This window comes from Dermacentor andersoni, chromosome 4 (genome assembly GCF_023375885.2).
Source record: "Dermacentor andersoni chromosome 4, qqDerAnde1_hic_scaffold, whole genome shotgun sequence".
Lineage (NCBI taxonomy): Eukaryota > Metazoa > Arthropoda > Arachnida > Ixodida > Ixodidae > Dermacentor > Dermacentor andersoni.
This window is the reverse complement of record NC_092817.1, coordinates 153,613,452-153,901,809: the sequence shown is the minus strand read 5'-3', so window position 1 is coordinate 153,901,809 and position 288,358 is coordinate 153,613,452. Positions and strand designations below refer to the sequence as shown.

Genomic DNA, 288,358 nt, shown 5'->3' with positions numbered 1-288,358 from the left:
GCGGGCAAATGCCTGAGCGACCGTTCTATTGCTTTGATAAAAAAAAAGAACTCGATTATCCTGACAAGCGGTTTTATGCTCTGCGGAATTGGCGGTGGCCCGAGTGAAGCTGCCCCAACTTTCTAACCCTCATTTTTACGCATGCGCCAAGATGTGGCGTTTTCTGTAACCACATCACATGCTGTTATTCTTTTAAAGGTTACTGCAGTTGAAGACCAGCGCTCTACCTTTTCTGTCGCCCTTTTGTCTCTGCACCAGTTATCGTTTGTTTTTTTTCTTTACGTGCGGCATGAGGTTCTTGACATGTTTAACATATACGGCAAAACATGAATATATATTAAAAAATACAACAGACAATACCACAAAGCTGTCTAGGACCCTTGAGTAGGGCAGATGCATGGCTGTAGCAGAGACAAGGAATAGTTCAATAAAGTAGCATCGCATGGCTTTCAAATATGCACCGAAGAAACTTCCATGTCAACAACGATTGTATATGAGTAGCTGTCATTTGAGATTCTCCTCCGCCCACCTAAATGCCTTTATCATGAAATAAAGCTCCGCACTCGCCAGGCGATCCCCTAGACCTTGTTGGCACTGCTGCACGTGCGCTCAAATAGAGGCAACAAAACGAAACAGTCTACGTCATCATGAGAACTAACGCTCTTCTGCTCGTTTTCTGCTTACTGCTTATAATCGGTATGTCGTAGCTGCTCGACTGTGTATTTCGTGCCATAGTACGGTTATTTTTGGAGCAATATGCTTCTGGGGTGAAAAGAAATGATAGGGATCATGCCGACGTGTTCAAATGCCCAAGCAGTCCTGCTACTGAGCTTCTCAATGTAATGTATTTTTTTTGCGAAATACCTTTCTATTTGCTTTAAGAAATGACACCGTTATTACAATATTACAGGCGTATTTACCACGTTGTAGAAGACAATAAGAGCCATGTAGGCATGGTCCTTGAAGCACGGGTACTTAGGGATATGAAAAGCATCATAGCGCGAACACGATTATGTGGTGTGATTATGCTTAAAATCGCACATGCTTCTAGAGAATTAAGTCAGCTGCACTCATGCACAGGTAATTCTGTATCCCTGGGATAGCTGTTTCTACCACATTGCACAAATCGATGACTGAAATGATAAATGAACAGTCGAGGACATTGTATTTATGACTTCTACAAAACCTTGCTGGTGAAATTTGGACATTATTAAGGAGACGTGAAGAAGTCCTCACCGACCTGTTTATTTTCCTTCTCTTTGTTACAAACGATTCTGCTGTCGGAGTTATTTTGGTATTCAACATAGAGTGAAAAAACGCCACTTCTTCGAAACCACATCGCAACCTAAATTGCAACAATCGGTACAAGTAGCTTAAAATCAGGTTTGCCGTGTGCATCCGCGATTCTTTTGGGCTGTTTTCTATAACTGTCAAGTCCTCATTTTTATCACATTGTCGTCAGGCCACATATCTAAAACTTCATTCTCATAATATAGCGAAGAACAAAAGTGCGCTTACCGTCGCCACTGCTGATCAAACTCATTCTACTACGGCACTGTGCAGTTCAGTGCCAGATGCTTTATTATGTGTGCTATCGCGCACTTTGAGGTTAGCTATTAGTGTTTTTTTCAGCCCTGCAGGCTTTGCAATTAATTGGCGGCTACTCTCAGTAGATTTCGAAGGCCTCATTAAGCAGTAATTTAGCCGGTGAAGAAAACGTACTGTGGATTGCAGAGAACTAAATGCTTCTCGATTGCTGATGCAACCAAAAAAAATCTGGGTTTCAAGCTTCGAGGGAGTAGTGCAAACAAGCTCTATCAAAACGTTGAAGGTCTTTGATTACCACTTCTTGAGGGGCATGAGGGAGGTGGGGATGTAAATCCACCGTAGTTTAGTTCACCGTGGGACATTGTACAGTTGAGATAGGTTTTTCAGGCACCGCGAATGCCAACCTATGGTCGCGGCTAAGTGTCGCTCTAGAGTACCGCTCCATAACCAACTCTTTCTAGGTGTGTAGCCATCCCTCTCCAATGTCACAGAATGGACATACGGTACTTTGGTTTGACACGAGAGGTTTAAAGTGCTAAGCATATTTTAGAGGTGTCCGAGTATTGCATTTTTTTAGTACGAGCCGAATACGAATAGTATGCATGGAATACGAAACTGTACAAGAATGTTATTAGAACAAACAACGCAGATATGTTGACACTATTCAACTTTCAAAGCCATGTGCCCGTGTACAATGTACGCCGTTTCACCGCTTAGTCTACACCGTTTTGTCGGACTCTGTACCGATTTTAATCAAGCGCCTATAAACTTCCCTGTTACCTTAACACACTTGAACGGAATAACATCTTACTGGGAGAAATATCGAAAAATAAGTTAATTAGTGTTTTGCCGCTCCTGTAGTAATGTATGGTGCTTCATTGTTTTTGTATGTCGCGCTATTGTTTCTTACATCAAACAATGTTAACAAATGCAGTAAGGCTGTTCTGAATTTTGTACGTATATTTTCTTACTGATCTGTACTGTATTTCTGTCATTGAACGCTCACAAATTTCACAATGTATTCCAATGTTTCCAGTATTTCTCTGCGTTTGTCATGACTAAGCTGTTTCCTCGTCATTCTGTCATGTGGGGCGAATGGGGTTCTTTCAAGCCGCTGTATGCGGCATTTAACCTTACGTCCGCTCTCATTCTGTATTCTGTGGAAAGAGAGAAATAAAGATTATTATTGTGGTATATTAAAATATAATATCTAATAGTCAATCGTAGACACACATATTTGTAGCAGGAGTGTTCTTTTTTGTCATTAATAGGGCCCCATGCTTGTACTGTCTAGTGAAAACACGCAGACTACTGACTCACAATTAGCATCAGTTTTAAGAACAAGATCACTAATTGTCGACAAAAAGGTGTACACCGATTGCCTCGCAGAACCTTCAGAGCTTTGCTGCAAACGAGCTTTCCAACAATGTATACATCTCGTACAAGATTTCTTCATATAGTAAATAATTGGTTGCTAAAAAAGAGGAAAAGTTGTGAAAAAGAAAACTGCTGAAGAACTTGCTTGGCGTAGCCACATGTAAAAGTACTCGTTCCAGGAAAAAAATTGCTCGTTCTAAAATAAAACAAGAGACTGCAACTATGATTTCACTGCAAGGAACACTAAATTACAAACTAGATGGACAAATCACTTGTTTTCAAGTTTGCTATCTTGCACAACCGGAAACACTGCTGCCACGAATCATTTTGTTTCTGCATTGCTGAAAAATCCTTTCTCGTTGTTTCACTTGTCATAACTAGCAGTGACTTGTTTAGCAGACGGGGCGCAGTAACAATAGTTTAACAGTCGGTTTTTGCGAAATGTTTGCCTAGACACATGCAGGTTCATTTTCGTTCAAATGCAGAATGTACGATTCACATTCTTAACTTCAAATGTGTGCCTCCCCTAATATATATATATATATATATATACATATATATCGCACTTGGCGAATACATGTATAATGACTATTCTTCTCGTGGCAGAAGTAATACGTGCACCTTGTCTTCATGCGCTTATTCAGTCGTCGTTTAGTTTCCAAAAAAATTATTCGGATAACGTTCACTTGTCAATAAAATAAAAAAAACTTCAATCATGCAATATTACCGCTCAGATGCAAAGAAAACTAATACGGGTTGCTATAAAATCTTGACCGTTAAAGAAACTTTCCTCCTAGTTCGAGGATAGATGACGTGACGAACGTGTTTCCGCGATGTTCGCACTATCATCTGAGTTGACCAGAAAGCTCGCAGATGTTTGCGCTAATCGACAAATGAAAGGGTAGAGTCAGTCAATATAGAAAGAGAGCACAGCAGGAGTAACAAAATGGAAATTTTGTCTTCATCGGAATGTAGCGCGAAACCCTTTCATGAATTTCAGAGCAAATGTTTTCATACACCCATATACGTTTCCATTGAAGCCTCGTGCCACAGGTGGGCGCATAATTTTCGCGTTTCAGTGAACTTCTTCCAACTTACGAACTTCCGTAGAACTCATTCACCATTAGAGAATATATATGTGTACCGTTTTTGAACCACTTTAGTAAATCCTTTCTTCCTACACATTTTATTGTCAAAGCGTATCCTCATACATGTATCCGTTGTTCGGCATATTGTGCCTGTCCTCTAAGTCTCTTATCGTTTCACATCAATTGCACTGCTCTTTGTGCATGTTACTGGTAAACTGTGATAAATATTTACGAACTGACCTTGCCCCCATGCTTTGCGTCCTGTGTGAGCGTACCTGGCTCTTTGGAGAATTGAAATGTCGTCTCTTTTACGATACAGTAGTCGTTTACGGGCCGTTTAATGACATTATATAGATGGTAATCTCGTGGGACCGGGACGAATGAGATGTATAATGATGAACGTTTACTTATTTGCAGATATGTTGTATTATTGCAAATTTAGCATTTTCGATAATGTGTGGCCTCCGATCAAACCACAGTTAACATGCTGCTGTATTTTCATTGCTTTCTGTATTGTGAAGCCTAACTGCCTTTCCTGTAAAATTCTCGAACTTCGCGTTATGTTTGTCTTGCAATTGACCATTTGACCATTTAAACTCAACGATGATCTACCATTGCAAATTTTGCATTTTCGTAGAACTGCACTTTTTAATTTTTATTTGGTATTTATCCAGCATCACAGAATGATCATACTTTTTTATACATACGTAATATTTCGCACTAGTCAATAAAACATGACTGCAATTAGGAAAGCTTACCAATAATTTATGGCAGACAGGGCTGAAAGCGCAAAACGATGTGTGCCTCGCTGCAAAACGCAGTCTTGTGTGCATCATCACGTATGTTTGCCTTCTTAGTTGTTCTCGTTCATACGTGTGCAGTGCTCTGCGATTGAAACGCCATACTCTGCTCGGGCCTCCCAGCGGCCGGCACACTTTACCTTACTGGCGAGAGCGCTGGGTGATCGCTGAGGCGCCGAACGCATATCACAATGCACCACAAACGCACTCGCTTTCATGCGTATACGAAAATGTATCAACTCGGCGTTCGCGACACCCACCACCGGCGCGAACAGTCCAAGGCAGCAACACGCTCCTATAGTATCGAGCTTCAATAGCTGAGCACTGTACACGTTCCATTTGTAGCTTATAAATCGAGTCATTTCAAACTACAGTCGGAGAGAAAGAGAGAGAGTGAATTTTAATGAGCACCAGCAGTTCCGTCGGCTGGGTCTAGGCCTCCCACGATGGGACGTCGAGGTCTTGCCTCTTCGCCGCTTCGTAGGCCTACTGGGTCGCCCAGAGTTCGTCGTCGAGATGGGAGCTGCGCAGGGCGGCGTGCCATCTCGACGAGAGGGTCACGGGATTAAGGTCTGGATATTGATGTTTGCACTCTCATAGCATGTGGGGGAGTGTTGCTGATTCAGCTTTACAGACCTTGCACGTCTGTCTCGGGTAGATGTCAGGGTATGTGATGTGATAGCGTGTGAGGGAGGGGTATGTATTCGTCTGTAATAGTTACAAACTGTTACAAACTACAGTCGGAGGTAAAAATTTTTTTGCTGATAAGAACGACAATGATCTTCAATGTAAACTAATCGCCAAACACCTGTACAAAGTTATGCGTTTTATTTAAATATAGAGTGCTTGAGACCGTGTATTCGTTGCAGTGTAAATAGTTAGGTACCTTTTTTTGGTTGTTATTTGCGCAATTTTGTAGAGAACGAAGCCGTTAACCAGCCCATCTGTCGTGGTAGCATAGGTGGGCCGCACGTGCTTCTCAAACAACTGTAATAGCTGGCATTCTTCATGTAACGCACCTTGCATCTCGGTCGCGCGAGCACACGCACCCTTCGCACCGGCGCCTTTCTATGGGCAGTGAAGTACCAACATCAGACCTCCATCAACTGAACGTGAAAACTTGCGAAAGAGCCATACAAGTCTATTCGCTTTAGTGCATGCTGTCTCGAGCTATAGAACAACATAGTTTTTATGCTTGAAATGATGTGTAACTAGAAGGGACGGTCCATTTGCCACGTGTTCCCACTGACTTCATTTTTAAGTTATATTTCTTTATAAACGTCTACGCGAAATAGGTTTTGCTAGCGTGTGCGTACCGTGTCGCGTGATAACATGGCAGGCCGCGGTTCAAGTGCGCCATGCTGAACGAGTTCTCGAATTGCAGTTTTTGTTTTTCCGAACCAGAACTAAACCGCAAGAAGAATCTATGGCCCTTGAGCTTGTACCAAAACTCAACTGCTTTGTTTGTTGTTTTTGTGTACCTTTGTTCACCCCGTTTATGCGAAACGCTAGAGAGAGCATTTAGATGACCAAAAACGTGGATGCAGTTGGCCCAAGATAACCCTTGACGCGTCGGTTACCTTCACCATGAAATGTATTTTGTGGAGAGCTATAATTGTTGTCTTTTCCCGTCATTCAGCTCACAGCGATTCCAAGAAATGCAGCAGTAAACGGTTCAAATGTCTAGCTGAAAAGCAGTGTCCGTCTGAAAGGCAAAAAAATAAGCTGTCTTGCGATGGAACTGGAAAAATATGCTGTGACGTCCGTAAGTATTGTATTCATGTTTGCCGCAATAACATGAAGCTTATTTTTTTATATGCAGTGGACATTAGTATCCGGTTTGCCAGTACCACTCAAAAGCCGTGACTATTGAGTAATAGCCAACTACTCTATAATAAAGCAGTCAAGAATGTGAAAATCCTTTCACAGCGGATGTTGCACACTGAATTTACAGAATGCGAGCTATTTGTACTACCATTGCCCTGAGAATGTAGACAAATATAGGCGCCGTGTGTGCTGGCTGAGATTCTTCAAAGGTTTGTGGAGGCCAGAATAACTTTATTAAAACAAGCACGGTTGTTTGGAGCAATTTTCGATTTTCTTAATCACGACATTTAGGTGTACGTCAACGTGAGATGTCGTGCATGTCCGGCATTTTGATACGGCATGATGAAATCTTAGCATTGTCAATCTTTTAACCAGAGTTAATTCACGAAGCTACATGCTCGAATGCTGCCAAGTCGAGCACGCATTTCAGCAGGTTACAGTGTACCGTTTTACTTTAAGCATTAGCACCAACTTAAAATAAAGTACTTCGTCAATGTTAAATTTTTGGTCTGCATTCAGAGTATAGTAGGACGGTAATCATGCAAGTGAGGCCTTGATATGGTAGCTTCAATCAAGATTAAAAATTAATAGGTGCGGGAAGAAGCTAACCGTGATTGAAATTAGGTGTAAGAAGACTAAACGAGAATGACTAGCCTTACCAGTCACCAAGAGATCGTAATTTTGTAGTCAGCCCTTGAAACAATGGATAAGTATACTCGGGTGATTGTAACCTGAATAAAATGTCTAGACGAGGCACTTTTCGTTGCAGCCGCCTTATCTCAATGGAGCGATAAACTTCCACTGGTCCAGCAGCACCAGCTGTCGCTTATCGGTCAGCTCACTCCCGACATCGAGCATATCAGTCGAAAGGATAATAAAGTTGCCGACGCATTGTCACCTTCCTCCAGCACCAATCCTTAGCCTGTGACTAATAACCTCCTAGCCTAGGCTTACACATCCAGCGATGAACTGCAACGACTCCCCAAAGGCAGCTCTTCGTTCAAACTAAAATGACTTTCTGTTTCTTAGTCAAAGACTAGCATCTACGGCCACTATCCACAAGACGATCCATGCATTACGTGCCCCCAGCGCATTGCCGTAACCTGTTTAACCAGTAGCGCAACCTCAACCTTCATGTTATCCCCGCCTACACGCACCTCTTGGCTGACCGCTACGTTTGCAGTCGCTACGGTCGCTTCCGTGCAGCGTGAAGGTCGCACGTGAACGCGCACTTCCATTTAGTGACAACGTCCCAAGTTACCCGTCACGTCAGAGCGCCACTAGGAGCATTCGCTTAGCCTTCAGAGCCCTCCCAAGATATCCACGCAGATATAATTGGTACCTTTCCACCTGCTGCGTGCTATAGCTACCGCTACACCACCATCGATCGCTTCACCGGACTTTCTGAAGTATGGCTCCTCAAAAAGATCACCGCTGAGGACATCGCGTTTACTTTTTTGCGCCGGTTGGGTATTCTATTTCGGCAACCCTTGTCGCCACACAACCGATCAAACACGGCCGTTGGAATGCAGACTCTTCAGTATCATCGTGATGTGCACCGCTTCTTTAGCAACTGAAGACCACCAGTGGCAACTCTTGCGTGAAAGGTATGATCGAATGCTTGCACAAGGCAACTCAAAGCAATAGTCATGTGCCACCCCAACTCAACCTTTCTCGTGGCAGTTTCCGTCAGCCAAAAAGATCAATTACACGTGACACCTGCGGCAAAAATAATGTTCCACATCCACTGCCAAGGCTTGTGACTGGTAGCGCTGGCTAACACTCCAAGGGTCAGTTCTAGGAGTAAAACATAAATACATTATAAAGTTCATGGGAACACGCCACGAGCCTCGCACGCGTATTGTGAGGACGGGGGTTCGCATCCTCCATGCGGCTAGTTGTTTTCACTTGCACGAGCACCGAGTGATATTCTTGTTTCTTGCGCAGCATTTTCGGTTCACCTCCTTCGAAGACTGAGGAAAAAAAGTCAAAATAAATCAGAAAAAAAGATAATAGTACAGTGCAAAATTCATGGGTTTCACGATAGATTTGATATCAGACCACAAGTTGAGTTACAGAAGTGTCATCAATAATTATAATTGCTTAGAAATTACTGATTATCGCACACCAAAGCACAGAATCCTACATTTTAGAACGCTGCCACGTGAGCACGACTTTGGCGAAATTACTGGAAACCCGGAAGTAGACAGCAGAAGTAACGAAGGGACTAGTGACGTCACACACAAAAAGGTGGCATGATATTTAACCGGCTAATCGATGAAAAGCAGTTGGCTTACATAGGCTGAACATCTGCCTAGCAGAGCAGATGTAGCGTACCTCCCTCCTCTCTGGCGTCTCCTCTCCCGGCGCGCGCCTACTCGCTCGCTAACTTGCTAGCAACAGCTGTGCGCACGCGCTTGTTGCATGCTCTGACGTCAGCTCTGGAGAGGGCTTGGAAACTGCGTTTCGTGAGCCGCTGGCTAGGGGGCTACGCGCTACCAGATGGCACGCGCTGTGCTTCCTCCTCGCCCCCCTCTCTCCTCGCCCACACATTGCGCCAGGAGAAAGACGTTCCCTCGCTTAAGCTAAACAGCACGAACGCCGAGGTACGAGTGCCACTAAGAGACACCTATGTCGAAGATTAGGGTCACCTACCATTCTTCATCCACTTTCATTTCATTAATTTTTCCTTTCTTTCCTCCAATTAATAAGTACAAGTAATTTCCCTTATCCATGTACTCGGCGTCTCTGTTGTCTTCTTATGGTATGTCAATCTAATTAGGTAATCCATCTGCAGAGACAATTCTAGAGCATCTTTAGTTTTTTGTTTTAAGTTTAAACACAATCAATACGGCATACCAGTGAAACTGTTACTATTGCCGTCCCTCTGCCGCTTTCTATGGTTATTAATGTAATTGTTCGCGTGACCTAGCTATGGTATTACCAAACAGCACCCTCTCGTCTACGTCTGCAACTCCACTACACCAAATGGAATGTGTCTGCGACATCGTGAGTGGTTAGCTGCATATTAAACCTCGTAAAACATTAAAGAAGTTACTGCCACCGCTTTAGAGGCCCGTGCAATGCAACGTGCGGAAGAAAACATTTACTATGCGGTTTTGATTGTAATAGACATTGGAAGCATTTCAATCTCGCTGAATACACCTTCTAAAGCAGGCAGTGAGCCTATTAATAAACTGACGCCACGCTCCCATAATGCATTGTGTTGGCAAAAAGCGATTCCTTCCGTTTAGCCAAACGTCTTCAGATATACGCATCGGGGATTCAGAATGCGTTGCTGTAATAGGTAACTAATTGGCGTGCCATACACACGTCATGCCGTGACTCTAAAAGTATTCAGCTCCGTGGCTCCTAATAGGTTGGCCTAGCGTGGGCTCATGTCGAGCAAACGTCGGTCCGGATGGCAAGCTTTGTATAACTAGACTTCCACTGGGCGATGTTATATGTTTGTAGATAGAATGTAACTTAACGACTTAGTCATCTCGAGATTTCTCTAAAATTGTCGGTCGTTAATCGTAAAATTGGAGTGCGGAGCTTGGCAGTAGCCGGAAGCCTTATTGCAAGCGCTTACGGACGCGCAGCCTGTTTTCTAGGGTAAAGTCTACATCGTACACATTACAAAAGAAGCAAATAATGTGGACAAAAGTTCAGACAAAAAAGCTCCGACTCGATGCAACCGCAGTTAAATTAAGCGTCAGGCTAGATGTTCAACATTTTTATCTCTTACATAGTGCTTGCCTGGCTGGAACCCGGTTTCCTGCCAGGCAAGCTCTACAAATGAGGTCATAGACGACAAAGTGACCCAAGTTAATGGGAAAGAGATTAGGCGCCGACAAACGGATAGACATACCGACACGTGTGTGCCCTAAGTAACAATTTATTGTTATTTATTATTCTTTATTGTTTATTATTTGGTTACTTACCAAGGTGCTTTGACTCGAGTGGCGTATTAGTTTTGCACTGACTCATCTCGGGATTTATTTTCTGCTTATCTAGGAAAGAAAAACACCTGCCCTCTGTTTGGTGGAACATGCCAACCTAACACAACAAGGTGTCATACATTGAAGGATGCAAGCAAGCAATGCGGTAAAAACAAGAAATGTTGCATAGGCCTACAGTAGATAAACTATTCTGCAATGCGCCATTACTCAATGTACTTGTAAACATTCGCGAGAGAACGGAAGTTCATATCGCCTTTTTACTACCACCTGCATATTTTTTCCTAATAAAGGCTTGTTCGGCACAAAATATAAGAACAAACAGCCTGCTTTCTTAGTTATATTCTTTTGATCGGGTTTGATGTGATTGCTTTTTATCTTTGATAAGCTCGTAGGACTCCATGAAGGCGTGTTGTAATAAAAAGTAAAAAAAAATCAAATTCTCGCTTTATACGAACAACCGCAACATTGTTCGCATTAGCACTAATGCAGTTCCTAAAGCTTTCGTTGTTACACCTTGCTGCGCCTGGACCCGGGTCAGTTATACGTATTTTCCGCTGATCATTGGTCAAACACGTGCGAAATCAAATGCAATTAGAAAGAGGTCTGGGGTAGAGGTCGGGCATTTGCCCTATCGGTTGTGAAAGTTGCCCTGATTGCGCAGCAGTCCATAAACACCAGGGACGGTACGAAATATATTTTGCAGCTGCCGAGCACACCTGCAGGACTGAAGCATTGAGAGTCTTCTGTTAATACGTGTATCGGAAGAATTTGTTTTGCGTCTTTACCCTAAAGCATGCGAAATATCTACAATAACAGTATAGTAGGGCTGTTGATAGCAGCACACATTTCGCACAGTGCATCAGTTTTCAAGAAATGTACACCCTTTGGGGTTTGTCTCAGAACAATAATCATCCGCCTTGCCCGCATTTTCTTTCTTTAACGGTGATAGCTCGGTAATTACAAGTCAGAAATGGCTTGCGCATTTTCAGCATGACACAACATCCTTGACAGCAAATTAGCGAGCTCCGAGTTTTCAAGAAAGTAAACGCAAGCAAGGCTGATACTAAACCCTGTACTAAAATTACGTCGTGGAGGAGAAAATCCGCCACGCCTGTAGCACAGCTGGTCGCTAGCGCTCATGCCATTGCATAGCGCGTCGCGTAATTGGTAGCGACGGCAAACAATTTGTTTCCTGAAGCAGATGCAGGAAAGGGTTCGAGAAGGTCCAAACCTACTCGGAAGAAGGGCTAAGGTGGGACGCCGATGTGTTGAAGACACCCGGCAGAAAGCGCAAACGGTTTCTTTTGGCGTTGACAGAGCTCGCAGGTACTGATACAACGACGCACTGAGCGGGCTTGACCAAGCCAATAGAGGCGACGGCGCACGCGGCCATACGTGCAAGTGTGCAGGTTGCCAGCAGTTTGGATTTCGTGAAGCTCACGCAGAACTGTGGAGCGCAGGTTTGAGGGAACTTCAGAATTGCTTTCACTTGCTATTCTCTCGATTGCACTGCACAGTTTGCGACGCCTATGTCTGTCTTCGCACGCTTATAGTACAGGATGGCCAGGTCCTCGCATGAGCACTTGGTGCATGCCGCATATTCTGCAGACGGCGTGCCGAGGCTGTTAAAGCAGCTGGTCATGAACTGAATCTATTCATAAAAATCCCGCGGTCTTGATACTTGTGATGATGACTCCATCTATGCCATGGCACGCAGGCTGTCTATGTGGTCATCCATGAGGACCTCCGTTTGATCGTACCGTTCGGTCGGCACCTTGATGGCAATATTCTACTTCGGTTCATTCAGGTGTAGTCCTGCGATGGCCAACTTTACGGCGCCAGCCAAGTACATCTTCAAGTACTTAAACATTTCAATGTCCGTGAGATCGGGGTGCGTCTGAACGGTCGCCTCGCAGTGGTCCCTAAACCCCTGCGACTCACGGTTCTCACCTCTAAAGGCGGGTACTTGAAGCTTCGCCAAGGCGATTTGTAGGCCGGGTGCTCGCGTCCTACGGTGATAGGCGAGGGTTTGAGCGATGATCTCCGATTGTGAAACTTCCATGCCATTGCTGGATTCGACATTAGCCCTCGCATGTCTCGATTGGTTGTCTTCGATGACGGTAGGACTGACCGATGCATGTGTGTTCAGCGTGGATCAAAGCCTGGTAACGGTGCTGGTGATCTCGTGGTAATCCATGGCGCCCTTCATTTCTTCGTCAAACTCGTCCCCGTCAAAGAAGTCGGCGATCTATGTGTCGAGTGCGGCGAAAGCTGAGTCCTTGTCGCGAAGCCCGTCGATTATTTACTGTGGGTAACCGGATGATGGTTGAGTGACATGCACGAGGATCTCGCTGGCCACGAAAGTGAGCCGAGTAGTAGGACCATCAAGGACGTCTCGATGCGTGCGCAATTTCTCCATGATCACTACGGTGTCGGTGTAGAGGACGCCGGCCTTTTCCTTGGTTTAGGCACCAATAACGTAGCGACAGAGAAGAGACCGACACCTGTGTTGCCGCGATCGAACGCTTCCTTTATTTTATTGCGTATTCACGAGCAGCCCCGCTCACCGCCCGCTTTGGCCTCGTCTTTCCTGGTTGTGTTGTGCCACGAACCGCGTTTCCTGCCACTACTTTCACGCGGTAGACTCAATAGAGGGGGCAAACCAGTCTGCAGTGTTATCTAATCTTCTCTCGGGTGGCGGCAACGTAGTTCGAGTCATCAGATTGTCTGTGCAGGCAGTGGCTTCCACGTTCGCCGGCCCGGTAATTTGTCGAAGAAAACCGGCATGGGAGGTGCTCGGCTGACACAGTTATACCGCTTCAGGCTGTGCATTTAGCTATCGTTTCTGGACTGGCTGTCTAGTTTCTTCGCGAACCCCGTCTGCCAGTGCAGATAGCGTTGGAGCTGTCTGGCCAAGCTGTAGCCCATGAAGCTGTTCTCGTACTGCAGATCGCACGAGCTCCCGTATGACTGGCGCGCCGTCTTCCAAGACTGCTTCTACAGAGGTGATTTGGATATCCCGGCTGTACATCCTTGATTGCTTTTGCAACGTCATTTCTATTGTTTTCGCCTCAGAACAAAACTCAGCGACGGTGTACAGCAAGATCCGCCCTAACGCCGCATACTATTTGTGTTCTTCGCCCCGCATTAGAGGCGAAGGTTCTTGTCCTCGCTTTTGTTTGGCCAGCTGGTCAGAATAGGCGGGACACGTCTTTTACATCATCACCACGCTTTCATTATTGCGCCGGCTACTTGCTTGAAGCGAAGCTTCGGCAGTCTCTCTCTGCGGTCTGTACTCGTGTAAGTGGCAAGCAACTCCCGTCGGAACGCATCCCACGACATGAAAGTCGCTTCGTGGGTTTTGAACCACGTTCGTGCGCAATCCTCTAACGCGATGTAAACGTTTCGTAGCTCGCACTCTCCATTCCATTCATTAATTTCTGCTACGCGCTCGAAGCGTTCTAGACACTACTATGCATCCTAAAATGTGTTGCCAAGGAAAGACCGTGCTATCATCAATGAACTCACTACGATGTGATTGATGGGACCTCGATTGTCATCTTGGTAACGTCTTCGTTGACCGCAGGTTAGACTCCTATAGAATGCGGCAAAGGTAAAACTCGGGGGGTTCACCACGTAGGCGACGACTGCTGCGTTAGTGAGCAGTACTCGGTGCATAGGGTCCGGGTCGCTCTGGTACCGCGCTGCCGTTTGTGACTGGAGAAGGGCTTGAAACCATTACGCCACACATCCACCAGCATTGTAAAACACAGTTGCGAGAATTGGCTTTAATTTGTTTACGTTGGGTGAAATCGTGCCATACAAAAAGCTGCGAAAGTCTGACTTCCAACATGCGCAGTCCTTTCCCAAAAGTTCCAGACATCTTCTTGCCCTCGTGTCCCGCGCTGAAGCCTCCATGCCGCGATCACATGTGCCTTGTCAACACTTGCTGCTCTCTTCGCTGCTGCTTCCTATTGCACGGAGCTGGACGTGACTGCAAGGGCGCAGGAAACGCATGACATGCGTGATTTGAAGGCAGCTTCTCTCCATACACCTGGTGGTTCAGTTAACACTTTCAAATTCTATTAAATATTTCCTGTGGCCCGTATCACAATTCTAGTTCATGACCTAGTCTACTTGAAGAGGCGGACAACACTCGCAAGAAATATTGAAATGCATAATCTAATAACAAGTAGCCGTGGCTGTTGCGAAATATTCCCTTGGATGGCTTAGTAGTTTCTCGCCAGAGATCGCCGTCCCACGGACATCTGGCTAAACAAATGGGAAAGGCACGTAGAATAATTGCCACGTGTACCAGACTCTGGTGCAGAAGGGTATCATTGTCAATGCTGCGCGGCAAGAGTGGAAGGAGAGTGAGAAGCCGTGTGTCGTCTAGTGAGCCTATCTCCTGGCGCATTGTGTATTTGTGACTAATGTTTGTCGATTAGCAGTTTTTGTTCTATTAGTTGCGTGAGCAGCAACCCTTACATGCGGTTGGCGGTCGCGCCTCTCAATCTACTTACTCATAGTTTGAGGGTGATGATTTCTTGCTGGGTTCACAATTGGTCCTGCACACGCACTGTTGTACTGGTTTGAATGGGAAGTAGTACGCGTCTTCATGGGAAAACGGCTCCTCACTAGGGCTCCTACTGAGCACTCGAGTCATTGAGGGTTGCCGACTTTAAACTTCTAACACTTTATCTCTCCAACTGTTGTTGCAACCAGCGGTGTCCGGCACTATCTGACACTGACGTGGCTGTAACTGAGGCAACAAGCAAATGATCACATGGGAAAACTGGTGTTGTCGACCTCGGGAATAAGCATCCCGCAGCGACGAACATGCTCAAGCCTTTGGAAAGCTGACCATACATCAGCGGCAATTTAAACGTGCTGGTGCTTTGCCAGAAGCACTATTCGCATGCCGTGCAAGCCTGCCAGACAACCCTTGCAAACCGGGAACTAAAGGAAAGGAGATCTTATGCGCGGAGAGCAATCTGAAGGAGCTTTTGGTAAGGCTAAGCAGGCGATGTTGGTGTGCATGAGGAGCAAAATAGCAAGCAGCGTCGGTGGGAAAGAGTGAGGCAAAAATGAAAATTTAATTATGGGGTTTTACGCGCCAAAACCACTTTTGATTATGAGGCACGCCATGGTAGAGGACTCCGGAAACTTCAGCCACTTGGGGTTCTTTAACGTGCACCTAAATCTAAGTACACGGGTGTTTTCTCATTTTGCCTCCATCGAAATGCAGCCGCAGTGGCCGGGATTCGATCCCGCGACCTCGTGCTCAGCAGCCCAACACCATGGCCACTGAGCAACAATGGCGGCTGTGTGAGGAAACGTTAGCTAATGTTCTTCGGGAGCGTTTGGAGCGCCGAAGGACTTCGTATCTACGGTGTCCGACACTATCTGAAACTGACGTGGCTCTAACTGAGGCGCCAGACAAATTATCATAAGGAAGGGGGCATATTGTATGCTCTCTCGGCATCCTTTCTATATATAGTGCACTTGCTTTCAAACACACTGTGACGAGATCGGGAATCCAGATGAAAACTCGCTAGAAGGGGACAGCGTGTACGCATCCGAGAGTTGATGCTTTAGCGAGAGTCTTTAAAGGTCAAGCTTGAGCTAGACGAAGTGAGGTCACCGCATGTCTCCCCAAATTAGTCTGAGAACTAGAAGCAGATTTTTCTTGTAGCGCAAGAAGCACAAGGATGTAGAAGAGAAAACGAACACACATATGCGCTTCTGATCTTTGCGCTACAAAAAAAAATCTGCGACACGTTACACCAATCAGCCCAAATATAGACACTGATAGAAGCAGAACACAGCAACGCGATGACACGCAAGGTAGTCGAAAACCGTCCTTGCCCCCATGGCCACAAATGAGTTCCTGTTTACTACCGCAGTCCAAAAACATGACCCCAACTTTTGCGGCCTTGAGTGTCCCTCAGGGAAAAGTGATCATTATTATATTAATATTTTTAAAGCGACGTCATGAGAACTTTCATGGCCACTCAGCCTCAGGCCAGTATAATGCAGTAATCAGAGCTCAAATATATTGTGCTACAGGCACTTGAGATAACTGCAGGCTAATACCGCCGTATGGTCTTTTCAACAATGTTCGCGGACTATCCTACGAAATAGAGAGGTCCACCAGCTGGAGGTCCTGCAAAAATTGTCTATAGCTGAGAGGCTGAAGCAATTATTGCCCTGTATCCGCGCTCACTAGTCACTGAGCAGGGTGTGAAGGGTTTTTAAGGTCGAAAGACACAGAGAAGACGGCCGCAATTTTTGAAGAAAGCATGTCACTCAACTGGCAGGGCAATTACCTCTTTAGTCCACCAAGAGTTGAGGATCATGGCGATTGAATGGCAAAGGTGGCCAAGTGAGCGCCGCAAGTATGCCTCCGTAACCCTAGAGTTTCTACGAAAGCCGAAGGGGGGAGGCGGTATTACGGGCCCATAGCAGCGCTCGCAAGCTTTTCATGCGCTGTTAAAGGTGAGTGGTTATTGCAACTATTCATGGGTTAAGGGGCATAGCTACGTCATAACATCTGGAGTCTTTCAGCAGGCCTCGCATGCGAAAAGTAACGTATGTAGCTGAATGAAGCATAAATTTGCAAATAGGTGCAGGTGATCTCGACACGACTGACACAGGTCGCCGATCCTTAGTGACGTGCATGTACACTTCATTGTGTGCAGTATTCAGATTATGGACAAAGTTGTTTCAGACAGGAGCTGTAAATGAATTGCTCATTTGCACAATCATGCAGCACTTGCTTAAAAATTCTTGAGCTCCAAAAATACAGTTCCCAGTTATGTGACTGGACATTCGATCTGGCAGATATTGAGAGCAATTGTGTCGTTTTGTCCAGGATTTAAATTTATCGATAAGTAGTCCGTTTCATAGGAAATTTTGATAGCGTCCCACTCGAAGTGCGGCATAAATATACTCCACAGTATGGTTAGGTCTATTGAAATTGTGTGATTGCTGTGTAACATTTAAATAGGTTTCTTCTTTCCTTTTAGGGGAACAGGCACCTCAAAAAAGAGAAAGTGCCCTACTACGCACTATCTCGCATTGCCACCAGAATTTCCTTACCGGGTGCTATGGGTCATAGACGAATCCCTGAAATTTGCTTTTATAAAGTAGGTAAAGTACACAGGTCAGATGATGACTTTGCGACTAGCTCATCGAACAGCCCTCCTGGGATGGCAACTACTTCAAGGGGTGTTCGGAATTGTAACTGCTTGCAGGACACATTCTCAATAACTATAAGAGCCACACCACTCGACGAAAGAAGAGCATCGTCACGGTCTTTGCGGAAAGTGGCACATTCCCTGAGAAACTTTGTTCGTGATTTCAGGCATGTGGCTTGAATACACAGCAACTTTGAAGGAAATTGGCGAAGAAGTCGTTGAAGCTTATCAATACTGGATAAGATAAGACCCTGGTGACTGCTGCAATATCGGTATTCATATTAGGAAGGGCGTTTGCGCTGTGCGTTTAGGAAAAGGAAGTTAGCTTAGTTTAAACGCGCTTTTCAGACCCCTTTATGCAGGAATTATATTTTTTGCCGCTCTTCTGACACTCTTGCCGGTTCTCGGGGACTGGCTACGCCGTCTGGCTACGAGTAGTGTCAATTGCCTCTTGAGCGGCAGTGGTAGCCTGCTCTTGGGAATGCTGGGGTAGTCGTGAGGGCATCTTCTCAGGAGACAAAGTCATTGAGCCCAACAACCCGCAGGTCGAAGGGCCCTCCTTCATGGATGGCGAAGAAGCGCTAGATACTGTATTCAAGGCAGCTGGCGGCACAGCCGTGGCCCCACTTATTGTGGGCCAGACACAGGCTGGAGTCTGCTGCAGCGCTGCCCCTTACGCGCCACATCAGCATAAACTTTCGTACGTAGAAACACTAAGCAATTCGGCGCTTGAAATGCCATTTCAAATTAGTATAGCGAAGTAAATTTTAATGTTATTTGTCTACACAATATAAATGAAGCTAACGTGATCCAGTGTACAGTTGGATATTTGAGCTTGCTGTAACAAAAGAATAAATAATGATAGAAATTCACGTGCCCGAATTACGATCTTGTGATGAAGCCCGCTTTAGTGCGGTGCTACGGATTAATTTACACCACCTGCGGTTGTTTACCGTGCACGAAAATCTAAGTACACTGGTGTTCTTTTATTTCGCCTCCATCGAAATCCGGCCGCCACGGCCGGGATTTGATCTCGTGGCTTCGTGCTTAGCAGCAATACAGAAAACCACTAAGACACCACGGCGGGCCGACAAAAGCATTGGTGCCCATAAGATGTCTTGTGCTCGTCAATCCGTTGCAAGTGTGGATGACTACAGCGTCTACAGAGGCCGTTAGAAACCAGCGACCCTATATTCCCGCCAATGGGCAACACTGTTCCGACGACCGAACAGGGGAGTAGTGTGGGCTAATCTGCGCCAATGTAGGTGTCCTGATTTCTGCGCTACAAAAGCACAAGTACAAAGAGTAGTCGGCCCCCCAATCCTAGCCAAGTATGACCAGCTGGCAGTAACACTTTGGCCGATCGGATATGACTGTTCTGAGCGATCGAAGCGAGCGCTGAGTTCGCGCAGGCTATGCGCAAGTCGTCCTTGCAGTAAAGCGGATTCAGCGTTTGGTGGTGGAACTTTAGCTGGCTTGGAGAGGTCGCACAGAGTAATCAGACGACTGCACTGGCATTTTTCAGAGGTGAGACTGTGGCTTTTCTTACAGAACCTGGCAACTAGTTTACACGTTCTAAACTACTAAGAGCAATCGGCCTTCTGCACCCTTGCTCTCTTTTCATCTACCAGTGGGTTAGCATTGCAGACTGTGATTCTGTCACTCTTTCCGTAGCACAGAGGAAAGACGGGGCTGAACGGCAAGGTCGATTCTGTTCGGGATAGAATCAAAGAGATGTTGGCTGTACCATGCACGTCGTTCTTTTTTTCAATGGGGCTCATGCCTTAGCGGATCGCTGATCAATGACGCATCTGTCGTCGGCCTTCCTCCCTGATTTCAAACTCCATGCGTTGAAAGTTTAGCGCTTCTTCAACAGCCGCTATCTTAATGTTTCGGTCTTTCTTGCGATGCTAGTTGCGCGCTCCGCTTCTTTGTCATTCTGTCGGTACACAATTCCCGACTTTTCGGGTAGGCATCACATCAATATGCTTTTCAGTACCACTGTGTACTGGTCCGGGGACACTCTTAGGCATTCCAATGTGGAGATGCGAAACTTAACGCTGCCGTGCTGTGGGCAGAGCTTCGTGATACCTGATTATTTCTTCACGCCTGTCAGCGCTAACAGATGAAGTAGGTGGTCATTCAGCAACATATCTCAAGGCCGAACTTGTCCAAGAGCATCTTGATCGCATGTCGTAGTTCAGCTCTGCCTGCGAGATACCCTCGAAAGCCCGCGTGGCGCTGCCGCTTCAGTACATAACCAATAACTAGAACTTTTTCATGCATACCAACTCGGCGTTCTTGGCGAAATTATTCCACAAGGACTGCCATCCACGCATATTACCGTCAAAGGACCATACCTGAAGCTTGGCTAGAGCAAAAGAGCGACGACGCTGCTCTCTCACCTGGCCAGGATCGACCACCTGCGGCCCCTTGAAGTATGACATTTCTCGGCACGCCTCCAGTTGCTTGAGCATACGTGATAGAGGTCTGCTCACACTCTTGCAACCGAAACCGGGTGCGCGATACGGCGCGTATGGTCTTCACGTAGTTGTCCACATTCTAAAAACTATGGCGAATATTGCTGGAGTAAAAGGGCCGATTTACTCTTGAAAGCATTGTTTTAGTCTTTGAAAATGTCGAGTAGAGTGAAACGCATTGTTCACTCCATCAGCAAGGAGAGAGTGAAATGTACTTTTCACTCTGCGCTGCTGGCAGCTCTGCCACAAATAACACTGCAGATTTGCTTAGTGGCATAATACAAACTTGCAGTGAACACGCTGCCTGTGTTCACTTTAGAAAGCAACAGCTGCTGAAAAAATTTTACAGCACGTAAATTCAAGAGTCCAAATACAAACCACGGTCATTCTGTACTTTAAATGGTGATATGAAGCAGACATTTTCATGTCCTCCCTTTTATAAGTTTTTCCACTTAATTTTATAAGTATGGCTTCCTCTTAGATTCTAGGAAGGGGAAGCATTGGGGGCAGAGTACCCCAGGAGTAAGAAGTCATTATCATTTACGTGTATGCTCACGAAACCAGTTCACCAGAACTGCTCGTGGCTCCCGAAGCGGGAGCAAGGAGCAAGACCTATATCTGTGTACACCGTGGTGCGCCCCTTGCATCTTAATTAGAAGCCACAGAGTTGCTTGCAACTGAAAATTAATTTGCCACATGTAGTCTTTTTCGAAATAGTCACATAAGTTCTTCTGGCAGGTATTTGAGATTTTAAATAGTGTAACTCAATCTACTTGCTAGTCAAGTAGGCTAGTGGCGCCCGACATGTGTGCAATGCAAAGAACTGAGAGCATCTGCACGGAACACTTTTTTATCAGTTGGTGGATGTGAACAAATAGTGTTAAACAAGCAAAAGCCTCTTGGTTGTATGGCTTCTGCAAACATAAATATAATACGGCAAAATAAAATTAAAGCGTTTTTGCACATAGTGAATTTCTGGACTTTTTTATTCAAAATACATTACAGGCCCATACCGCACTCAGTAAGGGTGGTTTGGTCATTACAATGAAAGTACAAGCAAACCCGTAAGGAACCCGGTTACTAAGCAAGTGAACATCAATACGTAAGGCAACAAAGTCAGTAGCGAAATATTAAACAAGGCTCCAACGCAAGCGAACAAAGAAACAACGCAGCAAAATACGTTTGCGAAATAAGCACTAAACCAGTGTTTGAGGACAAGTGCAGAATATATTGTACTTCGGAATTCGCATGTAGCGCTGTGCACACTTCCGTTCTTCGACACGAGACCCTAGCTCGAGCTGCTGAGGCCAAGAGCTTGGACTGGTATTGCACAACTACTTGTTATCCCTCGGACGAGCTTCAATAAATCCCCCTTTCATTTGGCGGAAGTGCGGGGTAACCTCGTAAGCTGGAACTCCGAAGCCGGACGCGAGCCACTGCTGCGACCGTGCCCGACGAAACCACCCAGGAAGCTATACCACGGCCTGCAGCGGTCATCATTTCTGGTGCGCTGCACCAGCGTGATCTTGCCATCATTAGCGACACCGATGATCATGACGTGGACGATTGGTTGCCATCGTACGAACGGATAAGCCAACGCAACAAGTGGGATGACGCCAACAAGTTGCACAATGTGCTGTTTTACTTCACCGGCGTCACGATCCTCTGGTTCCGAAACCACGAACGTGATTTCACAACATGAAGTACATTCAAGACAATTTTCTCAGGACTCGGGCGCCCCGCTGTGCGCGAACTTAGCGCTGAACAAAGTTCACGTGAGTGCGCGAAATATCACGGTGAAACTTTCACAAGTTACATCGAAGATGTCATTGATCTGTGTAAGCGCATGTATCCGGCAATGGCAGAACAAGAGAAGATAAATCACATTATGAAAGGCACTGATGAGGACGCCTTTCAAATGTCAGCGAAGGATCCGCGTACCGTTGCGGAAGTTGCCAATTTGTGGCAAAGTTTTTACGGGCTACGGAAACAACGCATTTTAGTTCGGCGACCACCACCCACGGAAGATTCTCTAGCAGCATTGGTTATTGCTGACAACCAGACAACTTTGCTGACGCAGCTAAAATAATTTGTGCGTGAGGAGGTCCCGCGACAGCTCTCCATTTTGCCGACCACGGAGAAGCGTCCTCCCCATTTGGCTCCTGCGATCCTACAGATAATTCAACAGGAAGTGACCGAAGTTCATCCGTTTCCACGTTAGCCGGCTCCCGTGGCCGCACATCTGACGTGTGCTGAAGCCGTTGTACGGGCGCCTCGTGTGCCGGGGTTCTCCCCTCTGCCTACCTCTCGCCAGCCGGCGGCTCCCTTTTTCAGTGCACAGCAGCAGGGTACAAATCCTTGGCGCACTGCTGAGAACCGTCCAATATACTACGCCTGCGGTACCCGGGGACATGTAGTGCGCTTCTTGCGCCGGCGCTTCCCAGTCTCCATGGGCACCGCACGAGCCATCAGCTACGGTTTCCGACCATTCCCTATGCCACAGCAGCCGCCACCCTAAGTCCACGCTGTTGATGGCACACCAGCTCCGCAGTCACAGCCCTATGGTACTCGTCGCACGCATTCCACTCGTCGCTGCTCACTCTCACCCATGTATCGTAGGCCCAGTGCCAGTACTACTGAGGCGGAAAACTGATTTCCGCAGTTCTTGAGGCACGAACTGCGTCGTCTTCGGAACATCAAAGGCCTCACTTTTCCCCCGCTAACATTATTTGAAGTGTTCGTTGATGGCATCAAATCTCTCGCGCTCGTCGATACAGGGGCTGCTGTATCTGTAATTAGTGAAAAGCTTTGTCGTTCATTACGGAAAGTGACCACGATGCCTTCGTAGCTATCGCTTATAACATCCATTGCACAACAAGTTCAGCCAGTAGCTATGTGCACTGCCAGGGTCCTCATTTGAGACATTTTGTATTAATTAATTAATTTATTTATTTAGTTATTTATTTATTCATTTATTTATTTACTTTCAGGGCCCTGAGCCACTGCAGAAAGAAGTGGGGGAAACATAGAAAACAATTTGTGCAAATAACATTGTATTTAAGCAAAGGCATGTTGAGTGGCGTTCTTGAAGTTAGTAGGGTCCCTGATGGCGGCGATGGCAGTGGGAAGATAGTTCCATTCCGGGCTTGTTCGAGGAATGAAAGAATCACTGTAAAGATTAGTTATACATGACAGCACGCCTACTTTAAAGCAATGATCTGAACGAGATGAAACATAAAATGGCTGTGTGAGAAGCTGGTTTTTTAATAGAGGGTTGAAGTGGAAAATTTTATGAAATAGCGAAAGGCAAGCGCATTTTCTACGGGATGAAAAATCGGGTAAGTTTAGGGTATTTTTCATTGCTGTAATGCTGGAATGACGCAAGTAATTTGATAAAATGAATCTAGCCCCACGGGTTTGGATTGATTCGAGAGCAAGAGTTAGAGTGGTTTGAGCGGAATCTCATATGGCGCATGCGTTTTCGAGCTTCGATCGTACAAATGTTCGGTAAAGAATTGCTTTAAGGGATGAAGGCGCAGATGCAAAATTACGACGCAGGTATCCAAGCATGCGGTTAGCATTATTACAGACGTATTCAAGGTGGGTGTGCCATGAGAGGTTGTTAGTGATATGAAGACCGAGATACTTGTATGAGTCAACAGGCGTTAGCTGATTACTGTTAAGAAAGTATAACCGAGTGTCACTGCATTTTTAACGGCGGGAAATTTGCATAGCTTTAGATTTGGTTACGTTAAGTTGCATTAGCCATTTACTGCACCAGAGTGACAGATTATTCCAATCGTTTTGCAGTTTGCATGCACCAGCTGGATTAGTAATTTTATGGTAAAGTACAAAGTCGTCAGCGAAGAGCTTAATACAGGAAGTAATGCAGTCAGGGAGGTCGTTAATATAGACGACGGAAAGCAATGGACCTAGCACCGACCCTTGCGGTACTCCCGATGTTGCAGCAGAGAAAGGAGAAGAGTAATCATTAGCTGTTACATACTGTGTTCTGGTAGTCAGGAAGTCCCTAATCCAAGATAAGACGTTAGGATCAATATTAAGTTTGCTGAGCCCAAGGATCAGTAAATTATGTGGGACCATATCAAGTGCCTTGGCGAAATCTTGGAAAATGCAGTCAGTTTCAAAACCTAGGTCAGCATTAAAGAAGAGGTCATTGGTAAATGGCAATAGCTGAGTTTCGCATAAAAAGTGCTTCCTAAAGCCGTGCTGAAAGGGTTAAAAAGCAATTTGTTTCTAGGAAATTAACTAGGTGGGGGTGAATATTTGATATGTTCTAGAATATTGCAAGGAATACCGGTTAATGAGATAGGGTGATAGTTCTTGGGTGAATGTGTAGTACCTGACTTGTGAACAGGAACCATCTTTCCAATCGTCGAGTAGAATCGAGCAGTGTAAGGACTGTTCAAAAATTTTAGAGATAATAATAGATAAATACATGGCAGTACATTTTCAAATTCTCGACGTGATTTCATCGGGTCCTGCAGGTGAAGATGTGTTAAAGCTGCTAAATAGATTTGTTACACCGTCCAAATCTATTACAATTGCATCCATAGGTGGGAAATTCCGAACCGCAATGAGAGCGTTACAAATAGGTGACGCTTTATGAAAAGCTCATGTGAAAGCATTATTCAGCACAATTCAGCATTCATAGGCAGGAACAGGGATGTCGGAATGTTCTAAATGTATTTGCCTGTTAGTTTTGCCGCCAACAACGCCCCAAAATTTACGAGGGTTACTGCGCAATACGAAGGAAGCGTAACAGTAAAGCAAACTTGTTTTGCTTCAGCAACCGCCCGAACATAAACAGCGTTAGCGGCTTGATAATCTGACCAACGTATAACGAGGTTCGAACGTTCCGCGCATCGAAACAAGCGTTTCTTTTTGTTGCGTAGGCGGCGTAATGTTGTATTAAACCACGGGAAACGTTGGTTAGATTGAACAATTCTTTTGGGTACATAACGATCAATAAGGTACAGTAATTTGCTTCTGTACATCAACCAATTTTCGTTGACCGAGCGCTGATCAAACTCAGCAATAAATTCATCAACAAAGCGTTCCATTTCTACCGTCATAACCTGAACATCGGCTGTAGAGAAATCACGGATATGCTTTACACTTTTTTTTATGCAAACACGATCTTGAATATCAAAATGCAACAATAAGTGATCAAATATTCGTGGCTGTTAACTTATTGTATAAACAAGGTCAGGTGAGGTAGAGAGGATGAAATCTAGGGTGTTAAAGCAATTCGTAGTAATGCGTGTTGGCTGGTGGACGAGCTGAGTGAGGTTGAAATCAGAACGAAGGTTTATGAATTGAGCACACTCAGACAAATTGTGTTCTAAAGAAACAAGGTCGGATCGCCATCTTAGGTTTGGGGAGTTAAAATCGCCCAGAAGGAAAAAAGGTGAATTCGGATATCTTGCAAATAATGGGGTAAGGATATCGTGAAGATCGGAACAAAAAGAGGTTCAGGCAGTAGGCGACCTATAGCATGCTCAAAAAATGAAGTCACGAGAGGAAAAATTTACACGTACACAAATCAGTTCTAAAGAAGAGGCAACAATAATAACTGAAGAGTTGAGCGCATCGGCGATACCAATTAAAACGTCTCCGCCCGAGCGAACGTCGCGATCGTAGCAATAAATGTTGTATGCTTTTTCACAATCGAATATTTCATTGTTATTTATTTTTGCTGACAACCACGTTTAAGTAAGTTTGATAATATTTGCCCCGCAAGAATCAATGGTAGAAGAAAGCTGAGCACGCTTGTTGAAGATACTACGTGTGTTTGTAAAAAGTACTGATAGATTGCTGTAAGGGGGTTGAGCCAAAGATAGCTACAGAGACCGCCTCTTTGTTGGTGGGTTTGGGGCCAGAGTTCTTTGGAGCGCACGCGACTCTCGAACTGTCTCAAGTTCACGCACCGTATCAGTGGCTGCACAATATACGGACATACGCCTTTTTATTCATTAAAAGCTTATTCGAGCGTAAAGAAAAAGATTGGCCTGCAGTCTTGCCAAACTCAATTAACTTTTTTAGAGATTGGCGTTTTTCTCGGCAAATGTCTTCACTTATAGAAAAACCTTCATTCCTCAGTTTTTTTTTCCTCTGTGATAAAATGTTTTCTCGTGTTTTATATGAAGCGAACTTGACAATTAGAGGACGAGGCTTCTAAGCTACAAACTGTCCCAGTCGGTGTGCTGTAGAAATGTTATGGCCAGAAATATTTACTTGAAGATGGCGTGAAACAAGCTCACAAATGTGAGCTTCTGACTCCTCCCAGGTCTCGGACGTTTTTTCGGGGATTCCATAAAAGATCAGGTTGTCCCTCCGTGACTGATCTTCAAGATGATCTAACCTTGGTTTGTGCTCAGCCTTCTCACATTTAACAGCCGCAGAAACCATGCTACTAATATCTCCCGAGGGATGTGCACCCTCAAGAGATTCAACAATTGTTTCAAGAGTTTCCAGTCTGAAACCATTTGAGCAAGTGCGTCTTGACTTCGTTTATGGTCACCATTACCTCAGCATGACGGGATTCAAATTTTGATGAAACCGCGGTTATGGCAGCAAGCACTTTTTCATCAGGCTCAGGGTTTAACTCAACGTCACCACACATCAGTAACTGTTTAGACACAAAAACGCATTGTTGTAACATGACATAAAGAACACTTGGGCACGGTAGGAGCAGCAAGCATGCATTACGAGAACGCTTAGCATAAAGGGATGGTGCTTCACCAACCTGCACAAGGAAATGGAACGGAGGAATTAGCGGCCAGCGCATGTCTGCCGCTCTCCCGTGCCCACTGAAGGCAGCGTGGCGATGCCAGTCGCTTAAGTGGGCCGGTAATGGTGCTGTCGTTGTCGATGCCGCTGGTTCGCCCGAACAAAAACTGTAGATGGTGCCCGAGCTCCGTCGATAACGAAGGCACCACTCAATTCGATTGATTTCTTTGTGTTAACTTGTTGCTCCCACGATTTCAGTCTCGGCTGGCATTTTCTGCCATCATGCCGTCATTGATTGTGCGCGCGCTGAGGTTCAGTTCTGCGTTCTGTTGTAATTTGCCATACCCCGTCTTTCAAGTTCATTATGTTAGCAGGATTTGTGTCGCTTCAGATACTGATCTTCATCCTCACATTGCTGCATTTTCCCCTCTTTCATTCGCATTGCTTGCTAACGTGACGGTCATGTTTACACCCGCGGCCGTCTTCAGCCACCGTCAGGCTATATTGTTCTCACGGTTCCTTCAAGGTTCACCATGGTGTTGCCGAGATACTGTTTTCTAGCGCAAATTCGTACACTTTGGCCTTTCACTTTGGCCAGACTATTGGCACCATCCAGATTGTGGACGCTGACGTTATTGTGCATTTCTCTGTTACCGACGACACAGCTACTGCTAACGTAACAGCAGTGAACAGCAGTATGCCATCTGACCGAATATCGCCGGATGCTTTTTGTCGCTCTATTGCCGATGGCCTCGATGCGACACAACGTGAGCGGCTACTTACTATTTTAAACGATTTTAACGCCGCATCTTTTGATTGAACGCAGCGTCATTATGATGCGCAAGTGCCGTTTCTCACCACATTGTTACGGGACATCACGCACCACTGCGCCAGCACTCGTATCGCATGTCATCCACTGAGCGTCGTGTCATCACCGACCAAATTAAGGACATGCGTTAACGTGGTGTTATCATAACATCCTGCAGCCCTTTGGCACCTCCCGAAGTACTAGTTAAGAAAAAAAGATTCATTTCTGTGTGGACTATCGTCGTCTCAACGAGATTACACGAAAAGATGCCTACCTTCTACCGCGCATAGTTGACAGCATGGATTGTCTACATGGGGCTGAATTTTTTTCTTCTTTGGGCTTGTGATCGGGTTATTTGCAAGTCCCGGTGGATAAGTCCGATCACTCAGAGACAGCTTTCATTAGGCCTGATGGCCTGTATGAATTTATCGCAATTCCATTCGGCCTATGTAACGCGCACGCGACATTCGAAAGAATGATGGGCATTATTTTGCGCGGCCTCAAATGGAAGACATATTTGTATTTTTTAGGCGACGTGGTAGTTTTCGCCCCTGATTTCACCACTCACCTCTCTCGTCGACGTGAAGTTCTTACTTGCCTTGCCACCACCGGCCTTCAACTTACCTTGAAAAAGTGCCACTTCGGAGCCCGCCAGCTGACCATACTTGGCCACGTCGTTTCCAAAGACGGTATCCTTCCGGACCCTCACAAGCTTCGTGCTGTCGCAGAATTTCCTCGGCCGACTACGGGGAAAGAGATCCGAAGTTTTGTCGTCCTCTGCCTTTATTTTCATCGCTTTGTGCGCAATTTTGCCTGCATGATCGTACCCCTGACGAAGCTCCTGGCTCACCCTGCTGACCTTCGTGACTGGACTCCGGCATGTGACCAAGCCTTCATCATTTTGCGTCATCTGCATACCTCACCGCCCGTTCTACGTATCTACGAACCGAGTGCTCCAACCGAAGTTCACATGTACGCCAGCGGCGTTGGTCTTGGAGCTCGTCCTTGAGCAACGCAAGCCTGGCTTTCTGGAATATGCGGTTGCCTAAGCGAGTCGTGCCGTCACAAAGCCAGAAACCAACTATTCTTTCAAGGAAAAGAGTATTTGGCTATAGTTTAGTATTTAGGCAAATTTCCTCCTTACTTGTCCGCCACGCGCTGTGCTGGCTTGTGTCACTAAAAGACTCGTCAGGGAGTCTTGGACGTCAGGCTCTTCGACTTCAAGAATATGACATTCTCGCCATCTATCGCTCCGGGCGTGAACATTCACACGGAGATGCGTTCTCCCGATCACCCATGCGATCCGACGGACCGCAGCCCTCATCCATCGATTGTCCGGTTGCTACGCTTACTCTTACTGACGTGTCGTCTGAACAGAGAAAAGATCCGTGGATTGCGTCTCTCATTGACATTCTCACCAGCTCTTCACTGCTACATGTCCTCGAGCCCTTCATCTCCAAGCCACCCATTTCGTGCTACGGGACGCCATCCTGTACCCTCGAATCTATCAGCCAGACGGTCGCAAATGGCGGCTGCTCATCCCTCGCCATTTCTGTTCCGACATATGCACGCATTCCCACGCCGACCCACAACAAGCTCATCTTGTCGTTCTGAAAACCTCGAGCGGCTGCGCCAGTGGCATTACTGGCGCGGCATGTATTCCTATGTCCGCAAATACATTGGGTCATGTGCAGCCTGTCAGCGACGCAAGACATCTCCTCATACCACAGGCCCTCTGTAACCTTTACCGTGTACTGCACGTCCTTTAGACCGTGTTCGCATCGACGTTTATGGGCCTCTTCTATGCACTGCTAACAGAAATCTTTGAATAATTGTCGCAGTAGACCATCTAGCAAGACATGCCAAAACCGTTGCACTTGCTTCAGCTGCTGCTTGCGACGTCGCCGCGTTCATCTTATGGCATTTCATCTCATGGCATGGCGCACCGCGATAACTGTTCAGCGAGTGAGGCCGTGTTTTCTTGTCCGAAATTATTAGTGAGATACTCGCCGTGTGCCGCACTATGCACCTCACCACTACAGCGTACGCCCACACACCAAACGTCTAGCGGAACGGTTCAACCGCACATTTGGTGACCTGCTCACAATGTATGTTGCGTCTGATAATTCAAATTCGGACGACGTCCTCCCTTTTGTGACGTACGCGTATAATACTGCCACTCAGGCTACCAAAAGCTTCTCGCCATTTTTTTCTTCTCTATGGACGTGAACCATTCTTTACCCTTGACACCGTAATACCAGATCATGCGGATACATCTGAATTCACGCCTCTTTTCGAAGTTGCTCGCTCATTCACGTCGGATGCCCTTGGCATTCAAAAAGACCGCCGCGACAACGATCAGCCCACATAGTCCTTTGTCGTGGATTCTCACGTCTGGCTTCGGCTACCCTCCCAATCTCCAGGCCTTCGCCCAAAGCTTGCTCCGAAATATCAGGGTCCGTACCGGATCGTGCGCGTTTTTATTCTCGCGGCAATCGCCTCTGGTGAAACCATTGGTGGTACCTCTGTTCTTCATTGTAGTCTTATTTTACTCTGTTTCTCTGCAGGGACCTCAGCGGTAGTGCTGTTACTTTCAATATGAACCTGTAAGGCAAATACGAGCATGCTTTGCATTGAATATAATTTCTGCTTGAGGTCCAATATCTTTCTTGTAACTAGAGTTACAAAAGGCGCGATTTCAAACTCTTCGAAACACTCTTGCAATGTTACACCTCACAGCTTTAGCTCCTCGTCTTCGTAAGTGCATTTCAATGACGTGCTTCGACATTGCTGCAACGCACTTACAGATGCGCAGAATTGAACGCAAGCCGTGTCTGCGTCACGAAAGCGCTATTGTTAAATTTTCACAATATATGATTTACATATGGGCTTGGTGGATTGCTTAATTTTACCGCCGTTTCAGTGTCCCAAAATGTCACAATTTTTGTCATCTGGGTGCTATTCCTAAAAACATGCATTGTTAATATCGTCCAATCTTTGGCCGTACATGATACATCAGTGAGGTTATTGACGACAAAGGGAACTCGCTACTGCATGCAAAGCGCAAATACCGCAATCGCAAGTTGGGCGGGCAGCTTTTTCAAGGTATTGCTTGTCGACGCCGCCTATATACAGGGCATGTGCAAAGGCGCAGCTTCCAGAGGAGGTTGCTGCGAAAATAAGAACGCACACCGTCACATTGCTCCTGTCGCCAGCTCCAGCCCACGCAGGTCGCGAAAATTCCAATATGTCACGGGACCTGTTTAGCACGCAGCCGTATTTACGTACGCTGGCTATGTTCTCTTTTCTTTTGGTAGTTGGTAAGTAGCATAAATGGTCCTGTTCAAGTGTTAATACGTGTCTTTTATGAACGAGTTTTTAATTTTCAGCTTCTATGTGCTTTTTTGGTTAAAGGAGCGTTCTCTATACTATCGCTCATAAAATATCCTTTTGCATTATATAGGTGCTACAATCCAAAAGAAAAAAAATGGTGTCATTGCAACGAGTCCAAATATCTTTTTTTTCCTTAATGTATGCTAACTGCGAGGCTTATTTCTTCGCGATTAGATTCATGTATATGACCGGTGGTGGTCAGGTAAATTGCGAGGCTTGCTCAGGCAGAGGACTACTGCTAGAGTGACATTGTCCATGTTGCCACTAGCAATAAATATCAACAGAAAATTTTCAGATGAGATAATTAACGATCAATGAAGGTTATAAAGACTCCTTCAACGTAAGCATGTATTGAAGTGTCTTGTGGAGGAAACTAATTTGGAAGGATTGGGTAGCAAATGGAGCGATTTGGTCTGCATTCATAACACTTTTTCTTAGGGCTAAAGCGGCAAACACTCCGCTGAAATTTGTACAAGCGAAAATTTCTTCTTTTCATCATTTTAACGGTCTCATGGTAATTTCGGCTTTTCATTAATTACTCTCTTCATGGTAACCTTCGGTCAGCGCAATACCATGGCTGATGCCTTCGTCGTATTTCCTAGCACTTGCGCACCATAACAAGCAAAGTGTTTCCACCTGCCCTCTTTCAGTCTCACGACATTGAAAGTATATTTTTCCATCCCGCTACAGGGATTTCATAAATTATGGTGCATCGATGTATGGGCGTTGGAAGCTCTTGAAGGGCAACTTCGGCGATTCTTCGATGTCCGCTGATCTTAATAGAATTTTGAATACATGTTCTCTTTTACACTCAGACTAACTGTACCGAACTATATAGGGTGTAAGTCATTTAGTTTTCCTTAAAATGTCTTTTAAAGATTGGTTGCGTTCCAAACTCACGACTTTCTACCGGCCACCCTGTGTTTGTGACGTCAGAGACTGCACCTCCACTGTCGCTTAAATCCCCGCTTAAATCGCCGCTGTCTAGTTCGTAAACTCTGTAAAAGCTCCCTGTGTCGTCAAGAGATATCGCCGGCTTCGCTGTTTTGGCGTTAGCGCCACGTGCACTGCGTGTTTAGCACGCCTTCTGCGTGTTTACATTATGGTAGTGTAGGATCTGACGTCATTGACTCATCGTGACGCCGCACGACGTATAGCTACCCGTTTCGGTTTCGGCGTCTCGTTAAGTGGTTATTTAAAATTATTGACGAATTTCTAAGCAAATTGAACCACCCTACTGGTGACAAGACTGTCAATGCCATTTGAAAACCACAATATCCTAATATGGTTAAATAGAAACCCGGAGTTGTCCTTCAAGCCGATATTAACGAACTTTCGAGGGTCCACCTAAAGGCGACGCGTTGAAAGCGAACGCAAGGTTTGTCCTTATAAGGGCAAGCCTTGCGTTCGCTGAATAGACGCAGAATTCAAATCAGAACTCTGCCTTAAGAATTTAATAAACTTACCAATTTAATACAAGAAGCAGGGCATGACAAGAATGTGTTGGGGAGTATGGCACGCAGTAGCAGCTCTTGCTTGAATGGGCGCCCCATGAAGTGTGTTGTCAGATGTATGTTTTACTTTGCTATCCAAATATACTTTATCAGATATTTCAAAACGTCTTTCTTCTTCGTCTTCGTGTTCATATTTAGCACTGTAATGGTTGTAGATTGGTGCTGTAGTATGTCGACCCCTGCGGGTGTACCCACTTATCTAGCGAGGTTGGCGCAGGCTTGCGGCAGTGTAATGCGTTACGGCCATAAGTGCGCGGACGAGCGCGGCCAACGTTTCCAATAAATGTTTAGTTACACCTAGGCCTGCTGCAAGAGCCAGCACATACATGTCTTGGTGGCTTGCCGCTCCGTTTTCTTGCGGGGGCTTAAAATCGGATGGTCCTCATCGCTCGAGTCCCTATTGCGTTTATTCGGAATGTTCCGTGCTGCGAACCAACTTTCACCGCCATAAAAGCATATTTCTCACCTATTGTTGCCAGGGTCTTTTCCTGGAGGGGGGGGGGGGGGGGGTAGTGGGGACAACCCAAGGTAACTTCTCGATGCAAATGAGGGGGCGGCTATACCTTTACTAGTAAAAATGTGAATAATGGCCACCATTCGCCATAAAGACGCGTAAACCAGCAAACGAGAAATGAAATACGGCGTATCTCACAGGTATGTCTGTGAGATGCACCTTTCCTTTACTTGGCAAACAAGGAACCGCGCCAAATGGACTCACGCATGAAAGGAGCGCAGGAAGAACACTGCCAAGAACAAGTGAACAAGGGAAAGTGTAAATTAAAGATTTCTAGTAGATTTTTTCTAACTAGCTCTGAAAAAAATTATAGAGAAATATATATTTGCGAAACAATCACAATTCTTTTGGATCCCTCCTTTACAGCTCTACCAATATAAGTGCCAAAACTGACTCGTATTGTTCTTTGGGACGCTCCTTAACGATGCGTGGCCGCCAGTCCCGTACAATCGCTTAGAGCGCAGGTCGCTGCGGTTCTAGACGTACGGCGCCCACCACGGAAGGTTAGAAAAACACGTACATTAGCACAGCAGAGAAGTGGCTACGTCAGGCGACTCGTCTGATAAATGTAGAAGCTTCATTCGAAACACAAGGAATTAGTCTCCACTTCCGGCGGCATTTTTTCTACTTCCATTTTAAATAAAAAGATGTTGATCCACAAATATTTTCACAAACAAGGGCTAAATTTGTTAATTCTCGCTTTTCCTTCCTCTTTGGTTGCTGCCTTGGCTCTCTACCTTGGTAGATGGCTCAATTTCTGACCTCCTTGCGACTCTTGTTTCCCCTTGCCAATTTTTCACGAAAATTGCTGTACAATTGGGAAAAAGCAGACGAGGTCACGGGCTACAGTCATATTGCTTATGGGTTTAACGGTGATTGCAGGGTTTGATGATTGACGCTGTTTCGCCTGATCTTATCCATCTTATTTAACGTTATATAAACCGTATCGTGGGTATATGGTTCCCAGGATCTGCCAGCGTTTCGGAAAGCCGTCACTCGAGGAAATAATGAAGCAAACGGAAATGTTAAACGCAACTGGCGCTTTCTCCGGCCGCAACTCATTCCATGACCGTACAGACCAGCTTACTACGCAACGAATCGCTTTCCTGATACCGGGATCGGTCTAAACAAAAAAGATTGAAACAACGAAGCAACAGCGATGTGCGTGATCCTTAAATAGATGGCGACAACTGACCGTATCTCGAGCTAATCGCGTGGGCACCGGATGGATAAGAACGCTGCCCTTCCCACCCCAGGAGATGCCGATAACTACCAGCATCAAAACGCAGTGAAGAAGCCAGCAAAATGTTTACCGCCGAATAGCTGTCAAGTCTCAAGATAGATTTGGTGGCGCTTTAGGAACGTGTGTGAGCCAAGGTTGCGTGGGGGTGAGATGCCGCTTAATTTAGGGGGGCATCCGGGCCCCCCAGGACTCTCACCTGAGTACGTGCCTGGTGCGTTCCAACGTGGATTAGGGCCTTCGAAAACTTTGTATTGACCCAGAGCGGCATATCGGTCGTTTACGCGCTGGTAAAGACGACACTCTAGCCTTTATTTTAAATTTATGAGCTAGAGTTTAGGGAAACGCAACTTTATATGAGCGTTTCCTGCTTTTGAACCTCATTTATTCTTTCGTGATCTCTGCCTACCACTACTTTCTTATTCTGAATGTTGGCGAGACTATGCTTGACTTGTTAGTCGTGGCAAAGCAACAAGAAATGGATTTCGCAAACGTCAATGAAAAACTACCAAGCTTAACGTAACTTTCGCAAGACAGACCAGGATCTTTTTCGGTGTTGTGTTGAGAAATCGCAAGCACGCAGTGCGCTATCATGTGTAACACATCTAACAGGAGTAGACGACTGTAGGACACTTCGCTTGGGTTTGGCCATTTTCGAGGTATGTGCTTGGTTTCTGTCCTCATAGGGTGATTTAGAAGGCAACTTTAACATTTGTGTTTGAAGCGGTCTGCGCTGGACGCATAAAAGAAGGCGGAGAAATGGGCTAGGGGAGAAGTGAGAACGAAGTTTGAATAAAATGGTGGACGACACCCGTCTCACTGAGATTATGTCATTTCTGCTGCCGTTCTAGTTAGGAACGCTACATGTTGGCGGAGACGACAGTTTTCGAAGACCAGCTATGCTGGTGCTACGGAATAGTATTACCAATGACGAAGAGGCGAGCAGTAAGAAGACGACGACGACGATTGGAGGCTAGCGCGGGCTGTTGCCTCTTGGCCAAGTGCGGCGTATTACGTTGTAAATATACTTGTATATAGCTTTTCATCTGCGTCTTTTTACGTAACATATCTGGTGGAGGTGGACGTTCCCTGTACCTCGTCACGGAGCTTCGCAGTGGACGGTACGTCGAGCCTAGCTTCATGGCTCCCGGCGATGACAACTCGACTCAGCCGCCTCCGACAACTGCTGCCACTTCGACGACCTACATCACTCTCCCTGCTCCTCGTGATCCTGGCGTATTCTCTGACAAAGATGGGGAAGACGTCGAGGACTGGATCAGCCTGTACGAACACGTCAGCCGCAATAACCGGTGGGACCCTACTATCATGCTCGCCAACGTAGTCTTTTACCTCGGTGGCACACCTCGAGTTTGGTTTCGGACGCACGAAGATGAGCTCACCAGTTGGGATTCGCTCAAGCAAAAGCTCCGAGACTTGTTTGGCAACCCCTACGGTCACAAACTTGCCGCGCAGAAGGCGCTTTCCGGCCGTGTGAAGACGTCAACAGAGCCCTATGTCACGTACGTTCAGGACGTCTTGGCTCTGTGCCGCGAAGTTGATGCACACATGACTGAGTCAGATAAGGTATCCCACATCCTCAAAGGCATTGCCGATGACGCCTTCAACTTGCTCGTATTCAACAACGTCGCGACGGTGGATGCTGTTATAGAAGAGTGCCGCCGCCTGGAACTCGCTAAAAGCCGACGTATCGACCAGCAGTGTGCCCGTTTGCCCAACACCCCAGCGACGTCTTCCTGTGCCGACGCTCCTCGTCCCAACAACACTGGCGATATTACCAAGATCGTCCGGCGTGGGATTGAGGCCGCCTATCCGGCTGCCTTCGACTCCAGCCCCATCAAAGCACCTGCAGTCACGGTTTCCCTGATCCAGGCAGTTGTCCGCCAGGAGTTCGAAAACGTGGGCCTTCACACCATCTGCTCGGCCCATCGCCCTGATGCCCATCCGGCTTCTTCGGTTCCGCCCCGTCCCGCATGTTCTTACCCACCACGTTTCCGCAACCCAGCTGAATGGCGCACTGCTGACGACAAGCCCATTTGTTTTCACTGCCGTCGCATCGGGCACATTTCTCGGCACTGTCGAAGTCGCTTGACTTCCCCGACCCGGTATGCTTATACTGCCTACTCTCGCCCCTCAGGTGGCCCTTCTCGTCCCTATGCCGCACGCTCCGATAATGCCGCCACTGACTCTCCTGCGCCGAACCGCCCCTATTCTCGTTCACCTTCGCCCCAACGACGACAATCTCGCTCTCCCCAACCCCGTCGCTCCTTTTCGCCGACTCCCTTCGGACGCCGCTCCCAGCCGGAAAACTAGATGATGCAGCGCCTCGAGGTGACGCTGCCTTGCTCCCTACGCTGCCAAATCCTTTACTGACGTTGCCCACTCATCTGAACCTTCTTGACGTGCAAGTCGACGGTGTTCCTGTGTCTGCTCTTATAGACACTGGGGCGTATTTGTCGGTAATGAGCGCGGACTTTCGTAACCGCCTGAAAAAAATAGTCACGCCCGCCACGACGCATGTTGTCCGTGTCGCCGATGGCGGAACAGCCCCCGTAATTGGTATGTGTGCCGCCCGTGTCTCCTTCGCCGATCGCTCCACAGCTGTGCTATTCACAGTCATCGCCCACTGTCCCCACGACATCATCCTCGGCTTAGAGTTCCTCTCCGCACATTCTACTCTCATTGATTGTTCCGCCAGTACTCTCCGCCTTGACCGGCCTGTTCTGGATCCCGCTGAACCACAACCCAGTCGCCTCAGTTCCGTCGACTTCGTTCGCTTGCCACCTACGGCACTGACTTACGTTGACCTAGTGTCATCCCCACCAGTGCCCGACGGTCACTATATCGCGGCTCCTATGCAAGACGTCCTCCTTACACACGGGATCACGGTACCTCATATATACCGTTTTATATATTACGGCGAATTGCGTCTGCCTGCCAGTGGTCAATTTTGGCTTGACGACGCAAGTGCTGCCACGCGGGATGTCTCTGGCCCAGCTTTGCTCATTCGAGGATCACTCAATAGCATCTATTGAGGTAGACGACAATTCAGCCGATCCTCCTCTACCATCTCAGTTGACAACTTGTACCATCGCCGACTTACAGAAAATGATTGCGCCCGACATACCGTCCGAGCACGCTCGTGAGCTCTACCGCGTTCTGTTTTCCTACAACGATATTTTTGACTTTAACGATCGTCCTTTGGCCCAAACTACAGCTGTTAAACATCGCATTAATACCGGCGATGCCCCTCCTATTCATCGCCGCCCGTATCGAGTGTCACCGGCTGAGCGTCAAGTTATTCACGCAGAAGTTCGCAAAATGCTTGCCAAGAACATCATAGAACCGTCATGTAGTCCATGGGCGTCACCTGTTGTACTGGTAAAAAAGAAGGATGGCTCATGGCGCTTTTGCGTGGATTATCGGCACCTTAACAGGGTTACCAAAAAGGACGTGTATCCCCTACCTCGGATCGATGACGCCCTTGACTGCCTCCATGGTGCTCGCTACTTCTCCTCTATTGACCTCCGTTCCGGCTACTGGCAGATTGCCGTGCACGATCTCGACCGCGAGAAGACTGCTTTTCTAACTCCGAACGGTCTTTATCAATTCAAAATGATGCCGTTCGGTCTATGTAACGCTCCTGCCACTTTTGAACGCATGATGGACTCTCTTCTTCATGGTTTCAAATGGTCCACGTGCCTGCGCTACTTGGACGACGTCATAGTATTCTCCCCGACGTTCGCTACGCACCTCGAGCGCCTCTCGGCAGTCCTGGACGTTTTTCGTCGCGCCGGTCTGCAACTGAACGCATCGAAGTGCCAATTCGTCCGTCGCCAGATTGTATACCGTCCTTGGGCATCTCGTTGACGCGAACGGAGTGCAACCGGACCGAGGCAAGATCCATGCTGTTACGCACTTCCCTGTTCCGAAGTGTGTCAAGGATGTGCGCAGCTTCATCGGCCTTTGTTCCTACTTCCCCCGTTTCGTGAAAAATTTCGCGGCCATAGCACGACTACTAACCGAGCTTTTGAAAAAAGACGCCCCTTACCAGTGGGGCGATAACGACGCCTCTGCATTCTCGCATCTAATCGACGTTCTCACAACGCCTCCCGTTCTGGCCCATTTCGATCCTTCTGCGACTACCGAAGTCCGTACTGATGCCAGCGGTCACGGAATTGGCGCAGTACTGGCACAACGCCAGCGTGGCAACGACCGTGTTATCGCTTACGCCAGCAGGCTCCTCTCACCCGCGGAGCGCAACTATTCCATCACTGAGCGTGAGTGTCTGGCCCTAGTTTGGGCTGTTGCGAAGTTCCGCCCATACTTATATGGCCGACCCTTTTCCGTTGTCACAGACCATCACGCCCTTTGCTGGTTATGCTCACTGAAAAATCCTACAGGAAGACTTGGTCGCTGGGCCTTACGCCTCCAAGAATAGTCGTACTCTATCACCTACAAATCTGGCCGACTACACAAGGACGCTGACTGCCTGTCTCGCTACCCAGTAGACGAGTCTGACGACGCCGACAGTAGTACCACCAACGGCATTTTCTCTGTGTCTGCCTTCGCTTATATCGGCGATGAGCAGTACCGAGACCTATCGCTGCGAGTACTCGTCGAGCGTCTGCGCTCTACACCTACCGACGCATCCATTCGCCGATATGTCCTCCAGGGCGGCATTCTGTACCGAAGGAACTTCCTCCCTGATAGCCCTGATCTTCTTCTTGTCGTGCCAAAACATCTACGACAGACTGTGCTCTTTGAGATGCATGACGCACCTACTGCAGGACATCTTGGCGTAACCCGCACGTACGACCGCGTCCGCCGCCGCTTCTACTGGCCTGGTCTCGCTCGCTCCGTCCGACGCTATGTTGCTGCCTGTGATACCTGCCAGCGTCGGAAAACACCTCAGGTGCTACCTGCCGGTCATCTCCAGCCGATCACTGTCCCTGTGGAACCGTTCTTTCGTGTTGGATTAGACCTCCTCGGTCCCTTTCCCACGTCATCCCCTGGGAACAAATGGGTAGCCGTCGCAACTGATTACGCCACCCGATACGCTATCACGCGGGCTCTGCCTACCAGTTGCGCCACTGACGTCGCGGACTTTCTCTTGCGTGACATTATCTTACTTCATGGCGCCCCGCGACAGCTGCTCACTGACCGTTGTCGTAACTTCCTCTCGAAAGTTATCGCCGACATTGTACGTTCCTGCTCCACTCAACACAAGCTGACTACCTCATACCATCCTCAAACCAATGGCCTGACAGAGCGGTTAACCGTACTCTTACCGATATGCTGTCCAAGTACGTTTCCAAGGACCACCACGACTGGGACATTGCCCTTCCTTACGTCCCATTTGCTTATAATTCTTCCCGGCACGACACCGCCGGATTTTCTACCTTTTATCTACTCTACGGTCATGAACCGACCTTTCCCCTTGACACGGCACTTCCTCCTGCTTCGATCTCAACAAGCGAGTATGCGCGCGACGTCATCGCCCTCGCCGACCATGCACGCCAGCTTGCCCGTGCTCGACTGACGGACTCGCAAACCACTCAGCAGCGTCAGTACAACGCCCGCCACCGTGACGTACAGTTTTCGCCTGATGCGCTCGTGCTCTTGTGGTCGCTCTCTCGTCACATCCGACTTTCACAAAAGCTCCTTTCGCGATACACAGGGCCCTACCGCGTGCGGCGCCAGGTGACGCCTGTGACGTACGAAATTGCTCCTGTGAGCTATACCTCGTCATCTACTCTGGCATCTAGTGATGTGTCGTACACGTCAGTAGGCTCAAGGCCTACTGCACTGCTTCCGAGTCCGGCCTTTAGTCGCTCCGGGACGGCGCTTTTGCCGCCGGGGGTAGTGCTACGGAATAGTATTACCAATGACGAAGACGCGAGCAGTAAGAAGACGACGAGGACGATTGGAGGCCAGCGCGGGCTGTTGCCTCTTGGCCAAATGCGGCGTATTACGTTGTAAATATACTTGTATATAGCTTTTCACCTGCGTCTTCTTTCGTAACACTGGTGATGATTTTCGTAGACCAGGCGTCATCGGAGTCTGTTGCCCGATACCAAGTGCGCGGTGAGCCAGCGACGGACCTTCCTCTCGAAGTTAGTTCTAACGCGCTGATCATCGTGGTGCTGCAACAAGCTGCAATCAGCCGCCAAGCCCTCGTGCAAACAGGATCGGTGGCAGTGACTCTACAACTGCAGACACTGAGCAAACACGTTCTCGAACCCATACGACGTGGCACCCTCAAGGAGGAAATGCCTTCCGGGAAGGGAAGCTTCGACTGTTATGGAACTGCAAATACACGTTATGCAACAGATGGATATAATGAGAACTTTCGTCCAAGCGCTTAATCGAGAGCAATCAGTACGAGGCATTGCTGAACCAGATCTTTTTGAAGGAAACTCGCAAAGTGCGCCTTACTGGCTGTGGTTTTTCGAGTATGCCTGTGACAAGAATATGTGGCACTCCGACGACACAAACATTTTGAATACGCGCCGCTATTCGGGTGGTACAGCTAGAAAATGGTATGTTATGGAACTCGTGGATCATGGAACAACATGTGCGGAACTGCGGAAAAGCAACTTTGTAGCGGCTTTCGAAGGCAACGCTGTAGAAAGATGGGATGCGGCACTACGGTTCAGGTATACAGGTGGCTCTCTGCTTGAGTACTGTCTTGAGAAGCGTCGCCTATTGTATTCTGCAGAACCGAAGCTGCCGACTTCTGCTGTTGCAGCTTTGATAACGCAAGGGTTGCGTATCAAGATCCATAGTCATATCCAGCTCAAAGGTACAAGAACATTTGATGACCTCCTGAACTTTCTACAGACCTCAGTGCCAAGAATTACATTGAGAAGACAGCCAGATGGTAGAACAGAGCAACGTGATTCTCGTAAGCTGAGTGAGCATCTAGAGTCGTTGTCGTCATCTGAGTGTGAAGATAGCTTCATAAACAAATCCCTGGGAAGTGTCAATCATGAGTGTGAGGATCGTGAAGAACCAATTACTGCAGTTCACGGCAACCTCCTTCCACGTAATCTTTCTACCGTGGATCACAAGCCCCAGAAAAGAGTTTCAGTGAGACAGTGTATTTGGTGCCGTCAAGCTTATTGTACGCCTCCATTAAGGTAGATGGCATTGAAGTGAAGGCTTTCGTTCACAGTGGAGCTTCTGTATCAATTATCAACAAGGCTCGAGTGGATGCCGGTCATCTGCACGCTGGTAGAACATTGCGTGTCCAAGCCTACGATGGGTCAGTGAACCTGCATAGTGAATGGGTAACCCTGGCTATTGAATTTCAAGGACATGTTACTACCACTGACTTATTGGCGATTCCCAATGTCACCTACGATTTCCTTTGTCCCGTCCAGACATGAAAAAACTTAAGGTAAACCTCTATTGGGTTGACAAAGTAATGGCCGAAGACACGGTAAGAACAGAAGATCCTGGTGAAGAACCTAGTGTATCAAGGCTAATTTTTCACCAGGAAGGTATCAAGACTGAGTATTTAATGCTTACATGCATGGGTAGCTACCCTCCAGCAATGAAATCACATGTCGTTCCTTTCGAGCTCACAGATAAAACAGTGGTTCGTAGAATCCCCTATATGTCCAGAGATATAAAGGTGTGGCTGAAAAAGTAGTTGCAAGAAATGTTGGACGCAGGCATCATCCGGCCTTCTGTATCCCCATTTGCTTCTCCTATAACTATTGCACCAAAAGACAGGACAGGACAGACTACCGGGCTCTCAATTGTCAAACTGAATCAATACCTTATCCAATGCCCAGAATCGACGACATCATTGACGAAATTGGTGGTTGCGATTGTTTCTCACGAATATACCTCTGCAAGGGCTTTTGGCAGATTCCACTTAGTGATGAAACGAAGAAGTACACCGCGTTCATAACCCCTTTTGACTTGTTTGAGTACAACCGCCTACGATTTGGTTGGAAAAACTCCCCTGCGTTGTTTCAGAATAATGTGACGGACATTCTGAAACCTTACCTGGGAATATTTTGCAATGCGTACGTCGACGACGTTATCATCTACTCAAAAACAAAGGAAGAACACCGTAGTCATCTTTCAAAAGTTCTTCACGCTCTCAGCCTTGCTCAACTCAAAGTCAACTTCAGGAAAAGTGCGTTCTTTCAAGATACCTTAGTATTTCTTGGCAGGGTGTTTGATGGACACACTAAAAGCACTAAGCGAGAATCGGTAGAGAGAATCTCCAAGCTGGTAAAGCCTTATGACGTGCACTAGCTGTGCGTCTTTCTTTGCCTAGCAGGACACTTGCGGGCATTTATCAAAGACAATGCACTGAGAACAAGGTGCCTCACACGTTTAACTCAGAAAGATGTGCCTTTTCAATGGGACCAAAAGTGTGAAGTTGAAGTTGAAATTTATTTGCATCATCACAATGCGGGAATGCTCGAGCAAAAAGTGAAAATCAATTCACTTGAGAAGCGCCCGAGCCCTCAATGTACAAGGCATACAAAAAGGGCGACAATTAACAAGGCATTTACACGGTTTACCATTGCAGGTCAACCTCTAGTGTTATATAAAGTAATATAATACGAACTGCTTGACAGTAATTATAAATACATAAAAATACTAACAGCAGTGGAAAAGGAGCACTGACATCATGCAATGAAGAACTCTCGTATGTTACGTATGCTGCACATTTCCACATTAATGTCCTGGAAAATTAGTCTGTTCAACAGAACTGCAAGTGCACGACGTAACATTTGCCGCCCATGCTCAGTACGACAAAATGGCACGTACCAATATTTACTACAGAATGGGTATACAATGGTGTTCCTTTTCAGCGATGATATGCTAAGAAATGCATGCTCGCTGCTATATGCAGATTTTCTGCATCTTATGCATAGAAAATACTCGTAAATTTTGGACATGGGAACAAACTGTCTATTGTGAAGCTGTCTATTGCGAGCTTGTAAAACTAATATCGTCGGACCCCATCTTGCGAATACAGGATTTTCCTCTGCCTTTCGTGCTGAACACGGACGCATCACATTACGCTACCGGTGCAGTTCTATACCAGAAACCCTCCAAAAAAGCTGATCGACCCAAACACTGCGTTGTGGAGTACTACAGCTATATCCTGAAACCCGCCGAAATCAATTACTCTACCGCAGAAAAGTAAGCTCTGGCCGTCTTAAAAGCTGTGTAATACTTTTGTACTTGCCTGGAAGGTGCCAAATTCATACTTTTCACTGACCATCAAGCACTGACTCAACTTCTGAGCATGCCCCAGCCAAGAGGCCGCATTGCTAGATGGATGAACTATCTGCAACCAATTGGTTTCGTAATTTCGCACTGTCCTGGCCCACTCCTCACTGACGCTTACGCCCTATCAAGATTACTTGTACACAAATCAAGCAAGAATCCAGAGGCAATCAATCACATTGAGCTGTGGTAAGGTACAGAAGAGCTCCAGTTTATCAATGGAAGGTATCACGTACCACCAACTATGATTCCGAGCAGGCACGTACCCAGGATTTTTTTTCGGGGTGGGCCCACCACCTCCATCATCATCATCATCATCATCATCGTCGTCGTCGTCGTCATCATCATCATCATCATCATCATTATCATCATCCTGTTTTGTGTCCACTGCAGCACGAAGGCCTCTCCCTGCGATCTCCAATTACCCCTGTCCTGCGCCAACCGATTCCAACTAGCGCCCGCGAATTTCCTAATTTCATCGCTCCACCTAGCGTTTTGTCGTCCTCGACTGCGTTTCCCTTCTCTTCGTACCCATTCTGTAACCCTAATGGTCCAACGGTTATCTAACCGGCGCATTACATGACCTGCCCAGCTACATTTTTTCTTCTTGATGTCAACTAGAATATAGTCTATACCCGTTCGCTCTCTGATGCAAACCGCTCTCTTTCTCTCTCTTAACGTTATGCCGAGCAATCTTCGTTCGATCACTCTTTGCGCGGTCCTTAACTTGCTCTCAAGTCTCTGCCCCATATGTGAGCACTGGAAAAATGCACTGATTGCACACCTTACTTTTCAATAATAATGGTAAGCTTCCAGTCAGGAGCTGGCAATGTCTGCCGTATGCGATCCAACCTATTCTTATTCTTCTGTGAATTTCCTTCTCATGATCAGGGTTCCCTGTGATTAATTGACCTAAGTAAACGTACTCCTTCACAGTCTCTAGTGGCCAACTGGCGATCCTGATCTCTTGTTCCGTTGTCCGGCTATTTATCATTATCTTCATCTTCCGCATATTCATATTCAACCCCACTCTTACACTCTCTCTGTTAAGGTCTCCAATCATTTGTTTTAACTCGTCTGCATTGTTGTTGAATAGAACAATGTCATCGGCAAACCGAAGGTTGCTGAGATATTTGCCGTCAATCTTTAGTCCTAAGCCTTCCCCGTTTAATAGCTTGAATTCTTCTAAGCACGCAGTGAATAGCTTTGGAGAAATTGTGTCTCCCTCTCTGACCCCTTTCTCTATAGGTATCTCCCTGCTTTTCTTGTGTAGAATTAAGGTAACTGTAGAACCGCTGTAGATATTCTTACGCGAAGGACGAGTCAGTAAGACGATAAACTATTTACAGATTATATTTACAACAACGGTTGCAGCGCTGACCAGTAAGATTCACAGCGCGAGCCCAGTTCGTTCTTCCTCCTCTTTTCTGGAGTGATGGCGCCCACGCGCCTCGTTCAAACAAACAAATACCACACGCACGTAGCAATATTTTCCAAGCTTTTTACGTAAGCGTTCTGTACTCCTTGATTACGTAGCGCCTCTATGACTGCTGGTATCTCTACTGAATCAAATGCATTTTCGTAATCTATGTAAGCCACATGGAGAGGCTTATTGTACTCTGCAGATTTCGCGATAACCTGATTGATGACATGGATGTGATCCATTGTAAAGTATCTCTTCCTGAAGCCAGCCTGTTCCCTTGGTTGACAAAATCCAGTGTTGCCCATATTCTATTGGAGATTATTTTGGTAAATATGTTATATAATACTGGGAGCAAGCTAATGGTCCTATGATTTTTCAATTATTTAACGTCTCCTTTTTTGTGGATTAGTATAATGTCCACATGCTTCCAGTTTTCTGGGACCCTTGCAGTCGATAGACACTTCGTATAATGAGCCGCCAGTTTTCCAAGCATTATGTCTCCTCCATCTTTGATTAAATCGACTGTTATTCCACCTTCTCTTCCCGCTCTTCATCGTTTCATGTCTTGCAGGGCCCTTCTGACCTCATCACTAGTTGTAGGAGAGTTTCTGTATCCTGTTCATTACTGTTTCTAAGTGAGGTATCGTGACTCCTCTGGGTACTGTATACAGGTCAGCTTAGAATTTTTCCGCTGCTTTTACTATATCTTCGAGATTGCTGATGATATTATCCTTCTTATCTTATAGTGCATACATCATGGTTTGTCCTATGCCAGGTTTCTTTTTTACTGAGTTCAGGCTGCGTTCATTTTTTACGGCTCCTTCAGTCTTTCTCATGTTATAGTTTCGAATATCAGTTATTTTCGCCTTGTTGATCAGTTTTGATAGTTCCGCGAATTGCGTAATGCTGTGCGGCCGCCAGTCCCATACAATCGCGTAGAGCGCAGGACTCTGCGATTCTAGACGTACTGCGCTCACCGCGAAAGGTTAGAAAAACACCCACATAAGCAGAGCAGAGAAGTGGCTGCGTGAAGCGATTCGACCGATAACTGTAGAAGCGTCATTCAAAACAAGTAATTGTTCTCCACTTCCGGCGGCGTTTTCTCTACTTCCTTTTTAAATAAAAAGATGTTGATCCATAAATATTCTCATAAACAACGGTTAACATTTTATTATTCGCTTTTGCTTGCAGTTTGGTTGTTGCCTTGGCTCTCTCCCTTAGTAGATCGCTTAATTTCTCAACTCCTTGCGATTTTTGTTTCCAGTTGCCAATTTCGCACGAAAAGTGCTATACAATTAGGGAAAGACAGACGAGGTAACGGGCGACAGTCACCTTGCTTATGGGTTTAAGGGTCATTGCAGGGTTTCATGATGGACGCTCTTTCACATTATTTTATTTCTCCACCTTATATAGCCCATATCACGTGTATATGGTTCCGGGCATCTGCCAGCGTCGCGGCGAGCCGTAACTCAAGGAAATAATGAAGCAAAGGCAAAAGTTAAACGCAATTGGCGTTTTCTCCGGCAGCAACTAGTTCCATGAGAGTACAGACCAGCTGAGTAACAGCCGCATCCCTCTCCTGGTCCCAGGATCAGCCTAAACAAAGAGGGTTGAACTAACAAAAGCAACAGCTATGCGCGTGACGGTTGAATAGATGGTGACAACTGAACGCGTCTCGAATTAATCGCGCGGGTGCGGAATCTATGAGAAAACTGTCCTTCACATTACAAGAGATGCCGATAACTACCGCCATTTAAAAGGAGTGAAAAAGGCAGCATAATGCTGACCGATGAACAGCTGCCAAGTCTCAACATTGATCTGGCGGCGCTTTAGGAATGCGTGAGGAGTGGTGGCGTGGGTGGGGAGGGGGGGTATGCCACTTGATTTCGGGGGGGGGGGGGGGGGGGCCGGGCCCCCCCGGGGCCCCCCCCCCCCCTGGGTACTTGCCTGATTCCGAGGATTTTTTATCTATACCACGACACTCCTGCATCGGGCGGACATAATGGCTTCTGGCGCACTTATAAGACATTTCTCATGAAATTCACATGGCCGGGCATGAAAAATGACATCAGCCATTACATCCGCACATGCCACCTCTGCCAGGTGAACAAAGTTAAATTCAAGCAATCGACAGACGTTATGACAAAGCCTGAATATTCAAGCGTCCCGTTCGAAGTAATTCATTTGGATTTCGCGGAGCTCAAAAAGAAGGGGGAAGGAGTCAAGCGAACGCAAACTTTCTTGCTCTCCATAGATGAGTGCACAAGGATGATCGCGGCTAAAGCTGGCAAAGAAGACGCAAACAGCGTAATAGACCTCCTCAAGGCTGAATCTCTTAAACACACGAAGACGCTCGTCTGCGACAACGGGCCTGCTTTCCGGAGTGCCAAATTATCAAAGTGGTCGCTGGAGCACGGCATAATGATCAAATATTATTCTCAATATCACCCGGCAGCAAACAGCCTAGCGTAACGTGCCATACGAGACATCAAACAGTATCTGAAGATGTGTGCAGACTTTGCTAGTGGCTGGAAGTGCTGTCTCGAGGCCACTGTGAAACATCAAAACAGATCGTACGCCACTGGTTTCGGCTGCAGCCCACATTTTGCAACTTCTGGTACAGCGCCCATACTTCCTGCAGATCGTGAGCTAGGCCTCCTACAGAATCTCGAACTCGCGAAAGTAAGGAAAACTGTCAAAGAACAGGAGGCCTGCAAGCGCCGCAAGAAGCGAAACTTTGATAAAAGGCACAGTAAGGAGATACCGTGACTGGGGTAGTTGGAAAAGTATGGGAGAGGCCTTTGCCCTGCAGTGGGCGTAACCAGGCTGATGATGATGATGATGATGATGATGATGATGATGATGATGATGAAGGAGATACCGGACATACAACCTGGAGACTATGTCCTTGTAAGGAAAGGAGCTGTGCCTTCAAATTCTAAATTTTGCGGATCACTTCAAGTGATTAAAACTTCATGCCAGCATGGTATATTGAAGAATGTCTTGTACATCGGGGCTTCGGGTCAAACAGAGTGCGCCTCTATTGGAAACATATTCAAGTATTACCCCAGGAGGTGTAATTAAAAGAAATCCGGAAGAATGAAGTGGTCTGCGCTGGATGCATGAAAGAAGACGAAGAAACGCGCTAGGGGAGAAGTGAGAACGAAGAAGTCGGAATAAAATGGCGGACAACACCCCTCTCACTGAGATTATGTCATTTCTGTCGCCGTTCTAGTTAGGAACGCTACAGTTATATATATTCTAAACTGCGCTTCTTCTGCTAGACGTGCTCACTGGACTGGACGCACTGGACCACCATTAGTAAAGGGAAAATCAGACATCCACCCGTTCGTAGCAATTGCTACAATGGAAGCCCATAGGGGTTCCTCGAAAGAAAAGCCTCGCAGTTGAAAAAAAATTTGTCCTGATCCGGGAATCGAACGCGGGACCACCGCCTTGCCGGGGCACCCGCTCTACCATTTGAACTAACCAGGTGGCTAGCACATTACTTCTCTCCTGCTTGCGGGTTTCCGCAGAACTATTCTGTCAAACTCACATGTTCAGCAGTCCACGTCTAGCGTGGTGTTAAAGAAAGCAGGACGGAAGTGCTTTTGGGGCATTGTCCGTTGGTTCAGGTATGGCAATTTTTTCATAGTTGGAGCCACTTTCGATTTGCTAGTTCATAAAAAAAGTTTTTAGTGCAGGAAACACCGCCGCTGTTGTTCTGCGGCATGAAGTATTTCTTTTCCGCATTGGTGCGAAGTCGTCGCAAACATGATACGTTTTCACGGGCGTGCTATTTAACCGTCTGGTCATTTCTGCCGCTTTCTCAAAGAGGGAAAGCCATACCTTCTATCTTCTCAAAGAATCACCTCATGAGTAGCAGAGTCGCATCGTGTTCGTTAAAATCATTGCAAACGTGGAAGGAGAAATGAGAAAAAAACCAACATTATAGATTTGAAGAAACTGTTTAAATCACACAGCAGACCACCAGAAAGAACACCTAAGCAGTGCGTCGAGCTGAGATGGTCAAAAATAATAGTTCAGTAGGCCTGAAGCAGGTCAGTGTCGCTGCGCGACCAACATTGGCGCGCGAAATCTTTGTGCCGTTTGCTTGAAAAGACGATATAAGCCGCCAAGGCTGAAAAATTGACCGGTGACGGAGTAAATGATCAAGAAACTGTTCCTTCTTGAGCATCATGTCTCATTGAACATCACAAATTAACATTGGCAAGAATAAAGCTCGCAACGTATATAATTTTCAGCTCGTTATCTGCGTGCGAACTTCTGTTTTCCATTGAAACCCCAGTGGAAACCAACAAATCGACAGGCCAAAAAAAAGCTGTGTTGTCCCCTAGCAGCAGCGAACATTTATTGTAGGTCCTCTTCCAAATGGGGCTGGCGCGTGGTCGGAGCACCTTCCTTTGTGAACTGCAGTAGTGGCATTCTTCGGTGACAGTGGTGCAGGCCCAGGGAAAATGTCTTATATATGAGTATTCGTTGGGCAGCTTGCAGGTCAGGCACAGTTGTGGTTGAAACCGTTGCAGCATTGAGGCGTAATGTGTATTATTATTATTTGTAAATATGATTATTTTTTAATTGCCCTGTCATAACTTTTTAAAGAAAAAGGCCAATGAAATTTTAAACTATCAAACATTTAATTCTTTATTACAGAAAGCATTAGTAATTATGCGACGTTGAAGCTGCTGAACGTTAAGCTAAATGGCATAGCCGTTCAGAGCGCAAAATTTTACATTAACATTCGCCGTAGTTTATGCAACAGAACCTAGTGTAAATGGGTCACCATGGTTTCAAGGTGACCCATTTACACTAGGATCTCCAATTTTGTCTTCAAAACATGAGCTTCGAGTCAAAAGATACAGCCAGGGTGGCACTGCCAGGTATTCTTTCAATCAACACATTTTTTCATGCATAGGGAAGGAGAGTGTGATTGCCATAGGAAAACAACCAGTCACGAGGGCAGGGACGTCGTGCACACTTGGAAAAAATCTGCTATGCTCGCAGTTGTTTTTTCTTCGCGAAAATAATTGCAAAGTAATATATGTACGTTTTTTTCGTTACGAAAAACCAAACAGGGAATGTATTTCCAAATGATTTACAGCGTGGGCGCCAGCCGACATCAGCCGGCGCTGGCAGAGAAACCGTGATGCTACGTCAGGTTTAAACAAGTCTAAATCAGGCAGCTGGCAAAGCTTTCGGCTTCAACCTTCAACGTATCGATTACGTCATGCGGCCACTTTTCGGAAAGCTTTTACCATTGCTACACCTTCTTCTCTATTCGCAGCTTCGCACGCAATTCTCATTCACCTACGCTTCTCTTTATCGTTCTGCTTTCGGCGCAGCGCGACGCCTCGTTGAAAATCAAAAACGATAAGGCTGTTAGCTTGCGTGGCCAATGACGAAAGCTTCATCAAAGAACCTTTCGAGCGTCGTCTCTTCGAAAAAAGAGGAAAAGCCGCAGCACCGCTCGAATGACGAGACATTTATGGCGATAACAAAGTATTAGGCAACTGCAGCAAATCAGGATCGCAGTTATAATGGGAATCTAAATTTCAGTAAACATTAGCTCACGAATTTAATTACCAAGCGCGCTCTCGCGCACACCGGCCATCACCACCAGACCTCACTGGATGACCGTGGGCAATCGCTCCCAAAAATCTGGCTACATGAAGAGGGGCAGCAGCGTCGAATGAACGCCTTTGGTGCCTCTCTTTCCAACACGTATCCGAAACCTGATTACGCGACTTCCAACAAGAGGCACGGGAGAATACAGCGCATGAGAAATCATGTGATCCAGTAATGCCACCGTGCCTGTAGTCTTCATACCCGTCACCCATTAGCTCGAAGATAGGGCAGACAGGCGAAGAGCAGATATATTGAACGCCCATGTCCGCTATCAATTTCAGCTCCACATGACGCTATGGGTTATTTTTTCTCTCGTTATACGCTTGGAAAAGAGCTTTATGAATCTTTGAAGACGCTAGCACACCCTTGCACGTCATCACCACACATCTGTGTTTCAGCTACAAAGCAGGAAGGAACATGTTGGTGTCGGCTAAAAAGAAAATATTGCAGAATCGGCGTCTAAAAAGACTCTACGGCATGACCCTACACTTCAGGAACCCAAAAAGCACTGTGGCACAAGCACCGAATGAAAAATTGGGCTGATCCCACAAGGCTACTTGCATAAGAGCGCATGCTGCTCGCAGTTGAGCGCCGATCGCCCCGTACGTTAAGTTTGCGTGTCCACATTGTAATATGCAGCACGGCAAGACAAATAGAGAGAAGGATTTGGCACAGATAACGCGCTGCGGTCAGCTACAGGTTTTCATTTTCACAGGTAGAGAATATATATATGTACCGCACAAACGAAGTAAAAAGAAAGTCCCAGTTTCACCCGAAAGGTGAAGCATCGATTGCGATAGCAAATTGTTACAATTATTGAACAGCCATACTTAAATTTTTAGACAGAAGCATTTTGCATATTCGAAGAGCAGTGTTTCAGAAATGCAGGTGATATATGTGTTAAGTAAGCCATCCCTGGCTCTCATTAAGAAAGAATGTCCGTAGGTGGAAAATCAGTTTGTTCCGATAGCTCCTGTATTAGAGGAGGGATAGGCTAAAATTAATGTTCCTTCCTTGCGTCTAATTTCTGCCCATCCCACAAATGCTATGTTTCTTTATAGTAAAATTTCTGTTGATGCCTAGCGTTCTCTCCAGTGTGCTTCTCTCTATCGTCAGTATCTTTTTCGCGCTAATTGATGTTTGTCAAATCTATTTCTTGTTCTAGTTTACTTTCTTGCAGAGTATCTAAAATCATTAAGATGTGGAAGAATTACGTCCACTCCAACTGTTACCCTACCTTTTTAATAATATGAGAGATGCTATACAAGGCATCCCAATTGTCATGCACCAAGATTTAAATTTATGCAAACGAGACGCAGCAGGACAGAACCCCAATAATGTTGTTTGCCGTCACTTGGAGATGCTCAGATTATTTTTTCGATTCCACCCAATTGCATAATTCAACTTATTCAATTAATGAACTTCTCAAATATTAAAATTACACGAAATGTTTCAAAGAGAAAATTGTAGAGCAACATGAGAAACTCCCGCTACAGGCTCACTCCATGCTACGTAACAGTGTTTTTTTTTTCCGAACGTGAAAGAAGCTCCCGAATACACGTAAGATTGCCGCGCGACTGGCCACTTGAGGCACTTTGCGTGTATTCCCGGACTACTTTCACGCTCGGAAAGACACGTTTATGTAACACCTATTGGGCAACAGAAAGCTGTATCGGGAGTTTTTCGCATTGCTCTACATGACACTTTTCATCTACTTATATTATTTGAGAAACTGAAGCAATAATTTAGACCAATTATGTCATTCGGCGGAATGCAAAAAGCAATCTGGGTATCTTCAAGCGATGCGCAAACAACATTAGCCTTCGTATGTCCAACTACGTAGAATTGGCATATTTAAAAATTTTGGTGCATCATAGTTGGGGCACCCCGTATGTCTAATGCACCGCTGCCGCCTTCTTTGCGCTAGCAGTGCTATTGTGCTCATTGCATGTGATTCTGTAGTTCATTATCGATTACCCGACGTGGTAGCCCAGTGTCTGTGTCGTTGGGCCGCTCAGCTCGTGGTCGCGAGTTTAATCGCGGCTGCAGGATTCGCCTCCGCCCTGTTTGCATTACTATGTTTAGATGATGCGGATGGTGTGGATTACTAGATAGATGGTGCGCAACTTGGCAGATGTCCCTTAACGCCTCCAAATGTAAGTTAATCACGTTTAGTCGAAAGCGAACTAACTCAGTCTTCCACTATTCGATTATTAATACCCTGGTTTCGACTGCCCCATCGTACAAATATCTCGGCGCATATCTTTCATCGGACTCATCCTGGACAACGCATGTAGCAACTTTCTCATCTAAAGCTTATCAATCTCTCGGCTAACTGTGTAGAAACTTGCATAACGTGCCTTTTAATGCACGGAGATTAGCATATCTTACTGATATTCGCCCGCAACTAGAATACGCTTCATCCACATGGTCATCACATCAAGATTATCTAACCCGTATGTTGGAAGTCATTCAGAATAGGGCAGCCAGATTCATCTCTGGCAACTACGACTATCATTCGAGCATTACCCGAAAAAAACAAGACCTTGCATTTCAGTCACTAGAAGATCGCCGCGTCATTGCTCGTTTATGTCTGTTTCACAGGTACATTTATAGGAATAACTTTCACTGTTTGCCGCTTCATGCTCCTGCGCGCACATTTCGTCGCATTCACAACCCACTTAGTTTCATGCGCAGTCATTGTCAAACGCAGGCATTTAACTCATCACCACTACCAAGAGCTATTGTACATTGGAACAGTCTCCCGGATCACATTGCATCCATCTGCAATCTTGAAACATTCCGTGATAAGCTGAATTCGTTGCGTGGTAATATTGTGTGATGATGTTGCACTTTGCTATTTTTGTCATGTAATTACTGTTTCCCCCATTACTCAATGCCATTCAATGAACCTGTAAGGTAATATGAATAATAATAATAAATATTACAGGAACATGACAACTTTCTTACTCTTTTATATTGTAGTGTATATTAGAAAGGCCCTCCTGGGCTGAAAGATGCCGCAAATATATTTACAAGTCCTACGGCACGTTCTACATGATAGTGTAAAAACGCTTCTGTCCCGTCGCCCAGTGTAGGTCTAATGCTCAAATGTCACTTTTTTGTTTCAGCTATTGCGGTTCAGGGACTCGTCGCCAAGGGTTCAGGGACAGCTGAGCAAATCATTAAAACGCAGCAAACAGGTCCCGCAACCGTACTGGAGAGAAGTGGCGCGTCTCATCCACACAGAATCCAAGGTGATCTGCGCGTGTGTGTTCTTCAACATCAAACATTTAAACTCGATTTAGGAGGAATGTAGCAAAAAATATCACTTTCTCTTAAAATAACGTTTCAAAATTACGTCTCAAATTTACGTTTCAAAGTTACATCAAAATTACGTTTGCAAGTGGTATTTGCATTGCTTCTTTATAAAATTAATTCACTTTCGCAAATATTTAGCTCGCATCGCCAAAGCAGTCCCTTTTAGTACAAGTGCTATTTTGAACCTGTGCTTGCGGAGTGAGGAAGAAGCCTGCGCTGAATGTCGGTCTCAGAAAGCTTGTGTTGGAACCTTTCTGACTTGAACATGGAAAAAAGACTCTCAGAAATGCGTCGTTACTAATGAAAAATTAACCTTAGTCTTTTATTACATCAGTGTAAACTCATAGGTAGGTTTAACAAACAAACAAATATGTTTGTTTGTTACATCAAGACCAAGTGTGTGCCCTGGGCAATATTGCATATGCCTTTTTTGCAGCTTTCTTTATATAGCTTGGCGATTTTCAGTTCATGTCGTTCCTCTGTCTGCATTTATTATAAAAGCATATGAAAGCTCAAAAGTGTTTGCTTAGTTCTTCCGAGTACAGTCGTCGTCATTGGAGTTATTGTTGTGTGGTCAGCCCGCTTTCTCATCCAAAGCTTGGGCGAAGGAAATAAACTGTTCACCAGCAGCAGTGTGTTCTTCGAGGTTGGAAAGCAAGCTTATACAGAAGCACATTTTCAAGGAAACAATGACTCCAGGGAGCGTATGTAGATTCTGCGTTACAAACAATAAATTAGCACATATTTTTGGGGGTAGCCTTCTCTGCGTAGGGTGGGGTTCCATTTTTCTACAAATAAAATAACAAAAATTAAATATACTTGGGTAATGTAGGGGCAGCTCACAAGTCTCTCTAAAGCACACGGACCAGGTAATATTCCTGTGCTTTATAATAAACTAGGTAGGAATCTATTGACATCTGCAGTAAATAGTGCATTCATAAAATCCGACGTGTGGGAGGCAACTCCACTCCTTCTTCAGAGGTTAAAATGACCCACCATGAACCACCCTTTATCAAAATGGAGAAAGGCATTCGAAGTGAAAATAGGCTATTTCAGAATATCTTTGCCGCAAAAAGTTTTTGGATGCGTTCAGAAGAAGCGGAGTCATTGGCAATAAAACCCAGCCTCCGCGGTGCTGCTGTTCCTCCTTCAATGCCTTTCACTGCCAAAGCTACGGCGCAGTGAGGTATGGCCACAACGCGGCGCGTTGTAAATGTCGCCATGGCGCGCAGTTCAAATTTCATTTTGGATGTTAACGTAGACGCCACCACTTCCACCTTTTCTGCCCTACAACGCGCTAAACATAAGCGAAACACGGTTGTCCTCGAAGAGCCGCAGTGCGCTTATCCAGTAGACTCGTGGCGGCACCCCGCGGCGGCCTCGGTATCTGTGCTATCAAACCGACCGCAGCTTGAAGCTAGCTAATAGCAGCTGTCTAAGGGAAAGACGAAATAGCCTGCCTTATGACGAAATAGCGCTTCTAGAAGCGAGTGAGGGCAGCCTTCTGGTAAAAGGAGAACGTTTTAGAGAAAGGTCACTTCGCGATCCGCTTGCGAGCTCCACGCACCATGTGCATGAAAATTTTTCTGAGATGTTCACAGCACCGTATGCTAGCCGCGGACTGTGTTATTTCACCGAGCAAAAAGGGTAGTTCGGGGCCTCTAGACGGCCGACGGGGACGGGGGACACCTTTTTAAAAGGTCTATCCGCCGCGGTAGCTTAGCGGCTGTGGTGTTGCGCTGCTAAGTACGAAGTCGCGGGACCAAATCCCGGCCGCGGCGGCCGCATTTCGATGGGAGCAAAATTCAAAATTCAGCGCCTCCCATGCATTGGGTGCTCGTTAATGTTCCCTTGGGGGTCAACAAATCTGGAGATCGCAACTGCGGCGTGCCTCATGGTGAAATTCTGGTTTTAATCACGTAAAATCCCACAATTCAGAACTCAAATGTCCTTGGTAATAAGGGGAAGGGAGGGAAGAGATTGTGTACGACGGATAACAATTTGTCTTTTGACTGGTTGAGCGATGTGGAAGGGGGAGCCGTAAAGTATCGGTGCTGAAGACAGTAAGCTATTCCACTGCAGCACCTTTTTATCTCCTGCTCGCGAGACTGCGCAGGTTATCGAGATTGCCGTTTGGAAGATTGCCCTTCGAACGCATTAAATTGGAATCTACAGACAGCGTTTTTTGAAGTTTTCTTTATCTCTGTAGGAACTTAAAAAAGTTTCATGTGAAACAGTTTTGCATTCGGCATGCTCTTATCTTTCGCCGATCGCACTGTGTATACTTGAGGAACTGCTCTGACGTTGTTCTTGTGTTGACTGACTCTTTAGTTTATGTTTTGGTTGCGCTGGTGTATGTCGCTGGACAATCGGCATGTGTGAACTTGTATACAACTACTTGAGCCTTCTCTCTTGTGAGGCCTTGCTCGGTGAAGGAAAGAGGTTGTTCAAAGTGTGTGTGTGTGTGTGTGTGTGCGCGTGTGTGTGCATTCTTTTTTTCGTGGGTGACGCTTAGTTCTTCTTTCTTAATAATTAGCTTAAGCACACTGGTGATTCAATAAGATGTTTAGCTCCAGTCTATGATATTCAACTGTTTCATAATAGAGGTCTTATGGTCAAGTTGTGTCAAATTATGTGCGACACAAATCGTGGGCATAATGTTGAGGATATAACTATACACACTCCTAAAGCAAATGTCTGCCTAACAAAAGAGCTGTTGTTCCCAATCAGATAACTGCAGAATTGGACACTTTAGTACCGGAAGCGTTAAGCAGTGCGTTATCGCGCTGCCATAGCAATGGGTAATTGGTGGAAGGTTTAGCCACTCAAACAGACAGTGAGAGCGGTACCATCTGTGCATCTATTTCAGAAGGCATAACAGAGAATACTGCAGTGAATTAGGATGGCATTAGGTATGCATCGCATGCAGTGATGCTAAGCCCAGAAGCTAGTCGTTCCCAAACTCGGTTGAAATTTTTTCCTCATACTTCACCATATTTGTGCACAAGGTGTTCTTCTCTTGCTCAATATGATTTTCGTAACTGGAAAGTTTATTTTTCCGTGAGCAGAAAGACAGCAGGTTTTGTAGCTTAGATATTTTGAAAAATTTTATATGTGGGCTCGCGGAATTCAAGCTTCAATGATGTCGAAAAAGAGTTGTTTCTGAACTACACTGCCTTCTATTTGAAACGACAGTCACAGAAGAACATTATTCGCTGTTTTCGATATTTGTTTTACGCTTTGATCAATGTGCCTATACTATACGGAACCTTACTTGTATTGCAAAAAAATGGGTGCCGTACCTCTCTTCCAGAATATACCAGTGTCGAAACACTGCCACTTTACGGCACAAACGTAAAAGATGTGAATATGTTTTTTAATGCCGTATGCGGGTCTAGAACCACCGTACTTACGGGCACACGTCATTCGCAACAAAGCGCACAGATACGCAGGTATTCTTACGTTAACTCCAGCGCAAACCTCTCCCAAACACATAAGCACTGGACTCTGTCCTAGTTTGAGGTCAATATCAGTTCTTGCGTGGATAAAGGGTCACGCAGCGCCACGACTACTTTGTCGTACTTGAAGCTAGGTGTATACGTGCCGGTTCACGCACAGATTTGCACGAGCTGCTTTTCTTCGTACAGCAGCATACGTTTGTTTGATCAGTTGCAATCAATATTTAATTGAGAGTGGACAAACATAGACAGCACAGACAGAAGTGCGAACTGGAAAATTGCAGTAAGAGTACTTCTTTGAAAAGACAAGGACTTTTCCACTAACTTGGCGTGATGTATCGACAACTTCGAAACACCCACCTGCTGGTCCGTGGCCATTGAAATAACGTTGAATCCTGAAGGTATCTTAAACCAATTTTTAATTTCACTGTTTGTGAAATCATGTGAATCACCAAGTGGCCTGCAAGAGGTAGTTGCTGCAGTGATTCTTCTTGCTTTTAAGCCTGGTTGAACCCTTCGGAAGGGCACAGTTGTTGGTTATCCAAATCGGAGATTACAAATAATTCTAAAGCTGACGTCACAAGCAAAATTATGCAGTGTCATTTACGAGATTTCAAAGATTTTTTTTTCTTTCCTTTCAGCTTGCAGTGATGCTATATCGGGCATTCGATTCTGAATCCTGTCAACTACTAAGTAGAAAACTCTGCGGTGTTGAGTTGAGTGTGAAGCAATCAATGCATTTGACATGTTTTCCGCCAACTGCCTAATTCTTCTCGCACCCTTCGTTGTGGTCATGCGCCATGTTTGGTGTCATCATCGTCGTTGTATTCGACAAGCCTCTTTTGTGTTGTTAACCCTATTTTCACAAGCAAGACGATGAGAAATTTCTCGGTACTACACCGCGATTTTGTGGAGAACTTATAGTCGAAGCACACAATGTCATCCTTGTCCTCTACAGTATTGTTTTTGTACTCTCCCGAATCTCCACGCAGACGTCCAAGCTGTCACATTTCGTGTGGAGCACAACTCCCTGACAAACCCAGTCGTCCCGCGTTAGCGCTACATTCATCTTGTGCTAAGCCGCAACAAGTGCTTTGTCTATACAGTGTTTTAAAATCTTCGCCGTGTGATCACCCCGCCGAATAATACTAGATCTTTTCCATTTATCTCCAGCTACGAAAAAATACATCCCATAGAATCCATCTGAAGGTGGCTTTCTACATCATTGCAATTACCATTCAAGCAACAAATCCATTGGCACCACCAAAACGCGTCACAATCTGCTGTGTACTGCATTGGGGTTCCTCTCTCACGCTTCGATAATAATTTATTGGCGTCTCCTTTGAAACGTGGTGGTGACAAATAATCGCCTAGCCTGCTTGAGTTAATCAGGTATGCTATACATGTTTTTCATTCTAACATTTTTCTGTACATGTGCTTAATCTTTTTTGTCTTCCTAAAAACTTTATCTACCTTTCACTGGCGCCTATTCCTGTAACAGATCCGGCCATATCAATCGCCTCCTGGCTTTCTTTTTGCCACCAATTCTCTAAACCTCTGCTGCTTATCTCGACTGCTGACCGATTGATCTTTCGTTCCACGTTAAATCCAAGCGCTTCTGGCAACATTACGTTACCGACGGATGTCACCGGGTGAATCCTTCGCATACCATTAGGATGCACTGAGTGGCCTCCGAATTGTTCCTGCAGCATACACAAGCCTCCTCTTGTTGCGAGCACTTGCTCCGGTATGGCTATGTCCTTAGGCTGCCAGCTCGAGCCCCAAATAGTAAAGTTGTGCTATTATACACGTTTTCTCTTCTAATTTGTTTCTTCCCGTTCTTGTAAATTTTCATTGTATTCCTTGTTTCCATTCTTTGCATCATAGTGACCTTTCTCTCACTTTCTTTGTGATAACTCCTGGTTGTCTACACTTTCAATTACCCTAATTCTATTTGGACGCGTTGCGCCATCTATCAGCTCGTCTGCCAACTGCGAAATCGATTAAGCTCAATTTATGTTGCAATGTCAGTTAGCAACTTATTCTACTCGTTTGTGGAGCGTGGTATGAAAGAATGAGCGTACCGTGATGTGCGACAAAAAAGGCATTTTAGTTAGAAAGGATGATCGTGACGAGGGAGTATAACGGACGGGGTGTGAAAAAAATCTTCATTAAGGAACTGGTGGTGATAAGGTTTATGAAAGAGAGTTAAGCGGGTTTTTTTGCGACGAACTCCCAAATTCTCGCGTTGAAGACGCTGTTTTTAGTGTGTGACGCTAGTTGTTCTTCAGTAGCCCAAAAAGAATAAATCTCGTTGCACGATTTTGCAGAGCTTCAATATCATTAAAAGGTACTCTCGTTCACGGTTCCATAAGGCCGACGCATACTCAAACTTTGGTCGAATCAATGCAGTGTGTGCTACTTTTCTAATGGGGGGTGAGACGTGTGTTAGGCTACGTTTGATGAGGCCTAGACGCTAGCAGATGCAAAAATGGTTTCAATGTGGCTTTTCCACGTAAGATCATTGCAAAACCGGAGCCCTAGGTGCTTTTAATTGGAGGCAAGCTCTACGTTAGTGTCGTTTAATACGTAAGCAGCTTAAAGTCTAGTAGTTCTATTAGTAAAATACATAAATTTAGTCTGTGAGGGATTTAGTGACATTGACCAAGTATCGCACCAAGCACTTACTGAGTTAATTGGGGTCAATTTGAAGAGCCCCTTGATTAATTGCAGAACAAATTTTACGGTAAATTACGCAGACATATCACTGGGAATTGCTCCGTCACTGTCCAAGGACATTTCTGGTGCAGCGCTAAAGGGTCAGCATTCTGTGCTGGAGGAACCCGTGTGACGTGAGCTCGATCGCACCCTGCGCAGGAAAATTTTTAAATATATTTGTGTTCAATGACAAGTGTTCCACGTAGAGGCTAGATGCACCCACAGTCGCTGATGTAGACTTAGAAATGCTTTCCACATTAAATGTGTGGGAGCTGCGCCGGAATTTGGACCGAACTCTATGCATTTGTGGTACGCGTGTGTTTGTTTACCTGAGCCTGGAGCGATTGCCTAAAGATGTGATATCTATAATATGATATTCTTACTTTTTCATTAGATGTAGTGAAGAAAATTGTAAACTTGTGCTGTGGTGCAGTGTTTAGTGCCTCTACTTTCCAAGTGCACATTGCTGCGGTGACGGGAGTTCGACTTCCTGTGGGGGCGGCTCTAGACAATACATTATATTTCTTAGCGCTAGATCGATGGTGAAACTCAGCATGATGTGCCGCGGAGACTTAGTGCCTGTGGCGTTGCGCTGCTAAGAAGTCGGGGTTCGATCACCGGGCTTGGGCGCCGTATTTAAAGGCTAGTGATTTGCAGGATCGCTGGCAAAGTTAACTTAAGATGAAATTTAACTAAACGAAGGAAATTCAAATTATACGGTTTTCCCCACTACGGTCATGTATCGTTTGTCAGATCATTGTTTTCGCTCGTGAAACTCCATAATTCGAATAAATAATCCTAATTAGGCTGACGACGAGGTGGAACCCTGCGGACGCCGAATAACGTTGATAACGACAGCGGTGGGCGTCAATGTTAATGTAATTGAGTGAGAAATATAGTTTCCAAAACTTGCTCTTGTCGCACGAAAAATCCGCAGTGTTAGTACTAATTATAGACTAGAAATGATGTCATTATCTTGAGCACACATTAAATATAACCGCCTAATTTCGGTGGCGTCTTACTTTACAGTAACAAACAATTTTTAATACTGGGTTTTACGAGCCAAAAACCCTAATATGATTATTAGGCACGCCTTAATGGGGGACTCCGGAATGATTTGTACCACCAGGAGTGCTTTAACGTGCACCTAAATAAAAGCAGATGGGCGTTTTCGCATTTCGCCTCCATCCAAACGCAGCTGATGTGACCGCATTCGATCCTGCGACCTCGTGCTTAGCAGCCGAACACCATAACCACTAAGCAACCCCGGCGGTTTATTAACAAACAATCCATCGCTCTGTAAGGTAATCATCACCGTCAAGTACGTAGCTAGGCGGAAATTGCACGTAGGACGCCAGAAAAGAACGGTCTGTGCGAAGCTTGAAATCTACACTTGCCCGCATAAAAAAAACGTTTATCAATTCCTACATTTGGTCCGACAAAATTTGTCAAAAATATATTTGGAGATTTGTTGCAAACCACCACGATGTTCTTTTTTTCACGCAGAAACTCAGCCTGAGTGTGTGATAAAGGGAGGTGAATGCAACCTTACCTGCCGTGGATCTGAGAATTCTCAGTGGGATTGCCCGCCTCCAAAAAGATGTTGTGTATATTTGTTGTAGGAGAGTCCGCTGCGTCGATTGGAGCATTTGTTCTTTTTTTCTTTGTTACTCTGTAACAGATTATTTTGTCAATACTATCAATAATAAAGAGATAGACATGCGAAACCATCGCCTCTTTATTACCATTAATAGGAGCTGTTTCACACAGCAACTACACATAATTATACAAAAATCTTGCTCCTCGATACACGACTAAAAAAAGCCGTCGCAGTATTCCAAACAGATATGACCACTTGATTGAAAACCTAAACTAGGTCATAGCAGAAGCTGAGGAGGGCTAAAGGTGAAAGAACACTTTACGTAATAACAAAAGGTGTGCGAGTAACAGATTATTCGCGATAAACCTTGTCTGCTCCACTGGCATGGCCACAGCGTTTCGTTCTTTTTCTTTCTTGCTTGTTTCTTGCACAGCATTGCGCTCTCTTACGATGGCTCTTTGGCGTGTTATCTAGAAATACCCCTAATCCACGTGCCTCGCCGAGTCTTGTAGATTACTATTGCAAGATGTCCCTGATTTCTAGGAGATCAGGTTCGATCGCCAAGGATGCTTTAGGAGTGGAGGAAAATGCATAGAAGGATTCTGACGCATTCCTGCGTTTGTGCTCGCGAATGATTGTTTCAGTCGTCTCGACACGCTAGCTTCCACGAGCAAGTGAGAGCCAAGGACATCCAGAGTTTGCCGTCGTTTTTATGTCAGCACTCTTAGCGCTTTTGTAGACTTCATCTAGATATTACATACATCAGTGGCACGTAGAAAGAGTAACATGTGCATTAATGCACTAGAAAATTGCATGATGTGGGAAGACACGTCAATAGAAGCCACCAAAATGACGACCCACCTTTGTGCAACCATAAGCTACGCCTTCTTTACAATATATAGAAATTTCAGGAAAATCAACAAGACACCATCCAAACACGCTGCCAACGTTACAGGAACGGTAACTAAAGTTGTCACCAAAGTCTAAAATTCATTTCCTGTAGGGGTGGCAGGTGGGTCTTCAATCTCTACCTGCTTGGCCTGAAGCGGCCAGGCATGGTGCCACCACATCCTGTCATTACAGGGTTACCTCTTCATTTTGGAACACAAGTCTGCGGGAAACCTAGCTATTATTCGCTTTTTACGAAAAAAATCATTCCTACTGATTCCTCACCTACCAATTTGCCTGTTCTATGAAAGCATACCTTAAAACGTTGTCATGATCACTAAATATCTCATGCCGAGCTAAACCAATGATGTCAAATCTCGCTACCCCCGAATTCAGGAAAAAAGAACGATTGCACCTAATATTGTTCAGTTGCCGACGGCGTTTCAGCTTGCGCTAGTAGCGACGAATGTTATTGTACCCGTAAGAATGAGGGATTTGTAAGACCTTACACAGTGCCACGTGTAAGGCCTTCAGCTGGACGACTCTGCTATCATACCGCACATTTGATCACTACGTGAACTCTGTTTGACAAGGTCATTCGACTTCCTCTGCTATGGTGTTTCAAACTTCGTAGCTTCGGAAGTTTCAGATAGTGTAAGGAATATTCTCGCGCACAACGATTTGTAGGATCAACCTGATTACCCGCTTGGCGGGTCCTCGGAACCAGACATAAGGTGTGTTAATGCTTGTATTGTCTGTTCGCGATAATTCTATATAATATCCGTGTGTGTGAACGTGAATGTCTGTTGACTACTTTCTTAAATGGCTTTGGTCGACTCCCATAAGTCTTTCAGTCATTTTTGACGATGAAATGCAGCATATTTCATATGTTGCTGGCTGTGTGCTGTCTTAGGCTGAGTCTAGCGCACCATGCGAGGTCGGTCGCATGCTCTATTTTTGATATATATTTGACGTTTGTTGTTGCCCAGCGCATTAGGAATGCTACTGAGGCATTCAATACCATTGTAGGAAATTGCGTAATCACTGTAGCGTGGTAATATAGTACTGTAGAGCCGCTGCGCAAAGTATGCTGCATTTTGACCCAATGTTTCATTAGCAGCACATTGCAGCATTAGCTAACCAATGGTAAATGATCACTATCGTGCAAAGTGTACACGCTGAGCAAGTGCGAAAAATGCGTAAAAGCGGATTGTAAGATTAAGTGTAAGGGTTCTCGTGTGGCATTCCGTGCTTCTCTCAAATACATTCTGAAGATACTCCTTTATTTTTCAATTTGCCAAAAAGTGACAAAAAAGTGCTATCCTACATTTCGCATGCTCAAGGGTTGAATGACGTGTATAAGGTTCTTAATATAGGGATATCGATGCCAGTTTTGTTTTTAAATAAAGCGTAGCTCTAGCGAAATTTTTCATACGGTTCTGTTGCGGCAATTGTTGGTTTCAGAAGTAAATATTTACCAGGTAACTTCCTAAAGAACTTTAAGAGTGATGGCGTGCTTGATTTTCACGAATAAATAACAGTAGTGCTCTGTTGCAGAAATATTTCTGTTTGTTTCTGCTATCCGGTCCACAGTAGACACCAGAAATATTCGAAGATGAACATAAATTTCTGCAAAATACTCTGGCGCAGACCGTCCAGATAGGTTTTCCTCAATGTGTAGCTATATATACTAACTAGGACGCCCTTGCAAAGTTCAGCGTAGTGGGCTATCACTTGTTTCACTTGTTTTGTACGTGCTGGTTCTGGTCATGTGATTGGTATTATCTCACGGTCGCGCCAAAGTGAAAATTCGTCGCAACATGCTCTTGTTTTTGATTACTTTGGTATAGCAATTATTCATTCAGGGGACACATCGTTTACATAAACAAAATGCAGTAAGGGAGCTGTATCGTAGCTCTGTTACTCGGGGAGCGCTAGCAGAATTGCTAACGAGAGTGTTATTCTATTTGGCTTCAGTAATTGTCTAATTACAGCCAGAGATATGTCACGTTGCCAAGACTTATATGTCGGCAGTTTCACACTCTAGAAGGGCCTCATTTATGCTTAAATCGTGTAAAATAAGTAGCCAAGGCACTTGATGACTGTGGACTCAATTATTCACTTCTTTTAATGAAAATGTCCTGTGGTGATGATGGCAGTGGCTGACGGAAGGTCTCTTCTTGACCTGAACATTCTTCAGCATACGGTCCGCAGCGGCAGTGCAGGCTTTCATGGTATTGGTGAGCGGAAGGCATTCGTAAGATGGAGTACAAAACCTCAAATCGTATGAGATTTTGGAGCAGTACATTCGTTTTCTTAAACCTACAACTTTGCTACCGTTGTCAGTGACATCTCAGAAGCACGCATATGTGGAGCCGCGTCCTGTATAGGCTACTTCTTTATGTGGTGAACAGATGCTGTGTTGAGGAGCGTAAAAATATGAGCCATTAAAAAAAATGCCTACTTCTTTTTGAGCCCCAGTGCTTTGTGGTCTTCTCTACCAGCTATCTCGAGACAAAGAACACGATCGCTTACAAAATCTATTTCTCCGTCGCACCAAACGTACCGGATATTGTTCTCGATGCACTTCTTGCAACATTACTAATGTACCATATGGCAGTGTATGAGATTAATTATTTATTGCTTCGTTTAATTTTTTTGTGCATTCCTTTTATCACTGGTACAAAGTACTTGTTTGGTAAGTAAGTTTATCTTCGTGGCACGAAGGAATTCCAGCTTCTTTAGATACAAACTCAAAACACTTATTTCCTCCTGCTGAAATCACTTCAAAGTGGAATACTTGCATTGAGGGAGTCGATCGCGCTGCTGAACCGTGAACTTCGGCAGATCTGTTCTTCGCGCAGAGGTTACACGACGCCGTGATGCCTAGCAATTTCTCATTTCAAATATATCAATGGAACCACTGAACATGGTGCCTTGTCGTCATGAGTGTGTCTTTACAATGGGTAGTTGAATGCACGCATGTTTCTTGTCTAAAATGTTGATAAACATTTTCTCGACACTCATTTACTCGAACTGTTGAAAGCGTAATATATCCTTTACTGAGATGTGGCCACCTTAACCCACGGGATTACAATATCGTGTTTCATTTTTCTAATTCATAATGGCTTCTCTATATTTACATTCTGTCAAATTCTGGGATTTTACAATTTGGCTACTTACCGTGATTCTCTGCCCTCGGTCCATAAAATGTTTCAGTTCAGCAGCGAACGTATCTGCATTCAGTTAGCTTAATAATTTATGGGGCCTCCTGTTACACATGCTGATGAAGTTTCTCGACTATTGCTATCAGTTTTTCAAAAAAAGATGCGTGCTTTAAGTGCGTTATCCATGACCCAGTAAGTATCCGCAACGTCTAAAAACTGGCACCGGCTCGTTGCCTTGTAGCAAATGGCAGGCTGTGGCTTCTTGCGAAGACGGGCGTATTGGAAATCTATGTCTGAAAAGTTTGTTGACCCAGTCCACGAGAGCTTTCCCGTCAATTCAATGTGATTCAAATTAGATAAGCTCCTTCCTCTCTGGAAACTGAGCCTCCTGGGTGCCAATCCACGAGGTCATTACATGTTATTGAGATGTTGCAAACGTGTACTCTGTCGTCCAACCTCCTGATTTATTCTTGCTGGGTTTGCGCGGCCGTAGATATATATAAAATAACAGCCTATGCAGTGCACAACTGGACAAACGTTTGGTCACTTGTTACAATGGAAGAAATTTGTGCATTTCTTTATTTCAGTACTTGCCGCGCCCCATGTGGACTTCTGCGGCACGCCGGCGTTTGGTGTGTTTAGGCTTCAGGGGCCCGAGGATACGAACCTATAATCATTCCGCGTTTACTACTACATGATCAGAAAAAAACTGTGACCTGCGCGCGCAGAGAGAAGGGGATCCAAGGGGCGGAACTAATGCTCAGTACTAGGTCCTTTAAGCCCCTGGTGGAAGGCAACAGAGCTCTTTGGCTGAAGCTTCAGGTAAACTGCTTCCATAGGGTGATACAACTACGTTGCCAAGTCTTATATGTCGGTAGTTTCACACTCGACAAGGGTGTTATTTATGCTGAAATCGTGTAAAATAAGTAGCCAAGGCACTTTATGACTGTGGGCTCTATTATTGGCTTCTTTGAATGTAAATGTCCTGTGATGATGATGACAGTGGCTGACGGAAGCTTTCTTCTTTCTTTACCTGAACATTCTTAAGCATATGGTTCGCAGCGGCAGTGCAGGCTTTCATGGTATTGGTAAGCGGAAGGCATTTGTCAGATGGAGTACAAAACCTCAAATCCTATCACATTTCGGAGCAGTACATTCGTTTTCTTGAACCTACAACTTTGCATCCGTTGTCAGTAACATCTCAGAAGCACGCGTATGTGGTGCCGCGTCCTGTATAGACTACTTCTTTATGTGGTGAACCACATAAAGAAGTAGTCAATCGACAGTTCAATCGACAGGTACATACGTTTTATCAGTCTTTTAAACTTTTCACGTTTCTCGAAGCTTGTCAAGGGTACTCAGTCTTCCACAGCCACTGGAGAAATTCGGTCAGCAAACTGCAGCCACTTAGCTTCAATAGTAAGTATCACATTAAAATTATAATCCATCTTGCGACAAGTATATTTCGTAGCCACATAACACATGACTAGAAGACTTATTTTGTTGTGTTTAGTGTAGTGCATATGGTAGCGCTGCGTAGGTCCACATTGAACGTATGAACGCACAGGCAACGCGAACATCCAGGGCTCTTATACTTAAATCGCTGTTTTCTTAGTATTTAACGTCCTTTTTGTAGTTCGTGTCCCCTGTGCCGAGCTTTCGTTGACGGCAGCCTGCCAAACATTGTTTAATTATGACGCGCGTCCCATTTGCAATATCAGAACCAAAAATAATCTACTTGGCGTAATAACTGTGCATAAAACGTGGTACAAGCCTACACGGCGCTAACTACAAATGACTCAGAGGCCTGAATTTCCCGTTTAGCGATGTATGGTAAAGGACAAGCTAGATTTATGGACTGCCGGTCCGTGTGAATTCCAGCACACTGTCTGCAACACTAGTAAATGTGTTCAAGATGGTTCACATGGACACTATACCATCAGGCGCGCCAAAGGCACGAAACAAACAAATGTAGTTGAAAGTTAATATATATCACACACAGGTGCGCGCGTGAGGCCTTTTCCCAACATAACCATACTTTCGCACGTAGGTGCATTGGAAACATCCCTTCTTGGTGTTACCCTTGGTGATCTGGTACAGCCTCATAATGTTCCTAAAGGTGAGAGCAAGACCTCGCCACCCGTTTCGACACATAGTAACCAGCTAAATACATGGTACTTCTTGTCACCAAATCCGTCGGGAGAATACGACTGCCTTGTGTAACATGGCTTCCTTAATTTGTTCAAATGTTGCACAGAGACGCAAACACACACGTGATCAAGAATTCGTAAACCACGATTAAGATCAAAATAAACAAACGCACAAGACGATGCCGCGGACGCACAACCTAAGGCACTCGCACACAAAGCGTGCGCATGCGCGATTTCATTCTACTTTTTCTTTGTAATTGAACTACTCACTGCTAGCAAGATCCCACGACAGAAAGTGGGTCCCGACTACCGCATTCGGATGGAGGCGACGTGCAAAACTACTCGTATGCTCAGATTTCTGGGCTTGCTAAAGAACAGCAGGGGGTCTTAATTACTCACCAGAGACGTCATTAAAATAGGCGTCTCTTGCAGCGTGCGGGTTGCCCATAGGACGTGAAACGTAATTCATTAATTGATCCTCCTTAATCCATTATTCTTTAAGCACAGCCGGTGTTTCGCGTGGACAAAGATACGCGGCACAAGCCAGTATCAAACCATTACGCATTCGCTACAGCGCAGAACATCTGTAAAATAAAAGTGCACAGAGGCCATGCGCTACGCACGTTTCCGAGGCGCTACAGTAGAGTATATTTCCACTTCAGGCCTCTGCGTTCTTTTGACGACACCTGCACATTCGGATAGCTTGTTTACTGAAGTCTATTTATGAATCGTTCGTGCCCACAGAGTTATCTATAGCACATGTCATCTTTATTTGAAATTGCTCAAGGCCGCTTTAGTCTTTCGTGAAATATGATATTTTTGTAAAATTGCACAATAAAGCCTCTTCTTCAGTGAGAACACGATATTTGTTATAGTTTTGTCCAAATAAAAAAGCAAAAAAGAACCTGCATGTGCGCATGGCACCACGTGAAATAAAAATAAAAAAGTGCACTATTGACCGGAAGCACGCTGACGAAAATGCAAAGTGCGTGTCATACCCAGTAAGAAAAGAACTTGTTAGCAACTACTTGTGACAGCCCTATATACAGGTACCGAATAAAGCGAGAAAGTCGAGCTTTCTTTGCAAAAGCAATTGCAAAAGCATACTGCCATTAGGTAACGCTACGCACGTTGGCTCAAAGGCAGGCTTCCGCTACGTCGTCTGTCTCCCCACTTGCCGTTACAGCTGCCTTGTGGCCGCTGCTTGTCATATGTATAGAAATTTAATACAGTCCCTTCAATAACTCTGCATTCCTGATTGCCCTACACCGGCCCTAGCGGCCACAGCATGCCATATATTCTGGGTACAGGGAGCACTCCGCGCTCTTCACCGTCACTGGATGCGATGACAGTGACCACGTGACGTTACAATGCTTCTAGTCATCACCTGGTGACCAGGCCACGGCTAGGAGCAATGATATGACGAGGCCCCCGTCATATTCCGCATAGCAGGATCAGAGGACATAACATCGTCTGTTTTATGTTCTGCGAAGCCAGAAATTTACTTTACCATCTGCCAATGTAAGAAAGCTTTCTTTTTCACTCGTGTCAAGACCTTTGCTTACGACTGATCTTTTAAACAATAATTGCAGCGATTTGTTTCATAATTATAAGAATCATGAAGTGTGATTTTAGCAGAAATTATGGTGGCACGCGGTATGTCCGAGGTGTTGGCAAGAAATGTATCCACAAGCTTTATGCCAACTCTTAGCAATGCCTTTGTCTACATGAACAGCTCGCAATGGTTTAGTGTGTAGCGTCTGTGGTGATTGTACAAGGCTAACAAAGGTTACGGCTGCTTCAGCTGCACAAAATATTTATTGTCTCCGCATAGTTTACATATCGAAAATGGAAAGCCATTTGCCTTGCTCGCGCTCCTTTTTTGTGAAGAGAGATGTTGCCTGCCATATCCCTGTAGTTAGCGACCTGGCTACTTCTGCTAATGCAGAAGCTTTGAGATACCATGTGCAATAAGCATTTTTTTATTGTGAGTTTTATAAGGGCCGCAATCAACCCCATCTATCTTGCGCGTGAAAGCATTCCTGGCGCGAATGGCCGTTTTCTCGAAAGCATCCGCATTCACTAGTGAAATGCATACGGTAACGCAGCCATTGCTCAGGCCACATTACATTAGCGTTCGTACTGCGATTATCGATGTTTTTCTGGTTAGTGCGGACATGCTGCTATTAGACCGCACTATGCGCATTACCTGCTTGGCCGGCAGCAGTTCTGTGTAGTTTCGACCCCAACTATAAGTGACATGCCGTGCTACACCAAATTTAAGATGCATCTACTCGTGAAACGTGGACCAAAATAGATTGTATTTCCGTTCCGCTAGCGGCATCCCGTTTCTGCTTCCACTTTGTTTCGTGTATACACATTGCCACAAAATAAATCCTGAACGTCTGATATTTCCTTTGTGTGCTCATTGCTGTTTGTTAGTCGCGTTTGTTTCTGCATGTTTCATGCAGCGGTGGTGGATTGCCCGCTTGCCATTGCACTATCACGATATTCAAGCTTGTGTTCTTTATTTCTGATAGGAAGGGCCCGCAAACAAATAATAGAAAAGGACAATTATAAGCGGGGAGGATAAACCTGTGGTATTTACTAAGTCAACGCCGACGGCTCTGTTTCTGCTATTTGTTTCGGTCATTTGCGGAAGCGTTAATAAATGTCCCTATATACGTGGCATGGAGTTGCTGGGTATCCTCTCAAGCTGGAACTGCGGAGACACAGGCTGCCCAAAGCCCTGCTTTCGTCTTCGCTGCAATGTTTCTTTTTGATTAAATTATTATTCAGCATTATTTTTATGAGCTGACTATGGCAGATTACGCAATTCTACTTTATCTGGCCTACTAGTACAGGCGATCATTCGTCCTACGAGAAATAGGTATGCACGAGATTTAAGCAGTTGTGTTTTCCATTACACAAAATTTATTTACTGATGTTCGGGCACATATTGTTCTCATCAAATTGGTGCTCATGTTCTGGCTGGTGATCTTTACTGCGAAGTAATTAATACGCCTCTTGAGAATTTCATGATTTAAGTTTCCAATAGAACAAAATAAGGTTCGCACTGGTGTTGCTGAGGTCGTGAGGGGCTTAGTTCGGCACGATAATCGATTGGATCCTTTACAAATACTGCCCGAAGATGGCACATGTAACCTGTAGACGCAGGCCTCAGGAGAGCAACAAAGATTATTTACCCTTTGCGCGCAGCAGTTTGTTCTAGAGAAACGAGATGGCGCTTTCGGCGGCGGACCGCATGTCGCCTCAGTGACAGCGCACGAATACGAAACCATTACAGCTTCCACCTTGCTTCTGTGCGATCAGCTGTTGGAAGTACAACTGAGTTTTCGCTAACGCACCATGCTACAATCATGCCGGATTAAATCGTGTGGATTAAAGACATGTGCAGTAGTTGGCGGCAAAAATAGTGACTGGCATATTAAGGAAAAGAATGAATCTGTGTGGCCAAGTTCGGGGACTGGTACTGCAACTGTCCGTAGGTGTTACCGCCACTTCTAGGTGTACGGCTTTCGTCGAGGATACATAAATTTGGTCATCCGTCAAGGTTTTATCGCTAACCTTCGAAGAAAGTACTTCAGCCCCGGAACGTCAGCAAGAGTGAGTACGGCTCGTTAAATGCTGACAAAGAGAGTAGCGCCACATCCTCTCATAGTACATGTCGCGCACAGTGTCTACCCACATTCACCCCAACTGGCACGGCATCTTACGCCGGCTCTATCGACAATGTGTCAATATGGGAATGGGTGCCCACGAATATATGCCCAACATATATACGCACAATAAATGACAGACTACAGCGATAGCGCACGAATAGTCGAAGCTCAATGTTTCGCGACTGTCCACAGGAGACTGCCCACGACTGTCCACATCTTTACTACAACGTATTACAGTGTAAAAACGGCTACGTTTCAAGCCGTGCACGCAGCAAGAACAAATCTATCGAAAATGAGCACACCCGCGAACGTTTAGGCTGAAATAATCATAGTGGCTGCACCAAGGAAATTTACTGAGTCAGAAATGTGACAAGCCGCTGCTTCCAAATATTTCCAAATAACCAACGAAGAGCAAAACACACTCCACAAGTGTTACCGCGCCAAGTATTCCGGCAGCGTTTGACCGTGCTCTTGGTCGCTCGGAACAGATGCTGAATTGACACAGCTTCCAGACGTCACGGTTTCGCGTTTCCCTAGACTCGGGAGGGAAAAGCCGCAAAATAGGTAAACCATAACATTCAGTGCTGTGTTCTGTCCTATTTAACGGTTGCTAATGAAGTGCTTATGTTTTGTCTTGGCCAGCCTAAACTAATGTGGGTTAAAACGTGAGACTCCTTTCAGAAGCGCTTTCACTTGTGCGCTCTTTGCCTCTGTAGATTTCCCTTTATAGACACTGACAGTTGTCCGCGAGTATAGTATTGATTGCGGTTTGACGTCACAGGCTCCATACGCAAACCACGTAACCTTATTTAACCTTATTTAAGCTACCTTCCACCCGTACGGCCGCGTGCTGTGTGGGACGCGGAAGAACTGCGCGCCTACTAAGCACCATCATGTACAGAAGTGGGAATGTGCGCGGAGACGGCGGACGGCCGCGTAATAGAGACGAAGTGTACGCACCTTTGCCTCACCACAACCGACTCCGCTCTCAACGTATCACTGGTGATTTCAACACAGGCGCGTCTCCGCCAGACGAACAGTGCTTCATGGTGTTCTCCTGGAACGGTTCGCCCTCAATTTTGCACGAACACCAGTGTGCCCACGACGCGTCATCGGTCGTGTCACCTCACATTGGCAAAGAACGTTTCCCGCGTCGCCACAGACCCACTGGCCGTATATCATAGCGATCATAAAGGGATAGTCACCTTGCTGACCAAATAATAAATACAAAAAAAGCAAGCAAACGAAAGTTTAAGGACACAAAAGCATCGAATATGGAATTTAAAATAAAACACACCTAGAAATCGTGAAAAAAAAAACGAAATTCATTGTGGCATGTGTCTTTTATTTTCAATCAACACATTGATTATCAACGTATTTATCACCATCTGTCTACCTCCGCTGCTTATCCACCTTCACAGAGTGGGATGGCTCTGAATTTTTTGCCCTCATTCTTTCCTTCTTGTCGAGCCTGTGTACTGGTTCTAAAATGCATTTCATTGAACGTGACAAAGATCGGTCACACAAAATAAAGTGCTGACTTAGTCTACCCAAATTATTTACGTAAATGTAAGAGGCTCGCATTGAGGAAGGTACCGCAGCCAATCTGAGCTGTAGGCATTGGATCGGCAGACGTTGAAACCATGGCAACAAGCGCACCTGTAGCTTTGGAGTATGAATAATCTACGGCGAAGTGACACTTAAAAGAATGAGCCATTGTGCGTTCCCAACAGCTGCTTCTTATACCGAAGCCACGGCGGCAAGAGGAAAGCGAACTTGGCGTGAGCTGCGTTCGTTCCGCTGTGGCCTTCGCCAACGGGCTGCGACCGCGTGTCCACACAATGCGGACTTGGCAGATAGCTGGACGAAAATAAAAATTCAAAGTCGGAATGTCAGAGTCGGAATTTCAGAAGACTGGCTACCTCTATCTAGAGTGTCTCGATTGCAATGAGGTTTCTCACTTTGCTCTGCTTCCTTTGCCTTGTTTTGGATAGTTTTGGTAAGTAGTTCTTTATTGCAAAATTTACTGTCGTACACATTATTTTAGGCCACACTGCTACAGCAAGAAATGCTTATGAACATAATATACTGGAAATGATTATTAACTTTTATTGAGCGGACAGAATTGTTTTCCTCCTATGGTGGGAGGGCTCCTTCAGTCCATGAAGCCATGGCGCCGAGCCGTCCTCTCTCTCCGATGCACGAGCTTGCGCTGGTTATCTGGGTGGGTGCTGGCCAGTTGGTGCCCCCCCAGGGCTTGACGAAGGTTTGGGAATTGGATGATAGAGATATGTCGTTTGGGCGATTCCACATCCAATAAGATACTGTACAGGGCGTTGAGGGGAGTTCAAATTAATGGTGGTCTACCGTAGTAGTTATCAAGCCAACTCAGAAATAATATTTTTTGCGTTCTACTGTCACGTTTCCTACACAATAGAACGGAGAGCGAGAGAGAGAAAGAAAAGTTTATTTTTCGAAACAACGTCCCTAGCGAGGCCCGGTATCCCCCTGAGGTGGGAAGGCTTCTCACTCGAAAAACCCTCTGGCTTCGATTGCCCTCTTGGCCCCATCGACGAATTGTCGTTGGTCTTCCAGGTCACCGAGGGCAAGCTTGGCTTCCCACGTTTCGAATAGGTAGTCTTCATTTGCTTACTGTGCTCATTTCGCATCCGTTTCCTGCTGCATTTCACTGCCTTCCCGCCACGGGCATTCCAGAAGCAAATGAGCGAGGGTGCCGGGTCCGTTGCAGAGGGGCAGAGGTAGCAGTGGAGCGTCGAGTAAAGGCGGTGCGTTATCGTTCCGTGAGTGTACGTGTACGCAAAATATACTTTAGACTATCTTGATAAGTCCTGCGTTACTTAGGAACAAAGTATAGTTTTATCAAAAGAGCAAGACCACCGAAACTTCTTGCCGATTCCACGCGCAGTGATATCTGGAGCACTGGTTAACTAGCATCGTTTGGTGTTTCGCGTTCGAGACGGGTGGAACGCATCCGTTTAGGGCGAGCAAATGCACTATGGGAGCGCGTTCATGTGTGCCAAGAACGTCTACAACGACGGCCACAGGACTGCGACGACGACCGCAACAATGACGGGTTTACTACGACAGCCACACGCATGACTTGACAACAGGTATCGCATGAAAGCAACCACGATGATGATGTCATGAATACGACAGGGACAACGACGATAGCATGACGGCTGATGTATTCTCCTAAAATGAAGAAACATTGTAACCCTGGGCCGATCCAGGAAGTAGTAAAGCTGGTAAACCAGGAGTATGAAGAAGGGGGCACGACGTTGCCGTTTGCCTGAAAGCTCTAGTGGCCACGGTTAAAGCAAAGTAGAAAGTGGCCCTCTATGGCTTGCAAAGGTATACTGTTGATATGTGGGGTGACGCACGTTTCATTTCTCTCAAACTGGTAGCTGCCAATGTTTTAGGATTGTTTCGCGCATGAGAACAGCAGCGACATCTGCGCTTCTTTTTCAGATGTATTTGAGTGCTTCGCTGGATGTCGCGTATTCACCTTAGCAAAATATATATCTTTCACGTTTTTACGGCATTGCTCGTTCTTGTAGGCTGAAATAATATTGTGCACGTTGATTAGTGAACAGTAGCGTTGTCCCATACCGGAAACGCTATCTCTCGTTTGTTTTATTGTACTGGTTTTTATACAAATGGTCTCTGCCCAGACACTCACAGCGCTAGAAACGATTGTGTAGTGGAGTAGCACGACTTAAAAAGTATTTAAATGGTGGCTGACATAGTGGAAGTCCCTTGTGTCATGGCTACTACGACAGCGAAGTACAATATATAGCGTTTTATCCCAGTCAGTTCAGGCAAGCGACGCGGCTGAGCACGTTCTCGCTGCTTACATTATTGTCACTCTAATTGCAGACATGCAGTATTTCGGCAAGGCCTCCTATATGCCAACACGCTGGCTGGAATTTTTTACACAATCCTTTAGCCAGACATGATCTGTCATGCAGATCACTAGTGTGAATTATAAAAAATATTCTTTAATAAAACGTGTAAATATAGCCGACACAATATCGCGTTTTTGTACGAGAGAAATGTGGTTCACATGCCACCAGTGTACATTTTTCAATTGTTGATGCTGAAGAAGAGGTCCGACGGGCAAAGTAGCTGTAGAGATAAAAAATGATGTAACTATGAATACGCACAGCGGTAATTATTCTTAGTTGTTTCCTTAAATCCGCTTTAAACTGTAAGATCGATCGGCTGCCATGCCACTGGTCCAATAAAGTTCGAAGGCTATCTGAATTGGACAAAAGTGAATACTTCACCGTGGGCAAATATCGGTTACGGTAAAACGTCACTTTGTCTACGTGGAAAAAACTGTTTTCCTTTAGTTTCTCGCATTCGCGGATTTAGCGATTTTAATAACGTTCTGTGCTGAGGCTAAATTGAAAACACTGATGTAGAACCCGTTCAAGAAAACTGTATGCGTATTTCGGCAATGTTATGCATTACTTTTGCTCCCTGTAAAGGCTCAATGGAGCGAAAATTGGGGCGTTGGTGAAAGAGCCGGAGCGTGGCTCCAATAGCCATTTACTAAAAGGATTCATGCATTTTATAATGGTTAGAGCGAAAGCGAAATACTTCCAGTACTATCACTGCAGCAGCCCCATAACACTGGGTTAGCACCGCATGATGCTATAACCGAGTGTCACGACTCAATACAGAGAAATAACACAGCGCCCAGTATGGGAACCTAACCTATTTTTTTAGTATGATGAAGGACACCAAGAAACCCGCTTTGCAGGCTTAGTCCTCAGTTGGTATATGTAATAATAAGCTAAATGTAAATTGCAACCGAATGTGTATTATTGGACGTACAATACCTTCTTCGTTTTTAAACAGAAAAAATATCCAGATAAGGCAGGGGCCATTAATTAATAATCCTTTGCCTTGCAGGCAGCGCTCAGCTCCGTGGCCTAATTTTCATGGTTAAATTGAAGTGCTCGAAAGATTCATGCTGATTTTTCCTTGGGAGAAACGAGAATGCAAGAAATTCCGGAGCTCTGTTCCCTAGAGAGAATAAGGGACTAAGCATTTTCGTCGACCAGTGTCACTAGTGGGTGCTGGTCCAGAATGTGCATGGAGAGTCCGTTGCTTTCCTTTTTCCATACAATGAAGCACACATGCAGCAAAAGAACGCTAAATGTAAACGGCTGCTGCAAGCGTAGGTACGGATTACGTAAGAACTACACTTTCTCTCTGTTTCCCTAGTTCTGGTAGCCTAAAAGATTTTCTAGGTCGTGTGCATATTGAAGTATTAAGGCCGACGAAAGCCACGAAATAATCTAGATATATTCCGGGAGCAGGGGGGGAGGGCCGGGGTCTAGGAATGGTATAAATATTGTGGAGCTCTGGTAGATTTAGAAACTTCGAAATTTTCGCCTTCTGCTTAGTGTAATGGCTGGTCTAAACGAACCAGCCAGTTGTTCAAAAATCGATTGTTTTCTAACTATCACAAAGTCAAGTACAATACTATAAATACACATTATAAAATATGTGGCGCACTCAACAGTCCACAAACACTTAAGACTCAAATAGGCGTGTATTAGTATACACCTAATCCCAGAACGTAAAAGATGGCTTCCATCAGTCTCTCTTCTAACGCGCTCAAGCGCTCCCTGGCCTGAAGCTCATCCTCTTCTCTTTTGTAGGAAGAACGCGGGAAAGTCAACGCATTCCCGCCACGATGTGTGCTCACGCTTGTAGTTCCGGCGGATACAGTCATTGGATGGCACTCGTTGTCACAAGGCCGTCTTGTTGCTTTACGTTCCAACATTTCACGCAGAAGATTTTCGACATGTACAAGTACAACATGGCCTTCCCTAACTTTCTTCTTGACCCACTTACCAAAGAAGCGTGCTCATCTAAGTAGGAGTAAGAAATCTTTCGTCCATCGTTTCCAAAAGTTTTCGGTCAGGTGCCTACTGTGATGAAGTCTCCGGGAGGCCTTTTTACGCGTTTATATCTCCGTTTCTTCGAGGTTGACTGGTGGTACCGTCGTGAGCCTATGGGCAGTCAACAGATTAACCGAAGTCACAGCGCATGATTCGCCGCGTATCCAGTTTTTCTGAACATGAGGGTTTACTTCGCGTCAGTGCCACCACGTGGCGTACTGACCTTAAACTTTTAAAACTTCCCGTGGTGACGCAGTGATGACGTCAACAAAACAAAAATAAAATAATTAGAAACTGTCCCTACGCACTGAACTTTGCCATAATGCTTTTCCCGCTGGCATTATCAGTGTTCTTGATAAAGCGTAGCCGCTCGTCGGCTGGAAATGACTTCTTAACAGCATTTAGTCGCAACGAGCGATGATTGATTCTAGGTTTGTGATACGGTTCTTCTTCCTTTTCCATTTTTTCTTTTTTCTTTCTTTTTTTATGCTACGAAGTAAACAAGCTAGGGTAATCATTAGAAGCATTGCGTGGAAGGGTTTCCTCAGTCGGCCCATTCTTAGCGTCCGAACATCGCACAGCGTCTACGAGAGACGCACGCCTTCGTGGACGGCTTTTGATTTTAACCTATTTATTTTGTTTAGGTGCCCCCAATAATTCCCCAGCGACTTTGCTCTCTGCACTCATGGGCTACTGCCGCAGCTTCAAATTGAGATATGCTTAAGTATTAGGATATACAGATGCATATGTTGGGTTTACACCTTGAGGCAAAAGGCACGACACAAAAATTGTGCAAACTGTCTGTACGTCGTAGTCCGTTAGCCTGCTATAGCGGAAGCAGCTCGCAATATTACGTGACATTTATTGGCCACCAGGCCAGGTACACCTTTGGGTATGACATATATAGTACTTGCAGTGTGTTCCCAAAGTAGTTTTAGGTCACCGTTATCCATGTGCGTGAAGAAAGACTGCTATTTAAAATTATTGTGCAGTAATATATGCAGAATTTGTCTGTTCTGCATATTGTCTGCCATGTTGCCGCTCGGCCTTCATAATAAAGCAGCAATGTAGACTAGCAGATATTGAACGCCATAAAGGCGTCCACAAAAAAACCTCGCGCACAATTCCTCACGCTTACTTGTATTGAAGAGTTGTGTGATTGTCAAGGGCATTCTTAAGGAATGTCAAATGATAAATTATGGGCTGTTACGTGCCAAAACCCCGATCTCATTATGGGGCACGCCGTAGTGGGGGACTCCGGATAATTTGTACCACCTGGGGTTCTTTAAACTGCACCTAAACCTAAGTACACGGGTAATTTCGCATTTCACACCCATAGAAGTATGGGCCATGTCAGGGATTCAATCCTGCGACCCCGTGCTTTGCAGCCCAACATCACAGCCACTACGTATCTACGATGGCTAAGGAATGTTGTCAGTTCGAGGAAGGTGACATTCGGCATGTGAGACAATTTGTTCCCATCCTCATTGCGCGAGAATCGGTACGAGCCGTCGAAGAATGAATGACACCGTAGTGTGCATTGTATTTAATGTGATGGAGTCAGAGTCAAAAACTTCAGACGCGGATCACTCTGTAACGACTGACCACCAGACATCTCCCTTATACGTGCAATCGCCTGACAGCTGCCTGTCGCTGGCGTCGGCCACAGGATCTCAGAACGATTTTTTCTTCAACTCCGAGGCTTTTTCTCTCGAAGAACCCGTATGGGTTTCCTTTGTAGCAATTGCTACGATTGGGTGGATGTCTCAGTTTACCTTAATTAATATTTGGTGCGTCATACTTCGCCACATTTATTTTTCAAACTATGCTAGAGCTCGAAAAGGCCGTCCATCTAACGTGATTGTCCTCTCCAGTCTCTTGATATACCACACGAGTGCTGTCATTAAGTTATTTTTCAACTCACTAGGCCCTTTTCCTCTGTTTATTTCAGCAGAGTGTGTGTCTATCACTGTGGTTACCAAATACGCCCGATGGTAGGCTATCACTCAAGCCTTTCTGGCGACTTGAGCAAGTGAAGTTGCACACTTTCTTCAACATGGCGTTGACATTCAGTATGGCTATCCCTGAGTACTTTTCGCGGTCTTCACTCACAGGTTTCTCTCCATTGCCATCTCTTACACTACTCGTCGCGCTAGATAGAACACAAACACGCAACGACCTTGATGAAGTATCAATTGCCCGCTTGTTGACATGCTTTCGATGTACATTTCCCCTGATCACCGGGGCAGGAACGTGGCCCTGTTTTTGGTGATGTAATCGGTCGGCAGCTTCGCTCAATAACTTAAAAGTGACAACATCAATTTTTTCTTGTCGACAGGAACATACTGTATTTCCTCTCAATATAATTTCGGCTTTAGGTGCGACCTTGCATGCCCGCTTATTCTGTTACGCTGATGGCAACCGTTGTCGTCAGGCTGCAGCCTTATTCTGAACTTCGCCATCGCCAGAGAACACAGAAAGCTGTTTGGCAAGCAGGCCACCGGGATTCATGCCGATTTGGTGGTTAACAAAGATGGAGCTCGTCGATTGCCCATCTTTTCATCTCTTTATGGCTAATCTATTTTTGATGAGAGTGAGTGAGTGAGTGAAAACTTTTGAGTCTTTCAAGAGTTTCGCGGTTACGAGGTCTCCGTCGTCTTCATCTTCTTGGCGCTGGCGACTTGAGACTTCTCTTCAGCAAGGGTGGGCCCCTATTCCAAGGCTCCACTGAGTATGAAATTTATCCCGACCCCGGCGGCGGCATTTCGATGGGGGCGAAATGCGAAAACACCCGTGTACTTAGATTTAGGTGCACGTTAAAGAACCTCAGGTGGTCGAAATTTCCGGAGTCCTCCACTACGGCGTGCCTCATAATCAGAAAGTGGTTTTGGCACGTTAAACCCCATAACTTAATTTTTAATTTTTTCATGAGAAATGTCTGCATCTGACTGTTATTCTCAAAATAAATTCCACAGATTTTCCCAGATAACTTTAGCCACGCTGCTGAACGAGAAGAGGCAGTTAAAGAAGGACTGTGCAAAATACAATTTCCCCTACCAGAATTGCGGTGTTAGATCCTAGACCTCTGGGGAACGAACACTATAGGCGTTAAAATCGTGTCTTGCACCTTGTTTCTTCAGTATTTCTTTTTCGTTATACAGCTTGGCTAAAGTTAGCTTGGACACCCTATATATTCAAGCGGATGTTTATATAAACCATATACCAGAGCCGTGCTGAATTCAGCTCGCAGACCAAGGGCATAAATAAACTGCTTTCATGACTGTATCTGCTGGGTAAGAATAATAGGAAACTAATTGAAGCATTCATTCACAAAGGTGTTTTTTTCTAAAGCATTACCCGGAAAGATTTTGTTCGGTGATCATAATGTTTTTTGACCTTTTGCAGCACTCAAATTTAATTTCCTCTGTCATCTTGCTGGAAACCACTGCGTGCCAAAGGATGACTGTCCCAAAGGCAAAAAGTCGTGGATTATTGGTTGCGGGAAAAGCCAAGTTTGTTGTAAAGTTGGTACGTGAACTTGCTTCCTATGTTTACTTATTCAAAACCATCCTACTTCAAATTGTTGGAAAAAAATATAGGAATCACATCAGTGGGAAGACGATTATTCAAAGAGGGAAGTGCAGGTGCACAGGTAATCATGAGTGATAGTGCGCGTGACTATATAAGGCAAAAGCCTTTGAGAGCGTCGGAGAATTTCTGATATAGATTCTGCTAAACAAGTTATCAGCCCCGAGAAGATTTAGTAATGCCCTCTAGCGTGAGACGATAGCTTGCGGACTCCACTACCCCTGCGCAAGCTTGCTCGATACGTGCATGCTGCCTCGACATCGCTGGTCTACCTGCTCTGCCCGAGTTTACAGAATTCCGTTAGTCGAGAAGATCTTACTGCATTCTTGTACGGGATGCACTAGAACGCTACTCACCACGAACTTGAGCGGAATTTATTGCTCATGGAGTCTTCTGCGAAGCATGACTGCGTACACATGCACATAATGGCGTGGGTATGTTGTGAAGATGGTCACGAGTTTGTAAAGAATTGAGAGAAACTTCGCAACTATTTTTCTTTTTTTTGAAGATCAACTGCAGCGTTCGTGTTCGTATACCCTGTCAGTGCTGTAATAAATTGAGCGCTTACCTCTGTACGGTGCGCCCGGCGTGGTCGGTAACACGCTCAATTGGGCAAAAACGTTTTGATTTTCTCACACAGCAGCACATTAGTCTTATTACAAACATAATTTGACGGCATTTGCAGCGCTAACGCATTGGTTAGCGCTATGGATATACAGTGGCAGTGCAGCGAAATGCGGCATTTGACTGTTACAATGCGACAGTGGGAAAATGTGTCATTACTTGCGTGGCTTAAAGACCAGCAGGTGGAAATTGCTCACATATTATGCAATCTGAACGCGCGTTATCAGCATTCTTAAATTCAACACACATTCAAAGTGCTCACAAAGCACGAAGAAAGGCGGAAAGCCGTAATTCTGCGGAGCGATGTGTGAATCGCCCTAAACTTCAAGTTTCTTTTACGATGTCCATTAATGACAGCAGGAGGGTTTCAACGCCAGAAAATTGATCAAACTCGTGCCATCTTCATTAATTCAGTGCGTATTTTTCTGCCGCCTATCTGGAGGTATGGTGCGGTTAAAAAACGTCATCGAAGATTTGGTAAAAATAGCGAGCAAAATTAGCTGTCAAAGCAAACACTGGTACTTCGTCATCTGCCCCACTGCCCACCTAGATGTTAAAATTACACTTCATTATTTCCACCATTTCTCAGGTTCGCCACTGTATGCTGTAATTGGATCAAATCAGTGTATTTCCTTAAAGTGCGGAAGTCAGCGTAAGGATACTCTTATTCAGATATATTTTTCTTCGTCCTTGTGTTTGATAGCGCAAGCTCACCAGAGGCGAGGTTTGTACAGTGTAGTGTGAAGAAGTGCAGGGGGAATAATAACAGGAAAAACCTCAGTCAAATATGTCTTCCGTTGTCTTCACTATATCCTATTATCTGCGCACCTCCCATGTACTCTGAAATTCGGAGAATATAACCGAAGGGAAAAGTTTGCGTTTGCTATTGGTTATCTAAACAAGTAGCTATATATCTCGAGCAATGCATGAAGGACAACTTAGACGACGCACGCAAGCGCGATACATTGCGCCACCTACTACGACTGCCTTATAAACAACACTTCCTATTTCGTTCTTGATCAAGAAAGAATTTTTTAAACTTTTTACCGCGAAAAATTTATGTTTTACAACTTTTTTTATTTGTCAAAGTGGGTTTAAAAGAAACACTCGCGCCATGCTATCCTAAAAGACTAAGACCATCAATACTTGCGCTTAAAAGTTATACCAACATGACTTTGCAAGTGGATAAGGCAAAACATGCATTACGATTGTGACACACAATGAAGCGTGGTGTAACTACGCTTAGAAGTAAATGTTTATCACTGACATTATGCGACTTGCATTGTATGCACAATACTAAATTATCTATAACTATGCACACAAATGAAATTATGAGTAAACTGTTATCATATACTGCCACTGCACTGCTGCGTATTCGAGGCGAAATTCGGATAATGCGCATATGTTTCAAAGCTGGGAATACTTCAGTTTACTTGCCGATATTTTACGACAGAGTCACGAGATCGTGTCCGTGAACACAATAGCAGTGGTGTTAAGGGAAGGCATATTAACCCTTTCAGGCACTAATTAATTATGTTAATTGAAATCTTACTTTCGCCGCATTTCTTACATCTTCAGAATGAAAAAAGAAAGCGTACAGCTCCATAACAGGGCTTGGAATAGCACCTGTCCAGCCACTTGAGGATTATGACTAGCGCAACGCATTGTCAGAAACAATGAAAGAAGATGAAGCGGCTGCATACGACGACATATTCACACCGAGCAAAAAATACGCAACCATCTGCCTTCTCACCCATTTTCCTAAGACGCTTTGCGCATGCTTTGCACAGGTTTTGCGAACGTTTCGCACAGCTTGTGAAATAAATGTGTTGCAGAAAAATGAAAAAAAAATGCTATGTGCACTGGCCTTTATTAAACGCTTATGCAAAACTAGTACCTTAGAAAAATCAGTCCTGTAAATCGATCGTCGAATGACAAACGGAGCTTAAGTGCAGGACGATTCATTCATTAAGGTCTTACTGAGGCTCATCAACGAGCACCGATAGTCTCTATCGGTGCTCCCTTAGAACTCGCGCGAGGCGAGACCTAAGGAAAGCCGTGGGCGCCCCAAAGAAAGGAATACATGCATCTACCTTGACGTTTGCTGCCCGTTCAGGTCAGACCAGTGCATGCAGCACCGTATTGTACTCACGTAGCTGCTCAACAGAAACGCTAATGCGTGCAACACGCGGCCTGCAGGCAGCGGATGCCGTAACGCCGCCCTAGCTCCGGCAGTGTCGATTGTGCAGTGCATGACGCTGCGTCCACTGCGATACGTATTTCCCTAGCGAGACCACAACGCTAAGCGCGTTTCTGCAGATCTTCCATACCATATTGTATGAAACTCTATGTTCCATACATCTATTTTCGCATCCCGCATACGATCCACTATTGTGCATGAACGACGGTGGTGGCGCCACCAGCGACGGCTGCGGAAATGCGCCTCTAGAGACTTCTAATTCGCTATCTCAAGCAAATACCTCTAAAATACCAACGAAAACAGGTTAGGTATTGTGTCGTGACCATTACCAAGCCCTTTTTATTCGGGTAAATTTCATAAAAGGCACTGTAATTTCATGCCTAACAGCATCTTCCAAAACGGGGAAGCGTGGCTCCTATTACATAGTGGCAGAAGTTGTCTATTTCGTGCACTCGAAGCTGTTTTTGGCGCAATTCAAACTTACACTGAATTCCTCTATCTAGCGGCAAAAAAGCCTACGTGTTCGTCGTTGGGAGGAAGGTGCGAAGCAGTTTGCGGCGGTCGTGTCAACAGGAACGCCAGCTGCTCTGGACTCAAGGCGTGTTGCATTTACATGAGCTAGTTCGGATGTGCCCCTGTTGGCCACCACACTCTACTCGACTGCACCGAGGGTCAGCAACGGTGACATGAGCTGTGTCGTCGTTTTTTTTTTTTTATTTGGCTGGACAATACGAATAAAGCATCGCAAAATTCTATGTGGATGAATTGTACACTTCGCATACTATAGAACTCTATGTTGTGCACTGTATAGCAATGAGCTTGGCAAAGCACTGCTACGCGAAGCAATGATAATTTTTTTCTATCTTGATATTCTGATGATATGCTTGAGCTCTTTTTAGGGTGTGATGCTGTGGCATAATTAAATGCTTGCAACCAGTTTTAAACGAAATTAGACCTCTCATGTTCCTTGCGCTGAAGCACAACGAGCCTTTCTATAGATAGTTACCGCAGGTTAGTGCTTGATATTTAGCAGTCAGTCTCTTATAGCAACACAGTACTTTATGTGTCCAAGAGTAAATACATATTGAAGACTGATGAGTTATTATAGAGAAGAATAGTGCTGTAGTTAGAAAGAGCCTATAAGTCATAATATACTTCTTGCACCACATGGTATGCATGCGAACTTAAGAGTTGGTGAAAATCTATAGCTATTGTGCTACAAAATTTGCTTTTATATGAGTGCTTTACTGAACAATTGTAGATTGGTGTTCGCCTTCGTTTACACAATAAAATTAACTAACGTTTTCGTAAAATTAGGTGTGATGGTATTAATCGCGCACCAGCAAGATCAATTTCGCAGTTAGCTACTAACACTGCCAGCTCGGCAGCTTGCATTGCTCTATGATAAGAATATATTAGTGTGTGTTTTGATGTCCTGCAGTGGATTTCATTATAGGCTGATAATAACGATGAGTGTCGTACACGTAAAGAATAACTACAGCATTTACTAGATGAGGATACACCGCATCGACATACAAAAGAAAAAGCAATAGTCCAATAATGCAACTTTGTGGCTTAATGACTACAATAGTTTACTGGTCGTATGTAATCATTAGCGCTCTATATTTTAAATGACTACAGATGTGTGCTAACAGTGCACCAGTGATTCTTTATTGACCTAATTTGCGTTCAAGCTTATGATGATTTAGAGATTGAAACGCCTTTGCAAAGAAGACAAACAGTCCTGCTAGCATAGATAGGGAGTTTATGAATTACTAATGGTGTCAACACAGGTTCAAATTGCAGTCGTAAAATGTTCGCGCATCTCTCAATGCTTAGTCAGATAATATTAATTTCGAGTTTAAGAGCGAAACCAGCTATGTGTAACGCCATTACATTGTCGTATTGTAAGGCAGGAAGTGAAAACAGTTGAAAACAGTGAAGTAGCACAACGTCGAGTGGAGAGACCTTCTTTGGTACAATTACGTTGTCATGGTGGTCATGACTAGCAGTGCGGTATGACGATGGCCACTAAGAAAACAGGCTGCTAGACTTCATGCACAGTGAAGACGTTTTTCGAGACGGTATATTAATGTTTCTGCTGGCGAATTGTTGTCACAAAAACCGTGTCATTTCAAATTAAACCCGAATTTTCGAAAAATCAACCAAGCTCCAATAATTGAAAATGCTTTTATTTTTTCTAAGCGATCAGCTGCACCGCTTCAATTGTGTACTTGGGATGACAAAAATGTTCAAATTCATTTTGTCTTTGAGCCAGTGTGCGGCCACAAACAGGTTCGAGAGGCAGAGAAAACCAGCGCCACTAGCAGCCGCAAGCAAAGAGAAGCACTTTGATTATTTACAGACATATGACAATCAAGCGCAACGGTTTCGAAGCGCAATAGTTTCAGTACATCGAGTGCAGAAGCCAAAGAAATTTACCTAGAAGGCACATGCGCATAATTTTAGATGCATCGCTTCCTCGCTACGTTCTTGATTCTTGCAATAGCCTCTGCACGCGGGCACGGCTCTCAGTTGGCGTCATCCGAAGCGGCGGCGGTCGATCGCACGTAAAGGAATCCTGCGCCACCAACTGCGGCAGCAATGAGGCCCAGGGCGACTAACGCCAGTATCCACCACAGTGAAGTGGCGCCACCACCACCACTGCCCGATTCGCTAAGGCCGTCCGAGTCTCCCGGTGTGTGCTGCAGGAAGAAAAGCGTGTGCTGTTTACTGACACGTACGCTAGACCCTCAAACATTTTCAACGAGCTATGAATCGAAGGCAACGGAGTGGGATCATTTAACTTGACCAAGGCGAGTTGTCGCACACATATGTGTTAATGCCTAGAGTTGCATATTAAGGTGCACTGTCACTGTGCCTTGAACATGTCACGATGACGCATGATATTATTACACAGCACACAAACACGTTTATGCATCACGATTTACACACCCAATTGTTCATAGCTGGTACACTTATGGTACTATTTCTGCAGTTCATTTAAGGGGAAGTATATAGAGGGTACCTTGTGGCTCTATAGGTTACTTAAAACACCTGTAACCAATAAATGATAAATGTTACAGGAAACATAGCTCCAGTGGCATAATAAAATAAATCAGAGAAGACAACGGGCTGTCTTTTTATGCTTCATGATCACTAGTTGCCAGACAGTCTCTTTACTCGCCGTTCTCGCTATAGCGTTTGTAATTATTATTGTCACTTTTACTGCTTTCAGTTTTAGCTTGAGTAAACCCAATACCTACATTTTTGCGTGTCTTCTTTTTTCCTGAATTCAAACAAAGGCAAAATACGCTACCGTAACCTATCCGTGCTAATATAATGTACTCGTGCTTATGAAGTAAAGGAACTGGACGTGCCTTCCCAAGCAGGTTTCCAGCGACACTGACAGTAATGCACCGCAAGACGACAATAAAGGAACTCTTCTGACGAACTGTGGTGCTCTAGAAGTGTGACGCTGAAATATCGGTAACTCTTCATTCCCTATGGTGTTTCACGTCTAGTTAGTAGAATCCCTTTCCCGCCACAACGCATCAAAGAAATCCCACTGAAGTTTAATTTTACAGTTCCCTTGTGCAATCATCAAATTATTTTAGGCGCCTTTGTACGTGCGAACAAATATACCCGGCTTATCCACGACCAGAAAGATGACGTCCTTTGTGTCTTTTTCTCTATTCTGGCGTTTTTTTTTTCTTTTTTGACACGATCAGATACGCCGCGACGGGATCACGACCATTCAACAGCCCTTAACGCCCTTTTTTTTTCATTTATTCCTGTGTGCCACCGGCTCTGAAAAAAATTCTTCGTCTTTTCGCAAGACGCAGCTATGAACAACTCTGCATAGACGGAGTCGTGTAGAAAGCGTCAAACTGTTAAATAGAATTTTTAGAAGCAGCCATCAAACATACATCCAGTAGACAAAGCGATTCAAGGGAACCACTGGGTTAATAGATCTTTATTAGCGTTCGCAAGACCATGAATTAAGTACACAAGGGGTGCGATCTTGTACGCGTTCCAAAATAGAACGGAGGCGGTTCGTTCTTTACGTCACGAAATAGGCGGTATGTTCCGTTCCGTTTGTCCGATAGCAGACGACACGGAATGATTGACAGCAGATATCACGTCACACTTGACGTCATGGCGTTCGGCATGGTTCGAATTGACGAATCGTATTTGGCTCGGTGGAACGAACCGCCTCCGTTCTATTTTGGAACGCGTACAAGATCGCACCCAAGATGCAAGCGGCAACAAAGCTGAACAAAGGCACACGAGCTGAACGTAACAAAAGTGCAAGCGCATGCACGATCACCTAGCTTTAGTTTCGGCAGTCGGCACAGACTAAAAAGGTCGCAGTTTCACCCTAATGGCGAAGCATCCATTGCGATAGCAGAATAGTAGACATCTATAAATATTAAGTATATTAGATTTATCGGCCGTATAACCTTGTAAACAATCACCTACTAACTAAATTAACAGGCGTTGTGTCTCGCAGGAGCAAGCAAACATCAACACATTTTCCTCCACCACCGCGCACACTCGCTGTCAAAACGCTGGAGTTAGGAAGCGCGGCAGCGGCAGCGAGCGAATTGGCTTTCATGCTGCCTCTCACTTCAGCACGAACTAAGCGGCAGCGAGAACTCAGCCCCCACAAAACTATCAGCACCTGGCGCACTCTTTCCCGATCGCAGGTCGCTTTCAAAATAGTGCCTACGCAGCCGCGCCAAGCGCCGAAGCAACCGAAGTAGAACGTCCCGCCTCCCTGCCCCCTTCCATCGGCGCGTCGCGTGCAGTCGAAGACGGCTCGCTACATCCCCTCTTCCACTCCGCGCGCGAAATTCACCCATTCAGCCACCAACGTCGGCTCAGCCTCGCACGCTTTCACTCGTGCATACAGCAATCGGCGCGCGGCGACGATGTTATCGCACATGGGATTACACGGAACATCGCGGCGACGCCGACGACGACGGCATACGAAATGCGCCTGGAAGTTACCGCAATAATAAATAAATAAATGTGATTTCTTTTTTCTTTCACCGAAAATGACTGGAATATTGGTTTAGTGTTCACGAAACTACGTTGCGACTGCCAAGGATTCCTGAAATTGAAGTTTATTTAAAGCCTTTCAGACACGGGAGGGTCTTTGGCATATACGCTCAACTGTTCAAGGCAGAGATAGCTACCGATCTGTCCAGATTTATAGCTCACGATTTCAGTTCGACTTACGCACAGGCCATTGGCAGCATCACAGGTTGTTCCTGCTGGACATGCGCTGCAAACGGGCCCTCTCTTGTACATGGACGTGCCGATAATGTTTCCACTGCAAGATAACAAGCAAAATAGCGAAGTCAACCATCACGGCGGGCTTAAGATATCTACTAGCGCAGCTCAGGACGCCTGGGATGTTAGTCAACCAGCCTGGGCACCCAAATTATATAGTGAACCTTACCATGGCATGGTTACGTGTACGTGACAGGCCATTTCGCGCATATAATGTGGTACAGTCAACATCTTTTGAAATATGCAGCTACGTCCTGACCCAGTTTCACAAAGAGACCACCAGTTCCCGGCTAACAAGCCTGTGCTGCTACCAAGTGCAATCGACGCAGAAGCAGGCAACTAACGAGCTGCAGAATCATTCAACACATGGTAGATTCAGAGAGGAAGGATCTGTCGCTTCATTTATTATTATAAATGTCACTTTTCCATCCCATTATGGCTCACATAATCGCTTTTATATATTTTTTGTAAAATGGTCTGCCAAACATTTTGTTTGCGCTTTTCAGAACAGTCCGTACTCTCATTTGGAATGTCGCATTTTATTTTTCAGGACGCAACAATACACGACAAATTATACGTTCACCTCAGCAAGAGGCATTTCCCACTATATATATAGGTTGTGCTATAAACGAATGAGAGAAAGCTCTCACCAGTAATTATGATCAGCTTCATTAGCAAACCTAATGGGACGGAATATGGACACATGAATCAAAACAAGGTTTCCAATCCATCAGTGGTATAGTCACTTAGCTCTCAATCACATAATTAAATGCACCTTGAAGATATTAACATGTGTGCTCTTAACCAGTTGAGGCCACCTCATAATTCCTCTGCAAAAAATCGCATTGCGGATTCTCATGACATAAATAGCTCGTAAAAATAAATGATACTTCAATCAGGTTTTCAGCAATCAAAGAAAATGAAGTTTTCACAAATACTGCTTTAAAAATGATACAGTGCGCTTGGACTTTCAGAGTATTTTATTATTTTCTACATTTGAATTTAAATGACACCTAATTTCCTGAATACTTTTGGTGGCTTCATTGTCTGTTGGCTTTATATGGTCATGATTCACAAAATCGAGCCCCTTGGTTCCCCTTCTCTCATGAATCAGCGCGTCTCATATACCGTATTGTAAGAAAATAAAACGATGCCTTATTAACCATACACTCCGAACGTGATGTCTTGTTTAAATTAAGATCAATTACACAAATTCGGCAACAAGCATGTCGTTTTGCAAGTGCTGCTTTTATCTACCAGCGTAAGGAGAGCTTCATGGCGGCGCTCTAAGCTTGTGGAATTCTTAAATATAGGGACTGAAACAAAACCTGTAATTTCTTACATAGAGTGAACATAACTGGTTTAGCCTCGAGCTCCGGTTACAACCATCTTTACGCGATCACTATCAGTGGCATTTTCTTGCAGCAACTCTAGTTAACAAGTTGAATTCAGAGTATAGGTTATGCGAAAAGGCTGTCTCTATACAAAAAACGAGTAATAATGAATATGTATCAATACAAACAGCGATCGAACATGTCTGTTTTTCCATCAGCGTCATCTCCCCGCGCACAAGTGAATATTTTGTTGCCGCAATGATAACGTTAGTCTCCATTATTGTCCCTGAGAAAATACGTCCTCTTGCTGTCTAGTTCGTATTTTGTGTTCGTGACTGCACATATATCTACAGAGTGAAACATGAATTTTCTATACCTATACTACAAGACAGGGGCACTCGGCGTAAAGTGCTTGAAGTTTGATCTCATGATATAATCATTCTTTAAGCAACACATCTTGCTTGCGTATTATGCTTAGCCTCTCCCTATTTGCGGTTTCCACTAGCTTGGATGTGCCATGAGCGTCTAAAATTGTAATGTTATCTTGATTTGAACTGTTCAAGTGTATTGCACAGAAGTGGTTGCTATTTCCTGCTGTGTTTACTTATTACAATTGCACAGTTATATATTGACAAAACTAGTTTGTTCTAGTTTTAATGTCTTTGCATACGCTGTAATGACAGTAAATATTTTCCGGAGCCAACGCTGCAAATGAACCTGCTTGAAGTTCGAAAGGTAAAGATAAGCTTCATTAATTGTTAGATGAAGCATTTCTCCTAACCTTCTGAAAATTGCGGCGTATCTGAAGCAAAGTAAATAAGCGAGAATATTTAATCAAGAGATTGATAACTTACCCTGGTGCATAATGGCAAGCATAGAGCTTCTTAAACGGGACGCTCGGGTTGGGGTCCTGGTGAAGCTTGTAGTGCGTGTATCCACAGCCTAGGTACCGCGTTTCTGCCCATGTAACCTGCAGTTACGCAAAACAAAGTGAAAAGCTCGTTTTTCAGGAATCTAGTGCTTGAGTATTGAAGTGACGTGTTTCGTGTACGGTTTTGTTTTGGAGCGCCGCTCTTACGCGGCCGTTCCAGCGGCGAGTGTCCGTATTGTCCCTCGTAGCCGCGCGAGCGAACACAGCGAAGAATGAAAGCGAAGGTGGAGCGCAGAGCGAAATTAGAAACGGCAATAGCGAAGAGAGTGCGAGGAGGAAAGCGGAGGAGTAGGTAATGGCGAAAGCGTGAGAATAAAAGCGTAGTGCCGCACAAAAACAAGCGTAGTGTTTCGCGGCGAAGGTGGCCACGAGATGGCCCCATAGTAGCGTGCGTCGTCTGTATGGAAACAAAGCGCAGCACGAGCGGAGGTCTGTTTGCGGCGGCTGCTGTGAATCACGCCAAAACGCCGCCTCTCGCGATCTATAAGTTAGCGCAGCAGTCGCACCGCATTTCGCTCAGTCTGCAACGTGCCGCGTAAGACAGATCGTCGGCGCCAGCCAATACATAGCGAAATGAAAACACGTATGTAGCTGCGCTCAAATTTCGCATTAGGGAGTACCGTAATCGTAGGTGAATTTTCTTACCGTATTTTAGACTTGTTTATTGTGTGCTGAGCTAAGAGCGATGACGAGAGGCTATGAAACTGGTAGAAGCGGATGATTTTTATCTCTATCTCTAATCTGTTGCTGTTTCAAGTTTCCACAAGCCTTCCAGGATTGATGAAAAATTTTTCTGCAACCCCGACTTCGGTTGTCTGCCCTTTCGACGTTCTGATTTAGCGGCATTTTTGACCAGTCCCCTCAAAACTAAGCAAGCGGAAGAGGCCAATCGCAGCCGTCGGCACCGTCCTTCTTATCCGGGTTGTATAATTTCACTGTGGCATCTCAGACCCACGGAAATTACTTCCAGTTCCTTGCATTGCTCGGTTCTTATTGGTAAGTAACATAAGAAAACCTGCCATAATGGACGATGTCATTTGCCTTCCAAGCAAGCAAAAATTACTGTATAATTGAAGAAAGCGTTTAATTGGGCAGTAGAAACAACACTGCGGGTGACCGCCTTATACGCTGGCGTCCTTGTTTACGTGAATTTCACATCGGGCGGTTAGAATCAAAATTATACGTTACACAGCTTATCGTTTAAATTTTGAGATGACAAAAAAACTATTTGAAAGTAAGTATTCCCACAATTTCTGGCAACAATGTCCGGTTGCTCACACCTGTAACAGCAATCAAATAATGACGCAAGCATAGCTACGACGAACCCTAATGTAGACGGTCGTTATGCAAAAGGGCCTTTGTCATTGCAGGGCGCCTTGGGATGTAGGCATTACACTAAGCATTGAAATGTTTCACCATAAGTGAGTACAAACTGATCTTTAACAATTTCGTAGCAGTGTACAGGGGCTGGTCACAGGTTCCATCCTCTAAAATATAGGGGAAAATGTAATTTTCTCTTGTTTGCAACTTTTCGAGAGCAGATAGGAAATATTCCGAACCGTTGAAAGCGTTAAATTTCGAAAGGGACAAAAGCTGACGTGTGGAATGGTATCTCTCAAAAATGCCTGCATTTTGTAAATAGGAGACCGCCATGACTAAGTCGTCTGCTCGGATGAGGGATTGCTGAAAATTATGGAATTTCTTATTTTACCGCAAACCTTCGTGCCTCGGAAAAGCAAGGAAATCGGACGTCTCTTTCCGTGTCGAAATCCAGTAGGCTTGTCCATTTACGGCCTGAGCCTCTTAAGAATCTTAACTCTTGAGAATGAGTCTCAAACGCAGGCCATCAGGTGGCGCCGGGGCCCCGACCCCATTGAATCGAGCAAAAGTGCAAGACAAGGGCGGCAAAAGGGCCGCTGCCCGGAGAACGTAGGAAGGAAATGGGCCATCTATGACGAAATAGCCGCAGTTATATGTCTTGCTGCTCTCCTTTGTCGTTTCCTGCCCCTGTTCTCCATACGACCCTGGCAAACGTGTCGGTCACTACCAGGCTGTATCCCTGTGCGACCTCTGATTTCCAATAGACGCTACTGTTATTTGTAAAAGTCTGCTTTTCTATTTACTCTTTGTCCTTGCACCGCTGGAACCGAGCTGTGGGAGGTAAGTGCTTCGGAGTTGGACGTCCAGCCTAAGCCTTTACGTGAAAAAAAAATATGGCGGGAACGCATCTCATCGAGTTCGACGTTTTGGATAATGTTCCATGTAAATTGTCTATTGAAATATACTAGCTTTCTCTACACTTTTTGCTTCCTGTGACTCTCCTTCCCGGATTTCCTTTTTGTGCATTATGGTTTGCGAAGTTGCAAAGACCGTCATTTTAGTTGTAACTGTAACTACATAAAATATTTAGACGCCCAAACAATGTATGAAAGACTACGACAGGGCCCATAAAACAATTCCTTTAACCAGCTGTGTCAGCAAAGTTAGCGAGAGAATGTTGTTGTCGAGATTGCTTCCTCGAGGGCAATGATTTTGTTTTTTCAATTTTATGCATGGTTTCGGAGAGCCAGTCTTCCATTGGCGATGTTCTTAATTCGGTCCCCACTAATGAACTTAATAACAGTCACCGTAAGTTAGCGGAGTGAATTTTCAGGGATATTAAGGGTACCTGCAACAACATGCAACTGTGTGTAATTCTGGGTACGTTTTAAGATTGCTTTAAGACTGTTTGCTTTGATTATCACTGATTGAATATTGCGTATCAACTCCCTGACATAACGAAAATCGGCGATATGCGTAAGATATGCGCGGGCATCGGGAGCTGCCCGTCCTTAAATGTGTTCTCGACTAAAATCTACCGTCACAATTACAGCCGTGTATCTGCGGCATAATCACCTACAGCTGCAAGTACCAAAATGTGCCGCGCTTCCATTTACGTGAAATGAAATGAAATTCAAGTATTCCTACTGCAGCAGGGATCCCTGTTGTAAGGTACCAGAGATTCCTTGGTGCAGGTGCGCACAGAGGACTGTCGTCGTAGAAATGTATTATCGTACCGAGGTCAAAGCTAAACAAGGTCAGGTCCCGTCTTTCACATTGTTTCAGGAACTAATTGGAGACTTTTGGAATCGCGTCTACTGCGACTGAGCCAAACAGTACTCGTTGTCTATAAACAGTGCAGCGTGCTGGTGCTCTCAAGTACGCGACCGAACTGTCGGCGCACGCTCGAGAACATTCACGGTCAACATTTGCGCGCATCAACCAACCGAGTGAGCTTGAGCTTGTCCTGGAAGTTCAAGTATGTACTGTGAGCCTGATCGAACGTACCTTTGGTTGTCGAGCTCGCAGACGCATGCTTAGCGAGTACTTCCTGCCACGCATGTTGCCTACATCCTTTTACAAACTATATGACAAGATGAGGTTATTCTACTTTCAAGACAATTTCCCGACAATATTCCCAGAACACTTCCGCAGATGATGTCTTGAACTCGAGTCATACTTTAGTTCCCTTGACGAGCAACTTAACCTGTTTCACATTTCTACAATGCAAGAGAGCACAGCAAATGTCTATACCAGTGAATCGGCTACGCATATGTGGTTTACCGCGGCTTACATCGTAACGTAACACACCCTCGCTCAAAGATTTACACTAACTATAGGCCAAAATCTACTGCCGCAGAACATTAGACTGTATGGGGGCCAGTTCGTTTTTTTTTTTTTTTTTCCTGATAGCTGTCTCTGGCAATGACGGTGTTCTGAGATACCATCCAGCTCTGCAAGCTATTGAATGCGCAATGAAGCAACGCATGTCTAACATCGGAACTCCGGTAAATTACAGAGCTCCTAGTCTTTTGCCACAGAGGGCCACAATATCCCCTTTCGATTATCGACTACGTTTTATACCATGGTCGAAAATCATCAGGCAGAGGCTGAAACAAATGCAGACGAACGATGCTTGTAAATGACGTAATTCTTTCTCGCGAACTGACACAAACGCCCTTCCTAGTTGCGTCATGCGAAATTGTACCTTTCAACACAGGACCCAACCAAGCCAACGCGAGAGCCATTTGCGCTGGTGGGGCTGATGAAATAATTATTGTCTACCAGAGTGCCTTTTATGTCAAGTTCATCAAGAGCTAAAAGCAGCACACTGGTTGCAGGGACACTGGTAAATTTGTGAACACTATCATGCCTCATGAACATTTTCTCACGTGTTTACTTTCGGTCTTATGACGGCGGTAGGGCGGCAGGAACTGGTCTGTTCGATTACACACGGTGCTAGCAGAGCAATACCTTACGACATTGTTTAGTCCGTCGTCTGTGAAAAAAAGCCCAGCCGTTATTATAAAGTACATCCAGCATTGCTTGCAAGACATTAAACTACACCGACGTATTGCGCTTGAATTACGCACGTCCTTCTCTTCGTCATCGCTCACCATCCCCTTAACTCTCTGCCCGTTTCCCACGTGCACAATAGCAGTCAAAAGCGCGCTATATGTCATGCCGACCCTCGCGCCTTTCTCTAAATAAATTCCACTAATTTGGAAACCCAATGATTTGACAGTATTCTATGTAACAGTCTCTTATTTAATTCGGCTTAGTACTTGCCGAGCTAAATTATTTAGAGAATAAAGTTGTCTTACAAAAGCAAGCCTCAAATAGAAATCCTTCAACTAGTATTAAATCACGTATGCGAACATTTCTTCAATGCACCACTCGATCTGTCGCCGCCACTGCTAATAGAAGAAGAGCATTGGTGAGGTCACACTATACAACGTCGTCGTTTGGTATACTGTGCTGGAATACTTACACGACAGACAATGAGACATTGACACGGACGAACACATGCGCATATGTTCGTTCATGTCCTGTCCTATGGTCCCTTGTGCAAATATTCCAGCGCAGTAAACTGAAAGATGCACGAACGAGCGCCTTTAGAAGGCTTATACTACGGCGACTGAACTACCAGCATTTTGAAATGTTGATCTTAAACAATTATTACCATTACGCATTACAGCAATTGAACTGACTCGCCAGTGTCAAAAAAAAAAAAAAAAAAAAGACCACCTGCGTAAAATGAGTGACGACATGCCCAGCACTGACGCTGAAGGGTTCAATGTTGCCAGCACTGAAGTCCTTGTACTCGTCGAACCAATCCTTCACGCGACCGGCGCTGTCCACAACTGGAGTGTCCGTCGACTCGTAATTCCAGGCGATGTTCTGACCCACTTTGGGAAACTTAGCTGCGTTGGTCACAGATGGAACACAAGTACGTAAAAAAAAAAGGCGTGCAACGGTAATACCAGTGAGCACAAAAACGGCCACTTGATCACTCACGAGGCTTGTTTAGCCAACTTATCAATTGTCACCATGATTGCTATATGCATATATTTCGATCCATATTCTACATTCTACAACAGGACGTATATATATATATATATATATATATATATATATATATATATATATATATATATATATATACACACGTCCCGTTGTAAAATGTAGAACTTTTCGCGTAGTGCACATATCGTTGATAATATTTTTTCAGTGATGCCTCAACAAGGGGAGAACATTGGCTTGTCGGGATTTATATTAAACGTAGAAGAATACTGTTTCATTTCCTTCATTTGGAGCTTTGGGATAATGTTTCCTTTAGAAAACGAATTACCGCTCAATCACTATTTTTTCAATTCTTGTTTTATTCCGATTTGTTCTGCGTTGCCATCGACATCGTAGTTGCCTCTAAATAAGACACAACTTATTGTTCGCTTCGAGCCAATTGCATCGCAATTCAACGTAATGCGGCCGAGAATAACAGACTACTTAAGCACGCTTCCTACAGAAGTATACTTATAATCCGATCACCTTAAGCAACCCTAAATGTGCATGACCCTTTACCCAAGGAGCCGATCCTCCGGGCAGGTCTAATGAGTTATCTCAGAGCAAGCCAGGTTATTCTGGACAACATAGCCTTGTGAAAGCAGACGCAGGATAACAGCGTTGCAGACCGCAAATTAGTGTCATAGTATTGGAATGTTGCGCGCCATTACTGCAACCCCTCGCGTATGACTGCTCGCTTATTATTGCGAATTTGTTTATGTATAGTTGTGTTTGCGCATGTGCATGACAATAAAGGCATTACGATGATCATACAGAACTCCGGAAGTCAACCCAAAAGAATCTCGGTATGTTACAGAGTTTGGCATGCCAAATTGCTCTACTCCAGCATTCACAATTAGCGAAGTCCGAATTTATCTCCTTCGGATCAAACTATATTTATTCTTTCCAGGAAACTGCATTCCTCTATCTCTTTCTTGAATGTGCGATTGTACCACATACTGGAAGAGTGTAATATTTCGATTGTAAATCCCAAACGCTCTTTAGCTCATTTTTATTCTCGCGATGCAATTTTATTGTACCTTTAAATGATTGCTTATGAGTCCTTGCCAAATATTATTTATTTGTTTACATGATATGAACGTGTTTTTGTTCAGTTTATGCAGTGCGCGTATAGTAGGTACACATAATATCGCATTCTGTGTATAGAGTTGAAGGTTTTATTGAAGATTTAGGCAATTTCCGATCTCTTGCAGCATCCGTCTCTTTCCCATTTAGGCCCAGGCAGGCTAGAAGCCATGAACCACATTTTCTGGTGGTTATGCCCTGCAACATTCTCACTAACATCACACCGATGCCTGTTCTTCACTTTGTTATTAAGTTGTCACTTGAAATGACGTCTAGTTTGTTGACTTACTAGTTATTCGCTGGTCTGGTCTATCATGATTGTTGTCGCACTGGTCCGTGAATGCCTGGGCCACCTCAGCTAGCTCGTCGTCCCACTTCTGGAGTGAAAAATTGTAACCTTTGAGTTAACAAGTGTTAGTAAGCTACTTAAATCCACATTGTTGGTATTCGTGTACTAGCATCAATAAAATAATGGCAGAGTAACTTACTGAAGCTGGAGAAATCTACAACAGGAACCATGCAAATAACAATGGCACAAGCAATGTTATGTGTATAGTTGTGGCGTAAAATGCCAGTGAGACCACAACTGTACTAAAATACCCCATTTTTCAAATAAAGTGCGTGTACGTCGGATGAAGTTCTTGCATCCAATCACTGCTGAACTCAAGAAAGCTTCTTTGCTTTAGAAAATCTTCGTTTGTGTTTGGTGGAAAGGCTACATTGTCTTTCCTCGAGTGTGTGTGTGTATATATATATATATATATATATATATATATATATATATATATATATATATATATATATATATATATATAGATATATATATTGTCACGTGGTGGTGACGTAGAAGAACACAGTAGCAATACTGTGAACGAGAAAACTAACTTTTATTGGGCGAACTTGTGCCCACAAAACAGGCTACACTTATAGCACAACGAAAGCGGCGAACACAGTCGGCGATCGTCGGAAATCTGCTCAGCGGGTCAAGCGCGTCGGCTTTTATAGAGCAGTCGTCGAATGTTCCAGACTAATCGTTTGGACCCGCGTGCTTTCCACAAAGTTCTACACCATTCGCGCTACGCGATGAAATCAGATAACACAAGGTTCGGCGACAACAGACAGCCGGGTAGAAGCATCGATAACTTTCCAGAAACGTCGGATACATGCAGGCGCGTCCCGCGCTGTGCGATTGCATTTGTTAAGCGGCGAAACGTGGTCGCCCGATAAAGATAAGTACACGTATCAATACCCCCCTCTTAAAAAGCATCGACCCGATGCTGCAAACAAACGAAGGTAATAAACAAAAGCACTCGTAGCAAAGAAAAGAACAAAATGACGAAGTTCGTCAGCGTCCGTAAAAGGGTTTAAGGCGCACCACGTGGACCACTTCAGATCGTGCGCGGCGCCGCTGTGAATGCGAAATGCCGTCTGGCACGACCTCATAGTCCAGAGCGCCAATACGTCGGATGACCTTGTAGGGTCCGAAATAGCGTCGTAGTAGTTTCTCACTGAGTCCTCGTCGGCGTATCGGGGTCCAAACCCAAACACGGTCGCCGGGCTGGTACTCAACAAAGCGTCGTCGGAGGTTGTAGTGTCGGCTGTCGGTCCTCTGTTGGTTCTTGATCCGTAGGCGGGCGAGCTGTCGGGCTTCTTCGGCTCGCTGGAGATAGCTAGCGACGTCAACATTCTCTTCGTCAGTGACGTGGGGCAGCATGGCGTCGAGCGTCGTCGTCGGGTTCCTGCCGTAAACCAGCTTAAACGGCGTGATCTGTGTTGTTTCTTGCACCGCCGTGTTGTAAGCGAATGTTACGTACGGCAGGACGGCATCCCAGGTCTTGTGTTCGACGTCGACGTACATCGCTAGCATGTCGGCGAGGGTCTTATTCAGCCGCTCCGTAAGACCATTCGTCTGCGGGTGGTAGGCCGTGGTTCTCCTGTGCCTTGTCTGACTGTATTTCAGAATGGCTTGGGTGAGCTCCGCTGTAAAGGCCGTTCCTCTGTCGGTGATGAGGACTTCTGGGGCGCCATGTCGAAGCAGGATGTTTTCGACAAAGAATTTCGCCACTTCGGCTGCGCTACCTTTCGGCAGTGCTTTAGTTTCAGCGAAGCGGGTGAGGTAGTCTGTCGCCACGACGATCCACTTATTTCCGGTTGTTGACGTCGGAAAGGGTCCCAGCAAGTCCATCCCGATCTGCTGGAATGGTCGGCAAGGAGGCTCGATTGGCTGTAGTAATCCGGCTGGCCTTGTCGGCGGTGTCTTGCGTCGCTGACAGTCTCGGCATGTTCTGACATAACGGGCGACGTCGGCGGTCAGGCGCGGCCAATAATACTTTTCTTGTATCCTCGATAGTGTCCGGGAAAAACCGAGGTGTCCAGCGGTCGGATCGTCATGTAGGGCGTGCAATACTTCTGGACGAAGTCCTGACGGGACAACAAGAAGGTAGTTGGCGCGGACTGGTGAAAAGTTCTTCTTCACGAGGAGATTGTTTTGAAGCGTGAAGGAAGATAATCCGCGCTTAAATGCCCTGGGGACAACGTCGGTGTGCCCTTCCAAATATTCCACCAGGCCTTTTAGCTCCGGGTCTGCCCGTTGCTGTTCAGCGAAGTCTTCCGCGCTTATCATGCCAAGGAAGGCGTCATCTTCGTCATCTTGCGGCGGCGGGTCAATGGGGGCGCGTGATAGGCAATCGGCATCGGAGTGTTTTCGTCCTGACTTGTAGGTTACAGTGATGTCGTATTCTTGTAGTCTGAGGCTCCACCGTGCCAGTCGTCCTGAAGGATCCTTTATACTCGCTAGCCAACACAACGCGTGATGGTCACTGACGACTTTGAATGGCCTGCCATAAAGATAAGGGCGAAATTTAGCTGTAGCCCAAACGATGGCGAGGCATTCCTTTTCGGTTGTAGAATAGTTGCCTTCCGCTTTTGACAGCGACCGGCTAGCGTAAGCTATCACCTGTTCGACTCCGTTTCTCCTCTGGACTAGAACGGCACCGAGGCCTAGGCTACTGGCGTCAGTATGGATTTCTGTATCGGCGTACTCGTCGAAGTGCGCAAGTACCGGCGGCGACTGCATGCGTCGTTTGAGTTCTTCAAATGCGTCGGCCTGCGGCGTTTCCCACTTGAACTCAACATCACATTTAGTTAGACGTGTCAACGGCTCGGCGATGCGTGAAAAGTCCTTGACAAAGCGCCTGTAGTAGGCACACATGCCAAGGAATCTACGCACTGCCTTCTTGTCGGTGGGCTGCGGGAACTTTGCGATGGCAGCTATGGGGGTCGGGGCGTACTCCGGATTTACTGATGACGTGGCCTAGGAACAGAAGCTCGTCGTAAGCGAAGCGGCATTTTTCTGGCTTCAGAGTGAGCCCTGATGACTTGATGGCCCCTAGTACTGTGGCAAGCCGCCTAAGGTGATCGTCGAAATTTCCGGCGAATACAACGACGTCATCCAAGTAAACGAGACAGGTCTGCCATTTCAATCCCGCTAAAACCGTGTCCATCACGCGCTGGAACGTTGCAGGCGCCGAGCACAGTCCAAATGGCATAACCTTGAACTCGTAGAGGCCGTCTGGGGTGATGAAGGCGGTCTTTTCGCGATCTCTTTCGTCGACTTCTATTTGCCAATAGCCAGACTTGAGGTCCATCGAGGAGAAGTACTTAGCGTTGCAGAGCCGATCCAATGCGTCGTCTATCCGTGGAAGGGGGTATACGTCCTTCTTCGTGATCTTGTTCAGACGACGATAATCGACGCAGAAACGTAGGGTTCCGTCCTTTTTCTTCACCAGGACAACAGGGGATGCCCATGGGCTTTTCGACGGCTGGATGATGTCGTCGCGCAGCATTTCGTCGACTTGTTCTCTTATAGCTTCGCGTTCTCGCGGCGAAACTCGGTAAGGGCTTTGGCGGAGTGGTCGAGTGTACTCCTCGGTGATTATGCGATGCTTGGCGACTGGTGTTTGTCGAATCCTCGATGTCGTCGAAAAGCATCTTTTGTATCGTCGGAGCAGACTTCTGAGCTGCTGTTGCTTAATCACTGGGAGACTTGGATTAATGTCGTAGTCTGGTTCGGGAACCATGGTCGTCGGGGTAGATGCGGCGGAATCCGAGAGGACAAACGCATTACTTGTTTCCAGAATTTCCTCGATGTACGCGATCGTCGTGCCCTTGTTGAGGTGCTTGAACTCCTGGCTGAAGTTTGTCAGCGACACTTCAGTTTTCCCTCCATGCAGTCGAGCGATCCCTCTTGCGACGCAAATTTCACGGTCTAGCAGTAGACGTTGGTCGCCTTCGATGACGCCTTCTACGTCAGCGGGTATTTCGGTGCCGACCGAAATAACAATGCTGGAGCGGGGCGGGATGCTCACTTGGTCTTCGAGCACATTCAAGGCGTGGTGACTACGAGGGCTCTCCGGCGGTATCGCTTTATCTTCCGACAGCGTTATTGACTTCGACTTCAGGTTGATGATTGCGCCGTGTTGGTCCAGGAAGTCCATACCGAGAATGACGTCTCGTGAACACTGTTGGAGGATAACGAAGGTGACAGGGTAAGTCCGGTCGTGAATGGTAATTCTTGCCGTGCACATTCCTGTCGGCGTAATCAGGTGTCCTCCAGCGGTCCGAATTTGAGGGCCTTCCCATGCAGTCTTAACCTTCTTCATCTGGACGGCGATGTGTCCACTCATGACTGAGAAATCGGCGCCTGTGTCGATTAAGGCGGTGACTGCGTGGCCGTCTAGAAGCACGTCGAGGTCGGTGGTTCTTTGTCTTGCGTTGCAGTTGGGTCTTGGCGTCGGATCACGGCTGCGTCGTGTTGAATTGAAGCTAGTACGTCGCGTCGTGAAGTCGTCTTTCGTCGGTGTAGTCTTGGCTTCCCGACTTCTTCGGGACGGCGGCGTGTCGTCATTAAGTCGTCGAGATGGTTTCTTCGTCGTCTTCGTCGGCGGCGGAGGATCTTCGTCAGTTCGACGAACAGCAACCGCACCTCCATCGGTTGCTGCTTTTAGTTTTCCGGATATGGGCTCGCAGAGCGGCCCCGGGCTGTGCCGGTGTATGGTCGGCGCTGCGGCGACAGGTAGCGGCCTGGTGACGGCGAACGGGACGGTCGTCGAGGGCTCCACTGAGTGGCGGCGAGGTAGTCGGCGATATCGCGAGGTCGTTCGCCAATCTGTGGCCGCGGCGCGTTAACGGCGAAACCTCGCAGTCCCATCTCCCGGTATGGGCATCGGCGGTAGATGTGCCCCGCTTCTCCGCAGTGGTAGCAGAGCGGGCGGTGGTCAGGAGCGCGCCAAATGTCCGTCTTCCTCGCGTAGGTCCGCTGGGCGACGGGTGGTCGTGCTGGCGCTGGCGGCGGCGGACGACGGAACTGCGGCGTGACAGGGCCCTGGCGCGGTCGCGGAGGGGGACCTTGACGGCATGCGACGGCGGCGTAGGTCATCGCTTGCGGCTCAGGCTGGGGCGATACAGGGGCTACTCCAAGTTGTTGTTGGAGCTCTTCACGCACGGCGTCGGCAATCGAAGCCACTTGAGGCTGTGATGGTGGGAACAGCTTTTGTAGCTCCTCCCGCACGACCGCTCGGATAGCCTCGCGCAGGTCGTCGGTGGCCAGCGATTGAACTCCGGCGTAGTTCGTCGAGCTTGTGCGGCGGTCGAATTGCCGGTTTCGGATCTCGAGTGTCTTCTCGATGCTGGTGGCCTCGCGAAGAAACTCGTCCACGGTCTTCGGTGGGCTTCGTACCATTCCGGCAAAGAGTTCCTCCTTCACACCACGCATCAGCAGGCGGACTTTCTTCTCCTCGGGCATTTCAGGGTCGGCGTGGCGGAAGAGACGGCTCATTTCTTCCGTGTAGATCGCGGTCGTCTCATTAGGGAGCTGCACCCGGGTTTCTAATCGCGCTTGGGCTCGTTCTCGGCGTACGACGCTTGCGAACGTCTGCAGGAAGCCGCTTCGGAAAAGTTCCCAGGTCGTTAAGGTGGCTTCTCGGTTCTCGAACCACGTCCTGGCCGCGTCTTCCAAAGCGAAGAAGACATATCGCAGTTTGTCGTCGCTGTTCCAGTTGTTAAAGGTAGCGACTCTCTCGTACGTCTCGAGCCAGCTTTCCGGGTCCTCGAAAGTTGAACCGCGGAACGTCGGAGGCTCCCTGGGCTGCTGCAACACGACGGGTGACGCTGGGGCTGCCATTGGGGTGGACGTGGTGGCCATCTTCCTAGTCGTCTCAGGCAAAAGTCCGTGCTCCGGGGGCAGTCCTTGCAGCCTGCGGCTACCTCGCTGGTTCTTGGCGACGTTGGTGTCTTCCGAGTGAGGGCTTGAGTCACGGCTTTGTGGGGGCGTCCGGTACATGAACGCAAAGCACCTCCACCAGATGTCACGTGGTGGTGACGTAGAAGAACACAGTAGCAATACTGTGAACGAGAAAACTAACTTTTATTGGGCGAACTTGTGCCCACAAAACAGGCTACACTTATAGCACAACGAAAGCGGCGAACACAGTCGGCGATCGTCGGAAATCTGCTCAGCGGGTCAAGCGCGTCGGCTTTTATAGAGCAGTCGTCGAATGTTCCAGACTAATCGTTTGGACCCGCGTGCTTTCCACAAAGTTCTACACCATTCGCGCTACGCGATGAAATCAGATAACACAAGGTTCGGCGACAACAGACAGCCGGGTAGAAGCATCGATAACTTTCCAGAAACGTCGGATACATGCAGGCGCGTCCCGCGCTGTGCGATTGCATTTGTTAAGCGGCGAAACGTGGTCGCCCGATAAAGATAAGTACACGTATCAATATATATATATATAGTGTGTGTGTGTGTGTGTGTGTGTGTGTGTGTGTGTGTGTGTGTGTGTGTGTGTGTGTGTGTGTGTGTGTGTGTGTCCTAATGCTGCAATTTTGGATTCAGCTGTGTCGAACACAAAGGAATATAACTACTGCCATAATCGTAAGTGAATGATTGCGACTCAATGCAGACGCCTGTATCAATAATCACCGTATTACATATAACGGAAGTGCCCTATTGACAGACTATGCCTTAAGTTGTATTCCAGAGTCACACGGCGCTAGGAATAAGCGATTTCGTGGCCTTCAGCGAGTCAAATTACGATATTTTTAGTGGCACGAGCTGTCGAGTGGAGCTCTTGTTTTTTGCGTAGAACTTCCGGTTCACCTCCAGAGAAGACCGAGGAGGAAATTCGAAATTAATCAGAAAAGAAAAGATAGTACAGAACGAATTCATGAGTTTCATTATAGATATATCGGATAAGTTTAGCAACAAGTTCAGTTACTGAAGTGTCCCGAATAATTAGAATTATTTGTAAACCACTGAGACAACGGAGACAAAATTCTATATACATCTAAAAAATAGAAAATGAGCTGTACAGTATGAAATTCATAGGTTTCGTTGTAGATATGATTTCAGAGCATAAGTTTACCTGCAAGTTGAGTTGCTGAAGTGTCTGGAAAAATTATAGCTGATTAAAAATCACTGATTACCGCTCACAAAAGCACAGCATCGTACACTTTAGCGACAATCCACGTGCGCACAACTTTGTCGAAATTCCTGGGAAAGCCGCAAGTAGAAAGCAGAAGTGGTGACGTCTCTAATGACATCAAACACAAGAAAGGTGCATGATTCTGAGCCGTCTAAATAATGGAACCCAGTTGGCTCCGAGCTCAGTTCGCGCGCTGTGTTCCCCTAAAGTTAACCTATTTAACACCAACGCCGAGGTTCGAGTGCCACTAGGAGACACCTAAGTCAAAGATTAGGGTCGCCTACCGCTTTGCTTGTTCTCTGAACTACTTACTGCTGATAAACGAAATATCATGAAAGCCCAAGCAAATCCTTGCCACAATCGGTGCTTAACACTCGCTGATGCATACCAAGCGGTGCATATCGGTAGCACTGGGTAACCCGGGCAGTCGTCCTTGGGCAACCTGGGATCGGTAGCCGTTGTGTGCCTTAAGCACTTCGGCCTTCTCAGCCGCGCTGAGCCCCGTGGAGATGAAGGCGCAGTTTGGGTTGGGAGGCTTGCAGGCGGTGTGCACCAGGCCACCCGGTAGGTTCTGGTACTCGGGACGGCAGGTGGAGGGCAGGGCGTCGCCAGGCACCAGAGCCGCAAACAGGAACATGGTGACAAGTAAGGCGTTGAGAGCCTTTCTCATAGCCGCGAGGTTGTTCCTTACGTAAAAGCCAGTGCCATTCAGCACAGATCTATGGAGAGATATGTAAGAATTGGCTCGTGCACCATTACCAAGCTACAAAAGTAAGCACTGACAAACGCCTTGAATCGTTCGCTGTGAACACCTCTGTATTCTTCAGGCCGTAATGTGACTCATCAAGTATAACGCTCTAGAGAAATGTCTCATGCAGAAAAGCGGTTGCAGTAGCTAATTTTTCTGCCCTCGCGCTTAATGGTTACATCGCATTTATTGAAACAATAAATCTGAGAAACGTTCCTTTCTTCTTTTTTCAGAATTTTTCATAGACCTTCATCTATGCAAGTGTGTCAGTGTTCCGGCCACAGCCGCCGCATTTCGATGGGGGCGAATACACACATGTACACAGATTTAGGTACACGTTAAAGAACCCCTGGTGTTCCAAATTTCCGGAGTCCCCCACTATGGCGTGCCTCATGATCAGTAAGTGGTTTGAGCGCGTAAAACCCCATAATTTAATTTTAAGATTGTCATAGCAGCAGGAGACCACAAATCAAGTTTACACTAGCGCCCGAATTACATGGTAATTGCGTCAATTGCATGGCCGGATAATTTCTCGCTAGCACGCTGCCCGCTCAGCCTTTGTACAGTTCTGTCTTCGACTTTTCACCATCTATTTAAGTTGCTCTTAGATCGGAGGTACGTCGCCTATTTTATTTCCTGGCAGTTGGCGCTGTGCGGCAAGCGCGAATAGGACAGCAAGAACAAAGTCGACAGTCGGGCAAGAAGGAACGGTCAGAACCAGTCGGCAAGTCACGTAATGTCGAAATCATGAAGCGCGGCAGCGATTGCATGAAACGGCAGTCATTAGAGTGCGTTACCACGTTACCTGCAGATGCGAAAAGCACGATAAGCCCGATGCTGGGTGGAGAGCTCGTGGTATTTTTGGCTCGCCGATCGCGGCAGGCGCAGCGCAGCAAGGCAGCTGCTACCTTTTGTAATCAGTAGTAATTTGAAAAATAGCAGTTTGGCAATGCAGTGTATGTATGTGTTGCTTAAACGAAGCTCGAATCGGGAGGTCACAACTGTTGCACGCCTTGTCAGGCAAGTCGACACTCCCGTCTGTCCGACTCCGTGGACGTGACTGTACCGATGACTGCGAACAACCCTAACTTTTGTGCTGAGTGAATCATAGGAATCACCATGCACTGTTTAGTTCTTGGTATTAGGCACCGTATTTTTTAGTGCTCCGGAGAACCTTATGAATAATGCTCAAGATCAGCCACTGCAGTGGTCTTTGTAGAATGTCTTCGCTGCGTGCCTTCTGAAAGCCCAACTGAATTATTATCTGTTGCGAATTTCCATTGGCTATCTCAATCATATGGTTAGGCATTGAGTGTTTTACGGCGATGTAGTTCTTCTGAGAAGTAAATCTGAAGAAACTCACGTGAGAATATATGAGAAATATTCTTCCCGAACGTGTAAGAAGACACACGCAATAAAGTAAAGTTCTACAATACACAGCATGGCGAGCACACCTACGCTGCAGTTCAGTGGAGATATATGTTTAAAATGTCGCTGTTTGGCAGCAATAGGCACAACTGCCACATTTATATGACGCGGCTAAACTGATGAAAAAAGCAAATGCCTAGAACCTACCCATCAAAAGTGAAAAGTACCTTCCTTGAGGAAGAATAAATAAGGCAGTGTTCTGTACGCCAGGCTAAAGCGCACGTTCTCATGCTATGTAGCAGTAACGAATATTAATTTGATTATTCCATTTAACGCGGTATACACAGTAAACACAGAAAAGCCTACAAACCTATAAAAGCTTTAAACTATACATATTTTACTTGCTCTTGACTTTTCTTAAGACAGAAATCAAAAGTCTTTTTACATCTTCGCACATAACGGCCCGGTGGCGGTAAAAAGGGTGGGCTAACTTTTTCGGCAGATGAGAGAAGTACTTCAACTGATTGAAAAGTTCAGCCTATCAAATGACGCCTAAGACGCCGACTACATATAAGAAAAGGCGCAAGGAATACTTCAGCAGATACCGCCGATGTACCCCAGAAGACTTGACGTCATCGCCACGAGTTCTTCGCTGACGAAGAATATCTATAGCCGCAGAAATCGGCGTGTTCTTCCTACAGACACACCCACCCTCCGTGGACGCAAAACCTCGTAGAGAGACTTGCGCAAGAATGCAGTGAAGCTGTGTGGCGCGGTTGGAGCGCTCGGGCTACGGCTACGCAAGAAGCGCGAGGACGTCGACCAAGGGCTCTGTAGAAGGGCGCGGCAGCCCCGCCAGCGACGGCTGCTGCTTCCGGCGACGGAAACAGTGCGCGAGCGAACGTCACTTCTCATGGGGCTGATGCGCGGGAGTTTTGAAAGTTGGAACGCGCCGTGTTGCGCCCGGGTGGCCAACAACGAAATTCACTGGTTAGTACAAGACGCCGCTATCCGCGTTTGGTTACGCTGTCTGTCTGACTTGCTTAGCGTGTGCGTTCAGGCTATACTTGTTACTTTATTTGCTTGTTTTCTATAAGAAAATACACCTTCGTACATTGGGAGTACGCCGTGTTTCGTCTCGTAGAGAGCGAACTCCGTGCTTCGGTTAACTATGCGAAAAGCTGGAGATAACCCTCACCCTTGTATGTAAACGCCCAACTTATGGTTTACTTATTTTTATTTATTTATTTATTTATTTATTTATTTATTTATTTATTTATTTATTTAGACAATCATACCTTCCATGCGTATAAGTTTACAGGACCTAAGTAAATTTTTGATGAAGCAGCACAGACAACAAAGGAAGGCTCGCAAAGCACTAGAAACTGCGGCAGAACGCGTTGCTGAGAGGGAAAGAGAAACGAAATAGAGTAATGGGGTACTGCAAGGTACAGCGGTACTGCAATACGCGGTATTGCAAGAGCCTGTCACTGCAGCGCAGTGGAACTGTGCTTACCACTGCTCACTCACACTGTACACATCAGCACAGCATTTTGCTTGCTTCTCGACGGAACACATAATAAAACGCCTCCCATGCACAAAAGTCTAAAAAACTACTGCTGCAACGTAGCTAAGACGAACAGGTGTACCACCGCGCTTTGCGTTCACCGGCACGGCCCCACATTTTGAAGTACCCGAAAGCACTAAGTGCGGCACGGAAGGCTTTGCTGACCAACCTTTCAGCAGCTACACCTGGTCAGGTCATCACGCTCATACACACAACACAGGGCTATAAAGGCCAAACAGTGTTGCGCCCAGCGACCACTGGGGCGTGCGCGTCAGCAGGCGTTTGGTGTGTTGCGACACCACGGACCCGGAACACGTGGGAGTTGGACCCTCCTGCGCTTAGCCGTGCATGGCCTAGATGTGTCCGGGGCAAAATGCATCGCGGGGGTTCAGGTGTTACTGAGCGTTCGGAAGTTTAAGGTCCCTTGGCATAGGCAACACACCACTTTGCCAGGCTGAGCCACCCTGGGGAAATACGTAGTTGTCCTTTCCTTTACTTCTCTCCAATCTTCGTCCTGTCTACTCGCACATGTCTCTCGCTTTCAATCATTCCGGTCCACTGCTCTCTTCTGTATTACTTCCGACCTCCTAAGTAACGAGGGTTTCCCTGAGTAAGTAGCCCGTCTAGGTTGTGTCATATTCAGTTATAGCGGTAACGTACAGCTGATGCTTGCAGGACCTGTTTCTTCAGGTACATCTAGTGCACTGGGAGCATGGGGCTTCAATGACAGCATTTATCATCGCGCTCCTAGCTCCCTGTGTGAATTTTTAAAGCAGCCTTTTTCGTGGCACAAAGTGACCGTGCACTTCTGGCATCTTTGTGATGCTCGGCTGTGATAAAATCGGCATCGCAGCTTTTTCACGATTTTTGGGGGGTGTGACCGTGGCCATCCGCCACGAGTGTCCAAACATACATGTAGTGACACAAACTATGCACGGCGACGGCCACGCCTACATGGCGAGCGCGGCTAAGGTATCCTCAATGATTCCATTGCAATGAAACCATTTTGATGGAATATTGTTGCAGGTTTTGCTAACCTACAATAACCGCAGACGCAGTTCAGGGCGAAAGCGTCGGTGTTATCGTCGTCGCCTTCCTCCTCGTCTCTATCTTCGGTTATCCCTATCTTCACCAAGTGTACTAGTTCTAGTACAGTGGGCGCTAGTGGGTTAAACACTCTCAGTTAGAATAAATACGATATCCTCCTGTCCTGTGTGGCTCATAATAATATATTTGTTTCGCACGTAAAATACCAGAGTTTCATTATTTTAATCCGCAAAAATTCATATAACCAGAGCCCTCAGGGGCAGTAAACGATCTCCTGACTCAATCATGAAACATCTTGCCGAGCGAGTAGAGTCTACGCAGCTTTGGAAATGAAGGACGCTCGGAGGGCTTATTCGCAAACTTTCGCGTCGATTAAGTGGCCTTATAGCGGAATATACATTTTCAATTTCACTCATAATTCTAGTCACTTGCTGTCGCATGTGCAAAGCTTTTTTCTGAGCAGAAACCTTAAATTGCTTCAGTAACAAGCGTTTTATGTCGAACCTTGTTCCAACACTCTATCATGTTTCGCAATCGTCAGGTATGCCCTACAGTATTCTGTTCCAAGTAAGTATCATCAACACTTCCTAATGCAAATATATTGTTAGCATAGGGTGCATCTCTACGCGTTTTCAGATTACCGGAGACAACTCAGAAGACATCACTTTGTCAGCCTGAGAATAAATATATTGCTATAAAAAATGCAGGAACACTTGTGTACATTTTATTGGGCCTTCCTTAGTCTATCCCCCCCCCCCCCCTTATGTTGTGTGTTTAGCGCCGCAGTACTTATTAAGTCGACCACCCGTGCACCGACACCTTTCAATTTTAATGTGTAAACTTTAAAAACGTACTTCTACAGTACAAAGTATATTGAAAAAGCTAATGCTGTCACCTTTTCTTGTAGCACTAATTTTAGTTGCTCGAAGAATTTCGCCCGCGTTATGTGCTTGCTACGCATGGCATGAGCAAAAAAAAAAAGAAAGGGCGGGGGAAAGCTGTGTCACGGTGAAAGTAATCAAGTTTATTTAAAATAACTTTGGGAAGGTCAGCACCGCTGCACGAAACTACGCAACTTTGTTTAGCCCACCAAATTTGTCCGCCCTTCATTCAGAAGTTCCAGACCACATTTTACGTCACTGCTTATCAAGCAGTGCATGCATCAACGCAACGCAACGACCACCTTCCTGATAATTTCATGAAACGTATTTGTGATATGCTTAAAGGGCTGAGAAACAACAAAATTGGAATGTCCGTGGTCAATGGAGCGGGCGACCGAACAAGTAACATGCGCTGACAGGCAAATGTAGCATTACAGCGCTGACACAGTAGCCGAACGCCAAACAGAACAGCAATGACGAGAACCCAATGCCATACTCGCACATCTGCAAAGGAGGTCCAAAGTTCCCAGGCCACACCGTGTTCGAAAACGCTCACTCTCAAGTAAGTTTTAGCTGGTTGCCCGTATGCCCCCGTTTTCTTTTCGTATCTTGCCCGGATGGTCTCGTTTGAGCGCCGGGATAACTGCTCTCGCTTTTGGCTCAAGGTCACCTGAAGGTCGCCGACGAAGGGAGCTTAAAGCATTTCATGCTTAAAAACAGTAGCACTCCTATAAGAACCCCACACGTACAACGTCATGAGCACAAGGAACATGTTTGTGCTGGATGGAGCAAAGATGAGGATGTCCCGGCTTAGGCACATGTGTGCTTAATTTATTCTTCATTGTCTAGCCAACCGCGCACTACACAAAACATTTAGAGCAAATATTTAAAACAACGAGTGGAACAGAATGCACTCACTCGTCAGTCACTCGATTGCTTGCTTGCTTGCTTGCTTGCTTCTCACTTGTGGCGCTTACCCACTATAGAGGTTTGGCCAATCCTGCTTTGCTGAACGTACAGAAACAGTCACCACTCTCTTCTTCGATTGGTAAGTCCAGTATTACTATGATGTAAAATTACTGATGGTGCAGTCTTAGATTTCTGACATTGCATACCAACTGATTTCCAAGAAAGCTCACCCTTGAATTGTGTCGAACGCTCTCGCCTTCCTTACGGCTCCAAACATTTACTGCGCATTTGTTATCTCTCATGATGGCTCATACCCACTATCAGGAGTTGATCAAGACTCAATTTAACAAGACTTAATGAATAGGAAGGTAACTTTCACTTGGAAATTTACGAAAACTGATCAATTCCGTGTTATAGATGCGAGAAAAGTGCATGACGTAGCCTGAATTGAAATGTACTAAAAGTTACGGCAGAACTCGTTTCACGACGGCTGTCGATGGTAAGGCGATTAAGTTTCTATCAGTGACGGTACACACAGTGTTTCTGAAGTCAAGTTTGTTTAACATCTGTAGTTGTCGGTCTAGGACTTCCGTTGCTTTGGTTATATGTGGCATAATCCAGTATCCTCCCATGATTTTATGGCACTCGCTTGCTGCAGTAACGCTTGAGTGTGCTAACGTGAGAACGACTGTATGACGCCGACGCAATAATGACTATGGAATGGAAAAGAAGGAGCAATGTTCATGGAACGACAAAGGTGGTATAGCACCGACGGCATGATGACAATGAGATGACCCTTCTTTTAAATGATGATGATGGCATAACGACGACAGCATGACTGCACCAACATGAGGACAATTGGACGACGATGGCCTGACGATGGCGCTTTGACAAAAACCGGACGACGAACCTAGAATGACGTTGATAGCACGACAAGGACTGCATGGCGACGACGGTATGACAACGAATGTATGACAGCCACACTCTGAAGACAACGCCACGACGACAGTGGAATGGAAACGGGGGCATGATCACAATTGAATGGTGACAACATAATTGCAATAGAGTGACGAAGAAGGATTGACATCGATGAAACGACGAAAGCATTGTGATGACGACGGCAGGATGACAGTGGGATCACGTTACTAAGGCAAATGGTAAAATGACAGCGTAACAACGGTGGCATGACGACAACGTTTTGACAACTGTATGAAGGCGACGGCATGAAGGAAGTTGGATCTCGCAGTTAGAATTGCGACGACACAACGCCCGCATCGGTATGAAGGCCATGGCATGACGACCAATTCATGATGACGACTGTATGACGACGACACGATGATAACGATAGCATGACAACGGCATGAGGAAAATTGGCTGACGATCAGTGTATGACGACAATGACTGTATTGCGGAACTTGTATGACAACGATGCCCTAATGATGTTTGCGTGATGACGACGGCATGACGAGATGCAATTGACGAAGTTGAAATGACGATGCTGCAAAACAATGATGGCGTCACCATCACGAGCACATACTTACGGGTCCAGGCTGTTAAAACCCATCGGGTCTGCGTAGAAAGCGTGAAGACGATGGCATGACGAGAGACAGCTGACAAAGCTAGAATGGGGTCGATGGAATCACCGTGGCGGCATCACGAACATCACGACCATCAGCTCATACCTACAGTTCCCCAAGCTGGTAGAAAACGTGGGCATCTGGGTCATATTGAAACAGATTTATCTAAGTAATCACTTGGAATCAATTGTAGATTCCTAGAAACCGGCGCAAACATCCCTGTGACTTTACCGCAGCGTGGAAACTCCAAATTAAAGCACAATGGTATTGGTAAAGTCATGGCAAATTTTTTCGAAAGGTGATTTCGAAGATTTTTTTAAACTGTTCAGTAAACCAGCTGCACGACAAAAAAAGATGAAAATGATCTGTTGTGTCTTCCCTATTACCGGAAATGCGAATGCAGGAGCACTTTAGACCAGATCTGGGTCAGACCAGACCAGACCAGATCTGGACCAGACCAGACGGCCTGATTTGGCGAGAGACACCTCAGGACTGCGTGTATTGAATCATTAACTACGCCACAGATATAGGAAATGCGGATACACAGAAAAAGCAGTTAACGTGGTAGAACCAAGCTGTTAAGTGCTGCCTTGGCTAGTCAGCCCGCCATTTCATTCAGAAGCAAACCCTTATCACAAGGCACCTAAATTATTTGAATATATTGGAAATGAGCAGATAATGGAGAAATACTTAATCGTGGTAATTTAGAGTTACTAACGTGGAATAGGGTGAACACGCAGAATCTATGACAACAGCAGTTGTAATTGAATCGATTAGATTGTGCAGGACGAAAGGCTACTATGAACTCTGTCAAACAATAAGCGCAAAGTCTGACACTAAAAAAAAGGCCAGTTTAAATCGGCACAAAAATCGTAAAGCCTGATTTTTCTTCCCAATGCGATGCGCCAGATGCAATAACGCTTGTTGAAATTAATGTTGTAGGGTCTTGCAGTAAGGCATGCAGAGTACGGTGAGAACGTTAGTAGTGTCCGAAAAACATTGAAATAATACTTATTTGAAACCAGAATAATCATTTGTCGGAAGTATATCTGGGAAGTTGCCATTAGGTAAGTCCACTAACGATTGCACAAAAATTATCTGGGTTGTATGGAATGAGGCCAATGAACATAACGAAATAAATGAGGCTGCGGTAATAAATGACAAATTTATTTAAAAAACATTATGTGGTCAAATGGGTAAATTGGCACGAAAGGGGCGGAATTCTCACTTCAATGCAGAAGACAGTGTATGCCTCAAATTATGGTGAGCACAACCACAAGCGCAACGCTTCTAGCTCTAAAAGTATCAGTGGTTGAAATTAGTACACAGATGGCCCGAAAAATAAACCACAGCCGAACTCCAGGGCACGATGGAGGTACATTTACTTTACTATTCATGATGCCGCGAAACATTTTTTGAACGTAGTGAGAAAACAATGCCGATCTATAGAAGATGACCCTGGGAACATGTATGCCAAATATTATTGCACTGCACGCACCACGAAACTTACAATCTCGTGTCAAAAACTGAAAGATCACTTGCACTCGCCTTCTGAATGTCGTCGTCGGAAGCAGCGAAGCTCAAAAACAGCAATTTGTTGATTTATTGGTCGCAAAAGCATTTAGAGTAATTAGAGTAATACTACTATTGCTGATTTGCAGCTGACCTACTGACAAACGGATATCTGCGATTTCAAAAAAAGAAAAGGAAAAACGTATTTCGTCTATGCACTGCCGATGTATACACGACAGTTTTGCGTAGCTGCATAGCATCCGAGGTAGGAGCGGCCTGCTGCGTAATGTAGACGCCGCGGCCGCCATGGAATGCCGCTACGAGCCTTCTAATCGATGGCATGCTAAACTGTTGGGCGGAGCCTTGCCCTCTTGCCACCTCTCCTATTTAGCCTCAAACGTGCTTCTGAAGATAAAAAGAGAGAAAAATCTGCTCGTTGGCGCGATAACTACGTTTAACTCCGCTAATACTTGATGCTTTCGAAAGGCTTTTGCGGCAGCAAATTCGTGAGGCGACGTCCTTTTTTATTGAGACAAATTCTATGATTTGTTCAAACAAAGTCTACGAGCGCCCCTTTAGAAGTGCCGTTTTAAGCATGCCTAATCTATGGTTTCCCATTTTTCGCAATATTTTGATCGCATGTAGAACTGAGCAGCGATGTACTCAACGTGTGGGCGGCAATAAGATATCCGTCATAAGTTACACCAGTTACGTAATTGATTCAACTGAGGCTGTAACATTAACGGGATATATGAGTGATATATGCACTGCGTCTGACACAGGAAAAGCTAGAACTTCACGCTCACTGTGATTGAAGGTCATATGTAAAATATCCAAGCAAGGTTCTAGATTACCTATGTATGCCTGAAAAATCTGGAAGTGTGAGTTTATTAATCACGCAAGTCACAAAAGGCATTTTCATCAGCGTTAAAGTAGCTACTAAAACAGTGGTATCGTAAGACTCTGAAAAGCACGATATTACATAAAACCGGTGCAGGACCGCACCTTGAGTCGCACCTCGTGTTGTTTGCTTGTACCCACACAAAGAAAAGCTGGGCTTAAAACGCGCTGCTGTTACGCAGGTTTACTACCGAGGCAATCGTTTACTTTCTCCCTTATCATGGCTTCCTCTCACTGAAAATAACTTTTCCCGATCGAAAGGCTTTGGGTATACTGCTGTAAACACGATTAGCTGCTACTTCAAGGCCCGTATTAAAAAAAAGGGACGTTATTACGACATAACTTTCCCTGAGAGGATATTCCTGCCTATCATGACACCTTGTGGGCGCCGTGTTTGCCCCGTCTTTGTCACTTGTATGTACTCATCATCATTCCTCGTCACTTTATTTGAGGCGATCTTTCGCTGTTCCTCCAAGTAAAACTTTGCGTCAGCCAACATCTGACGGCTTGCTGAAGGCAGTATGATGTTGAGTTTAACGATTTCGTTAAACGGCGCCTATACCACGTCTGCCATTTTTTACGCATTTTAAACAAACGCGTGCACCACTTAAGAACTAACGGCTGGATCACCATCGATCATGTATGTCGCTAGAATTGGCCGTTTGAACGCTTTCTTGACCTAAGGCAAGTAAAAAAAAACAATTTGGTAAATTCCATCCTAACGATTACTGTTGAGGTAATGCGTTTAGCACTGTATAGATATAGTGACTCGACGTATTTCCACCGTCGAAACAAGTATGTGTGAGGCCTGTATTGCTGCGGGACTCCTCCTTCTCGCATGCCTATACTGGCGACACCTAGCGAAGCCTGCATGTGGCCTCCGAGATCTATGGCGCTCCACTACGTGCCTACGCTTAGAAATATGTCAAGCAGCAACCGCGCTCCTCTCTCGCGTTTCGTCATAGAGAAATAAATTCAACAAGAGGGGACACTCCGCGAAACCTGGCAACAGGAAACACGTCACGCCTAGCGTTAATCCCATTTATTAGTGGATGCGAGCATCGAAAAAAAAAAAAGAATGTGCAATGAACTTACAGACGTTTTATTTTTTTTTTTATTCTTTCCCGCTAAAACTAAAAAGGTTTGCGTATAAATGAACTTTACTTCGGGGCCTCTATTTTTTGTGTCACCTAGCAACAACCTAGCGGTACGCTTGACGCTCCATATGATGCGTCATGCGGCAGACGTGCCACCGAAGGGAGCCAGGCCGGCTGCGCATACGAATTTCGGTGACCCGTCTCTTTTGGATGTAGCCTGTTTGTTGGGCTCCCGGCGTATTCTTGCGTTCCTCCAGCACTTCGACACGGCACCACTGTACTATTCGACTACGGCAAGGTCAGAAATTTTGTTTGAGTCTGCGACGTACTTCAAACAAATTTAGACTTACGGCCGAACAGCCAGACTAGTTAGGCAGTTAGCGAAAAACAGCTCGGCTGTTCTGGCGCGGTTAATTTGAGTTAATGACTCGTCCTGCGAAATGTTTCCGATGCTTTCTATGAGCCCAAACATTATTGTAACTTATTTCTGTAGTTGATTGGCACGCTTGCCGCACCCGGCTGTGTGACGCAGCAAACAGCAGCTCTGTCGTCGTGACGGTTTCGCGTGTACTGAATCTTACTGGGATAAGTTCGCGACGCTTTCCTTAACACCCAACATTATTGTATTTCGCTACTTTTTAGGATACTCCAGAGGTGCGCGCGCCGCGCTTGGCGTTGTGTCGGAGTTAGGGAAAAGCAGCTCGGCTGTGTGCCGCAGTTTCGCGTGTGCTGAATTTCACCGGGACAATTTCATGACTCATTCTCTGACCCCCAAAATAATTGTAATACGTAACTTTGTGGGATACTTTTGAGGCATGCTTGCCGCGCCTGGGGTTGTGAAGCAGTTAGCAATAAAGCAAGCAGGCCGTGGTGACAGATAATTTGGCGTGTACTGAATTTTAGTGGGACAAGTTTGTGACGCTTTTTATGGCCCTGCAACAACGTATACCTTCTTTTGGTACTCACGCTTGTCGAAAACGCGACGAGCGATTGCCAAGGGCGATAACACGGAAATGTGTTGTTTGCGCCGGCAGGACGCACGAAAGATGACGCCGAGGAGCTCAAAAACTAATAACTTCACAATTATGTCTTCTGAGAGACTGAAAACGGGCTTTGCACCCACGAATTTGTCTAGAGTGCGAGTCGAAGGCATTCTGCAAGCGTGTAACATGGTCTGGCTGACAGCCTGTGTTGTGGCCACCTCTGTGTACTTGGCGTACGATCACGTCGACTGAGGCCAAGTTGTTTTGGAAACGTGCAGTCGCCCGTGTATTTGGGCTCTTAATGTGCAGAAAATAACGCCCGGGGAGGGAGGGTTGCCCGAAAATCAGATATTTTCTTCATATTTTATGGCATTGTTTGAGGGGAGTCTATTTCCTACGATATGTTAGTAAAAGTGAATTTATCTTTAATGCCGCCCATTCACCACTTGCGCACGTTTCGCCTCTACACGAAGTATTCCTGTTAGGTCAGTATACCAAAATGATACATGCTGGTAATTTACATTGTTTCACAGGATGGCGTCCGGTGGAACTGCAACGATTGCTGCTTACCTGGTGCCACAACTTTGGATGAATGGACAAAATGCCAAGAATGAGCATTTATATAGAGCAAAATAAACATTTCATCATTTCAGAAGTCTTGCGTTTAGTTTATGAAATTCCACGTGACACAGATTCGGTGGAGGCTCGTAAAGATGTTTCGCAATCGCTTTTAAGAAATAATCAAACGATTCCGGGCCAAGGCCACGCGTGGTTCAGCAGTAGAATCGAGAAAAAAATGCCACGCCGATCAGCGGAGCCGCCGTGGCGTGTACCAAGTGGCGTTCAAAACGCGCGCACCCAAAACCGATACCGGAAGGTGCTAATCCCATCCGCTTGGTGCGCTACATTCAATTCGGTCACAGTTCTCTATGGGAGTGTCCGCTCTTGTTGAATTTCTTTCTCTATGGCTTCGTTCTGGAAAAGCTGTGCCATCTAACAGCGCTGCCGAGAAGTATGCGAGTTACCTCCGAGAAATGAAGCATGGTACGCTGGTGCCCGCGAAAGCTCCGAATTTTTTCCCTTGCTTGTCGCAGGTGTAGTGGCACATACTCACTTAGGGAACTTGGTGAGCGCTTAAGAGCGGCCCACTGCTATTGCATTTGTGGCACACATCTGGACAAAGGCATCTGGGCAGACTCGCTGATGTAGTCGTGCTCTGGCAGACGAGTCAATGTGGATCGGTAAAGGGGTGGTAGGAAAATTATTGATATCAATTCTCTACACAGTTATTTTCTGGACACTGTGTAAATATATTCAGCACGAAACTGAACCAAGTGGAATTCTGCAGCGAGACACACTTCATGCATAAAACCTGCGAAGGAAGTAGTTCAGTATGTTGGGATAAACAACCAGGTTGAGTAAAGCACTGAATATGTTAAATTGTGCAAATGATCGCAGTGTTGGGTGTCAAGTATCCCGAAAAAAAGAAATGACAAACAATCTGTCGCATACACAGATGCACGAGACAAAGTCCACCAGCACATGAGTGTCTAAATATATTCTCTCCTCATAGGCTCATAGGTGGAAGGCCACTTTTTTTTTTTTTTTTTGAATTACGACGTGAAACACTACCTTTGAAAACTTAGTTGCACAGAAAAGCGATTTTTGTACCTACGGTGAATGGTCGACTTTGCAGTCTACCCGAAGCCATAGAGCAGTACTTCATGAGTTGTAAAGATGCAATATTATCTTGGGATGTGCTTCAAATGACACTTAAGGAAGCCCTAATTTTGAAGCAGCATAGTATCCGATGCTTCATTGCACCTTCCAGAGAAGACGTGCTATTTCATATGCTTTTCCTAATTAGACTGCATAGATTATGAAAGACACGTCTTTTGGACGGAAACGCTGGACCCAATGTTTCATCGAAATTTCAGTACGCTGAACTGATTGGTCACTTGAACAACATGTAGGACTTCACGGAGTTACAAACGGACTGGTACCGCCTCTTGATATATTGCTTGTCGTATGCCACTTTTTTTTACTTCAGAATTACGTGTAGTTTTTGTGTGATGCGTGCTGTGCACGGCGAGATATATAGGTCCTATCTAGGCCGTGAATATTAGAATTGTTGGCTAGTGCTTCCACGTTTCTTTAGTATAGCGTGTTTCTTTCATATACGTGTTGAAAATGTTCGCTGTTAAATTTCTGTAGCACTTTGTTTTTCTTGTTTTGCTGAAGATCATCCTCCCATGTCTTAAAAAGAAAAAGTCGCCGAAGATTACGATGCACCCTAACGCGAATTTCGAGCGTAGGTGTTGAGGTGTTTTGAATTGGATATATTTCGGCAAAAAAATTGATTCTGAAGGAAAAATTGCTCTCGGCAGCTCATTTAGCAGCAGCGGCAGACGAAGCATTTTTACCAGTTTCGTAGCTCATGGTTCAGAAAAATATAATTCAACAAGCGGGCACACTCGGCGAAAACTGGCAACTGGAAATACGTCACGCTAGCATTAACGACGACCGTTTGCTGCCGCGAGCATCGAAAAAAAAAGAGAACGTGAAATGAGGTTAACGGATTTTTTTTTCTTTTTTTTTTTAGTCCTTTCCGGCGAATGTAAAAATATCTGCGTATAAATTAAACATTGCGGCTTACTTCCGTTGCCTAGCGGCTGGCGAATCGGCGAATGACGAGCCAGATGCATGCGTCATTCGTCAGACACACCGCCGAAGCGAGCGAGACAGGGTGCGCATCGTAGCTTTGGCCTGTTCGGCGACCTGTCGGCCAGTTTAGTGCGCTCCAGGCGAATTCTTGCGTTCCTTCTGAACTTCGACATGGCACCACTGCATATTGGACTACGGCAAGGTGAGAAATTTTGTTCGACAGTCTACGACGCATTTCAAGCAATCAGGCTTACGGCACGGAACCTAGACTTGCAACGCAGTTAGCCAAAAACATCTCGGCCGTCGTGGCACAGCTAAGTTAAATTAATTTACTCGTACTGGGAGATGTTTGCGACGCTTTCTATGAGCCCAACATTATTTTAACTTATTTCCGAAGTTTTTTTGGGCACGCTGGTCGCACAGGGCGCTGTAATGCAGTTTCGCGTACACTGAATCTTACTGGCACAAGTTTTGGCGCTTTCTTTAACCACCAACATTATTGTAGCTAATTTGGTTACTTCTTGGGGTACTTTTCAAGCGCAGTGGCCGCGCCTGACATTGTGACGTGGTTAGCGAAATGCAGCTCGGCCCTAGTACGCAGTTAAGTTTCGCACTTTAATGCACTGACAAGTTTGTGGCGCTTTCTCTGACGCCCAACATTGTTGAAAATTATTTTTGGTACTTTTTTTGTTACTTGTGGGGCACGCACTCCGCGCCTGGCCTTGTGACGCACTTATATAGGAAAAGCAGCTCGGAGGTGTGGCGCATTTTCGCGTGTACTAAATCTTAATGGGGCAAGTTCGTGACGCTTTCTCCGACCCGCAACATGATTATCTAATTAATTTCGTTGCATTTTCGAGCAATTTTGAGGCACACACGCCACGCCTGTCGTGACGCAGCGAAAAGCAGCTCGGTCACGGTGACAAAAATAGTTTGGTGCGTACCTAGTCGTACTGCGACAAGTTTGTGACGATTTTTATTACCCCGCACACAACTCAAACCTTCTTTCGGTACTTACGCTTGTCGTAAACGCGACGAGCAATCGCCAAGAATGATAACACGGGAGTGTGTTGCTTGCGCCGGCAGAACGCGCAAAAGATAATGCCAAAGAGCTGTAACACCAGGAACTTGCAACTCGGAAATTGTCTTCCGAACGACTGAAGACAGGCTTTGCACCCGCGTATTTGTCTTGAGTGCAAGTGGAAAGAAATTTGCGAACGTCTAGCGTGGTCTAGTTGAGGGCCTGCGTTGTAGCCTCCTCTGTGTATTCGTAGCGTACTATCGCGTCGATTGTAGCCAAGTTCTTTTGGAAACTCATGGTGGGCCGTGTATTCGTTCTCTTAAAGAGCAGGAAAGAAGTCCAGGAAGAGCGAAATGCTTTTAAATAGAATCTTTTCGTGGTATGTACGGTATTGTTTGGGATGAGTCGGATATATTGTACGCCATGTATGTAAAAGAGAACTGCTTTTGTTTGTAATGCCGTCCATTCACCACTTTCGCACGTTTCGCCTCTACACGCATTATTCGTATGTGTGAATACCAAACTGACACGTGCTTGTAATTTAATTTTTTTTTTTTTTCAGCGGACGTCGTCCAGTGGAGATTCGTGCGGGAACTGCTGCTGCTTACCCGGTGCCACAACATTGGATGAATGCACAAAGAGCCCGCAAATAGCATTTATATAGACTAAAATAAACATTTCCTCATTTCAGAAGGCGGCTTGCGTCTTTATGAAATCGCACGTGGCACATATTCGATGGCGGCTTGTTAAGGTCGTTCGCAACCACTTTTACATAATTATAAAACAATTTCGCACGAAAACCACGCGCGGCTGAGCTGTATAAGCAAAAAGAAAAAACTCGTCCATCAGCGCAGCCGGTGTAACGCGTACCAGCTTGCGTTGAAGACGTGCGCGCTCGAAACCGAAATCGGAAATGTGGTTCAGGTATTAACGCCGGCGGCTTGGTGCGCTGCAGTCAATTCGGCCGCTGGGCTCTATGGGAGTTAAGACGGCAAGCTGGGCGAGTTGGTGATTGAACATGTTCCTATGGGTGGGCATCGCAACCCGGACGAAAGACGAGAGGCAGAAGACAACCCAACGAGAGGCAGAATGCTACACTGCGCTCGTGTTGTCTTCTGCCTCTCGTCCTTCGTCCGGGTTGCGCTGCTTACCCATAGGGACATGTTCTATGGGAGTGTTTGTTCTTGTTGAATCCTTCCTCTATTAAACAAAGGGTGAACACGGGGGCGCGTCACCCGCGCGCAGCACATTCTCTGGCGGCGGCAGCGCCGCACGCCAAGTCGCGCATGCGCAGTGGGTCCGAAGCGCACGCCAGCGCTCTGTTTACGAGCCGGCCTCATGCTTGGTCGTTCCGGCACAGCTGCCACTCCGCTTTCGTTCCTGCCCTTTTCGTCATACCCTCATGCTTCGTCTGCCGTTGCTGCTAAACGAGATAGAGCAAAGGCTCCGCGCCGCCGCTGAGCAGTAAACGTCGTTTAGAAGCAAATGATTTGCCACAATATGTCGCCATTTCAAGACACCTAAACAGCTGCGCTAAAAATTTGAATTAGGGAGTATCATAATCATCGGTAAAATTTTCTCTTTCATGAAAACACATCTTTTCTTTCACCGAAAAAAAAATATTTTTGTATGCTGAATGGTAAGTATGAAATGTTAACCAATTACGTAGAAAAGTGTAATTAAAGTTTGATGAAGGTTTTTATGGGGGGTGGGGGGGGGGGGGCGCTGTGCTGTAGAAAAATCTCCAATGCCGTTTCTTTTTTTTTTCAGCGATGTCCTGTTAGGACGTGCAACGCTTTCTTTAGTATAGCGCAAACGGTAGTGCAAATGAGCATCCCCCTTTCTGGCGTACTGTACAATTCGCTTTCTAGACACTAAATTGAAAAAAAAATAACAGTTGTACTGTTTGAAAAACGACGTCCAGAAAACTTGCCATAAGCATTTTTGCGAAAATGAGTCAGTAGATGCTTTGATTTTAAAAACCGATCGCGAGTGGTCACATTTGCCACGCAAATACAGAAGCTGCTACGACAGAGCGATCACAGAAACAGCTCCACCGAAGAAAGATTCTGTTTTCATGCTTAGAAAGCCTCCCTGAAGCGCAGTAAACACTTCCGGTGCTCAATCTTTCTTGACGGTTTCTTTCTTTTTTCTTTTATTGCTATCGTCTTTCGCAGGTGCCGCAACACTTGTCTGTACTCTGCGGAATAAAAACAAGCGTCCAAGGCTACCGTCGTCTCTCATCTCGCTGTTTATATCTTACAATATGATAGAGAGCAACGCGAACAACAACCAATTGATCAGTGGCCGATGTCAACTCATAGTTCTTATATGCAATCGATATGGCCGCATGTTAATAATAAACATGTTACAGACACTAGAAACCGAGAAGACGCGACAAGGGGGACGCGATAAGAGGAGTTATCTTTATAACCCTACTTTCCGCAAACACACAGCATGCGAAAACCATTAAATACACATCCCCGTACCCCCTTCCCATTCTTTTTGCATAAATGCACAAACCGGAACTACGCTGTACATTTAATGGTAATACTCGCAAATTTATAGGAGCTGCTTGGTCAAATCAACACTTACTGCACAAAATAACCCGGAATATGCCAAGCAAAAGACTGTTTCAATGGCAAGCTTCGTTCTTATACACTTCAGCAAATGCTTTTATTTTCGAGAAATACACCAGTTCACCAATCCCACATCATATTAAAATGTTGCATGCATTTATTTTGCGGAAGGAATTTGTTTGAAGTTGGCTTTTATTTTTTGGCTGCCTAACTCCTGGTTTTTTGGCTGCTTCTTCCTGGTTATTTTTATGCAGTTCAGCAGCGCTACAAACGAGGTATTTTTATTAGAAAGAAAGATGCACATTTTATTGACAACTTATTCACTCCTTCTGTGAAATGAAAAATTGATTTTACTCTCTCCATACCATTTTCGCAGTTCAGTGGCAAGTGTGACAAGGCTGAATAATCATCTTGCGCATGCGGACAACTACCGATGGCATGCAATTCGCCCAACTTTCAAAACACACACACGCACACGTAAAAAACACAAAGTGGCCGTAGCTGTCTGATTTGGTCAGAGCGAAGATTTCTTGCCGCCCTTGTCAGAGTTCAGATATCTTCGGCAGAAGCGTAGTTCCCTTGTCATATAAACCAATTGGAGTTTGGCTAACATAACTTTTATTTTTCATTGCAAATGTGTTAAGCTTCCACAATTTCTCAGAAAGCCTGATATTTATGTATGAATACCATCTATGTGTTCGCGAAAACTGATCAACAGCACGATCCGCTGAGCAAAGCTAGTCTTGTGCAAGCGGCATTTCTGACAACCCCACTTTTCCTATTGTCCTTCCTAATTAATGCAAAGCTTTGTCTTTCCCCACGTACGTTTTAGCACCTAAGAAATATTATTCCTGACATCTAGACTCCCATTCGTTGCCTCTCTGTTACAACTAAACCCAGTATTACCAAGATTTTTTTGATAACTTTGATTTTCCCCCCTCTGCTTTTACCATCCGATTATCATCATCCCTGATTGGACGTTGTGAAGGCTGAGCTGCGCCTGCGTAAATGCTGCCAACGAAATTGGTTACTGCCACAAGAAAGGCAATTCTCTTTGCCGAAACCTCGGCTCAAGCGGCATCCCTAGTATCACCACTTTTGACCATTTCCGACCGCCATCATGCCGTAAACCTCTCTCAGTTTCAGTGCCCTCTAAGAAGTTGACTAACGAGCAGGTTTAATCCAAATCTGCCCATATGCCCGTCAGCGTCATCCCTGAATTTATTTCTTGCTACGAAGTCCTTCACCCTCTGATTTTTTCACCTCGTCTTCTTTCCTTAATATATGTGATCAATAAGGGGGCCAAATTTACTACGTAAGCTTGTTTTTAAAACTGCCGTTGTTTGCAGGACCACACTTTCTGTCTCCTGTGAAACAACTCAAAATTATATGACTTGTCTAATAATGTGCCTGCAATTAGCTTAGAGGTCTTGGCGCGTGCACTTCTTGATCCTTTTTACGGAGACCGCATTTCACGCGCTAGCAACTTCATGCTATCTCTTGGCGTAAGGCGCGAATGTATGATTTGGAACTTACCCAAATGCTACCTTTGATCCTATTTGTTGTGCATGTTCCCGCCGAACCCTGTGTAATCAGATTGTATACGCGACCCCAATAGTGTCGGACATAATGGCAGATATGCGAGCCCCAGTGATTAGGCTAAAACCTTCGACGAGTCATGTATAAAACCCGACGTGGTTGACCCGCAGATGAAATTTCGATTATCGTTGACTGTGCTCGTCGCTATCGGTGTGCTTTGAGGGTCACTTCGTTTTTCTCGGCACAGGTTCAACCGATAAAGAGATAACATTATGAAGTCATGCTTTTGATATTGTCTTATCCTACGCCATCACGACAACGTGACACTATGTCACCTGCACGTGTGTTTTCCAATCTTTCGACGCCATCCAACGATGCGCAAGCACTTCAATGTCAGCAAATAATAATTCAGGCAAGTGCACAGTGAGATTAAAGGAGCACTTCGTGAGGACGTTAATGGAGCAAATATGTTAGTAAATCAGATCTCGACCTGGGTCTAGGAGTACTGAGCATCAGGTATAAGTTGTATATTGTTTTATTGTAAAATTATTACCACTAGGCATACGCTGTCCCAGTATGTGCATGTTCTTATAAGGACTAATGAACACCGTTGCATTTAGAACTCGGTTTCTGTATTTTGTTTGAACTGTTATAGCCTGCCCCGCAAACAGCCCTGGTTTTTTCTTTGCAAGAAAATTTTGCAACCTGCCTTAACAAAGACACATATTCTTTCTGCTTCTAAATCTAGCCATATTTTGGACTATCAGCGAGTGACAAGGCAAGAGTGTCGAATGAAGTAAGTCTGTCACTAGCAGCTTGCGGGCTCGAACTTCGGCAGTTTTGTTCCCTATAAAAAATGTGTGGTGAAAAGACATGAGCTCCAAATCAATGGCAAGGATCTGTCCCGAGTGAGCGCCGCCCAGTTATCTTCAGTGATTCATTCGCATGTGCGGTAGTGCAAAAGTGGAACTGGAAAAGGCATTGTGTATCCTCGATATGAAGCTGTGCGTCTAATTTACGAATACTGTTTAAGACTGTAAGCTAAGAGTACATATATCCGAAAATTAACAAGGAGCACTGTACAATTATGATCACATTTACTTCAAAAACACATGAATAGAACATTATGAAACGGTAGCTGTACAACCTGTGCCTTCATTTGCTGTGTTTACACTACATTCCGCACAATATGTTCTACTTTGTTGTAGGCAGTCTGCTAGGTACCTTTCTGTCATGACTACAGTTAGTACAATTAAGGAATCTTGGACCGGTTGAAATCTTGTTAGTCCCAGAATCTAAGGTGAGCATGATTTCAATACCCGGCATAACATTTCTGATAAGAACCACTTTACACAAGCATGCGATACAGCTTTTTAAACAACGTCACCCGACGTACAAGCTTTTTACGTCGGCTAGCTGATATACCAGTCAGTTGTTGACTTGGTACTTCACCTGATCCGACTGCGTGAGACCTACAAGAAATGTGCCATCGCGTGGTTGAGGCGAAGTCTTTATTCAGTGAAGGATGTGGGTTAGTCAAGCACGGAATGATTGTGCCTCCTGAATGACGCTGTCAATGTCATAGGCGTTGATCTTTAGCACCAGTCGTATAATCAAGCCCTTGGGCAGATGGCAGTTTCTGGTCTCTTCCTGAGCAGAATCGCAGTGTTGAACCATGCTTGCAATGTCGTACGCACCATATTGCAGAGAGCCGAGCAATATTTAAATATTTTTCGATGATTTGAATAGAGGTCACAAGAAACAGCAAGAAAGTGAATACGCCTAACTTTAGGAGCGTCAGGTGCCCGGTGTGGTTTTCATTTGTGCCGTTACTCGCTAAACTGCGCAGGGCTCTTGAGCAGAGTTGGCTGACGCGGCAGTTGCCCAGCGCACGTAAAGCAGTCCAAATGCAACTGCTGCCGTGGCAAATATGCCCAGGAGGAAGAACGCCAGTATCCCCCACGGTGAACCGCCACCGCCACCACTGTCCGATCCGCTCAAGCCGTCCGAGTCTCCGGGCGTGTACTGCAGAAAGAAATACACAAGTTCTTTATTTAAGCACTGCAGCCTCAAGAATTTGCGATGAGCAATAAGTCAAGTTTGCAACGCGACATAATAAAAAGCTAAAGAATAGGCAAGGCGCTGACTGGCAGTGATATGTGGGATTACATGTGAAAATACGTCTCAAACTGTAGTTTTGAACTTCTTGACGATGTTAGCAGCAATCTGTAATTATGAAACCTTATGTAGGTATATAAGTAACACCCATTTAGAGGACGGAAGTTCAGCGTCAACTGGGTAATGACTGGTGGGTTTCAGCCTTCTATTTGTGCCGGTTCATGCCTAACCTATTTATCGAAGGTGCATTGGGACATTCTTGGCATATGAATTATAAAATCAATAATTACAAAGACGACAAAGAGGAAACAATTGATGTACCACGATATAAATGTAAAGCACCATATTTTTGAAAGTACTGTGTTTCTATGGCCTCAGCGCAAACGACAAGATTGGCTGCTAGCCATCACTAGAATAAAATGTCGTCGAAGAGCTAAATAAAACAACACAGAGCACAAACGCACGAACTAAAACATAGAGGTTCAGGCTACGAAGTTTCACATACTCACCACTTTGGTGACCTAAAAAAGAAGAAAAGTAAATATGACATTTACAATTCAGATAGTACGGGTCATACCACAACTGGGGATGTAATATAATAATTTTCTCAATCAATTCTGCACAACGAAGGCGGTCCTTTTCGTCTCTGGCTTTTAGAGCGCAACTCTTAAGCGCCCGTTCCTGCGTTGAGTGTTGGCGTCGGCGTACCTCGGCGGCGTCGGCGTAACCGAGCCAACTGGCAGAGCGAAGGATGAAACAGCGAACGCGGAGTGCAGCGGGGAACGAAAAAAATCTCTGCCCTTTCCAGCCGGTAAATATAGTCAAGTAGTGACGCTGTGTTAGTTACACCGAGTGTTACACCGTGCAAGTCAAACTGCGCGAGCAGTCTATATTGTAAATCTTTTGTTTCATCATTCTTTCACGTCATTTTCGCTTTTGCGGTAGGTAGCTTCTACCCCAGGAGTACGCACTACTCCTGGTCTTCCCACAGTTGTGGCTTGTTTGTAATGGGGTGAACCAATAATCCAAAGCTCCGTATTTTGGGCAGAAGACCCACTACTGGAGATGCGCGTGCGGCAATCGCTTTGACGATTGGTTTGAGTGGTTTGACCGGCACTTGCTGGCGCAAGAAGTGCCGGCAGCCAGGCGCTCCTAGTATTGTATTTCAATCGTTGGGCACTGTTCGTTGGCCCAAAACCGCCAACATAAGATTTGTTTCTTACACAGCAGGGTGGCATCAATTGTCGATAAATTCGATGCCGATCTGGCTCGATGGCCGAAAATGCACCGTGTGACAACCGTATAAGTTTCGCGTATAAGATAGCATTCTCACAGGGGGGAAAGGGGTTAAACCAACCCCTTTTCTCCCTGTTCAACTCTTCCTTTCCTTTCTCGCTTCGTCACGTGGCCCCTTTTTTAACGAAGTCCCACGAAGACGTCACAGGGTCTGCATAAACAGATTTGGTGTAAAAGAGATCCCCCGCCACCGCGAGAGCTCTCTTCGTTCTCCCGGGGGGCGAGAGACAAGACAGCGCAAGAAGGAAATCTGAGGAGAACGCTACAGCGAACTCCTGAGGCGGAAAACGGAGGAAGAGTGGAGGGGAGGCGGCCTGCGCATGCGTCTAATTGCCGGCGGCCGCGGTATCCGCAGCACGACCTACTGGAACTCCAGACCTGCACAGATCTCCGGTTTCTGTGGGAGCCACTTGCCCCCACTCTCGTTCAACCATTGGCCGTTGGTGTCGCTTTCATAACCTGTTCGACTGCTACTCTAGGGTTGACTGGTGCGGTGATGTAGTTAGTATGGCGGCTGTTTTGTTATGACGAACTGCTTGTCTAGTTGATGATGTTTGTGAACACAGTGATGTCACAAGACTTTGATGGGTCAATTTGCTCCAGAAGTTGACGGCCCAAACCTAAAAATTGTCCGACATTGTAATGCGTGGCTCACTAAAATAGCCTTAAATAGCCGCTCCTATGGCCTTTTTCAGGCAGTAGCAAGCCGCACAGATCTTGCAGAATATTATAAATCACATAGAGTTCTAAAAGCACGCAACAGTTTCATCATATACGTTGTAAAATTCGCTTCTGCGCTCTTTAGAAAGTTGAAACCACCATAATGTTCAACAACAGAACGATTACCACTCATTTTATCTCCTACAAGTTGTCCATGAATGCGTCGTGAGTTCAAAAAGTGAATTACGCACACAGTTTCACTGCGTACGTATCTTTCGCGCCGCCGTTATGCTGCCGCCGGAGCACGCAGAAAAGCTAGCTTTACAGTTTGATAAGGGTTCCGTGACACAATTTAAGGCCTGCAGTGCAGCACATCTTAAAGCACTGGAATCGCTTTTGCAAGCTTTCTACTGAGCTAGACATCCAACAACGTTAAAAAGAAGATAATCTCACCTTTCCTTGAAACAGAATCGATCAACCTATTGCCCATATCGCGCGGAGGGCTTACTACACTACGGCACACAGCAGTAAATCATAATGTCATCTACGAAAATGGGCTATGTGTAATCGACTCAAAAAAGCTAGATTATCCTATATATTTTTTTAAAACAATTTTTCCAGTCTCTTATGGAGGCTAGGAAAGGGAGATTTATGTCGTCGATCTAGCCATGCAGCTGCCAGCTATGCTTGTTGTTTACCTTTCTTGCGTCGCTCCTCGTTCTCTAGTTTCCCTATTCAAACGCAAGGCATTCGCAAATTTCTGTTTTCTTTTAATATTTGTGAATTTAGTCATTTACCGCCAATGCAAGCGCTTTGTGCCTGCCGAAATGTCAGCACGAGCGCTGAACAGATCGCAGAAGCAGGCGACAGCGAACAAATTATAACTAGCGCCACTCTGGTTGTACGCTCTGTCCCCAGCGGCAAAAGGGGTGAACTAGACCAGGCGTGCTGGAGCAGGGAGATCTGTGCCGGTGTGGTGTTCAGTAGGTCGTGATCCGCAGCTGCGTGGGCGATCTCATATATGCTTTTCCGAAGAGGGGGAGGGGGGGGGGGGGGCAGGCTGGCGTGAGGTAGGGCGGGATACGGTCGTTCGCGGCGTCAGCGGCTCAAAGCCGTCCGCGGTCCCAGAGTGTGTGGCAGGGATCACTGCTCCTACGAGGGGCGATGGCGAGCGGCTACCAGTAAGCCTCGATGTGACGCTCCCTTGAGTAGTGCCGCCGCTTACACTGGTGTCACGATTTCCCCACGACGAAGGACCGCTCCCGTCGTTGGTGGAACCAAAGTGGGTAAAGAAAATAGTAGTGCCACGCAAGACGGGCTGTGCGGCCACGATGTCTACAATATAGCGCCAGAGTAGCGCACGTCGTCTGTATGGAAACAAAGCGCTGCGTAAGCGAAGCTCTGCCTGCGGAGGCTGCCGTGAATCGCGCCCACGCGTCACCCATGCGCTGCCTCTTGCGATCTCCCGATTAGGGAGGCAGTAGTGCCCCACTTCGCTCCATTTGCAATGTGCCGCTCGATATAGATTCTCCACGCCAGCTAGGCTACTCACAGCGTTCTCTTCGTAATGTAAACTGTGTACCTATACAGGCATTATACAAAATATTAACACGCGAAACGAAAATGCCTATAGAGCTGGGATAAACTTTTGCATTAAGGATAATAAAGCTTCTTCTTCTTGTTTAATAAAGTTTCTTCTTCTTGCATTAAGGAGTATCGTAATCATCGGTGATTTTTTTTTTCTGATAGATATTCGGAAGGTCACAAACAACGTGCTGCTGAAATACTGAAGCGATAAGTATCAGCAGTCATTGATTTAAAGGCAGAACATTTGTTGACTTATGTGTAAACGCCAAATCAAATTAAACAGGAGCACACGTGTTTCCGTGGTTTAGTGTTCGTCCATGTGTCAACAAGTGCGCTGTCATTAGGTTGCTACTCCGTCTGCACAAGCATGGGTGAAATATAAATGCCTGACTAAGCTACAATGTAACTACTGTGCCGTCACCTAGTAGGACGTGGGTTGAGTGAGCTCCTGAACAACGCTTTGCAATGTGTGAACTGCTGGTAATTACGGCAGATAGATCCCCTTGAAACGTATTGATTTGCTTGTATCAAGGAAACAAATACACCCTGCTCAATGAAGTACACGATTAAAGCAATCCTTGTTAAACATGTTAACATTTTTGCAGCTTTCTGCCTCGGTAAGGATATTAATGAGACAATATGTAAGCGTATTTGGCCTCGTTCTGAAAGGAACCTTCAGAAAGCTGATAAAGGAGGGGGGGGGGGGGCATAGTAAGTTTGGTATTTATAGATGGGGTCGCGTAGTGGAAAAGCTTGAGGAACATTTATACAGATCATGGTGACAGCGCAACTACGCAAATTTTGCTATCGCAGAAAAAAAATGAACTAGTTGAAGGCAGCCAAGGTAGGAACTCTTGAGGCTTGCCCGTCGCCTAGTTCTCCTTCCGCTTGTTCTCTGCCATCACTTTCTCTCTCTCTCTCTCTCTCTTCGTCCTTGTCACCATTCGCACTATGTTTTCTTTACATGCCAGCATACTTGTTCCCTATATTCTGAACGGAACGAACCGCTTCAGATGAACGACATTGGTTCAAATATTCGCTGCAGTACCAGTGGACTGAAGCGATTGTAGCCATTGGAATCGAAACACTGCACTCGTTGTTCTATTACATTTTTAAGCCTTGCAATTGCAATGCCATCGGCTATCCGTAGTAAATATGCATTCGACGTGTAAACCTGTATTTGTGAGTGTCCTTGCCCGGTCGCGTACGATAGAAAGCGATAACAGGATTAAAAAAAGCTCCGTGTCTTCATAGTTTTCTTAGATGTGTAACTTGGATGTGCCTGTTGATCTTTTCTTCGTATTGGTATGCCCTATATTACTTACTGGAGTGATGAAGCCGTTTAGCAAAAGGACTGGGCGAGCTTTCTGACATTGAATTTACAAGCGCCGCATTTCTCCTCAACACATCGACAGCCACATCAATTTATCATTGTGCATCAGTGAAGGAAGTGCAGCTTAACTTTTTAACCCGACAGAAAATCTGAGGATACGTTTGGCATTTACAAATGTGCATGTGTTCTCGCACAAAAAGAGAAAGTGAGCCATTTACTTTATCATGCTTAAACATGGGCTACATGTTGAATTCCTTAAGGCAAAATCAACAACTCTGCTACGGACGCGCTGCAAAAATTAGCCGTGAAATATGCTATTTTGTTATTGCAACGTACCTCGGTTGTAGGTTCCACCTTGGTAATATTATCATGTTGAGGTTGCGTTTCGTCAGTCTGTAAGGTGACCTTTTCGTCCGTCTGTAACGTTATTCCGCGTGCACAGGCTGAATGATTTATCACGAATACTAGGCCTTTACAATGAAGTCTACAAACGTATCTCTTAGCTATAGATGCAAGGACAAGGGAAGGAGACACTTGGTTCGAGTGCCAGTGCAAGATTCCTCTTGTCAGTGGTTAGAGGAATCGCGTTCAATAAATGCAATCATAAGAAAGGCCCTCATGAAACGCATAAGACGAAACAGAGGCGTCCCGTTCCCTTTGTCTCCCTTACTTTCTCACGAAAAACAGCAGTATAATAGTCGTAACTGGAGAAAGGTTTGTCATTATCTCAGTTTTGCATGTCCAATATCAGCCGAAGTAGCAGTCGAACGTGAGAATTCAGCACCTCAATAGGATCATATTTTCCGCAGGTTTCTCATAAATTTTAAGCGTGAGCAATACGTTTTTGCGTGCAGGTTCGTACGCACTGGTCCACATGGTCTCACGGTAGCGAGTCACACGCGTTCCTCATTACGGACAATTTATAGTGAACCTACCATGCGTCCGTGAGCGTAGTCCGTTGCACTGACAAAGACTAAATGACGGAATGTGATCAATAAATGTAATCAATAGATTTTGTTATTATAAAGCAACTTTTAAGTACACTAAGGTGCCAGATTGTAAATTCTGCAAGCCTATTCTCATGGAGCGGATATTTCGCAAGCAGCCACAGTAGGAATTCTATACTATTCTGCACGAATACGGCTTCCAGCGAAATAGTCTAAACGAGAACTGTACTTTTGAAGTGCGCTGCGGAAGAGCAAGCAGCGCATTTCAAAAGTACATTTATCGTTTGGAGTATTTCTTCGGCAGCCTTATTCGTGTAATTTTATTATACAGCGTTTCATCGAAACAGTATATTAACATTTACCGTATGGTGATACGATTGCATAAACAGTGCATTGTGTATGCGTCATTGGCGTTGCATTTCCGTAAAATAATAGTGTTTCATTCATTTTCTACAATTTCTTTACTGGCGGCATGTTTAGCTAACATTTGTGCTAATACTTGCGTAAACATGAAGATTAACATTGCTTAACACAGATACCGGCACAAGTGTGCAACCGCGGGTTGCTTTTTTCCCCTCTTTAGTGTCATTTCGCATTTTGGTATCCAAGGCAAAGGATATAGTAGAACAGTGCTTAAGCTGTGTTCTGCACAATTGCTGAATACGACTCGCTAAATAAGCTTCACAACTTCATCAATTTGTAGCAGAAATACAGATGGTATAGTAGCTAACATTATTCATCGATTTTGTTTCGCCGACACGTATAAGCAACGCCCCTGCCCATCGTATCTCGAAGTTGGCTTAATAGATTTTCGGTCAACCAAAACAAATGGAAAGAATGGAAAGCGGGATAACATTGTTCAGCACTAGCCCCTTCGCTAGGGCCGTGTTGTCCTTGTCTCTGTTTGCTATCTTTTCTTCAGATCGCTAATGTATCTCGTTGGTGTAGCTCCGAGAGCACTCTACAAGTAGATGCACAAGTTCAAAATTTCGCTGTAGTTCAGCTAGATTGAAGCCGTAGTGGCCCTCAAATGGGACAGATGGTTTCGCATTTCCAATAGGGTTCGAAATATCCCAATAGCGCTAGAAGGCTCTCGTTAGGTAACTGTCTGGCCGCGTTTTGTATGAACTACGACATGGCTAACGTGGCCGAAGGGGGCCCGAAAATTGTACCACAGCGCTTACACACGAAACAGTTGAGAACTAGTCACTCTTTCAAATACTGACATTCACGAAATCAATTTTTAGCAAGTATGTGCAGTCGTGGAGCCGTGCGGCCGAGCAGACGTGGATCCCTTTCGACGACGGGTTTGTACATTTCCAGGCTCAGTATATGCATTGGACCGTGAGTCTTGCTCTCTAGCTTCGGGGACCAGCTCTGTCTGGCCCATTCTCGTATATGCGACGCTTAAATGTGTCTTTGAAGTTGTTGTTGTTACGTTTGGTAGTATGATAAATCACAACAAAGGAAGGGCGTTTGGTTACTGTCAGGTGGAAGGTACATGGACGGTATTGTTGGTCGAAACACTGATAGGTGCTTCTGTTTGACATCGTGCAGCGTTACAGTAAATGCAGATTTCTTTCTAATGCAAAATGCAAAATGCACTGAGCTGCTGAAGAATATTCATGATATAATAATGATAATAATAATAATAATAATAATAATAATAATAATAATAATAATAATAATAATATTTTTACCTCTCAAAGAGGTATCTAGGGTGAATAACATCATGACGCGCAAACACGTTCTAAATATTGCGGAGAAAGTCGACAAACTGTAATATAACAGTGTTTCAAGAAATCAGTCATGTAATCTGTCAATTTCTTTCTTTTCCAACATACCTTTGTTATAGATGCCATCGTGGTTATATTTTCATATGGAGGTTGCTCTTGTGTTTGCTTGTAGCGGACGTTGTCCTTCGTCTGTAATATTATTCGTCGTGCAGATGTTTAACCGTACAAAAAGGGTGCGATTCTTTAACGATAAAAAGTATAAGTGTATCTTTCAGCTTTACATCCTAGGAACGGTGAACGTTAAACATACGTCTATGTCCGGTGCCAGTGCTTCGACAAATACTAGGTATGTAAAAACATAGAAATGGGGCTGAGTTTGTCCCTTGACTTTACCTCGCACTACTGTCCATGAAAAAACAGAAGTTTGTAACTGCAGAGAAGCTGCCATGTGCAAGTATTACGTGGCGCATGCAAATTGAAATAGGAGCTGAACGGGATCATTGCATTGTGAGATGTTCGTCTGGGCACCAGAATTCGAAATCACTATTCATCAAGCGCGAATAGCTTTACGGCTTGGAGCGCAATAATTAGTGCTGATGGTCCCGCGCTCGAAACGTATAGCATGGTCCTATATGTGCACTGTCCCAAATCAACCTCACTCGATGCGTTAACGAGCGAGGTCCGTTGGAAGAAGTCGGCCTAAATGACTAACCGTGGGCAGGCAGCTGCTCATTAATATTGCGATCTTCGCATGTTTAAGGTGTCAGGCGATATAGTGCATTCACTACGCCTGTTGTTGTGATTCGTAGCTTTTAGAAATCGCCCGCTAGAAGGGGTTCTGCTGTCCTTGGAATGAAGCGCGCTGCTTGCGTCTGGAGAGCCCCCTTCCAAAATTTCTTGTGTAGAATTTTTTATGTGACAGGCCTGCCTTTGCGACAGGCCTGCCTTTACAGAGTACCTGTTGATGCTACTGATAACTTTGGTATGTCAGCGAAGCAAATAACCGGCTGCATACTTTTACTGATGGACTGAGACATATTGTTGTGCAATACATTTAGTGTCATGAATGCAGTTAAGCTCTACTACTCCAACAACCTATCAAGGCGTCTGTTCTAAAAGCTTTATGACAAAAAGAAATCTAAAAAATATTTAAAAGCTTTGATGACAGCTGTCTTGCCCATTCTGGTAGATGCGTCACTCGAATGAATCTTTGAAGCTCTTAATGTTTCCTTTGGTAAAATAAGCAAGCACAAGAGCAGAGGAGGGGCGCTAGGTTCCTGTCAGTGGAATTTACATGGACGGTATTGTTGGTTGAAACACTGAGAGGTGCCTCTGTTTGACATTCTGCAACGTTGAAGTAATTGCAAATTTTCTTTCTAATACAAAACGCAAACGCCACTGAGCTGCTAAATAATATCTATCACATGCAATAATAGTGATATATAGTATTTTTACCTTTCAAAATTGTATCTATGGTCAATCACACCATGACGCGCAAACACGTTCTACTTATTGCGGTCTTGCGGAGAAAGTCCAGAAACAATACTATAAGGTGTTTCAAGAAACCTGTCATAGAATCTACAATTTTTTTTTTAACATACCGTAGTTATAGGTTCCATCGTGGTTATATTTTCGTATGGAGGTTGCTCCTGTGTTTGCTTGTAGCGGATGTTTTCCTCCGACTGTAATGTTATTCATGTTCCAGATGTATTAATCGTACAAAAAGAGCAAGATTCTTTAACGATGAAAGTATAAGTGTATCTTCTAGCTTTACATCCTAGGAGCGGTGAAGGGCAAACATACGTATATTTCTGGTGCCAGTGCTTCGACAACAGGAATTGCTTTTACGAAAGGCTTTGACAGATACGAGGTTTTTAGAAGCATAGAACGGGACTGAGTTGGCCCCTGGCCTTCACCTCGCAACACTGTCCAAAAAAAAAGAAGTTTGTAATGGCAGAGAAGCTGCCATGAGCAAGTTCTACGTGCTGCATGCAAATTGAAATATGAGCTGAACGGGAACACTGAATTGTGAGATGTTTGTCTGTGCACCAGAATTCGAAATAAGGTTTGATCAAGCGCGAATAGCTTTGCGGCTTGGAGCGCATTAGCTAGTTCTACTGATCCCAGGCTCGAAAAGTATAGCATGGTCCAATGTGTGCACACTGCCTCAAATCAACCTCACTCGGTGCGTCCACGAGTGCGGTCCGTTCGAACGAGTAGGCCTAAATGACTAAATGTGGCCAATGAGCTGCTGATTAGTATTGCGATCGTCGCATGTTTATGGTGACCGGCGATATAGTGAATTCTCCAGGTCTGTTGTTCTGATTCGTAGATTTTAGAAATCGCCCGCTAGAAGGGATTCTGCGGTCGTTTGAATGAAGAACACTGCTTCCGCCTGGAGAGCCCCCTTCCAAAATCTATTGTATAGCATTTTTTTTTTGACAGGATTACTCTGGCGCTTTCAGTGGATGCCGTTACAGCAAAGAGTAGCTGCTGATGCAACTGATAACTTTGGTATGTCCGGCAAACGCGTAATCGGCTGCATCAGGCACGTACCCAGAATTCTTTGTTCGTGGTTGGGGGGGGGGGGGGGGGCAACCCCGGGTAACTTATCTATGCAAATGAGGGGGGGGGGTACCTTTACTAGTACAAATGCAAATAATGCCCACCATTCAGCATAAAGACGCGTAAACCCGCCAAAGAGAAAATAAATTGTATCTCACAGGTACCCCTGTGTGGTACACCTAGACAAACAAGGAACCACACCAAATGAACTCGCGCGGAAAAAAGCGCAAGAATAACACTGCCAAAACAAGTAAACAAATGAAAGTGTAAAATAAAGATTTCTAGAAGCATTTTTTAAATTAGGTGTTGAAGAATTGTAGAGAAATATATATTTGCGGTATAATCACAGTTCTTCTGCAACTGTTGTTTGCAGCTCTACCCAGTATGAAAACCGACTGGTATTGTTATTTGGCAAGTTGGGTAACGATGCGTGGCCGCCAGTCCCATACATCCACGTAGAGCGCAGGACGTTGCGTTCCTAGACGTACTGCGCCCACCGCGAAAGGTTAGAAATACACCCACATAAGCACAGCAGAGAAGTGGCTACGTCAGGCGGCTCAACTGATGAATGTAGAAACGTCATTCAAAACACGCAGAATCATTCTCCACTTCCGGTAGGCGTTTTCTATACTTCCGTTTAAAATAAAAAAATCTTAATCCATACATTTTTTCCCAAAAAATAGGTAAATTTGTTAATATTCACTTTTCCCTCCTGTTTGGCTGTTGCCTCAGCTCTTCACCCTTAGTAGATCGCTTAATTTCTCAACTCCTTCAGACTCTTGTTTCCAGTTGCCAATCTTACACGAAACCTTCTGTACAGTTAGGGAAAAACGAGAGGAGGTAACGGGTGACATTGATATTGCTAATGGGTTTAACGGTTATCGCAGAGTTTCATGATCGACGCTGTTTCGCATGATTATATTTTCCACCTTATCTAACCCATATCGCGAGTATATGCTTCCGAGGATTTGCCAGATTCGCAGCGAACCATCACTCCAGAAAATAATTAAGCAAACGGAAAAGTTAAACGCAACTGGCGTTTTCTCCGGCCGCAACTATCTATTTTCGCGAGCATAAAGGTCAGCTGACAACGAACTGAATCCCTTTCCTTGTCCCTGGATCAGTCTAAACAAAGAAAATTGAACTAACGAAGCAACAGCGATGCACGTGACTGTTCCAATAGATGGTGACAACTGAACGCATCGCGAGTTCAATCGCGCGGGCACATAATCCATGGGATAATTGGGCTTCACACCCCAGGAGATGCCCATGACTACTGCCATCTAAAAGGAAAAAAAGAAAGCATCAACATATTAACTGCCGAATAGCTGTCGAGTCTAAAGATTGATTTGGCGGAGCTTTAGGAATGTGTGTGAGGAGTGGTGGCGTGGTGAGGGGGGAGGGACGGTGAGGGGGGGCGGAAATGCCACTTAATTTCGGGAGGCGCATGGTTCCTCCCTCCCCTCCCCGCGGACACCCCCTCGGGTACGTGCCTGGGCTGCATACTTTTACTTATGGACTAAGACATACTCTTGCGCAATACATTGAGTGTCATGAATGCAATTAAACTCGACTACTCCAACAACCTATCAAGGCGACTGTTCTAAAAGCCTTATAATAGAAAAAAACTAAAAAAAAACATGTAAAAGCTTAGATGACAGCTGTCGGGCCCATTCTGGTACATGCGTCACTCCAATGGATTTCTGAAGCTGTTAATGTTTCCTTTAGTAGAATGATCAAGCACAACAGCAAAGGAAGGGCGCTAGGTTCCTGTCAGGTGGAATTTACATTCACGGTATTGTTGGTCAAAACACCATCAGGTGCCTCTGTTTGACGTCTAGCAACGTTAAAGTAAATGCAGATTTTCTTTCTAATACGAAACGAAAAATCCACTGAGCTGCTGAATAATATTTATGATTTATAATAATAACGATATATAATATTTTTACCTCTCAAAAAGGTATGTACGGTAAATAATATCATGACGCGCAAACACATTCTACATATTGCGGTCTTGCACAGAAAGTCCAGAAGCTGTTCTATAACGGTGTTCCAAGAAATCTGTCATGGAGTCTATCAATTTCTTTCTTTTTCCAACATACCTTCGTTATAGGTTCCATCGTGGTTATATTTTCATGTGGAGGTTGCTCTTGTGTTTGCTTGTAGCGGATGTTGTCCTCCGTCTGTAATATTATTCATCTTGCAGATGTTTACCCGTACAAAAGGGTGCGGTTCTTTAACGATAAAAAGTATAAGTGTATCTTCCAGCTTTACATCCTAGGAGCGGTGAAGGGCAAACATACGTCTATATCCGGTGCCAGTGCTTTTACGAAAGGCTTTGACAAATACGAGGTAGGTAGAAACATAAAACAGGGCTGAGTTCGCCCCTGGACTTCATCTCGCAAAACTGTTCATGAAAAAGAAAGAACTTTGGAACTTTGTGCAAGTCTTACGTGGCACATGTAAACTGAAATAGGAGCTGAATGTGATCATTTCATTGTGAGATGTTCATCTGTGCACCAGAATTCGAAATAACTTTTCATCAAGCGCGAATAGCTTTACGGCTTGGAGCGCATTAATTAGTGCTGATGGTCCCACGCTGGAAAAGTATAGCATGGTCCCATATGTGCGCACTGTCCCAAATCAACCTCACTCGATGCAATAACGAGCGAGGTCCGTTGGAAGAAGTAGGCCTAAATGGCTAAATGTGGGCAGGGAGCTGCTCATTATTATTGCGATCTGCGCATGTTTAAAGTGTCAGGCGATGTAGTGAATTCTCCAGGCCTGCTGTTTTGATTCGTAGATTTTAGAAATCGCCTACTAGAAGGGGTTCTGCTCTCCTTGGAATTAAGTGCGCTGCTTTAGTCTGGAGAGCTCCCTTCGAAAATTTATTGAATAATTTTTTTTTTCTGTGACAGGCGCGGTGCTTTGAGTGGATAGCGTTTCGGCAAAGAGTAGTTGATGATGCAACTGTTAACTTTAGCATGTCAGCCAAACACATAATCGGCAGCATAGCTTTTACTGATGGGCAGATGCGCATTGTTGAGCACAACATTGAGTGCCAGAATGCAATGAAATGCGGCTACCACAACAACCTATCAATGCGTCTGTTTTAAAAGCTTTATAAAACATCTGAGATCCGCCTAAACGCTCTACTGGCTGCATAGCGGAAATTCAACATCTCATATATTTTTTAACAGTGGCATCGTAAGGCATTGTAGTTATGCATGAGGTGATTCTGTGTAAGTTTTAAAACGCTATTCAACAACTGAATAAGGAGCCCACTTTGTTGCCATCGATTAGATGTTTCGTGCGCCATATGCCACATGCAGAAAAGAAATATATAGTCGCCTGAAGGGAAGGCTAATTGACTTGTAGTTTATTGAGGGAATGTACACATAGACGTACCCGGAAGTAATGACACTGTAGATCATAAAATTGAGTTCACCAATGTTCGCAAAAGCGAGTTCAAAAATAAAGGCCACAGAACCCTCCTCGCAAATGAAATTTCAGCATTCTTTAGCTATGAAAATGGCACGCTGAGGCATATCATCTTTTTTCTTCACAATAAAGAGTGTTTCTTCAATCTTTCTTGTAGCCATGCCACCAGAATGTGCCTTCATTACAACCTCTGCCAGGCGCAGGAGGCCAAGAGCAGTCGAGAGCCCGGAACACTCCTTTCTAGGTACTGCAAAACGGGCTCATGCCCATCCAGACTGTCTAAGACCGAGAACTCGGGTTTGCTGAGACCTTCGGCTAGTTTCGCTTAGAGTAGTAATTCCTAGGTTGGGGGGGGGGGGCGGCCGAGGGGCGGCAGACAGGTGCCAAGACGCACCCAGATTGTGGGCATGTGCACAGCCTGACGTTCAAAGCAATAGCAACTGAAGTCTCGTCTCTGGCGCTGTGTTTCTTTGGGCACAAAAGCGGAAACATCACATCCGGTGGAGCGCGCCATTCCGGTCCGTGCCTTCAGAGGGCTATTTCGATTAGAAGAGTGTTAATCCATCAAATGGAGACGTCATTGGAGTTGTGGCACCAAGCATAACAGGACACGGTTGCTTACATATATACTATGATATTTACACTACTTAACACTGTGATCAGTCCTAACTTAGGCCTTACACTCATGTGTGCATGTACGTTACATGCGCAGCAGGCGACCCCATATCGGTGATTTTCATAGCATTACCTAAATGCGTGACTTTGGTGTCGGTGTTCATGCTTCCTAATTCTGGTGTAATATTGTCAGCACCGGCTGGAATGCGGACTTGATGCCTACGTTCTGCGCCATTCCGGACTATAATACCACTCAACGTACGAACCGATGCAGCATGTTACTCGAATTCATCTAACAGCACAGCTTCACGCAATTTAAGACATAAACATCCATGTTTTCTTCTGTCTCATAAATGCTGACTTTCCGCGGTTATTGACAATGGTGGCAAATGAAACAGAAGATGGAGTGAAAATATTAAAATAATTGTTACAGTGTTACAGAAACCTAAGTAACTGCGTAAATCATCACAAAACCTAAGCGTGTACTAATATGCATGCAATTTACGAAGTACCCAAGAGTCCCCTAACCCAGATGCCTTCCCACATTATCCCCAATAGCGGCCGAAAGCCGGCCTCTTCCTTGAAATAAATGTTTTATTCATTCATCATACTTTACCACGCGAATGACTTTCCACTTGAAATGATTCCATAAATAACCACCTGTGTCTCATTACTTCAAAAATAAACCAACAGATACGTTCAGGCATGTCTCGTAATGAAGAAATATGTTAGATAATGTCCGAAATTGCAATGTAACTGCCGGATGTTGCTGTTATTGAAGTGCAATCCAAGCCTTTTGTTTACATTCTTAGTATCCGACCTCATTTTGCGTATCAGCGGAACTCAGTAAGCTCTTAATCGCCTGAAATATTAGCCTGTCAATCAAGTTCGACTTACGCATAGCCCGGTGGCCGCGTCACACGTTGTTCCTTCTGGGCACGCACTGCAGGCTGAACCTCTCTTGTACATGGATCTACGAATGACATTGCCACTGCAAAGAGACAAGCAAAAGCAGAGAAGCGGCGAGCGCAAGAGCAATCAACAATCGCAATGCAACTTAGCTACGTTGCGAGGAAACGAAGCTCGTCATCTAAAAATTAAAGCGAACCCTGTCATACCGGGTCGCATCTATTTGACATATCTTCTGGATATATCAAATCATACTTTCAATCCCTGGGGAAATTCGTTGCTATGAATTCACCCACATTTTCGAAGAGACCATCAGTTCTTCCCTGTGACATGCATGCGCCTATACCCTAAATGCCCCGCTGGAGCTTGCAAGGAAACATCTGTGGAAGAATTTTAGATTTAGCGATCTCCGAGAGGAACCGGTCGCGTGGTGAACGGCGCGTGTGGTGCCCATACACAAGAAAGGTGACACATCATTGATTTCAAGTTATCGTCCTATATCTCTGACTTCTTCAAGCTGTAAGATGCTTGACCATATTGTCGCTAATTGCATAATCAAGTTTTTAACAGGTAAGAATATTCTCTCCTCTGTTGAACATGGTTTTAGTAAGGGCTTTTCTACGGTCACACAACTAATCACAGCAATTCACAATTTTGCAGGCATTATCCACAACTACGGTCAGACTGACGTCATTATTTTGGACTTTCAAAAAAACGTTTGCCCTTGTTTGACATCAAAAGTTAATCTTCAAGCTAAAATACATCGGGTTCCCTTTTTTCATAATAAATTGGATTTCCGCCTGCTTAGCAAACCCCACACAGTCGGTTTATGTTAATGGTCACCACGGGCGTCGTTTGCCAGTTATTTCCGGGGTACCAGAAGGTAGCGTACTGGGACCACCGTTACTTTTATTTCAATAATGATATTTTTAGCGCTATTAGTGAACCAGTGCAAATACGTTTGTTTGAAGACTGCATTTTGTTTAATGAGATTGCTTGCCAAGAGGATCAGCGACTTTTCGATGCTAACCTTTATAACATTTATTCATGGTGTAAAGAATGGAACATGAAGCTGAATGAAGAAAAAAAACAGTATACATGCCGATAACCAAAAAAGACGTAGGTGGGAGTTTCCCTATAGTCTTCCTACTCATCCTCTCGTTGAAGTAAATGAACTTAAATATTTGGATGTGACAATAACTAAAACGCAAGTTGGAATTATCAGGTCTCAAATGTATGGGCTGCATCCTTTCGCAAACACTGTATTCTCCGTCATAAACTTAAGCAAGCGCACCCAGAAACTAGACTTCATGCATACAAATCACTCATTAGGCCGAAAAATGAAATACGCATGCACCGTCTTGGATCCAACTGTAATCTTTAGCGAGAAACGCTTGCGGCGAACGCTGTGCGCGAAGGGCAGCTTTTTGGTGTTTTTTTTTACACCGTATGGCCGGCGCCGCCATTGCCGCGGACGGGCGGAGGCGATCGCCATCTGGTGGTGTTGCAAGGAACCAGCGGAGCTGTGATTTGTTTGAGTCCTCGCCCACGTCTACGACAAGTGCATTGGCGGGTAGAGGTGTACAGCTTCGCTGTATGAAATGCTTTTAGATAACTTGCTTGCTTGTGCGCGCTTGTTATCCCTCTACCAAGGACGGGCTCGTGCGTGCGTGTGTGCGATTTTTTTCATGAAGCGTCATCACTGCGCGCCCAACGCTTATGAACCAGCGGACACGCGACGTTCTACTACGTTTATATTTTGTGGGCTTTCTTCAACACACGAAAAATGTGACGCGTCGCGAACAAACGTAATTGATGTTTTTGATGTCGCTCTAAAGCGTATCGTTGACAAATTTGCCGTAGATGTAGTAATTTAAATGCTAGTTCATTATGCATTACAAAATGATTAATTAGGAAGAGCTCAAAAATACGAGACGCCTTTTAGGTTACTGCTAACGATATGTGATTGGTTTCAGCCGCACAGAAGGTTCCCGTTTTTAGAGCGAATCTGTATATCTCTACCTCCCAATGGGTCTGTCGTGTCCGTAGGCAAATAACTCAGGAGGCGCGCGCCACGCGGGTCGCGCGGGGGACACACAAAAAAGAACCAGAAAGTTCACCTTCACGCACAGCGTTCGCCGCAAGCGTTTCCCGGTAAGTATTACGGTTACGTAAGCTGCAGTTTCCGGGAAGCAGCAACTGCAGCATACGAAACAGGCAGTGACGTAGCTACAATTTCGTATGCAAACGAATAAACCACCTAGCAACTGATTTGTGTAGTGACAGTGCTATGAGAAGGCCCCGTATGGTGAGGGCTCCTGAAGGGCAGCATACATACGACGCACGGCAAAAGTGTGGATTAGTGCATTTCTCTTCGCTCTGGTGCACTCTCTCTAGGTGCACGAAGTAGCGGCGAAAGCCACGTCACAGGCCGCTGAAACGTCTTAAGCAAATAATTAAGGTAAAGTTCATGTGAACATCGCCATGTGAATAATTTTAAGCTACCTCGCAATGGGTAATCGCTCTTGCTTTCGTTTACAGCTTATGTCCAACCACCTTCACAGCATGGATTTAAGACAAGCTTTTTTTTTTTAGCTTGGCGCATAATAGATGGTACACCCCCGTATACATAAATATGCAAGAGGGGTTACCAACTCACCCTGGCGCATAGTGGCAGACGAAAAGCTTTTTAAAGGGGAGCCTGGGATCGTTGTCATCGCGAAGCTTGTAGTGCGTGTAACCACAGCCCAAGTACCGTGTTTCCGCCCAGGCTACCTAAAAAAGAAGTAAGAAATATAGCCAATTCATTTTTCCGATATGTAGTAGAGGAGAGTGAATGCAATAGGGGCCGTTTATTACAAATCGAAGTGCCCCTGCATAGCCGAATTCACTAACCAACAAAGCAATTTAGGTAGCGCATTTCCATCAAGCCCGCCATAAATGCCAAATTTATTCTCTTCCACTCTGCTCCGCTGTTCATTACCACTCTCCGCATTTCAGTAATATTGGCAACACTATTCCCGACAATGGTTTAGCCAGTTTGCAACGGCGACAAAAAGTATTTGCATCCATGTATTCAATTAAAGTGACCATAAAGACTTTTGAAACTGTAATAATAAAATATTCTCACTATTATAGGTCGTCGTCTCACGAATATCATGGCGCAATTTCTATTTAATCATTCAAATACGAGTAAAGTTATCGCACCGATACCCGGTTTTCCCTCTCCTGTCGTCACCGCCAGCGCGCTGGAAGCTACACCGCGAAGCAAATGGCCGCGGTACACTCTAAAAACAATTGCACCCTTTGGGGTGTATATTTGCCACACAACGATAATCGTCATCTGTCTTGTCTGCATTTCCTTTCTTTAACGCGGCGAGCCCAGTACTTTCCAGTAACGAACGGCATGTGTGTTATCAGCATGACATAGCATTCCCGACAGGAAAGTAACGTGCGTAGCGTTTTCAAGAAAGTAAATGCGGGCAAGACAGATGACGATTATCGTTGTGTGACAAATATACACCCCAAAGGGTGCAAACTTTTCTCAGTCTATAGACTATCTACGCAGCGCGCCTCCGAGAGGGCAGCGCGACGCTGCCTTTTGGAGGCCACGTGCACCAGACGCAGATACGTGAAATCAAAAGATGAAGTTATTGTTCTGTATTGTCGACATCGCATACATATATAGTTTTCCTACAGTTTACTAAAATTAGTAAATGTGTATTACTGAGGATGCTCTCCCGGTCATTAAACCAGCCAATAGGCACTGGTGAGCCAGCTGCTTCCGATGACACTGCTTGACGAAGTTGCGAGAGTGAGAGCAAAGAATTTTTTCGCTGTGTTTGACAGTTCATTGTAAATTTCCTGCTGAATGCACTGCGCGCAGCTCCATGTCACTGCTACGGCGAAACACACTTAATGCGGTGTTCCACGCAGAAGTGACAGATGGCGCTACCATTGCATTGCAGTGGGATCGGCATCTTTTGAGTGGCGTCGCCGCAGAGGGCATTCAGTAAGATTCGTTATTCACGCAGCTGGGGAGTATCATCCACCAGCGTGGTATTATACTCAACTCATGGCATATTTGCTACTTCTGTGCGAAGTTTCAGCTTTAATGAGGCCGCGGTTTGTCAATAAAAGTCGCGTATCACACGAGCTGATACTGATGAAGCACTGTATACTTTATATATATTTTTTTTGCCTGCAGTAACCTTACATTCCTCTCGATGTTCTGTATCAGAAGCGTTCACGTAAGCACACAACCTTCCTTAAATTTATTTTCTTGTAAGAACATCATAGCTTACCTTCTATCCTAAAGAAATCAGTACATGCGCCCTTGAGATCTCTGCGCGACATAATGTCTTTCAACTCTGTTAGACAAAGACAATACGTTTTCTATCTTCTTTCTATCCTTAATCCAGTTGATAAGGTACATATTTCTTCCTTCGCGACCTTTCGCACTACAGTTCCATCTGCTCGCGGAATGGAAGCGCAGGGTTCACACAATGATCTGGCCATTGAACTACCTACAGCCAGAAACGTTGATCGTGAAGCCAGATGCCGCGCTTTTCACACGTTCTATCAGTTTGACCGCACTGCCATTGCAGAACAGGAAAGGATAACGTACCTGCGTAAAATGCGTGACCACAGGCCCAGAGTCAACACGAAAAGGATCGACGTTGCGCGCTTTGAAGTCTTTGTACTCGTCGAACCAATCTTTCACGCGGCCTGCGCTGTCGACGACTTGAGTCTCCCTCGGCTCGTAATTCCATGCGATGTTCTGACCCACTTTGGGAAACTTCGCTGCGTTTGTGGCGGATAGAATCTTGGAGTTAGGTACCTCAAAAAAAAAAAAGAAAGCGCACAATCACAGTAACAGCGCGCAAAAGGAAGCGCTGGAACATTTAACAGGTTCGTTTGAAGGACCTATTTATTGTTAGGGGTAACGGAAGTGCAAATCCAAACTTGACTGAGTAAACTATTACAAAGATGAAAAGGCAAGGTGTTAAGAATATATTCAGCCTCATTCTTAAGTAGGCGCTACCTCGCAAGAACGTGTAATCAACTTTATCAATTATTTTGTATGTTTGCGTTATTATGCTGACGTAGGTGTCATTTTCAGGCAGTGCACGTGCATTTTAGATTATTTATTCTTGCTATATTTGCAGTTTAAGGATTAGACTTACCATAAGAAGACAGGTAAGGCAGTTTAACATTCTTTAAAGTAAATGTTCTTTCGAGGGCCTAGTTGTCATTTTGATTCATCATCGTCCTCTACAAATTTGTAGGCACTACAGGCACAGCGCACTAACCGCTACAGCACCATTTGCCCAACCACCCGGTGTTCTAGTGCAAGTAACAAAGGGCGAAGATGCACACTACAGGAGCGCTGTCAGGGCAATATGGGCAAGATGCTATCGAACTCAGTCAAAAGAAAGAGGTGTGCCACTTTGCTTATCAGTAAAAGACGAAAGCCCGAGAAGCTGTCGTGAATATCACGCTGTGAGAAAAACGGGATACAGCAAAGCAATATTTTACAAATCACGCGACGCCACTTTACACCAGAATGAAGAAGAATAGAGAACAACGGGCGTAACAAAGATCACGAAATCTGACTGTGTGTGACAGTCAAAGGAACATCAAAAATGTTAGTAGCTCGGTATGCGACAACTCCGCACTACAGCATTCATGTTTAGCGATACTAATATTTATCCTCCTTAATAATAAATAATTAGAATATTTATTGTTAACGTGTGGCTGGTCCGATTTGAGCCCCTAACCACCGCGTCTGTTCCTCTACCAATTATGTGGCCTTCAATACGTTCAATACCTTGGGGATTTATGCATACTATTTCTTAAGGCTTAAGGCATTCTCAGATCATGAACACCAGGTTGCCATTATCCCTCAAGAGAAAAGTTTATAACAGCTGTGTCGTACCAGTACTCACGTACGGGGCAGAAACCTGGAGGCTTACGAAAAGGGTTCTACTTAAATTAAGGACGACGCAACGAGCTATGGAAAGAAGAATGTTAGGTGTAACGTTAAGGGATAAGAAAAGAGCAGATTGGGTGAGGGAACAAACGCGAGTTAATGATATCTTAGTTGAAACCAAGAAAAAGAAATGGGCATGGGCAGGACACGTAATGAGGGGGGAAGATAACCGATGGTCATTAAGAGTTACGGAATAGATTCCAAGGGAAGGAAAGCGTAGTAGAGGGCAGCAGAAAGTTAGGTGGGCGGATGAGATTAAGAAGTTTGCAGGGACACCATGGCCACAATTAGTACATGACCGGGGTAGTTGGAGAAGTATGGGAGAGGCCTTTGCCCTGCAGTGGGCATAACCAGGCTGATGATGATGATGATGATGATGATGTCTTAAGGCTACGATGGGCGTATGTGGAATCGTTCTCTTCCCGATGCAGTCACGTAACACGTGGCTTCAGGAGCAGCCACGTTGATCAAAACCCTCGCATGCTACCTAATGAACATCTTGAAGGGGCAGCGCAATAAGACGAAAACAGAAGGCAGGAACACAAAGGACAGCGCTGACAGTTCCTGCCTTCTGTCTTCGTCTTATTGCGCTGCCCCTTCAAGATCTTCAACTAGCACCAACTCGCCCAAATGTCGGTCCTTCTACCTAATGACATCAAGGCTGCGTCTTACGTTCATTCAAAGCTCACGTGTCACATGGCGCCAGCAAGCAAAGAAGGGTGTTCCCCACCATCTCGCTATCGCCCTTGGGGCGATAGCGAGATGGTGGGGAACCTAGTACACATAGGTACCGAAGATAGGCAGATTGATGGTTGTCGCCGCAGCGCAATTGGTAATGCAACCCACGTGTAACACGGAGTTTGCGGGTTCGGATCGCCCCGGTGGCAAGTTATCTGTCTTAATTTTCGTTCCCTCTCACTCTGCATTTTGCTGATTCTTTTCTACATTTCAATTTGAACGACAGCTAACAAGCCTTATACCTTTCTTGACTTCATTTCCTGTTGGTTTACTTTATATGCTTGTGATTTCATAAATAGAGCCCCTCGGTTTCCATCTTCTCATTCATTCCCAGCGACGGCATCCAATTTGGCAGCCTTGCAGCTGCTGGGTAGTTACGAAGGTTTTTCATCCCCGTTCCTGAACATAAGTTCACATGTTACGTCACACCATATGGCAAACGCGGATTCGAATTGAAATCTATATTTTTTTGCGCATAAGAGAAATAGCACATAGTTGTGCTGGTACAGAAAAATGTCACAAGGTTTATTCACCGTTGGTAGGACCTAGAAAGTTCCACATACACCCGCCATGAGCCTGAGTGGCACTGGATGACACCTGCCAGGGCGATATCTAAAACACATAAATACTCAAGACAGTCCACGCGTTTGTGGACGTCGCCGTAGCACAGTCTGTAGTGCAACGCATACGTAAGGCGGCGGCTGTGGGTTCGGCTCCCACTGACAAGAGTCTTCCTTTTCGTCCCCATTCAATTGCTTTTATTTCTCATTATGTTCGACATTTTTATTTCAAGCACAGGTTTCCTAACCCCATGCTTTTTCCGGCTTCATTGCCTGTGGGCCTTACATGATTGCTATATATATGTACATATAGAGTGCGGGTGTGCGCGTATGTGTGTGAAAGAAGGACACCGAGCAGCCCAATTCGTACTGGTCTATAAGAAGCCAACAAACAATGATACCAAAGACAGCATAGGGGAAATTACTTGTAGCTCCTAATTGAATGAAAGAAATTATAAATGGAAAATGAAAGGGACGGAAAAGACAACTGGCTGCAGGTGCGATACGAAGCCAGGTCTTCGCATTGCACATACGATGCTCTTACCAATTGAGCTACCGCGGTACCATTTTTACCATCCACTTTCTGGGCTACTTATGTTTATCTACTAGAACCAACCCTGGGAGTGTTGGCTAGCGCCACCACTCGCGGCATTGGCGGCAGATGTGGAATATCCTTCCAGCCGCAGACGTCATGTTTACGTCAACTTTTTTGGGTGAAGGCAACTGTTCAATAAACACACACCTGCTACCTGAAGGAATCAAAGCTGCCGGATTCCAGCCCCTCGCGAGGTAATGAACGAGAAGAAAAGAAACCGAGCTGCTCAATTTTTATTAGTCATATTATAACAAGCCAACAAGCAACAGCATAGAGGAAATTACTTGTACTTCCTTATTGAATGACAGAAATAAGAAATAAATGAGAAATGTAAGTGTATGAAAAAAGAACCCGCCGCCGGTGGAGATATGAACTCACGTCTTCACATTACGCACACGATGCCTTTAAAAAATTAAGCTATCACGGCGCTATTTTCCCACCCACTTTCTGGGTTGGTGATGCTGCGTTTTAGTTTCATTAATCTAGGCCGAGTGAGACTCACGAACAACGGTTGTCGCATATTTTGTTATACCAGTGTGCACAACTTCATTGTTAAGCATTTTTTGCTGTACTTCTCATCCGGCATTTTTGGCTTTCTTGTGGTTGTTGCCTTTTATTAAAGCTCTGTTCTTGTCACGAATATCCTGTGGAGCACGATTCTGTTCTTTACCCCCATTTGACATGCGTGTTGCTCAGTTGTCATGCATGCAAGCATCTTACAGCAGAAATGTTGCTTGCGTCGGTATCTACTTTCTGATATGACTGATTAGTGGATAAACACATATGGAGGTCCCCTATATCATGCACATTATTTCAGGTGCACGCAATGCCGTAACATCTATTCACTGGCGAAGGCGGGGCCGAAGCCAAAATGTTGGAAACAAACGCACCCTTTTTGCCTACGTGCGTCCATAGCTATAAGTGTCTGTCTGTCTGTCTGTCTGTCTGTCTGTCTGTCTGTCTGTCTGTCTGTCTGTCTGTCTGTCTGTCTGTCTGTCTGTCTGTCTGTCTGTCTGTCTGTCTGTCTGTCTGTCTGTCTGTCTGTCTGTCTGTCTGTCTGTCTGTCTGTCTGTCTGTCTGTCTGTCTGTCTGTCTGTCTGTCTGTCTGTCTGTCTGTCTGTCTGTCTGTCTGTCTGTCTGTCTGTCTGTCTGTCTGTCTGTCTGTCTGTCTGTCTGTCTGTCTGTCTGTCTGTCTGTCTGTCTGTCTGTCTGTCTGTCTGTCTGTCTGTCTGTCTGTCTGTCTGTCTGTCTGTCTGTCTGTCTGTCTGTCTGTCTGTCTGTCTGTCTGTCTGTCTGTCTGTCTGTCTGTCTGTCTGTCTGTCTGTCTGTCTGTCTGTCTGTCTGTCTGTCTGTCTGTCTGTCTGTCTGTCTGTCTGTCTGTCTGTCTGTCTGTCTGTCTGTCTGTCTGTCTGTCTGTCTGTCTGTCTGTCTGTCTGTCTGTCTGTCTGTCTGTCTGTCTGTCTGTCTGTCTGTCTGTCTGTCTGTCTGTCTGTCTGTCTGTCTGTCTGTCTGTCTGTCTGTCTGTCTGTCTGTCTGTCTGTCTGTCTGTCTGTCTGTCTGTCTGTCTGTCTGTCTGTCTGTCTGTCTGTCTGTCTGTCTGTCTGTCTGTCTGTCTGTCTGTCTGTCTGTCTGTCTGTCTGTCTGTCTGTCTGTCTGTCTGTCTGTCTGTCTGTCTGTCTGTCTGTCTGTCTGTCTGTCTGTCTGTCTGTCTGTCTGTCTGTCTGTCTGTCTGTCTGTCTGTCTGTCTGTCTGTCTGTCTGTCTGTCTGTCTGTCTGTCTGTCTGTCTGTCTGTCTGTCTGTCTGTCTGTCTGTCTGTCTGTCTGTCTGTCTGTCTGTCTGTCTGTCTGTCTGTCTGTCTGTCTGTCTGTCTGTCTGTCTGTCTGTCTGTCTGTCTGTCTGTCTGTCTGTCTGTCTGTCTGTCTGTCTGTCTGTCTGTCTGTCTGTCTGTCTGTCTGTCTGTCTGTCTGTCTGTCTGTCTGTCTGTCTGTCTGTTTGTTTGTTTGTTTGTTTGTTTGTTTGTTTGTTTGTTTGTTTGTTTGTTTGTTTGTTTGTTTGTTTGTTTGTTTGTTTGTTTGTCCGTCCGTCCGTCCGTCCGTCCGTCCGTCCGTCCGTCCGTCCAGAATTCAGCTTTATTCAATATCAGTTCAGTAACTGTGCCTTGTGATACAGCCCTCACTGTTCGGTGCTCTCGAAGAACTGATTCAAAGTGGTGATTAACGTCTACAAAAAGCTTCTGTTTGGGCCCTTGTCACTCTATGGTCGCTCGAAGTAACCGTACATTCTTGCAACTTACATGTTCTTCGCTGCGCTTCCTTATCGTGCCTGTCGTCGCACAAGTTGGTGAAAGCTTGGGCGACATGTGCAAGCTGGTCGTCCCATTTCTGCACAGAAAACAGTGTTACCAATTTTGATGCGACCAAATGGTGGAAAGCTACTTACATCCATTCTGCTAATATAGATATGTGTATTTGGGAGTTTGTGCATGTGGGAGTTGGGGGGGAGGCGCATTGTAAGTGATTTCACGGAAGCTTACGGAAATTGCAAGCACCAAAATACAACACTGTAAGCGGCAATGAACGCAATCGTGTTTCCTTTCGTCGACGCCACCTTAAAGTACCAGGTGTAATATAGGGTTATCTATACATGTACATTATTGGGACAAAGTACTATACACTACTGATTAAAACACGTGCTATAAATCCCTGCTCAATCCAAGATAGCTCCGGTGTAAAGGCATCGCGCATGCGATGAAAAAGTTTACATTGACATGAACACGTCATGCAATGGTCAGAAAAAGAGAAAGTGAAGTGGCCACCCACAGCGCATTTCTGCTGTTCAAGAATAATGTCAGTAAGCATATTATAATCTAAGTGTGAACTCTGTTGCTTGCCCTGAAGATATGTTGATGTATATCCTGCTGACCATGACCTCGAATGCCCTTACGATATATCGACCGCGAGAACCTCCTTTAGTATACTTTTCGGTGACTGGTACTGGCTGCAGACGACGTGTCTCAAGTCCCCGAGTAGTGGCTATGGGAGGGTCCCATAGATGCAGTGTGTCTTAACAGTTCTCCGATAGCCACCTTCAAAGCTCTTAAGATGAGATCGGCCGCACCGCGTTGTAATACAGTGATATTAAACGCGAGACTTGAATTGCCAAGCTCCACAGGGTTTCGCATGAATAACTCTGTGGCTCGCCGGCATTTCATCAAGTAGTCATGATGATTCTATGGCGTACATTAAACAATCAAGAAGAATGTGGCGAACGCTCTGAATTTTATGGCGAAAGTAGCGTATTCTGTACAAAAAAAATATATTTCTATATTACACTTCCAGGTGTAATTTTGTGAATTAATGTATCTATGTGTCTGGGGAGATTTCGTCCTATGTTGAATTTTCTTTGTTCGTCAATATCGCACAACAATTACCGTATCGCTTCGTTTCTTTTTTTTAATATTCTGGATGCCCAACTTATACATTCTTCGTTGTCACCGAGGGGCGGCTTGCATTAATTTCCGAGGGAACGATGCGCTGTGGGTGTGCTTGGCGTTGTAAATGAATGCACGTCTGCGTGTTTTGGACTAGTACTGTCGCTCCTTCGGCAAAGCTCTACAAAGCTTAGAAGTACAGTTTGCGCTCGTTTCGGAATTCTTTGTTGTACCTTATTCTGTTCGCGGAATTCTTCTTCAGACTACAAATTTACATACAAATGCGGAAATAGTGCTTCAAGGCATATCATCGCGACGACAGTAACAAAACAGCATTATACAGTAACGAAAAGTAGAGCGCAGCAAAAAAAAAGAAAAAAAAAACACGACACAACTTTCGTCTTTTGCAGTGCTAGAATTTTCGCTACCGTCCGTAGTCAATTTGTCGTCGGCACTGTTCGGCAGGGAAGCCAACAAGACGGAGACTGCAGTCGCCGGCCGAAAAAGAAGAACGAATTTGGAGGTTTTGGCTTTACACAGTCCGCGGTGCCGCGCACCGCCTCCACGCCCCTGGTTACTATTTCTGGCCCCCTCCAAACGCGGCACGACGTGCTTCATTCGCAATAGCACCTTCTGGCGCCTACTGATGGTTGCTTTGATTATTCTTTAGAAAGGTACTACAGTACCAATACGTTAGGAACGAGCGAACGCGTCTAGAAGCGCTTCTATCAGATCACGAGGCTACAGTTGTGTGCGGCGGCTCCTGCTGCAAGCAAAAGAAACTACAAGATTCCGCGAAAGGTTTCAACGACTCATTAACAATTATCATCATTATTCCTTTCTTTCCCTGTTACAAAGTGGCATTTCTTTTTAAAAAGATGTCACTGTCATTGACGCTTGTAAATGTGTCAACGCGTATGAAAGCGCCCCGTTAGTAACTCTCACCACTGCAGTTCTTCGAAGCAGTTCGAGCTTTGAGGCGCTCATTAACGATAGTAACGCGATAAATGTCAATAAGCTTAGCGTGCACACGGAACCAAACAATGCTTCCCTTAGGCCGATTCTCACAGTGGGTGTGAGCGGACGCATATCTCAGAGTCCATGCTTAGCGCTGGTAGATTCGTACCAATCGGTACATGTTCGTAGCCGCAGGAAACCCCGGGAGTCGTCCTTGTGCCACCTGCGATCGGTAGTCGTTGTGGGCCTTGAGCACTTCGGCTTTCTCAGCCGCGCTGAGTCCCGTCGAGACGAAGATGCAGTTTGGGTTGGGAGGCTTGCAGGCCGTGTGCACCAGGCCACCCGGTAGGTCCCGGTACTCGGGACGGCAGGTGGATGGCAGGGCATCGCCAGGAACCGCAGCGGCACACAGAGACAGGGCCAGTAGTAATCCGCTGGCAACATTTCTCATCGCCCTGGGGTTCTTCTCGTTACATCCGGCACACATTCAGTATGGATCTATGGAATGCATGAGGAAGGCATTGCGTATTCTGTTTATTTTACAGAAACTTGACAAGCAGCCTCAAAATGATGTATGTATATATATTATCCCTTTTCTTCCCTATTACAAACTGGCATTATTAAAGAAATTGGCACTGTCATTGACATTTATAAATGTGTCAACGCGTGTGATAGTGCCTCGTTTATAACTCTCACCACTGCAGCTCTTAGTAGTAGTTAGCGCTTCGAGACGCTCATTAACGATAGTAAAGCGATAAATATCAATAAGCTTAGCGTGCACGCGGAACCAAACAATTATTTGCTTAGGCCGATTTTCACAGTGGGTGTGAGCGGATGCCTATCTCAGTCCATGCTTAGCACTGGCAGATGCGTGCCAATCGGTAAACTTACATTACCTTGGTTCTGTCCAGCTGAGTGTCATTCGCACATTTTTAAACTCGGGCTAAAGTTAGTGGGGACACCCTGCGCATATATATATGTGTACAATGAAATTGAAATATATTGTCCACCAAACACTTGGAAAAAAACAATTTGAGAGCTAATATGAAAAAAAGTGGTTACAGAATACGTATATCAGCAATCACGCACAGAAGAAAATTAGCGGATGTTTATCGCGCAGAAATACCTCTTGATGTTTCTTCGATGGAAACCTATTGTGGTCAGTTTACTTTCGTTCAGTTTTTCCCCATTTGTAAGTAACATTACATGGCTTAAAATTTCATCACAGCACGTAGCATGTGCCCAGGAACGGGAACTCTGCTGCATATAACTAACGCACACACGGCCCAACTCTTTTACACCTTATGGCAAGCATGGCTGCACTGCAGTTAAACCGTCAGAACATCTTTACATGTTTTACAAGTAACCGATGCTATTACCTGAATATAGATAACTGGAAAACGCAGAATAAAACAAGGACGGTGCTATAGAGTAAAAACCGCTCACCTAGATAACCTACTTTGCAACGTTCGTTTCCTTCGAGAAAGTATATACGTTCAGTGGCCGCACCTACGTGGATGTTTACATCCGGCGTAACAAGTTACCAATAATGACTTAGTCATTCCGTTTAAATCTCTCCCTAGTTTACAAAGGCCGAAAGAATAGAGAGAAAGGATATTCTCGAGCTACCTACACTATAGTCCGTAAGACGAAAATGTTAGGATCTGCTACGTTATGCGACCTCATCACGCAGCACCCATTAGCAAGGCCCTACTGACGCCTGCTTGGAACTCCGCCAAAGAGGTTGAAATATTCGCTCGATGGAAGAATTCAGCCCATAACTAATGGCTGCTCATGAGGCATGCGCTAAACGTGCAATGTTTCAAATACCTGAGCAGGCAACACTGGTGTAGGCCGGAAGTCTTCGCATAATTATCCGCAAAAGTTCTTCGCTGACGAAGGATATCTGTAGCCGACTAGAGCGGGGCGTTCTCCCTGCAGACTCAACAGCCCTGGGCGGAAGCGAAGCCTCGTGTAAATGCTTGCGAAAGAATGCACTGTATAGTCGCGCTCCGCGAGGGGAGAGCTCGGGTTGCGGAAACGCGGGAAGCGAAGGGGGCGTCGACCGTGGGGCTCCGTGCAAGGGCGCGGTAGTCCCGCCGGCGACGGTTGCGGCTTCCTTCGCCGGAAGCGTTGCACAGGCGTACGTCCGTCTTCGTAGACGAAACACAGTGCTACCAGCGGAACGGCCGCACTCGAAAAGAGCATCGTCGATGTTGACGTGATCTTCGACAGCGCCGTCGCTCGAGGATGTTACGCAACTCGAACGACAAAATATTTGGTGGCGTGGCGAGCTACGGAGTATTTATTTTGTTTGGTTATTTACTCGGGCACTCGTAGCCGGGCACCGGGCTTTACGCGCGAGGGGGGGCATACATCATTAACGTTAGCGAAAAGTGATGTAGAACATGCGGCGTCACAATGGCATAATATAATTAAAGCTGAAATAAATTCTTGTGTTTCATGTCCCGAAACCAGATCTGATTAGGAGGCACGCCATATTGGGAGATTAATTTTTTGGCAACCTGGGGTTCTTTATTGTGCACCCAATGCGTGGCACACGGGCTATTTTGCATTTTGCAACCCGTGAAAGTGCGGGCGCTGCCGGCACACTGTTTTTTTTTTTTAATATCTAGCAGTTAGGAAATTTAAGAGAGGTTTGATCTTTTGAAAGAAATTGAGCTATTGATCAGGGATATTTGTGGCATGAGAATATATGGGTCTAGTCTTTTTCATTTATTTATTTACAGATACTGCTGTCTGTTTCTGAGACATAGCAGAAGTAAGTCTTAGGAACTATGTCTCACTGCCTGGGCACCCGCAAGAGTCGTAAACATGGTAGTATGAGCATGTGTGGGAATTTTGGACGTTGCCCGTTATGCTATATGCTGGACTTCACCGCAAATCCTTATGTGCTATATTTCCAATATATATATATATATATATATATATATATATATATATATATATATATAATATACATTAGCCGAGTTCAGGAACGTTCAGCCAGTGCTTTCATCTAATGATATGTGCACTTACGCCACTGTCCCCCGTATTCTGAAATGCATCTTAACAAGAAACCCATGCTTGACTTCACCTAAATGACGCCCGGCGGGCACATGGCCAGAACTGCCATTGAACTTCTGTTTTCGTTCTTTTTTTTCGCACGTTCACGGTGGGCCTTATTTAGATCAAGTCACAGATAGGCTTCATCGTAAGATGCATTTATGAATGCCGGGGTGAGTGCCGACTAAGTGTCATAAATACGCATGTTATTGAAGGGAAGTACCCTCTCGAAATTGCCAACAAAATGCTGTGGCAATTAGATGATCGATTGAAATCTGCCGATTGAGTCGCGCTGGTGTGTTGCGGGGAAGTACAACAAATTGCCGAAAGGGCAACACCAAAATTCCTTTTGATGGAATTGTCTTGCGATCTAACCCAGTCGGTATCTACGGGAAGCAGCGTGCCATACAAATTGTATCGGAAGACTGAAAATGTCATGAACTGGTGGAAATTCACCAACGACTGAAGCAAGGATCTCCTCTGTCTCTATTGTTCACCCTTTAAGTTAATGGCGCAGAAAGACGACAGGAAAACAGTGAATTAGGGCTTGATTTATCATGCACGTGTATTGCACATATGGAGCAACAGAAGGTGCTCGGACTGATGTATGCTGGCAACACAGTATTAAAAAATATTTTTTAGACTCTTGCGAATATGGCTGGGTGCACGGCAACAAAGCTAGGCCTTGTGTTTAGCACTAATAGCGAATTGTGATCTTTAATGAAAAGACAAGTAATTACATGGTGACAGTTCAACAGAAAGTCATATCCCTTAGTCAAGCAACACAAATAGCTCGGCGTTTACGTAAACGAAGGAAATACTCAAACACCCACCAAGATATTCTGAAAAAAAAGGGGAAGCGTAATGCAGCAATAATGAAACATTTGTTACTCTGGCGCCACAATAAATATGAGGTAGCACGTGCAATAAGGAAAAGAGTAATGGTGTGAGCGCTAACGTTCACAAATGCGATTTTATGCTTATTGTCGGCTATCTTGTCGGAGCTGGAAAGTTAACCAAGGATCGGTAGGCCAGCTGGCTTCGGGAGCCCAAGGCAAAACCATCAAATAAGGCAGCGCAGTGTGACATGGGTTGGGCCTCGTTAGAAGCCAGGGAAACGCAGAGCAAAATTAGTTTTGATGATGATGATAAGGACGCGTGGTGTTTTATGGCGCAAGGGCCAGTTATGGCCAAAGAGCGCCATAAAATTTGTTTTGAAGAAAGACTGAGTGGGATGGATGAAAATAAATTGGTCGCTAAAGTACACCAGCTCCGCAACAGCATTGTACAGAAAAGGGTTCTTCCAGCCTATGCTGGCTGGAGCAACGAGTTTGTTGCTGTGGTTTCTACACGTCTGCGCCTCACTGTAACGCGGCTGCGCCGTCCAATTATGGACGTCATCGTCTTTCTCTCGAACGGCGGATTCGTGACAGGAAGAGAACAAATAGCGTTTCGTCATTTGTTATTACTGATCGTTCTTCACACTACAATGATTGCGATAAGTTGCCTGTTGAGGTTTTCCGAAACCTTGTGATATAGAATTCATTTTGTGTACTGAAGGCTTACAACTTTCAATCACTTGACAACAGCTTTGCGTAGGCGTAGAACAGAGCAAATAAAGAGCAGTGAAGCAGACCGCTGAAAACGGACGCTTATAGCGGCCTGGTTGTTAGTCAGTGACCAGACTCTGTAGTTCCAGATGCGTCTATCCGTGCCTGTCCTGTTCTCAACCCAACCAGCCGCCAAAGCTGTGCTAAGGTATTAGCAGCTGTAACTTAAACTGCGGCGCTTAAGGCAACACAACAAACTGTGAAGCAGTGGTCGCCCTCGAATAATAATAAAGTTTGAGGGAAACTCCCTGTAATACAGCTAAAAATCTTATGCTTGCAACCACAGTCGAATCCCTATGTGAGCGCCCTCTGCTTGTTTCTTTATTTGCTTTGCTAATTATGACTTTCTCGCTGTTACTATCGAATAACGCGCAAGTTTGCGGGAAGGTTCACATAATCTAGACAGAGGCTCTGTAATGCAACCACGGCCCTATGAGAACATCCCTAGTCAATGTGCTGAGGTTGTTAGCTTTTTTCTTGTTAATAATGTCTTTCTGTTCATGGCGTGCTTTCAGAAAGAACAGTGACTTTCTTAGTAGTGGACGTCCCGACCAGTGCATTTAGTGTTTCGCCAGTAATTCATTGCTCGCGTTGACATGTGTGCTAATATACAGGGTGTCCCAACTACAATGGACAAAGATTTAAAAGGAATATGCAAATGCCACATAGCTTCTACACAACCAAAATAATGCTGTTGGTCATCGCTTGTAGATACTCACATTATATTTCCTATTATATTACATAATTAGTCTTAAATAATTAATCAATTTCTCGAATATCAAAATTATATTCAAAGTGTCATTGAGAAAATTCTGGAGCAACATGAAAAACTCCCCATACAGCTTTGTCTTGGTCAATGCGTGCTACATAAAAGGTGTTTTTTTCCGAACGTCAAAGTACGCTAATACACGAAAAAATTCCGCGCGACTGGTCACTAGAGGCACTTTCTGGTGGCTCGGCCCCAGACTGCTGTCACGCTGCCACAACACTATTCCCAACTTCTTGAAAACATCACTCGCACAACGAAGACCTTTCGCAGAATTGAATATGCCGGAAACCACATGAGCTGAGCTGCGATGCGCATCGGCGTCTGTGTGTGCGATTCTGCTCTGACGGGGAACGTTTCTTTTTTTCTCTCTCTCTAGCTGCGTATGGCAGAGTGAGCGACGTTCGGTGCAGGGTGATGCCAGCCTGTGTGCGAAGATGCTTCATGTGCGCACATGACGACCGGCGAATGCTACGGCTACGCTTACGTCCCACTTCTCTGGGCGAGAATGTACCAGGATGAAACCGTCCTCTCACAGGGACAGTATATAAGCTGCCCCGCCTCCCCGTAGGGACAGCGTTTGCCTTTCTTTCACGAGCAGTTTGTTGAGCAGACCATTGCTTATGCAACGAAGTTCCTTATGCAACGAAGTAAGTAAACGTCTTGTGTTTCGTCCAACACGGCTCTTCTCTGTCCATGCCCTATCAGCTGATCGACTTGGCCAAGCTCCGGGTCGCTGGACCAACGATACCCCTGCGACTTACGAGTCGCATTCAAGGACGTAATTATGAAAGCAGTGATATAAATAGATGTCACATTAACAAAGATCGTGCGGTGACGCATAAAGATGAGGTGCATACATAAAGTTGAATGCTTGTTGCGTTTAGCTCTCGATATAGGTGTAAAATGCAATGGAAGCGACAAACTAACAGAGCTGAACATAGTATTTTGCAGTATGCCAATTAGCTATGGAACAAAAATCACATACGTATACCGGAAAGCCTACTTACCGTTCGAAAAACAACAAATCTATATGGCGCCGCTGCGTAGCAGGAAAGCACCTCCGATGGGGTTTCCTTTTCCTGAATGATTCCTGTGAGAACGCGCCACACTTTCTTGAGTATACTGCAAACGGTGGTGCAAAGAAGCGCTCCGCTGTCATACGCCGTGTAGAATGCGCGGTCCGAACAGTAAGTGGGAATGATAACTGCAATTATGAATGCTTAAAATAGGACTTCAAGTAAGCAGACCAGAAGCGTTTTTGCACACATTAGCGACAACGTGTTGGAGAATAGGTCAAGAGTCATCGTATAAGCCACTTTATAACGACGGAAGCTGGCTCAAAGAAAAAGAGCAGCGCAAGTGATAACAAAGTCTGAGTCACACCAACGCAGCTTTTCTAGGAACAGCGTACGGAGCTGCCGCACTCGATCATTCCTGACTGTTTCGCCTCGTCGCTATCGTGTTTCTCAGAGGCAGGCAGTGCTTGCTTTCAGCGCGCGTAGCAAAACAAGCACTCTGGGACCCGCCCAGCGGTTCACGCCTATTTTCGCGCTGCTGACATCCCCTGTTAACTGTTTTCGCGGTGTTTACCGTAGACTGCAGCATGAAAAACAACATATTGATAAGACTACTGCATGTGAGTACGGCTGCGAGATACTGTACATCCCAAATGTTCATTACACAGTTTAATAGACTAAATAAACCGAAAGATGCGAGGCATATATCCGTATCTCTAATTGAGGTTCAGCGTCGTCGATCTTTATTTACGCCAAATTCGGCGTATTTTACCGGTTTTCATTACAGCGGCACAATTTGTTTTTATTTTTTATTTTATTTTATTTTTTCGGGTGGATCTGTTCGAAACGAACTTTTTAGCTTTTTCTCTTATTTTCGCGGGTAGTTTATCGCTCCAACCTCACCATTTCTTTTCTTTTTCTTTTTTGGTATACACCTCACTCCTTAATTTTGTTGACGCTGAAACATATTACATTACTGCAGGCCCTAGGCTCAAAACCGCAGCTCTATACAACGCTGAGAATAACAAGGATTTTTAAAAGCACTGAACAACAACAAAACAAAAAGAGACAGCGCCCTATGGCGGTGTGCTCACGCAGGATTTAGGAGTGAGTGCATGTCATTGTCCGAAACAATATGAATTCGACTTTCCGTTGCGATGCCGGGTGCGGAGGTACAATAAATAATACGTAAAATATGCCTGAAAAGATACGACCCCGTATTACCATTAGTGAGCTTGTGCATGCTCATCCAGCGCAGTGGCCGCGGGTCGGGGTCTGCAGGGGCGCAGGCCAGGCCTCTGGCAACGCCAACTTCGACGCTCCTCACTCCCCTCTTCTCTACGACCAGGTTATGCCTTCGCGTTTCTTGTCTTGGTTGTACCCGCAGGACATACAGCTCACATAACAATACAAATCTTGCCTTACACGCGCGCAGTCTGGCGTGCGATCTTTACTTCGCCGGTCTGCGTGCATAGGAGTTCGTGTAGGCTCGTCAACGCGCGCGAATCGCCCTCTTATCTCTGCGGTCAATTTCCCCTTCGCGGACCCTTATCGTTTTCAACCTGGCTGCCGCGGTAGCCCAGTGGCTACGGCGTTGAGCTGCTGCGCACGAGATTGCGGGGCTCGGACCCCGCTGCGACGGCGGCACTTTGATAGGAGTTAAAATTCCAGAACGCTCGTGTATATACAGATTTATGTGCACGTAAACAACCAGAGGCGCCCACTACGGCGTGTCCCGTAATAATAACGTACCTTTGGCACGCGAGACCAGATATCTTTAATGCGATTAGCACTCTTTGGAAAGTTCAAGCACTTTTCGATGTGATTTCCCTTTCTAACATCTTTCGCGCCAGCTTGGTCCATTCGGTATGTGCGTCTAGGCATGGTGCACTAGGTATGTAAACATTCTTACGTATTCTTCTAGTATTGGCACGTGGCACAGCGTAGGGGGTCAGAGGGAGAAGCAGAACAAGAAGGAAGATGTGAAGAAGTGGGAAAGCAAAATTGCGGTGAGCTACAGCAAGTTGAAACGCTTAACTTATTCATCACAATTCATTCCCTCAACACAAATCTAAAGCTTTCCCGATTCTTGGATAATCCCCTCGGGTGGGTAGGTGATAATGATGTTAAAGTGATTACGGTTGTACGGCGACTACGGCATGACGACAATGCTATGACTACGACTATGACGACGATGGCTTGTTGACGATAGCAGGACGACAAAAGACGACAAGCGTGTAATCACAATGAAAGCGAGATCACAAAGGTATAATGACTGTGAGTTCAGGACAGTGCAATCTCTACGACAAAATGATGACAATGCAAGTGGCACGACGGCACAACGTCGACATCGCGGTGGCGACAATGGCATGACGACGACGGCTCGATTGCGGACGGCATCATGGCGACGATATGGCAACGCCATGACAGCAACAGAGCAATAACCGCGAAAAGACGATGACGACACCCCAATGAAAGAATGATTGTTATGGCAGAAGGCAAGGAAACCCTGAGGACTGCATGTTTTCGTTGGATGAGATCCCGTCGGCGCTCATGTACATCACCTGTCGCCGCGGGGCGCCTTAATTCGCACCAGTTTCGGTGTTTGCCTGCACTATGCCCGGCAGCTTTTTGATCTGCACTATCTCCGAGATTAGCTCATATTTTTCGGAAAAAGAACCCACCGTGGTTGCTCAGTGGCTATGGTGTTGGACTGCTGAGCACGCGGTCGCGGGATTGAATCCCGGCCATGGTGGCAGCATTTCGATGGGGGCGAAGTGCTAAAACACCCGTTTGCTTAGATTTAGGTGCACGTTAAAGAACCACAGGTGGTCAAAATTACCGAAGTTCTCCACTACGGCGTGCCTCATAATCAGAAAGTGGTTTTGGCACGTAGAACCCCATAATTATTTTTTTCGGAAACAGAATTATTTTTCGGAACAGACGTTGCTCGGACACTTTGCTCCGACTAGGCAAAGTCGGCGTCAAAAGCAGCCGTGTACGGAGAAAGAATTGAAGTGTACAGAAAGGGACCAGCGCGTCCATTTAGCGAAGAGTGTTGAGGTACAGAGAAGTGAAGAAGATGTCGGTAAGAGAAAAATTGAAGAAGGCCGCTGCGAAATGAAGAATTTGGCTGTACGGTGTTTCGCACACTTTGCTTCAAGGCTAATCGCATTAGCTTCGATATTCAACGTGAGAGGTGCATCGATGATATGATACGCCGGGTGGGCGGTGGTAAAAGTCTCGATTTATTGAACGGAGATTGTTTAGATATATATCTGGCAGCAGTTCTGCGTCCTTCTGTTCGAGATGCGTATCATGCGCAGCTGCAAGCGCAGAAGGCACATATCATGCTCCGCGTCTACGATACATCTTTTCTTTTCTTCTTTGAGCAAACAAAAGAAAAAGAGAAATACAGCATCACTAGGAAATCGCACTTAAAAACGCGTTCCCACTACCCGTTTCCCTTTGTCGGAGCAAAGTGGGATCACGCGATCCGACTTTGCACGTCAATATGATTGCAGTGCCCGCATCTCCAATGGTGGGCCTCGCGCCCAATATACAAAGGTTAATAATGCAAGCGCCAGATTAGACAAGGCTGCAGGACGATATTCATCCTTAATCACCCGGTCATCTTTCTCCCCCACGCACGCAATGTAATGACATTTTCGAACCCTTAAACGAACAATGAACATGTTCCGCTAAGAGTGAGTATTTGAATGAACGTCATGTGGCAAGATCACTTCGCCTTATATTTGATTGAGAAAGTTAACTTCCTCCGCGAGACCATAGGATGACCTATGTCCATTTATAGGTAAAAAAATTAATTTACATCAGAGCTCTACAACATGTGGCAGGCGGCGCCCATTCGGACCAAAATCAGGGGCCCCGAATTCACAAAGCTTTTCGTTCATAAATGCTGTTTTTCATTGACTGATTGCCTTCGCTAATAATTTGTCCTGCACCACTATTGGCTAGCATGAGCACTTTTAGCGTAACAGCTTTTTGTGAATATGGGCTAATATTTCTAAGGGCTCTAAACCTAGTTTACGGTTGTACGGTGTACTGATGCGGCAATGAAAGCACAACCATATAATGAAGAGATCGAAAATTTGGTCTCCAAACACTGCAACACAAGAACCGTTGTTGTCGTCAGGTAACGTTACATCAACAAATGTTTAATACGTAGGATACCTTGTTGGGAACAAATAGAAAAAGACCATGATCAGTAAACTTATTCGTTGAAATACCTACGTCAAGACCGCATTATTTGCGCGTGTTCGCTTTGCTCTTATACCTCGAACAATACGTGTTCCCACTGCAGCCTACGCAGAGTTATACCACTGTCACACGGGAAGATTTAATGCCATTCGAATCGAATTGCATTCGCATATAATCCCACTAATCGGGATCTACACGGGAAAATTTAATGTCATTCGAATGGAACGACATTTGCCATCGAATGAGTTAGGGGAACTCATTCGATTTCGAACCGAATGTATACTCTTGACCCCAGAGAGACAACAGCGACACGCAACGCGAAAAAATAATCCGTGCATCAGCAAAGTCAGAAGATATTTTTTCAGACTTTTAAAAAGGAATAATTATTTTGGCCGCGATGACATTTTCACCACGGGCTGTGCTCAAGCGCTATTACTCTTTGTATCAGGAGTCTGTGGCGGCGGTCAGCCATATCGGATGTGTTTGTTTAGCAACGGCAGCAGTGGTGTTGTGTGCCCTCGTGGTCGTTCGTCGGTGTTTGACGTGCGGTGCCATGGTTGCAGCTGCAACGGCTGCGAACCCGAAAGAAAATTTTGTTGAAGACCGTCATTGCTATCATTTGCGAATGCCATTATATTTTACTGTGTAGCACAGCAAGAAATCGAATGGCATTCGATGGATCGAATGACATTCGATTCGAATGACATCAAATCTTCCCGTGTGACAGGGGTATAAGTGTGAGTGAAAGTTATTCGAACAAAGCGACGGAAAGCCCCAAGCGACGGAAAACTACATTACCATGGTTCTATCCATCCACGGGGCATGTGCATATTTTTAAATCTCGTGACATGATAGTTGGAACACCCTGTACATTTTATGAAGCGCATCGCTTCAAGCATTACAGACAGACGGACGGACATATTTCCGAAGGAAGTAGCCCTAGAATACTAACGCTTTAAAACAATATAAAATGAAGACCGTGAAGCATTGCCAAAGAAACAGTGACAAACAAATTGGTGCCGTCGGCGTGGTGGAATAATAAAGTGATAATAAACACAGCACTTTCTAATATGATAATATTAGTTTACTGCGCAATACTTGGGTAGGAATAAATAAATTGATTATCGCAGGTTAAAGCATGTACTGGAGCTCTGCTGCTAGTGCGGTCAAAGTCGCGCAAAACAAATAAATAAAGTAATGTGGTGAGTACAGATACAAGCATAATTCCATCCTTTCGTACTCAGAGAAAAGTTAGAATTGCCGCAAAGTGCAAAAGAGCGACTACTCACGGGCCATCAAGACAAGTCATGGTGCACGAACAAAGGAATACTAGTGCATCTGCCAATACATTGTGTATCTTCCGCGAAATACCATGGCTAAACAGTTCATAAAGGCCCTCTCTGCGCACCTGGTAAGAATATGACAGACATTTCGCATTCGCTACGCCACTGAAAGGACCGAACTACCGCATCCGGACGCGCACTGCGCTTGCATTAGAGCAAATTGTGCTACGTTGAGACATGAGGTCCTTTGTTACTCTAGTCCCGTTCATCTTATTACTTTTTCCAGGTGAGTGACCTGATATTCACAGTTTGATAAGGCTTAACAAAACTAGAATGGTGCCTCTAAATACGGTTATGTCAGTCAGACGTGTATATGTACAAAATATTGCAGCGCTGACCCTTTCCTTCCACAGATCATTATTATGTGGTATGCCTTAGAGCGGAGAGAGATAAAAAGGAAAGGCAGGGAGGTTAACCAGATATCAGTCTCCGGTTTGCTATACTACACTGGGGATCGGTATACCGTAAAGCTCTATCGAGGTCAATGGATGGATGGATGGACGGACGGACGGACGGACAGATGGACGGACGGATGGATGGATGGATGGATGGATGGACGGACGGACGGACGGACGGACGGACGGACGGACGGACGGACGGACGGACGGATGGATGGACGGATGGATGGATGGCTGGATGGATGGATGGCTGGCTGGATGGATGGATGGATGGATGGATGGATGGATGGATGGATGGATGGATGGATGGATGGATGGATGGATGGATGGATGGATGGATGGATGGATGGATACAATTTTCTTGTACGTCCGGCAAGGTATAACGCGACCTTGGCTCAGGTCTCCCACGGGGGAACGTCAAGGCCCTGCCTCGACGCCACCTCACGGGCTTGATGAACTGCCCAGGTCTGGATTCCAAGGTCTGAGCTGCGCAGAGCGGCGGCCCACCTCGACGACAGGGTCTCCGTAGCAACTGCCATCCTTCCTATAACTACATTTCACTCACACAGCATGTGTTTCAGTGTTGCTGGTCCTTCCTGGCACAATTTGCACATGTCGTCCTGATACTTATCTGGGAAGACATGTTTCAGACGGAATGGATTAGGGAAGGTGTTCGTCTGGAGCTGTCTCCAGGAGACGGCCTGGCTCCTGTTCAATTAGGGACTCGGTGGTGGGTATATCCTTCTGGCGTTTAGATATGGACTGTTTGTCATTGTATCTGGTGAGCCTGTCCCGTTGTGCGCGAGGAATGCTCGCTATGGCGCGAGAGGCGTTGCCCTGTTCGGCGCAGCTGGTCATGCCTCGCGCCGTCCGGTGCGCCGTCTCGTTTGGGTTCGGGAGCGCGTCGCCTTCCGTGGTGACGTGCGCGGGGAACCATATGACCCTCGAGCTCACGGTTTTGGATCTGCCCGCTTTGGCCAGAATGGACAGGGCTTCCTTGGAGATTCTACCTTTGGCGTAATTCTTTACTGCCGTTTGCGGGTCGCTTAGTACGACTTCACATTCCTGTTCTGTGAGGGCCAGCGCGATCGCTACTTCCTCCGTTGATGATGTGTGGTGTTTTATGGCGCAAGGGCCAGGTTTGGCCAAAAAGTGCCATGACAGGTGGTAATGTTGACAATGTATTGTGGATGACGTGCACAATGAACTCATCATGGTAGATGTGGTATGGCTTTAAAAGGGCCTAAAATCTGTAGCTGTAAGTGGCATAGTTGCTAAAATAATGACGGTGACTAGGCAGTGATGTGGGCTATGGCAATGGGCTGTCGTTAAAACACTGTGCAATAAAACAACACTGACTCCAGAGTTTTAAGAGAGCCCTTGAATGCAGGGCTTTTAGACACGTGCTAAAAATTGCCTGGCCAAATGATTTTCAGGATGTCGGTTTCGTCTAAAAAATATAAGACTGTTTGCAGTTTGAAAAACGGTTCGTCACTAAGAAAAAATGCAGCATGGAGTGGTATATTTTCGCGATATACAGAAGGGAAATACTTTTTCCTCTCCGTTTCTATTGCAGGGCACTGGATAAGAGCATGGATGACTGTCAGGCCATCGCCGCACCTACTACAAGTAGGAGGATCCCCGCCAGTCAAGATGTAGGAGTGAGTACTGTAAGTGTGTCCTATTCTTAATCGGCAAAGAAGTACTTCCTTGTACCGTGCTGTTTTGTCACTTATCCAATTCCGCAATCTTTGTTTTATAGTATGTAACTTATTCAATGTTTGTGTATCCCACTCTGATTGCCAATGTTTCCTCAATTTACGGCGCAGAAAGGGCTTTAGGTCTGTGGCAGGAATGGGGATATTTCCATCTGTGTCGCTAAAACTCACTGACGTAGCGTTTTCGTCAGCAGCTACGTTGCCTTTTATACCTTTATGGCCAGGTACCCAGCATAGAATAATCGCTTGGTTGCCGATATATGAGGAGCACAACAAACTATACAGCTCATTCAAAACGGGATTCTTATGCTTTCGTAAGCTAATCAGGGCTCTCACGACACTTAACGAGTCTGTAAAGACAACAGCCTTAGCGACATTTCTGCGCCTTATGTGTTTAACAGCCGAAAGTATACCGTACGCTTCTGCCGTAAAGATACTGGTGTGTGGGTTTAGTGGCCCTGATGTTGAAAATGAGGGTCCGAGAGCTGCGTAAGCAACACCGGCTGGAGACTTCGAGGCATCTGTGTAATATTCGTCACAGGAATACTTCTCTTTAAGTTCAAGAAAATGAGATTGTATGTGAGCCTCAGGTGCTTGTTTGGATATTTCTAAGAAAGAGATGTCACATCTTATAGTCTGCCACTCCCAAGGCGGTGGAAGCCGTGTAGGAGCCATTAGGACATTGTGTAAAAGAGGGATCCCTGTATTTTCTGAGAGTGCTTCCAACCGGAGGGACAGAAGAGGCCTAGTGGCCGGGCGGTTACGAAACAGCCTAGCAGTGGACAAGTCGCATATAGTGGAATGACAAGGATGTTTAACATCTGATCTAGCTTTCAAGGCGTAGGAGAAAGTTAAATATGTCCTTTGGTAGTGTAATGACCATTCGTTTGACTCGACGTAGAGGCTTTGCACAGGGCTAGTCCTAAAGGCGCCTGTAGCAAGGCGGATACCTAGGTGGTGAATAGGATCTAGCATTTCCAAAGCGCCTGGTGCAGCAGAATTATAGACTATTGATCCGTAGTCAAGCCGTGTTAATATTAGACTTTTGTAAAGTTTTAGAAGGCACCGTCTGTCGCTTCCCCAAGATGTACGTGATAAGAGTTTCAGAAGATTCATAGTCTTGAGGCACTTTGATTTCAGATACTTCAGGTGGGGTACAAAATTAAGCTTACTGTCTAAAATGATTCCTAGAAATTTGTGTTCATGGCACACAGATAGCCGCTCTCCATTTAGATCTATTGCGGGGTCCGCAAGTATACCTCTCTTGTTAGAAAACAGGACGCATGTACTTTTTTGTGGGTTTAGCTTGAAACCGTTTTTGTCCGCCCACATACATAATTTATTTATGCAAAGCTATACTTGCCGCTCGCAGATACTTAGGTTACATGATTTGAAACCTATCTGAATGTCATCCACATATACAGAATAAAACATGCTACGTGGTATGGCAGTCTGGATCGAGTTCATTTTGACAATGAAAAGAGTGCAGCTCAGCACACCACCCTGTGGAACACGAGCCTCTTGCGTAAATGGACGAGACAGAGTGTTACCAACTCTAACACGGAACGTGCGATTGGAGAGGTAACTCTGAATCACGTTCAGCAAGTTGCCTCGAACTCCCATTTCAGACAGGTCACGGAGGATTCCATAGCGCCAGGTTGTGTCGTATGCCTTTTCCATATCTAAAAATACTGATAGAAAAAATTGTTTGTGGACAAAGGCATCTCGGATATTTGTCTGTATGCGGACAAGGTGATCTGTTGTGGATCTACCCTCCCTAAAACCGCATTGAAAGGGATCGAGTATCTTGTTGCTTTCAAGAAAATGGATGAGGTGGCGGTTAATCATTTTCTCAAATAATTTACATAGACAACTTGTCAGAGCTATAGGCCTATAACTGTTGGGTGAGGAAGGGTCCTTGCCCTCTTTGAGAATAGGGATTACAATTCCTTCTTTCCAGGCAGAAGGAATGTAGCCGGCAGAGAACATGGAATTGAAGAGTGACAGTAGTGTTTTTTGGGTTTCAGGGTGTAAGTGTCTGATCATTTCATACAATATTCTGTCACTTCCTGGAGCGGACTTGTTGCAACAGTTCAGTGAGGCCTGGAACTCAGCCATTCCAAATGGACGATTGTATGCTTCATTGGATGTGCCCTTCCGACTCAAATGCACCTGTTCTGCTAGTCGCTGGTATTTTAGGAATGTATCTGTATAATGAGATGTACTGGAAATGTGCTCGAAATGTGCTCCTAGACAATCAGCTTGTTCCTCAAGAGTGTCTGCTTGTGTGTTCACTAATGGTAGTGGATGAGTTTCACGGCCTTTTAGTTTGTTTACCCTGTTCCAGGCTTTTCTTTCGTCTGTATACGAATTTATGCCGGAAATATATTTTTGCCAGCTATCCCTTTTGGCACGGCGGCGCGTTCTTCTTCCTTCTGATTTTATTTTCTTAAAGCTGATAAGGTTTTCGATAGTCGGAGAGTCACGGAGCTGATTCCAAGCCTTATTCTGTTTCTTTCGTGCTTCCTTACATTCATCGTTCCACCAGGGAACACGTCGTTTATTAGGCGATGCATTTGTTTGCGGGATACATATTGACGCTACGTCGAGAATAAATGCGGTTAAATATGAGACTGCATCGTCAATACTGAGTGCACGATTATCATCCCAGGTCATATATGTTAGTTCTCCGTATCGCTGCCAGTTGGCTGAGTCAACTTTCCACTGGGGTACATGTGGAGAACATTCGTCCCGTTTCCTTAATTTTAAAACAATCGGGAAATGATCACTCCCGTATGGGTCCTTATGTACATTCCACTCCAAGTACGGCACGACTGTACTTGAAACAACGGATAAATCTATACATGAAAATGTCTTGTGTGCAACGCTGTAAAAAGTTGGCTCCTTCTTATTTAGCAAGCATGCACCCGTACTGAATTGGAAATTTTCAATCAGACGCCCTCTGGCATCACACCTAGAGTCGCCCCACAAGGTATGATGGGCATTTAAGTCTCCAACGACAATGTAGGGTTCCGGGAGTTGCGCAATAAAGCTATCAAATTCAGTTTTGGAGAGTTGACAGTTGGGAGGAATGTATAAAGATGTAATTGTCAGCAGCTTACTAAAAAGCACTGCTCTGACTGCCACTGCCTCTAGGGGCGTTTTAAGGGGTAACTGCAGGCAAGCAACACACTTATCTACTATTATTGCCACACCGCCCGACGAGGCAAGAGCCTCGTTGCGGTCTTTCCGGAAAATGGCATACTGTCGGAGAAAGTTTGTTTGTGAAGGTTTAAGATGTGTTTCTTGGACACACAGCACCTTTGGGGTGTACCTATGTAAAAGTTCCTTAATGTCGTCTAGGTTGTGGAGTAAACCCCTGACGTTCCATTGTATTAACTGTGTATCCATAATGTATGTGTTTTGTGCTGTGTGTCTAAGAAATATGGATTAGATTATCTCACGAGACCTCTGCAGGCCCCGTGAAACGCGATCTCTCTAACTTCCGGGCGCGCTCAAGGGAGCTGCGCCGTTCCTTCGGCGTCTGAGACGCCGGATTGGTATTTGTATCCATCACCTCGTCTGAGGCGGTGGATAGCGCCTGCGCAGCGGGCACGTTCGCGGGGGTGGTGGGCCTATCTGCACGCGCAGTGGCCTTGGGTCCAACAGGCCCGAGGGTCTGCTGGTCCTCCTTTGTGGGGGCCGGTACAGCGCTGGCTGTTCCAGCCGGGGGGGCTGATGGCGTGACCGCCGTCACACTCCGTGTGACTTGGGCGGCCGCCGAAGGATGTAGCGCTGCCCCCCGGCGCGCCACTTCGGTGTAAGATGGACTAGACTGGTTCATCGAGAAGCGCTTGCGCGCCTCTTGGAAGGAAAGGTTCAGTTTGATTTTGATTTCGATGATTTGTTTTTCTTTTTTCCAGGATGGGCAAGAACGGGAGTACGCTGGGTGATCCCCGTCACAGTTAGCACAATGGGTGGTGGAAGTGCAAGTGTCAGATGAGTGCTCGTTTGATGCACACTTTGCACAAGTAGTGCGCCCTCGGCAGCTTTGTGAACCGTGCCCGAACCGCTGACACTTGAAGCATCGGCGTGGGTTAGGGATGCATGGTCTTACACGGAGTTTGCAGTATCCTGTTTCTATTGAGTCTGGTAAAGTGCTAGTTCCAAAAGTTAAGATTATGTGTTTTGTAGGGATTTCCTTGCCGTCGCGCCTAATCGTTATTCTCTGGACCTTTACTACATTTTGATCTTGCCATCCCTCAAGTAGCTCACTTTCACTAAGATCAAGCAGGTCATCTTCAGAGACGACACCGCGGACAGTGTTCAAAGATCTGTGTGGGCCTACTGAAACCGGAATGTCCCCAAAAGCAATTAGTTTTGACAATTTACTGTACTGTGTCTTGTCACGAAGTTCAAGAAGAAGATCGCCGCTTCCCATTTTAGTTACTTTGTAACCTGGGCCGATGGAGTTTGCCAATGATTTTGCCACAACAAAAGGAGATATTGTTCGGACTGTCTCGCTTTCATGTTGACTGTGAATGACATGGTATTTTGGGAATGTTTCTTTGTGACTCATGAAGAAGTTGAAGGAATCTTCGGTGCGCCCCCTCTTGAAGGAGCGATCAGGGAGTGGAGGGAAATTTGATTCCATAAGTAATAATAATATTCGGCGGGGATGGCCGCCACCCACCATGGAGCCCAACCAGGGGACGACACAGGACGGGAAGTATTCAGTTCTGCGCACGCCAGCGGTACATCCCCACTATAACCAAATACCTATACCCGAGGTTGGGCATAATGCACAAGGTTAACCCTTGCCGCCAGGAAATACGGAAGTAATAAGAAGTGAAGAGAAGACAGGAAAGATGAAAAAGGCGAGAGAGAAAGACGAAGATTGGAGAGGAGGACAGGAAAAGGCGACTGCCGATTTCCCCCGGGTGGGTCAGTCCGGGGGTGCCGTCTACGCGAAGCCGAGGCCAAAGAGGTGTGTTGCCTCCACCGGGGGGCCTTAAAGGTCCGAACACCCGGCGTCGGCTCAACCCCCAGGATCCCCCTTTCCCCGGACACGGCTAAGCCGCGCACGGCTACACGCGGGAGGGTCCAACCCTCGTGTGCTCGGGTACGTGGTGTCGCAACACACCAAACGCCTGCTGACGCAGACGCCCCTGCGGGGGCTACTTCCTCCGTTATTGTGAGTGTTTGGTGTATGCACTGCATGCGATTCTGAGTTTAGAGTTTGTGTCTGCGACTACGGCGGTCTATTTTCGCCCATTCGGATATTCGCCTGCGTCGACAAAGCGCTCATTTCTCTCCCTGCCGAATGAACGGAGCAAACCCTCGGCTCTTGCCCTCCTTCTGCCTCGGTTATAATCAGGGTGTACGTTTCTTGTGATGTTTGCCACCGTAACGGTGCTTCTGATTTTGCTGGCGATTTGCATTTTCTGGCCGTGCTGGATGTGGGATGTTATGCCGAGCTTGTTCATAATGTGCCTTCCCGTCGTAGTGGTCGACATGCGTCGTGTTTCGGCTATTTCTTCCAGGGTGTTGTGTATGCCCAGCTGGGCCAGGAGCTCGGTGCTCGTCGATTCCGGTAGGCCCAGGGCTATCTCGTACGTTTTCCTCATGAACGTGTGGATCGTGTTCTTTTCCGTGACGTACCAGTTGGGGTAGGCGGCTACGTAGGCGATATGGCTGACAACGGAGTGGATCGGTCGCATGACGTTTTCTCCCTTCATGCCCACGTGTCGGTTGGTTATTCTCTTTATGAGTCTCGTGGCGCTGTTGACTTTGCCTTCGATCTTCGTCACGGTTTCGCCGTTAGCTCCGAGGTCAAAGTGGTGATAACATTCATGTCAGCGCAGATGTTGCCAATGGCCCCTACTTACTTGACGCTGTTTTTGTGCTGTTTTCGCTGTTGTTTTCCTCGCACTAGGATCGGTCACAACTGTCTAAAAGAGAGTCGAGTCAGCTGAAGCCCACTCACAGCTTACAAACGTTGCTCTTCTAATGCAAATCATAGCCTAATTGGAAAATAAAGGTCGTTGTTTGCAGCTAAAATACTACCTTTGACTGAGCAGTCATACCAGAATCACCAATAAAACTTGCTGTCTTATCCTAAAACCATTGGCAAAAAGATAGATCTCTACGGAAAAAATGCTGTTTTAGACACGCAGTACCGCGTGACGTCAGGGAAATAAGTAAACCTAATTGGTTGTATATCATCATCATCATCAGCCTAGTTACGCCCACTGCAGGGCAAAGGCCTCTCCCATACTTCGCCAACTACCCCGGTCATGTACTAATTGTGGCCATGTTGTCCCTGCAAACGTCTTAATGTCATCCGCCCACCTAACTTTCTGCCGCCCCCTACTACGCTTTCCTTCCCTTGGAATCCAGGCCGTAACCCTTAATGACCATCGGTTATCTTCCCTCCTCATTACATGTCCGGCCCATGCCCATTTCTTTTTCTTGATTTCAACTAAGATGTCATTTACCCGCGTTTGTTCCCTCACCCAATATGCTCTTTTCTTATCCCTTAACGTTACACCTATCATTCTTCTTTCCATGGCTCGTTGCGTCGTCCTCAATTTCAGCATAACCCTTTTCGTAAGCCTCCAGGTTTCTGCCCCGTAGGTGAGTACTGATAAGACACACCTGTTATACACTTTCCTCTTGAGGCATAGTGGCAACCTGCTGCTCATGATTTGAGAATGCCTGCCAAACGCACCCCAGCCCATTCTTATTCTTCTGGTTATTTCAGTCTCATGATCCGGATCCGTGGTCACTACCTGCCCTAAGTAGATGTATTCCCTTACCACTTCCAGTGCCTCGCTACCTATCGTAAACTGCTGTTCTCTTCCGAGACTGTTAAACATTACTTTAGTTTTCTGCAGATTAATTTTCAGACCCACCCTTCTGCTTTGCCTCTCCAGGTCAGTGAGCATGCATTGCAATTGGTCTCCTGAGTTACTAAGCAAGGCAATATCATCAGCGAATCGCAAGTTGTTAAGGTATTCTCCATCAACTTTTATCCCCAATTCTTCCCACTCCAGGTCTCTGAATACCTCCTGTAAACACGCTGTGAATAGCATTGGAGATATCGTATCTCCCTGTCTGACGCCTTTCTTTATTGGAATTTTGTTGCTTTCTTTGTGGAGGATTACGGTGGCTGTGGAACCGCTATAGATAGCTTCCAGTATCTTTACATATGGCTCATCTACACCCTGATTCCGTAGTGCTTCCATGACTGCTGAGGTTTCGACTGAATCAAATTCTTTTTCGTAATCAATGAAGGCTATATATCAGGGTTGGTTATATTCCGCACATTTCTCTATCACCTGATTGATAGTGTGAATATGGTCTATTGTTGAGTAGCCTTTACGGAATCCTGCCTGGTCCTTTCGTTGACAGAAGTCTAAGGTATTCCTGATTCTATTTGCGATTACCTTAGTAAATACTTTGTAGGCAACGGACAGTAAGCTGATCGGTCTATAATTTTTCAAGTCTTTGGCGTCCCCTTTCTTATGGATTAGGATTATGTTAGCGTTCTTCCAAGATTCCGGTACGTTCGAGGTCATGAGGCATTGTGTATATAGGGCGGCTAACCTTTCTAGGACAGTGTTCCCACCATCCTTCAACAAATCTGCTGTTACCTGGTCCTCCCCAGCTGCCTTCCCCCTTTGCATAGCTCCCAAGGCGTTCTTTACCTCTTCCGGTGTTACTTGTGGGATTTCAAGTTCCTCTAGACTATTCTCTCTCACCTTATCGTCGTGGGTGTTACTGGTACTGTATAAATCTCTATAAAACTCTTCAGCCACTTGAACTATCTCATCCATATTAGTAACGATATTGCCGGCTTTGTCTCTTAACGCACACATCTGATTCTTGCCTATTCCTAGTTTCTTCTTTACTGCTTTTAGGCTTCCTCCGTTCCTGAGAGCCTGTTCAATTCTATCCATATTATAGTTCCTTATGTCCGCTGTCTTACGCTTGTTGATTAACTTAGAAAGTTCTGCCAGTTCTATTCTAGCTGTAGGGTTAGAGGCTTTCATACATTGGCGTTTCTTGATCAGATCTTTCATCTCCTGCGATAGCTTACTGGTTTCCTGTTTAACGGCGTTACCACCGACTTCTATTGCGCACTCCTTAATGATGCCCATAAGATTGTCGTTCATTGCTTCAACACTCTGGTCCTCTTCCTTGGTTAAAGCCGAATACCTGTTCTGTAGCTTGATCCGGAATTCCTCTAGTTTCCCTCTTACCGCTAACTCATTGATTGGTTTCTTATGTACCAGTTTCTTCCGTTCCCTCCTCAAGTCAAGGCTAATTCGAGTTCTTACCATCCTATGGTCACTGCAGCGCACCTTGCCGAGCACGTCTACATCTTGTATGATGCCAGGGTTCGCGCAGAGTATAAAGTCGATTTCATTTCTAGTCTCACCATTCGGGCTCCTCCACGTCCACTTTCGGCTAACCCGCTTGCGGAAAAAAGGTATTCATAATCCGCATATTATTCTGTTCTGCAAACTCTACTAATAACTCTCCTCTGCTATTCCTAGAGCCTATGCCATATTCCCCCACTGACTTGTCTCCGGCCTGCTTCTTGCCTACCCTGGCATTGAAATCGCCCATCAGTATACTGTATTTTGTTTTGACTTTACCCATCGCCGATTCCACGTCTTCATAGAAGCTTTCGACTTCCTGGTCATCATGACTAGATGTAGGGGCGTAGACCTGTACAACCTTCATTTTGTACCTCTTTAGTTTCACAACAAGACATGCCACCCTCTCGTTAATGCTATAGAATTCCTGTATGTTACCAGCTATGTTCTTATTAATCAGGAATCCGACTGCTAGTTCTCGTCTCTCTGCTAAGCCCCGGTAGCACAAGACGTGCCCGCTTTTTAGCACTGTATATGCTTCTTTTGGCCTCCTAACTTCACTGAGCCCTATTATATCCCATTTACTGCCCTCTAATTCCTCCAAAAGCACTGCTAGACTCGCCTCACTAGATAACGTTCTAGCGTTAAACGTTGCCAGGTTCATATTCCAATGGCGGCCTGTCCGGAGCCAGGCATTCTTAGCACCCTCTGCAGCGTCGCAGGTCTGACCGCCGCCGTGGTCAGTTGCTTCGCAGCTGCTGGGGACTGAGGGCAGGGGTTTGATTGTTGTGTTCATATAGGAGGTTGTGGCCAAGTACTGCACTAGGGTGGCCAATCCTGCTCTGGTGAGAGAGTGCGTTACCGGTTCTGGTCACCGGGATCAGGCCGCACTCCAGGCCTGCTTGTGCAATTTTCTCAACACACGGTTGTCTTTTTTTCTGGTATTTTCCGGTGGAGAATTGTGCGGCCCGGGATTTGAATCACGGTCCTCTTGCACGGGAGGCGGATACTCTTCCGTCCCCGCAGGAGTTAAATTTAAAAATCGGTTATTATATAGTATATCTACTATATAATCGTTAGTGGGCTTCACTCGGCTTGTGTCGCTTTCAGAGATGAAAAGCAAGAGCACTGCGTTTTTGTGGGTGGAGCATGGTTGTAATTCTTGGGTTGTCACCGACTATACTAGCGCTTACTTATCGTATTTATAGACACCCTCGAATAAAATTTATTTGCCCAGCAAGGTAGTTTGTATTTCTAAACTATTTCTACTTACTTTCCGTGAAGTGTCCAATTCTTGGCTGTTTTCAGTTATCAGCAAAATGCGGCTTATCAGCCTTTCGTCTATGTTCTGACACCCAGAAGGTCTCCTTTAGTTAGTGCGCTAGATCAAAGATTCATTTTCCCGCGTTTTCGCAGGCTTTCCATGTACTACCAAGATGACATATGACATTTTTAAGTGTGCATGCCACCACAATAGGTTGCATGTTTTATTCTTGTTTTTTTCATTCGATAACAGATGATTTGTCACTGAAAGCGGGTGTTGCTCCGGTAGACATGTTTGTAATCTCAAACACTTAGACCCGATAAAAATATATAGATGAGGATGTAAACAACGCAGAACTAGGTGAAGTAAAGACTAAGAGATTATATGATGCATGCGTATGAATAAAAACATGTTTGGCGGTGAGCGCCTTGACACAGCTTGCGAGAAGTAATTCGCGCATTCTTTTGGCCGAAACAGAGCTAGGTTATAAAGGCCACAAGAAACGCAACATTGTCACTTCTACTAGACACAAATAAACATATATATGCCACTTACAACGGCGCAGAAATGCCAGTTCGTGAAAAGAAACAGCAGGAGGAAAATAGTTGTGTTTTCGAAACCACCGCACGGGAGCCACTTGTTCTTTGTCGTATATGGACAGTACAGCTCCATACCGGGGACAGCCTGTAGCTCCCGGTCGATTTTCTTAGGAATTTTTTCATTCACGCGTGGTTCTTTTGCCATAGCGTTACGGCTAATAAGTACTCACTTAGACAATGTGGCCAGTCCTCGACGTGCGAATCATATGAGCTGGGTACTCTAACACAAGGTAGGTAACGCACATAGCGCCGCCGTATGCAGCCACTATTGGCGCCACAAGGGGCGTGATGACGCACAAACACAACTGAGGCGGCGCATGGGGAAAACACCGCCCACGAACAGCAATGCGCGGCAGGCGCACGCTTGTATTTGCGCCTGCCAGTACAGTGGCCTTGCGATAGCACCAGCATTTTAGTGCAACGCATTCTTTACCTCATTCCACGCACATTATAGTAGGTAGGTAGGCCGTTCGGTAGAAGTTGTTAGCTGATCGCAAGCGTCGCAGCTACAGGACGGTGAACAGTACAAGAAGAAGAAGATGAAGGCTATAGGCGGCGAAGTTGTGCATAGTGGGCAGAAGCGGCCGTGTGCAAACAAACCCGTAAATAAAAACTATTTTCAGTTTTTTTATTACATAAGCAGTTACTATTCTTCAGAAGTAGGATCCCTGACTCTGGTGAAGCCCTAAGAGAACGGGAGTGAACCTCACATGGATGTTTAACTGAACGATGAGCTGTGGCGAGCATGTGTGCGTTGAAGGCCGGAACCACACGTTCCCGTAGACCTAGAGGAAAAAAACTATGGAATCGCTGATGGCGCACAAGGTTACGACCGAGGCAAGCTGTCACAGCAAGACCTGCTGAAGAAGAATGCTGAGAACGACTGCCTCATTACTAACTTATTGCAGAGGCAAACTATCAGCAGGTCGCCGGAAATTGTGCAGACGTTTCAGGTTATGTCTGACGTCGGCAAATAAATGCACAGCTGATTTAGCGGTGAAGGGACGCTACTGGTGGAAAAACTTCCTCGAGAACCGGAACTGATGGCGACGATGCACAAGTGGCCGGATGAGCTGTGTCTGGAGACGGCTGAAAAGCACCCGGCCCGCCGGTGAAGTGAGAGGCTGGTTTCGAGCGAGTCTGACTGAAATAACCACATCGGCAAATTTTAAACCGTGTTCTGCTCTGCAAACTGCTAGTCCCGGAGCGTTGGCTTCTATGCAAAAAAGAACATAGTAAAGGCAGACAACGACGGTAATTTCCACGTCAAGGCATGAGTTTGCACAGAAGCCAAACTCGACTTTACTTTTTGGCTCTCGAAACCAAGTAATTATTATACGTCGTTCCTGTGCCATGAGCACAATGTTGATGGGTAAATCTCATGTTGACTTCGACAACCTGCTTCACGACGTAGTCGAATTCGAATGCATCGAGAGAGAGCGGCAACGCAACTTTGTTGAATTATCCACGAAGCCTATGCCGGATGCGCCGAGCCGTACTAGCAGCCATGAGTGCGAGGGACGCCGTCTGGCCTATCGAAATTTCTTAGATGCGAAGAGAATCTTTCCTCCATAAGACTGGACTTGGCTAGACGCGAACCTAAACATCATAACTGCTCCTGTTTAAACACTTGGTGAGAGAGTTGACAAGAAACGAAAGAAACGAAAACAAAAGCGCAGCGAAGATCTTTCTAATACTAGGCAGGAATAATAGCAAAAGAGAGAAAAAGAATGAAAGAAAAAAAATAATTTAAAGCAGAGAACAGCTTCATCGGCAAGGTTAAATTTAATAAGAAGGAAAGCTCCGATGCCATAAAGTTGGACGCAGGTGAGCGTAACAGACGCGTAGGAAGACAATGACCCTGCGCATTGTAGCGTTGTATACTTACTATCAGCGCGCGAATCCATAATGTGTCAAACAAAGCGCACACTCATCAGTTATGAAGACGGGGTAGAAATGGGATCGGCAAGTTGAATGTCGGGAAGCGGTTGTGGATTTTGCTTGCTTTCCCTTGCAGCAGCATCTATCAACAGTCTCAACGATGCAGGGAGAAACAATTCATTCGCCCGCATCTAAAATACGCTTTGGGCGTCGGCGAACTGCACGTCTTCTTGCTTTCACATGTTTTCACCCCGAAAAGTTTATTTTCGCTTTGATCGATTGTCGCACTGACTCTCTGCTGGAGGAGTGTGCCAGGTTAGCATTTAACTGCTCACACATTCTCCGGCTGGCAGCACAACGGAAAAGCGTGTTCTATCCTGAAGGCGCAGCCATCCGCCCGAGCGCGTCGTATCAACAGCAGATCCAAGTGCCAAAGCACTTTGCTAATAAATGTCAAAGGAAAATACGCAATACTAATAGACATGCGAATAATCATCACGCTGCAGGAAGCAGCAACAGCTCGCAGAATGAGTGTGCGGCTCCTGTTTCGATCTGCCACGGGTGCACAGCTCTAGCGATACGCATTAGCAATTAACACTGACGCCGTAGCCTCTTGCATTATTCTCTCGCGATTAGAAAACCTGCTGTAATAAACGATTCTGAGTTGTTTTAACACTCTATTGTATAAATTGAGTCAATAAATGATCAAGAATAATGCTTATACTAATGCATCACATTCCATTTGCTGTTTCAATATACACCAAAGTGAAATTTCCTGAGCATCGCTGTTTCTGTAGCATTTTAGATTTTTATCTGGTTTGAGAAGGAAATCATTAGCTCTTGGATGCAACCACAAGTGAGACGTTTTCTTCCACTGTAAATCAAGTTTTTATTTGAAAAATAGAAGATATTCACGCTTTTGTTTTATAGCGAATGTTTAAAAAGCAGCTCGAACTGCGATGTTATAACAATATAGTGACTCTAATATAGATAACCTATGCCCTTGTAGCCTGAAAATTCATTTTTCGAATTAATTTTAGATTGAAGGAACAGTTGCCATTCATCACATATTTATGAGCTGACGCAGTGAAAGTACAGCAGAAATATTTGGGGGAAATACCATGCACGTAGTAGTAAACAAACCACAATGAGTAAACAAGATGTGATGTTGGGAGCCCACTTTCAAAGTCTTATTAACAGCAGCCGGAATGCAGCATATGTTACGTCGGTCATTATTTCACTTGTTGATTTTTTATTCACTCATTTTGTTGGGTCCAATAATGATCGCGAAAAAATTACGCCGATCCGACGTGCATGTGGGACTATATTTTGGGCGAAACCTTATTTAATTGTTTCCATTAATTTCATTGAAAAAAAACACGCATGGTACGTGCAGTTGCATTACATTTCCAGCTTATGTAATTGTTGAAATGTTCGGCTTACATCCAAACAAAGATCACATAACTTCATTGCTCGCTACGTGGATGCAACGATGTTCAGTAGGCTTATGCTATGTTTGGCGACTGGTGAAGGAAGCATAAATTCAGGACGACGCAATGAGCTATGGAAAGAAGAATGATGTGTGGACGTTAAGGGATAAGAAAAAAGCAGATTTGGTGAGGGAACAAACGCGAGTTAATGACATCTTAGTTGAAATCAAAAAAGAAAGAAATGGGCATGGGCAGGACATGTAATGAGGAGGGAAGATAACCGATGGTCATTAAGGGTTACGGACTGGATTCCAAGAAAAGGGCAGCCTAGCAGGGGGTGAAAGAAAGTTAGGTGGGAGTTTGCAGGGACGACATGGCCACAATTTGTACATACCGGGGTAGTTGCAGAAGTATAGGAGAGGCCTTTACCCTGCAGTGGGCTTAACCAGGATGATGATGATTATGATGATGATGATGGAAGGATTGTTATCACTCTAAAAAATCCGCGCTTATCTAAGCGTGCGTTTTCAGTTCTTTTACACGTTCAATCTAAGCGTGATAGTGCTCCACGCTTACTGATCACGCCTACTAGGAGTGATCAGCAACCACTGTTCACACTTAGCAGATGTGATAAGGACCCTTGTTCTTACGCTTATTATGGCGCGACCAGTCTCCACGCTTAGAGAGGGTTCCCGAGGAGGCAAGGGGGTTGCAGTGAGGAGCAAGCCTAATGCCCCCTCACGCCTTCTCTGTATGTGTTGGAAGCAACGAATAAGCAGCGGTCCTTGTCGACTTGGGAGCTTGGGTCGCTTCTCTGAAGCGAGCTTTGCTCCCCAAGCTTTTCGCAGTCCTCTGCTTAAACTTCTGCTTCGACGGCGCAGGCTGTGATGAACCAAGGCGCTATGACAGTGGCAGCATGACGGCGAAGTAGAAGTTGAGTATGCTGCAGAGATTGCGCATCATGCTTTCACCGGTGACACTGAAACTAATCCAATAAGAAGGGGCTCTGCAAAGCCCTGGCACGTTTCAACGACTCCAAGGAATGTGAAACGTAAACAAGCCCCTCAGTAACTCCTTGCACAAAAGGACGAATGCCCTCTCAACCGTGCTCTGCGGCGCCACGCGTTCAAAGATAGCAATTCGTGTGTACGACAGAGACATCAGGGCAGAATTTCCCGCATTAAAATTATCATGCTGTTGCACTCTTTCTGCGATTGTTGGCCTAAAATACCTGATCCAATACTTTTTCACTCGCCCCTTTCTTTAAGACGAATATTCTAGACAGCAAAAAAGGTATTACAAATATACGCTTTCGTGGAATAAATATTTTATTCATGATATTCATTCCCAGAAAATTTGATACAATGAAACGCTGATGCTTAGAAACAAAACTTTCCCTTTATTTTCCCTTTAATAAAAACTTACAGAGTTAAAGCATTTTCAGATCGCTGAGAAAGTGTAGTCTTTATATGAGCTTGAATTATTGCGCAATGCAGGGAACAATTCCCTCGGTATAGTTTGGGCCCATGGTATGTTTTTGCTTCTCATTGCTTTAAGTTGGTTATCCAAAAATTGGCCATATGCCACCAGATATGTTACAAATTACATACCATAAAGGCATAGGAACATCCCTAGTGCCTTTTCTAGGGAGGTGTAATCACTGAGTGCACGATGTTATAAGGTCACTTAGCGCGATCTGAAAGATAGAAAACTACCCAAAAGATAGAAAGATAGAAAGAGAATACCCAAATTATAGTACTGTAGAGATGAAAACATGTGTGTTTTAGCCTAAATGTGGTAAGGAATACCGTTTGCTTTTTTCACTACTTTAACACTGATTGCACTTCTGACGTTTCTCCTACTGACTCCTTTTAAAATATTGCAATGTGGGAGTTCTTATAAGTCGGTGATAGGGGAAAGATGGCGAAGTCACCGCAGTAGTGAGAGCATGCATTGCAAGCCTGGGTTGCAAGCACGTTTCTAAAGCGACGTATGAAAGCGCAGAAAATTTCAGTATTTTTGATACGATCTGATCTGAAGGAACTTTTTCAATTTGTGTTCATTTTCATCAATCCTATATATATATATATATATATATATATATATATATATATATATATATATATATATATATACCGGCACAACTGCCAGCGCTTTCGAGAAAACCTGTTCATACCTAAGCAAAAGTGAGCTAGAAAACCGTAGTTATGCTGAATTCCCAACTCATTGGAGAGGGAAATTTTGACACGACATATATTCTACGTTACCTTATCACACGAGAACTTTCACTGCGGAAATAGATGGGTTTTTCATTAAAACGTCTTTCGTGGCGAGCTGGTGCATGCTTGATTTAATATAAAGTGAAAATTCATACTTTTGTCAGCTCTTTGTCGACTGACTGTAACCAGCGTCTCCGAAGCGCCGCATGCGAGGTTGTAACCACACGTGCTGCTTAATTTGGGACCTCAACTGCACTCGGAATTAGGATATCTATGTAGGCTAGCTCCGCATATTTTATATTCCGGGCTCTAAAGAGAGAAAGTATGATTGTGTTCAATGAACATGAATACACTCTGCCCCTTGCAGCTCCTGATTTCCAGCTGCTAACCCATACATTTGATTTGACGAAATATAACAGCACTAACACACGCAAACACAAAAGAACAAGGGCGAGGCACAAGCGCTGTTGCGCTTGTGCCTCGTTTTTTCACCATAATATCTCTTCGTTGTTTGCGCTTATCATGCCCGGTTCTCTTTATGTGCTCTATTAGTCTTTTCCTGAGTAGTCGTTTCGGAAAGAAAGACTCGTTTCGGGTACGCAAAGATTTTTCATGGCTCTATTACAATGCCAGTTAAAGGGACGACCAGATGAAGCTCTCTGCTTTGAGTGTACCGTCTATATGAAGCGAATGAAAAGATTACTCACAAGTCCCACCGTGGCCCCCATGAAAGATTTTTAAAACTTGAAAACAAATCTAACAAGCATCATTTAGTACATGACTGGCACTACCTTGCTGGCGAATTCACGACTTTGGCGCTCATTTTCCAGCACGCAAGCTTATTTTCGCCTTGAGCGCAATTCTTGGAAGATGTTTTAAAACATCTCTGTAAGGGAGAACTATTTTATCAAAATATTAACCCCTATAAAAGGTGGTATAAAGGACGGTTAGAGCATCGCACGCGTAATGCGAAGACATGGGATCGTTCCCCACCCGCGGCAAGTTGTTTATTCATTTAATTTCATTGCCAATAATTTACCATTTATTTAGTTCAATTAGTAAGCACAAGTAATTTTCCCCTATGTTGTCCTTGATGTATTTGTTTCTTGTCTTTTCACGACAGGATTAATAAAAGTCGGGAGCCTCGGTTAACCCCCTTCCTTCTCTTTCTTGCATAACGACAGTCTCGAATTCGGCAACATTGATGCCTTCAGGTAGCATGCGTGGGTTTATTGACCAGTTGCTTTCACCCAAAAAACGATCGCGTATACTCGGGGCGCCTACGGGAGAAAGGATGTCCCACATCCACCCCCAAAGGTTCGTGAGTGGTGGCACTGGCTAACACTCCCAAGGTTTGTCATAGTAGTAACACATAAATACCTAAGAAAGTGGATGGGGAAACCGCGCCGCGGTAGCTCAGTTAGAGCATCGCACGCGTAATGCAAAGATGTGGGGTCGTTCTCCATCTATGCCAAGTTGTTTTTTCAACCACTTTCATCGCCATTAATTTATCATTTATTTAATTCAATTAGTAAGCTGAACTAATCTCGCCTAGGTTGTCCTTGGTGTCATTGCTAGCTTCTCATGACATGATTAATAAAAATTGGTCCCCTTGGTTAACCCCCTTCCTTCTCTTCCTTATATAAAAGACAGTCACTTTTAAATGCGGCGGCCGACATTTATGAACTAAAAGAGCATGTTCACTGCCCCACGGCCTTCTGTCATAAAGAAAATAATAAACCTCAAAATACTCTTCACTGACATGAAGTAAGTAAACGGGTGACGATTTGTATACACATGCGGGAGCAAATACTTATATGTGCTAAACCGTTCGACCAGCTTCCTTGTTTTGCATTTTTCAGCGCATATCCAGGGATAACCATGCACAACTCAAGGCTTTCAGTGCGAACTGCGAAATAAATGTCCGCAAGCCCGACAAAGGAGCCTCGGTGGATGTGATGCCAGCAGCGTGTGCTGCAACAATGGTAACAATATTTCTTTTTTTATGTCGGTTGGCACCTCCTAGAAAGATATCCCATTAGAATGAATCAAGGAACCAATTTCGATTGAGGAGTTGTAAAATAGATGCTGAACTATCTTCATCTATAGCGTACAATCGCTGGACACCATGTAGACCACTAGATTTCACGATGTAGTTTGTGCTTCATCATATACTGCAGGAAAAAAACTAAAAAATACATAGAGAACGTACGTGAGCGCTACATCTAACAAAACCTTCGTTTTCATGTTGTTAGTTCTTGCGGTGCATGGCATGATTACTGGGTTGCTTTAAATTCTAACGAAATAAGAACTGTGAAGGCATAATTGCAGGGCTGACTAATGGTTACGCCTTTTGCTGACAAGAGTGCTTACGAGTGAGGATTCTTGAAACAAAAAACCGAACTGGATACATCAATAAATAAACTCTATATTTAAGAAAGGGGGGGGAGGTGATAGCACAGTAGAAATGATAAATAAGAGGTGCAATTAAAAGGTTTTTGCACCAATGCTTAGGTAGCATGAATAAGAAATAGCAAGACTCAATGAGAAAGTTAAATGGACAGTAAAAAAGGTCGAAAGTAAATATCCAGTCACAGGCATAATTAAACTTAAAAGGAACAGAACATTGACAGATGACCTGGATGTTGAAAATGTAGCACCAACCTCATGAGTAGGAGACGGTATACAAGGGCAGAATTTTCGGTAAATGTTGCCACAAATTATGTATGGCTTCTTCCAAAAACGCGGTAATTGGAATTTTGCAAGAAATTGAACAAATACTTTCGTCTCCTATTATACACCCTAGCCGATTGCAGGATGTACGCCTGTTGTGCAAGGGATAAACTGGAGTTACCAAACGTTAGCGAGGAGTTCGGCTATATCTGATTTTTCGAGAGAATATGGCAATGTTGCCAAGAAACAAACGGATCAACTTGCATTAAGTTCGGTTAAACGGAGAGCACGGAGCACTAGCATGCGGCTTAGAAGATAATGAGAATAAGGAAGGGACGATACAGCAGAGGTTAAAGAAATAGCTTTTCAGGCCGCATTTGATAATGGCTGTATGGAAGGCTCTATGGAAGTATAATGGCTGTATGGAAGTATTGTAATAAAAAAAGGCATATATGTTGGCTCCTGTATTGTTCTCTGCTTAAGTTACTTATAGTTAACTAACGGCGACCAACTTCTAGAAGAGCTCTTGAAACACAATGATGTAGCTTTGTTTAGATTTGTTAAAGATTTTTTCATTGTTTCGAACAAACGAATCTAGTAATTTGACTCAGTGGTTTCAGAAACCTTAAGCACGTTCACTGATGTCTTGTCACCCTTGTTGTTAACGCATAAAGTGCCCGTTCGGAACTTCATCAGAATTTTAGACATAGATTTGTACTTTTCCCCCCCGAATTGCTCGCCGGAACTACGAGCCTTGTGTGTAGTACTTTTTACAGCGAAGCTGCCTATAGCTAACGTTCCGTGAAATTTTCATGTGTGCGAGCAAAAACTATCATCATCCTCACCCTCGAACGCTTTCACTAGCACCCACAACGGACGGCGCGCAACGATGGTGTTATCACACTTAGGTTTATATGGGAAAACAAGGGGAAGTCGGGAGATGGGATATAAAGCCGATGAGCAAAACGAGAACAAGGTGAAAGCAGGAGCCAATGTTTCGAGAAGTGGACTTGTCTTCGTCAAGGCGACATATGCTTTCCTCGCTCCAGTATATATAGGTGGGGTTCTTCTAAAGGGGAGAGGGTGTAAGGCGGCTGGGTGTGACAACGAGCGAAGGTGTGTTAGTGGCGAGGATTTATGCTTGAATGTTTCTTCTGTAAGAAACAATATATCAGTGAAACGGGACAATCAGTAAATGTCAGATTAAACGGACATTCCGCGGACACAGCTAAAAAGCTTCGCAAAACCATCGGCCAGCATTTCAACCAACCGGGTCATAACCTTGATGAACTTAAACTTACATCTTACAGTCAAATTTCCTTTCTGAACAAGAAAGAAATTCCAGAGAATTGTACCTTATCCATAAGTTCAAGACATTGCAACCAGTAAACATAAATGTTTCAAAGGGAGCTATAGAGTCTGTTCGCTATGCTAACAATCGTTACTTACAGCGCATATATAGACGGAGGACAAAAAAGGGAACGACGTAGACAAGCGCTGAAACAAACGTATATACCCTGAAACCAAGACAAAAGCGCCCTCTACAAGCAGCAACCCGACATGAGAATGCATTCAGAATTTATTACCTAAGGAGAACGAGAGCGCATGTGCGACCTCAGGAAAACCAGTTCTTTGTCTGTTAGTGCGATTGATGGCTTACTAACCGAGTCGCCATCGGCAATCGCTGCTGCTTCAATGATAATTCTGGTACTTTCATTGGAATGCCTAGCTAAGATAGTAGTCTCCTAAAAAATTGGGGCGCAACCGCATTGTGCGCAGTGAACACCTAGGAAGCCTTCCCGCCCTTTGCGCACTTTATTGCTGTGTTCTTGTAACCTAACGTTAAGACATCTACCAGTCTGTCCTATATAAGACCTGCCGCATTTCAGGGGTATCTTATACACTACACCTTTCGAACAACCTGTAAACTTCTTCCTGTGATTAATGCTGCAAATACTACGTTTCTTAGCAGCAGGATTGGTTCTGACACAAATCTGGGCAAGTTTTTTTGGAGCAGAGCAAACAACATCGATACCTGCTCTTTGTCCTATTTTCTTAAGTTTGTGGGATATTCCATAGATGTACGGGATAACAGCTGTCTTTTTACTTCGTTCATGTACCTGAGACTCAAAGCTGTAAGCATCCGTACTAAACTTATTTCGCAGGCTTTCCGAAACTGAGACCAGAAGTTTGCTCGGGTACCCTGCAGCCCTCAACCGAGCTATCTGCGCACTGAAACTGGGTTCTATCAAATGATAACATGATTTCGTTAGTGCATTATGCAAGCAAGCCTGAACGATACCTCTCTTAACGATATTTGAATGGGCAGATGCATAGGATAACAGAGGCTTGTTAGCTCGCGGCTGGTACATCCAGCGTACATGTTGCCGGGTAAAAGATAACTTCAAATCTAAAAACCTAAGTGACCCATTATCCTGAAGCTCATGAGTGAGTGTGAGGGGAGATAAGCATTCTTCGAACAGGTCTAACACTTGACGAACAGAGGCCACTACACAGCTCTCCTCACAATTAAACAGAACCAAAAAATCATCGACATAGCGAAAGGCTTTCTTGATTTTTGTATTGCCCATCCGTGACATGACGTTCCTGTCTAGGTGAGCCAAAAATAAATCGCTCAACAAGGGGGCGATACATGACCCTATACATAGCCCACTTTTTTGAAGGAAAACATTTCCATTCCATTCGGCGAAAGTTGAGGAAAGGAAAAGTTGAAGCAATTTTATGAAGTCTGAAACAGACACACCACATTCATTCTGGAACGCAATATCACCAAAACTACTAATGGCTTTTTCGATAACAACCAGGAGCGCCTGATGCGGAATAGAATAGAACAAGTCTTTTATATCTATGGACATAGCCTTAAATGGGACATCAGAATGTTGAGACAGGTATTGGATCACCTCGATAGATCCTTTAACCAGAAACGGATCACTAACATCTAGCTCCTTAAGGTGACACTGAAGCCAACAGGAAAGAGAGTATTGCTACGTGCCCTTTTCCGAAATAATGACACGGAAGGGTGCTTCCGGCTTGTGGATTTTTGCGGAGAAAAACACGCGAAGGGCCAACCTTTCCTTGCTGTCTACAGATTGTGCAAGATTACCCAACTTCATTTCCAATAAAGTGCGTTTTGCCTGCGATTTTACCTTCCTCAGATCAACAGCAGTTCGCTTAATAAAGAGAGAATCAATGGAAGCATTCGCTTTTTTCAAGAAATTAATCCTAGTTGTGACAAAAAACCCACCTTCTTTGTGAGCTGCACTCTAAAAACTAGGAAGGGTATCGCAGGAGTGAAGCTGCCGGTTCACTCTTCAAAGCGTCGTTTTACTCTCGCAAAATGTCGAGGAGAGTGAAATGCATTGTTCACTCTGTCACCAAGGAGAGAGTGAAATGTGCTTTTCACTCTCCCCTTCAGAGAGAGAGAGTGAAAAGACTCTTGCGACAATAGAAAAGAGAGACTCTTGCGGCAATAGAAAACAAAACGTAGCGTAATCTTCTGCTTCAACTGTAGGTGGCTGGCCCCGAACATGGCAATGTATCATTCGTGCACGCTGAGCAAAGAACACATCGTTTTGCTTCTAAGAGAACAGGCCGCCGCAGTTCAAAGGAACGCGTAGCAAGCGCTCTACTTTTTCACTCGGAGTGGCTCCACCGCGCGCGCGCGCGCTCAAGGTCGCGGAACAACACAGCACTGGAGAAAGTAGATCCATCCAGCGAGCAAAGGCCAGCCGAGGGAGATCGTGTGGCAGCCATCTCGCGTCGCCACGAAAACACGACAGTCGTTCGTCATGCCTTGGATATAACAACAAATCCTCCACGGTAAGTGAATTCTAACTTAGGTGCACATTCTCCGTATATGTCATGCTATCGCCAGGAAGTTGTCGCTGCGCTTAGCCGACGCGATTGACAAAGGACTAGGCGTACGCGCTGTCTCTTGATGTCAATCGAAAAAGCCAGTCGTCGCGATAACTGCATGTGATTTTATCACTTTGCCGTTGTCAGTAAGAGCTTTAAAAATCGCAAACGCTGCCAGAACTATGGTATGTTCAATAAGACGCCAGGCGAGAGGACGCTTAAAATGGTTAGTTCACCAGCCCGTGATTCCGAGCCTATGCGGAGCGTGATTAGCGTGCGTTTTGCGTGTTTGAATTTATTCAGTTTGGCAGTCTACTATGTACGGAACGCTGTTGAACTAAGGAATCACATAACAGAAGCCGTCATTTTGCTGGCAGCATGCTTTTTTTTTTATATATAAACCGCGCGCTTGACGGTGTCTCGCGCAGGGGGAATCTGCGACCACTGAAGTTACGTGCAGCACCAGTGCTAGTTAGAAACTTTGCCGCAGGCATTCAGCTGCATGCTGCAAGAGGTCAGTTGGGCGCGTTATCTTGAAGTTACTGAAAACGCATGAGGAATCCATGTTTTATGATAAAAAAAAGTATAAACCCCATATAAGCGATCTTGCGCGCGGCAGCTACAAGCGACGCGACGGAGATGGCTGTCGCGTTAGCTCGTCGCCTACAAGTCGTACTCCGTGCGAGCGACGATTTTGAGCGACGCCTCCCCGGTGTTGCCGGCATGAGGGCTGCAGTCACGCGTGACGCGTGCTTTAGTAATTTACGTTGATGTATTTTACTATAAAAAGTAGCATAAAATATTTCCGGAGGTCTTGCAGTACGTTCTTATCCTTGCACGTATAAAAATTGAATCATTTGCTCGTTCCGCGCGACAATCGGTAGTATTTGAGCGATGTATGTACATCCAGTTCCGGCTTCGCGCTATTGTCTAGTCGCTCATAGCACTTCTGGGCGACGAGCGACGATTTCTAGATTTCCAGAACCGAGCCATCTGTTCAAGCGACGGCCCGTTTTGTCGCTCGTCGCCGTCGCGCACTAAATCGCTCTCACAGTGTTTATCCCTAAGACTGAACTGTTTTTGCTCATGTTGAAATGGTGTGATTATAGGTCTGGTTTTGTCTCCTGTTGCGGTTTTCGTGCACGGTGCGAAACTGAAAGGATGCTTATGTCTACGAACTCGGTGAATTGTCGAGCAGCTAGTTACGCATCGGCATCGAATATAACGGCTGCTGTGTGGAATTACAATTGCAGGGGCGCCTTGCATACGCTTATTGTTTTGGACATGCCTGTGCATTTGCTAATATGAGTTGGCGTGTCAGAGTTATGTCATATGAACAGCTAAATCAGCCTTCCTTTGGGTGTTACAAGCGTAATGTGTGCATTTTGCTATAGCATGGCAGATTATGATGTGTTTATCGCTTGAATATTTTTAGTAGAGAAATAAAATATCAAAATAAAATGTTGCTTTAATTCCGTGTTACCATTCTGTCGTACACAGAACAATAGGATGGTGTAATAAACTAATAACTGCGGTTTAACTGCAACTTTTACATGCCTACAAGAATCTAAAATGCTAGATTTCAAACTGCAGCAGTAGTCGGGTCTGTCAAAAATGAACTCCACTGCGCACCTCATGCATGAAAATAAGTTCAGGCCTTTTAGTAAGCTTAGATGCAGGCCGCAGTGAACTTGTTAGTATTGAAATGTGGGTAAGCTTGCCATAACAAGCCTTGTTGCCCTTTTTTATAGGCACATCCATATATCCATTGAGCTGAAGGACAATATTTTCATCCCTACTGAGCATCATGTTTGCAGCTATAATCCTCAAATTATGGCTTCAGCAGTGGCACAACCAGGCATGGTGCGGGGGGGTGGGGGGGCACACTGGGCACGTGCTTAGGATGTGTCACAAGGGGTGTTTGCGATACACCAGACTCATGACAGACCTATGACGTCTGAAAATGACCAATATTCTATTCATTAGCAGGAGTATTCCAATATTCATGAAAAACAAGGATGAACTGTGGTTTGTTTTTTTGCTTAAATCTAAAAATTGAAGTTAGTTTAGCAGTTGACTGTTGCAGTCATTTGGATGTTTTGCATGCATTTCACTAGGAAGACTAAGAGCTAAGACTTTTTTATTGCCATTGCCTTGACTGTCTTGATGTTGTTTTGCACCATGTCCTTGTGTTGACTTTTGCATACGATATTTTTCAGGCACCCGCTTTATATAACGCAAGAAGGCAGCTGCAAGGACACGAGGATGTGAAAGAGCCAGTGCAGCGCGACTTCATGTAGTGTAGAGGAGCCAATGCCAAAAAATCAAAATACATTGGCATGTTATTTGGACAAGAAAACTAGTATGTGGGTATATTGGGTGTACCATTTGACCAAATGTCAACAAAATCAAGATACAGTATGTTACACGAAGATGAAAATTCTCACGTGCTCCAGGCAGTCATCTTAACATGGTATATTTATGTAATGTCTCTGATTGGAAAGTCAAATCAAGTATGCTCACTGGAGACAAACATATAGCAGCAAGTGTCATTGAAAAGTTAAAAATGTGTTTTAAGAAAGCTGATTAGTTCTGAGAAGTGACTGCTTTTTGTCTTGCCTCTCAACACATATATCCATGTGATAAAAAAATAGTGGTACAATGAAATTGCATATTTGCTTAGCGACATGATACATACTTGCAATGAGCACGGTGCCTGTGTTTACTATAGAAAGCAACAGCCCATGCTTGGTTAGGTTAGGCCCACTACAACATGCAGGCATGGGTGATTGGCGCTTTTTTATTTCTGTATCGTGAGGTTTATTGACGTGCGTATAGGTGCAGTGGCACGCAGTATGGCTAGTACAAAAAAGGGGGGGGGGGGCAGATATATGTAGCTCACTGTACACGATACAGGGCAAAGGAAATCCGTGTTCAGCAACTATGTTAAATGCCATGTACGTAAATTTTACAACGCTACTCGTTCGAAGCGCGCACAGGTGCATATTGAAGAAAAGTTTCCAGGGTAGATAATTTAGTTCGTAATTTACACTAATTTTGCTCTAACCACGAGACATAATAATTTGAATATACTGCACGGAAAAACCTAGAGCGAATTAAATTGTGTGTCAGCTTCGTGTGTATACATATAGTCTTCCCTATGCATTAGGTTTTTTGCGTAATGCATTAACAGTTGACAGCCTATCTTATGATGTGTACTCTGTTTACATTACAGTTGTTTATTAGTTTACTCGTTTGTTTTGCGACTGATGAAATGCCGGCATATATATATTTTCAACATTTGACATAACCCTGTATGTTTTGCAGGGACAACCCAGGACGTGCATTTCTCAGCACCCAGTCAACTGCCAAAAGTGCCTCAAACACAGGCCAACAGTAAGTGGACATCAGTTGCAATTTCACATTATGCAGTTGGCAGCTGCCTTGTACGGAGGCTTTTTTTTTTAATGAGATGGTGATGTCGTTCTAATGTACATTTTGACCACAAAGGTGCGATCATATCTCACAGAGGCATATCTGGTTGCTATTCTCTGCGAGGGACGTGTTCTCGTGTTCGTGAAGCATTTGTGTTTGGCAGTATTGTCGCCCAATGAGTCGGATATAAACACTAACTCGCCACTGCCGGCAAGTAGTTGCGAGAAACGCATTATGACGCTGTAAAGTTATTTCATTAATTCGAAGGAAAGTTTTGCAGCAGGAAAAAAGGTTGCTATTCCAGGTAAACATGTCTTTTTCTCACAGGTTATTTAGCCAAACTGTGGATGCATGAAATTCGTGACTTATGAATAGATTTTAATTTGTTCTTTAGTAATGCTTCTAAAAGAGACTAGAAATAGCATGTGACTACCTCTGCAATCAGCAGACCATACATTTACAGTCATAAGTGGCAGTTCCATGCAGTCTCACACTTTATATAAGCTTTCCTTTCAGCACCATTGGAACTGGTGGCTGCGTTTTCAGAAGGAGAAGTGCACTTGACACTGTATATGTATGTGTGAATTCGGTTTTCTTTGTATGTGTCGGCTCACTGACAAACAGTGCAAAAATCTGTTGTACCACGAGCCTGACGACGCCTTCTGCTGCTAGAAATGCGGCACTTCGTATTTTATAGTACTGCATGACATTTAAATCAAAGCTACCACATAAAATGATCAAGAAAACTAACCGCTGTTATAGCTGTTTTCCTCAAAGAACGCTTGTCCTTTATGGGCTGTGTTAATCTGTGCTCTCCACCGATGTTTCAGTAATATTATCCCTTAGTGAGTGAGAGATTGGGGGCAATTAATCGTGTTAGTGTTTAAGTGGTGTCCTAATTATGTGCATTTGTTCCAACAAAGTTGTCTAGATTACTTTATTGTGTAGTGTAAAGCTTATGAAACCATCAGCAACTACTGAGTTGCTAACACGCATATGGATTTGTCACTATACAGGTGGAACTCTGCTGTACCACTGCAGTGCTGCGGAAATTGCCTTCACCAGCGGCTTTGCAACAGCTCTTTCGCAGCATGTCGGTATGTGTTAATTTATAATTATGTTGGGATGGGCTAGTATTATGGACCACTGCTACTCTGTATTGTGACAGATCCATATGACAAGGGATGTAATGGGCACAGCGAAAACCTTTGAATTTTTTACTATGGTACATAAACAGGCTCTCCTTTTCGTCACAGTAGCAGGAGAGAAGGGCATGCAGGCACTCCTGAATGTACATATATTTCAAAACATGAGAGAGACATACACACACACACACACACACAATTAAACTAAAGGCAGGGACGTTCCATCTTTCATCTTGAATTGTATTGTGCAGCGCAAAAATACAACACAGACCACAGAGAAGCACACATGTTAACAGGTTTGATACACACGTTAGTTCAACAGATTTGATACTTCAAGTGTGCTATTTTACACAAGGGGGAAGGGAAAGGGGAGAAAATCTGAAAAAAAAGTGGAGTGGAAAAATAGGAATCGTGCCAAAAAGCATGAGAAGCATCGCGCAGCCAGGATCACCAGCAGGACATCTAAAAAGCACTCTGATAAAATTACATACAGGACAACCTTACGTATAGTTTGTTTCAATCAACTCAGATCACATGCAGCCATTACTGCAATCAAGTTGTTTCCTTATGTCATATGAGGGAATGATGTGGGCCCAAAAAACTGTTTAGAGCTGAAGGATTATGTTCCATTCTAGCCTCATTGCCTGCTTTTTTATCATATTGTTATCAGCTGCTTATGTTAGGGACAAAAAGTAAGAGTACGAACTGTTTCCCGATTCGCCATTCCACACATGTCTTTGTGACTATATGTACATGCAGATGATCCATAGCTGAAAAATATTCAGTACAGTAGAATCTCATTACAAGATGCACTTGGTTGTAAGAGACATCTGAAAATGGTTTGGTTGGTTTTCCGATGTTTGCCACGTTAACAATACTGTATACAAGAGACACCTTTGTTACTAAGGATGACTTTTTAAGTATTCACTACTTCGAAGGGACACAACCCACACACATTCACTTTGTGCACCTTGTGTGCTCCGAAGGGCGTAAAGATCACGCAATCCTTACACAAGTCAATCGCGCATGTCTCTTTTAGCATGAACCAGAAAGGGAGGGCAACGAGGACAGTGCAGGGCAGAAAGTGTCGGCAGTTGAAGCTGACGAGCGTCTAAGAGCACCTCAAAGGTACTGCGAGCAACAAGGCTTGCAAAGTGAAGTGTTTAAATTCCAGAAGTTGGGAAGGAAGCTAACACAATCTACAGTCACTAAAAAGCTGTGAATGTCTTCTTTAAAGGGCCCCTAAACCACCGAGGTTGAAATTTAGTTGCGGTGTTGCAGTTCTACACAATAAGGCAATGAACAGGTAGCCACAAGAATTTTTCGAAACGGTGCAGTAATAGTGGAGCTACGTGTGTTTGATTATCGAAAAGTAGTCCCCACTCATTTTACTCTTTCATCTGGTACACGCCATATGGACAGTATCGTCTTTTCCTTGCCTAGTACACCTCCAAATGTTACGGGACAGGCCAACACCAACGAGCTCTGTTGCTGCCGCGCTGGCCCGTCGTCCTGCGAGGGGTGGCGCTAATACAACGGAACTGTATGGTGACTCGCGTTGAAGAGCCTCATAGGGAGACCCTTCTGTTGGCGTTTCTCTTCTTTGCCCCCATTGGCTGCCCACAATGGCATCGCGTGCAACGCGACGAGGAAGAAGGAGTGTGTGTATTTGCTTGCAGGCCTTGCCAGCAGTCGTACACTTTCGTTCGACCAATCGACAGCACCGGAAACTGGTGACATCATCAGAGACAGCCTGGTGAAGTCAGGACAAACTGGGGGGTGCAGGATAGGTCCAGAGAGGCGCACGGGGTCATTTTCTTCATATTGTGGTGCTCCGGCAGTGCTACGCACTCTGGCATTTGGCTTCGTCGATCGTGACGGCATTCCGATTTCGATACGCGTGTTTACTTAAAATGTTCAAAAAATGTCGAGAAGTGGTTTAGGAGCCCTTTAAGCCACCCTGAGCATTTATTCCTTCAGATATATCAAAACATACTTTAGTGATGATGCATAATAAAGTGATCTAGTCTGGCTCCTCAGTGTCTCAAAATTTTTGGTTTCGAGAGACATGTTTCCCGTGCCTCTTGAATATCTTCTGATGAGGCTTTACTGTAATATACACAAACAATTGTGTAACTCCTCCTGCAAGTATTATTCATTAAGCCCGGTCACTTATGTGCAAAGTTTGTGTTTAAGTCTTGATGTCCGTACTTTTTAGAGCTATGTTTATTAATTCATGCTGTTCTTATTGGTTCTTCGATGCAGGAGACAATGCCTACGAAATTATTGGCCCTGATCATGAGAGCCCTCAAGGGGCAAACAACATCTCTGTTGCAGAAGTGAGCCCGGTACCACTTGGAAGTTACCATGACAGATGACACGGCAGCAATAGATACAGAGACTGCCACGTCTACTGCAGCTGCAACAGTGTACGAGGCAAGCAGCAGCGCGTCAGCAGCAGTGTCAGAAGGAACCACACCAGGCCTGGTAGAGCAACATGTGTGCTATCACTGACTTTTTTTGTAGTGGATACAACTCATTTGCTCAACATACAAAAGCTTTTCACCACGACTGTGAGCCAGTGTTATAGTGCAGCAAGTGCAAGACTAAGTTAAGTGTTATAGCACAGTACAAGCATCACTTTAACATATGAAAACATATTACAGTTGTTGCCTCCCCAGCCAGCCCACATAGCCACAACAATGTTGAACACATGGTGGGACACACATCTTCTCCATTAGAAGATAGTAGAGACTGTCAGTGTTGTTGTTAGATTAACTGGTTTTTGTAGGCAACTAGGACAACACAGGTGTCATAAGATTGTTGTTGATGTTGTTGTTGAAGAGGTAAAAAAGAAGTTTGATGCAGCTGAAGTGCCAACTGATATTGAGCAAATCAAAAGCAACCACCTGAGAAAGCAACACTATCAAAATTTGGGTATCTATGTGCCGCCAACTCTGGTAAGAATGGCATAGGACAGAAGTGTGATGAAAATCACACAGACACTGCTGTTGCATCACTGGCCACAGTGAGCAGCGACTTGTAGGGCAAGAGAGTCAACTGAAACTAACATTATGATATAGTGTCATGCTCCCATGTGACCACTTTTCAAGTTATTTTGCAAGATACAGCTCAACCTCCAGAAACGAGACTGCAAGTTGTCTGTAAAAAAGCTTTCACAAAAAATTATTCATAACACCATTAACATAGCAGTATCTTTTTTTTTGTGTCGGTTCGAGTTTCCCGGCTGTCCATTAATGCAAAAATTGAGGAAAAAAAGAACATGTGTCGTACTTACACCTTTTTAACAAGTACGAGGGGGACAGAACTTTTCTAGTCATGCATCTTCATCACACTATCAAGTTTTTAAATGCCTTTTATAATTATTATTACCAGTTATATCTGAGTGCATTGTATGCATGTAGCAGGTGTAAAATCAGGTCAGTTGGATCAGATGCCTTATCTGCAAGCGAGCCCTATATTCAAGAAATTTGAAATAAAATAGTTACGTTAGAGATGCAGTCTTTCAGCACTTTATTGCCTGTGGTTTAAGCATTGCTCAGTACTTTTGTGGGTGGCAATTTCAACCGGCACAGCACTGCGCTTTGCCACAGTCACATTTGTCTTCAAAGCGGTGTTTACCATTTGTGTTGATCTGTTTGTGTATGCATAGAGCAAGTTTTTAATTTATATTTTTCTGCATTCTTGTGCTTGCACTAAGCTTGTATAAGGCAGTTACAAAATGTGCGGCACTATAACGAACTGTTCTGTTGAGCTTACACTTGCAAATAATCGTGTTCAGATGGCCGCACTTCTATGCGGGTGCACCGCTAGCTTTGTGTATGTTCTCATGTTTGTATAAAGCTTATATAAGCTAGTTAGAAAATGTATGTCACTAAGCATTGTGATATTCTTTAAAGAACTGCTTGGTTGGTTTTACACTTGTGAATTAGTATTGAGGCGGTGGTATTCCCATGTATGCCCACTGCTAGCTTTCTGTGTCCTCACGTGTTTGTATTAAGTTTCTACAAGGGAGTTACAGCATGTACGTCACTAAGCGCTGTGATATTTTTTAAAGAACTGCTTTGTTGGTTTTACACCTGTGAGTAATAGTACTCGTGTGGCACTAGTCATGTGTAGGTACACAGGGACCATTTGTATACATTATGCTCATGTAAAGCAGTTACAAAGTGTATGTCACTAATTACTGTGATATTTGTTGAATTGCTGTGATGGTTTTACACATGTGAATAATAGTGGTCAGGACACAGTACTTGCGGTGTATAGTTGAATTTATACACTGCCAAGACATGGGCTGTATACGTACCAAAAGAAATGTATGTCATTATATTGTTGTGATTATTACTGTTTGGATTTTATTAAACTGTAATAAAATTGTTTCTTGTATCTATTGAGGTATGGCAATTTGTCATGCAACCAAACTGAGGACCTGCACTTGTGCATACAAATAAACAGCTAATTTAAGAGTATACTGCTCATATTCTGCTAAACCAGTTTAACAAATCTTCTACTACAATGCTGGAAAAATGACAGAGCTGACTCGGATGCACAGAAAAAGTTCTGCACTGGCTGAAGGACTGCCCCGCACTGGAGTTCGTAATGTTGCGTTTCTTGGAGTAGAACAGAAAGTGCACTTCTATTAAAAATGCGACAGTCAGTGCAGAAACATAAGGCAGACGAGCGGATGTGGCACATTTTTTTCAGGGCCTTCCATGCCTACTACTGCATTTCTAGTCTTCCTGTGCTCTGCGTATAAGCCCCTGTTCAGCCAAGGTTTTTACTCCATGACAGTTGTTCTACTGGGTTCGTAGCAATATTGAAGAAAAAAATTAAATGGTTTTCAAGGACTTTCGAGGCCCCGACACAGTAACTTCAAGGACCTCGTGCAATGTGTGTAGTAGTTTGGACAGGCAATAACTTGTTCAAGAACACCGTTAACTTTAATGCAAACAAAAGAAAACAAAACAAATTGCATTTCAGTGATTTCAAGCATTTGAAAGACTGCTAATTTGCCTTTCACTGCCCACCACTAAACGCACACAAGGAAGCATTTCAAGAAAGCGCTCAAAGTTTTTCTGCAATAGCACAATTAACTACTTGGACCTGCAACATTTGCAGTTTTTGAATACTGTTTGGTTTGACAGTGTATGTGATGTCATCTGTTGCCTCAGCTTTTTTCACCATCAAATAAGCAATAGTCATTTCTAATTTCTTTTTATTGTGTCTGTCGCTCTCAATTCACTCTTCACGGCTTCTCTTCGAATGCCTCAACTGTTGAGCTTCCTGCTTCTGCTCCTCCAAGCACATTTGTCGCCGGTTCCATGTGCATAAAACTGGTATCTGCAGCTCCTTTGTAATTTCAACTTTAAGTATGTCGCTTTCCTTCTATTACCTCCAGAGACAATTTTCTGTGACATGCGAAAGAGTGTCACAGAAGGGAAAAAAAGCGCTTAGCAATGTCTGCTAAGTCTAGCCAAGTGTACAAGTTTAAGGACTTTCCAGTACTTCTAAAAATTCAAGGGTTTTCAATGCCTTGAAAATGGCATTTTAGAAATAAAAGATTTTCAAGGATCGCTACAAACCCTGGATTCTAGCACCTAAATAATTTTACAAGCTTATTTTGGCATGGAGTTAGGAAATTCATGCTTTCTAGCTAACGCTGCACTATCTCTGTACAGTGAAGCCACGAGAGCGCAACTATTTTGGAGTAAAGAAAAATACTGAAAGCTTTTAATACCACTCTTCTTTTTTTCTATGGAGCTTCGTATTGCCTAGTTAAGTTTACGAATGTGCCTGGTTTTGGCGGGCGTTTTTTCGACATTTTCTGGAAGAAGCAGATGTCTAGCCCCCGTATTCAGAAATGTATCTTAATACAAAGCTCATGCTTGACTTCATATAAACGACGCCTGGTGCGAACGTCCCCCAAGACGCTCACTGCCTTTCTTTTGGTGCGTTCACGACTTGCGTCGTTTAGATCAAGTCAAGCATGGGCTTCAAGTTATGATGCATTTCTGCATATGGGGGTAAGCGTGCACAATTCCGGGCAACGCACTGTGCCATTGACACTGAGAGAAAACGGGGAAAACAGAGTTAACCACTTATGCTCCTAAACTTTCGCGTACCTGTGGTGTGCGTGTATCGTGGAAGAAGAAACAGCGCAAACACAAGGACGAAAAAAAGCATCAACCACACCAGCGCTTCGTGGTGTGGCATGTTTTTGCGTCGTCCTTGTGTTGCGCTGTTTCTTCTAAAATGCTCAACCAATTAGCCGGCAAGTCCATCCTGTGCATATATAAATTGAACACACGCATGAGTGTAGATGGTCTTCGAAGCTTTTAGAACGAGCACTGCCACAGGATACGAGCAGTGCACGCGTAACAAGTGGACACATTAGTCATTTAAACATGCGTGCCAATGCATTTGACGCGGCTATCGGCATAAGCAGTCTCCAAATGCTGGAATGCATGCGCTTCAAAACGCTAACGATCCGCTGCTAATGCAGGACAACAGTTCACAGCGGACTGAACCAAACTCTAAACTAATGCACTTGAAAAGAACGCCTACACGGCAGCGTGAGGCACGTCGAAATGCCTGGTACTGGCGTCGCAGTTGCTCACCAGTATACGCGCGAATTAAATTCACATACGTGGATGGTTGGCGCAATACTTTGTATCCGCGTATTTTGGAGAACATGTACTGGAGAAGCACTCGATCATGAGCTGAACGGCACATTTGTTATTTTCCTGCGGTGACGACAAGCCGTGAATAGTTCTCACGTTGTCGTCTACGTTGTCTTCCTTCGTTAGTCGTAGCAAGGAATGGAAATGATGCAAACGCACACGTATTCCAGTACACAACAGCACAGCACAGCACACTGCAGAGAAACCCCACCCACCACAGCCGATTCATCAAATACGTTTGGTATATATATAAGCTCTAAAAGAACACGACTGGACGTGGCGGCGCTGTGGTGTAATGGTTATGATGTGTGTTTTGAATTGTACAAATGCGAGTGTACGCGGGTTCGAATTCACATGATGTATAGAGCATTGTGATTCTTGATAAGTATGTGATTCCCTTGAAAATTGTATTCTAATTAGATTGTGTGACTCCTAATTGTGAAATTTGCGAAGATATTTGCAGATTAAGTGTTAAATCGCTTTTTTTTTTCTCCTTAGTGGCGTTGGTGACGCATACGCATCGGCCGCTTCAGAGCAGTCACGCCTCACGGTAGGCAGCAAATAGCCAGGAAAAAATGACTTTAAAATCCTGCATAACTTTGCTCACGCCTATTCTGAAGGCCGCTTGGAATCGGGCCAGTGTCTCTGAGGAGCCGCCTAGGGAACAGTATATCAGCGGCCCTAATTTGATCTGATTTCCTGCCTGCATGCGTGATCAGGACTTGGCTAAGAGGGTATTGGGAAGAGTACTAGCACTCTGTTCTGAAGGAGTACAAGCACTCTGTTTGGGGGAGTAGAAGTACTCGGTCTGGCGGTGTACTATTAACCCTGCGGGGAGAGTATTAGCATTCTGCGGAAGAGTACTAGCACTCCCTGTGGGAAGAGTATTATCACTCTGCGGAAGAGTACTAGCAATCCCTTGCGGTGGAGTAACAAAACTCTGTCAGGAGGAGTTGACCTACTCTCTCTCAAAGAGGGTCGATCTACTCTCGAAAAGAGAGTGAAATATGGGACAAGCAGCTACTCCCTCAAAGAGAGTGCCCGGCACTCCCTTAGTTTTTAGAGTGTGCTGCAAGACAAAGACTATTGTCGGTGAGGTAGAAAAACACCCTTTCAACAGGAACAGAGCTTTTACGAGGAGAGTACGACCGGTGCACGTCCACGCCCTCAGACACGCAACGGTCACCCTCACATTCCGGAGCACGCCTCGAAACATCACGCACCATAGTGAGAAGCTCCGCTGGGGTGTTGGTTTCCACTGTGGCGAACTTTGGCCCAAGAGCGAGAGTCTGTGCGACGAAGTCCGGCAGGGACACACCTACGTCTGTATGAACTTTTGTCCTCCGTCTATGTATGCGCTGTAAGCGACGATTGATACCATGGAATACCAACTAGCCCGTACTCAAACCTTGCTTCGCTATGCTAAATTTCAAGCTATAGGCAACAACACGTAGTTTGGTTGCTTAGTGTCTTTCTTTTCGTTTTTTTTTCCTTTTATTTATTGGTTTATTTCATTTCAGTAGTTTCTTCATATATTTTCTTGCACGAGCACCGGTTTCTGCCGCTCCTTATATTATCTCTTTCAGAGACACGATAATCCACGACCACCAGCATAACAGGTAATAGATGGCTGCTGTGCACGCTGTTGACACGCCAGCTGACACACAACCGATGACACGTGATTGACAGACAGCCATGTAACTGGCCTTGTGCACAGCACTCCCTTATTCTCAATTCTACATCCTCGCCGCTAACACACCTTCGCTCGTTGTTGCACTCACCCACCTTGTCCCCTTTAGAAGAACCCGACCTGTATATACTGTGGCGAGGAAAGCATATGCCACGTTGAAGAAGACAAGTCCACTTGTCGAAACGTTGGCTCCTGCTTTCATCTTGTTCTCGTTTTGCTCATCGTCTTGGACTTTATATGGAACATCACGGTGACGCCAACGGCATAAATGCGTCTTGAGTGTCCGTATGAGTGAATGAATTATTTCCTGAACGCATGTTTTAATTATGTCCCGGCCCTAAAGCGTTAAAAAAAGACGAGAGAAGTAGGTAAACCAGCAATAGCCAAGCATGACTGCCACAATATGTACGTCGGGTGTCCCTTTCAATATGGACTCTAGAACTGCCGCAACCGCTGCGCCGCTTACGCGACTGTGCAAAGAGATATCTCATTCCCCTTGTTGCTCGACTGGTTCCACGCACAGAAGGTGACTGATGGTCTCTTCACACTTGCACTTAGCGCACATTGGTGAATCCGCCATTCCAATACGATAGATAGCTGTTCTCGCTTCGATAGTCAACGCGAGACTCTCCAGTGTGCCTTAAATAGACTGGATGACAGGCCATTTACGGAAGCGAAGATCTTGGGGGCCTGGCCTCACAGTTCATTGGCCCAGAAAGCAGTTCGAGCGCTTTTTCGCTACCTGAGGGCAACAGACTTGAGTGCCCGACTGTAGACATCCTACACCTAAGTTCTCTCTCTCCCTCTTTCACTCCCCATTCCCCTCCCCACGTGTAGGGTAGCAAACTGGACTCAGTCTGGTTGACCTCCCTGCCTTTCTGTCTTCCCTTCTCTCTGGTTCCACGCGTGACGACTAGTGTACGGAAACGGGAATTGGGCGGGATAACCATAGCGAGCAGGCAGAGTGGTTCGGAACACGAAGCGGTGTGGCTCTGCATCGAGAGTCAGCTGATGTATGTGATCGGTAGGCTGAAACCGCAGGCCTGTCTTCCGCGTTGGAACGACCGATAGTGCGAGCCCTTCATGATCTTCGACAGCGAAGTTCCAGCCGACCGATACTTTAGATCGGCATCCTGATGATCATGCCACATTTGAGCCTCAACTTCCAACCTCCTCTCAGGACTTGCCGTCTGGCTTTTTTAAAAGCGAAGATTTTCCTTGCGAACATGGCCGGGTATTGTGATGGTGGCTGCTTCCTAGCTGTTCTCTTGCTGAATAGGCCAACTAATCATAGCCGATATGGAGTAAAACTCGGCGAGTTCGTTTATCTTCAGAGTAAAAGCAGCGCACAAATAACGGCAACACAAGACAGAGAAGTGCAGTGTCCTGTGTATTGTTCTGTCTTTTGTTGCCCTTATTTGCGCGCTTCTTTTACTATGAATCAGAACGGAGTGCGCGCGACGAGTACATCGCTGGGTTTCCTCGCACCACCACTAGATGGCGCTCGCGTCCGCGCATCCGTGGAAGTGGCGGCAGTGGCCGTGCGGCTGAAAGCAAAAAAATGAACCTGAAAGCTCGGCTTTACGCATCCGTGGCTTCACGGTAACTAAGAAGTAAACCCTTCTTGTGGATAGGATAGATTCCAATTGCTCAACGTACGTCTATGTGCATACTGCCTCAGGAACCATGATGCGTTCAAGGCGTCCGTCGTATACTCGGTAGTAGACAGCGACCCCGCTTAACAATAGGATCGGTATGATTTGTGTTAGGGATGGTAATATCGATAAATGGGTAATCGATTAGGCGAACAAATGTATCTCGCAAATGGTTAATCCCTAATCAATGTCAGCCTTTCATTTAATCGACTTAATCGGTAGGACCTGTTCGATTAATTGATTTCGGAACTGTTACAGGAGTGCAGCGAAAATTTTCAAATAGTACTCGAATGGCTGCGCACATGCTGCGTCTCTGAAGCTGTGGTAGAGCGACTGCAGACTGTTTTTTTCGAGTCCCGAGTGATGCCGATCCGAACGCTTCCCCTCTCTTCCGCAACCACGCCGCCCGAAGCCGGCGACTGTAAATGCCCTCGCAATTCAAGCCATACCATAGCAACAAAGTCGTTGATCGTCGGGCTACTCCCTGTCCTCTAAAGACGTGGTCCACTAAAGGCGCGCCGGTTTGCAGCATGTACCTGTACTTGGCATAGCGATAGAGTTCATGTCGACTCCAGCAAATCTAGTGCTGTTTGTGTGGCTATTTCAGGAAGGTTTCCGTTTAATCCGAACATCCCAGTCAATTGACATTCCTTCACTCTCTAAAAGAGAGCCTGTGGTTTAAAATCCTAAAGCAGTAATTTTCACTTCCCCTGTGCATATTTTGCATGTTGCAATTTATTGCACGTTCCAGTTAGACTTCACCTTTCACTTTTGCAATTTTTGTTATTTCTCGTTTAGATGTACTGTGCAAGGAATCGCTAGTCACGTATATTATTTAATAATGTAGTAAGTGCCATTTTATGACATATATATTTATGTTTTAAAAAAGCCACTAGTGCCAACAACATTTAGTCTTTAATAAGTTAAAGATTAGGCTTCATCAAAAATTTATAGAATTGCCTTTGAAACTGGGTTACACCTCTGGAATATTAAAATAGGGTTCTACAAAAGTAAATAACTGTGTTTCAACCTGGTTAATAGTGCCCGGAAAATATTAATTAATTAATTATTCGACGAAAAGCCCCGCATCGAAAGCGATTAATCGTAAAACGCTAACATGTTGCATGAATAATTGTTAACAGAATAAAGAAAAAATAATCGGCCCTCCCTTGTTTGTGTGCGCCCGCGCTTGCTTGCGTGTATATGTGTGTGTGTGCGTGTGTGCGTGCGTGCGTGCGTGCGTGCGTGCGTGTGTGTGTGTGCGCGTGCGTGCGTGCGTGTGTCTGTGTATGTGTGTGTGTGTGTGTGTGTGTCTGTGTGTGTGTGTGTGTGTGTGTGTTTGTGTGTGTGTTTGTTTATTTCTCCTTTCCATCTCTCCTTTTCTTCAACCATCGTGGGTTCTTATTCTTATGTTCTTTCAGTGTAGTGCTTCTCGAGTGTATTTTTGAATTTCCTTGCGTATTTTGTTGTTATTTCTTTAAATTTGTAAATCCCCGCGTGGGTGGCTTTGTGTAGCGCGTCAGGTAAGATTTTTGTGTGGTTCGTTACACCCGCATGCCTTCACGGAGGTTATTGCGGTTGTGTTTATTCTATCTCTTATGTGCTATCCCTTAATTTTATATTATTGAACTCCATAACGTCTGTACATATAAGCCCCGCACGTGACATGATACCAGCCCTATCTCCTTATCATCATTCGTTCCTCTGAATGGTTTCACTTTGATAAATAACACGTCCGCGTCCAGAAGGAGACGATTGCCTGGGTAGCTTTGTACGAAATGTACAAAAGGAAATTGCGAACTTCTCGCTGCCCACATGAAAAACCAGGATTTCTTCCCAATTTTTCAGCTTTCAGTTAAGAAACATACAGAGCCCAGAAACGAAGGACCCTTCTTTGGTAGCTTCGGCGGGGTAGCTCAAAAGTAATGCTTGCCACTGCCAATCTGTTCGACATCAAATAAATTTAGGATTTCTGGAATGGACGTCGGAGCGAGTTGCGGACTTGCAAACGTCTGAGAAAGTAGAGCATAACAGATAGCTCTGCAAGAAGGAAGCGTTAGGTCACTTTCGACAAAACATTCATTCGGGGGAGGAGGGTAACATGCCGCAACAACCATTCAGGTCGTTGTGTGCACTAAAACACGCTTTTCTTTAGGTTTAAGGGGATGAGTTGCAGATACAAAGGAAACAGCCGTCAAGATGCACTTCGTGCGTGAAATTGCCTATTGATAAAGATTTGGTAAACCAAGCATTTTGTTTAGTCGCTTTCAGCCTTCAACTATGATGTTGGAGAGAGGATAGACTAGGACGAAGAGTTATATACATATTGTGAAATGCGGAAAATACATTAGTAAGTGAATGAAATATTAAATAAATCCCCCCTCCGAGTGACCAACTTAATTTCAAGGATCATCGTTCGCTTGCGCTGTCAATTGAGCCACGTGTTAGGGAACCTGACCCCGTCCAGAAGCTCTGTTTAGTTCATGAAGAGCAGCTGGTACGCGAGGCACTTTTCTAGAGAGCCAGCAAATGTTTTATTAGCTGCCTCCTTCGTGAGCAAGGCAGCCTGATGTCCATCTGAAACTGAAAAGTCTGGTTATAAGTAACGCGCTGTGCGTTTCATAGCACTAAATATTTGGGTGACTGCAATACCTTGAGGAATAGTCCTCGACTCTCTGAGCCTGTCATTTCTGTCTACATAGAGACCAAGTTGGAGTCTTGTACGAGTTTTCTAAGGGTGAAAGAAGTGATCGAAGCAACACGAAGGCTCACTGGAAGGCAGCAAACTTTGTAGCACAGATGTTACTACTTGTACCAGATGCTACCACCCACGTAAATAGTTAGAGACGTTCATGATCAGAAAAAAAAATTAGGCCAACAGCAGTGACTCTGCTTACACAAAGCCCGGTGGATGATTTAGACATAGGGATCGTACGTGAAATACAGATATAAGACTGAACAGGCACGCACTTAGAGTTAGCAAGATTCTATAAATTAAGGATGTTTTCAGTAGTACAGGAATCAGCTTTTGCCATTATGGTTGTTTAGGAAAACATCTACGCATCTTTATTTTCGGCAAGTACTACTACAACAATGAATTCTTAACTTTATGGTTCATGTAACGCACTTTTATTCCACTCATTCTCTGGTGACTATTTGTCATACACACACTGTTCTGCAGATATTTGTAGCCTAAAATTGTTCAGCACATTTATACATATAAATAAACGCTTTGTCCTAATTCGTCGTATTCGCGCGTGTGCGTGTGATATTGTTGCGTGTGGAAAGACACAGAATAAAGAAGCTATATACAGGTTATTTACACTGGAGCGAGATCGCCAGGCCGACGCTCGCTCGCGGCAAAAGGGCACCGACCCACTTCGTCGTCGTTCTCGCGGCGGCTCGTACCTTCAGCATCACTCGATGATATCGTAATACTACTCCCCGGCGGCAAAAGCGCCGTCACGGTGCTGTTAAATATCCAAGGCGCGTGGAGAGTTGTAGGGTTTGAGTCGGGCGACGTGGACAATGTCACTGGCTGTCACAGTGGAGGACGTAGTGGGCGTGGCTAGAGCGATTTCGTAGGTGACATCGGTTACTAGGTGAAGCACGCGATATGGGCCTGTGTAGCAGGAAAGCAGCTTTTCACAAAGCCCAACTTTACGTGATGGTGACCAAAGCAACACGAGGGCGCCGGGCACAAAATGGACATCACGGTGACGGAGGTCGTAGCGTTGCTTCTGTTTGCCTTGAGAGACTTGTAGACGAGTGCGCGCCAGTTGGCGAGCATGGTCAGCATGGGCGATAGCGTCACGGGCATAAGCGCTAGTTGAAGCTGTGGTGGACGGAAGCACAGTGTCCAGTGGTAGCGTCGGTTCACGGCCATACAAGAGGTAAAAAGGCGAAAAGCCAGCAGTTTCGAGACGGGAAGAGTTATACGCAAATGTAATGTAAGGTAGAGCCTGGTCCCAGTCACGGTGGTCGTCTGAAACGTATTTGGATAGCATGTCTGTAAGGGTGCGGTTCAAACGCTCAGTGAGGCCGTTCGTTTGAGGGTGGTAGGAGGTGGTAAATTTGTGCTGTATTGAGCAGGCACGCATGATGTCGTCAATGACTTTGGCTAAGAACGTACGGCCACGGTCTGTTAGCAATTGACGCGGGGCACCATGAATCATAATAATATCATGTAGGAGGAAGTCCGCAACATCAGTTGCGCAACTGGTCGGAAGAGCGCGGGTTACGGCATAGCGGGTCGCGCAGTCCACCGCGACTGCAACCCACTTGTTTCCTGATGTAGATTCCGGAAATGGGCCGAGAAGGTCTAGGCCGACACGATGGAAGGGCTCGGCGGGGATGTCGAGCGGCCGCAGGTAACCGGCGGGGAGCTGGGAAGGCTTCTTGCGTCGTTGGCAAAGTTCACAAGCGGCGACGTAACGTCGTACGGAACGGGCAAGGCGCGGCCAGAAAAAACGGCGACGTACACGGTCATAGGTTCGAGATACGCCGAGGTGTCCTGCTGTTGGTGCGTCGTGAAGTTCTTGTAGAACGGTTGAGCGGAGGTGCTTAGGTATGACAAGTAGGAACTCAGAGCCGTCCGGATGAAGGTTACGACGGTACAGAGTACCGTCGCGGAGGACGAAGAGGCGTAAAGTGGCGTCGGCCGGAGAGTGTTCAAAACGGTCGATGAGTGCTCTGATGTAGGCGTCACGACGTTGCTCGTCGGCGAAATGAAGCAGCTGCGACACAGAGAATACACAAGCAGCACTGGTAATATTGGAGGAGTCAGGGTTGTCAACAGGGTAACGCGACAAGCTGTCAACGTCTTGGTGCAAGCGGCCAGACTTGTAGACCACGGAATATCAAAATTCTTGTAGCCTCAAAGCCCATCGACCAAGCCGGCCTGTAGGATCCTTTAGCGATGAGAGCCAGCAGAGAGCATGATGGTCAGTGACTACGGAAAAAGGGCAACCGTAAAGGTAGGGACGGAACTTCGCAACCGCCCAGACTACAGCAAGGCGTTCGCGTTCCGTAATGGAATAGTTGCGCTCCGATGGTGTGAGGAGGCGGCTTGCATAAGCAATAACACGATCCTGGCCGCACTGACGCTGGGCCAAGACGGCACCTACGCCATGACCGCTGGCATCAGTACGCAATTCTGTAGGGGCATCAGGGTCGAAGTGGGCAAGAATGGGTGGTGAGGAGAGAAGAGTGACGAGACGAGAGAAGGCGGCGGCTTCTTCAGGGCCCCACAAGAATTGTACGCCTTTCTTCAATAGATTAGTCAGGGGTCTAGCAATGGCCGCAAAATCCTGAATAAAACGACGAAAGTACGAGCATAGCCCGACAAAACTTCGAACGTCTGCGGCTGTCTTCGGAACCGGAAAGTCTCGGACAGCGCGAGTTTTGTCGGGATCAGGCTGTACTCCGGAAGCGTCAACGAGGTGGCCCAGAACAGTAATTTGGCGGCGGCCGAAACGACATTTGGACGAGTTAAGTTGCAGGTTCGCCTCTCGAAATACGTCAAGTATAGCTGTTAGACGCTCAAGGTGAGTGTCGAACGTGGGCGAGAAGACGATGACGTCGTCGAGGTAGCATAGACAGGTGGACCATTTGAAACCACGGAGCAAGGAGTCCATCATACGCTCAAAGGTGGCAGGGGCGTTGCATAATCCAAACGGCATTACTTTAAATTGGTATAGGCCATCAGGTGTGATGAACGCGGTTTTTTCTCTGTCCATGTCGTCAACAGCAATCTGCCAGTATCCAGAACGAAGATCAATGGAAGAGAAATAGCTGGAACCGTGGAGGCAGTCAAGGGCGTCGTCTATACGTGGGAGCGGGTAGACGTCCTTCTTTGTAATGTTCAGATGGCGGTAGTCTACACAGAAGTGCCACGTGCCATCCTTCTTCTTAACCAACACTACAGGTGACGCCCAGGGACTGGAAGACGGCTGAATGATGTTTTTGCCTAGCATTTTGTTGACTTCACTTTGAATTATACGGCGTTCAGACGCAGAAACTCGATATGGTCGTCGTTGAATAGGAGTAGCATCGCCAGTAAGAATCCGATGCTTGACCGCGAGCGTCTGGCCTAAAGGGCGATCGTCGAAGTCGAAAATATCTCTGTAGGACGATAACACTTGGTAAAGGTCTTCAGCCTGCGCAGAAGACAGGTCCGTCGCAATCATTTTCTGTATCTTGGGGTCGGCGGCCGAGGCTGGCATGATGGGCCCCCTAAGCTCGCAAGAAGCATCGGTCGATAATGTTGCCACGTGATGGTCGCCAAGACAATCAACGTTGGCAAGGCAAATACCTTGCGGTAGAATTTGCTTTGCCAATCCAAAGTTAAAGATAGGCATGAAAGTGCGGTTCGCCGTAATGGTAAGTATACTGTAAGGCACAGTAACGTCATACTGTAGCGGAATGTCGGGCAGAGGAGTGACGAGGTACTCGCCATCAGGGACTGGTGGGAAAGACAAGAGTTCAATATAGGCTATTGATTTTGGCGGCAGGCGAATAAAGCCGGTGGGGCGTAGGCGGCACTGGGGTGAGTCAGAAGGTTCTGTGAGAATCGGCAACTCAAGGCGAAGGGTACTGGCAGAGCAGTCAATAAGAGCAGAATGCGCGGAGAGAAAATCGAGGCCGAGAATGAGGTCGTGGGGGCAATGAGCAATCACGGTGAAGAGGACAGGAGTGTGGCGGCCGGCGATGCTGACACGTGCCGTACACATGCCGATGATAGGCACAGTACCGCCATCCGCAACGTGGACGACGCGTGCCGACGCTGGGGTGAGGAGCTTGTTCAGTCGTCGTCGGAAGGCAGCATTCATAATAGAAAGATGTGCACCTGTATCGATGAGTGCCGTGACAGGATAGCCATCAACGTCAACGTCAAGAAGGTTTTGGTTCGTGTGCAACGTCAGCAGAGGATTTGAGGGCAGAGTGGACAAGGCAGCTTCACCTCCAGAAGCTGCAGTGCCTAGTTTTCCGGCTGGATCCGGGAGGCGATAGGCGACGGAGAGAAGCGACGGGGTTGGGGCGAACGAGACTGATGGCGTCGAGGTGAGGGCGAGCGGCTGTAGCGAAGGTTCGGGGCACAGAAGGTCCAAAGGGGCGGGAATGAGCGGCGGTGTTTGTCCGAGGAGGTGGTGGCCATCGGTTGCGGCAGTGGCGAGCGACGTGGCCGATGCGACAGCAGTGAAAGCAGATCGGCCTGTCATCAGGGGTACGCCATTCGGACGGGTTGCGGCGCGGTGTGGGAGAGAAAGGCTGCCGGGGACGAGGAGGGCTGCTAGAGAACTGGGGAACCGTTGGTGTAGACGATGGACACACGGAGTTGAGACCCATGTTCTCAAATTCCTTTCTGACGACTGCCTGAATCAGCGCAATCGTGGTTGCTGGTGGATCGGGCGGCGTCGCGGAGAAAGCTGGCAAAGAGGCGGCCTCGAGCTCGCGGCGAACAATACGAGTGACATCATCACAGGGGGTGGTTTGACGCGGTCGACCCTCACATGTCGACGTAGCGGCAGTGTTGGGGAGCCGCGTGATGTGATGCGTGATACGGCGGCTCTTAGCTTGTTCAAGGCGACGGCATTCTTTGATGATGGCGTCGATAGTCGAGACGTGGCCGAAAACAAGCAAATTGAAAGCATCGTCGGCGATGCCTTTGAGCACATGCGACACTTTATCTGCCTCAGACATAGTATCGTCAGCTTTGCGGCAGAGAGCCAAGACGTCGAGGATGTATGAAACGTAAGGCTCTGTAGATGTCTGAACACGAGACGCAAGAGCCTTTCTCGCGGCAGCCTTGCGCCCAATGGGGTCGCCGAACAGTTCCCTGAGCTTTTCTTTGAAACTGTCCCAGCTGTTTATCTCGTCGTCATGCGTTTGGTGCCACACGCGTGGGGTGCCGCCGAGATAAAAGATGACATTGGCGAGCATGATCATTGGGTCCCACCTGTTATTAGCATTGGCGTGTTCCTGGAGCTTGATCCAATCGTCTACGTCCTCTCCCTCCAGGCCAGAGAACACGCCAGCGTCGCGATGTTGAGCAACCGTGATAATTGGAGCAGTCGGACAAGCCGAAGCCGATGCAGAGGCGGTCTCGTCACCGGGAGGCATGGTGACAAGCTCGATGTAACGACCACTCCGGAGTTCCGTGGTGAGGACGGGGATCGCCGACTCCACCAGAATGTTACGTGTGGAAAGACACAGAATAAAGAAGCTATATACAGGTTATTTACACTGGAGCCAGATCGCCAGGGCAACGCTCGCTCGCGGCAAAAGGGCACCGACCCACTTCGTCGTCGTTCTCGCGGCGGCTCGTACCTTCAGCATCACTCGATGATATCGTAATAATATGATCTAATCTATGAACAGAGTTTGTTGAAGAAGGTGAAGACGAAAAGGGTACATTTCGTGTGCACATAGCTTTTACTATGCGTTTACTATGTTGCTTGAATCTCAAAGACGAGGATCGCTTCTGGCAGCGTTCTAGAAGTTGTGTTGTGATATCAACGCCATTATAAGCATCATTATGAAAACATTTTATGTCCAATGAAGCACGCAGCTTTTTCTAGCGATCTCGATTACACTTTTCATGCCATTGGTCTCCATACTATGCTTGCAATTTTTGTGATTCTATGGGATCGTGCAATTCTCTGAACATTATTCTTGATGTATTTACCTGATTGGTTCCTTTAATAGATGACTTGCTATTTCCACTAAGAAATGACCTTACCCCAGCTGCATCTTTCGGTTAATTGGAACCAGAAGATGAGCTACACCCGCAGTCCCTTTGCAGACGCTTGCCACCCCTTGCGCTTCTTTGAAGAGAACACTCAGGAACAAAATATAAAAAGAAATTCCCGGTTGTCGTCTTAGAACCTCAATTTATTTCTCACTGAGAGACATAAATAGAGGTATTGCTTCAAAAAAAAAGAATATTTTCACAACGCTTCTTTTCTGGATCTATATTCAGTTAAAAGCTATGTTCATGGTAACCCCTAGTTAGAGCTGATGAGGCTCTGAAGAGTAGTGTTGATGGACTGCTCGCGCTAAACACTGCTGCTGTTCTGAGAAACTATCTATGAAACCATGACGCGCATGAGTCGGAATGGTTTCGAAGTTGCGAGGATCACATCCCGCGGTCTCTGATCACATGAGCAAGCAAATGAGGCGCTGTGTTTGTGGAACCGAGCAAATTTGTGCGGGTAAGGGAATGTAGCGGTAGCTGCTTGCTTCAATGGTTTTCAGGTCCCAAGTCCCCACTAGTTTGCCGTGGGTGCACACAATATTTATATGCCGTCAAGGATGCGCGTTGAATGTACGGCTTACCGTGTCTTTTATTATGAGGCTCCCTGCTTCACCTAGAGGAACTCAAGATCACGACTAAACGTTCAGAATGCAGTTACATTACAGGTCGTGTCTTGTGACCGGCTGTCAAGTATTCGGTGCTTGAAAGGTATTGCCATTCGTCACACGCACTGTCTCTTTCTCAGTCTTTGAAGCGAGCTATCACAATCCTAGTATGCCATCATAGTTAGTTCACCATCGACATCAGCAGACTTCAGTATATTTTGCTCACTGCTCAGTAGAAATCTTGCAATTTGAGTTACGGTAAATTTCACTATTTGATATGTGCTCATACTTCGCATGCCCGTATTAAGCAACAGATTCACAATATCTAACGAGGTGCACGAAATTAACCCAATGAAGTAGTCTTAATTTTGTTCTTTATCGTATGTGCTTGCACACATTGTTTAAGTTGCGTATGTTGCATCATGCCGTTAGTTGGTCGACCGAGACTTTACACTCTTTTAAAGGTATTTCTTCTATCCGATAGCTAGCTTTGCGCTCAATGATAGCTTTATGATACATGCATAGAAGCCCCGCAGTTACTTGACAAGAAATAACAGCAATATGTGGCACACCTAACATAAAACTAGCATGACGTGGTGTTTCACGTATGGCCTTGACTAGCGAGACTTCCATGAGCATCTCAAGAAGTGATCTTTGTATTCAGTTACAACATATTTTGAATATTTTCTATCACGCAGAACAAAGACCATGTGCCCTGATGGGAGGATCGTGCTTGGGAAATTGTCTCAAGGGTCAAACGCAAAATAAAGCTTATGCATGCGATAATAAACTCACATGTTGTTTCTCAAAGTAGCGAGGTTTACTGTGGAAGAAAGCTTGTACTGTTTCATTTCGTCGATGCAAATAAACATGATTGATGTTGTTTCATTTTTTATCATAAGTGATGCAATATTAAAAAATGTATTAGCATTGCGAGCGAGATAACTTTGTTTGGAATCCGGCGATGGGGACGCCCGCGCCTGTGGCCACCTAGATGGCCACTGGGAGCTGCTGCTCCCGTACGGCCTCCATGGGTCGCTGGACGGCCCAAAGTTGGTCTTGAAGTTCTGAGTTCTGAGCTGAGCAGCACGGCTGAGCATCGCGCCAGTAGATTTTCCGGGGAGACTGCTATTTTATTTTGATATATTTTAAATCCCTACAACATGTGTTAAAGGGTGGCTCTAGCAGGCTTAGATAGCTTGTATATATCGCTCTCGTATATATCAGGGTAGCAAGTTCTTAGTTGCACGGAACTCGTATAAGTTTCTGTTTGTAATCGCCTCCAAGTAACGGACTCAGCTCTGTTCAGTTTAGTGTCAACATTGCAGCTAGCAAAATTTTACGACAGGAAGCTCGTGCTTTGTGTTTTTAAAGATCTGCCTAAGATCTAAAAAATAGAAATGTTAGTCTTGCCTGAAAATTACTGCCTTCAACTAGCTAGAAACGCCGTCTTTCTTGATTGTCGGCAACTAACTTCATGTTCACCAAGTAACTGTACCAGAGAACCATAGTTTATTCCCGCCACGAACACGCCAATGAAAGAGCGTTGCCAAAGGTGGTGGGTGGCGTTAATAAAGTTCTATCCTTAATATACTCATATTATTTTGCCATGACGTTTAAGAACATGATAATCCAATGTTCAAATAAGCGCCGGAACATAAAGCGCTATCAGCAGGCAGTAGAAACGAAGTCTCCTATTGCCTTGGGGTATGCAAGTCAATTCTGCAGAATTCCGCCAACTGGAGCAAGGTTTATGAAAGAAAAAAAAATCCACCCTTAAGTAGCACGAAGCCACAAACGAAACCAACCCAGGTTCCTCTAAGACAAAGTTTTGTTGAAGAAAAAGTCGTCATAGTCAGGGACGTCCTCATCGTCCTAATCCTCGACAAGGACAAATTTTTCTTCAACTACACTCTAAAACTTTTTACACGCTTATGGAGGTTCACTTATTTTATGGTAGCACAGCTATCGTTAGGGCTTAAAAAAATTTGTAGCGCACGACAACGAGTGCTAACTAGCCGTGTTTTAAAAAATGCACAGTTGAAAACTGTGTAATGATTACGACGGCCTTGTGTGCACCGAACCACGTGGCAATCAAATTTCACAGCGGTATCTTGTTCACCGAAAAAATTCGGTGAACAAGATATCGTCCCTTGTAACTATTTGGTCTTACCCATGTAACGCGAAGGTCTTAGCAATGGAACAACCAAACGCCCTTTATACACCCACGAATATCTTATTACATTTACTGCGCATGAAGATTTGTTTTTGATAAACCCGTATGGGTTTCCTTTGTAGCTTCATGCTACTTAAATGGGGGAATGCCAATTTTTCCTATTGTGCCTTGAGGTGCGTGCACCAATATGCAGTCTAACTCAAACCATTTCAACAAATGGAATAAGCCCTCCAGAAATGATCGCATGGAGGAAAAATAAATAGCAGCGCTTTAGAGCTACAGAAATAATTGGCGTTGCAGTCATTGATAGCTCTACATACAATTCACTAAATACACAACGTATGCCTACGAGGCCAACGCTCATTTGATTACATCAATTGGAATAAAAATTACACTTGGCAACCTTCAAACACCATGAATTCTTTAACTACGGACTGATAAATCACATTCCCAAAGCGAGGTGAGCCGTCGCTTAATGTTTCGTGAAATAAGCCAGTTATACTTTAACACTGATCAAATGCTTAAGGGCGATTAACACCGCTCGACCTCGCTGGGCACCATAAATGCGAAGTCAAGCTTTATAAGGACAACAAATTGCCGTCCATCATGCTATAACCAAGTTCCACTAATAAAATTTTCTCCATCAACTTTGAATTCAAGCTGAAATGAAACCAGATAGCAGCGCAATCTTCTGTATTATTTAGTCATCGCGAGACATGGGTCACTTCTCGCAATCACGGAAATTATTCATTTAGTTTTATTTATCATTAGAGCAGATCATGCCTATGGTCAATGCAGGAGGTACCGTAGAAGTAACAAGCCACTCGCCACAAGGAAGTAGCAACCGTACAAGCAAGAAAAATGAAAACAAAGATGTATTAAAAGCGGGCAAGACATAAGCAATAATACAGTCACAATACATGCGTTAAATATCGTGTGCGAGGCTATGTGCATCAGAATAAGTGAGGGCTAGAGCGTTCCAGCTTCACACTGTTATAAAAAAAAGTTCCATTTAAATACATTTGTTCATGCTAAAATTAGAGCAGCCGTCCTTCACTTTGTCTAGTTGTCGGTTTGATCTAGTTGTCCTAGTTGTGTGGGGTCAGCTGTGTAGGTAGACCAGCTGTGTAGGTAGACCAGCTGAGTAACTCTTCTGGGGTATTCTCAAATGGGATAATATGCCTTTTTCTCGTCGCTATCAGCGACAAAAAAGGAGACGATGCGCTGTTTTCTACTACCGCTTCCGAACCGATTGACGTTTCGCTCTAAACTGTGCGAACTTATAGAACATAGATGTTCCCTGGGAGGCATAGATGTTCCCAGGGAGTTAGACTTTCTGCGTAAGCGGTGACAATTTGTTCTGGTAGGTTATCGCGGGACATGGATATGGTTCGATAGCGTCACTTTCATCGCGTATGTTTCTCAGTGGTTCCACGTGATCTATGATGTCTGCTATGGCGCTTGTGGTATATAAGTGGTCTGGTTTCTAGAATTAATATTGATGTTGCTTGTAGCGCTGTATGTTGCCTTTATATATCTGCCTTCTTTTGTCCGTGTTATCTTTCGCGCTGCATCAAAGGTGTCCTTGTTAATTCCACCATCGCAAATGCTGGCACGCCGTGCGTTTTCGAAGTCCACGTTCATTTTTCCACGATATGTTGTTGACTCATGCACGTGGCTTGTAAGAGAACTATAAACTTCTACATGCCACCTATATGCGGAACAGCCACATAGGTTGAATTTCCGTGCTTCGATGGGCGTGAAGTGACCGCATTTACTGCACTGCGAACCAACTTTAGGCATTGCTTACGTAAACATTCATTTGATTGTAAGACTGGGGTTCGTAGTTCACGTGAAGGCGTACATTGAGGAGCTATTTAGCACAGTCATTGGCACGTGTCTGGGAAATCTTGGCAACGCCCTCGGGACATCCACTCCACTTAGTTCTGTAAATATTTGCTTTGCCAGGTAAGTGTAAACGTCCGCTGTGAAGCAGCAGCTTTGCAATAAAAAGAATTATGCAGATCCAACGCATAAACGTTGATCTATATGAAGCGAAGCTTTCGTGAAGCGGTTAAAGAATAGCTATAAATTTATCCTAATAACTCCTCCGTCTATGGCGTAAAGGAAACTATAGCGCAGGAATGGGCTCTTGCGTACATGTGATACGCAATTTGATAAACCCTACATGGGCGTCTGTCTCTCCATTTCTTCGTATTACAGCGAAGCTGTTTATGCGGACCCTGTGCCGTCGTTTTTGGAGTTCTCTATAACTATCATCATCAGCAATGGCTCGAGTGCTGTCGTCTTCCAAAGCTGGCTAGTTGGCGCACCTCGGCGCTACCGCGCGAACGCGCTCGTGCCTATGCTCCCGCATTCGTTGTCGTCTTGTTCCACAGCTGGCTACGTTGCCGCTCGTCGTTTCAGCATAGAATTTCGCTTCGGAAGACGACGACGCCGCTGACGGAGCGCACGCGCCTCGTATGGGCTCCGTATATTTCAAACTCTTGTGGCCAAACAATCACCGCTGGACCCAAACTAACGTCGGAACTAGCTTCTGGAAGTGTTTTGCTACCGATCAAGACCAGTCCCGACGCCAGGGACCCAGGACAAGGGTTTCTACGACCACAAGATTGCTAACCCTAACAAGATCTTCAGTTGCTCCGTTTGGCCGAGAGACAGGTGCGCCGCAGCTACGAAGGTGCGCGGCGTCACTGTCGCAGTCCCGGCTCCCGAGGACTTCGCCCAACGACTCGCACCCTCGTGAAATCAAGTAAGTGCAGTCCCTCCCCTCGTCATGGAGGTAGTAGAGGTTGAAGGCACGGAAATAGCCCCCGAAGAAGCTACCGTTGAAGCATGGTGGCTTGTCAGCCACCGTAAGCAACGACAGACTACGCCGGCATCATCCCTACTCATACACGGATCCCTCCGTGCAACAGCAAGCGCACGCACCGAGAGTACCGAGCAGTCCGCACTACGCCGACGCGCACCACGGCAACCACGACTTCCGAAGAATGATATCAAGATCGTCATACGCCCAAGAGACGGTTTCAACGTGTCCAAACTAGGAGACGCCCAGATACGCGACTCAATACTACAGATCACGGGCATTACTACCAAAGAAGCAGAGGACGACATTTACCGCTCATGCACGGATAATAACGTCATTGTAGTTAGCACGCCAATGATGTCTAACGCCGAAAAATACTGTCGCATCCGCAGTCTCCCCATCGGAGCAGTCCGCTACGCTGCCACAGCATACGTCACACCGCCGGAGAACACAGCCAAAGGAGTCATACATAACATCCCTTCATATGACACGGAAGAAGACATTACCAACAGTCTCGTTTACAAGAAGAACCCTACGATTCTGCAGGCCCGACGCATGGGCAATACTAATTCAGTGCTCATCGTATTCGACGGAAAGCAAGTACCGTACCATGTCTACTACCGCGGAGCAGAGTACAAATGCTATCTACATAAGAAGCGCATCGAGGTCTGCGACATCTGCGGGACCGTCGGCCACAGGGCCGATGTATGCCCCACACCAACCCAGAAGAAATGCAAGAGCTGTGACACAGTAAATCCGCCGGCTGATCACCCCTGTCACCCTTGCTGCGCGCTCTGCGGCAAAGACCACCCGACTGGTGATAAGTCCTGCCATCGCCGCTTCCAGACACCACACCTCCTACTCCAACGACGATGGGAACGCCTACGACTGGGACAACAAGGAGCTGACCAGGAGACGGGGCCATCGACTTCTGCAAATGGAGACTCAGCTCTGCCAACACCGAAGTCAACACTACAACCGCAGGCTCCCGAACGCAGCAATTCACGAGGACGCAGTCGGTCTCGTGGACGCAGCCGCTCCCGAGGCCGCAGTCAGTCACAAGGACGCAGTCACTCCCGGAGCGGACCGGATTCAACACCGCCGCAGCAGCAAGCAAACGCAAGCCTCAGAACGACCACAGTTAAAGTGCAAGACGCACCCCCCAAGGTAAGCTGGGCCAGCATTGTCTCCCACACAGGTCACACCACACAACCTATAGCAACCCCAGTGAACACAGTTAGTGACGCTACCATGCACAACTTCATGCAGGAGCTCCGATCCTTACGTGCTGAGATACAAGAACTCAAGACAGAAAACGCTAATCTGAAATCACAACTTGCAGACACACAACCCAAAAATTTACCATCAAATGCGGACATCCTTCCTGTCCCTGCAATAGATTGCCCGCAAACCACCCAACAACCAACCTCGCACAAACGCAAAGCTCTTGAACCAATCTCAAAAGCGGCAGCACCAGCATACACTTCAGAAGGAAATGTCAACTGTGAGGCTCTCACTGAGCTGCAACAGCGGATAGAACGCAACCTCAACGAAGCATTAGATTGTAAGCTTGCCACATTGCTCGACGCCTCCATTGCAAAGGCTCTCGAACGCGCAATGGACAACCTCCTTACGGCGAAACTAGAAACGCTACTACTGCCCAGAATTGAGCAAGCCTTTGCGGCAAGAGAACAACAGCGACAGGAAAACATGGACGACACGCGCAAAGTGCTTCAAGACATGGTCGCGACTTTGGCTCAAAATCACAACACCCGTTTGACAGAATTGGAAAACACCCTACTCCGTCCCAGAGCAGGTCCCCTAAAGAAGCCGTACTCGCGTCCCGACAAAGATGGCTGCGAGTAATCCAGAACGTGTTACCTACTGCATTTGGCAGTGGAACTGCCGGGGCTTCCGGCGAAAGCGAGCACACTTAGAGCAATACATTACCTCTCTCGCACCACATACTTCCCCCGATGTTATCGCATTACAAGAGACCGGAGAAGCGGCTAAGCTGTCGGGATACGCGGCAAACACCGCAGTTTGCAGTGATAACCGCAGGCCCCAAGTAACCACACTAGTTAAGCGAAACATTCCAGTTATACAGCATCATACAGGCATTGATACAGCAGCCCACATTTTTCTGGAGATCATCCCATCTGCAAGGCGCAAGCAACAGAGCCTCTTCATCCTCAATGTGTACAGCAGCCCCAGAGAACAACATAGGTTTCTACGACTTTTCACCAAAGCAGATCAAGTAGCTAGGGGAGCCCCCTTGCTCATCGTAGGGGACCTAAACGCCCCTGCGGTGGCATGGGGATACCCAATGGACCGCAGAAAGGGAAGACAACTATGGCTTGACGGACAGAATCTAGGTCTTACTCTTGTCACGGATCCAACTTCTCCCACTCGTATGGGAAACAGCGTTAGCAGAGATACTACTCCGGACTTGACATTCGCAAAACGAATTCCACAAGCAGACTGGATCAACACACAAGACAACTTGGGCAGCGACCACTATTTAATCCAAACAACAGTTCGAGCGGGCCCGCGAAATCCTAAGGGTCGTCAACTCCGTATAACAAACTGGGACGCTTTCCGGCAGGCCAGAGCCCTCACCTCTTTCTCGGGTACCCAACCCCCTTTCGAAGATTGGGTCGCATCCTTGCTCCAAGACGCGAGCAAAGCCACTAAATTGGTGCCTGAAGAAGCCAATCTGCAGGAGGCAGATAGCAAGTTACTTCATATGTGGGAAGCCCTCGCCAGTCTGCAACGCAGATACAAACACAACAAGCTCAACCGAACGCTCAGGAAACGTATTAGTACTCTCACCCTTCAAATCGAAGACTATGCACAACAACTTACTCGTCAAAATTGGCACAGCACATGCGACAGCATGGAGCGGCAACCAAACCTGCCCAAAACGTGGAATATCCTCCGTTGCCTCCTCGATCCGGCTAACAGCAAGTACACACAACAGCACAACTTGCAAAAAATTATTCACACCCATCCGGGCACGGACGCACAAGTTCTTCAAGAATTGATAGACCGATACATAGGACCTCAACCTACTACACCCGCTCCAGCATACACAGGCACCGATAACGACCACCTGGACGCGCCCATAGAAGCAGCAGAAGTACGTGAAGCCATCCTCGCACTCCGCCCTAACTCAGCCCCGGGACCTGATGGCATTACTAATAAAATGCTTCGCAACCTAGATGAGGATTCTATACTAGCCCTCACAGCTTATTTTAACGCATACTGGGAAACTGGAAACCTCCCCTCACAATGGAAAGAAGCCAAAATTATTATGATTCCCAAACCCGGGAAGCGCCTCCTACTCGAAAACCTCCGCCCTATCTCCCTGACTTCATGTGTCGGAAAGGTCCTCGAGCACGTCATCCTCACACGCTTACACAGACATATGAACGACAACGACCTCTTCCCCAATACCATGGTTGGCTTCCGCCCGAAACTTTCTGCTCAAGATGTCATGATTCAGCTCAAGCACCAAATTATCGATGGCGACAAAAGCTCCAGGCTGGACACCAGAGCCATCTTGGGGCTAGACCTAACCAAGGCCTTCGATAACGTCACGCATGAGGCCATACTGAACCAACTGGCACAACTCCAGGTTGGACATCGAACATATAACTACGTGAAGAATTTTCTTACAGGTCGCACGGCGACCATTACCATCGGAGGGCTGCAGTCGCCAATTATTCACTTCGGCAGCAAAGGCACGCCGCAAGGATCGGTTCTATCCCCTTTTCTGTTTAACGTGGCCTTGCTCGGACTACCGCCTGCATTAGCCAGCATCCCCAACCTCAAGCATAGCCTCTACGCAGACGATATCACCCTGTGGGTCACCGGGGGCAGCGACGGGGACATCCAAGACACGCTGCAGCAAGCCATCAACGAGGTCGTTGCATACGTAGAACCGCGCGGCCTGGCGTGTTCCCCACAGAAATCGGAGCTCCTTCTGTACAAGCCTAATTGGGGAGGTCGACGCCCAGACCCTCACCCACCCGAGATAGAACTTCACGTGCACCAGCGACGCATACCTACAGTACCTAGCATTCGTATCCTTGGCTTACGCATCCAACAAAACGGCAGAAACACGGAGATACTCAAGCAATTAGATAAACATGTACACCAAACCACTCGCCTCATTGCACGCATCGGAAATCGACATCACGGCATGAAGGAAAGCAACCTTATACGCCTGGTAACCGCCTACGCCCTGAGCAGGATCACCTATGTCGCCCCGTACCTTAGCCTCAATGCAACTGACAAGCTCAAACTCAATACCATGATCAAGAGGGCCTATAAACAAGCCCTACATCTTCCCATCACCACCTCTAACGAGAAACTGGACGCCCTAGGCATTCATAACACCATAGACGAGCTTATTGAAGCGCACCGTATTAGCCAATACGAACGACTTGCCAATTCCACCACGGGCAGGCACATTCTAGGCACCCTAGGCATAACCTACACCACCCAATTCGGACCAAAAGTACCCATCCCTCCAAACATTCGTGATCAGCTAGTTATCCCGCCCATACCTCGCAATATGCACCCTGAACACAATCCGGAGCGACGTGCAGAAAGAGCTAAACAACTACAAAAGCGCTACGACCAAGCCGCTGACGTAACCTACGTGGACGCAGCAGAGTACCCAAACCAAAACGCCATGGCGGTCGTCGCAGTCGCGGGTCCGCAGTACCACCTCTCCGCGGCCGCATCAATATTCGCCACGCAACCCGAAGTAGGAGAAGAAACGGCCATCGCTTTGGCCTACGCGGCTACCAATGCACACTGCATCATCAGCGATTCAAAAACGGCCATTCGTAACTACGCAAGAGGACTCATAGCACCCCAAGCGCAGAAGATTCTCTCTGGCACTCCTCCATCACGGCAACGCCGCGTGCAGATCATCTGGGCCCCTGGTCACTCGGGTCTGGCTGGAAACGAAGCAGCCCACGATGCCGCCCGAGCTCTCGCACACCGGGCGCATCATCCTTCTCCTGCGTCTTCCGATCCCGACCAGCCCTCTGTTCTGCATCGCGGTCACGCGCGGGACCGAATGGTCACGTTGAGAGAAATTCTCCTGCACTACCGCAGAGAGCGGTTACGCTACCCCCCAGCACACAAAACACTGAATAAGTCTCAATCCACCACTTGGCGACTCCTTCAGACACGAACTTTTCCGAACCCCGTGCTTTATAACCACATGTACCCCGATGCATACTCACCACTCTGCAAAGCGTGCAAGGCCCGCGCCGACCTCAATCATATTATCTGGCAATGCCCCAAAGCCTCACCCACCAACACCTCCCGCACTAACACACGTATCATTAGTACGGCCGAGCAGTGGGAGACATTGCTGCTCAGCTTGGACCCAGAGGAGCAGGTCTGGGCCGTCCGGATGGCCGAAGACGCCGCCAGAAAGCAAGGACTGGCCGCCGTCTGAGGAAGGGGGGGATTGGGGGTTAGTCTCCCGACCCCCGCCACCCCTTAACCCCATCAAGGACACAATATATTAAGTTTTATCTCTCTCTCTCGCTTCTCTCTCTTCTGTCGTCGTAATGGGGAGGCCGCCTTTACAGGGGTATGATCTATTGCTTAAGGGAGTATGAGCCATTCATTCTCTTGCTTGACGGGCATATTTAATTTTGGAGCACAAGGTTGTGATTGGGAAATGTAAATGCCATCATCTGCCGTCAACTCAAGAGCAAGCAATGCCAGATTGGACGTCTCCAGACAAAGCACTGCAAGCGGAGGGAGCACATCGGGCAGTGCAGGCACAAGAGACGACTACTCAAAACCAGGCGGTAGAAGAGACAACAGAAGACCAAGCAAGTACATAACACGTAAACTGTTATATATGCTCTTCTGTTCGGCGATTTCAACTTTCCAGCAATAGTATGGTCTGACATAGCACAAACATTATCGAAGTGCAATGCAGAAAGTGAATTTCTTGACACGTGTCTTACGTTTGGCTTATCTCAACTCATCTTCAATCCAACAAGGCATATAAATGAATCGTCCAGCTTGCTCGACCTCTTGTTTGCCACGCATCCTGACAACTTTTCTGAGATAACATTTTTGCCCGGGCTTAGTGATCATGCTGTAATTCACGCTACTTATCAATTTCATATAACATATCCCCCCAAAATAAGAAAGATCATAACGCTCTACGACAGAGGGGATTATGTCGCGTTCAATGAAAAGTTAACACAGTTCAGTTACTCCTTTCTTGAAACATTCACTTGTCGTTCCGTTGAAGATAACTGGTTAATGTTTAAATCCAAAATGCAGGAACTAACGAAAGCCCATATTCCTACCATCACTGTAACTGAATGGCCCTCATCCCCTTGGTTTAATAACACATTAAAACGCCTGAACAATAGAAAGAAAAGGCTTTATCGTATCGCCAAGCAATCTAACACGTCGCGCGCATGGGAAAAGTACCGCTGCATTGACAAAATGTTTCAGTCACAAGCTAACAAAACTAAGCGATCATTCTTTTCAATCTCACTTCCTGATATGCTACGTAATAACCCTCGTCAATTCTGGAAGGTTGTCAATGCATGCCCAAAGAAATCGATAAATATACTTGACCAAAATGGCGTCCCTATTCCTGATACTGAACTTGCAACAACACTTAATTCAACATTCTGTTCAGTTTTTACAAAAGAATCTGAAGGCAATCTTCCTTATTTCCCTAACCCTCAATATCCTCCCATGCCTGCCATCACGTTTGAACCTCATGGCATTTGCAGACTAATAGAATCTTTGAAGCTAAGTTCATCGGCTGGCATTGACGGAATTAACGCGAAAGTGCTTAAGAATACAAAAGATGTCACTAGTGTCATCTTATCACACATTTTTCAACAGTCACTCTCGTCTGGAGTGGTGCCGCAAGACTGGAAGGCAGGTAAGATCATTCCAGTCCCCAAAAAAGCTTCTTCAACGTCATGTCTTGACTACCGGCCTATTTCTATTACCAGCGTTTGTTCCAAACTGACGGAGCATGTAATCTTTTCCCACATCATGAGATTTCTAATTTCTAACAACTTTTTTCATCATAGTCAGCACGGATTTCTTAAGAATTTATCTTGCGATACTCAACTTGCGCTCTTTGTAAATGACATCAGTTCCCAATTAGACCTTAATGTACCCGTAGACTCATTGTTTTTAGACTTCGAGAAAGCCTTTGATAAGGTACCTCACAACCGTCTTTTCTTGAAACTTTCAGTCCTGAATCTCAATCCCTTAATTTATTATTGGTTGCGCAGCTTTCTGACCGGCCGACAACAGTTCGTTTTTGCAAATAACTTTTCATCCCCTCTGTCTCCTGTACTTTCTGGGGTTCCTCAAGGTTCTGTTCTTGGCCCCCTCCCCTTTTTAATCTACATTAATGACCTTCCTAATGACATATCTTCTAACATACGCCTATTTGCGGACGACTGTGTTATTTACCGACCCATTCACAATAGCTCAGATATCCCTGCCCTGCAGCGTGACTTACAAACGGTTGAAAAATGGTGTAAGACATGGTTAATGTCATTAAATGTAAATAAAACCTCATTAATCTCTTTCAATCGTCGGCACTCTTATGTAGCACCCTCATATCTCTTAGGTAATTCAACAATATCATCTGTGACCTGTTATAAATACTTGGGGCTTATCTTAACTCAAGATCTTTCATGGTCCTCTCACATCGCTAAAATAACTAACGAGGCTAACCGCACCTTAGGCTTCCTCCGGCGACATCTGAAATTTGCCCCTCCTCCAGTAAAAACTCTTGCCTACAAATCTGTGGTAAGGCCCAAACTTGAATACGCATGCTCAATTTGGGACCCTCATCGTACTAATCTTTCTAACATGCTTGAATCTGTCCAAAACCGCGCAGCCCGATTCATCTTCCATGACTATTCTTCATATACAAGTGTAACAGCACTAAAATCTAATGCGAATCTTCCGAGACTACAAGCGAGACGTCAAGTGTCCAGACTCATTCTATATCACAAGTTTTATCATGCCCCGATTGGTAACAGCGTCATATCGCCAGCTCACCGCCATTCATCCCGGACTAATCATTCAAAGTCAGTCTACCCGCCGCATGCGCGCACATCATCCCATCTTCATTCGTTTTTTCCACGTACAGCGAGAGACTGGAATGATCTGCCTGAAGAAGCAGCGGACCACTCCAGTGTGACTGCATTCAGGACTGCCATCGAACGCATTTTCCTTTGAAGCAGCCCACCCCTCATGTAAAACCCCTCTCCAGGGGCATTTGAGGAATAAATAAATAAATAAATAAATAAATAAATAAATAAACTGAATAAAAAACAATATGGTGGTTTTCATTTGACCCCAAACTTTGCTCTCATTACTGGCGCGCAAAATAAGGGGCGGAGCAACTAGCACGCGAAAAAAATCAGCAATATACAGACAGAAACCTCACGTGCCGAAAAAAAAAAAAACTTTGAGAACCCCAAAGAGAAAGCACTCCTAACTCACCACGCGAAGCACGCAAATCGAAAATGAGGCGAAATAATGGTGTACAAAAGATATACAATATAGACTGCTTGCGAAGTTTAAGTTCCATGGTGTAACACTCTGTATAACTAACACTGCTTCGCTGTTCCACCATCTTCCCGGACTGAAAGGGGTGATGATCTTTTAATTTAAATGGACCGGCCGCTTCTTCAACCAGTCCCCCCTTGTCGGTATGTGCTGCAGTATAGAAAGTATTTTCATCATTAACGCGTGACAACCATCTGAATGACCTAGTTGGCGTCGACACAATATGCAAGGCGTGTTCCAATTCTGGCCAGCATTGGAAACAGTCTACGTAGACCGCTAAGAGACAACTGAGATAGCCTCTGGAAGACGTGATTCTGCGACGTGACACCACCTTGCGGCTGCGAGAAAAAGTTCAGAAAAGCACACATTATTTCTGTGTTCTAAGTCTTTGTACCTGAAAACATATGAAAAAGGCGAAGTAGCTTATATTAAGGCCCTAGGATAGCGTGTCTACGTTTTCTTGTGCACAGACAACGTTCCTGTTGGCTTTCCAAGCGTCCTGCTCTGCCGCCATCTTTTTTGGACAGCAAAGTAAGCAAAGTAGCCTGGATTGTTTTTGACTTCGATGCTGTCTTCGCGAAGCTGTCTACTTTGACGTCTTCGTGATAACTGGAACGAGACTTAAGATGGACCGCTGACCACTTTGCTGTCTATTTAGCAGTCTGCGGTGAGTATTGGAACACAGCCGCATATTCCAATTACAAATGATCATCATCATCATAATCAACACGCCCACACGCCTCTAGGCCGGTACCCTGTTCTGGGTATGTACCGTAGTACAGAAATCATCAACACTCGGCAAACACGTCAAGGAGCTACAAGGCGTTGCGAAGATATGTACCACCGGTTTCCTAGTCAGAGACTGCTGTGGGTACGGGTTATGATAAAAAAAATTATATTAATAATGGACACGTGGACATGCTTCTTACCGAACTTCCGTGGCTACGTGCCATAGCAGAGGAATCATAATCAACAAAAAGCAATAATCGCAAAGAGCTTGTAGGTGGTGGCACAATATGTGCCGAAAGATTATTTACCGATCCCCCATGGCGAATATGTGCCATAGTATTAAAATCGTCCTCCTATAGTAATCAACACGTGGTGACAACCTGAAGGTGCTAGTTGGTGTTGTTGGCACGATGGAGGTGTAGGTGTGATTGTGGTCTAATGGCTAGAGCATTGGGCTACTGGGCTACTGCCGAAGTGTCAATCACGCCGTCGGACTCGGTTCGTATTTTTTTCTTTTCATATCAATGCAAAGCTACTTGCTAAGAAGCCGACCAGTGACCGACCGATCGACGCAGACGAAAGCATGGAACTAGTCAGCAACCAAAGCTTCGCTTTAACATTTTGGAAGTTTCCTGCAAAGATCGAAGCGTTGGCAGCGATATATAGCAAGGTCTAACGCCACAATTGAACTGCTTGTACGGTGTTCTCAGTATACGCAGGTATGAAATATTACCGCGGCGCAACACGCAAGGCAACTCACGCTGGGCAGAAAGAATGGCGCCTTGGCAGATAGCAAATGCCTCACAGCACCGACGTGCATTGCAGTTGTTGCGCCTAGGCGGTGCACGAGATGAGACCGACACAAAACCGTAGGCGTTAATCAACATCAAGTGAACCATTACATAACCCATACTTCACATGTACTCTGGTCCCACTCAGAACGGTCACGCAACTGCTGAGCAGGAAGGCTCGTGTGCTTACAACCACAGAAAGTTAAGCTAGTTGGTAGGGATCCATCGTGACAAAAGGTAAGGCTACGTGGACACAAGAGGAGAGAACCAGTGAACACAAGGGCCGACAGCAATAGAAGGAAGTAGACGCTACACATACCTGCGCATGCTCAGGTATGGCACCGCCCCGTGTCAATCAGGCACACGTCCAGGCCTACTAGACAGCTAACTGTTTAGGCATTTCATTTCTCCTTTATGCAAGTTAATCAACCGCACGCTCACGCATGCGCTTCTATATACTCTTTATATTCCAAGCCGCGACTACTACACGCGCTTCTTCGTTCTTCTGCCTGTACAGACCAGCGCAGTCATCAAGATTTGGCGTGCATTTGCAGCCTCGACACTGCAAAGAAAGATTCGAGCGCGATCTCCCGGTTCACGACCTTGATGTTCCATTCAACTTTGATTAGCACAATGGCCCGTATTCGCTACACGTAGAAGCGGCTGCAACGTCAAGGGACACTATATACCACACAAGAACGGCAGTCCATGAATTTGTTCGAATGTTTTAAGAAGCAAGTGTATGTCCGCCTTTTGTCTTTTACCTGTTCATTCATTTTTTCTCTGCATGGTGGCACAAATCTTACCTCGCTTATTGGCAGCTGTGAAAACAATGTTAACACCGCACCTATTTCCCACTTTCTTTAGTCTGTGAGTTACGGAATGTACGTATGGATTACCTACGACTCTGCTGTTATTATTGCTTTCTGCTACCAAGTTCAATCTTGACGAAATTATGCATTTTTTAAGCTTTCAGCTACAGTGGCTCCGGCAACGCGAGGATAACGTACTTATAATAGACGCGCAATTTCAATGTATTTATTTATTTATTTGTGATACCCTCAAGGTACGTAGCTGTACATTGTAGAGGGGAGGGGCGAGAATACATTTTAGGAGTAAAAAGTAGAGGATTAGCTCTAGGAATTCACAATGCAGGGAACAAAAGAGATATGAAAAAACTAGTAATGCATTGATAACAACCGAAAACAGAGACTTACATAATATGAAAATACAGAAAGAGTACACTTTAGCAAGCAGACAATGTTCGCGAACAAGTACCTAATTATGCCATTTGTCACCATACATTATATTATGTTGATTAGTGCAACCTTAAAAACAGTGGGGTCCCTCATGCTCACTGGTGATGTAGGTAGATTATTCCAGTCGACTGAAGTCCTAGGAAGGAATGATTGTGAGCACGCGACGGTGTTATGACGGGGGATGTTAACTTTATGTACGTGATCACGACAAGCCGAATAATAAAGCGCAGGGTGGATCCAAAGACTGCGTAGAGATGCGTTGCTGAGTGCAGGCGCAAAAAAGAAGAACGCTTCTAATAGTCATAGCTTGACAGATCAACAGTATACAGTGGAAGCGCATTCGTGAGCGTACATCCGATTAACTTTCATAAAGGAGAAATGGAATGTCTAAACACTTATCTTTCCCGTAGGTCCGCAAGTGTGCCTGATTGACAGGTGGCGCTACTATACCTGAGAATGCGCAGATACATTTTGTGTCGACATTGTTTTCTGCCATAATGTGCACTTCAGTTGATAGTAAGCGTTTGTATTGTCTCGTTCTCTTGTGTCCCTGTCTGCATGCCTTGCGTTATGTAACGTTGGTGTACTTATAGTGTGCGTGAGCAACGCACTCATGTCAGCAGCGAAGAACGCTGCCCTTGCTCCACCAAGAAGACAAACACGCATAGCATTAGCGATGCGTCAGCTTCTATTCGTCGTTCTTATCTTGCACCCAATTGCAGTTTGAGTTTCTGGAGACCCTCGCTCTTCTCACCTACCGTGTGAGTGCCGCGCATGCCCCATCGAGCTGAAACGCACGACAACGCCGACGCCTACAGCGCGATTGCAACTCAAGCGTCGGTATTAATGGTATTGCAATACACATCGAGCACTGTTCAATGGGCATCAAGAGTGAACCGGTCTGCATGTACATACAAGACACAAGAACACCGCATTTACGCAGCGTGATCTTAAGGCTAACAGCGCTGTTGCGTATATTGCTCTATGTTAATTCCTTTATGCACAACTACTGCTTCTAAACAAAGTTCCACTTTTATTTACCCTAAGCTTAGACTAGATCAGAATCAAACTATTTTTTCTTCTTTTTGTAAATAACTAAGCAAAAACGCAAACCACAAATGGGCAAAAGCTTCGGTTCTTTATATGGATTTTCAAAAAGAGGCACTCATGGTGCTCTCTGGCAAACTATCCCAAGTCTGTTGCTCTCTGTTGTTTGCATTCTCGTGTTGACGCTTATGGAAAGAACGTCTCTGTAGTAGACATAGGGTGGTGCATGTCTTTACCTTTAGTAAATTCCGTGCCTGCTGCCATCCATTTCGTTCAGTCTCACCAATTATTAACTTACAAATCGTGAATGGATAAGAAATTTCACAAAAGAAGGCCTTGCGCTCGATTGCTAGTTTGCAGTATAATTCACACAGCTCCGACTTTTTGTGACCCCTAAAGTGGTAAACATTGTCTAGTTCTATGTGTACCAAGATTTAAAATCTTTTAGATATGCAGGTATTCAAGAATGCATGCACATACTAAGATTAGCAAATTTTAAACCAAAATTCTCGTCTAGCAAACAACACTAACCACTGTTACAACTGCAACATTATTCGCTACACAGTGTACTAAACAGGTTTAAATGGAAGCACGAAACTTTATTTGCTCGACGAAGAAAGGCTATGATAAAAATGCTAGGTTCAGTGTACAGCTTAGTAACGTTTTTTTTTTTTTTTGTAGTGAAATTAGCGTCTCTAAAATACACTTGTAAAATTTGTAGTTGTGTACTCTTTGCAAGATGTTACGTGCAATCTCCAGCACCGTAGTTGCGGCCTTCGTGTTTTGTAGGGTGGTAGTTTCAGTCAAGTTGCCACAGTGCAGCTTTTTCTCGGCTATTCTTGTCGCTCATATACCAGTTTTGTGCGTATTGGAGTGGCGAAAAGAAAGAAACTTGAAACTTCTACCATGCGGGGTCTATGTTGCTTTGAATTTGTAAATTACTGCTACTTCAAAAGACCCTGACTGACATTGTGTATAAGGAGCCCCCCGATTGCTGGACATAACTAATATGAGCTCTGCTGGAAACGAGCAGTTGACAGCGAGTCTGATTTCCATTATGTTTGTGAAAAGTTGTTGTTGCTTCACGGTAATACGTAAATTTCACCCCTCACTCCGCGTATGCAACCAAAACGGTAATAAAACCAAACTGCTCATTTGTGAGAACTGGGGACCGGTCAGTAGGTAAGTACGCCGAATTGCAGTACACGCAGGGCATAGTCTCCCTACCACGACCGTTGAAGTCCTTAAACCTAACAGTCCGTCCAGGCACACAATGTGTTCGCTTCTGTACCAAGAGAGAAGCTTGCAAGTGACATTCCGGGAAGTTGCAACAAAGCATTCCGATAAACACAATAATAGCTCACGTTTTTTTTTTTTTTGGTATTCAGCTGGAAACCAAGAATTCCAGGAATAGATGTGGAAAGCTGGGAAGTGATCGCGTGATGGCAAAACAACATAGCGTGGGCAGTGAAGAAAATTGGCGATGCGATGTTACCTGTGTTCACACTCATCTATTGAAAGAAACTGGCAATTTTCACTGTTTGTAGAGTTTGACAATGATCGAGCATCTCATTGTTCGCATCTAACAATAGTATGAGAAATGCGCATTTATAATAGCCAATATAGAGCTAGAACCTCACGGCCAGCCTAAAATACCGGTACCTTAAAGCAGAACCTAGTTCTTCCATGTGGCCACTTCTATTCGCGATATTCATCATAGCGATCCTACCAGGTATGTACCATCCCTCTTCATTATTATTCGGAGGTGAAAAAAGTACGTAAAATATAAAGAAAACTAGTATTCCAGTCCAGTTTAGATTCACTGAATGCATTTACCAATGTCCTGTATGTGTTCACTCCAATAAAATTTAATTTGGCAGCTAAACTCCTGAATACCATGGTGATGATTTCTGGATTGCCAAAGCACATTCTGGTGTGTTTTTACTACTGCCTTCAGCAGTTACTGCTAACGCTGATTTGCGTTAAAAGTCGGTAATAAGTCGTAATAACCTCGTTACCAAGAGCCTCAGGAAACTCCTGATAATTTTTAGAAGGCAGCAAAACGTAATAATGAAGCCCAATATATGTGACTCTGGTTTTAGTTACTTCGCCAGCGCCTTTTGTGCCTCATAGGAACCGTTCAATTCGCCAGCCTATATTCCAGATATCTTGGAGCAACACAAAAGCCACAAAAAACGCGCACCGCATTTGCTCGCTCAGCCACAACTAAAATGTCATACACTCACTCTAATAGCGTGTGTATTGCTCAAATATATGCCGAACACTGTGTGCGATTTAGTCCATATCCAAGCAGTTCTCGACGGGTTTGTTTTTGTGTGACATCAGATGACTGGCAAGGCACAAGAAGATGGCCTTCGATATCAGCTTTCATAACTCCGAGAGATCAGTTATTTTCTACCCAACCGAATGCGCTCGACTTTTGTTAGCTTGCTGTGCAACGCGCATGGCTTAACATGCAGTGCATTAAAAACGCTCTACAGTTCGGTATCATGGCCCTGTTAATTGAGAAGATCATTACCATAATCCTAATTACGTCAACGTGGTCATCATATTTTGTCTTTGTTCTTGGACAAACGAAACTTCGAGCAGTCCCCAAGCGTTCTCCTCTTGTAATGCCTTAGTCGACTTTCGAATGCGTTCTTCTTTCGTCGGTTGCGATTCTATTTCGTATAAATAATTTCTGCTCACTATACTTGCCTCCCCAAGTATGCTATATCGAAGTAAAAAAAAGCGCGAATCACGGAACAATGAGGCAAGGATACAAATGACGAACCGCTTGCCTTCACCTAACGTTTATTACGCGCCGCTGGCGAATATAAGTGCAGCCAAGGGAACGATAATCTCCAGCTCATTGCGGGTGAATTGATTCATGTCAATTGCCGCAACAATGTCGTGCACGCTGGCAGACATATAATTAATTCCGGAAAAACCTATCTCTCGATGACTGCATCGCGGCTTTCAAATTCCTGTCCTGTGAATGGGAAGTGCTTCTATTTGCTCACACCACCCTTGCAGCCTAGTGTCAATCATTTTCTCCATGACCTTCCATTACAAGATCGTCAGGCTCAAAGGAAGAAAAGACTCAAGACAAAGAGGAGCTTTACCAGGCGTCAATATAGATATCCCAAGTGTTGTTTTCCAGGAGTCAGGGACACACTCCTTTTTGCACAAGTCATTGAGTAACTCCAAAAGTGACAATCGACCATTAGGTCCCACGTTTTGCAATAATACTGTATGTAATAAAATCTGGACCTTCAGCAGTCTTTTTCTGACAAGACGCAAGCGCACGTTTTAGCTCAATCATAAAGAATTGGAAGCCTAATTGTACATGCTGTAGCTGAAAACACCCAAGACCTTTTTGTTTTGCCACTTCAAATGAACATTGAAACTCAGCATAAGTAATAAATACGCTGGTTCCAGTCATAACTTTGCAGAATTCCTCATCAATCACTAATTCTGGAGCATCCTTGGCTATTGCGAGAGCACGAACTGGTTGTGTTTGAGCAACAGGGCCGCTTCTTTTTCTCGTGGAAATTGTGTTCTGAAGCCACCAAATACGCCGAGGACTGTAGGCAGCTCGCGCGAACCCTTACGACCGCTGCTCAAGGTCGTCAAAAGCTGCGGCGTGACAGTGGCGCGCTTACACCAGTTTTCCCGACTGGTTCCCTTGTTTGGTTGTGGGTCCCGCCTCACAGTCCTGGCCTTTCGACCAAACTCCTTGCACGCTATGATGGCCCCTACCGCGTCATAGGCCGTACCTCCGCTGTCACCTACATTGTAGAACCTGTGACACTTTCACCCGACCATAGGCATCGCGGGCGTGACGCGGTTCATGTCAACCGACTTAAGCCGTACTATGACCCCCTCATCCTACCTACGCCGTAAGTCGCCAGGATGGCTCCTCTTCTCTCCCGGGGGCCATTGTGGTGAAGAGGAAGACGAAGAAGGCGCTCTTGTGTCGGCTGTGTGCGCGATCAGCGTTCGTCTACTGCCAGTGCAACTAGACTGTGCCTAGTGCTTTATAATAAATCATCTTATTACAACAAGCATTAAGTAGCTTCATTGTACGCCTTGTACGCTCTAATGGTCGAACTTCTCAACAGCTGGGGCCACTGGCTATGCGCTGATACACTCTCACTCCTTCCCTGCTGCCTCACTATAACGTGTGCTCACAAACAGACTGAGTGACATTCGCTCTACAATTACCGTTCAAACTCCAGCTGTAATAAAACGCCTTACGGTTTAAATTTCGCGCTTCTTCAAGTCAACGCGCCCTCTGCCGAGAGGGTGCAAAGCCATTTACTCCTGTCGTGTGACATAACCGCCCACCCCTGACCAAAACACTGCTTTACCGCACTGTCAATGTTCTAAGTGCCATAAATGCACTTGTTGTTAGAAGGGATCTACCTGCTCAGCGCAGTCAGTTGAAACTTGTTGGTACTCGCCCGAGATACTTAAAAAAATGTTTCGAAAACTTTGCCCATTCAGTTACGCATTTGCATTGCCGTGAAGTTTTACAGTATGCTGAAAGTGCAATGTCCAGAATTCCTGATATGTCCATGCTACAAGGCACGATGGTTATTCTTAATCTTTTTTTTTTATTTAACTCAAACACATGCGCATGCTTATTGTTATGTTGACCAAGGAATGAAATTCGATAATAAAAGCGATGACTTAACAAATGAGCAACCGATTGCTACGTTACAGGAAGTAAAAATAAAAAATATAATATTTGAAGAGCACTCCTGAAAAAACCAAAGCCGAAAGTTCTTGAGTTTTGTGTTTCGGTCATCTGGTTGGAAACTGTCGAACTCAGTCCTACATGCCGTCGAACAAAAATGTCGCACAGCGCGGCGTCGAACTGCTGCCAAAATGACGCAGAACGATAGGTGTGAGCGATTAAACGCTCGGGTTTTTATACATACCACGTGAATGTGCACTACTATGTTTGAAACATTGCTTCTGGAAACAGTGTTGCCCCATGTGTAGAGAGTTGATATAGGCATCAATCGAACGCTCTGTCGAAGCTACATACAGTTTAGCGGTTACTACGATAACATCTGTAGTTTTATCTCAGCTACAGATCTTGTTGCGAAAATTTAGCGCACATTTTTGTTGTTTTCATAGGCTTTCATTGCGGAATCTTTAAACGCTCTGGGAACAAAATTCCAAACTTCCACAGCGTGATCACTGCGGCTGTCTCATGTGGAATGTCTTCTAGAACATGTCTGTCTCCTGCCTTTTTCAATAATCGACCTGCAGCTTTAATTATTCGCGAAAAAACCCGCTCGTTCCCTTGAAAACGTGATAGCTTCGTGCCGGGGCAGCTTGGGGCGCGAGTTCGTACGTGTCCAGAAAAGCTGTATATTTCGTTCAGTTCTTTCGCGCTGAAGAATGGGTCAGCAGCTACCGCAGTCTGTCCCCTTCTTCGGTTGTTGCCCGTGGCCGGCCGTTGCATTGGGCGTCACCGAGCCTACTTTCCTCATTCCTGTAGGCTGTGATTATTCTGTTCACAGTTCCTCTTGCTCTTTTAGTGCGCCGGCAAATTTCCCTTTTACGGACACCTTCTATAAAAAAGTGCTGAATGCGCCGTCTTTCTTCTAGTAGAACTTTCGGCGCCATGATGCTGCGAAGTATCGCCCATGTCTTGGAGGTGTGTAACGTCTCGCGAAGTGAGTCGCAAGAACTCGTCCAACTTGTTGCCTGCTGTGCGTAAGCGTTTGCCCGCTCGGATATTTCAGCAATTCTGTGGCGCAGTTTGTGATTAAGTGGCTGTTTTTTCCATCGTTTAGTGAGCCCCCTTCTGGCTTCCCGCATATGTAGCAGATGGTTGTCAACTACCGACGCTTCCGCTGTGAGTGCTAGCTGCTTAGATGCTGCTTTTTTAGCGTCTCGTATGTGCGTTGCCCACTTTTCAGCGTTCTCAGGTGATATCTCCGGCATGGGGATTTTGCGATAATTTGCCCAGTTCGTGATTGCTACCTGGCCACAGGGTCGCCGAATTTTTGGGGAGCCTACCGACACGCTGATGATGAAATGGTCACTGCCTAGATTCTCTCCTAGGTTGGTCCAGAATACCTCGTCGACATTATTTGTGAGTTTGAGATCTGAAAAAGTGTCTGCACTGACGCTGTTACCTAATCTCGTCGCGTTTTGAGGGAGAATGATGAGTTGGAGATCATATGCTTCGGCCGCTCGCTCGAGCTCCCGGCCTTCAGGGGTGTCTGTTCGGTAACCCCAGCTGGTGTGAGAGGCATTGAAGTCCCCAAGAAGCAGCAGTCTATCCTGTGTGCCGGAGTGACACATGGCGTACCGAATTATGGCCTCAAAATCGGCCCTCCTTTCTTTAGGTGGGGTATACACGCTCGTCATTACGGTTTTTGCCTTGCTACCCTTCTGCGGTAGTATTGTTACGATTTCGTGGTTGATGCTGCTAGTCGCCAGATAATCTATACTGGTTGCTATGTCCTTGAGGACCATCGTCGCGACCTTAGGGTAGTCTGGGTGGGATATCGTGTAGTAGCCAGTCAATCTGACCGGCTTATTACCAATCTTTTGCAAACAAATTACATCAGGTTTGACTGGCACCATGTTAATGTATTGCTGTAGAGCTGCCGCCCGTTTGTGGAAGGTGCGGCATTTCCATTGCCAAATTCTGATATATTCGTGATATGCTCGCGTTCTACTCGCCATGAACAGTGCTTTCGCTGTCCGTGATTGGTACGGGTCGCGGACGGCGGTTAGATTGGACACTGGGGCTAATGCTGGCTCGCTAACGAACCGCGCTCTTTACACTTGCCACGGATTCATCGACGTAAGTTTTTAGGCTTTGAAATTATGCGTACATCTGCTGCTGAAAATTTTGCATAGTTTGTTATTGATGCACAACTTGTCGGAGTGTGACCTCCATCGAATTCGGCGTCGTTATAACCTCGAGAGGCGTGCCTGCTGCTTTAGTATGTGCTGTTTTGTTTGGTTCGGTACCGCGACTAGCTTTGAGGGAAGCCAACTCTCGCTTAATTTCTGCCAAGCTCTCGCGGAGAAGCTTGTTTTCGTTAATGATTTTCCGATATTCTGGGATTTTCTGTTACAGGAGCAGTAGGAGAAACGACTCGTGCCCAGCTTACCGTGTTATCTTGTGGCACTTGCTTGGTCACAGTGCCGAAAGCCCCCGATTTAGGCTACTTTGGTGATTGGGAATGAGGTGGCTTTTTGACATTGGAGTTCTTTCGGGTCCGCGAACTTGACCTAGATTGACGGCGAGTCTCTGATACCTTCGACGAGGGATCCGATGCGGATTCTCCATCATCGGAACTGAACCAACGTAGGCGTTGAGGTGGCTTCGTTGAGCTGTCCTTCCGGGTATTCCGTTGAACGCCAGTCCTCGGCGTTCTTTTGCTTTGGGGTTTGATACGTTTCTTACAACTTCGGTCTCCTGTCATGTGACCCGCCCCACAGGCTGCACACTCGGGAGCGCACTCGTGTCCGGCTACAGGGTCCCGTTGTACACATGTACGACATACTGGAGTTTCCGGCTGGGGACAGACGTCCGATAGGTGAGGAATTTGGTGATACACTCTGCACGCCTGAGTGGTAATCTTGTAGGGATAGCAAGCAAGTTCTCCGCCGTTGTAGTAGACGTACCGCGGCGTAAAACCTCCAAAAAAGGTGATAATGGCCGTTTCAGTGTTACGGAACATGCGCGCTTGGAGAATTTCGACCCTTTGCGTGCGTATGCATTGATTCGCTTTTAGAGTTTCAGGCGTCGTGTGCGGGTCCAAGCCGTGAATGACACCCTTGGTTGTACCGTCACTTGTCGCTACGTAGGCGTTGACAGAGTGAGCTCGGTCGTTGATGTTTAGCATTGTCATACGCCTAAGACAGTCCGCCCCTGTCTGGTGCGGCGTGGACACGATAAAGATGTTAGAGCCCGGCTTGATTCTGAGCAGAAATTGCTCACCTAATATTTGCCCGTTGCATGCAGTAATCACGGCATCCGCCAGCAATGGACTAATCAGGTTATTGACCGGCATCCCTTGATGCGGTCGCCCATTATCTTGAAATCGTCCTTCGGCAGGAGGGGAGGGGGCGAGGTAACCGCCTGTATGCTGGTTTGTGTTTCCGGTTGCTTGACCAGCGGAAACTTGTTGATTTTCAAGCTCCCCGAATATTCCAGTGCTCTGGTCTTCTTCGCTTTCACATTGTTTTTTTTTTCTACCGAAGCGGGAGGACCGTCTGCCAATCCCCATCTGTTTGACTTTGGCTCTCTGTCCCGGCGTTCTGCTCGCTGGGTCCTTTGGGTGTCGTGAGGTTGTGAGCAGCGGAGTCTTGAAAATCCATGTTGGCAATGTCCTGGCAGCGTGTGTCCGTCATCCGCCATGGTACGGGATGCGCAGTTGCGTCAGGGGGCTGATTTGCAAGAGCCATCGAGCGGACGGTGGGAAACGGCGAGAAAGCCGCTTCCCCGGACTAAGAAGTGCGGAACGAAAGTCCTTGTTCTGTGGTTCTTCAAAGTTTAGCGACCACTGGATGTCAGGAGTTTCCCCGAAGACGTCGTCCTCCGGGATGGGGGACGGAGGACTTCCGCGCCCTCCTGAGAAGGCCAGTCCCACGGCGGTACCCTTATCCGTGGGAAACCGCGACATCTCCGACTATAGGCTTTTCGATTCATCTGACAGCTCAACAGCGGCATAGATGAAATCGGACAGTGATTATACGCTAGTCCAATCGCGCCACTGGAAGCGCAAGCTTCGCCGGACGTCAGCAGGCAGCGATTCTGCTCATAAAAGCAGATGTTACGAACGGGCTTCTCCTAGGGCTACACCCCAACTACGGCAGGAACGAATTTGAATTCGTTGAACAGACAATCGCTGGCCAAATACTTCGATCGAATAGCCTCAGGACATGTGAGTGAGATCCGCTTCAATGCTCGGAAGAACATTGTGACGGTGGACGTGAGTTTTCAGGCAGTATTGTAGGCTTTGAACGACATTCAAGTGATTGGCAACATCCCAGTTCGTTCATTCCTATCGTACGGCAACGATACCTGCACTGGTGTTGTATCATATGTGGACATTAACATTAAGGACGAAGATCTGCGATCTCTTCTACCGTCGACAGTGCGAATCCTCGACATGCACCGATTCGGCCGCTCCCGGTGCTTCAAGTTGGCCTTCGAGTCAGACTCTTTGCCAGCATCGATCAAAGTAGGTTATGTGCGGCACACAGTGCGTTCATATGAGCCATGACCGTTACAGTGTCACCATTGTTTCAAACTGGGCCATGTGAGTGCTTTGCGTAAGAATCCTACGTCGTGTCGAAGATTTGGTGGTACTCATCAGGCAGACTCCTGTGAGACTGACGCCATGAAATGTGCAAATTGCTCCAGAGCCCATGAAGCGACATCCAAGGACGGCCCCAAATTGACAAAGGAGAGATAAATTCTGAGAAAAATGGTGAGAGAGAACTCCACGGGCATGGAGGCTGCCGATTCCGTCCGCAAGAAAAGGCGCCGGTTGCGGCAAAGGCGTCGCCGCTCCTAGAGCAAGTCCCGGGGGAGAGAGGCACTTCCTTTGAATACTTGGATGCAAAACGTGCCACAGAGAGAGCAAGGCCGGCACACACAAGATGCGCCTCCCCCAGTACCTCCGCGCCCGTCAAGGAATGAAGCGTCATCCAACGTGCGTCCAATCTCTTCAGCTGTAGAGTGGCCTTTACTACCACAAAGGGCTTCAGGTGGAGATACTCCTTCGGCGCTCCTCAAGAGCTCGGAGGGTAATGAATGGCTTGGAAATGAAACGGTGATAGACATGCTTACACAGCCAGTAAACGCTATGCGTGTATTGCTCTCCGGATTGTGAACGCCAACTGCACTATCTGTCGTGAAGGCGTTAGATGCTATGGAGCCGCTATTAGCAGCTCTAAAATAAGGGTGGCAATCATGGCTCTCACGATAAAACACTGGACATTGGAACAGAAGATACATCACCTTGTTATAAAGCAATGGAATGCTCGAGGTCTATGAGGCCGCCTGTCTGACTTTAAGCAACGGGTTTTGAAACACCGCTTCCCAGTGATCGGGATATACGAGCCACATCTCACGCCGGAATTTCGCCTTTCCGGATACGTTAAGCTCTGGTCACGAGAAGATGGACACAAGAGCAAAGTGTTAATGTTTATACGCAGTGACATGACGTATGTTCGGCACACGATCACTTCACATGACAGCAATGAATATGTGTGTGTGACACTAATACAAAAACTACATGTGTTTTCGATCATTGGCGCCTACATAGCTCCTAGACAAAGACTTGACCTCTCCTACCTATCCACTGTATTACAAGGTTCCCCAGGCCCTAATGTTGTTATTGGAGACTTCAATGCTCATCATCCTTACTGGGAAAGTGCCGCAATGAGCTGTCGATGTAGGAACTTGATGGACGTCATAGACACTGATGGTCTGACTGTCATCAACGATGGGTCTCGAACTTACATCCGCGGCACTACCTACGGAAGTTGCCTACACCTCATTATTGCATCTCAGAGCCTCCTCCCCTTAGTCAGCTGGTGCTTGGACACAGAAACGCATGGGAGCGATCATATACCAACATATGTGCAGATTAAGTGGTTTGTGCAATTCTGCATCTGTTGTACGCTGCACTGATTGGTCCACATTCTCTATATGTGCCGAAGGGTATTGCGGAGACATCACTTTCTGATATAGAAGCCTTTATCGTATCGTCAGTGCAGACGACAACTAAGTTTATCAGTGCACCTACATCCAGAACGGCGATTTATATTCAATATGAACGGGTCCGCGCAATCCTTCGTAGAGCGGAAAGGAAGGTTAGGCAAGCTCAATCGTCATTCTTGATGCCCTGAGTAATTCGGGCATCGGCGGCCGTCTCTACATGTGGATTGCAAATCACCTAGATGATCGCACATTCTTGATGTCCACGAATGATGGCGAAACGAGAAGACACGTTGTGGTCCGTGGAGTGCCTCAAGGAGGAGTGCTCAGCCCGACTGTTTTCAATGTTGCCCTTATTGGCCTTGCGGAAGTAATTCCTCATACAGTACGCATCAGTGCCTATGCAGACGACATACGCATATGGGCGTCCGCAGTCACACGACCGCAAATTCGTGCAAGATTGCAGCGAGCTGTTTATTTAACGTCTCAGTACCGGCAGTGCCAAGGACTGCAACTGGCCCTAGTTAAGTACGCTGCGATAGCGTTCACATGGAAGCTTATGTGTTGGTATCCAATTATGATCAATGGAAATGTCATTCCATATGTGACCCACCATAGATACCTCGGAGTTGTCATTGACCACTGCGTTTCATGGTCGAAGCATGTGGCAATGTTAAAGAAAAAATTAACTGGGCTTGCTCAAGTTTTTCATTTTCTAGCCGGTCTGAAGTGGAGTCCATCTGAGCATTCGCTACTCCTGCTGTACGAGGCTATCTACGTCGGCTACATTCGGCATAGCCTGCCAGTTTTATCAAGTATGAGCAGTTCATGTTTGCTTACGCTGGAAAGTGCTCAGGCACATATACTGAAAACAGGTCTCGGTTTACCACGTTGCATCACAACCTACGGAACAATTGAGGAGGCTCGCGTCACCCCTTTACCTGTCTGTCTATGATGCGAACCCCTTCGAGTATTCCTGCTACGGCTGTGCCGTCATGGACGTCACCCCTTATCGACAGTACCCGACATAAGGCCGGACTCCACTTCTTCAAAAGCCATTAAATGCCAGGAATGTACCATACCATCATACTTTGCCCCTGCTGACCTTCCACGTATGCCCCATGGGTAATGTCCAAAATACGGGTACGTCTATCTATTCCCGGAATTTCAAAAAAATGGCGAATACCCACCGTTGGCCTCAGACATTTAACACTTTAATATATGTCGAAAGAATATGACTCCTCGGTGAATGTGTATACAGACGGATCGGTCTCGTCGTATGCGTCTGGTGCGGCTTTCGTCGTGCCTGCGCATCAAGTCATTCGACGGTTTCGTCTGTGTAACAAGACGACTACAACATCTACGGAACTAGTGGCAATCAGAGAGGCCGTTCACTGTATTTCGCGACAGCCTCCTCAAGTATGAACAGTCTTCAGTGACGCAAAATCGGATATGCAACTACTTAGAGTTGTGTTGAAAGTGCTTACAGAGCGTTGGCTCTTCAAACTGCCAAGTTCTACCCTTTAGCGCAAGTAAATGTCCACCACATCACATTTCAATGGATTACCAGTCACTGTGGTGTACACGGCAACGAACTGGGCGATCCCGAAGCGAAGAAAGCACTCGAAGAACCAGAGTAACTGCTTGCAATTCCTTTTTCAAGGGCGGACGCCAACTGCCTCCTCTCCACTGTAATCCGAAAATCGACAGGAAAGCACTGGGACAATCCGCACAATTTCCACAGACGACTCCAGAGATTGGACCCTACCATGAAATTTAGGCTATCGACGAAAATTCAACACTGTTGTGCCAGTCTTATGCACAGACCAAGACTGGGGGTAGCGTTTATACGCGGATACGCGCACCTCATGCGATGCACTGAGTCTCCAGACTGTGAGCTGTGCGATGTGAATGAGACTACAGGTCATGCGCTTTGTGACTGCCCTAAGTGCGTGGAAGAGCGTCAAAAGTCAAACAATGACCTTACGCGTCTCGACAGCCCACCGTTGTCGGAGGACGTTATTTTAGGCCCTTGGCCAGACGCTCAATTAAGTTTCAAGGCAATCCAGGCGTTGCTGAACTTTTTAAAAAGTACGGGCCGGGACTGTAGGCTTTGAGCATGCCAAATTGCTTGCCATATGTTTTACATCCTCCCTCTATCGTCATCGTCAGCCATCACGCGCCTCTTTCTTCCCTCTTTCCCTCTTCCCCTTTCCCCAACGCCGAGTAGCTGGCTAGAGGAATATACCTCACGCCGACCTCTCTGCATTTCGTATCATTAAACTTTCTCTATCTGCACCACCACGCCTTTTTGCTTGCTGTTTACACGGGCAGCCTGGAAGCAGTGACGATGCTGAAGGCTACATTTAAGAGAGGAAAGGCTGACAACAATGAAGTGCGAGAATGTATGGTCAGACATCAAAAACCTTGCGTCACTTGCGATGAAGGTGTCCTTTACCAGATTCCCTTGACATGCAGGAACCACTATATCGAACAGACTGGTATATGTTCAAACGGGCGCCTTATGGAACATGCTCGCAATGTCAGATACGGGCAAGGGGCAACACTTGGTGGTCACATCCTTTCCTGCGAGTAAGAAAGTGCAAGCCGTTTCTTGATAAAACTGTTGTCATAGGAATAGGCAAAAACAGGGTAACTTGAGAGATCATTGAAGCTGAAAAGATAAGTAGACCAGGACACACATGTGTGACCACACCTTCTATTTTCCTCTGCAATAAAGAGCTGGCGTTTCTGAGACGCTGATACCGGTTGTGTAAGTGATATGTGTTCTGTCGTATAAAAGTGCTGTAAAGGAAAAGTACCTTGGAAGTTAGCGCTCGTACTGTTCCTATGTGTCTGGTTTTTACTGTCTCGTCCTCTTCAATGTTATATTTGCTGTACAAATGCACAACCTTCACAACCGCTACAGGGATTATATGTAAGTGCAAATAACTAAATATTCGGAGAAGTACATATGTAAACATCCATTGAATTATAGATCACATAAAGAGTAATATTGCCAACACAGTGGCGTATCGTGCCGCGTGCAGGCTGACGCGCTCTGACCGGGGATGGGCGAAAAACAATGATCTCCTATTCCCAGCTGCGACCTCCCTTCCCGATGTCTCGGCAACTTTCGACCGCAAGCGGCAGATTTGGCACGAAAATAAAGTGGCGCATTCCTCACGAAGCTTTCTTTCACTTCCATACCATATTTACTTCTATGTAGCTCAGCATATTTCACGCAATGCGGGTAGTGGATCCATTTCGCTAACTTAAATTCTTTCTCTACACGGGGCTGCTTCTTTTGCTGTCTTCTTCACTTTCCCGAAGGGGACTTCAATTCCCTTTTAAGGACTTCTTCATTTCTTTCTTGTAGTTCTGCTTGTATATTTGATGACGTTCCCAGGAGCACATAAACTTTCTGGGGAATCGGCCAAAACATTCTTATGTCCAGTTGCGCGTACAAGTCACTCACGTTATCTATTGAGGCACTAGCCCAGTAGCACATTCCCAGTTGCACGCACCTGGAAGGCCAAGTTGCTTAATAATGCGAAAGCAATAAATGGCTTATGAGGTGGAAAATTAGGCGTTGGCGGCGCGACCACACAGTTACACAAGAAGTCTACGAACCCTCGAGCTCTGGCGGGAGTCGAACGCACGATTAAGACTACGAACTCTCAACCTTTGGTGTGAATAAAGGCGAAGTTCATTAGCCGGGCACAGCTAATTATGATCGAGTTAATTAGGGCACTCAAACCCACGACCTTGGGTGGGAGACATTGGTGGTAATTGAGGCGAATGTAATTAAGGTACAATTGAGTTAATTACGGCCCAGTCAAACCCACGACCTTGCATTGTGCGCACCTTGGTACTAACACCGTTGGTCATGTCACGACGCTTCTGCTAAAATGGCCGCTCAAGTCACGTGACTCCGCCAGTGGCCTTACTGGACGTCACCGCCCTTCAGCTGACGCCGCCGCAATGCTTTCGCATTCATCCCCGTAGGCATACCTAAGCGCCCCTTGAATTTTTGGGCTCAAATAGTCAGTAGTACAGCTGCATAAACGCAATAACCTAGTTGTCTGTTCGGGCACATACCTAGTGGCACATGCCCAGTTGCATATACCCTGTGACCCAAAAGATATATATATATATTGAAATACCACGGTCGAGACGACGCTTTATTCCAAAAAGGACAAATGGCGCCGATGCAAAAACGAACACGAGCCGATGATTGATGATGACTTTGTACAGATGAAGTCCGCATAAATGCTTACACTAATTTCCCCCGTGGACGGAAGCGGCCAGCCTGGCCGCACATTAGACAGTGGAACGGAGATGAAAGGGCTTCAACAATCTTAGAGAAGCAGGTTGGACGGGAGCGCTGCTGCAAGGGGGTGAGCCATGCGCTTGCAATTCCTCACGAATTATTGCTCGAATGATAGACCGGAGCTCAATACTGTTTGCCAGGGGGTTGTCGGAAAAGTCCGGTTGCAAGCGGATTGATTGCAGGGCGTCGAGGCGCTGACAGACGGAGACGACGTCCGACACCGTCGACGGGTTTTGAGCGGCGAGTGCGTTGAAGGCAGTAGATCCGATACCCTTAAGAAGGTGTCGCACGCGATCAGGTTCTGGCATGGCACTGTCCACACGGCGACAAAGCGCGAGGATGTCCTCAATGTACGAGGTATACGACTCGCCATAATGCTGGACGCGCTCAGACAGCCTCTTTTTCGCAACTTCCGAACGAACCGTGGGTGTGCCGAAAATCCGCCGTAGCTGCTCCCTGAAAGACGACCAATCACGGAAGTCTCTCTCATGATTCAGGAACCATGTCTTGGCTACTTGAGAGACGTAAAATGGCACGTTGCTTAACCTCGATGTCTCGTTCCAGTTGTTGTATTCGCTGACACGATCGTAGTTGTCGAGCCAGTCTTCAACGTCCGCACCAGGCAAGCCAGAGAAGATTTCAGGATCGCGATACCGGTTGTTGGCAGGGCTCCGAGTGGGGGTGGTTGGCACTTGAACCGATATGGTGGACGCTGCGGTCTGGTCCTGCGACATGGCGGCCTCTTGGCGTAAGCGGCGTCCCGAACGTAGCTCCAGGAGAGATCTTGAAGTAGATTGAGGTCGAAGGGATCTTAAAGCGCCTCCACCACTTGAAATACCACGGTCGAGACGACGCCTTGTTCCAAAAAGGACAAACGGCGCCGATGCAAAAACGAACACGAGCCGATGATTGATGATGACTTTGTACAGATGAAGATGAAGTCCGCATAAATGCTTACAATATATATATATGGTTGTCGCATATACATACGCAGGGGTCTAAGTTGTATTATCGCCAAGACAGCAGCCAGCAGCAGCTACAAAGCATAGCTGCAGTATCGGCAACAAAAATTAAGGAGGGAAAGTAAACGTGCAGAACAAGAATAGGTTCAAAGATATGACAAAAATTTGCAAGACGCTTAAGCTTCGCCTTTAAGATTGGAACACCATGGCCAATCAAAGACCCTGACTGCTTCTCAAGCTTTCCGGCAACTTCAGCTAATGGAACTGTAATGTTTACCGCAGAATGGTGGCCACGAACGCTATGCACGAAAGAGATTTCTTACAGAAACGCGGCATCTTGCGTTGGCCGATCCCGGAGCTCGTGAACAACCGCGCAAGAAAATACATAATTTTTGGGTGTCTTTTATTTTTTTCGCACATTTATTATTTTAATCTGAGAAGATTTAGCATAAAAGGTATGCGCTGTCGGTTTTTTGTTTCATGACATCTATTTTTGGGCATTCATTCTCAACATTTACAGGAATAACTTTGTCAACAATGTGAGGCAAGGTGTGAGTGACTTTCGCGATAGAATTGGGTGACAATATAACCCGTATATACGCCATGTCTTGTAGCAAGGCATTGCATATACATATACCTAAATATATGCAGGAATTTTCGCTCACGGGGACGCCAGCGTCGGACACCAATGCCGGATTTTCTATGAGACGGGGCCATTGAGGTTACCACGTTTATAAATCCCGAAGCTCCCCTAACGGAAAACAATCCCAGTGCCAGCCAGCTTTTCATACAAAAGCCACGTCTGGCTTCACACTGACCCCGACTGTCACGAAGCTATGGAAGGTTTAGAAACTCAACAACACATCTGTCAATATCCACGAAGACATAGGCACACCTGAAAAACGCAGCACTTCCTGCCCATTATTTCACACATAAGAAACCGAACCAAACGTCTGAAATATTCCGCCCCTCAAGACACAAAAGACAAATTTACTGGGGCATGTGGGGCCACAAGCTATGGAAGTAGGTTTCCCCACCACCTGAACTCCCTCTTGAAAAGTCGTAACTTTCTCTGATATCAGTATGCGAATTCGCCAAAGAGACCAACCGCATCGCATTGACTTACTAAAGCTTAGCACCTTTATTGCGTCCTCGTAATAATCTCGGCCAGAAACCCAGCATCATATTAAGGCCATATAGCCATGACTTTTAAAATAAAAGCTTCATCCATTCGTTCACCCACTTATTCTTCCACTCACATATGCTGTCGTCAACATTTAAAACAGAAGCTGAGTGTGGTGTGATACCACGCAGAAAAAAACGCACTCTACCGGAGCATTAAAAGTCTTTAAAATATCTCACTCTCCCGCTCTTGTCCCCTCGTCTTGGGAACGAAGCTCACAGACGTCGGACGACAGCGCTCGTTTCCTCTGAATCTATCTCTTTAAAACCAGCCGCCAGCGACAACACCCGCACGTGACGTCACTGCACTAATCCTTTAAAACTAACACGCCGAGGATGACGATGCCGCCTTTGACGAAGATAGGTCCTCCTATCGAAACATTGGCCAGCCTTAGGCACCTTATCCCTGTTTACAAACTTTATACCACAGTGTGCTATTCATCTGTCAGCCCCTTTCTTGTTTTTGGACCATTAAATATAGAAGAAACAAGAATGAGCTTGACAGAGTGAACTCTACATGCAATAGAAAGGTAGTTCATACCTATGTCTACGGGGCTTTACACCGCAGAAACAAAAGGTGGAAGTTGCGGAAGTTCCTAGACGATTCGAATGGGGCTTCCAGAAGGCCTTGCTTCGAAAGGGCCATCGAGATAGCCTTGCGTGAAAATGCAAAGTACCAAGTATACATGAGGCACTTGCCCTCTATACCAGCTCACCCTCACTTGTGGAAGCATCCACGTGTGCCAGACCGGGACGCGCCCGTACAAGCTTTTTTACTCGGAACTCACGTAATCTCCATAACCTAAACACGGCACCCCACTTGCACATTGCATTGCACTGTCAGAACTACGTGTACCATGCACTATTTCACAGAATACATGTGCCATGTAGCTACCGTGAGCACGTAGCAAGAGAAATGTTGAAAGCCTTCTTTGTAAGACAAAACGAGAAAGGTTGTGTGATTCGGCCATCGCTTGCCATTTTACATAGTGCAGTCACGGTTCTGGGTCTGCGGCAGCACCAGCAGAATGCCCATTTGTTTGCTGCACGGCTATCACAATGTACGGTATCTTTATTTATTTTTCAGTCGATTTTTCCTGACTTACTTTTTCATATCCATCATTTTTGTCAATGTCTTCTCCTGTGTAGTGCGGTTCTGTGATAGAAACTTTCCGCACTTTTGTGTTGTGGTCAAAGTGAGAAGAGTAAAAAATCGTGGACTGCGCTTTTAGAGAAGTACCTCCCCATCAAACGGATATTTGGGCTTGTAGGGTGATCTTTTAAAATATTTTCAAACAAATGCTAGCGTTGCTTTTGGATACCTGAATAAGCGAAGCTAACGTCGTGACAAGTATTACAGTTGGAATAATTGGAACAAATATTATACAAATCACAAGAAACAACCAGGCATACGCGAGGAAGATTTGAAGTTCAACATGCCTGTTTAATGTCATACCAAAAAAAATCAAGGGGCACATAGTTATCCCCACGTGGATGAGTTCGAAAGCATTGTGACCACCGCATGATGCTTAGACCTTATGAAAGAACGCAAGGTCGTGGATTCGACTCCCAAAAATCGCCATGGGTTCGAGTGCTTAAACGCTGTCATAATAAACAGTGCCTTAATAAACTACTCCTCCATTAACACCAAAGGTCGTTTGGTTGGTTTGACTCCCACAAAGGTCTTTGGTTCGAGCATCTTATTTATTATATCCTAAATAACTGTGCCTTAGTTCGCCTTAACACCAAAAGTAGTGCGTTCGAGTCCCACCAAATTTCGGGGGTTCGTAACTTCTTTGTGCCACAGTTTTGTCATGCCGCCAAAGACGGTTTTTTAGCCTCATGAGCCATTTAGTGCTTCCGCATTAGTAACCTTGTAGTCACGTGTACTCAGCAGGACACAGCTTCGCATGTGGATTTCATTCTAATTCTTGCACTTTGGTGTGCGCATTGCTTAAAAGAAATTATTTTTACTTGTCACTTGCCTTGTGATTGGTTCGTTACTTCGCTCGTCGCAGCGCACAGCATTGAGAGATCGCCAGTGATCAAAGGCAAATAGAATGATTTTGCTTTAGTGATGCTATGAAGCCAGCAGGGTTATTTTTTTTCCGTGTTGTAGTTAAGATGGCGAATGATGCTTGCGCTAACGTTTATAGATAATACAACACATCTAAACTTACTCGCTTAACAAATGTGAGCAGCTGTATATAAGGACCATTATTGTGATGGTAAAATAACGTAGATGTACGGAAAAAGTCATGCCTCTGTCTAATGTTGGACAAAATATGCAGCAAGTGTATATTATATTTATACAGGAGGAAAGAGCAAGGAGCTCGGGGAGGGACCATAAGTGTTTCAATTTGCATTTAGGATAGCGTACCAGGGAGGAAAGCAAACAACCACTCGAAGGATGCACGACGCTAGATTTCAGTCACGAAAACAGAGTTAGGACGGCTGCTAGCACAAAGTAAAAAATAAACAGATTAAAAAAAATGGAATTACCGTGGAGAAGATGTATACAATGGGAGGAAAAATTGATTCGGAGAAAAACAGTATTAGGTGGTTGGGTAAGTAAATTGACGTAGCTTGTTCCTTTGAAAGAGGAATACTATTTAATAGTTCCTGGTGGTGATAGCCTGGCATTCACGTCTAGCAAGCTACTCGAGATGACGAGGTCAGGTTAAGCAAGTAAGGGATACAATTGAACAGCGGTGGTGATCATCCTGAAAGCAAATACGTGCAAAAGTGCACAGCTATCGCAGGAGTAAATAAACGGAAATAGGAATTATATAGAGTTATATCAAATTAGAGTACTTGAGAAAACCAAGAGCGACTGAATTGATTTCTGAAGTTTTACGTGCTAAAAGCACGATTTCACTATGACGCACGCCATATTGGGGGCTCCGGAGTAATTTTGACCACCAGGGGATCATCATCGTGCCCCAATGCACAGGACACGGGCATTTTTACATTCCGCCCGAATTGACATGCCGCCCCCGCGGTTGGGATGCAGTCCCGCGACCTCTTGCTTAGCAGCGCAACACACTATCCGCTAAGCCACCGCGGTGGCTTAGCGGGTAGCGGGTAGCGCCATCAACTTTACTATGCTGCTAAGGATCAATGCAGCCAAGCTAAAGGGCTTTCGCACGTTTATATATTCGTTCAGATGGCACTTTCAACAGGCGCACTGCTTTGAAGCCAAAAGCGAGGCTCATATTCCTGATGCCACGACTTTTTTTGTTCACGAAAGTGCTGTGAAAATTTTCGCACGAAGGAAATAGATTTTGCGCCAAGTGTCTAAATGACTGCTTTTTAAAACAGTAGCCGAACATTTTTCGTCTCTAATGAAACGAGTCTCATGGATATCAAAAAATCAAAGTTCCGGTAGTAGTGCGGCCGTCAAGACGGACGAAAAAGCTTCCTGCACCTGTTAATGAGCGCTTTGGTCGTTCTGTCAGCGTTCATTATTTTAGTATGAGCACACAAATTCGTCATCGGCAAAATAAAGCGAACGTTCATTGGCACTGGCTATGAAGATGGGGTACAAATATGATCAGCAAATATGTGGTGTTTAATGGCGCAAAGACCAAGTATGGCCAAAGAGCGCCATGTCAGCAAATAGAATGTCGGGAAGTGGTTGTGGATGTTGCCTACTTTCATTCGCAGCACCGTCTATGAAATGTCCAAATGATGCAGGGAGAATCCACTCATTCTTCTGCACCTAAAATATGTTTCGGTCGTGGGCGAGCTGCACGCTTTCTTGCTATCACTTGTTTGGTATCACTTGTTTGGCAGTTCCCGATCCAGCTATCAGGGAACACGCATCGACGCGTGTTGGCTGCCTGGATCACCAATTTTCACATCAAGATACCAAAGGACCAACATCGGCTTCGTTGCCTGTCGCCCACCGTCGCTCCCATCGCCTTGGCCACCTGATCTCGGCAGCCCAATCAAGTCTGACTACCGTCTACAAAAGGACTGCTCTCGCTCACTCCCGTCGCAGTCGGCGGCAAGGCTGTACCATGTATTGATCCGTTATTTTGCTGTCAACAGGCTGTCCGGTTGCGCACGCACTCGAAGCTACCGATCCGGTTATCAGGGAACACGCATCGACCCGTGTTGGCTGCCTGAATCACCGATTTTCGCATCAAGATACAAAAGGACCAACATCGCCTTCGTTGCCTGTCGCCCACCGTCGCTCCCATCGCCTTGGCCACCTGATCTCGGCAGCCCAATCAAGTCTGACTACCGTCTACAAAAGGACTGCTCTCGCTGACTCCCGTCGCAGTCGGCGGGAAGGCTGTACCATGTATTGATCCGTTATTTTGCTGTCGACAGGTGAGTTCAAACGACCACCTGCCCGCGTTTCCTTTTTGTATTTTGCTCTCTGCCACCGACTGCACCACAATGCCTGATTGTACCACTTGTGCTGAGCCTTTGCCGCGAAACGATAAGTTTCTGACGTGCTCAGTTTGCAATGAAGCTTCTCACATGGGTAAAAACTGCTCGACGGTTGCTGAATCCACTTTTTCGAAAATGTCGGCAGCAAAACGGTGTTCATGCTTATGCCCGGCATGCAAGACGCAAGCCGCCAAGCAACCGGCAATTGGTAATAAATCGGATGATGGAACACTAGAACAATTTTTAACCGTAAACGATAAACTGGACTGGCTGACGACTACAGTCGAAATGTTGGCTAGTGAAGTGGAAGGACTACTGACCTTCAAAGCTATCGGAGAAAAAACTGCACAAATTGTTCTGCACATACAGGGGTCGCTCGATTCCCTTGCTGTTAAATATGAATCGGTGTAGTCCACTGTAACTGCGAACCAGATAGCAGTCGGCGAGCTTGGCACTCAAGTAGATACACTCTCCTCTAAGATTGTTGCTCAGGCTGAGCTGCTTGAAAAGCTTGGCTCTGAACTTAGCGAATTAGAGCAATACAGCCGACGCCGCAAGTTTGAGATTCATGGCCTGCAATACAACCCCAACGAGGATTTGCTTTCCTTGTTGTCAGGACTGGCGGCGAAGCTAAACATTTCCGAATTCAAACCGACCGATGTGTCTGCCGTTCACCGACTTCCCACACGCAGCAATACTATTCCTGTAATCCTTGTACAGATGCACACTGTCTCGGCCAAACAGCAATGGCTCGCTGCACGAAGAATCGTACGTGAACTTGCTCATGATAGTTCCTTTCCGCGGCTCTGCTTCAACGATAATCTTTCGCGCGCCCAACGGGAGCTGTATCGGCTGGCAAGGCAGAAAGGCAAAGAAAAAAATTTTTAATTCGTTTGGACCAAAAACGGCAAGATACTGGCTAAGAGGGATGAAGATGCACCTATTGTGTATATCAATAAGGCATCTGATCTCGAGAGTATTGCAAGAACATAGATGCCTTCAAGATATGTACTAATCTGAACGAGGCTTGTAGTTTCCTTCCAAATTATAATGGTTGCGCCTTCCGTGGTGTTCACGTCAACATTCGCAGTGTTAGAAAACATTGGGACCATTTTCAGGCCTTAATTACCCCTTTGAACTCCTATTTCGATGCGATCGTGCTTACCGAGATTAACATTCCGTCCGCCTGCATCAATCAGTATCAGATAACTGGATACCAAGTTTTTTCGTACCCTAGGACAATTAAGAGGGGAGGAGGCGCGGCAGTTTTCATCCGAGACACATGGGCGACAACTGAGCTGACTTTCTCGTTTTCCCAAGATGAAATTGTGGCAGTGCGTCTTTGCGCACCTTCCTTGGCACTAATTCTGCTTGCGGTTTATCGCCCACCGTGTTACAACGGTCGTATATTTCTGAATGAACTGGATGTCGCCCTGGCCTTGATCTCATCAATGGACCATGTTTGCCTAATTGGGGATGTCAATATAGATACGCTACGCCCTTCAGCGACGACAGTTAGTAATTATTTGGACGTCATTTCCAAATGGGGCTTGCAAAACACGATCTGTGAACCTACGCGCGAAGAATTCCTTGCTGGTCATCTTGCCACATCTTGTCACATCTTGCATAGATCATATAAATACACGTGCACATAACTTGAGTGTCAAATCTGCCATTATTACAGCGAAGCTTGCTGATCATTACATAGCCTGCTGCTCTCTACCAGATGACACTACTCACTTAGTCGCTCCAAACGAAGTCAAACAAATCTCATTTGTTGACCCCTTGGCTTTCGACAAATTTGTAATGAATCACGACTGGTATAACTTTTTGATGACCGTTCCTCCAGGCGACGCCTATGACAACTTTGTAACACTGTTCACCGATTTCCGGCTTGCAGCTACACAGGTCTGTAAAATTAAACAACGTAACTTGGACCAAAAATAGATGTCGACAGAAATATTCGCGGCAATAAAAGCAAGACTTGTTATGGGTTCAAACAAAGAGAAGTCCTAATCGTACTGCTTTGCGACTTCCGTTCAAAGAGCTTCGAAATAAGGTAAACGCTATGATACGTCTAGCAAAACGTAATAACATACGAGCAAAACTCACGGACGCTCGTTATGACAGCAGTAAAACATGGTCCCTGATTAACAATCTTAGAGGTGGTGATGTAAACGCTAATCGCCATGTTGATCTGATGTCTCGTTTTTCTTCAAATGGTACTGCCACCGCTAGTGATTTTAACTCATTTTTTAAAGTGTCTGGTGTAGCGAGACCTCATCCAGATATTTGCACATTGTAAACTAGTATTTCAGAATTCGCCTTTCTTCCCATGTTTTCGGAACATGATCTGAAATTAATCCTTTTCAGTCAAAAACCAAATAAGTCTCCAGGAATTGATGGTATTTCAATATTAGAGCTGCGCAGAACTTTCAACTAATAAAATATGTGCTACTACTCATTTTAAACAATATTATTACCACTGGTATCATTCCCGATAATCTGAAAAATGCGCTGGTCATTCCTCTTTTTAAAAGTGGCGCACGCAACAATATCGAAAACTACCGGCCTATTTGAATCCTTTCATGCATTGGGCAGATATTGGAAAAACATCTGCTCAAGACAATAAGCAGCTTTTTAAACAATAATAGCGTGTTATCTCGTGGCCAGTATGGCTTTTTGCCGAATCGGAGTACGCAGTTGCTGCTTGACGATTTTTCCGATACACTGAACTCTGCGTGTGAACACATTGCGTGTGCACTGTTCTAGACGTCAGCAAAGCGTTTGACAGCGTCTGTCATATTATACTACTAAACAAACTTTCTTTGCTAGGCTTTCGGGGTCCGTTTCTGCTGCTTCTGAAAAACTTATCTCACAGGCACCAACGTGTGTCTATTGGAAAATTTCGTATCAACCTGACCGAAATTAAAGCTGGCGTCCCCCAAGGTTCAATTTGCTGCCGCTGCCGTTCTGCAGTTCAATTTTAAGTCCGTTATTATTTAATTTATATTCCAACGATTTATCTCATGATGTGGACGCCAAATTATATCAGTATGCTGATGACACTCTTTGTTTCACGCGCTCGAAGTTACACTGCCGCCATCTCTTCTCTGCAAATGGCAACAACAAAAGTGATGGACTGGTTTCAGAATAATGTAGTCCATATCAATGCGTCCAAAACTTAACTAATCTGTTTCCACAACCCTGTCAAGCAAGTTACCCTATCGTCCCCATTATATTTGCACACATCACATTGCAATCCCTGTTCGTGTGACCCTGTGCAATACGCTTGTTGAAATAAATACCTTGGTGTTTTTTGGCAGTGATTTATTCTGGAACTCTCATTTCGCATATATTTGTCAAAAACTTTGCGCAGTGTCTTGTGTTTTGTATAATATTAAATTTTACATGCCATTGTCTGTCCGAAAGCCTGTAGTACGTGCCTTATGCTACAGTGTAATCCGGTATGGGATATCTACATATGGTCATGGCGCTCAACATTTGTTAAACCGGGTCAACTCCGTCCTTCGTGGGATTCTGCAGCATGTTGCTTATGATGTCCTCCCCAAATCTGATGTGTTCAAAGCTTTGTCTTTACCTGATTTCAATTCTTTGCTGCCAGAAACTATTGTCTTAAAGTATTTTTGAATAAGCCAGTATAAAATTGCTCATGTGCCTGTTCGTTGCCTGAGACCAAAGAATCCGTATGTTACACCCCGCTGTAGGACGAGATATGGTCGAAGACACCGTAACTATTCTGTCCCATTAATGTTTAATTTCCTTCCCCGAAGCATACAAGATGTGAAGACGAAATATTGTCTCAGAAAGGCTCATAGACACATTAATGCATGATCAGAAGCCTGTCGTGTGTGCGTGTGCGTGTCACTGTTGTCTACAAACTAATAACGTGTTACTGATGGCTATGGCCAGGCACTGCCATTGACGCCCACTCCGGCTTTGGCAGGCCCGATTCTTCCACTGTATTATTCTCAAGTAATCAATAAAGTATTATTATTATTATTTTTATTATTATTATTATTATTCTTGCGACCCGCAAAGCATATTTTCGCTTTCATCGATCGTCGCACTGATTTACTGACGTAGGAGAATGCAAATTTAGGATTGATCTCACACCATCTCCGGATGTTTGTTATCCTGTAGACACAGCTATCCGCCCGAGCGCGTTGTATCAACAACAGATCCAAGTGCCAAAGCACTTTGCTAATATATGTCAAAGCAAAATACGGAAATTGAATACACATGTGATTCAATATCACGCTGCGGGAAGCAGCACCAGTTTGGAGACTTAGTGTGCGGCTCTTGTTTACATCAGCCACCGGTGCACAGCTCCGATGATGAGCATCGGCAATGAACTCCAACATCGTAACCTCTTCCATTATTTTCTCGCCTTTAGAAAACCTGCTTTAGAAAGCCATGTTGGGCAGTCTTAACACTGCAATTGAATAAATGGCAGCAACAAATGATCAAAATTAATGCTTATACTAATGCATCATAGCTGCTTTTCTCGTTCTATATGAGCCAAAGGGGAATTTACTGAACATTTCAATTCCATTTAGTTCTAAGATTTGTTCTGGTCTGAAAAGAAAGGCATCAGGCTCTCGAACGCAAGTACCAGCGATGCGTTTTCTTCAATCACAAAATTAACCTTTTATCTGTAGAAATAGAAGGTATTCACACTTTTCTTTTATAACGAATGTTTAAGAAAAAGCTCCAATCACAGTGTTATAACAAAATAGTGTCTCTAACTTAAAGAACATTTCCGCTTGTAGCCTGAAAAGAAATATTTCGAAAAAATATGATGTGGAAGGTACAGTTGCAGTAGAACGAATATTTATAAGGTGGCTGGGGGAAAAGTAATACAACAAGAATACCTGGGGGAAATACTATAAATGTGGTAATAAACCAACCAAAACGAGTAAACAAGATGTGAAATTAGCAGCCCAATTTCAACGTTTTATCAACAGCCCTCGATATGCAGCATATCTCAGGTCGGCCAAATTTTAGGTTGCTGATTTGTTATTCTTTGCTTTGTGGCATCCGATGAAGATAACGAATAAACATTGCGCTAACCCAACGCGCATGTCGGAATACATTGTGGACGAAACCTTTTTTTTTGCCATTCATTTCTCTGAAAACCATACACGCTACATGCAATTGCATGCAATATCCAACTTGTATGTTTGTTTTACCCTTTGGCTAAATTTAAACACAAGATCAGATAACCATAGCACGCTACATGTATGCAACGAAGTTTCGCGGGCTAATACTGTGTTTGGCGAGTGGTAAAACAAACATTGCAGGGGTACGTCTATGTGCAGAGAAATATGAAACATAACCATGCATGTTTCACACTCGGACGAACGCTTGATGAGTGAGTTATCCTCTCCAGGTGTTGAACTCGTAGAGCTCTCGCTGCGTCGACTTTGTGAGAGTTCCTTCTTGTTTTGTACGCGTCCTTCTGGCTCTAAATATTCTTCATGTATTTGCTCTCCTCACCACAACCTTGTGCAAGGCAAGGCACATAAGCTAAACAACCAAAAAGAGGCCAAGCTAGGTCAGCATAGAGCACAAGAGCGTAACGCGGGTAGCTGAACGCAAAAATTATCACGCGACTCTTAGAGCCTTGTGGTACATGTTCATCGCAAGCATCTGCATTAGAAAACTGACGCCATGCTTGATGAAATCAGCCTGCTCCATGACGTCGCGAAAATGATCAAATGCGATTCGCTACCGCATCTGCATCAATTTTCATTAGGTGAGGCAAGTGTATTTTACATTGTATTTTACAGCGAAGCTCTATATAGCTAGCCGATTCTTCCGTCCGTCCGTCCGTCCGTCTGCCGGTCGCCTGTACGCCGAAAACTCCTCCGGTGCAAACACATGCGCATGAGCGAAAAAAGCAAGAGAGAAAGAGAGGCGCGAGATTGGCTGCGCCAGTAGTGACGTCGTTGCTCTCCGTCACAGCCAAACGCGCACGCAGCAGTCTCTCTCCGGCTCCGAAATGGGTAGGCCACGCGTCATACGTACTCCTGAGGAGCATGCAGCTTTCGATCAGCAACGCCGAAAGCAGAACCGGCAACGAGCTCTTCTACGCCGTGCCAATGCTGCAGTCCGGGCACAAGAACAGGCTCGTGCAGCCGAGTGCAGGCAGCAACTGCGTACCGATGACCCGGTAGCCTACCAAGCCGTCATTTAATGGAACTGTCGGGATTTACCCAGTGATAAACACTGGGGCCGCACTTTTCAGCTTCGCTGGCTAACCGTCTGTACGGAGTGCTTGGGCGGTGATTTTTTTAGGTTGTCGCAGACTTTAGCGGCCGTTCACAAAGGGGATTATTCTTACGCCTGCGGTCGTCTCTCGCGATTCTGCTGTCTCGCCACCTCTTTCCATGCGCCGGTCTTAAAGTGGAATTCCTAGGGGTATGCCCGCACAAATGCGCATCTATAATTTTGAGTCGTCCGTCGAGGACATATGCAATAGGCTAGACGCAGGCAGCCGAACTTTTGATGTGCTCGATGCGATGTTTTTTTACCATCAAATCACTTCGTTGTTTGCGCGTCTCATGCGGGGTTCCCTTTGTGTTGCAAAGCCTTTTCCTCAGTAGACGGTTAGAAAAAAAGATTCACTTTGGCTACGGGATTATTGCTTCAAGTCTCTTTTACAAAGACAATGAATGGAAAGACCAGAAGAAGCTCTCTACTTGCTTTGAGTGCCCCGTCTATGCGAGCAAATAAAAAAATATACAGATCCCATGCACGGTGGGAGTCAATATAAGCGAAGCTATTTGTGCTGTTTGCTTTGATTTACTATAACTAGCGCTGATTTCTCCAACGTTTTGTCCAACGCAAGAGTGGGGAGTTGATATTAAACGTTAGATTGCGGTGATAGAGAAATGTGCGGAATATAACCAACCCTAATATATAGCTTTCAATAATTACGAGAAAGCGTTTGATTCAGTCGAAACCTCTGCAGTCATGGAGGCATTACGGAATCAGGGTGTAGACGAGCCATATGTAAATATTCCGAAAGATATCTGTAGCGGCTCCACAGCCACCGTAGTACTTCATAAAGAAAGCAACAAAATCCCAATAAAGAAAGGTTGCAGGCAGGGAGATGCGATCTTTCCAACGCTATTCACAGCCTGTTCACAGGAGGTATTCAGAGACCTGGGTTGAGAAGAATTGGGGATAAGAGTTAATGGAGAATACCTTAGTAACTTGCGATTCGCTGATGATAGTTCCTTGCTTAGTAACGCAGGGGACCAATTGCAATGCATGCTCACGGACCTGGAGAGGCAAAGCAGAAGGGTGGGTCTAAAAATTAATCTGCAGAAAACTAAAGTAATGTTTAACAGTCTCTGAAGAGAACAGCAGTTTATTATAAGTATCGAGGCACTGGAAATCGTAAGGGAACACATCAACTTAGGGCAGGTAGCGACCGTGGATCCGGATCATGAGACTGAAATGATCAGCAGAAAAGAATGCGCTGGGGTGCGTTTGGCAGGCATTCTCAGATCATGAACAGCAGGTCGCCATTATCCGTCAAGAGAAAAGTGTATAACAGCTGTGTCTCACCAGTACTCACCTACGAGGCAGAAACCTGGAGACTTACGCAAAGGGTTCTACTTCAATTGAGGACAACGCAACGAGCTATGGAATGAAGAATGATGTGTGTAACGTTAAGGGATAAAAAAGGGCATATTTGGTGAGGGAACAAAGGTGAGTTATTGACATCTTAGTTGAAATCAAGAAAATGAAATGGGCATGGGCAGGACATGTAATGAGGAGGGAAAATAACCGATGGTCATTAAGGGTTATGGACTTGATTGGAAGAGAAGGGAAGCGTAGCAGGGGGCGGCAGAAAGTTAAGTGGCTGGATGAGATTAAGAAGTTTGCAAGGACAACATGGCCACAATTAGCACATGACCGGGGAAGTTCGAGAAGTATGGGAGAGGCCTTTGCCCCGCAGCGGGCGAAGCCCCGCTGCTGCTGCTGCTGATTATGATGTTACCTTGCGTGCACCGCTGCTGTTTGTCTGCGAAGTACACAAAACACAAATAGAGATATGTTTGCTTGAGGCGTTGTTGTGCGCCATATTTCATAATCTCTGAGAGGGATGCGCATTGTTATTACCTCACATGGCACATCGCATCGTGGCAGAAGCATTAAACTTGAATCGGACTATGCGGCGGTACGCGCTGAAGCCGCAATCGGATTATGAGGCAGGCCGTAGTGGCGCAGTCCGGATTAATTTTGGCAGTGTGGTGTTCTTTAACGTGTCCCTAAATCAACGTGCGCGAGCGTTCTTTATTTCGCCCCCGTCAAAATGCGGCTGTCTCGGTCGAATCCGTGACTTCGAGAAATGCCATAGCTCTGCTTCTGCACGCCCTGCGTAACGTTTCTGCTAGACATATATTGAATGGTTTTACTTTTCAGAAATAGGAAACACGCACAGTACCATACCTTCAACATAACTTTATCTAGCGTTTCCTTGCCCTATCACGTCACCGTTTCCCTATTCCCCCCTTCCCCCTTGTGTTTGTATGAGAACTGCGAGCGAAGATCGGCAAGACGTTTCGCAACTGAGTCGGTTCTACCCATTCTCTGCCTCCTCTGCTCCCCCTCTCTTCCATTCTATTTGGTTTTTACTGGACTTGCACGTTTCTCGAAATTTAGGCGCTTGCGGGGTGCCACAGATAATTACAGCTGCCTAGAGGCTAACGCGGTGACGACCCGGGAGTTGCAGAGGGCATTGTGCGCTTTCGAAGCGGTGCGGTCAAAATTAGCTCCTCGCGTTTCTTTTCTTCTCTGCCATGCTCCTTCCATGCATATACATGCTCTGAACCACAACCCGACGCGGGTTGTGGTTGTTGACGCGGTCTCTGAACAGCAGCAGCCACAGCAGCAGCAGTGGCAAAGGCGATGGAAAAGGCAGTGAAAGATTCGCTTTAAAAGATCACACGCTAATCTCACTGTGTGACTCATGCAGGATTTTTAAAACATGGAAACAAATCTCACAAGCGTCATTTAGTAGATCACTGACGCTTGCTTGCTGGTGACTTCCAACCTTTGGCATTCACAAACGTTTCACGTTTATTGTCGAGCACGAAGGGCTATATTTGCCTTCATCAAGTCGGCCATACAGCAGCACACTTCTTGAAAATCTATATTTCTTTAATATCACGAAATGCTTTCCCTTTAGACGTATGCACTCAAGCCTGTGTTTATTCAAATAAAAAAAGATCCTCAGTGTGTTGTAACACCTCCCTGGAGAACCGTTTTATCTAAAATGTTAACGCATATAAAAGGCAATACCTTTGAAATCCGGTGATGGGCATTTGTGTATCGAAAGAGTATGTTCACCTCCAGAGGGCATTCTGTAATAAAGCGAATAATAAAACTTAAATACATTCTTCATTGACATGAATTAAATAAGCGGACGAGTATACACATGCGGGCACAAATACTTAAATGAGCGAATTTATTTGACAAGCCTGTTTGTTTTACATTTTTCAGTGTATATCCAGGCAAAACCATGTATAACTCAAGGCTTTCAGTGCGTGCTGCCAAATAAATGTCCACGGTCGGGGCCAAGGGACCTCGGTGGATGTGCTGTCGGCACAGTGTGCTGCAACATTGGTAACAATTTCATCTTTCTTTACGTCGGGGGGCACCTTGGAGAAAGGTATCCCATTAGAATTAATGAAGGAGCAAATTTCCATTGATCAGTTCTGACAAACAGATAGCGAAAAATCGGGACCTATAGCCAACATTTCGCTTAGGACACATGAGGACCACTAGATTACATGATGTAAGTTTCACTCGATGATTTACTTCAGGAAACACGCTAAAGAGTACATACAGAGCTTACGCGACAGCTACATCAACTAGAACAACCGTTTTCTTCATGTTCGTAGTTCGTGCGGTACATGGGTTGGTTTAAATGCTCACTGAATAAGAACGGCGGAGGCATAATTGTAGGGCTGACTAATGGTTAAGCGTTTTGCTGACAACATTGCTTATGAGTGAGGATTCTTGAAACAAAAAAACTGAACTGAAACATCGATAATTAAACACCATTAAATAAAAGCGGTGCGGGGGTGATACGCAAAGCATAAATACTAAACTTGAAATATCGATAATTGAAATTCAATATCAAGAGGGGGGTTGTTAGGCTAAATAAGAAGTGAAAATTAAATTTGGTACACGATTTTGCGCCAATGCTCATGTAGGAATATTAAGAAATCGCGAAACTCATTGAGAAACTTGAATAGTCATTCGGTCAGGTCAACATTAATTATCCCGTGGGGGGCACAATCAAAGCTAAAGGGACCAGAACTTTGGCAGAGGAACTGAAAACTGGGAAATATAGCATCAGCTTTGTGACTAGGAGACGGGTGAAAGGGAAGAATTTTCGATATGTTTTGTTAGAAATAATGAATTGCTTCTTCCGAAAACTCAATAAATGGAATTTTGCAAGAAGTAGAGTACATACCTTTGTTTCCTATTATAAATCCTAGGTCGAGTGCAACGTGCATCTCTTTTGTGCAAGTGATAAACTAGAGTTACCAAATGTTAGCGAGGCGTAAGGATGTGCCTTGTTCTTCGAGAAAATATAACAATGTTGCCAAGCAAAAGCGGATCTACTTGCAAGAAGTTAGGCTAAAAGGCGAGCACAAAGAACAGGCATGCGGTTTCGAAGAAGAGAATGAGATTAACGCAGAAACAAGAAATAATACGTTTAAGAAATAGTTTTTCAGGCCGCAGTGGATAACAGCTGCATGGCAGGCTACTAAAGAGAAACAAAGTAAGCTCAAATAACAATAGAGGCGATAAGGTAAGAGGATGCAGCAGGTCTATAGACATAACACGATATTACATGCGCTTAATTCTCGCCCTTCACGAAGCAACTATCTTATTTATATGAAAGTTCAACTTACGCGAATTGGCATATAATTATCGTAAATAAAATAGCATATATTTCGGATCCTGTGTTTCTGTCTGCTTAAGTGACTTACAGCTAAGTAACAGTGATCAAGTTCTAAAAGAGTGCTTAAACGTACTGATGTAACGTTGTTTAGATTTGTTAGTGATTTTTTCGTTGTTTCGAATAATCGAATCTAGTAACTTGACTCAATGGCTTGGGAAACCTTCACCTCGTTCGCTGATGTCTTGTCACGTTTGGTGTTGACGTATGAAGTCTCCGTTGTAAATTTCACAAGAATTTTATACCTAAGCTTGCACTTTTCACCGCCATAAGTTCGTCGGAACTACAAGCCCTGTGTGCCCTACTTTTCAGCATCTTTGTTCCCTTGCTAGTGCTTTAGGTACCGCGGATGAGTTTTACTCGGTTACATTTTTTTTATTAAAGGACCGAGGACGGGAATGTCTCGTCCAAGCGTCCCAACGCTCGTTCTCAGAGCCGGTAAGGGCCGAGCGGGTCAAATTTATTTTGACGTTCTATCGAGTGCCTTCTTCGGCCACCAGGTGGCTGCAGACAATGTTCGTGTACATTCGTCTCGTAGATATCTTTAAGATGGTGGCTGCCAGCATATAGCGTGCTGCTGTGCCCTTGGTGAAACGGCGGCTTTCATTTTATTGAGTTGGCTAGCTTTGCAGATGAGTTCCTTCCGCATGAAAGCATTGACAGTGCTGCTTTGGTTTTCGGTCCTATAGGCCCATCTAGTGACTCTGATGTCGCCGATTACGACGATAGTTTTGATCTGGCGCGTCTGTGAGCGAAGTTAAATAACGAAACTTTCTTTCTTTGTACATTTGTGTGTTTTCAAGCAGAAGTTGTAAACGTGCCACCCCACGTCATACAAATCTTGAAACTTCAAACGCATTGTTATCAAGATGTGCATGGATAAAAACATTAGACAGCGATACGAAGTAAGGATAGTAATATTATCGGCCGCACAAACTTGTAAACATTCGCTTAGTATAAACAATCACGGGGTCGCGCTAGCCTAAACACATTTCATCCAATCGCCTCAGACACTCGTTGTCAAAACGCTGGCATGAGGAATACCAGCAGCACCAGCGAGCAGCTTGTCTTCGTGCGGCCTCTCGCTTCAACGCGAAGTAAGCTGCGAGAACAGAGCGCAAGCGAAGCTATCATCTCTCGGCGCGCCTACCTTCCGTACTCATTGCGGACCTCTTTCAAGATAGGCCCGGCGCGGCCGCGCACTGGCGTGCGATAGGGAGCGGCCGCCGGAGTCGAACGCCCCTTCGCCCTCCCGCCGTCGGTGTATTGCGCGCAATGGAAGACGCCACGCTTGTTCCCCGCTTTCCTCCATTGTGCGTACTGCGATCAAGCCATAATCCTCGGCTCACCCCCGAACGCTTTGACTCGCGCCTACAGGATAAGGCGCGGAGCGGCAATGTTATTGCACTTGCACTTTATATCGAACATCACGGCGATTCCGGCGTCGGAAATGCGCCTGGAGTGACCGTATAAGGGCTATCGCCAACATATCTTCTGAACACATTCTTTTTATTTCTTGCCGGCACTTTAAGGGGCAAAGAAATACGGGAGAACTTGGTAAGCCAAGAATTACGAAGCATCACTGCCCCAAAGTGCGTGCCGTGTGTCCTTTTCAACATGAAATCCTGAACCACTGCAACCGCGGCGCCACTTACGCGACTGTGGAGAGTATCTCATTCCCCCTAGCCGTTCGATCAGTTCCACACGTGATGACTAGCGTGCGGAGACGGGTGTTTGGTAGTGTAGGCTTACGCCTCAGACGCGAAGGAAAGAGACAGCTGACCCGAATCGACGGCGGAATTGATTTGCGATCGGTGGCTTCAGGTGCCACGGCAAGGCACCGTATTTATTTTCTTCTCATGCGTGTGCACGCCATCCGGTTTCCAGGAGCTGCCTAAGGCAGGGCGCTACAGATCCCCTCGCCTGAATGGAAGTCAAAACGGAACTGATGGCCGGCTATGGCACTCTAGCACGACATGACGCTGCGATGCGAGGCTTTCCATCGCGGTCTCCACGTAAGCCGGCTTAAGGTGGTCTAGGCTGACTGCCTCTTGACGGCCGTTCTGTGGCAGGGTGGCAATTTTTTTGGCCGAAGTTAGCGATGGTCGACAGCGTCGCGCCGCACGAAAACGTGAATGGAAGTTACCATGTTCGCGTGCACGAAGATTGTATTGTGGCGGAATGGATGCGGTGGAGTGGGCCGGAGGCCTTTAACACAGTCCAGGAGGCGTTGTAGGAATTCTTGTGGCTGGGCTGGTATCTGCGTTGATGTAAGGAAGTGTTAGTAAGATCTTGATGAGGGCTAGTTGGTTCGTACTTAGAACTGAGGTGACACAGCGCGAAAAAGACGAGGACACAAGGAACCAAATACCACAGACATGCGCTGACTGCCAATTGGAAGTTTATTTGAAATTGACCGGACATTTATACCTTTTTCGGCATAGGCATGCGTATATCAGTCGCAAAAACATCTGCAAATCAACAACGTTTTATTCTTTCTTCCAAAAATGTGATCTCTTTTTCCGACAAGGCAAAGAGGGAGTGCTTACACATTTATCTCCTTCCTTTCTTATATGAAAGGCCTCTACTATTTCCCTTTCCTTCTTACCCTTTCCTTTCCCTATGAAGTTTGTCTTTTCAAATATGGGGGTGCAAATATGGGTGTGCGTTTTCGGGCTAGTTGGTTTGAATTCATGATAGAAAGTATAAGCGCGGCTGAACGAGGGTGTGGAAAAAAACAGACACACAGAGACAGCGCTGTGTGTGTGTGTGTCGCTATTCTTGTCGCTTGCATGTATAGCCTAAAAATGTTCAGTACAATTATACATATAAATAAATGGTTTGTCAAAATGCCGCATCCGTACGCGTGTTTGTGTGATATGAAATATTGTATGAACAAGGTTCGTTGAATAAAGAAACAAGTGTACATTTCATGCACACATTGTTTTCGCTATACGTTTGCTATGTTGCATGAGTTTCAAACACTAGGATATGGTAAATGGCTCTCGGCAGCATTCTAGCAGCTGTGTTGCAATAATATCAGCATAAGCATCATTGTGAACAAGTTTTAACGTCAACTAAAGCAAGAAGTGCTTTCTGGCGATTTCAATTATGCTTGCAATGCGATCGGTCTCCATCATGTAATTGCGATTTTTGCGATTTCATGGCATCGTGTACTTTCCTGATATATTGAAGTATTTACTTTCCTTTAGTACCTCCTTTGTTCTTTTATTTGACGACTTTACTATTTCCAATACCCAAACGACCTTAGCAAAACTACATCATTCTTTTAATTTGAACCCGTAGATCACCTGCGCCCGCTGTCCCTCTGCAGCCACTTGAAACCCTTTGGCATCTTGAAAGAGGACACTCAGGAAGTCACTCTTGGACTTTCTACGTGACACTTGTTTAGACGATGGCCTCTAGAACCTGTGAGACGTGCAGACAGTGCGAAATGTGGTTGCGCGATAACTTTTTGTGTGGACAAGATTACACTTGCGTGCATTGTCTACTGTGCGCATCTGCATATTGGACAACGTGTATATAGTAGCTCATTGTACCACAACATAGTCACCCTACAACTACCTTTCACGGTATTTTCCACTTCCTCTTTCCCTAGTGTGGAGTAGCAGGCTTGAGACACGCTCTCCAAGCCGGTCTCTCTTCCTTTTTCTTCCTACTACTCCTCCTCCTCCTCAGGAACAGGACATCTAGAAAAAAATCGCAAAGTCTACTTATAACCTCAATTTATCGCTCACTAAGAACCATAAATGATAGTTTTCCTTCAATGAAATGAATTTCTTCCACAACGCTTTTTTTCCCTGAATCTGCATTCATTAAAAATATATGGTACTTCTATTAGCTCTGGTGACGCTCTGAAGAGTCGTCTTGATCGATGAAGTGCTAAATGCTGCTGCTGTTTTGTGAAACTACCTATGAAATTGTGAGGCGCACGAGTCACTTGAAACGGCTCTAAAGTTGCGAGGACCATCTCCCGTGGTTTCTGATGACATGATCGAGCAAATAAGGCGCCGGGGTGGTAGAACCGAGCAAATTTCTGCGGGTGAGGGGCTGAAGCGCAGTAGATGGCGGCAGCTGCTTGCTTCAGCGTTTTTCATGCCCCACTGCCCCAGTAGTTTCCTGTGAATGCACAAGAAGCTGATTATCCGCCGTCGAACATGTGCTTTGAACGTACTGCTAGCCGTGTATATTATAATGAGGCTCCCTGCGACGCCTAGAGGAACTCAGGATCGCGACTCAGGGTTCAAAACAGATTATCGGTTGTGTCTTTTGGTCTGCTGTCAAACATTCAGCTCTTGAAAAGTATTGACATTCCTCGCAGTCACTGTCTCTTTATCGGTCTTTGAAGAAAGCTATCATAAACCTATCACACGGGCATAATTAGTGCGCCGTCAACATTAGTAGTCTTCCTTATATTTCGACCACTGCTTAATAGATACTTTGGCATTGGCGATGTGGTTAGTTACTCTATAAAATCTGTGCCTACTTTACACGCTCGCATTAAGCAACAGATTCAAATTATCGGTGTGCCAATTTAACACTATTACGTAGTCTTTTACTATTTATTCTATAGGCTTGCACTCACTGTTAAAGTTGCGTATGCCACATCTTGTCGTTGCTAAAACACCCACCGTGCTTGCTTAGTGGCTATGGTGTTGGGCTGCCAAGCACGTGGTCGAGGGATCGAATCCCGGCTACGGCGGCCGCATTTTGATGGGGGCGAAATGACAGAACACCCGTGTACTTAGATTTAGGTGCACGTTAACGAACTCCAGGTGCTCAAATTTTCCGGAGTCCGTCGCTACAGTGTGCCTCATAATCAGATCGTGGTTTTGGCACGTAAAACTGCATAATTTATATTTAAATTTATTTTGCCGTTTGACCGAGTCTTTATACTTGTTTCAAACTATATCTTCCATTCAACATTGTGTCGACTCCTCACCCAAGGAACGCTTTATGACACATGCATAGACACCCCACAGTTACTTCGCAGTGGCAGCAATTCGTGGCACACCTAACATAGAGAGAGCGTGGCGTGGTGTTGCACGCGTCGCCTAGACACCACCTGTGCGTCTCTAGCAGGACTTCTATGCGCATCACCAGGAATGTTACTTGCATTCAATTCACCGGTATTTTGAATATTTTCTCTCACACAGTACAAAGACCATGTGGCCTGATGGGACGATTCTGCTTGCGAAAATGTCTTACGGATCAAAGGCGAAATACATCCTTTGCATGCGAAAATGGCCTCAAGTGTTGTTTCGCCAAAAATAAGCGAGATTCACTAGGCAAGAGCGCTTGTGCTGGCTCTTCTATGCGATTCAATAAACATATTTGATGTTGTGTTGGTGTCTTTTTATAAGTGACGCACTATTAAGAAATGTATTGGCATTGCAGCTCTCAAAACTTCACGGCAGGATGATTGCAATTTGTGTTTGTGGCCATGTGCCTAAGAGCTAAAAGAATGAAATGTCGGTCTAGCCTAAATATTACAGCCTTCAACTACCTGGAACACCATCTTTTATTACTAAGGGCGACTGACGTGGTCTTTACCAAGTAACTGTACCAGATAACTATACTTTTTTCCTGCCACCAACACGCCATTGGAAGAGCGTTGCCAAAGCAGGGCCGGGTGGCGTTAACAAAAATCTATACTGAGTAGCTTAACTTTATTCTGCCGTCATGTTTCAGAACATGAACAAAACTGGAAGATGAAGCCCGATCAGCAGGAGGTAGACACAATGTCTCGTGTTGGCTTGGGGTATCGCAAATCAGTTCTGTGGAATTCCTCAAGGTGGTGGAAGGTTCATGAAAGTAAAAATTTACGTCAATCCGCATGTAGCCCGAAGCTAGAAATTAAACCAACACGGGTTTCTAAGAAACAAACTTTTCTTGAAGAAACATTTGTCCTGATCCGGGATGTACTGGTCGTTCTCATCCCGGACCAGGACAAACTTTGCTGCAACTGCTCTCCTAAAATTTTTACGCAGTTATGGGGTTTCACTTGTTTTATGCGTAACACACCTATCGTCAGGGATTTAAAAAGTTTATAGCACATGACAATGACATCTAAGGAGATGAGCATTTGAAAAATTCGTAGTTGAAAACTGTGTAATGATTCTGACGGCCTTGTGTGCACAGAAACATTTCGCAATAAATTTTCACAGCGATAGCTTTAAAAGGTGAGTAGCATTCGCTTCGTTTGTCGCTGCTATCATCATTTTTATTACAGGAAGAAGTCAGTGAACAAGATACCTTCAGTTGTCCCCACCAACTATTTGATATTACTCCTGAACGTGAAGGTGTTAGTCATCGAAGAACCAAACACCCATTATACACCCATAAATCTGGGACAACATTTAGTTTATCCGAAGCTTTGTTTCTGATAAACCCGAGTGGGTTTCCTTTTTAGCTTCGTGGTACATATGAGTGGATGTACATTTTTGCTTTTCATGCCTTGGGATATGCGCACTAAAATGCAATCTCACTGAAACCATTTCAACAAATGGAAATAGGTGACGCAGAAAAGATAGCATGCAGCAGCGATGAATAGAAGCCCAGTAAAATTTAAGAAATAATTTCCTTTGCTGTCATTGATAGTTTTCCATACAATTCAATGAATATACAACGCGCACCTGCGACGCCGCGGCTCATTTTAAAACACAAATTGCAATAAAAAGTACAGTTGAAAACCTTCAAACACCGTCAATTCTCGAACTACGGTCTGATAAATCACACGCCGAATGGAAGAAGATGAGTAGTCGCCTAAGCCTTCGTAATATAAAGCATTTGCGCTTTAGCACTGATGAGATCCTTGAGTACTACCAGGGGAAAATTACGCCACTGGAATTTTCAGGGCACCATAGAGAGAGAGAGAGAGAGAGAGAGAGAGAAGGGAAGACGGAAAGGCAGGGAGGTTAACCAGACTGAGTCCAGTTTGCTACGCTACACTTGGGGAGGGGAATGGGGAGTGAAAGAGAGAGAGAGAGAACTTAGGTGTAGGATGTCTATAGTCGGGCACTCAAGTCTGTTGCCCTCAGGTAGCGAAAAATCACGCGAACTGCTTTCTGGGCTAATGAACTGTGAGGCCAGGCTCCCAAGATCTTCGCTTCCGTAAATGGCCTTTCATCCAGTCTATTTAAGGCACACTGGAGAGTCTCACGTTGATTATCGAAGCGAGAACAGTGGCACAGGAGGTGACTGATGGTCTCTTAACACTTGCACTTAGCGCACATTGGTGAATTGGCACCATAAATGAACAGTTGAGCTCTACTATGACAACTACCGGCCTTGCATTATGCGCTACCTAAACAAATTTTACTAAGAAAATTTTCTGTATGAGCTTTAAATTCAAAATGTAATGAAGCCAGATAGCAACGCAATCATGTCTATTATTTATACATCGCGAGACCTGCGTCACTTCCTGCAATATAGCAATTTAGTTATTTACTTTTATTTATCAATACTGCCGACCATGTGGCCAATGCAGGAGGTGCCACACAAGTATAAAGCCAGAATCATAACAAGGAAGTAAAAACCAAAGAAGCAAGAAAAATGAAAACAAAGACTCAGTAAAAGCAAACAGGACATAATGCAAGAATAACACTCATAAAACATGCGCTCCAATTCGTGTTACAAGGCTATGTGCATCAAAAACACTAGAGGGTCGAGCTTTCCAGTTTGACACTGTTTTGGGAAAAAAGGTTCCATTCATATACAGTTGTTCTTGAAAAAATTAAAACAACCACCCATTAATTTGTCTAGTTATCGGTATAGATAGTTGCCCTAGTAATGTTGAGTCATTTGTGTAAGAAGACCAGGTGAATGACCCTTTTGTGTTATTCTAAAATAGAAAGGTATAACCTTTCCTCGGCCCTAACAGCGACAAATGAGAAGACGATGCACTGCTTTCTACTACCGCTTCCGAACCGATGGACATTTCGTTCTAACCTGTACAAACTTATAGACTATTGATGTGCTCCTTATTTATTCAAATACAAATTATTGTATGTAAAAATATCTAAGCAAACCAACTAAACCACATAGACATTCTACAATGGAATAAAGGATACAACCCTGTCTCTGCCTCCTTAATTCCACTAAGGGTACCGAGGAGGCTCGTTGGTGAATCATCAGGAACACATTGATGCAGCGCGAAACGTAAAATGGACACGTAGTTGTTGCTAGTGCTACTAGCAGCAACAACGTTGATTCTCAAAACCAGATTGCTTATATACCACAAGCGCCATAGCAGGCATAGATCACGTGGAAGCCCTGAGAAACACGTGCCACGAGAGTCACGCTATCTGTTCATATTCATGACCCGCGATAAACTACCAGAATAAATCTTTCCCGCTTACCCAGGAAATCTAACTCCTCCGGAGACAACGCTGTCGACGGCGAGCTAATGCTCAATGGGAGCTTGCGGTATATAAGTGGTCCAGTCTTCAGAATAAATATTGTATCTACTAGCGCTGTGTGTTGTTTTTATAAGTGCTTCCTTGAGTCCGTGTTACATTTCGCGCTGCATTAAAAGTATTCCAATAAAAGTATTCACCGCAGACGTTTGTAGACCGTGCATTTCAGAGTCGACGCGCGGCATTCGCGTCGGCGTAGCCGCCACTACGCAGCTGTATGTAGCCGCCATAGCACGCGCAGCTAGAAAACGTGAGGAGTTTTTTTCGAAATGAGCCAAATCCACAAACCGAAACTGGGTCAGATAAAACGGTAATGACAAGAAGAACTAGGCAACTTTCTCATAGAAAAACCGTTGCAACGAAATGGGTCAAATAACGCCAGGCGAACGTGTTCGCAGATCGTATTTCGTATCGAAATTGAGCCAGATCCAGCTGTTGCACGGATCAAAATGAGCCAAATCCATTTGCCCAATAGGAGATCGCTTTTGGCATGACGTCATTTAGCCATCGCTGCCTCCTTGTCAGTTCCCGCCAAGGAGTTGGTTCCCGCCTGACAGCTCAGAGTGTTTCGTTCGTGTTTTCGCGAGTTCTTCGCTTTTCTGATATCGTTGTTCATGGATTCGGATGGCAATGAAGAGATCGGCGAAAGATCTATCCCTAGACGTCGACGGCGAAGTGAAAAAAAGCCGCATCACCACCGTAAAAGCAAGAATGCGCCGTTGCCAAAATGTAAACACGCGAAAAAGACTCTCAGGTGTGCGCTTGTGACAGAAGCATCCACTAAACGTTTCAAGGAGAAGTTTTACGAACTGTGTAGCGTGGAACAAAAGGCGTTCGTTTTGATGTACTGCACGCCAACAGCCGTAAAACGTAGGAGAGGAAAAGAAGCGGAACCTCGTCGGAGCCTTGCTGTTGTTTACAAGGTACGGATAGAAAATGGCCAAGAGATTCGTGTTTGTCGCGATATGTTTTGCGCAGTGCTTGATATTAGTCACAGCACAGTTACTCGCTATATAAAGCACAAGCATGAAAAAGGTGAAGTGAAAGCCGACAGTCGTGGAGGTGACCAGAAGATCAAGCGCTACGGTCGAAAGCGATCAGCTGTTGTGGGTTTCATTAAGCGACTTCGGGCAAGAGAGTCGCACTACAACCGGAAGAAGACAAAAAAGTTATACCTTCCAAGTGAGCTGAAGAGCATCCGAAACCTGTGGCAGATTTATAACCAACAAGCACCCGAAGATGTGAGGGTGAAGTATGGCTTCTTTCACCACATTTTTCGAGCGACGTTCAATCTTTCGTTCAGAACACCGAGGACAGACGTTTGCTCTGTGTGCCTGAAAAATGCGTATGAGATGAAAACTTGTGGAGATGTTTCACAGAAGCAGCGTGTCATAACAGAGCAACGTGTACACAAGTTGAAGTATAAGGCTTTTTATTCCCTGCTGCGTGAGAAGAGGGAAGACTTGAAAACATTCTCATTTGATTGCCAACGAAATCAAGTGCTCCCCAAAGTTCCGGACCAGGAAGCCTACTACAGCCGCCAGCTCTATCAGTACCACCTCTGCGTGGTGGAAAACCAGGCAGATGGATTAATGCCCAAAGAGGCCATCCATTCCTACACATGGAGCGAAGATGAAAGCTCCAAAGGAAGCAACCAAGTAGCCAGTGCGGTACATAATACACTTCGAAGCGCTAACTTCGAAGGAATTAGAGAGGTGCGGTTAGTAGCCGATGGCTGTGCTGGACAAAACAAGAACAGTACTATGCTTTGCATGCTTCTTTGGTGGCTCCAGAATGAGGCTCCAGCAGGTGTCTCAGTAGTTTCCCTTGTGTTTCCTGTCACAGGACACAGTTTTTTACCCCCAGACAGGGTATTTGGCAGAATTGAAAAAGATGTTAGACGACACGAAGAAATCCTGAATCCACAAAGCTACCAAAGGATTTTTTCAAATCACGGCACTGTGTTAGAGCTTGGAAAACATTGGCATGCGTACGACTGGAAGGCCTACTGCACGGCGGTGATGAAGTCGTCATCCAGCTTGCCGTTCAAGATAACCGAAACGAAGGTCTTCTACATTCAAAGAAATGCAGCTGGTAGGAGTCCTCAAATTAGAGCAGAGCCTCACTATAAAGTTTCTGTGTCAAATTTCGTGTCAGTGCTAAAAAGGGGAAGGTCCCTTGCACAAGCACCCATAAGATGTGCACTGTACGCACACCACGTCAACGAAATGAAAGTCAGAGATGTGACCAGCCTTCTTGTGAAGCATTTCGGAAATTCCTGGCAAGACAATGAAGAGCTTGCGTACTTCGTTAGTGTCTTCAGGCGCGCCCAAGGAAATGATCCTGCGGAAGAATTAGAAGAGAGCTGCTTATGCTGCCAAGAAGACGCACCTGCTCTTCAAGTATAGTTCTATTGTTCTTGAAGCACAGCAAAGCCCTGCTGCCAATGTTATTATAGCTTTTCTGTCATTATTACATGATGCCATTCTGGAAAGCCAATTTTAATAAAGTTTTCATAACAATACCGCCTAAAATCCAGTGTTTCAATTCAATACGAGCCAAATCCAGAGTTCTCACCCTAATATTGGGCATATCTGCCGCATAATTTTTCATTACTTGTGGTCGTAAACTTGCCCTAGCCGACATGTAAAGCATATCATATAATAGCTTTGCTAGCGTTGCATTTAGGTCCGGTAACAAATTTTTGCTTTTTTCTCAACTTTTGTTCACGTGGATTTGACCCATTTCGAAAAAAAAACTCCTCACGTTATCCTACCCGCCGCGGTTGCTTCGTGGCTATGGTGTTGGGCTGCTAAGCACGAGGTCGCGGGATCGAATCCCGGCCATGGCGGCCGCATCTCGATGGGGGCGAAATGCGAGAACATCCATGTACTTAGATAGAGGTGCACGTTAAAGAACCCCAGGTAGCCTAATTTTCCGGAGTCCCCCACTACGGCATGCCTCATAATCAGAAAGCGTTTTTGGCAGGTGAAACCCCATAACTTAAAAAAGTTATCCGATACTTGAGCCACGCGTCTCAGTCTCAGATACAGCAAAAGGTTCAAACTGTACGTAGCCGCCATAGCGCGTGTAGCAAAAATAGCCACCTCAGACCTGTGCAACGCCTCTCAGTTTCAGATCCAATGAAAGCTACAACACCTACGTAGGAAGCATTGCACTCACAGCAAAAATAGCCACCCGATACTTGTGCAACGCGTCTCAGTTTCAGATCCAGTGAAAGCTTCAACCTGTACGTAGGAGGCATAGCGCGCGCCGCTAAAATAGCCACCCGAGACTTGTGCAACGCGTCTCAGGTTCAGGTCCAATAAAGCCTACAGCCCCTACGTAGGAGGCATAACGCGCGCAGCCTAAATAGCTATCGGAGACATGTGCAATGCCTCACAGGTTCCCGTTCAGTGAAAGCTGCGAACCCTACGTAGGAGGCACAGCGCGCGCAGCTTAAATAGCTATCCGAGAGTTGTGCGACGCCCCTAAGTTTCAGATCAAGTTAAAGCTTCAAACCCTACGTAGGAGGCATAGCGCGCGCAGCTTAAATAGCTAACGGAGACTTGTGCAACGCCTCTCAGGATCACATCAACTGAAAGATTCAGCCCGTAGGCCGGATCCGTAGCGTGTGTAGCGAAAATAGCCATAGTAAACTTGTGTGGCGCCTCTCAATTTTAGATCCAGCGGAAGCTACACCCGATGCGTTGAAAACACAGCGGGAGCAGCGAAAATAGCTTTCTTACACTTGTGCGACGCTGCCCAGTTTCAGATCCAGCGAAAGCTACAACCCACACGTAGGAGCCGTAGCGCGTGCAGCGAAAATAGTTATCCGAAACTTGTGAGACAAGTCTCAGTTTCAGATCAAGCGAAAACCTTGGCCCATGTGTAACCGCCATAGCGCGCGCAGCAAGAAAAAATTAACACCCTTTCACTACTGTGAAGAGGCGTGAAAGCGAAGTTTGGGATCCCCGGCTCTTTGTTGTAGTAACGCCGCAGCTTCGCGCTCCCTCACGGCGAGGTCGGCACGTGAACGACAAGCACTTTTTCGAGCGAGTTACCGGAGGCGTTCTTCAAACATCGCCTGTTCTTCGGCCGAACGCACGACGCATGGCTGACCCATGGCAACTCCGACATTGTTCTGATGGGAGAAACACTAGTTTCTCTCACGTTACCTTGACACACAGCGCCTATTAGCTGAGAGAATGACGTCAGTAGGGCGGCGCGCAGCAGGACTCTCCGTTTAACGGGTCTATTGCTTGTTTTTTTTTAAAGCGAAAGCTTTACTAGCCGTGTTGAGTCGAGTTTCACCTACGCCAACAATTTTACCTTCATTTGACCGCAGCGGTGCCGTAGCCTTGGCAACGGCGCCGCGCCGAACTCCACCACCGCACGCCAGCTTTGGCGCATGCGCTCTCCGCAGCCGGGTCGCCGCCTGACCACGCGACTGGCCATGCGCCTGGCTAAGAGGAGTGCCGCGCTCGGCCAGTTAATACGAGCAGGGGTAGCAAACTCTCAAGTTCAACAAATGGCCACAGAAGGCGACAAAATCGACCGCGTGGTACTCCTAATAAAATCGGCATAGTAGAATCACTTCGGGATGCTTACGTTACTTCCAATATTTCCCGCTAGAGGTGCCGTAATAAGCGCAATTTTATTTTACAAACTTTCTCTTACAATTACCAAAGTATTCTTATTACATAAGAAACAGGGCAAAATTATCATTGCTAATTAGATATTGCACTATTTATTAGCAAGTTTATTGTCTCTGTGTCGCTATAATCGCAAATAGCGTTCAGCATCATCGATCTTTCACGTGACCACTGGCCTGCATTTAAAATTTTTGCCGGTATTTTCGAGTGCACGGCGGCACAGATTCATTCGTTCGTACACGTAGATTGGTTGCTTCTTTGTTGCTCAAGCTAGTTCATTGCGCTTGGATGTCTCGCGTTATTTAACCTGGGGTAAAGTGACGTGTTTTCAAGCGGACATGTAAGCCCGAAAGCTAGGTTTCGGTCGTGAGCCATTCGGCACACGGCTGCATCGAAGCAGGAGCTGCATTCTGCTGCGGCTGACAACGGCAATAACGGTGAGTCGTTTAACACCGCTGCTAGAATCGTTATCTAATATTCGTCTCATTAACTTACAGGCAGATACACGTTAACGAACTAGATCCTGCATTACATATGAGCAGTCAGGATCCTCCGTTCATCATCATCATCATCAGCCTAGTTACGCCCACTGCAGGGCAAAGGCCTCTCCCATACTTCTCCAAAAACCCCGGTCATGTACTAATTGTGGCCATGTTGTCCCTGCAAACGTCTTAATGTCATCCGCCCACCTGACTTTCTGCCGCCCCCTACTACGCTTCCCTTCCCTTGGAATCCAGTCCGTAACCCTTAATGACCATCGGTTATCTTCCCTCCTCATTACATGCCCGGCCCATGCCCATTTCTGTTTCTTGATTTCAACTAAGATGTCATTTACCCGCGTTCGTTCCCTCACCCAATCTGCTCTTTTCTTATCCCTTAACGTTACACCTATCATTCTTCCTTCCATAGCTCGTTGCGTCGTCCTCAATTTCAGCAGAACCCTTTTCGTAAGCCTCCAGGTTTCTGCCCCGTAGGTGAGTACTGGTAAGACACAGCTGTTATACACTTTCCTCTTGAGGGATAGTGGCAACCTGCTATTCATGATTTGAGAATGCCTGCCAAACGCACCCCAGCCCATTCTTATTCTTCAGGTTATTTCAGTCTCATGATCCGGATCCGTGGTCACTACCTGCCCTAAGTAGATGTATTCCCATACCACTTCCAGTGCCTCGCTACCTATCGTAAACTGCTGTTCTCTTCCGAGACTGTTAAACATTACTTTAGTTTTCTGTAGATTAATTTTCAGACCCACCTTTCTGCTTTGCCTCTCCAGGTCAGTGAGCATGCATTGCAATTGGTCTCCTGAGTTACTAAGCAAGGCAATATCATCAGCGAATCGCAAGTTGCTAAGGTATTCTCCATCAACTTTTATCCTCAATTCTTCCCACTGCAGGTCTCTGAATACCTTCTGTAAACATGCTGTGAATAGCATTGGAGATATCGTATCTCCCTGTCTGACGCCTTTTTTTATAGGGATTTTGTTGCTTTCTTTGTGGAGGATTACGGTGACTGTGGAACCGCTATAGATAGCTTCCAGTATCTTTACATATGGCTCATCTACACCCTGATTCCGTAGTGCCTTAATGACTGCTGAGGTTTCGACTGAATCAAATGCTTTTTCATAATCAATGAAGGCTATATATAAGGGTTGGTTATATTCCGCTCATTTCTCTATCACCTGATTGATAGTGTGAATATGGTCTATTGTTGAGTAGCCTTTACGGAATCCTGCCTGGTCCTTTGGTTGACAGAAATCTAAGGTATTCCTGATTCTATTTGCAATTACCTTAGTAAATACTTTGTAGGCAACGGACAGTAAGCTGATCGGTCTATAATTTTTCAAGTCTTTGGCGTCCCCTTTCTTATGGATTAGGATTATGTTAGCGTTCTTCCAAGATTCCGGTACGTTCGAGGTGATGAGGCATTGTGTATATAGGGCGGCCAATCTTTCTAGTGTTCCCACCATACTTCAACAAATCTGCTGTTACCTGATCCTCCCCAGCTGCCTTCCGCCTTTGCATAGCTCCCAAGGCATTCTTTACCTCTTCCGGTGTTACCTGTGGGATTTCAAGTTCCTCTAGCCTATTCTCTCTCACCTTATCGTCGTGGCTGTAACTGGTACTGTATAAATCTCTATAAAACTTTCAGCCACTTGAACTATCTCATCCATATTAGTAACGATATTGCCGGCTTTGTCTCTTAACGCACACATCTGATTCTTGCCTATTCCTAGTTTCTTCTTCACTGCTTTTAGGCTTCCTCCGTTCCTGAGAGCCTGTTCAATTCTGTCCATATTATAGTTCCTTATGTCCGCTGTCTTCGTTACTGTGTCCTAAATAAACCTTTACTTGCGAGGCTCTCGCTATACACACACTATCAGGAAAGAAAGAGAGCGATATCGGAACGCGCGTCGCGTTTTTCATCTCATTGTAGCCGTGCCCATACGTGACCTTGTAGCCTTATCAATATACATATAAAACTGTTTTTCGAGTCCGCCGGCAACTTCTTTCGTCCACAAAACCGAATAATCGTTTGGTAAAATGAAGTGATAGTACAGAATTCATTATATTAAACACTTGGCAAGCATGATAATTCACCCATATTTCGTACTTGTTGGTTCCAAATGTTCTTGCTGTTCAGTTTGGTTTACCGCAGGGCATTTATTTTTGCAGTAGGGAAGTGGTGCATTACGTTCGTGCAGAAAACTAATGCATCATTTCCAATAGCTTCATGACTTTCATGCATTTGCTTGTGGAACCAGCAGTGTGATCTCTTCTAGTGCATAAATGAGCGCACAAATGTTCTCATTTGTGATTTTAATAATACTTCAGCTGTTGACATGCATTGTAGTTGGGCAGACATCAATTTTATGGACAATAGCAATATTTATTTAACATGCTGCTTCAGCACCCTAGAACATACAGTGTACATTTGCATGTGTTCTGTAGTCACAAACCATTAAAATATATATGTCACACCTCATTGCATTTCATATTGCAAAATTGTGCTTTTTCAATTTCTGATGCAGTCAAAATTTCTGCTCCAGACATGCAGTAATGAGGACGGCACCAGTATAAAGCAACACACTCCACGCACTAAACAGCCTGCTAAACACTAAACAGCTGCCTGCTACAACAAGGCCATTGTGTGGACTTTTGCTACTACTACAAGGTAAACAACACCAGGTTCAGAAATAAATCGTGCTTGGTATATGCTGTATTGGCTTGCTAGCCTTGAGATGCATGTCATTTATTTTCAGCAGATATGAATGTTTTTTTTTTCAAATTGATGGTTCAGTATAATTGGTTCGAACATGAAAGAAAACACTGCATGAGTTTCGCTAATCTGTGCTGTATCTCATGTGTCAGTGTTCTGCCCCAACAGAGTCTATGCCAAGCACATCTTGGTCATCACCGGAGCTCCCACCTACACCAACAGGAAGGGGCTGGAGCCGAATTTCCAAGGCGTTTACACCATGAACAAAGAAGCGCAAGTAGAAGAAGTTGGATATCAAGTCTGCAGAGGATTGTGTCAAGACTGAAAAGATCTTCAGCCACCTTTCCACCAGCACAGACATTTGGCCGAGTCATCCAGGTAACTCAGAAACAATTTTCTAGAAGTTCTTCCTGTTCAGATGCACCTGCAACTTCTGACCAAGCACCGAATACACTGGCCAAAATAGTTCCGTCAGTTTGCCCTTAATCAGCTTCCTGGCCATGTCAATTCCATTTGTGCCAAGTGTAATTTTTTTTCTATAAATGCAAGCTTTTTCACTGCCCATTCTCGTTAGAGATCATTCATCCTCATCGAAACATAAAGGTCAACCGATTCTTCGCTGATACTTAATACCAGTCACTGTCTGGTAGCGTACCACATCTGTAGCAGTATTTTCTAGAGTATGCTGTCATGCACAATTCCTCTCCTGAAATAGCTGATGCAGCATCGGCATGTGTCTTGCATTAACCTACGCACCGTGTGCTATGCACCACTTTACTTTTCTTTATGTCTTTAGCCTTCAATGCTTACAGAGCAGAGTGGCTTTTCTCTTCAATGCAAGCTTTCTCATTTTCCATATTCGTAGTCGTGTTGATGATTGCTCTTCTTCATCGATAGCCTGGGTCTTTGTACAAGCTACACTGAAGGGACTGATTGCAGAATCTGGTTTTGCTGCCCCACTTGGTTGTGGTCGCTGTGTTACGTTTCTCGGATCTGGGGGCCTGGCCAGTTGCGTTGGTAAGCAGTCTCTCGAGGTAAGCACCTGCTCCTGCAGTCCGCACAGCAACATAGACTCCCAGTATACACGCACTGTAACTGGTGCTCTCTGTTCGTTCTTTCCTGCTGCAGCCATGGGCAAATTGTGCTTGTGGCCTACCTCGGCCATGATTTGCTCAGAACGGAGACCAGCATATGTGCTTACATGGTTCGAAGTATATGAAGTTGATAGCCACATGGGTGAAAAGGCCCGCAACAGTGGCTGTCGAAGGTGATGTCCACAGAACCGATTTGTCCATATTGAGACAAAGTGGGGCACGAAGTGCGAGCCACACGTTAGTGGCCCCCGAAAGAAAAGAAACGTGCAGGTTGGAAAGGAGTGAACGGCTAAAATGTGGGGTAGTCCATGACGCTGTGTAGGCTGCGGCAGCAGATGCCTGCGTCACCTGATTGCTTTGCAATGCAAGTTGCTCATTTTTAACGGGGACTGTCGCTGCAAACAGGTGGCACACTCTGTCCAATCTGTTTCCGCTGCTGGTTGTCGCTCGTTAACCTGGCCACCACGTGCGACGAAGGCAAGCACTACGCCTGTAGGTAGGTGGCTGAATGTATCCTAAGAGACCAGTGTACGTGAATGCTCACGTTTGCCATGTGGCTCGTAGCCAATGTATAATGTATTCCCTGAACCTTATGTGGTGATTTATTGCTGTTTAATTTCGCTGTTATCTCACTTCGTTATGGTCGCCGTGTTATGCTTCTCGGATGTGGTGGCCAGGTCAGCTGCATTGGGAAGCAGTCTCGAAGTAAGCATTCGCTCCTGCAGTCAGCACAGCGACGTAGACTCCCAATTTACACGCACCGTGATTCGTGCTCCCCGTTCGCCCTTTCCTGCTGCAGCCATGGGAAAATTGTGCCTATGGCCTTTCTCGGCTGCGATTAGGCATGAACGGAGACCAGCATACTTGTTTACATATTTCGAAGTGTATGAAGTTGGTAGCCGTATGCATGGAAAGGCCCGAAAAAATGGCTGCTGAAGGTGATGCCTACGAAAGCGACTTGTCCATATCGAGACAAAGTGTGACACCAAGTGTGAGCCACACGTTAGCGGCCACCGAAAGAAACGTGCAGGTTGGAAAGGAGTTAACGCTAAAATGCCGGGTAGCCCTTGTCGCTGTGTAGGCTGCGGCAGCAGATGCCTGCGTCACCCGATTGCTTCGCAATGCAAGTTGCTCATCTTTAGCGGCGACTGTTGCTGCAAACAGGTGGTACAATCTGCCCAATATGCTTGCGCCGCTGGTTGTCACTCGTTACCAGACCGCCATGTGCGACGACGACGGTGAGCCGTTTACGAGCTCGCGCCAATGATTCCAGCGTATCTCGACGTGCAAATTTTATTCCTGCTATTGCACGAGAATGTACACTGCTTGTCTTCTGCCAAAAAGTCGCACGTTCTGTTCACTCACTTGTGGCTTGTTTGTATGGGTGTCAGTAGAGGCTCTTTGGTCTCCTGAGAATTAGAACTTCACCGGCTATGCGGCATGCCTCAATGTCATGGCTGCCGCGTAGCCGGCAGGGCAAGCACGGCGCGTACCAGCGTACGAGCGTACGCCAACAGCAAAAAACGGCCATATTGGATTTTGCTCAATGAAAAAGGGCACTTCCGCTTCCGGGTTGAGCAACGTCATCTGGCGTCCACCCAAGTAAGTTCCATGCGCTGCAGCTTCTTATTTTCGTACCACTGCGGAAGGTACAGTTTCCCTTCTCTAATGTTGAATTCCAATGGCAGATCCAGATCAAGTTTTTCTGCTCTGTATGCAGCAATCCTATTCCAATGGCAGAAAGGGAGCGCGAGCTGTGTGTTCCAATGGCAGATTGGGACCAGCCGCTGATCCCGGATTGCTCCGTGGAGCAAAAATATTTGCTCCGCCGAAATCGGCAGATTTGACCGGAAGTCCTCGTGACTTATTTCCTTCACCCGCCTCTGCTTCCTGTCACGGCCGCCTGTTTCCGGTCGCGGGCAGCTATGGACGACATGGGAAACGTGGACGCCGCTTCGCGCCGTGCGATTTTGTTCGCGCTCCTAGACAGCTCCGACTCAGACAGTACAATTTCCAAGTCGAGTGATGATTCTTCTGACACGGACAGTGAAATGGGTTGGTGGATTGCGCTTCCAAGCGTTTGTTCCTCTCCCTATTCTAGCGCCCTCTCACTTGATTTTCCTGCGCCAAGTGCCCCCGCGGGAGCGCACGCATTCCCTTCGCAGATATGGTGTGAGCAGATGAGCGCGATCTCAGTCGAGGCGACGCGCTCCGTTCGTGCTCCGGCCGAGCACTCGCGATCTACCATTGAAATTCAACATAAGTTGGTTCTCTATTCTATGGTGCGAGCTTTGCCATGGATGAGCGCGAGGCTGCACCGTCTTCTCTGAGCGTTGCGCGGTAGCGGGGGGCTTTGAGCCGTCGTCGCCAAGCGGCCTCTGACCACCCCGCGGATATCCCCCGGCGAGCTGCTTCACTGGAGAGTGTCCGGAATGCAACAGGCGTTGCACCATCGAGATCAATGTAGGGAACGTGTTCGTGCCCTCTCCGCTTATGCTTCCACGCTGCGCATGTTCGCGGCGTGTCTTTGCATGTCTAGTACATGCGCTTTCCTTGTGGCACAACAGGCGTCGCACCGTCGAACGATGCGTGTCGACTCAAGCCTATTCGCGGTTGTCTAGCCTGCAGCGACCTAGGTACCGCCGTCATGCCTGGCTTAACGATGATTATATACGTAAGTATAACAATCACAGCTGAATCAAAGGTTAACCAAGTGAAACCAAGACTTAACCAGGTTAAATCAAGCTTTCGCTTTGCACATCCATGGTTAGCAGAGCTAAGCCGCAGCCAATTTTTTGAAGCAATCGCAGCAGGCGTGCAGCTCTGAGAGTAGCTGGTTTTTTACCTTTACATTGCCGGCGCAGGCTAGCATATCCAAAGTTCGCCTGTAAAGGTATCCAAAACTTGTGCGACGCGTCTCATTTTCAGATCCTGCGAAAGCTATAACCCCTGCGTGTGAGGCACAGCTAGCGCAGCAAAAATAGCCACTCCATACTTGTGCAACGCCTCTCGGTATTAGATCTAGTGAAAGCTACAACCCGTACGTAGGAGCCACAGCGCGTGCAGCGAAACTAGCTATACGAGTCTTGTTCAATGCGGCTCAACATTCTCAACTATCTTATCAATGGCTGCTGCTTAGTAAATGTATCGTAATAAATGCCCTAGAAATTTATATCGCTACTAATATTTCTTAGCAAACTGACATCAATTTCCTAAATAAAAAGCTTAATCACCCTTTTACTGCACTCTTGAGTATGTATGAAGATAATTTTTACAAGGCGATACCTAAATAAAACACCTCTAAAAAATTGTATGCTCAGATATCCAGTACACGTGTTCTGTATGACATCTATGCTTTTAATGTTTTAAATATATGTTCTAATCGGCTGAAAATTGCAGTGTACATTTAATTTCTTGAAATTGTAGAAGTACATTCATTCGATCGCCTATTCAAGCATGTTCGGGCCTCTAACCTCCTTTTTTCAGACAGGAAACTGCCCTGCACATTTCAACATAAAAGGTAAGGAGATGGACAATGACGGCACGATTTTATGTGATGAAGCGGGAGTGATTAGCAACAGAAGGCGAACTTGCCGTTCTCCGATACGAAGTTGTTACATCACTTTCATCCCCATTTAGGAGATCGGCACTACCTGTCAAACTCTATCGCAAAATTAACCAACGTAGATTCAACTAAGGCTTTACTTGAACATTATTTATAGACTTAACAGCCCATTTTGTTTGTTCTGATATCGCATGTCCATTACCCATGCCCTTCTTTGTTGCCTTTTGCACCTGCACGGTATCGAAGTAAATAAATACGTGAGAGAACTTTTAAAGACGTGTTCTAATTCGTTTGGTTAAATTGAAAGTTAACAAGGTTACATCAATGTTTAAAGCTTTGTGTGCTCTAAGACTTGCTGTTCACAGGATTCCCTTGTTTGTTTCTCGCAAATCTGTAAAATTCTGCGAATATTTATTTTTTCAAACATTCGACTGCTCATTCTGCTATTTAATAATTACGTCACTTTGACTTTCTGTATAACGAATTTTTAGATAAACGGAATGAACAAATATCAATTGACAGCTTCGATAAACAACACACATTGCTAATGACTTGACTGATCTGCCCAAGTAAATTCATACATCAAAAATTCCTACACGCTCATCGATCGAGCTTTTCAGCATTCACGATTATTCAAATATCCTCGCTGCACGACGCACCGACAGAAATTCCGGAGGCCGTAAGCTTACCGGATCAATTTTGAACGTGTGATGCACGTGCGTGACGTCAGAGAAAATGGCAGCCTTGAAGGCAGTCGACACATATTTAATTAGTCCTGCATGCCCTCGCTTTATTTGCCAAAGTGGTTTCTCGGCATTACAAGAGCCGTAGGGCAGCAGCAAATAGATCAACGCTTTATTCCCATCGAACAGAACTTTCGGTCGCGTACACTGTGCCAAGCAGCGCTGTTCGGGCCTAACATTCAAGAACGACCACGACGAAAATTTGCTGCTAGCCGGCGTTGCAGCCGCCGGCAGGCTAGCAGGAGAAGTTTGCCAGAGTACGTTACGGATCGGTGATAGGTCCTAACATCCCACGCATGGACTCTACTAAGGGTCATAGAAGTGCCGGCTACAATGAGCTTGCCTACCAAGTTCGTCTGCGCGCCACTTGGACGGAAATGGTTAAGCCTGCCTGTAAGGTATAAAGCATAGAGTTTAGCATGCGCAACACACGCCAAACTCCAGGCACTGCGCAGTCTATGTGTCACGGGGAATGTGCATTTCGTGGCATTTCGACGATGTACGAAACAGATTGGGCTTCTTGGCTGATGGTTGTCGAATGCTGCCGCACTCTCGAGGATAACGAAACTTCAAGACTAAGCTGCAAC

At 45.6% G+C, this 288,358-nt stretch overlaps 2 protein-coding genes and 5 long non-coding RNA genes across 13 annotated transcripts; 6 read left to right on the top strand and 1 right to left on the bottom strand.

Moving 5' to 3' along the window:
- The first annotated feature begins 560 nt into the window (after positions 1-560).
- LOC140217149 (uncharacterized) lies at positions 561-10,921 on the top strand. Its single transcript, XR_011893657.1, has 3 exons — positions 561-696; positions 6,453-6,578; positions 10,658-10,921. It is a non-coding gene; the product is annotated as an uncharacterized lncRNA (long non-coding RNA).
- A 62,696-nt stretch (positions 10,922-73,617) lies between these two features.
- LOC129386555 (uncharacterized) lies at positions 73,618-84,939 on the top strand. Its single transcript, XR_011893944.1, has 3 exons — positions 73,618-73,835; positions 81,178-81,300; positions 84,688-84,939. It is a non-coding gene; the product is annotated as an uncharacterized lncRNA (long non-coding RNA).
- Positions 84,940-127,588: 42,649 nt separating this feature from the next.
- Positions 127,589-163,253, bottom strand: LOC126537955 (venom allergen 3-like). 7 transcript variants are annotated; one of them, XM_072287959.1, is made up of 12 exons: positions 162,027-163,253; positions 159,462-159,482; positions 155,744-156,072; positions 153,481-153,568; positions 147,929-148,104; positions 145,961-146,076; positions 143,290-143,383; positions 140,439-140,519; positions 137,373-137,453; positions 135,880-135,960; positions 133,425-133,505; positions 127,589-128,119 (listed from the first exon to the last, which is right to left on the bottom strand). In XM_072287959.1, the coding sequence occupies exons 3-12, from the start codon at positions 156,059-156,061 to the stop codon at positions 127,931-127,933; spliced, it is 1,305 nt and encodes a 434-aa protein (XP_072144060.1). In that variant the 5' UTR covers positions 156,062-156,072; positions 159,462-159,482; positions 162,027-163,253; the 3' UTR covers positions 127,589-127,930. The 7 variants fall into 7 exon arrangements, with proteins under 7 accessions (XP_072144060.1, XP_054930544.2, XP_054930543.2 ...); XM_055074569.2 differs by lacking the exon at positions 159,462-159,482; XM_055074568.2 differs by lacking the exons at positions 159,462-159,482; positions 162,027-163,253 and adding an exon at positions 157,405-157,559.
- A 6,201-nt stretch (positions 163,254-169,454) lies between these two features.
- LOC129386554 (uncharacterized) lies at positions 169,455-216,891 on the top strand. The gene is made up of 3 exons (XR_008613910.2): positions 169,455-169,667; positions 187,355-187,477; positions 216,726-216,891. It is a non-coding gene; the product is annotated as an uncharacterized lncRNA (long non-coding RNA).
- LOC140217388 (uncharacterized) lies at positions 191,886-201,032 on the top strand. Its single transcript, XR_011893943.1, has 4 exons — positions 191,886-192,005; positions 194,261-195,437; positions 196,493-196,573; positions 198,887-201,032. It is a non-coding gene; the product is annotated as an uncharacterized lncRNA (long non-coding RNA).
- Positions 216,892-220,661: 3,770 nt separating the features above from the next.
- LOC126529399 (uncharacterized) lies at positions 220,662-223,075 on the top strand. The gene has a single exon (XM_050177003.3). The coding sequence runs from the start codon at positions 221,001-221,003 to the stop codon at positions 222,897-222,899; it is 1,899 nt and encodes a 632-aa protein (XP_050032960.2). The 5' UTR covers positions 220,662-221,000; the 3' UTR covers positions 222,900-223,075.
- Positions 223,076-235,083: 12,008 nt separating this feature from the next.
- Positions 235,084-271,424, top strand: LOC126537965 (uncharacterized). The gene is made up of 3 exons (XR_011893656.1): positions 235,084-235,192; positions 264,590-264,712; positions 271,238-271,424. It is a non-coding gene; the product is annotated as an uncharacterized lncRNA (long non-coding RNA).
- Positions 271,425-288,358: the final 16,934 nt, after the last annotated feature.

Bases quoted from the DNA above. Each gene is read 5' to 3' on its own strand.
- LOC126537955 (XM_072287959.1), bottom strand. From the start codon at position 156,061: ATGTGTGCCGGATGTAACGAGAAGAACCCCAGGGCGATGAGAAATGTT. The intron at 153,569-155,743 runs GTACGAATCTAC...TTTTCTGTGCAG, and splicing joins CTACGAACATGTACCGATTG to AAATGGGACGACCAGCTTGC. The intron at 137,454-140,438 runs GTATGTTGGAAA...ATAACATTACAG, and splicing joins CGATGGAACCTATAACGAAG to TCGGAGGAAAACATCCGCTA.
- LOC126529399 (XM_050177003.3), top strand. From the start codon at position 221,001: ATGGAGGTAGTAGAGGTTGAAGGCACGGAAATAGCCCCCGAAGAAGCT.